At 43.3% G+C, this 250860-nt stretch overlaps 4 protein-coding genes across 9 annotated transcripts; 2 read left to right on the top strand and 2 right to left on the bottom strand.

Moving 5' to 3' along the window:
* Positions 1–2508: 2508 nt before the first annotated feature.
* On the bottom strand, positions 2509–10332 carry phox2a (paired like homeobox 2A). Of its 2 annotated transcripts, XM_066645054.1 has the most exons (4): positions 10131–10332; positions 3609–3813; positions 3192–3205; positions 2509–2978 (listed from the first exon to the last, which is right to left on the bottom strand). In XM_066645054.1, the coding sequence occupies exons 1-4, from the start codon at positions 10330–10332 to the stop codon at positions 2509–2511; spliced, it is 891 nt and encodes a 296-aa protein (XP_066501151.1). The 2 variants fall into 2 exon arrangements, with proteins under 2 accessions (XP_066501151.1, XP_066501152.1); XM_066645055.1 differs by lacking the exon at positions 3192–3205 and having other exon boundaries at positions 2509–2973; positions 3626–3813.
* An 11210-nt stretch (positions 10333–21542) lies between these two features.
* On the bottom strand, positions 21543–73592 carry clpb (ClpB family mitochondrial disaggregase). 3 transcript variants are annotated; one of them, XM_066666440.1, is made up of 17 exons: positions 73465–73592; positions 72065–72462; positions 71242–71293; positions 68949–69035; positions 58634–58737; positions 55663–55791; positions 47621–47718; positions 45798–45912; positions 35178–35255; positions 31259–31314; positions 31106–31150; positions 30286–30447; positions 29640–29796; positions 28908–28981; positions 27585–27704; positions 25294–25398; positions 21543–23810 (listed from the first exon to the last, which is right to left on the bottom strand). In XM_066666440.1, the coding sequence occupies exons 2-17, from the start codon at positions 72453–72455 to the stop codon at positions 23583–23585; spliced, it is 2001 nt and encodes a 666-aa protein (XP_066522537.1). In that variant the 5' UTR covers positions 72456–72462; positions 73465–73592; the 3' UTR covers positions 21543–23582. The 3 variants fall into 3 exon arrangements, with proteins under 3 accessions (XP_066522537.1, XP_066522552.1, XP_066522544.1); XM_066666455.1 differs by lacking the exon at positions 73465–73592 and adding an exon at positions 73061–73098; XM_066666447.1 differs by lacking the exon at positions 73465–73592 and adding an exon at positions 72862–72955.
* Positions 73593–80386: 6794 nt separating this feature from the next.
* stard10 (StAR related lipid transfer domain containing 10) lies at positions 80387–102870 on the top strand. The gene is made up of 6 exons (XM_066666466.1): positions 80387–81204; positions 95240–95387; positions 96016–96119; positions 96748–96865; positions 98080–98132; positions 101270–102870. The coding sequence occupies exons 1-6, from the start codon at positions 81046–81048 to the stop codon at positions 101495–101497; spliced, it is 810 nt and encodes a 269-aa protein (XP_066522563.1). The 5' UTR covers positions 80387–81045; the 3' UTR covers positions 101498–102870.
* Positions 102871–109256: 6386 nt separating this feature from the next.
* On the top strand, positions 109257–203071 carry LOC136692794 (arf-GAP with Rho-GAP domain, ANK repeat and PH domain-containing protein 1). Of its 3 annotated transcripts, none has more exons than XM_066666474.1 (34): positions 109257–109486; positions 137572–138554; positions 150166–150281; positions 150929–151017; positions 151122–151234; positions 151912–152076; positions 155227–155296; positions 155409–155529; positions 156986–157176; positions 157377–157483; positions 158122–158321; positions 159621–159706; positions 159794–159976; positions 171290–171464; positions 171619–171753; positions 172910–173045; positions 174301–174403; positions 174632–174827; positions 176344–176383; positions 177361–177524; positions 181898–182107; positions 182236–182341; positions 182547–182694; positions 186121–186207; positions 186839–186907; positions 187458–187575; positions 187725–187838; positions 188438–188577; positions 188770–188852; positions 189094–189153; positions 192776–192839; positions 193709–193870; positions 197937–197974; positions 198879–203071. In XM_066666474.1, exons 2-33 carry the CDS (start codon positions 137662–137664, stop codon positions 197952–197954), a joined length of 4662 nt encoding a protein of 1553 aa, XP_066522571.1. In that variant the 5' UTR covers positions 109257–109486; positions 137572–137661; the 3' UTR covers positions 197955–197974; positions 198879–203071. The 3 variants fall into 3 exon arrangements, with proteins under 3 accessions (XP_066522571.1, XP_066522588.1, XP_066522579.1); XM_066666491.1 differs by having other exon boundaries at positions 193709–193787; XM_066666482.1 differs by lacking the exon at positions 109257–109486 and adding an exon at positions 112388–112424.
* The last annotated feature ends 47789 nt before the right edge of the window (positions 203072–250860 follow it).

The following is a 250860-nucleotide window of genomic DNA, read 5'->3' on the forward strand; positions in this document are numbered from 1 at the left end:
CTTTTGGCACCAAAAATGCAGCCTTAAAAAATCACTCCTGGTTGGCTGAAGAATATAATTTTGTCCAGTCGGCCCACTTTATCTGAAAGGAAATGAGGGAGGCGAGGTGAATAAGATACTTTCCCCTGTTTGTACATCAAGGACTTACATCAACAGTTCACTCAAAAAATGCTAATGCTGCCCGAGTCTAATGCAAGCAAATAGCCTCCAATTAGCATTATGTGAGAGAGCAGCATGCTAATGGTGTCTATTCACGGTTAGCATGTTTACTTTTGCTGCTCCCTTCATGCCCACACTCACTTCCCTGCTTGCTCTCGCTAATTGGATTGCACTCTCTCTCTCTCTCTTTCTTTTCTGTCTGTTTCTTTCTTCCTTTCTTTCTTCCAAAGGGCTTTGTGATACAAAAAAGGAAGTTGTGCTTGCTGGTAACAATCCCCCAATCCCTTCTCTAAACTGTCCTTTGGGATTCTCCACTGTTTGGCCTGAAGCTGTGGGGAGAACTGGGATGAATGGGGAAGGATTGAGAAGAAAGGGAGGGGGGGGGTACTGAAATGGAAGTGAAGTTTGGAGTCCCCTGCAGCGTGGACCAGCTGTAGGACTCTGCTGAATGAGCTGATAAAAACAACTTGGTTTATTCGGGTAATTGCCATTTTAGTCATTTTTTGGACTCAGTATTTTCCTGATGATTTGACCCAAATGATCTTAAGTAGTTTGGCTCCTAAAGTCCCTAAAGACTGTAAACCTTAGCTCTCTCTAGGAGATTAGATCTGCCAAGTATGTGATGTTGAAGGATCTCTTAAAATCATTAAGCTACCTAAACACCAAGGGCTGGTTTCCCAGACAGTGATTAAACCTAGACCTACACTGCATTTTGAAGTGTGATTTTTCAACAAATGTAGGATATAGGACAGGACTAAGCTTAATCCCTGTCTGAGAGGCCAGTCCCGAAAGTTCAACTCCTTAGTCCAGATTTTGGATCCAGTTACTGGATCTGGATTTTGAACTTCTGTTGGAATTTACAGGCCTCCTACGGGTGGTTTCTCAGACTGGGATTAAGCCTAGCCCTTGACTACACAGCATTTTAAATTGTGATTTTCCACTGAAAGGAGGATATAGTTCAAGACTAAACTAAATCCTGATGTCTCACCAGAAGTCCAGGATTATTTTCCAAGGTCCAGATCTAAAGATGTCTTCAGTGTAACACGAAGAGCTCTAGGAGAATGTTTATTGTTGAATTTTGAATCCAATTTTTGGTGTGGAATTTTGTAATCACACGAAATAAACTGAAATGCTGATGTAAAAATTATCCACCTGGTCTAATTCCTACTTGTTCTTCCAAAATCCTGTACTCGAAAATGGGTTGAAGATCTGGATTTGGTGACTTCGGTATTGCAGTAACTCCTTAGCGTCCTAGAGTCCCTACCTAGAGTGATTACTTTACCAGGGGTCAAATATATTTGTATCTAGACCTTAATTCCAGTGCCCATTTCTGGATGGTGTAAAAGCTGGTATGTAAAACACTAGGTGACTAATCTATTAAAAAAATACCAGAGATTACACAATCCAGAACCAACAACTGGTTCCAACATCCAGATTTGAAGACTAAGTGTGTATCATATACTAGAAACTTTGTGAGATTTGAAATAGTAAAGATATTCAAGTTTCTTCTCTTGGCATCTGTAATCACTGGAAGTTAATTGAAATGTTGATGTAAGTCATTGACCACCCAGTGTCACATCTATAAACTGTTCTAAAGCTAAAATCAGTTTCAGGATCCAGATTTGAAGACCTTTGCAGTGCAGGCAGGTAGTACACAGGTAGTAACAAATTGGCCACTTAGTGTAACTCCTACCTGTTATTTTTAAAATCCTGTACTGGAAAATGATTTTAAGATCTGGATTTGATGACTTCTGCCTGGTCGTAATTGTCATGCCCATCAGTAATTACCAAATCCTGTACCAGAGGTCAAATATCTTTGATTCCAGACGTTAAATTCAGTGTCAGGTTGTGGTTACTCTCTATTAATTACAAGCGATTATAAAATCCAGAACCAATAACTGGCTCCAATGAAGAATATGGCAGTTCTTCAAATCTGCACCTTCCAAGATTCCAGCCCTGGGTTGATGTAATTATCTACAACTGTGTTTAAGGCCTTGGCACTTGCCGGTATCTCACCAATTCAGGTCTTGCATCAAAACTGGGACTTTGGTTTACTGCTTTGTCATTTACTCTTTACACTGGTAACAGAAGAAAGGGGCAACAACAAATACAGGAGATGGACTATGGAAGTGGGTTATGAAAGATAATGTACACGATCGAGAAACACATACACACTCACACACACACGTACATTAACAGACAGACAGTGGAAGCGCCAAGAAGTCCAACATGACAATAAATTAGAAGGGAGTCCAGCTCTAAGGGAATGGAACCGAAAAAGAAAAGAGCAAGGCAGCGACAGTAAGAGGGGAACCACACGCTAAGAGAGAGAGAAGGAAAGCCCTGGGTCTAAAACAGGTTGGTCTTGAGGGCGGTGGGTTTTCTGTGGAAGGACGAGAGGACCCCGGCGAAGGGGCCGGCGGACATACTGTCTGCGGGCTGCCATGTCTTCAGCAGCTCGGGCGCCTGGGGGCCGCTGGGGGTCAGGCTGCCCGTCCCGGGCCAGCTAGGGGACTTCAGGCCCTGGTGGATGGAGGGAGAGGCGGAGGTGCTGGCGAATCCGGCCGAGGACACAGAGACCGGGCTTGGGCTCAGGCTGCCTGCCCCTGGGCTGCCCAGGTTCCCTGAGCCGGGCAGAGAGGCCGTGCTGTCCGGCGTGGGGCTGCAGGTCGACTCCTTCGACTCGTCATCTTCCGAAGAAGAGCGCGTCTCTCCCGACTTCTTGGCATTCCCGCCGTTCCCAGTGTTCCCACCTTTGGAGTTGGCGGCCCGCTCCTGCTTGCGGAACTTGGCACGTCTGTTCTGGAACCAAACCTGGGAGGGGGTGACACGATTATATTTAACGTTTTGAACACTTTAAATTGTTTTAACAGCCTCAGCTCGTCTGGGAAGGTGTTACATTAGATGTTGGAACATTGGTGTGAGGATTTGTTTGCATTGGCGTAGCCTAAATCTTATTGAGGTCAGCTACAGATGAGTGATTAGTTCTGGGACACGTCTACCGCTCCATGTCATCCTTAAAGTAGTGTATGGAGTACAAGGCCAGCTGAGAACACTGTTCCACTGTTCTACAACCCAATTAAATAGTATTCTCTATCCATTTGACCCTTATCTAACCCCAGACGCTTTAAAGTAAGGGTGCGACATAAGGTTTTTTGAGCATCGCCATAGAAGTACAACTTTGGTTCCGTAAAGAACCATTTTTATTAAAGAGATGTGAGTGTGAAGAACCTTCACTTGATGTAAATGTTCTTTACTCTCTGAAATATACCATCTAAAGTGGTTCTTCTATGTTGTTGCTCAAGGAGCCCTTTGTATCCCCTTTATTTTTCCGAGTGTGGGCTCGTGTGTCTGGTGCAGATCATTCCATTTCAGTGCTCAGTGATTTTCTATGAAGCTATTTGTACGTTTCCCTCACAGAGCACTTGAACGCATGTGTAAAAACGTACTCAAACTTGAGACTTACCTGCACGCGTGCCTCTGTGAGGTCGATTTTGAGCGCGAGCTCCTCGCGGGTGTAGATGTCGGGATAATGTGTCTCTGCAAACACACGCTCGAGCTCCTTCAGCTGAGAGCTTGTGAAGGTGGTGCGGATCCTCCGCTGTTTCCGCTTCTCGTTCACAGCACAGCCCTCGGAGAAGAACTTATACTGCACTGAGAGAGGGAGAGAGAGAGAGATATTTCAGATCACTGCACTGAGAGAGAGAGAGAGAGAGAGAGAGAGAGAGAGAGAGAGAGAGAGAGAACGAGAGAGGAGATAGAGAGATTTCAGATCACTGCACTGAGAGAGAGAGAGAGAACGAGAGAGAGAGAGAAAGAGGGAGAGAGAGAGAGGAGAAAGAGAGAGAGAGAGAACGAGAGAGAGAGAACGAGAGAGAGAGAGAAAGAGGGAGAGAGAGAGAGAGGAGAAAGAGAGAGGGAGAGAGAGAGAGGAGAAAGAGAGAGAGAGAGAACGAGAGAGAGAACGAGAGAGAGAGAGAGAGAGAACGAGAGAGAGAGAGAGAGAGAGAGAGAACGAGAGAGAGAGAGAGAGAGAACGAGAGAGAGAGAGAAAGAGGGAGAGAGAGAGAGGAGAAAGAGAGAGAGAGAAAACGAGAGAGAGAGAGAACGAGAAAGAGGGAGAGAGAGAACGAGAGAGAGAGAACGAGAGAGAGAGAGAAAGAGGGAGAGAGAGAGAGGAGAAAGAGAGAGAGAGAACGAGTGAGAGAACGAGAGAGAGAGAGAGAGAGATAGAGAACGAGAGAGAGAGAGAGAACGAGAGAGAGAGAGAAAGAGGGAGAGAGAGAGGAGAAAGAGAGAGAGAGAGAAAACGAGAGAGAGAGAGAGAGAGAGAGAGAGAACGAGAGAGAGAGAGAGAGAGAACGAGGGAGAGAAAGAGAGAGAGAGAGAAAACGAGAGAGAGAGAGAGAGAGAGAGAGAGAGAGAGAGAGAGAGAGATGGATTTCAGTTCACAGAGAGAAGAACTTTTGTCCTTACGTTCCTCAGAGTTTATTAAACAAAAATGGACCAATGTGTAAAAATGAAGCTCTGCGGTGAGTTGTGAAAGAAGCTTAAAATATAAGAGGAAAACTAAGAGTATCTGATATGACCATGTGCCCAAGTCTCTTACATCAGTAACAGCCGCTGTACATTAATCTTTACAACAAACACGTCTTAAACCTGAGATGACACTGATGTCAAAAAGCATTTTTATTTATTTATTAAATAAATAAATATAAAAAATTTGAAACAATGCTAAATGTTTTTTGTGAAAATAACCAGGCTTTTTATTATTAGGATTCAAGCACACAGCACTTTTCTTATCATTCTTCTTCTTTTTCTCCTGTAAAAGTTGATGGGTGGAAGAGGCTGTGGGTCGTAGACCTCAGTTGGAGGAGAGATGTAGTCTGTGTGCATCTCGTTACTATTATTATTGTTAATACTAATAATTATAATTGTTTTTGTTAGTTTTATTTATAACAATTCTGACACACATTTAATCAGGAACTTTTACGGTTTGGTGAATGGGTGACAACTGCATCACTTTCTGATTTTTGTGCATTTTTGTGAAAATAATCAAATAAAAAAATATATTTTCAAAACTTTATTAACAATTTCTATGCATTTTTTGTTTTTGGAACAAACTCTATGCAAGAAAATAGAAAACATTTATTTAAATATTTGCTCTCAGCAGTAGACTTCTCACTGAGAAAATAAACACAGTCCTTCGATTATTTTATGCATTTTTCAGAATGAATAGATTAATACCTATATTTTTATGTGGCGCCAATCAACTCATTTGGATAGAATCAGATTGGAATTCTCTTGATAAAATAAATTCGATATTTTTAAGGAAAAAAATGATCTACTCATTAACGATAATAATAAATGTTATTTTTAATTTACAAACGAAATTTAAATTAAATATTTCTGACTAAGATTCCACTTATGCATTCATTTTTCATTCAGTTACTACACACACTGAGTACTGAATGTACATATATATTTTTACAGTATATTTGATCAAATCTGATTATCACGTACTTTCTGACATTTAAAACAAATTTAAGAAGTTTGTCATTAATCATTATCACATTTCTAATAAGAGGTTTATACTTCAGTCGAAATAAATCTATTTCCTTTTTCAGGAACATAATAATATTGAGAATAGACGGAATACATTAAGTTTCAAATACACTGGAGGTTTAAGAACTTGTATATATTTGAAATAACGTAAATCAAACATGTCAGACCTTTATGGAACTGTGACGTCAACGTTATTGCCGCGTGTCAGATTTATTTTATCAAAGATTTACTGAATGTAACAAATTACATTTGTGTGCATCGACTGACACGTTTAAATCGTGTAAATTAGAAGCGCATTTTTGCAAATTATTTGTCAACAAAAATCTTACATTAAAACGTAACCTGTTATTTAGCAACAGAAAATATAGTTTAATATCTACATCAACAAAAACCTCCAGAAGATATTACCTTTCAAATGTGAAAAACCTTAGAAAACAATAGATTTACTGCATTAAACTAGCCGCATGATAAAAGAATGTATTATTATTATAATTGATATTATACAAATGTTTCAATAGTTGTTTACTTAAAACATTCAATTCATTAAAATGCTTAAGAGATCATTTAAAATATATAAAGTAAGTTTTAATAACAGAACGCTTTTTATCGTTACATTATTACATTATAAATAAACAATTACATTTTACATATGGCTTTTTTTTTTTCGTTTAATCATTTCTAGCAAGAAATTTTACAGATTAAAATTTAAGATATTTCATTTCAATTAAGATGTTTAATGCATCTTATTTCGTTTAATAGATTATAGCTATTGTACGGCATCTTGTGTATATTATTATCCTGCTGTAATATGTTCATGATGTTACATCAAGAACATTAATGACGTTTGTCAAATTTTGTAAAAGACTAATAAATAAAATGTAAAAAAAAAAAAAAATTCAACAAGTAAATAAACCAGTCTTAAACAAAATGTATTAATTAATTTATTTATTTATTTGTTTATTTATTTGTAGTTCAGTCTCGGCTTTTATGTGGAATTTAGAAAATATTTTAACATTTGTAATCTGGTGTCAAAATTGCTGACCTTAAGAAATCATCCTTAAACACCATCATAAAATTATTGCAACTCACCACAATTGATTATGAAGCTGTGTATTTTTGAACTATAAAAACAATGCTTTCGCACGATTCCAATATTAAAAATTAGTTCCTATTTAAATTATTTCCCTCATTTAAAATGTATACAATTTTGTTTTAAATATTTGAATCAGTTTTTAAAAGTGTCACTTCTTCTACTGTGTTTACTCTTTTAAATCCGCTGTACTGTGTTATAAAGCACTTTGAATTGCCATTGTGTACGAAAAGTTCTCTAAACTAGCTTTGCCTAAAGACCGCACATGGGTTACTGACTATTTTCAGTGTTTTTACGTTTAACTGAAACGAAATATTTTACGAAGAGAAGCGTACAACAAATACCAAAAGTACAATTATTTATAACACGTAAAACTAGCTGGACGCTATTAGGAAAATTATATTAAAATAGCTATAGTTTGTAAAAAAAATTACTATAATGTCGTGTGTTGGGTCACTTTGAATGAAACGTCATAAATAGTTTTTTCTTTGTCTTCGAGAGCTGCGTTATTTCTCGTCTGAGGAAAACGTGTTGGAGTAACGTAAAAAAGAGAGAAAAACTATCTTTGAACCTCTCACTGAATTGGTGCCCTTAGAAACCCTGTAGTTTGGGAACATTACTGTAACATAATCAATTTGAATTGTATGATTTAATGATTTAATTTGTACTTATATTACAGAAATATATATATATATATATATTTAAGGACTTTATTTCGTTTATTTCCGTTTAAACGTTATTAAATGAAAACGTTAATCCACATTTCTTTCAGGAAAAAAACGTAGTGAACACATTCCGACTTTAAGACCAGTGTTGTACGCGCTGTACCACAGCCGAAGACACATTTACAGTCTGTATCTTTAGGGATAGAAGTCGCACAATATTAATGTGTGAACAAGCAACTAAACTGGGATTATTCACTCCGGCAAATTATGCTTTTGATTCTCGTCAGCGCATTTTCACTAAGTGTTATTACGATGTTATGAAACGTTTTGGAACGTTACGACTGTGTAATGACGGTGTCGTCGCTGTGCACCTGTGGTTGTGGACCATATGAAGATATTCTGAAGTACGCTGTCGGCTCTCAGCGGTCAGTCTCCGAGCCCTCGTCCTCTTTTAGGTGCTATCTAGAACCAGAAATTTTCTCCAATGATCTTCCATCAAAGATGAGGACGATTTAACCACAAAAGAACCGTTTATAGATGGTTTATTTACTGCTGTTAATCCGAGTTCATTGCAGATATTTCAATGCAGATGTTTTACCAGCGTGTGATGAAGCTGTTACCGGCGGTTGGTAAAATCTGTGTGTGTGTGTGTGCGTGTGCATGTGTGTGTGTGATATTCACCAGTATGACAGCTATAACTGATCTATATTTTGATACACAGCTGTTTACCGGCGCTGGTTAAACCATGTTCTATACAGATGTTTTATGCAGTGTGTAGGTTTAACAGTGATCTGTACAGATGTTTTATGCAGTGTGTAGGTTTAACAGTGACCTGTAAAGATGTTTTATGCAGTGTATAGGTTTAACAGTGATATGTACAGATGTTTTATGCAGTGTGTAGGTTTAACAGTGACCTGTAAAGATGTTTTATGCAGTGTGTAGGCTTAACAGTGACCTGTACAGATGTTTTATGCAGTGTGTAGGTTTAACAGTGACCTGTACAGATGTTTTATGCAGTGTGTAGGTTTAACAGTGACATGTACAGATGTTTTATGCACTGTGTAGGTTTAACAGTGATCTATAAAGATGTTTTATGCAGTGTGTAGGTTTAACAGTGACCTGTACAGATGTTTTATGCAGTGTGTAGGTTTAACAGTGACCTGTACAGATGTTTTATGCAGTGTGTAGGTTTAACAGTGACATGTACAGATGTTTTATGCACTGTGTAGGTTTAACAGTGATCTATAAAGATGTTTTATGCAGTGTGTAGGTTTAACAGTCACCTATACAGATTTTTTATGCAGTGTGTAGGTTTAACAGTGACCTGTAAATATGTTTTATGCAGTGTGTAGGTTTAACAGTGACCTGTAAATATGTTTTATGCAGTGTGTAGGTTTAACAGTGACCTATACAGATGTTTTATGCAGTGTGTAGGTTTAACAGTGACATGTACAGATGTTTTATGCACTGTGTAGGTTTAACAGTGATCTATAAAGATGTTTTATGCAGTGTGTAGGTTTAACAGTCACCTATACAGATGTTTTATGCAGTGTGTAGGTTTAACAGTGACCTGTAAATATGTTTTATGCAGTGTGTAGGTTTAACAGTGACCTGTAAATATGTTTTATGCAGTGTGTAGGTTTAACAGTGACCTATACAGATGTTTTATGCAGTGTGTAGGCTTAACAGTGACCTGTAAATATGTTTTATGCAGTGTGTAGGTTTAACAGTGACATATACAGATGTTTTATGCAGTGTGTAGGTTTACAAGTGACCTATACAGATGTTTTATGCAGTGTGTGGGTTTAAAAGTGATCTATAAAGATGTTTTATGCAGTGTGTAGGTTTAACAGTGACCTGTACAGATGTTTTATGCAGTGTGTAGGTTTAACAGTGACCTATACAGATGTTTTATGCAGTGTGTAGGTTTACAAGTGACCTATACAGATATTTTATGCAGTGTGTAGGTTTAACAGTGACCTGTACAGATGTATTTGCAGTGTGTAGTTTTAAAAGTGACATATACAGATGTTTTATACAGTGTGTAGTTTTAACATTGATCTGTACAAATATTTATGCAGTGTGTAGTTTTAACATTGATCTGTACAGATGTTTATGCAGTGTGTAGTTTTAACATTGATCTGTACAGATGTTTATGCAGTGGGTAGTTTTAACATTGATCTGTACAGATGTTTATGCAGTCTGTAGGTTTAACCGTGTGTTTTCCAGATGTTTTATCTGTAATGCAGATTTGTACCGCCTTTTTTTGTGAGTGTTGTGTTTATTTTGAGGGCTGTGTGTTGTGTGTGTTTTGAGGGCTGTGTGTATTGTAATAGTTGTGTGTGTGCTGTGTGTGTTGTGATGTGTGTGTGTTGTGGGCTGTGTGTGTTCTGAGGGCTGAGTGTTGTGTGTGTTTTGATAGGTGTGTGTGTGCTGTGTGTGTTTTGAGGGCTGTGTGTTGTGTGTGTGTTTTGATAGGTGTGTGTGTGCTGTGTGTGTTTTGAGGGCTGTGTGTTGTGTGTGTGTTTTGATAGGTGTGTGTGTGCTGTGTGTGTTTTGAGGGCTGTGTGTTGTGTGTTTTTGGTTGTATGTGTTGTGTGTGTTTTGAGGGCTGTGTGTTATGCGTGTTGTGTTGAGTGTGTTGTGTTTACCGGCGCTGTAGGGCGTGGGCTGCTGCTCTCTGAAGGCCCCCAGTCCCGCGCAGCTTGCCGCCGCCCCGAAGCCGCTCCGCAGCGGGTTGCTGTTGCTGAAGTGGAGCGCGCTCGCCTGGCTGCACGAGCTGAAGTCCGCGTACGCTGACGCCTCCATCGCCGCCATGCACGAGTCATACGGGTTGAGGTATGGGTAATCCATCAGGGAACCGGAACACCAAAAACTCGCAGAAATAACACTCCCGTCTGCACGCGCCGCTGCGGGGACCTCCTGTCTGCCGCTCCGTGCGCTTTGCACATCCACAGAAAGACCCTCAGTCCGACCTCTTTCACACTCGCGCGCGCTCACTTTCGCTATCACTGTACTGTCCTTATATATAATCCTCTTTTTACAACTCTCTCTCTCTCTCTCTCTCTCTCTCTCTCTCTCTCTCTCTCTCTCTCTCTCTCTTTCTTTCTCTCTCCTCTCTCGCGCGCCGCTGCCTCAGTACTGGAGTTCTGGTCGCTGTGCCCGTGTTATAAACTGGTGCTGCGCGCGCGGGACAATAGCGAGACGGCGGGCGGTTTGCATCACAATGTCCTAGAGCTCGCGCACAGGTGGGAGGGTATAGGTGGGGGCTTTTTTTCGGGGGCGGGGGGGGTGGGAGGGAGTTAAGCACTCTCTCTCTCTCTCTCTCTCTCTGTATCTCTCTCTCTCTGTCTCTCTCTGTCTCTCTCTCTCTCTCTCTCTCTCTCTCTCTCTCTCTCTGTATCTCTCTCTCTCTCTCTCTCTCTCTCTCTCTCTCTCTCTCTCTCTCCCTGTATCTCTCTCTCTCTGTATCTCTCTCTCTCTCTGTATCTCTCTCTCTCTCTCTCTCTCTCTCTCCAGTTAATGCTCACGCGCTTGAACTCAGTAATATTTTTTCTATAATTTTATATGGTTTTGTTTAATTTTATTGACTTACTGTCACCACCGGTTTTATTTTCAACGAAGGTGGTGTGAAAACGACAGGAAACTGTCCACAATGAATTTAACTATTATTTTAAAATCATTTTTTAATTATTTAAATTTTTTCTTTTTTTTTACGTTTGATCTCGTTGTTATCCTCCGCGCGCAGCTCATTTATTGCCGTTTTAATTTCTCTAGCCCCACCCCCCACCCCTCACAGAGTTCAATGTTTGTACATTTACTTATTTTTTTAAAACTATTCATTTATTAGTAGAGTTCACCCTCCCTCTCCCCGCCGCGCGCGCACCACCGCGAGGAAAAATACAATTTAATAAGCTGTAATTCTGCGAGTGGGTGAATAGTGCACGTGCCTACACCTTCCACACCGCCCACTGCCCTATTTCCCCTGACTCTGTCTACCCCTAATAATAATAATAATAATAATAATATGAAGTGATCTAAATATTCATGATGCATAGGATGGTGATAAAAAGTGAAGATAAAAGGAGGAGAGGCAGAACAGAAAGAAAGGGAAAAGGACTGATATAAAGAAAGGAATGAGAAAATTAAAGGTAGAATAAAAAATTATAAACGTAAGGAAAAGAGAGATAAATCAATAAAGAACGAGTTTGTAGATATATTTTTACGTATCTATATAATATTTATGGGAAATGTGTATGTGTCTATAATTACGCATTTAAATATTGATATATAAATTACAACATGTATTATTATTATTATTATTATTATTTAGTAGTAGTAGCAGCAGTGTTATTAATATTATTATAATTATTATTTTATAGTAAAAAAGAGCGTGTTTGTAACCCCCCCCCCCTCCATTCACTCGTGTTGATTCACAGCGTCTTTTTTTTAACGTTTTTCAAGTAGAAAAAAAATCGTGATTAAAACACAAACCCGAGATCAGCTGACTGAGAGCAGGCTCGCGAGACACACTGCACACTGCCCGTCCGCGAGCTCAATCAGATTAGAGAGGAGAGGAGGCGCACGCGGGGCTTCTGTTCTGTGTCCAAACAAAAACACACGAAACAAAACCAGATACACGTCTCTTTATTTAAACTATTTCATCTGTTTTTGTTTGTTTTTTCCCTAAAAGTCGTCAGGGTTCTCATTGTCTGTTTTATATGTAAATGACTTTATAAATAATTGTAATTAAATAAATTGTTAAAATATCTCATTTTGGGGGTGTATTTATTTTATATCATTTACATCATTGTTTCTATTTATTTATTTATTTATTTAGCGTTTAGTATTTACCCAATATTTAACGCGCTGTACTTCCCGCAGAACTCTTTTTCTGACGTTGTGTAAACATCGTTTCTTTTTGGTTTCTTTAATAATTCCGCGGAGCTTCTCTCTCCGTGTGTTTAATCTTGTCTCGCGCTGTGTCAGATCTGAGCAGGAAACTGAAGAACAAACTTCCTGGAGCCTCCAGCTCAGGTACAATCTCAACCCCACACCTGAGATTTCCTGAGACTTTATTCCCCATCCGTTTTATTTAAATTATTATGAAACAGGCAAAACCAATCCAGCGCAGATCAAATGGGGGTCCAGTTGTGTTCCTTAAAGGTTCATTACATCCCCTTCTCCAGATTTCATTATAGAAATAAAATAACATAATAAAAGCCCTGGAGGTGAAACAGGGCGTGTGAAATCAACACAATATAAAAATCTACAATTATATAGAAGAAGGTACAAGTATGTTTCTTAATTAAAGGTACTGTATATGTTCCCTTGATGGTACCGCCACAGTGATAACTGATTTTCAAGAGTGTGGCGTATGCTTTTGATGTCATAAACCACTGTGATGACCTGTGGCAGTGTTGTGGGAGTGTAACACAGTGTATGATGGTGATATGATGGTGTATAATATTGTCATTGTCTTATGATTGGGTCATACAGCTCCTTATACAACTATGTGTTCTTTACAGAACCATTTAGGTCCTTGAATAGGTTGCATATGGTTCTGTGTAGCACCTGTTGGAAAATGGTTCTTGTATCAGGTTGTACATTGTAACAATAGAAGAACCCTTTCTAGGGTTGTAGAGAACCTCATGCAGCTCATTCTCCATCAGTTCAAAGAACCCTTTCACTGCACATACGGTTCTGTTCATATTCACTGTTCTATTCAGAACCATTTACTATACATTCCTAAACAAAGTGGGTTCTTGTAGGGTTCTTTAATTTTGGGAAAGGTTCTATTTAGAAAGGTATGTTCTGTATTTTATTTGAACAATTTTATTATGAAATGGAACTTTCCTTGATGAAGTGGTTCTGCAGATTGATGGAAGAAGTGTGACAGGACAGCCTTTTATTTTAGAAACGAAATGGAAAATGACATGTCTGAACCCCCCAGTGGGTAATGGGTGAGGGGCCTATGTTTTAGGCTGTGTTCGGGACATGGCCGCCATACTGGATCAAGGGCAAGTTTTTCCAATAGCAAAGTTGTCATGTCGCATATCAAAGAAGGGTAGAATTTTGTCAGAAATCAAATTGCAATATCACCGGTGGTTCAAAAGTTACCAACACAAAGAGTTAAAAACTTTTGTTGTTTGTTACAAGCTCATTATGGTCTCAGCCAACCACTAAATGCTCAAGACCAAGAGGAGGTGGATGAAGAGGAGGTGGATGAAGAGGAGGAGGTGATGAAGAAGAGGAGGAGGTGTTGGAGGATGAAGAGGATGAGGATAAAGAAGAGAAGCATGAGGAGGAGGAGGAGCATGGGGAAAAAGAGGATATAGGGGACCAAGAGGTAGAGGAGGTGTAGGATGAAGAGGATTAGGAGGATGAAGAAGAAGAGGTGGCAAAGGATGAAGAGGAAGAGGAGGATGAAAAGGAGGAGGATCAATAGGAGGGGATGAGGGATGAAGAGGAGAAAAAGGATGAAGAGATGGAAGAGGATGAAGAGGTGGCAGACGAAGAGGATGAAGAGGAGGAGGATGAAGAGGAGAAAGAGGATGAAAAGGAGGAGGATGAGGATAAAGAATAAGAGCATGAGGATGAAGAAGAGGAGGAGGATGAAGAGGAGAAAGAGGATGAAGAGGAGGAGGATGAAGAGGAGGAGGATGAAGAAGAGGAAGAGGATGAAAAGGAGGAGGATGAAGAGGAGGAGGATGGAGAGGATGAGGATAAAGAATAAGAGTATGAGGATGAAGAAGAGGAAGAGGATGAAAAGGAGGAGGATGAAGAGGAGAAAGAGGGTGAAAAGGAGGAGGACGAAGAGGAGAAAGAGGATGAAGAGGTGGAAGAGGATGAAGAGGTAGGAGGAGGATGAATAGGAGAAAGAGGATGAAAAGGAGGAGGATGAAGAGGAGGAGGATGAAGAGGATGAGGATGAAGAGGAGGAGGATGAAGAGGATGAGGATAAAGAATAAGAGCATGAGGATGAAGAAGAGGAAGATGATGAAAAGGAGGGGGATGAAGAGGAGAAAGAGGGTGAAAAGGAGGAGGACGAAGAGGATGAAGAGGATGAAAAGGTGGAAGAGGATGAAGAGGAGAAAGAGGATGAAAAGGAGGAGGATGAATAATAATAATAATAATAATAATAATAATAATAAATGGAATTTTTAAAGCGCTTTTCAGAAGAGGAAAAAGAGGTGGAAGAGGATGAAAAGGAGGAGGAGAAAGAGGAGAAAGAGGATGAAGAGGAGGAGGATGAAGAGGAGAAAGAGGATGAAGAAGTGGAAGAGGATGAAGAGGTGGAAGAGTATGAAGAGGAGGAGGATGAAGAGGAGAAAGAGGATGAAGAGGTGGAAGAGGAGAAAGAGGATGAAGAGGTGGAAGAGGATGAAGAGGAGGAGGATGAAGAGGATGAAGAGGAGAAAGAGGATGAAGAGGAGGAGGATGAAGAGGAGGAGGATGAAGAGGAGGAGGATGGAGAGGATGAGGATAAAGAATAAGAGCATGAGGATGAAGAAGAGGAAGAGGATGAAGAGGAGGGGGATGAGAAGGAGAAAGAGGATGAAGAGGAGGAGGATGAATAAGAAGAGGAGGTGTAGTATGAAGAGGATGAAGAAGAGGAGGAGGAAGAGGATGAAGAGGAGAATGATGGTGATTTCTGTCTGAAAATGGACAAACGAATAAACAAATCTACAATTATAAAAGTACACTGACCAGCCATAACATTAAAATGCCTTGGTACTGCACTCCACTGACCACACAGGACTGCCATAGTCTGTCTGTTGCTCTGCATCCTTTGTTACCCCCTTTTCCCCCTGTTCCTCAGCGCTCAGGACCCCCACAGAGCAGGTGTGATGTGGTGGTGGATCATTCTCAGCGCTGCAGTGACACTGACGTGGTGGTGGGGTGTTAGTGTGTGTTGTGCTGGTGCGAGTGGATCAGATACAGCAGTGCTGCTGGAGTTTTTAAACCCTGTGTCCACTCACTGTTCACTCTGAGAGACACTCCTCCCTCGTTGGTCCACCTTGTAGATGTAAAGTCAGAGACAGTAGCTCATCTGTCGCTGGTGTCTGGATGTTTTTGACTGGTGGACTATTCTCTCACCCCCACAAACACCCCCTTAAAATAAATAAATAAATAAATAAATAAATAAATAAATGTGGCCAGTTCAGTAGATATAAAACCTTTAAAAATTTCTTACAATTATTACATAACCTTATCTTTCTCTGTAAGTCTCTCTCCTTTTTCTCCTTACCTTCTCTCTCTCTCTCTCTCTCTCTCTCTCTCCCCAACTAGTTTTTGCATCACTCACCCCCCCCCCCCCCTCTCTCTCTCTCCCTCCTTGTGTCCATCCATCAGTCTGGCACCAGTCCTCCTTTCCTCTCATCAATCTTTGCCTGCCCTCCCTCTCCTCTCTCCCCTTCCCCTCCCCCCACCCTGCTCCCCCCTGGACTCATTACTCTAATCTGCATGCGCGAGCCCGAGTGGGACCCCCTCGCGACCCATCGGATGCCATTAACGTCAGACGGACGGGAGAAGCCAAAGTGAAACGAAACACAATTCGATTAGGGACCCCCCTCCCTCCCTCCCCCTGCACTGGGTTTTTTTGCCCTGAAAAGGCCCCTTTTTTAGTGATGGCGAAGCAGAAATGGAGAAATATGGGCATGTTTTAAAGACTATGGGAAATTAATTGAGCCACTCAGAGCTGCTCCAGGGGGAGAGGTATTTTATAAAAAAAAAAAAGAAGAAAATAAAGGATCGATCCTGGAAAAATAAATCAAAAATATTTGGTGTTTTACTTTAATAACGTCTGTAAAAGTCTGAGTGCATTGCAATTCCATTAGAAGCTAAAAGCCATAGCTTTATTATTTGTATTATTAATTAGTAGTAGAACGATTATTATTATTATTATTATTATTAACCAAGTTTTGTGAATATACACTGTCCTTTACAAGTATATTGTAGTTCGCTAATGGTCCAAGACCATGTAAATATCCCTTTTGTGTGCCCCGAAGTAGTGTTAAAGATACATTAGACCCTCATCTCCAGAGCAAGAATCAAATATGTTTCATAATAGAACTGTACTACCTGAAATACCAGAGCAACCGCCCTAGCAACCATCATTAAGGAAAACATTACCAACACCATATGACTCACTTACAACTTAGCAATGGCCTGAAATACTATAATCATATTCCTAGCAACCACCAAAATACACCATACCACATCTAAGAATACACCTGAAATATTATAACACAAAGAAACACATTGGCAATACCATAAAACTAACTTAGAAACACCTTAGCAACCACCTGAAATACCAAAGCTACTACCCTGGCAACTAACAGGAACAACTTAGTAACTGCTTCAAAATACTACAGCAGTTTCTCTAGCAACCACCAAGGACAAATGTTAGCAGCAGTGTAGCGCCCACATTGCAAACCTTTAGCACCCACCTGGGAGACCTTATAAACAACCTCAGATTACAGCACCTGCCATAGCAACCACCACAAACATCATATCACTCCATTAGCAACATCTTAGAAACTACTTCAAATACTATAGAACATTCCCTCATAACCACCTGGGATAACATAGCAACCACTTAGGAAAACTGATCAACATCTTAGCAACCTCTTGAAATACCTTAGCTACCACCCTAACAACCACCTGAAATACAGAAGTAACCACTTACACCAGCCTCTGGCTGCAGACCTGAGGAACCATGGAACTGTGTTCTCTGCTCCCTCCAGGGAGGAGTAACAACTGCAGTCATCAGTGAGGGATTCCACCAAATCCTCACAGCAATGTTCTGACATCTAAGAGTAGAATTACATATTAAACACCACCAGCTACTATACAATCATCTCCATAATCCACGAAAAACATCTGCACAGGCCACATCTGTCTGTCAGTCACAGGCCCCGCCCCCTTGTTTGCCCACTGAGCGATTCATCTTTAATGACCAATGAATTTTAAAGGAAAGTGGAAACACCTCCCCCCACGAGAGTTTAGTCCCAGATTAGCGCCATTTTAAAGACAAACAGAGGATTAAAGAGAGAGAGAGAGAGAGAGAGAGAGAGAGAGTTTTATAGCGGCTTGTTGATGGAAAGTGAAACAGTTTTGATCTCCATTAAACTCCGCCCCCTTTTGATTCTATTTGTTTTCTCTCATTCCCTTTCTTTTTTTCTCTCAATCTTGTTCTTTCCATCTCTCTGTTTCCCTTTCTTTTTCTTTCTTTTCTCTTTATTCCCTTTTTCATTTTTTTCTTTCTCTTGCTTTTCCCTCACTCATTCTTTTTCTTTCTTTCTTCTCTCATTCACTTTCCCTTTTTTCTTTCATTCCTCTTTTTCCCTTTCTTAAATTATGAGATTAATTTACGAGGGAGACAGAGTGAGGGAGAGAGAGAGAGAGAGAGAGAGAGAGAGAGAACGAGAGAGAATGAGGGAGAGAGAGAGAGAATGTGTGTGTGGGGGGGGGGACTGAGGGTAGAAAAAGAAGAAAAGAGAGAGAAAAAAGAAAAGTCTGTTTCTCTCTCGTGCGCTAATCAGATGAGTGTGTGCGTGTGTGTGTGACCCCGCCCTGCTGCGGCTGCGCAGAGTTAATGAAATTAAACCCCTCCCCCTCTAAACTAATTACAGCCGCAATCTGCCACGCGCGCTGCTCCCGAGCCACAGCTCAATTAACCACAATGCATTTCTGCTCCTGTATTCTCTGGGAGCAGAGCAGAGAGGGGGTCAGGTTTGTTTGGGGGAGAGGGAGGGCCGAGGGGGCTTTTATTTTCCTCTCTGTTCTCATTTTAAGGAGAGAATCAAGCTGTAAGTTTCTGGTAAAAACCTGCTGCCTCGGCGCCAAGGAAAACAAAATCACGTGACCTTATGCTCATGCGCTGTTGCTCCCACAGCCATAGCATTAAAGGTGAGGTTCACGATTTTAATCAAAAACACTATTTTATAAAATTAAGATGATGTTTCCACACCATTCGCTGCTCTCCAGTCTCCAGTTGGTTTGCGCTAGAAACAGGTCTAATGTGTTTATGAAGTGTCTGTAAACAGCTAGAAAAACAAAGTGTCTCGGTCCGGTAGTAGTTTAGACGACGGAGAGACTCCAAATGAAAAGCATGAAAAGAGATGAGGATGTTGCTCTATTCCTGCTCCATAGGGGGGTAACACTGACTTATTTTTGAGTTTACAGTAACATTACTTAAGGTGGCACTGACTCTACTTTTGGGAGGGCACTAACTTCATGAAAGTAAACACAGAGGGAAAGTGCTAAAAAACTAAGCAGCTCGAGTTACACATGAGTTTCTGTGGGAATTCAAACAGTGAATAAACACTTACAGATAATTACACTTCATCCACCAACAAGATACAGTCACTTCTTACTCCAACACACCATTCCACCTTAAAAAATGCAGATAGAACAGTGATTCCCTGCAATCACAGATATTGACACAATTTTAGGTAGACAATATTTCTTTGTTTTACAATAAATATGAATGTTCTTAAAACATTTCTTTAATTGCATTATTTACCTTTTCATATTTTATACAGTTTATGTAAGGTGCTGTACAAATCAATTATATATAAGTGTGTGAGAAAATAAGAGAGAGAGAAACAGAAAGGGGGAACAGAGAGAAAGAGAGAAAGAGTGGAACAGAGAGGGAGAGAGACAGAGGAAAAGGGGAACAGAGAGAGAGAGAAAGGACAGAGAGAGAGCGAGAGAGAGAGAGACAGGAAGAGGGGGTACAGAGAGAGAGAGCGAGGGAGACTCCTCAGTGGAAATGAAGGTCTCTGTGGGTGTGAGAGTGTAAGTGGATTTCTCTCTCTCTAAGAGGCTGAGTGATACTCTGGCAGTAACTTATCCGCCCTCTCCACCTTAAATCCACTTCAGCATGTCATCAGATATTCCTCTTTCTGTCTGTCTCGCCTCTCTCCGTCTCTATAGCGACTCCCTCTCATCCCTCCGTCATTATCGTCTCTCCTCCGTCTGCCCAGAGTGTAGCGTTCAGGTCCCAGCTGAGCAGCTGCACATAAGCCTAAGGTCAAGACACTCAGAGACGGAACTGGAGCAGGGGACTACAAACTTATATACACCCTCACTCACTCACTCATACACACACATATATACTCACATTCACTCACTCATACACACACTCATATATACTCACATTCACTCACTCATACACACACTCATATATACTCACATTCACTCACTCATACACACACTCATATATACTCACATTCACTCACTCATACACACACTCATATATACTCACATTCACTCACTCATACACACACTCATATATACTCACATTCACTCACTCATACACACACTCATATATACTCACATTCACTCACTCATACACACACTCATATATACTCACATTCACGCACTCATACACACACTCATATATACTCACATTCACTCACTCATACACACACTCATATATACTCACATTCACTCACTCACACACACACTCATATATACTCACATTCACTCACTCATACACACACTCATATATACTCACATTCACGCACTCATACACACACTCATATATACTCACATTCACTCACTCATACACACACTCATATATACTCACATTCACTCACTCATACACACACTCATATATACTCACATTCACTCACTCATACACACACTCATGTATACTCACAATCACTCACTCATACACACACTCATGTATACTCACATTCACTCACTCATACACACACTCATATATACTCACATTCACTCACTCATACACACACTCATGTATACTCACATTCACTCACTCATACACACACTCATATATACTCACAATCACTCACTCATACACACACTCATGTATACTCACATTCACTCACTCATACACACACTCATATATACTCACATTCACTCACTCATACACACACTCATATATACTCACATTCACTCACTCATACACACACTCATATATACTCACATTCACTCACTCATACACACACTCATATATACTCACATTCACTCACTCATACACACACTCATATATACTCACATTCACGCACTCATACACACACTCATATATACTCACATTCACTCACTCATACACACACTCATATATACTCACATTCACGCACTCATACACACACTCATATATACTCACATTCACGCACTCATACACACACTCATATATACTCACATTCACGCACTCATACACACACTCATATATACTCACATTCACTCACTCATACACACTCATATATACTCACATTCACTCACTCACACACACACTCATATATACTCACATTCACTCACTCACACACACACTCATATATACTCCCACATTCACTCAGTCATACACACACACACACACATATATATATATATATATACATATACTCACATATTCACTCACTCATTTATTGTCATACACACTCATATATAGTCTCATTCACTCACTCATACACACTCTCATATATACTCACTTATTCACTCACTGTCATATTCATTCATTCATTCATTATTTGTAACCGCTTACACACACTCATATACTCACATATTCACTTATGTGACTTATCTACAGGTGTGAGTGGGTGACAGGATGTGTGTGTGAATCTGTCCACAGGTGTGTGTGTGTGTGACTGCATGAGTTGGAGAATCTGTCCAAAGGTGTGAGACTGGGTGAGTGTGTTTAACTGTACACAGGTGTGTGTGTGTGTGTGTGTGTGAGAGAGAGAGAGAGAGACTGGGTGAGTGTGTGGAACTGTCCACAGGTTTAAGTGATTTATAAGTGATGGGAATCTCTCTCTCATTGTTTGTGTGTGTGTGTGTGTGTGTGTATCTGGGGGGTCCCAGTGGTCAGTAGAGAGGGAGGGTCCCACATGCCGCTGGTTTTGCGATGCTAATTCACTCCCTGCTGGACGAGGCTCTACATGTGTATGAAGGGATGCTGAGAAACAGAGGAATGTCCTTCTTTTCATCCTTCTTCTGTTCCTCCCTTCATCCCCACCCCATACTCACACATTCCCTGACAAATTTCCACAGCTTGTCTCTTTTTAGAGGACGACACATTCCACATCAAACCCAGCTTTAATTAAATTCTACAAAAAACGTCACACAGCGACACAGCCGTCTATTGACTACTGACTTTACTGAAGATTTGTGGAATTTGTGAGTCATTTATCGGCTCAGTTTCTCTTCGACACTTTCACTCACAGAAAAATAGAAATACATTAAGAGTGCAAGCAGCTTTTTCACTTTAAACAGAACCTAAAAGACAGTGAAAATATATCTGTGGCCATTTTATATCAGTAATACACCTCTGTTAGTGATACTGAGAGTGTGTGTGTGTGTGTGTGTGTATGAGAATGTGTTCACAATCACATCAGCCAATACATTAAAATGACCTTGTTTCTTCACTCATTATCCACTTCATCAAAACATAAATAATAGAGATTTAATATTCCTGACTGATTTTGTTTATTTATTTAATATTTGCATTTTCTTTGGTTCTTATGTATAAACACACCATAAAAAATGGAAGTAAATTTGAAGTGGAAATATGTCACTGGATGTATAATATGTACAATAAACCACGACCCTGAAAAAAGATGAAGATGATATGTAAAATAAAGTAATATATAATAATAAAAGAATGTATAATAAATAACAAAAGCAGAAGTGATAGGACAGTTTCCCCACCCTCACTAAATACACCCCTCCATCACTGTCCATTCTCTCAGCTCCACTGACCACGCAGGAGCACTCTGTAGATCTACAATTACAGACTGTAGTCCAGCTGTTGCTCTGCATACTTTTTAAAACCTCCTGTCCATCAGCGCTCAGGACCCCCACAGAGCAGGTGTGATGTGGTGGTGGATCATTCTCAGCGCTGCAGTGACACATGTCGATAGTGTTGTTGCCCTTGTACGAGTGGATCAGACACAGCAGCTGCTGCTGGAGTTTTTGAGAAGTGTTTCCTGTGTCACTGATGAAGGACTAGAGGACGAGCGACACACACTGTGCAGCGACAGATGAGCTACTGTCTCTGACTTTACATCTACAAGGTGGACCAACGAGGGAGGAGTGTCTCAGAGTGGACAGAGAGTGGACACAGGCTAACAAAGTATGCAGAGCTACAGATGGCATCTGTAACTAGAGCTACAGAGTGAACTGGAATGGACTGGTGTGTTTATGAAGGTGAAATCTTAATACGTTTGCCTTATTTAATATACATCCTGGTAATATTTCCATTTCAAATAGAAGATACACCATGTTTTAAAATGTATTTATAAATTTGAAGCAAAAAAAAAAAGCAGCCAGGAATATTACACATTACATTTTGTATTTTTTTTCAGTATGACACAGGAATTAGTGACTAACTGTAGCTGTAAACAATGTATTACACTTAATTCTATGGAAGCCCATTTCTTTTCGCCACATAAAATAATAATAAAAACAGGCACCAATTTTTTTTCCATTAATGTATAAGTCGCTATCTCAATGGTTCAAGATACTTTCTCATTATTTTGACACTATCCCAATATACTGACTTAGTATCTCAAAATACTGAGACAGCAACTTACGTATTAATGAAAAAACGCTTCTTTTTATTACTATTTTTGTGGCAGAGACAAGCGTCAGTATAATTCTGCTCAGGTTAAATACAAAACTGTGAATAGTATTTTTAACAGCAATACTATTTTCAATATTTTGAGATGACACCATATCAATAACAAACATTAAAAATGTTGGCCCTTATTAAAATAGTATATTTTCTAAGCCAACATCAGTAAAGCTGGCTTTTCCTTCCTCGTTTCTTATTCATAACTCTTCATATATATAGACAACTATATTCTATCTGTACCCTGTGTGTCCAAACGTGTGGCCACCTCTTATTATGAATTAATTCAGCTTCTTTTACATGCACCTTTAGAGAAGCAGCTGCACATCACCATGTGTGGGCTAGAAGGCTGACAAGCCTTTAACAAAAACATAACTAGCCAATGCAATTACCATACTGTATTTTCTTTCTAGCTAACACTATGTTTATAATGAAAGCTGCTCAGATAGTTAGATATCTAATCGCCGGGTGACTGCTGAGCGTTCAGTGGGTGCTCAGTGAGTGTTTAATGGGCAAAGATCACGTCCTCAGGGTTTAGTGGCAGGCGGATGTCCAGCTTTTGAGTCTTGCTGTCCTCACCCACCAGCTCCAGACGCAGGGTGGGGGTCACGCCCTCGGCCTCTGCCTCCTCCACCCCCAACTCTCCGTCCACCATGAGCCGGAGGGTGCAGCCTTTGGGCAGCAGCTCTTGCTCGTACGCTGCGGCCAACTGGTTCACCACCCGACGCTCCACCTAAACACAGACACGGCTCACAGCTTTAGCGCCTCACTAGCGTCTTAAGAAATAAATGCTTCCTAAATGTTTAACAAACATATTTTTCTTAAGTTTATATTTAAGGTAAATGTTAAGATAAACAGTTATGTTTTATGTTTAATGTTTTATTTTTGAAGAACAATTCATGATTTTTTTTCCCTAAATATTTTCTTAATTTTAGGAATTGCTCACAATTCTCTTAGAGTTGAGTAGAGTTCAGTTTAAAGAGGATAAAAACATATTTAAAAACACAGACCTTTAAAAAATAATTGATCTTAAAATTTTTCTTAAGAAAAAATTTAAGAACAAATCAGAGCATCCATTTTTTTCCCAGATTTTTAAAGAATAACCATCTTAAATTTTATACGATGTAGATAAAAATCACAATAACGAATAACTTCTTAAGACACTTTTGTGAATCAATAAACACATTAATATCATCTAACGTTGTTTTAAATTTTTTTGGACGTTAAAAAAAATTGTGGAGCACAAGAGCCCATAGAGCCAGGACCTCAGGAGAGGTGGAGGACTGTCAGAATGTTAGCCATCACACTTATTAGCCTCATGCTAAACATGGACAACATTCCTACCCTCCTCTAAAAGTTACATAGTGCAGTTTCTGCAGTGCTGAGCATGGAGTAGCAATGATAGAGTCTCTTTTCTCCCCAATTACAGTTCAGTGGTGCCTCACAATGATTTTGAAGCTGGAATTCTAGGTAAAAAATACTACCTAGAGTTGCTTTAAGAGCATGTCCTAACATTTTTACACAAATAATGTGCTTTTTCTTTTTTATATAAATTCTGAAAGTCGCTTATCCTTGCAGTACGACTTGCAGAGGTAAACAATGTATGGACCAAAGTTTAAGGCTGTCTTAGAACTTCCTGATACTGTTCTTTGGAGACATCCAGACCTACCCTCCGCCAGAAGTTACATAGTTCAATTTCTGCAGTGCTGAGATTGGAGCAGCAATGACAGAGGCTCTTTTCTCCCTATTATAGCTCAGTGGAGTCTTACAGTGATTTTGAAGCTGTAATTCTAAGGTAAAAATACTACCTAGTGTTGCTTTAAAAGCTTTTGCGGATGTTCAGACTATGAGGCGAATATTCAGAGCAGCTTTTTAATAGTGCATACTGTTTTTAAAAAATATTATCACTTCACAAAATATTATCATTATTTGTGAAGTAAAACATCCAGCAAATGTCAAAAAATGTCCAGTTTAACACACACCATGATGCATTGTCCACCACCATACTTCTCCTGTCTAAAAGCCAATAAGACTCAATAGGCGGTGTGACTCAATAACAACCCCATTATTGTTTCCTAAACGCTGATCTTTCCTGAGCTCGTCCTCCTTCCTGACGTCCCGCTGAGTCTTTAGCGGTGTGTAGGGATGGCTGGAGAATGGCAGTATTGATCAGTGTATTGTTTATCGATGGCGGTATTGACGGCTATTGGCTGTACCTCGTGTTTGATGGAGCGTGCTCCGTAGTGGAGGTTGTAGCCGCGAGCCAGCAGCTCCAGTACCGGACCCTCCCACAGCAAAGTGATGTTGTGCCTCTGCTTCGCCTGGGGGCAAAAAGAAGAGGGGGAAGGGGTAGTGAAGGAAGATAAAGAAAGAAAAGAAGCAGAAGGAGGAGGGGGGTTGTTTAAGTGAGACAAGACAAGAGACTGCAATCAAAATGTGAGTGACACAGTTATTTACCTGAAACAAAAAGAAAATATTTATATTGTTCCATCCAGTTACCGCTGTGCTTTTGCACGTATCGTCTCTGTCCAAATTAAACCATGTATTCTCCAAAACTACATTTACAGGAGATGGAAAAATCCCTCTTAAATTTCAATAGGAGTCAATGTAATTGATGAGTTCTACACTCGTTTAAACTTGGTGCTTAAAGTGGGTCATGGATTTGGGCGTGGAATTAATTCCCAGGCCATAAACATCAGTTCTTTAACACTCGTACGAAAAAAAAAAACCCTCCAACAAAACAAATGCCAATAAGATATGAATATTTCTCTGAATATGAGCTTAATGCAAATCATATATTTTAGGGTTTACTTACTCTTTAAATGCGGATTTGTTTTCCACATCAAAATTTTATATGATATTGAGATGCAAATAAATATGAACTTGGACATTATAAAAGTGTTTTTCAAAAGACTGAATAATACACATTTTGGCACGAGAGAGAACACACACACACACACACACTCCGAGGCGTGTGTTTGTGCCTGCAGGGCTAGCCTGACAGAAATGGAGTTTTATTAATATTTAAATATTTATGAATGGCCCACATGTTAACCTCCCTAACACGATTATGGTCGTCGAGCTGTTATTGATTCCCTGTGTGTGTGTGTGTGTGTGTGTGTGTGTGTCTGTGTCAACAGCATCAAGAAAAATGGCTGTGTGCAAAAAGTGCAGATTAACACACTGTTTAACTATCATTTTCTCTCTCTCTCGATTTCACACACACACACACACACACACACACACACACACACACACACACAAAAGAAGCCAAAAGCATACAAGTAAACAGTGATTAAGAAGTGAAACAATCCACAGGTAATTACCCTGAGGCCTCTATAACTAAACATGAATCCCACTCTCTCAGTGGTCACTGCGTCCATCCTTTGCCTTTAATAAAGCGTCTGCTCTTTCCTGGACACTTGCTCTCAGGTGTAAAAGAAATTTGCAACCACACCTCCAAAGTTCAGTCTTAGAAGTTGGTTGCTTCTCATGAAACCACAAATCCATCTGAAGTCTCTCCTGTTTCTCAGAGATGAAAGCTTTCGCTGCTCTTTATGACTCCAGGTCTGCTCAGTTGTTAAAGGGGGCATATTTCTAAAACAATCCCTTATTTATATATGTTCACATTAAACGTTTTAATGTGGAGCCCACCAACGCACACACTGTGAACGAGACCAACCAGTTGGTTTTCTGTACGCTGTCTAATTCGGAAAACCTGGGATAAAACAAGGCGTCAAGTGCAGAGTCTTTAGAATTGCCACGCCCCCTCATCTGTCTGTCCAATCACAGCGCTGGACCAGTGTTTATGTGACAACACAAAGACGAGGTCAAACGCAGCTTAACAGACACAACAAACGCGGAGAGATGAGAGTGCAGAGTAAAATGAAGAAAACCAAGCGAAAACGGCTAAAAACCAGGGCTTCTGCTCTTTAGTCCTCACTGCTGTGCTCTTGGGGTCGGGGTGAACAGCGTGAAGCTCATTGTCATTTAAAAGAACAGGCACAGAAAGCGTAGGTTTGATGATTGTTGTGGTATTTTGTCCAAAGGAGGTCTCGGACAGTCTTAGAACTGTGCTGCAATAGCACCTGACGGCACCTACACTCCAGAGGCTGGTAGCACTGTGTGCAGTCGGGGCCATCCTCTGACCAGTGGAACTAGAGATGACTAATAATAAGGTTTACATTTACATTACATTTTAATAACATTTGAGGGTGAACCAAATAAATAAATAAATAAATAAAGCTGTATTTGAACAAGAGGGCAACTGTTCTATCCGAGGGCACAAATTCAGATCAGAATTCAGCCTGGAATTATTACAAATCTAAAATGTCAAAGTTGAAAAAACCTTATTAAACTTTTACTGTGTTCCTTCAACAGCCGTAATGTAAATAAGTCATGAGTTACGTTCACAAGTTGGGTTACATCAACATCTCTGAATTCTGAAATAACCTGCCAACTATGAACAGGTCCCCTTCCCACTTTAGGAGCTGTGAGGTTTGTGTACCTTCTTGGCCCAGTAGTTGAGCTCCTTGCTGACCAGCTGAATGAGCTCTGAGTGGCAGAAAGGAAGGAAGTAAACAATCTCATTTATTCGTCCCAGAAACTCATCCCGTCTGAAATGGGCCTGAGGAAATAAAGAATAAAAACAAAAAAAAACAAATGTGCATCAATCGCTGGAAGATGTCCAATAAGATTCAAATCTACTACAGTGAACTGACTAGAGACTGAAACCAACAAGTTTGCAAAGAGACTACTTCGGCTGGGGTGCTGTTTTTCAAAAATGTAAATCTGACTCCCCGTTTCCTCCTGCTGTGTCCTCACAGCGAACACGAGATTTCAGATCTAAATTAAAATGAGTTAATAACTCTAAACGTCAAGTGATATCAATAAAGACACAGGGCATTAAAGTCTCTACAGGACTCTGCAGATTCCGTGGGTAAAAGTTTGCAAGATGTGCAAAATATACAGTTAATTATTTGCTGAATTAATGATACTGGAAATCAAGGAAATAATTCCAGGAGAATGGTCAGAAAATGTTTTAACTTTTTAATAAAACTGTGTGTTGGGAAGCACAGGGTCACAGAGCCACCCCTCCCCCCCGGACCCCGAAGAACTCTTAACCCTTTTCCACCAAAGTGGGTCCAGTTCGGTTCCTGTTAGCGGGCCTAATTTGGAACCGTGCGGCGCGTTTCCACAAACATATATTGGTTCTGAACTGGAACAAAAGAATTGCAGGTTCTTAAGTGATGGCGTTTGTAGGCGAGTTGAGATAAAGAAGCTCCAGAAAGAGCTCAGAGCCTCAAATAAAGCGATATGGAAAAGTGGAGCTGGACGAGTGATTTAAAGAGTGTTGTAGAAATAAATAAAAATAAATAAAAATAGGAAAGTGCTCCATCTGTGTGTGTTTCTGGATCATTTCCACATGTGTATCACATCTCACTTATTCTTCACATATTTCAACCTGGAGGAAGAGGGAGGCCTTGCCCTTAAGCGAGGAGATGCTTAGCACTCTGAAACATGAACATGCGATTTCAACTCGTCAGAGATGAGTAATGAACTTGAACCAGCTTTCACAGGAAGAAAAAGTGCAGTAGATCTACATTATCGCCACCAAAGGTACAAACAGTGTAAACGTACGTGTAAAGGTACAACAGTGATGTTAAAATCCAGTTGTGTTCACTAAAGAGGTTTGAGTTTTGAGTTCCTCGGGGTCCGCAGGGTGGAGTGGATCAGTGTTAGCACAAGGAGACCAGTGTTTCCCCACTGTGAGAAAACCACGCTCTCAGACTGTGACTGACCCTGGGGCAATGTGACTACAACCCTCTACCTTCAGAATGGGCTGAATAACGTCTTCCTTAAACTTCTTGGAGATGGTGATTTTCTCACTCTGCTGAACGTCATCTGCAATCAGACAAACAACAATGATAACACTTTCAAATACAATTTATATTTAACCTACTAACGGTACATCAGGCGTATTCAAACTGTGAGGAGGTAAATAATTATAAAATAATTAAAAATAATTAACTACTGTCATACATTGTTTTTCTGATATTTTCTGTTTTCAGATGTTAAGAATATATTTAGTAATTGCTTTAAATTATTTTATATGTTAGTTTCCAGTTTTCACTTGACAGTTATTGGTAGGGTAATAATAGGGTAATAATAGAAAATAAATTAATCAGTATTACTGCACTGTGTTAGAGGTAATAACCCTAATATTACACGACTAGTTACAGGTGCAGTAAGTGAAACATTTGTTATTAAGAACTAAAAAACATAATTTATGGGGACATACAATTTATTGCTATTTTATTACCCACCAATTACTGATTTATAAAGTGCTAGTATATTATATTTCTATCCAATTATAATATATAAATTATACAGAAACAACAGAGTTATTCAGTATCTATTTGAATTTGATAATTAATGACTATGACTTTTCCTGTATCTATTACAAATTATTTAGTAATTATTGCTAATTTACAGCAACAACTATCACTATGTACAATAAAGAATGGATTACTCAATAATTCTTGAACAAATGCTGTTTTACCCAGATTTTCAGCCAGTCGGCAGCGGCTCTGCTCTTGAGCTTCCTGTCTGAGCTGCAGGCCATGATGGGCAATTTCTTCACTCGCAACATTGGAGGTCATGATGAAGATGGCGTCCTTACACTCGATGGTCTTCCCTTTACCGTCGGTCAGACGACCCTGTGGAACGGATACGTCAGTGAAGAATCAGAAACACACCTCATTTTATTCTCAGTTACACTTTGAGATTCTGTGTTAGTTTCAGACAAATAGTGAACACAGGTCTGGCACACGAGCCCAGAGTCTGATGTATGCTTGTAAATGCGCTTCTCTTACTCAGGCATAGGCCTTTCAAGCCGTGGGCACTTCCTCCACAGCATGTATGAAGACGTTTCTTGTGTGACTGATGGCATATTTAATCAACTCACTGAAGTTAGAGCAGCTCACGGTGGCCGGTTACGCATTGTTTTTCCTCGAACTTTGAAAACCAGATGCCAGAATTTGAACAATGTTAATACTAATAACAGAGTTTATATATTGTACAGGGTTGTGGGTGAAGAGAGCACAGATATGTAGCTAGTGGGTAAAACACTGCTCAGTCAAAAGTAGTAAGATGTTACTGTAGCTGTGCCGCATGATGGTGTTGCGCTTTGATTTTATAAAACGTACCTCATCAAAAAGCTGCAGCATAATAGTCAGGACATCTGGGTGGGCTTTGTCCACCTCATCAAACAGGACCACCGCATTCGGACACTGCTTCAACTGCTTCGTCAGCTGACCACCCTCCTCATGACCCACATAACCAGGAGGAGAGCCAATAAACTTCGCCACCTGAGAGAGAGAGAGAGAGAGAGAGAGAGGTATATGTACGCACATATATTTTGTCATTTCAACAATATCTCGCTTTGAAACCAATTTGAAATACAAGCTATTCCAAATATTTTTCTTATTATATATTTATTCTGCACATGACTGATTGGGCTAGCACAGATCCAGCCCAGAGCTCTGAAACTCAGAAACTGAAACTTTGTTGAAAGTTGTCTAGCGAGGAGGAAGCTAGACATTCCCATTCTTAAGGGCAAGGCAGACCTGCCCTCACCAGGAGAGACTGTATCCATGGTAGAACAAGCAAGGCAGTGGTTACTCAAACGACACGAGCGAGCAGCAATGTAAAAATACAGAGCCTGACTTTACTGGCCTTTACTGGACTTTACTGAGTTTACACTGGAGGCCTATAACGCTAAGAGAAGGCTTGGGCCTGGAAGGTCATCTGTTTTGATCCCCAGGAACGTCAGGGGATTTAGGATAGAGAGTAAAAAAAACAGCACTGTCTCCTCCCTCAACATCCACTGCTGAAGTGCCCTTGAACAAAACACATAACCCCCAAATGCTCAGCAGGTGCTGAGGTATCTACCACCTCTCTGGATGTTTGTGTATATTCAGTGCCCTTAATCACCAATACATAAGGGTGTGTGTGTGTGTGTGTTACCTCATGTTTCTCCTGGAATTCAGACATGTCCATTCTAATAAAACCCTGTTAATTACAAACAGTGGCACAACTCAGTATTACGGTTCATATGAATAAACATATGTATAACTTTAATTTATATTAATATATCACTTCTTTCACTGTGATACTGACCTTCTTGATGTCTTTGTGCATGTAGCGCGCCACTTGCTTCGCCAGCTCAGTTTTACCTGCAATAATATAAACACAAACTGTAAACACTCAAAAACTCATCCATGCTTTGTTTTTTTTTTAATTCTCTGGAATTATTTAACTCCCCGAATGCTGAACCGTGAATCAAGAAGACATACTCTTAACACATTTCTGTCTAAAAGCAGCTTGTCCAGGAATTAGATGATGAATCTTGAAAGGCGTGGCTAAAAATAACAGAAAAATAAGTCCTTCCTTTCTTTTTGTTTGTAATAACATGCAATTACACATTAACAACAGTTGTAACACGTTGTCACATACGGATTAAGCAGGTGTAAACACAGATAGGTATCAACTGCGGTTTTAACCAGAATACTGTACTGAATTTCTACTGTATAATGAGCAAAATCTTACTGTACGACCTGAATACAGCAAGTTAATGTGCATTCACCCCATCCATTTAGATATCACTGCATTTAACTACATAGTATTATTATATACAAAACTCTATTTACAGAAACAAACCTCTAATTCATACATAGACTATTATCCATGATGTACCATTGCCCACCAATAAAATGGACTAAAACCACTTGTTACATGAGTTGTTAATATGTAACTACACAGTTATTACACAAACAATATCAAGTATGGCACAAAAAAAAGCATTGGCAACAAGCCACTACACTAGAACTTCACCCCATTAGGCAAACAGAAGAGCACTGACCGATAGAATGTGATATTTGAGAGAAGCTGCACATGGCGTGAATGTTCTGTGCCCACTTCTTTTTAGGAGGTGCTAGATCTAAGGTATCAGCTTTTTTTTAATGTTTACTTTCATGTTATTTTTATAACAAACATATATTGCACAACTTTAATTTTATATATACATGTTAAATTATTTCTGTAAAGTAATTTGAGCTGATTTATGTATGGAAGGTGCTGTACAAATAAATCTATTATTATTATTAATATCACTATGATTCAAGCATCTAGTGTTTAAGGCCATTCCAGAAGAGTAGGGGGCACAAACAATCACTTCCATCCAGAAATGCTCAATGAGCCTCTACTGTAAACTTGGCCAAACCTAGCAACAGTTGCTAGAGAGCCTTTGTGGGCGGAGACTGGATCGGCCAAAGACGATTGGTTTATGAGACACTTTGTTAAGTCTGCAATTGTCTTTCCTCTTAGCGACTGATAGCAGGGTGTGTTTTTGTTTTCCTGTTTTTATGGAGGTCTGTCATTTCTCTCTCTCTCTCCCTCTCTCTCTCGTCTCCTGTCTGTCTCACTCATCAATTCTCCCCCCATATCTCCCTGGCTGTGTAAAATATTCCTCTTATGAATTTTAATATACATATATGGTAAGTGGGGGGTGCTGTTGAATATTGATGCTGGTGGTCAGAGAAGCTGGAGGCAATAAAACGGCAATATGAGGCATTCAGCAATCTACATCAATCTCCTCAAACAAACAAACAACTGTCACAGTCCACCAGTGTATGTGTGTGTGTGTGTGTGTGTGTGCTTTTTTTTGTTGTTTTTTTTTTATTTTGTGAGGGGGACATTTCCAGAGGGGTGTCTACGACTGTGTAGGACAAAACAAAAGGCCAATATATGACCAAATATAAACAGGCGAAAAGTGAGGATCGAGAATAAATAATTTCACAAAGCATTACTTTTACAGAGAGTCTTGGTAATGGACAACTGATGGAGCTAATTCAGTTAATACGGCAATATCTCTCAAGTGAGTGGCTCACAAGAGAGGGCGAGAGGGACGTGAGACCAAAGACAGTTTGGACAGTTCACTAGAGAGAGAGCGAGAGAGGGACATGAGAACAAAGACAGTTCACTAGAGAGAGAGAGCGAGAGGGACGTGAGACCGTATAAAGTGTGGACAGTTCACTAGAGAGAGAGCGAGAGGGACGTGAGACCGTATAAAGTGTGGACAGTTCACTAGAGAGAGAGCGAGAGGGACGTGAGACCGTATAATGTGTGGACAGTTCACTAGAGAGAGAGCGAGAGGGACGTGAGACCGTATAAAGTGTGGACAGTTCACTAGAGAGAGAGCGAGAGGGACGTGAGACCAAAGACAGTGTGGACAGTTCACTAGAGAGAGAGCAAGACGGACGTGAGACTGAAGAGAGTGGACAGTTCAAGAGAGAGAGAGCGAGAGGGACGTGAGACCGTATAAAGTGTGGACAGTTCACTAGAGAGAGAGCGAGAGGGACGTGAGACCGTATAATGTGTGGACAGTTCACTAGAGAGAGAGCGAGAGGGACGTGAGACCGTATAAAGTGTGGACAGTTCACTAGAGAGAGAGCGAGAGGGACGTGAGACCAAAGACAGTGTGGACAGTTCACTAGAGAGAGAGCAAGACGGACGTGAGACTGAAGAGAGTGGACAGTTCATGAGAGAGAGAGCGAGAGAGGGACATGAGAACCAAGACAGTGTGGACAGTTCACTAGAGAGAGAGAGAGAGAGAGGGACGTGAGACCGAAGACAGTGTGGACAGTTCACTAGAGAGAGTGAGAGAGGGACGTGAGAACAAAGACAGTGTGGACAGTTCACTAGAGAGAGTGAGAGAGGGACGTGAGAACAAAGACAGTGTGGACAGTTCACTAGAGAGAGAGAGAGAGAGGAACGTGAGAACGAAGTCAGTGTGGACAGTTCACTAGAGAGAGAGCGAGAGGGACGTGAGGCCGAAGACAGTGTGGACAGTTTACTAGAGATAGAGCGCGGGGGACGTGAGAACGAAGACAGTGTGGACAGTACACTACAGAGAGCGAGAGGGACGTGAGAGTGAGGAGACTGTGGACAGTTCACTAGAGAGAGAGCGAGAGGGACGTGAGAACGAAGACAGTGTGGACAGTTCACTAGAGAGAGCGAGAGAGAGACGTGAGAGCGAAGACAGTGTGGACAGTTCACTAAAGAGAGAGTGAGAGGGATGTGAGAGTGAGGAGACTGTGGACAGTTCACTAGAGAGAGAGCGAGAGGGACGTGAGAGTGAGGAGACTGTGGACAGTTCACTAGAGAGAGAGCGAGAGGGACGTGAGAACAAAGACAGTGTGGACAGTTCACTAGAGAGAGTGAGAGAGGGACGAGAGAGGGATGTGAGAGCGAAGACAGTGTGAACAGTTCACTAGAGAGAAAGCGAGAGGGACGTGAGAGTGAGGAGACTATGGACAGTTCACTAGAGAGAGAGCGAGAGGTACGTGAGACCGAAGACAGTGTGGACAGTTCACTAGAGAGAGCTCGAGAGGGATGTTAGAACGAAAACAGTGTGGACAGTTCACTAGAGAGAGAGCGAGAGGTACGTGAGACCGAAGACAGTGTGGACAGTTCACTAGTGAGAGCTCGAGAGGGATGTTAGAACGAAAACAGTGTGGACAGTTCACTAGAGAGAGCTCGAGAGGGATGTTAGAACGAAGACAGTGTGGACAGTTCACTAGAGAGAGAGCGAGAGGGACGTGAGAGTGAGGAGACTGTGGACAGTTCACTAGAGAGAGAGCAAGAGGGACGTGAGACCGAAGACAGTGTGGACAGTTCACTAGAGAGAGCGAGAGGGATGTTAGAACGAAGACAGTGTGGACAGTTCACTAGTGAGAGCTCGAGAGGGATGTTAGAACGAAGACAGTGTGGACAGTTCACTAGAGAGAGCTCGAGAGGGATGTTAGAACGAAAACAGTGTGGACAGTTCACTAGAGAGAGAGCGAGAGGGACGTGAGACCGAAGACAGTGTGGACAGTTCACTAGAGAGAGCTCGAGAGGGATGTTAGAACGAAAACAGTGTGGACAGTTCACTAGAGAGAGAGCGAGAGGGATGTTAGAACGAAGACAGTGTGGACAGTTCACTAGAGACAGAGTGAGAGGGACATGAGAGTGAGGAGACTGTGGACAGAGACATTACCGATTCCAGAAGAGCCAAGGAAGAGGAAGACGAGAGGATGCTCTTCATCGTACCAGCCGTTCTCCTTCCTCCTGATGGCTGAAAACAAGACGGATGGAAGAAGAGGATTATAATTATATTTATTATTATTATAGTAAACATACACCCATCACACACAATAATAACAACAAAGACAGATGAAGTACATAATGTTGATCTGGTTACACTGGCCCCATAACCCAAGCTGACCATTGTCCACCTTCGTCAACACCTACACTGGGCATGAGAGTATAGTGAGCTGGTGGAAACAGGGTGGTGCTCTGGGTGCTTTGTATGTGGAGGTCATTACTGGTCCTTTTCCACTGCGTGGTACGTACTCTATTGGACTGTACTGGACTCAAAACCCTGTCTCTAATGGGAACAGCGGGTTTTGGAAACCACAACGATGGCAGCAGTATTGTTATACATTTACTCATGGTGTATTGTCATGTTGTTGTTGTTTGGGACTGAACACAGCTGCGTCATCAGTTCAGACAGATCAGTAGAGTTTGTTCCTTCCTTGTTGCAGCGTCCAGCTCTCGCTGGATTCTTTCATCGGCCACTGATCCAAGGTGCATTTGAACCTCTTCAAAAGACCACGGCGTAATTTTACGAGCTGCCGTCGTGAGTCGGATAAAAACAAACGTGATCTCTGCTGCAGCTGGAGATTTTACAGATGGAGAGTTGGTGCTGGTCGTCTGTGTTGCGTGGCGTAGAGTGACGACTCTCTCTGGACAGTCAACGCTCTGCAAGGTTTATACGTCACGGTTTAGTCCCTACTCGACTCGCTCTGAACCACGAGAGAACAGCCACTAAACAAAAACCCGCTTCCAGAACCAGGACCTGATTCACCTGGTGGAGAAGCAGAAAAGCTGAGCAAATTGAGTAGACACCATGCAGTGGAAAACAGTAAATTGACACGCACCATCTCCCTAAACATTGCAGACCAAGTAGGATCTTTCACGGCAGCAGTGTTCCCTAATGGCAGTGGTTTATTTGGGCAGGATAATGCTCTGCGCCACACTACAAACAGTGTTCAGGAATAATTTAAGGCACGGGAAAAAGGCTGTTTAGTGTTGCCCCTGCTTCCAAACTGCTTCAAAACTCTTCAGATCTCAAACCAAAGCAGGGTCTGTGGGATGTGCTGGGAAAACAAGTCAGATCCATGGGAGCTTCACCTCCTTCATAGGAAACATTAAAGGTTCTGGTAAGGTCTAACTAACTGCACTGTGTTATTAAAGTTGGCTGAAAGACACTGAGTAAAAGTAAAAATGTCTTTCTTCCGCAGCAGGGAATGATACTCTAAGCTTTAGGATGGTCTTATTTGGAGGGGCAGCTTTCTTACATCCTTCTTTTAAGGCAACCTGCGTCTTCAGATTCATCATCATCTCAGAGGATATCATCATCAGCACAAAGTACTAAAAACTGTAAGAACTAAAAAAACAAAGGAAGACAAGGCAAGCAAGAAACATATAGAAAAATAGAAAGAAAGAAAATCTCAAAAATAAAGAAGGATAACAAGAGGAAAGAAAGAAAGAAAACAGAAAAAAGAAACAAGTAAAATGAAAAACAAAGCATGAAATCAAAAAAAGAGACAAAGGAAATTAGAAATGAAGAGGACGAAGACAAAAGAACAAAGAGAAAGAAAGAAATAGAGGAAACAAAAGGAAAGAAAGAGACAGAGAGAGAGAGAGAGAGGTGCAATACAAGCTGTAACTAAAGATGAAAGAATGAAGAAAGAGGAACGAGGGATAAGGAGTGATAGAGGGATGGAAAGATAGGATGGAAAGTGAAAATGCATGTTCAGATGCACACAAACACACACGACTCTTTCTCTACCTCTCTTCCTTTCGCTCTCTTCTCTGGCCTCCCCCGCCTCCCTCCCTCCCTCCGCTCTGCCATTAGCTCAACGCTAATTCCATTAGCCTGCTCCATGCTGCAGCCGGCAAATCACGTTAGCATGGATCCAGCAGAGGTGCCTCAGGAACAAGGGCTACGATAACACGCCGTCGCCACGGAGACCAGCCCTGTGCACAAGTGTGTGTGTGTGTGTGTGTGTGTGTGTGTATGAAAGGGATGAGCCGTAATAAATGCGAGACAGCAGATTGGGGTAGTTTTTGGGGTAAAAGGAAGGTGGGGGGTTAATGGTGGGGTCAGATGGGTTTGTGTAAGTTTTGCTCAAAACGGAGTTGAGCTGAAACAGCAGTCGAGAAGAGAGAGAGAGAGAGAGAGAGAGAGAGAGAGAGACACAGACAGACAGACAGACAGACAGAGAGAGAATTAGGAAAAGATGGAAAGCGTACAACAAAGAGAGAAAGACAGAAAAAGTGAGATAGAGAGAAAAAGAGCAAGTGGGTGTGTGAGAGAAAGAGGGAAAAAGGAGAATGAGGGAGTGAGAAAAAATGAGAAAAAATGAGAAAAAGGGAGTAAACAAGAGCAGGTGAAATTAAAACTAGAGCAAACAAAAGTGAGAAAGAGGGAGAGAGAGTGAGAGAGAGAACCTGAAAAAAAAAAACGTGAGTAAAAGCAGATAATCCCCAGTAAAAGTGGTTTCTGGGTTTGAATATTTTCTCCACTGTCTCTGGGCAGATACAGAGATACGGCACCTTCCCCCATTGTTCAGGTTTTCAGAGCCGCTTTGATTCTGCTCTGCTTCTGACGTCAAATGCAGAGACTTTAGAATCGCTCCACCCCCTCGTCTGAGTCTGTCCAATCACAGCGCTGGACCCGTGTTTATGTGAGAGCGTGAGGACGAGGTTAAACGCAGCAAAACCGACAAAACGAGCACGGAGAAATAAGAGCACTGAGTAAAAATGGAGAACGAGGAAAAAGAACAGAGCGAAAACGGCTAGAAACCAGAGCTTCTGCTCCTCACTCCTCACTGCAGTGCGCTCGGGGTCGGGGTGAACAGCGAGCAGCTCGTTATCATTTAAAGGAACAGGGCAGTTTACACAACACTGAAATACATCTGTGGCATTTCATAGTCCACATTGTGGCACTCCGACCAAAACAGGTCACAGGTGTTTCATTAAAACCCAGAGCTGTGTACCATGAATGTTTTCTGTCTTTTCATTCTCAGGCCGTCACAGTATGTTATAATCATGTTCCCGTATTAAAGGGACGGAAGAGGTATCGTTGGGGGTACCAGTGAAATGTACCTCCCCCAAAGACGAGTGTAATTTCAGAATGTACATTCATTCATTCATTATCTGTAACCGCTTATCCAATTCAGGGTCGCAGTGGGTCCAGAGCCTACCTGGAATCATTGGGCGCAAGGTGGGGAATACACCCTGGAGGGGGCCAGTCCTTCACACACAACACAAACACACACACACATTCACTCACACCTATGGACACTTTCGAGTCGCCAATCCACCTACCAACATGTGTTTTTGGACTGTGGGAGGAAACCGGAGCACTCGGAGGAAACCCACGCAGACACATGAAGAACACACCAACTCCATACAGACAGGCACCCGGAGTGGGAATCGAACCCACAACCTCCAGGTCCCTGGAGCTGTGTGACTGCGACACTACCTGCTGCGCCACCGTGCTACCCTCAGAACGTACAGCTATGGGAAAAGAAGAAGAGACACTAACGGAAAGGTTTTATTGTGCTTCTTCCAGGTGTCAATTAGAGCTCTGACGTGGAAAAACAGGTGCTGTGTTTGTTGATGGAGCCTCATTTGCATATTTACGAGATCGTGACATCACTGAGAATATCAGCCGACAGAGAGCATTGCAACATCTCAACTATGGCTAAAGAAACAATTAAATCGTAGCTTGCCCCTCCATCCTGCAGCCAAATTTCTACAAGCAATGTTCTCCTCCAAGCATGTTGAGGCATTGTTGACAGTGGCCGTCTTTTCATGTCTCTGAGGAAGAATGTGCTGTGATTATTGTCTCAGATTTATGACATCATGGATTGACGTGACTTACCTAAAGGGTGGAAGTGAATTTGAGGAGAAAAATATTTTAAATTATTATTATTATTATTTACAGATTCATTTTTTGCTGTTTTCTTTTAAATGAAAGTAATACATAGTGCAGTTTCTGCAGTGCTGAGCCTGGAGCAGCAAAAGCGAGAGGCTCTTTTCTCCCTGTTACAGCTCAGTGGAGCATCGCAATGACTTTAAAGCTGAGATTTTAAGATAAAAATACTACCTAGTGTTGCTTTAAAGAGGTTTGTATTGGTCAAAGCTCATAGGGAAGGGTTTAAAATCTTCATTTCAGGGTCGGTATCGGTAAAAGGAAAAGCTGTATTGTGCCATCTGTAACCCGAATGTAAGGTCGTGAGTAGTGCATCCACTCGGAAAGCCAATTACAGTTCAGCATCTCAGCATCCAACCCATTAGAGCTGACAAAGAGCAGAGAGAGAGAGAGAGAGAGAGAGAGAGAGAGAGAGAGAGAGAGAGAGAGAGAGAGAGAGATGCTGATATCATGTTACAGAAAACCTGGGAGGAAGCACAGGAAATGAGCAGAGAGTACTGTATGAGTGCACAAGCGAGTCTAATGCGTGTGTGTGTGTGTGTGTGTGTGCGCGTGTGTTTAGTGCTCTGTCATTCGTCATAAAGATGAATCTTGAATAGCCCACGGCCGTGTCTTCTCTCCTCTCCCCTGATAACATACAGCCGCCATATTTCTGCAATGGAGAGCATTGTGTGTGTGTGTGTGTGTGTGTGTGAGTCCCTCAGCCCTCCACGAGCACCATATTTCAGGAGGGCTGTCTGTGACTGAGCCATTCTCTCTCAACTTTATTACACCGACTGAGTGTGAGGGACACTCCCTGAGGACGGAAACACACACATACACGCTGAAAGACACACACACACACACACACACACACACAAACACACACAATACAAGCCAGAGAAACAGTCGAAAAATACAGAAGTGTACAATAACAGCAGGAATGGAGGCGAGGTGGGCATCAAAATCAGGGCAAAGTGTAACATGTCCTCGTTTCCCACAGCCACCTTATCTAGAACCCTCTGAGTATGTGGGCGTGAAGGAACATTGGAACTCTGGATTGTAGGAGAACATTATTATGGATGGATATATGTATAGACCTAGAGAACAACCTGAGAGTATAGCACAGTAATATGCCCCTCAACACTTTCCCCATCATTCCCAGCCAATCTGGATTTGACTCTAGAGACTGGGCCAAGACCGGGTCAGAATAATGGCCCTTCTACACTAAAAGTTCCCTTCAGGATTCTTAGAACCTTGGTTCTCTCCAGTGAATTCCAGCAGTTTTGATGAGAACTGAGGATACATCTTCAGCAGGGGGCGCTGTGGGGGGTCGTTCCAGGGTTGTCCTCAACAGGTTGTTTGCAGATGATGTCACACCACTTAATGAACTGGGATCTCTACAGACCCTGGAATAAAGCCTGTGTTTTGCTTCGTTTATAGTCACTAATAAATCAGAAGGAACATGTATCAGGAACCAAACGCTGTTGTTCATGAGGGAAAAATGAAACTGAAAAACGGCTCAAGACGAGTTAAGTTCAGAACGATACGGAGGCAGCTTCCTGTTATAGAAGCTTCTTGTTTGAACGAATTTCTTGATGTTTTAAATCAGTCACCAGCGAAGACACAGCACCAACACAACTGTGTACAACACACACTCACTTCTCACAACTGTATGTGCTGGAGCTTTAGATTCACCACGGTCCTGTTCCACCTTAAATGGTGCAGCGAGTGCCAGTGTGTACTTGACGCACCATTTAAGGTGGAATGAAAAGCTGACTTGATTGTTCGGTCTCTGAGGAGCGAGTGTTGTTTATTGCTTAGTTCTGTTGGGGCTGTGTATTACTGGTGATGGACTTATAACCTAACGTTACTTTAAGTAAACAACCGTAGGGTTAACATCAAGAGGTGTTATCCATACAAAGAAGAAAGAAAACCACACCACAGTCATCGTGGAGCTCCGAGATACTGGGATCAACCAGTCTCTGTAAATAGTGTATGTCTCAGTATGTTTCTGAGTTTTCAGGAGTTTCCTACAGTAGTGCTCCTCGCACCGACACCTCTGTTCTGTTTATCTCTTCCTTCCCTGAGGCTAGATCTTCAACCTATCAATCAAATAAAATATAACACTCTGTAAATGACTCACACAGCTCCACTGCTCCATAACGCTTTATTTGAGGCTCTGAGCTCTTTCTGGAGTTTCCTTCTTGACTTGACTGTGGACAATGTCATGGTTTCTGCTGAAGAACCGACTATTTTTTGGTTCCAGGTAATTTGATTATACTCTGACAGTCTGATAATACTCGTCCCAAAGGCGCTCAGACTAAGAAATTCCTATAATGTCCAGGAATATCCATCCTGGGAGTTCATCCCTTAGATGGCACTGGGAGTTTTGGACCATAAACCCACAATAATGCCTATGTCCAGGACGTCTGGAGCCCCTCAGAGTTCCTTAGTGGTTTGGAGCAGACCTGCCTGTTTTTAGAGTTCACCCCAAGGTATATACAGCCCAACAACGCCCAGAGTCTTTAAGGACACTGCCATTTGCTCTAGTACTGTCACCAAGAAAGCCCACTACTCCCTGTCCCAAGTGGGCCAAATGAAGACACTGAAAGTCTGGAAGTGGAAGAGCAGTGGGTTGGACGATGTCAATGAGGCTTGGAACCATTATGGAATAACATTCATTCATTCATTATCTGTAACCCTTATCCAATTCAGGGTCGCGGTGGGTCCAGAGCCTACCTGGAATCATTGGGCGCAAGGCGGGAATACACCTTGGAGGGGGCGCCAGTCCTTCACAGGGCAACACACACATTCACACCTATGCACACTTTTGGAGTCGCCAATCCACCTACCAACGTGTGTTTTTGGACTGTGGGAGGAAACCGGAGCACCCGGAGGAAACCCACGCAGACACAGGGAGAACACACAAACTCCTCACAGACAGTCACCCGGAGCGAGAATCGAACCCACAACCTCCAGGCCCCAGGAGCTGTGCGACTGCGACACTACCTGCTGTGCCACCGTGCCGCCCGCTATGGAAGAACAATAAACAGCAGTATCACAGTAAAGTCCATCCCAGTACTGCTCCAATCCTGGGCGTCCAGCACCACTCACACATCCTCAGGTTTCAGGGTTTGACCCTAGAGATACTGGACCAAAGTAAACAAGTCCAGAATTTGGACTCAGAAGCAGCGACATGGAAAGATCAGCGGATGTCTCGCACAGTAAGGAGCTGGACGTTGTCTCCACGAGGCCCGAGATTGCCAGGGGACAAGCCCAAGTCAAATGAAGACAAATGGACCCAAAGAGCAGTTGTTAGGTCAGGCCCGAACTTCTCCTGTCCAGCCCCTCAAATAAAATAACATAAATAAAAAAAAAATACAAAGCTCTCCTGGGGTAATGCATTACACAGCGCAGCAATCAGTAAAAATGCCCTTGATGCGCGGCGCATTCTTCCGCACGTCTCCCACTTTGCGTCGCTGGGAGCAGTGATCCGAGGACGAGAATGCAATTTAGCAAGCCGTCACGAAGGGGCCGTGCGACAGACTCTCTGACTCTCCCTCTCCCTCGGTTTCCCTCTGTCTCGTTCTCCTCCCTCGTTCCGTCCTTCAGCGCACGGGAAAGGGGACACCGACATGGCGGCTCAAAGACGTCGGGGACGTTTGGGCGTCCAAATAAATGGAGGGCGCTGTTTTCAAGGTTAAGATAATATGGTTTTGATATGCAAATGTGGCCTAAAAGCCAATCAGAGCCCAAGGACATACAGAATTGATATTGACCTAATTAACACACTAGAGCACCCAGTCAAACATGATGCAATAGGTGCAGTAACACATATATTACAAGGTAATAAGGCATGTGTAACATAGTAATAGTTATTATTAGTAGGTCTCGAGACACACACACACACACACACACACACACACACACACACAAGGGGGCACTGAGGTATGTGTCTGTGTGTATGTGTGTGTGTGTGTGTGTGTGTGTGTGTGCATGCAGCTTCTCTTTGTCTGGAAGGGCAAAGGGCTGGTAATGACATTAAGGAGGATAATCGCCTTCAATAACTTTTAGCCCCCGAGAGCTAAAGCAAGATCAATCTACAGCTTCCTGTGCGCCTGTGTGTGTGTGTGCATGTGTTTGCACCTGTGTGTGTGTGTGTGTGCGCACAGCATAAGATAGCATTTCTGAATAAATGATATATTTCAGTGACTATCTATAAGAATTAGCTTAGTAGACGAATCTAATAATAAAAGGAATTGTGGAGCAGCTGCACATGAGCCTAAGTTTACAATGTCCAATGCCAACTGTCGGCTAGAGGCGTATAAACCACCCGCTGCACCCCCAGAACCAAGTACTCTGGAGTGACGGATCTCCATCCCGTACCTTTGGGAGGAGTTGATGGTGCAGAACTAATAAAACAACGTCAGTACCTGACCGCACTAATAGTGTCTGGGCTGCCATCAAATCCTCACAGAGATGTTCCACTGAGTAATTTCAACTCTGAGTGTTTTTATTGAGCATCGGAATTTCTGGCTTTTTAGGGTCAGTATTGGTGATAATATTTTTGTATCAGTCAAGTCCTAATTTAGGATCTTTCCGTATCACTTCATATCTGAGTGTGTCCTGGTGTCTCTCTACCTCACTCTCTTACTCTTTCTTTGATACCAGTAAAGTGTGTGTGTGTGTGTGTGTGCCTGATATATTCACTATATTAGTTCTAAAGGATCAATATTCTGCTGCTTTAACGGTCACTGTGCTGGGCTCAAATTGCTTTCAGGACAATTTGCCACCGCAATAACTGACCATTTATCAAATCACTTTTAGAGAGAGCTGCAAGCTCCCACCTCTCTCTCTCTCACACTGTCTGTATTCTCTCTCTCTCTCTCTCTCTTCCCCCTCTTTCTCTCTCCTACACTCTGTATTCTTTCGCTTGCTCTCTATCCTACTATCATTCTCTCTCAGTCTATTCTGTCTCTCTTTCTATTTCACTGTATTCTCTCTTTCTCTCTCACACACTCTCTCTCTCTCTCTCTCTCTCACACACACACACACACACACACACACACACAGACACTCTCTCTCTCTCTCTCTCTCTCTCTCTCTCTCACACACACACACACAGACACACTCTCTCTCTCTCTCTCCTAAAACTATCAACTGTGGTTTTCTTGATTTTAATATTCAGTAAAGAACACACTCATAATTCTAAATATTTTACACACACACACACACACACTCAAATCGATCGATAAACAGTAATATAGTGTATTTATTGGGGAGTGTGTTATTGTGCTCTAACTCATCTTTCTGCTCTGTCCTGGGAGCCGTACACACACACACACACACACACACACACACACACACACACACACACACACACACACTGAGAGAGAAGTCATGGTTTTTACACATTATGGGAAAATCAAAGAAAATAAATAAATGATTAGGAGATAAAAATGAAAGATACAGCACCATTTTTTTGACAGAACCTACTTCTCTCTCTCTCTGTGTATGTTAGTGTGTGTATTTTTTCTCCACACACACATACACACAACACCCACTGCTCTATACACAAAAAAACATGCAGTCGCACCTACTAAGTTCAGTCTTAGAAGCTGCTTGTATTTTCTATTTTCCACCACAGGGAGAGAGAGAGAGACACAGAGAGAGAGACAGAGAGAGAGAGACAGAGAGAATGAAAAAAAGATGAGGGATGGCTAAAAAGGAGAAAGAAAGAAACGTGATGTCAAGAAGAGATGGAGTGATGGAGGAGAGAGAGGGAGAGAGGGAGTTTTTTTCTACTCAGTAATTGAGTTACGTGGCAGCTCTCGGCTGAAGACCAAGATCAGCAGCAGCTGTGCCTCACACACACACACACACACACACACTCTTCCACCTGTGTCCCTCCTAACCCCGCCCATTAATCTAAATTAACCCATTATATACAGAGAAGGGGGGAGTAGAGAATGAGAGCAAGAGAGAGAGAGAGAAAGAGACAGAAGAGCTTACTGGGTTTATAATCTCTCTGTTCACCACAGGTGGCGCTAAACAATTATTTTTCCTGCAGCACTTCAGAAAACATGAGATAAAATGAGCCTCTGATTCTGCTCCGCTTCTGACGTCAAGTGCAAAGACTTTACAATGGCCCCGCCCCCTTGTCTTTCCAATCACAGCGCTGGACCCGTGTTTATGTGAGAGCGCAAAAACAAGCTGAAACGCAGCAAAACAGACACAACAAGAGCGGAGGAACAAGAGCACTGAGTAAAAACAGAGAAAATGAGAAGAAAGAAGAAAGAGAACTGAGTGAAAACGGCTAAAAATCAGAGCTTCTGCTGCTCGCTCCTCACTGCTGTGCGCTCGGGGTCGGGGTGAACAGCGAACGGCTCATTATCATTTAAAGGAACAGGTGCACAACAGGGCTGATCTTTGTGTGTCTGAATGCAATGAAATCCTCACAGAGATGGTCAAATGTGATGTGGAAAGTGTTCTCAGAGCATGGGCCCGTGACCAATTAATAACCTTCATTAAGTAAGGACTGCTAGACGAGCCGGTATCTCCAATCTTCTGGCTCTAAGGTGTTTCCACTGTATCCCCCTCACCCCAACCCTCCACGGACACCCCCTCTACCTGATGCCACCATGTTGATCGCCCCCTCCTGGCCTATGATATGTTCCTTCAGGCGACGCTCCAGAGGGAACCTCCTCCTCTCCTCCGCCTCCCTCTTCTTCTTCTCTTCCACAAACTGAGAAAGAGAGAGAGAAAGAAATAATATTAAATATTATATTTGTTTTTTAAAAACATATATTTGTGTTTTCAAATATTGAAACACAGCAAATGAATAAATATTGTTGATAGAAATAATCAGGCGTCCCCAAACTTTGCATAAAACAACCATAACAACAAACATGTTATAGTTATAGACATATTTCTTTTGATCACACACACACACACAGTCCAAGTCTCAAGTGTTGTGATACTCATTTAGTGATTAAACGTAATCCATCTCTCTCTCTCTCTCTCTCTCTCTCTCTTCCCATATCCAGCGCTCCATCCATCCCCACTCCTGCTTCATTTCAGGCAATAAAGAAGCTGCCCCAGAGCACAGGGCAGAGCGAGTGGACGCATTAAAGCCCCTCCAACCGGACCACTACTATCATCTCTCTATCCTGGGGACCCCAAAATCTCTCCCTTCTTACTTTCCTCTTTGCTTTCTCTAACTCTTTTTACCTTTTCATTTCCTTCTACAAGGGGCTGCAATCTCTGGACGATTCAGTTGGATTAACTCTTTGGGAAAGGTGTCAGTGAATCAGGGAACCCTAAATCCCTTCCTGGGTTCAGATTGAGAGTCGAGGTACGAATCGACTCAATTATGATTCTTCAGACAATGATTCAGTCAGTTATGGGTCAGTTATGATGCTTTTCGAAGTGACTCAGTGTGAGTGTCTTTAATTTCCATCATGATTTGATTCAGTTCGATTATGATTCTTTATGATATGACTCAGTACCATTATGGGATTTTCCCTTTTCATCATGTTTTGATTTAATTCGATTACCATTCTTCAGAAAACAATTCAGTGTCTCATCTGATTTTCCATTTTTAATATGATTTGACCGAATCGGATTACGATTCTTTAGGAAACGGTTCAGTGAGTCATCTGACTTTCCATTTTAAACATGCATCAATTCAGTTAGAGCATGATTCTTCAAGAAACGATTCAGAAAGTCAAGGTATATTCCATCTTCCATGTGTTTCATTTCAAATAAACTATGATTGATTTTTTTTTTTTAGGAATTGGACTCAATTGGATTAGGGTTCTTCAAAATCAGAATCGGGCCTGTTCTGAAAAGCCACCACAGTTCAGTTGGTTTTGAAAATTATGGGACAATCTCCAAATATTTGGAAGCTCTTTCCTAAAGATTTCAATGTCCATTTTAAAAAGATTTTTAAATTACAGCTTTGATTGTTAGCATTCTCCTCCAAGCATGTTGAGCTGTTTAGTGACTGCGTTAATAGCAACCGGCCAGCTCTGAACCAGCATGTGTTATAGAGAGCCCAGGCAAGTGGGTGGACCTGGCAATGAATGAATGAATGGCCAAAAACAACTCATGCTCTAGTGAGCAGCCACTTTTAAATTCGACAGGTCCACAGTGTGTGTGTGAGACCCAGACCACTGAAAGTGATCCAGGGCCCTCAGGTGGCCCCCCTGCTGCTCCTGAAGTTAACAGGATTACCACCCATTAGAACTTTAATGCAGGCTAATCTGGATTAAGTTAGTTAAGGATATACATTACACTCACACAGGTGATCCTACACATCAGCCCCTAGAAGCCCCCCTCCAAAGCCCACTCCTCTGAATGTGTACACCCACCCCCATGACCCCCTCAGCCCACTGCAGTTAGAAATACAAAGTTTGTACACATTCATGACATCAGCCCGACCCCCTCCGTACCTTGCCCTCCCACTCCTTCAGCACTGCGCTCATCTCTCCTTCTTTGGCGTAGGCCAGCGGAGTGTGTCCCAGCTCGTTCGCCTGCAAGGGGTTGGCACCTGCACACAGAGATCAGAGGTCAACATCGAGGTGGTGGGGGGTCAAGCTGTCAGCCCAGTTAGGGGGTCAGCGTGATAGGAGACCCCTTAAAAGTGTGCCGGGGTAATAATAAAAACATGGGATTGATCCTATAGGCAGGGGGCATCAGGACAAAGAGGCCATGCCAAGGGACATCCGGGTATCTATCTGCATACAAGTGTGTGTGGGAGTGCAAGGCTTTGACAAGACTCTTAATTTGATTAAGTGTAGCATTAAAGCATCCTTTGGTGTCTGGAAAGGTGCGATATAAATGTAACTATAAAGTTTAAATTAATAAAGCATCCTGCTCATATTTCTACAGAATTTTTAGAAAAATGGACAGACTTCCCCTTGGTATTGAATGTAGCTTAGTAACCCGTATGTGTGTATCATGTTTTGTTGTGTGTATTGTATATTGTGTGTGTAGATGCTTTTAAATGCATTACTACCTTTGTGAGGACACACTAACCTGTGTTTACATTCTATAGTTTGTGTGTGAGTCTGTGTGTGTGTGTGTGTGTGTGTGTGTCACTATGTTTGTAAACACTAAATGAAACCTCAAAAATGTGGGGACAGTGTGTGTGTAAGATTTTGCTTTTGGATGTAATACTATCTTTGTGACGACAAAATGACATGGAAAATGTGGGGACATTCTGTGGTTTGTGTGTGTGTGTCTGTGTGTTTGGGGCACATTCCTTTTTGTAAATTGTATTTGGAGTGAAAATAAACGCTGAAAATATTTGGTAATGGGGACATTCTCTTTGTATGAGTGTTGAGCAAGTTTTGTGAGTGTGTGTGTGTGTGTGATATAGATATATAAGATATAGATATAGATATATAAGAGTTATAGTTTGCCAAGTTTCTTCATTTAATCATGTGCTGTATTTATTTTCTATGGCAGAAAAAAAACATAACAAAAAACAAAAAAAAAAAGGTGGACTTCTCTTGTGAACTGAATACAGCATTAGTTAGTGTGTGGTACATGTATAACATGCTTTTGGTGTGTGTATCAACGTCTGCATGTGTGTGTGTCTGAAGAAAACCAGACACCCCCACCCTCCGGCCCAACTCCGAGCCCCCCACTGCTCTTCTGCTTACTCAGTTAAAACAGGCTGACAGCTCCGGCGCTCCGGCTATTGTCCCCTTATTACAGCACCCTGTCACAATGTGTGTGAGGCGGTGGGAGGTCAGTAAAGACGCTGGTCACCGTGGCGTCCAGAGCCACAAAGGACATGGCTATGTACGCTACAGTGCAAAAGTCAGAGACCACCCTTCATTCAGTCCAAACAAGGACAGCGCACAGGAAACATGGAACAAGCAACAAATGCACAATGCCCTCGGGACGTACAGCTGGACCAAGACTCACCGTCTCCCTCCCAGTCTCATCTATTTATTTTAAAGGGTCAGTCAAATATAAATGAGCACATATCATATCTGTCCACTCTCTCAGCTCCTCTGACCAAACAGGAGCACTTTGTAGTTCTACAATTACACACTGTAGTCCACCTGCTGCGCTGCATACTTTTTTTTTACAATGGTCAAGTTCTTTCAGACAAATTAGAAACACAGTTAACCCCCTGAATGTGCTTGTACTCAGGTTAGAAGTGTCGCTATGGCCAGCTTTTCATTTCACATCAGAGATACTGCAGAGAGCTTCGTCCATGTTAGGTTTTAAAAAACATAACAACATAACCCCGACTGTCCCTGTGTGCGAAATGGCTCCATATCCATTATTCCCTAAATTACTCACTATACACTGCACAATTATAGAGAACTGAACTCAGGAGGGTAGTGAACGATTTGGGACACTACCTCATGCAGATACATGGGCTGTACATTTGTTGCTGCAATGAATTGTGGGATTGTTTGCGTGCACTGAAAATTGTCCACCATGTTTACAGACACTACTACAAAATGGTGGCTCCCCAAATTAATACACTATATAGTGAACTGTGCACTAAACTGGTTTCATAACAAATTTTTCACGAACAATACCAAATAACAGCTTTTCCCCTGGTACAAGCAGTCAGAGGGCTCTGTCGTGACACCCCAACGACTGTTTCTAGCGACAAATCATAGTTCGGACAACTTGTTCAGTTATTCCTTACTAGGCCTGGACATGACTCAATATCAATATATATATCGCAATATAAAATGCTTCAATTACAATTATATGATTTTTAAAAACATTTTCCATATTTCAATATACACTATTTACAGCATCGGTCACTGACTGTCAGTTCGCTGCCCTCAATTTTTAAGTTAGTTTAAAAATATTAATATTGAAAAAGGCAAGAGGTTAATGTTTGATGAATGTCATGTTTTCTGTTTGTTCTGGGCATTTTTTCTATGGCTTTTATGTTGTTTTTATTGATATCAGAAATATATCGTATCGACTGAATTTAGAAATATATCGTGATATACATTTTGGCCATATCGTCCAATCCTATTCCCCACAAGCTTTAAGGAACATCTCAGGTACAGACGGGTCAAAGTCGACACACGATCTGCGACACAATGTGACCCGAGTGCCTTTGTTCCCTCGTCTTAACCGAGGATCAACGTAAGCATTAGCTCCCTGCTCCACGTAAGGAGGCTAATCACCTGAGTTATTGATAAAACTCTAAACACGGCCAAGCAAACTGTCCCGATCGATACGGAGCGGACATAAAACAGGGAAAGTAATAAAGACAGGAGGCCAGCTTGTCCTCCCTTTACACCTTTCGCTCATCTCTCTCTTTCTCCCTCACAGATAATAAATAGCATCATTTAGACCTCTAATATCACACACTCACATACAGCCCCCTCTGGGCCCTGGGTGCTAAAGAGAAGCGATACTAATGATTGGACGACCCTCTGAGACACACACACACACACACACACACACACACATTTAAGGCCTTCCTCTTATTGAGAGGAAAGAGAAGCGATGGGTTAAATAATTAGTGATAGGTACCAGTCACTAAACACTGCAGCGTTTACACGCCCGCTCTCTCTCTCTCTCTTTGTTTTCCTTTTCTCTCTATGTCTCTCTACCACTCTCCAGCTGCCTGCATGTGAGGGGGGACTTGGTAGTGGCAAGGATTGTTGTCTGTTGCCCCCCCTAAGGGCTAGGGGTCAGGGGTTAGGGCTCGGATGATTAGTCACCTCCTACAGTGCCTAGAGCCTGGAGCCGGGTGCTTGGAGGTTCGTCCCCAGCCAAGACAAAACGCTCTGGCAAAGGTAACGGAGCAATTCAACAAAAGTTTGAGTCCTCTTTTACATTACATTATATTTATTGGCTTATAACTGTTGTTACTGCGTAATTTTATGAGCTGTGAGTCGGATAAAAACAAACGTGATCTCTGCTGCAGCTGGAGATTTTACAGATGGAGAGTTGGTGCTGGTCGTCTGCGTTGCGTGGCACAGAGTGACGACTCTCTCTGGATAATCAGCGCTCTGCAAGATTTACACCCCATGGTTTAGTCCCTACTCGACTCGATCTGAACCACGAGAGAACAGCCACTAAACAAGAACCCACTTCCAGAACCAGGACCTGATTCACCTGGTGGTAAATCAAAAAAGAAGAGCCAAGTAGGACCCATGCAGTGGAAAGGCACCATTAGAAGCTGCTGGAAGTGCTCCAGAAAGCAGTGTCTTTATCAGAGTAAGTGACATAAACTTTTCACTATTTCTGATTGGCTCTTTAGGAGACCTGACATCACATAAGCCAAATTCAGCGTCACCCACAACCCACATTTATCTCCAACAGGTAATGGTCAGAGTATGAAAATGAGGGGACAGTGGCTTTAAAACAACTATGAAATCGTAAGACATAACTTGTCAGATGTTGAATGATGTTGTAATCTGGCGGCGAGTGTGGACACAGCAGTAGGAAGGTTCTATTAGTCAATTAATCAAATATTGGTCAATGGTTTTATTGATTAGAGCAATATAGTGTTAATGACAGGAAGATGGAGAGCTGTTTGATCGCTGCAGAGTGTGGATCAGTGTACTAGCATCTCATTCCAGTTCTTTGTTTGTTTGATTGTTTGTTTGTTTTTGGTTGGGAGTCGCTCAGCTGTCATTTAGAACCACTTTAATAAACATGAGAAATCGGCTGCTGTCATACCTGCAAACTCTCCAATCTCCTCAACACACACACACACACACACACACACACAGGGAGAGGGATCTGACCGCAGGGCTGGTCAGGCGCCTTATTTCCCCTATGAGCGGCCGGACATGAGCGTGCTCCTCTGCCCTTCATTCATCACCGCTGTCCTGGAGGATCTTCCACTCAGTCGCCTGGCACATGGGGGGCTTTAGGACCAGAGTAGACCCCCCTACACACACACATACCAATATTTAAAGCATGAGTTTTTCAGAACCTCAGTGGCTTTGTATGAAATGTTTTAATTGTTCACTATAAAGAAACTTAGAGGAACTCCATTTCCTGCACAGTAGTAGTAAACAGAACCAGACGTCACCATGTCCACCAAAGTAGAGCCACAGGTAAATCTGGTTCTGGAAGCGGGTTCTTGTTTAGTGGCTGTTCTCTCGTGGTTCAGAGCGAGTCGAGTAGGGACTAAACCATGGCGTGTAAACCTTGCAGAGCGCTGATTGTCCAGAGAGAGTCATCACTCTACGCCACGCAACGCAGACGTCCAGCACCAACTCTCCATCTGTAAAATCTCCAGCTGCAGCAGAGATCACGTTTGTTTTTATCCGACTCACGACAGCAGCTCGTAAAATTACACAGTGGTCTTTTGAAGAGGTTCAAACGCTCCTTGGATCGGTGGCCAACAAAAGAATTGAGACGACACCGAATACATTTCAGGAGGGGAGCAGCTGTGGTAGTGGAAAAGCTTGTGGAGCTGTGCCGAGGCAAGTCAAGCCGATACCATGCAGTGGAAACATGGCATAAAGCCCTGTTTGTAGTGGAGGTTTTTCTTAGGGAGACAGTAGTGAGACATTTTAATTGTCCCCTCTGTGAAGACATGCCTACAGGAGTCTCCTGCATCAAAAAGTCTCCTAATCAAAAATTAATCGAATTATACCTTCAGAACTTCTAATTGATTTAATCTCACCTATATCCATTAAATAAATTTTTCTTTTAACTTCATATTTTCATGTTAATTCTGTTAATTCATCCCCACTGTGTTTATGCACTGTCCCTTTGAGGAGGAGAACCTAAACACTGAGGAGGACCGAGCGACTACAGCAGCTTGTACCAAAGATCTCAGCTACTGAGGCTGTGTTGTTTATGCCACAGTGGCAATGCTCTTATCAACAATTCCCTGATTTGACTCACAACTGCAACTCTGAGAAGGCAACAGTAAGGAATTCTAGCTGCTAAATTTTATTTAATTTTTTATTTTATTATTTCATTACTATTTAACTGCATTAATGTATACGGACTAGTGCTGTCATAACGTTATCACACGCTAACGTACGTGGGAATTCAACATGCATTCATTCATTGTCTGGAAGCTCTTATCCATTTCAGGGTCGAGGTGGGTCCGGAGCCCACCCGGAATCACTGTGCACAATGCAGGAACACTCCTTGGAGGGGGCACCAGTCCTTCACAGGGCAGGAATTCAACATCTTCAACATCGTTTTTTTATTAATAATTTCCATAATTCACTCACTTTGCAGAGTCTAGTGACATATTTGGGTTTTATTTAGTGACGTAAAGCAGAGTCGCTACTGTTGAGTTCAGAAGGCCTACATTTTATTTATGTAGTATTAAATATTAAATATGTATTTAATATCATCACTAATGCTCTCACACTCAGCTCCCATCTCATCTCCTTTTTTGATCCACAATTTGTGCTGTAGCCTTCATTTTCTCTATTAAAGCTTTTGTGTCTAATGCTAAATATCTTCCTGAATCTTGTACTCGGCAAATTAAGAGACATTAATTCAAAAATCACCAAACTCCACTGAGATATTATAATACATTTTTTAAATCCATAGACATTTCTACGTTGATCTTAGATTGATACTTTTGTTTGCACTTAAATTGTCCATAATAAATAGCCTCAGTCTTAAGAAGGGACTGTGTGATTTTTTTTTTTCAAAATTTACTGCTTTATTTATTGGGATCAACAGTCTTAATAAGTCCATACTGAAAAGTAGACTGGCGCCCCCTACATTTTCTGTAGTGCACTGCAGTTTTTGGCTGTTCATTGGACCCCTTCCAAACAGACCTCCTTTCAAAACATGAGAAAAGAATCACTGTGAGGAAACACGACTCAAAACTCAACAAGATTGAGGAAGCACAATTCGCAGTGTGGGAATTCGCATCAGTACATTTGGGCTGAGTTTTTCTGGTGGCCTTCAAATGCTCACCGCACAAGCAGGTTTCCAAACCTTCGGACGAGCAGATGTCATCTCTTGGACTGATGTTTCCCGACACCTGACGCTGCTCTGTCTGCGGGGGCGTGACCACCAGCCGCCGAGACTTCTAGGTAATGGGCTTTCTACAGGGCTAATCCGATTGTCCGTTTGTTCTAGGTTTGTTTGGGAGTTGCCTTTTTTTCTATGAAAGTGCATTTGTTGCCGGTCATTTCATTCCTGGACGGAGATGTTTGGGACAGTGGTGACACTTAAAGTGGGCTTCTAACAGCAGTCTGTGTTTTGATTCGTCCTTATGTTCAGCCTCTCTCTCTCTCTCTCTCTAAGGTGGCTTATTTGCATATTTGAACGCAGGAGTAGGGGGCGGAGGTAAATGATGTGAGTGTTCTGCTATATGGAAATTTAATTACAGTGACTCTTGTCTAACATCGTGTGTTGTGAATTCCAAACAACGGAATCATAACTCCCGAAGGGTAACTTGACGATAAAAAAAAAATACCAAGGCATTTCAGCATAATCTGGTGTTTAAGTGCCATGGGAGGCAACAGTGGGTCTGTTGTGCTACTCCAGCTCCAGCCCCTCGGACCCTGAGGAACTCATACCTGAGAGGCGTGGGGGCACTCCACTCTAGAGGAACAGGGAGGCCTTGCCCTTAAGCGAGGGAATATTCACCAAAGGTGGTCAGGCATGCCCCAAAGAGCAGGTATGATTTGGGTGGTGGATCATTCTGGGGGTCCTGACCATTGAAAAACAGGGTGAAAAGGGGTAACAAAGTATGCAGAGCACCTTATGAATCACAGTCTGTAACTGTAGAACTACAGAGTGACCGGTGTGTGGTCAGTTGAGCTGAGAGAGTGGACAGTGTGTGCAGAAATGAGGTGGTTTTAATATCAGGCTGGTTCTTAGCCCCCCAGGGCTCTTATAACACACCACTATAGATCACATAACACACACTTCCTGACGCCCCCCTGGGAGAGGGTCAACCCGCCTGGAGCTCGTCCACGCCGGGGGTGAAAGGTCAACTTGTGCATAACTGCCCCAGGCAACAAGGGCCAGTTGTTTAAGGAGCTGGGGTCCGGTGAAGGTGGGCGTCTCTTCTGATGCTCGACTCTGACTGGATGTGATCGACTGTTTACTGCTTTACTCTGAGCAGTGTGTGGTCAGGCCTCGGTCAGTGTGCAATAAGATAGTGGTCAGTGCTTGGTCTGTTTTTGGTGATATTGTAGCCAGAGCACAATAAGATAGCGGTCAGTTTTATGGTCAGGAATTGGTCAACGTTTGGTTAGCACTTACAATAATGTACAATAAGATAGGGGTCAGCTTTTAGTCAGATTTTAATCCTATCATGGCCAGTGTGGAATAATGGTCAGTATTTGGTCAGTGTTCGGTCAGTTGTTGGTTATAACGTGGCCAGTGTACAGATATTCCTCAGTGCTTTTCTCAGTGTGTGTTCAGACTGAAACAAGTGTTTGTTCAGTGTTTCAGAATTTGGTCAGTTCCTGATCAGACTGTGGTTAGTGTTACTATCAGCAGGTTTATTCACTGTTAGTGTGTTTTCATGTGTGTTTGTGGGGTTCGTTCTGACCTGCCTCCAGCAGCATGCGGACGGTTCGCAGGTCATCGGCGAGAACAGCGTAGTGCAGTGGAGTACAGCCTCGAAAACTCACTCTGCTACTGAGTCGGCTGCTGAACTCATCCTCCCTACTGACCAGCACTGACCAGAGAGAGAGAGAGAGAGAGAGAGAGAGAGAGAATGATAAATTGAAATAGGAAAAGAAAGATGGTAAGAAATTAGAAAATTGAGTGAATGAGGAGGAGGTAAAGACAGTGAAGCAGGAAGGGTGGCGGGAGATGGAGGCAGTTAGTAGTGTAATAAAGAGTGGTGGAGATTGGAGGGAGGAGATGGAGGGATGAGTAGAGGAATAAAGGAATAGGGTGGTGGAGAATGGAGGTAGGAGATGGAGGGAGGTGTGGGGGCAGAGGATGTAGAGATTCAAAACAATACAAGGTTTTAAATACATAACACCTGCAGACTGTTCACCCTCTCACTCACTCACTCATTCACAAACACACAACCACATTCTCACTCATACATTCTTTCTTTCTCTCTCGTGCTCTCACCGTCACTCACACTCACCCTCTTACAATCTCACTCACTCACTCACTCACTCAAATAATCACTCACTCATGTCTCACTCGTTCTATATTTCTCTCACATTCTCTCCACTCCTTGTACCTCTCCTCCTCTCTCTACCAGCTTCTGGTTACAGTCAGATAATTTAATGAACAAGACTTTTCTTTTCTTTCAGTCCGTCTTCCTCTGTTTCTGTCTCTCCTCCTCTCCCTCGCTCCCTCTGGTCCGAGTGTGAGCTCTGGTCAGTGTTTGATCGTTTTTGACCGTAGTCGAGCAGGTTTGGGTCAACACTTGGGCAGAGACTCCTTGGTGTTTTCTAGGATTATGATCATATTTTGGTCAGTGCTCGGCCCTGTGCTGGTGGAAATGTGCCCAGATTTGATCGGAATTTAGCCAGTACTTTCTCGATCTTTCTCTTTCCTTCTGTTTTGTCTTTCTCTCTCACTCCGTTCTCTCTCTCTCTCTCTCTCTCTCTCTCTCTCTCTCTCTCCGCTGTCAGGCTGGTCGTCATTGGTAACTAATGTCTGAGAGCTGGATAATCACAGCTAACTCAATAAAGCGTCAGAGAGAGAGGAGCACACCATCCATCACACACACACACGCACACACACACACACACACACACACACACACACACACACACACACACACACACACAGGTCCAGGCATTTGAGTCACTTCACAGCACACACAGGGAATAAATAAATAAATAAATAAATGTTATATATATATATATATATATATATATATATATATATATATATATATATATATATATAAAACACACACAAGCATGTACACATGCACATACACGCACACACAGACACACACACGCGCAAACACACACACACGCGCGCGCACACACACACACACTCATCCATCACAGTGCATCTGGGGAAGCCGCCTCCCAGACGGCCCAAAAAACTGCCAACAATACAAATGTGTGTAATATACATATCATATATAAATATGTCTCCTACTGTGTGAGTGTGTGTGTGTGTGTTTGTGTGTGTGTGTGTTTGTTGCGCATGGGGTTGTGTGCTTTTGTGTACCCGAGCATTTGTTTTCTTATGAAAAATAATAAAAAATAACATGCTGCAAAATGGAATGATTACACATATGCAAATGAGTGGCGCTGTGTTTGTGATCCTCCGTAATAATACTGTCCGCCAGTAAATTGATATTTGTAATAACACACACACACACTTTCTCTTACCCTACTCCACTATATGAGAGAGAGAGAGAGAGAGAGAGAGAGAGAGAGAGAGAGAGAGGATCAGTCATTTTTAAAAAGGAAGTTGCTCTGCTTTATGGGCGGATTATTCAGACTCTGAAGACGATGAAGATGGTGATGATGATGAAGATGAAGCTGGCTGCGCAGAAGTCAGCAGTCCTGGGGCCATGTGTCATCACAGCTAGAAGCCCCTGCTCATAAACCCTGGAGTGGCAGACCCTCAAGGTGCACTGACATTTGTAGAATTAATACACAGAAATCAGCCACAAGATTAAAACCATAGACAGGTGAGGGGAATAATATTAATGATCTGGTTACAGCGCCCCCTGTTGAAGAATTATTGATATATCGGGCAGAGGGTGAACGGTCAGTCTGGAAGCAGGAGAAATGGTCAGGATCTGAGGACGCCACTGTGATAAAGTTTTGGTCGGAGCAGTCCTCATTTAGATGTTACAGAAATATAAGTATGAATCCCTGACTCATTTATCCATGTCACGTTTGTAAACAGAGCTCTGTTTGTCTGTGTCAGTCAGTGGAAGAGCTCAGACTCTGTCCCAAATAGCACCATGCTCCCTACATAGTGCACGTCACAAATAATAAAACTAGTAATACTGCAACTATTACTAAACTGAAACAACACAGAAGTGAAATAAGACAATTACTGAAGTGTGTGTATAGTCTGTGTGTGAATACCTCATTCAGATTCAGACAGAAGAGCAGAGAAATGCATAAGAGTCTGACGCTAACAGCTTTCCATTAGATCCTATGATGAAAATGCTAATGTGGCTAACAGAGGATAACAGTCTTTTATTCCTCTTTATGTAACACAGTGCGATCCTTTACCTCCTGACACAAAGAGGTGGTGGCCGTCTGTGTATTTGAGTGTGCTGTGAAATATGGCCCCTCCCACAATAAATAAATAAATAAATAAATAAATAAATCAGGTTCACTGCAACCCATTGATATATTCCGCCAACCTTCCACCTGTCAGTGTTTTTAATCTCGTGTGTATCTCCTGTAAGCGTCTGTCTGTGTGAAGAATTTCCTAAAACCTAATCATGAGCTTAACTTAGCTAACTTATTCCCAGTTAGACGCTCCTGGTGTTGCAGAGGTTTGTCTGGTTTACCTACACTTCTGAGGACCTGATAAACAAAAGAAAAAAAACAGATTTAAACACACTGTCTTACCCTCCAGTGAGTGAATGCCTTTATCTCGCGCGGTTCCATAAACACTGCTGAACTCGTCTCCTAGGTTTGGATCAGCGCCAGACTCCAACAGGACCTTTACGACACTGTTAAAAAAAACACACACACACACACACACATTCAAAAACATGAACATAACGTGTCACGGACAGGTCACTGAAACTCTTTACAGTTCACAGATACACATGCTAACTTGACTTGATTTTAAAAGTGCTTATCACTTAGTTATTATGTATTAATATGATAATTTTGACCCTTAATAAACCCTTTAAAATCTACATTTCATTAAAATGGCATATTAAATGGACGTATAGGAATGCTCCAAAACTATACGAAAAAAAAACACGGACAGGGACGGGGACGGAAGGGAGGCTCCCGTCTGGTTGCTGTGGAGACGTCCGTCTCGCCTGTCCACCTTGGTACACACTTCCCATGCTCCGCTGCTCGAAAGGTTTCCGGAAAAAGAGTCAGTGCAGCGTCAAAACAAATATGAATCCCTTGGAGATGCCTTTGAGCTGGAGGCAGCGTCCAGGTACTTCCGTGTTGACTCAAGGTCATTGTCACTGCCCACTTGACCGAGAGACTGCCCCCCCCCACCACCACACACGCACACACACACACACACACACACACACGCACAGGCCTTACAGCTCCAGTTGGAGAAAGTTTCAGTAAAGTGTGTTTCCCTCCTTTCCCCCTGTTCTTCAGTGCTCAGGACCCCCACAGAGCAGGTGTGATGTGGTGGTGGATCATTCTCAGTGCTGCAGTGACACTGACGTGGTGGTGGTGTGTTAGTGTGTGTTGTGCTGGTGCAAGTGGATCAGACACAGCAGTGCTGCTGGAGTTTTTAAACCCTGTGTCCATTCTCTGTCCACTCTGAGACACTCCTCCCTCGTTGGTCCACCTTGTAGATGTAAAGTCAGAGACAGTAGCTCATCTGTCGCTGCACAGTGTGTGTCGGTCGTCCTCTAGTCCTTCATCAGTGACACAGGACGCTGTCGGCTGGATGTTTTGTCCAGACTCTGAGGGGTTTAAAAACTCCAGCAGCACTGGGGGGCAGGGGTGAGGATTCAATATTAAGCCTGACTGGTGCATAAACATTTATTGAGGCCTTCAGGAGCTAAACTGAAGGCCTTACTCATTAGATACTTAAATACTACAGTGGAATCAATAACATTTTGTTTTTTCTAGTGGGTGGGACTAATGTCATGAGAAAGAAAACACGCATCACGTCTGAAAAGTCCTGAAAACCTGTGTTTAAAGAGCTTCTCAACCTTATACTGACCTCTGTTCCATACCATTTCTGGGAAACTGACCTCAGATGCAGTTCAGACTGGACACAGTGGCGAAGGCTGCGTTCGGTTTCACACACTGACTGATAATCACAAAGCAAAGGCCTCTGGGATGGGGACAGGGGGTTAAAGAGTGGCCCTGACCCTCGAGTGAAGCCAAAACTCAAACACGGTGAGAAATAAAAGGGACAAAAGCACTCGAGTATCAAGGAACGTTAAAGGTTTCTGGATTTAGCCAATGAAAAGAAAAACTTGGAGAAGCTACTGAAGCTTTATACTCCACAGAGTGGATCTTCCATCTGGGGGTTATGGAGGAAAAAGCTATAAAATGACAAAAACATGTACGTACGCATAAATAAATAAATGTAAATGTGAATAATTACTTAAATGTGTTGAAGTGATTCCTGCAGTTCCACATTTCTACATTAATTTGTTTCTGTATTGCAACATTTCTAAATGTATTTATTTTTGTGTTTTTCGCATGTATTATCAACACAATTTGCTCCTCACGTGTTAACCTCTGCGACATAGCAATGGCTGTAAACAAAGTGAAACTTGTACATAACTAATAAAAGAATAAAGTTAAGTTAAAAACAAGCACATCATTGTTTTTCTTGTGAAATTCCCAATAAGTTTGATGTGTCACATGACCCTCTTGCCATTGAAAAAAACAAAAGCTCGATCCAAAATTGCCGACTTCAAAATGGCTGCCATGGTCACCACCCATCTTAAAAAGTTTTCCCCCTCTCATATACTAATGTGCCACAAACAGGAAGTTAATATCACCAACCATTCCCATTTTATTAAGGTGTATCCATATAAATGGCCCACCCTGTATATTTTTATGTTCTTTGATATTTCAACATTTATTTCTGCATTTACATTTTTTATGTCTGTATTTTATAAAAATGTGGAAATAAAATGATTAAAGTAAATTCTTCAAATAAATAAATAAATACATTTTTATTTATATATTTCCTTATTTATTCGTGGAACTGTTAGTGTAACTTTTTATAAGGGGTTGCCAAACTAAAGGCTATGCAAAGGATATGGGTCGAACACACACATACACACACACCTGCTTCCTCTGTACACGATCTGTCTGTTGTTTACAAAACACACTTCAGGGGAAGCCAGGTTGAACTTTCTGCCATTAACACTCTCTCTCTCTCTCTCTCTCTCTCTCACAATCACACACACACACCTGGACAGAGACGTCCAGCTGTCCAGGGCGGAGTGTTTGGCCAGGTGGTCTGTTCAGTCTATTAGCCTTTTTATATTAGATGTAAAGTGCTAAAAGCTAAAACACTTCACCTTCTTAGAGTCAAGCTCAAAGGAAAATGTAACGTGTTTAGACTGTAGGTTTGTGTCTGAGTTCATATTAATTATAATTATTTTAAAAATATAATACAAATCTCACATCCAGTAAAACTGGGACCTTCCACTTTCAAAATTACAGCGACTGGTTTCCTCAGTTCCCAAACACTTATACGTTTTGGTACGGATTACTGTCAACAAATTCAAAGCTGGCAAATATTTTTCAAAAAATAATAAACTTTCTCAGGTGCCACATTTAAAATGTGGTTTGTGTATTGTTTACTATCAAATATTGGTCTTAAATAATGTACAAACCATTGTATTTATTTACATTTACATTCCCTACTAATAATACAAAATCTCCTGCAAATATTGAGAACTATATTCAATAAACCCATGAAAAGTGACATATGATGTGATCGCTGAGGCTTCCAGGCAATTTCTTGATATATGAAGGGGGTGATCTCTGACTATTGCACCACATTATATAGACATAGGAACCTTTGAAAACCTTTTATTGCTTTGTTCAGTCCATTTTCAACATTAGGCAGTGCTCCTTTAAATACATCTCGAAACAATTAGGAAATTCTTGAGAATTTTCGTAATGAACCTGCTATGAGAAAGTGTCAGAACATGTCCAACCATCCTGTCCAATCCATTTTACACAAACCAGATTGGAAAACAACTTGTTACTACTAGTAGTATACATCAGTACATTCTGGCCTTCAGTTCATCATTCCCGACTCTTCCTGCTCTCCTCATTAGTAAAACATGGCCTGTTCCCACCCATTCCGACATAATCCCCCTCCATTCCCACTGGCCAGCCCTCCTCTTTCTCCTGAAGGAGGGATAATCCCTCTCTCCACTGCCCCTCTCCACCTTCTATGGTGTCTTTCAGCTCCATCGCTCGTGGGTTGTCGCCTCTCTTTCGGCAGAGCGGAACGGTCAACAAGGTTCCAGTCCATCGCTGGGTATTGTCCACGTGAATGGACAAGGCCTCGGGGCTGAAGGGGGGACGCGCTCTCTCTCTCACACACACACACACATCAAAGCTACGCAAACACACACCCACAAACCCCTCTCGGACCCAACCCTGGCTATTCTCTCTTTCACTAACAATGACCAACTGCAACAGTCGCAGTATTGGGTTCTGAAGACCATGGGTTTGGAGTAGATATAATCCAGGGCCGCATCACAACTGTGCCAAATATCTCCCTTCACCCTGTGTAGTGCACAGTGTAGATCATAAAATTAGTATCACATCCCTCTAACATTTATTGCACAGTGTAGTAGTATTCATTTATAATCGGTGAAGTACACTATGTCAGACATAGGGCACTATTTAGGACAGAGCCAAAATTTTCCAGATTTGAGAAGCTCCTTTCTGTTAACTTCTAAAGCCTTTAAAGTCGACATTTTCCTCCTCTTCCCCACAGTGGAACACAGTTTAGTGTCTTAATGAAACCTCCCCTGTCTATAAAGACTTGATAATGAGCCGCTCGCTGTTCACCCGACCCGACCACACAGCAGTGAGGAGCGAGGAGCAGAAGCTCTGGTTTTTAACCGTTTTCACTCGGTTCTCTTTCTACTCAGTGCTCTTATTTCTCTGCACTTGTTGTGTCTGTTGTTTATATTTATTATATCAATATAGAAATAATTATTATATTTTTGTTAAAGGAACTAATACATAAATACTATTATTAACCTATTATTGATAACCCTCTAGCTGTCCAGTGGTCACCCAGTCACTCAGAGGACGGACACTAAAGGGTTAATTGGGTCAGCCAGAGACGAGAGGACACCAAATGTCCACAACGAACACACACTTATCTCTCGTCAGTAAACACACTCACACTGTCCAGCCCCAAGGGACAAACACCTCTAAAGTGTCAGAGTGGAGATAACATCACTGTAACATCCTCTCACTCCCAGACCTCCTCAATTAGTCACTCACACACACTCACCCAGTCACTCAGACACACTCACTCACCCAGTCACTCAGACAAACACACACACACACACACACACTCCCCCAGTCACTCACACATACACACTCCCCCAGTCACTCACACATACACACTCACCCAGTCACTCACACATACACACTCACCCAGTCACTCAGACACACTCACACTCACCCAGTCACTCACACATACACACTCACCCAGTCACTCACACATACACACTCACCCAGTCACTCACACATACACACTCACCCAGTCACTCACACACACACACTCCCCCAGTCACTCACACACACACACTCCCCCAGTCACTCACACACACACACTCCCCCAGTCACTCACACATACACACTCCCCCAGTCACTCACACATACACACTCCCCCAGTCACTCACACATACACACTCACCCAGTCACTCACACATACACACTCACCCTGTCACTCACACATACACACTCACCCTGTCACTCACACATACACACTCACCCTGTCACTCACACATACACACTCACCCTGTCACTCACACATACACACTCACCCAGTCACTCACACATACACACTCACCCAGTCACTCACACATACACACTCACCCAGTCACTCACACATACACACTCACCCAGTCACTCACACATACACACTCACCCTGTCACTCACACATACACACTCACCCAGTCACTCACACATACACACTCACCCAGTCACTCACACATACACACTCACCCTGTCACTCACACATACACACTCACCCTGTCACTCACACATACACACTCACCCAGTCACTCACACATACACACTCACCCAGTCACTCACACATACACACTCACCCAGTCACTCACACATACACACTCACCCAGTCACTCACACATACACACTCACCCTGTCACTCACACATACACACTCACCCAGTCACTCACACACACACACTCCCCCAGTCACTCACACACACACACTCCCCCAGTCACTCACACACACACACTCCCCCAGTCACTCACACATACACACTCACCCAGTCACTCACACATACACACTCACCCAGTCACTCACACATACACACTCACCCAGTCACTCACACATACACACTCACCCTGTCACTCACACATACACACTCACCCTGTCACTCACACATACACACTCACCCTGTCACTCACACATACACACTCACCCAGTCACTCACACATACACACTCACCCAGTCACTCACACATACACACTCACCCAGTCACTCACACATACACACTCACCCAGTCACTCACACATACACACTCACCCAGTCACTCACACATACACACTCACCCAGTCACTCACACATACACACTCACCCAGTCACTCAGACACACTCACACTCACCCAGTCACTCACACATACACACTCCCCCAGTCACTCACACATACACACTCCCCCAGTCACTCACACATACACACTCCCCCAGTCACTCACACACACACACTCCCCCAGTCACTCACACACACACACTCCCCCAGTCACTCACACATACACACTCCCCCAGTCACTCACACATACACACTCACCCAGTCACTCACACATACACACTCACCCAGTCACTCACACATACACACTCACCCTGTCACTCACACATACACACTCACCCTGTCACTCACACATACACACTCACCCAGTCACTCACACATACACACTCACCCAGTCACTCACACATACACACTCACCCAGTCACTCACACATACACACTCACCCAGTCACTCACACATACACACTCACCCAGTCACTCACACATACACACTCACCCAGTCACTCACACATACACACTCACCCTGTCACTCACACATACACACTCACCCAGTCACTCACACATACACACTCACCCAGTCACTCACACATACACACTCACCCTGTCACTCAGACACACTCACTCACCCTGTCACTCAGACACACTCACTCACCCTGTCACTCAGACACACTCACTCACCCTGTCACTCAGACAAACACACACACACACACACACACACACACACTCCCCCAGACTCACCCAAACACTCATATACACACTCACCCAGTCACTCACACACACACACACCCAGTCACTCACACACAAACATACACACTCACCCATTCACTCTCACACAAGCATACACACTCACCCAGTCACTCTCACAGACACACACACACACTCACCCAGTCACTCGCACACACACACACCCAGTCACTCACACACACACACACCCAGTCACGCTCACACACACACCCAGTCACTCTCACACACTCACCCACACACACCCTCAGTCACTCACACATTCACCCAAACACTCACATACACACTCACCCAGTCACTCTCACACACACACACACACTCACCCAGTCACTCTCACACACACACACTCACCCAGTCACTCTCACACACACACACTCACCCAGTCACTCACACACAAACACACACACTCACCCAGTCACTCTCACACACACACACTCACTCACCCAGTCACTCACACACACACTCACCCAGTCACTCACACACACACACACTCACTCTCCCAGTCACTCTCTCTCTCACACACACACACATTCACCCAGTCACTTACACACACACACATTCACCCAGTCACTCACACACACACACATTCACCCAGTCACTCACACACACACTCAACCAGTCACTCTCTCTCTCTCTCACACACACACACAAACACACTCACCAGTCACTCACACACACACACACACACACAGTCACTCACTCACACACACCCAGTCACTCACTCACACACACACACACACTCACCCAGTCACTCACTCTCACACACACACTCACCCAGTCACTCACTCTCACACACACACTCACCCAGTCACTCACTCACTCACACACACTCACCCAGTCACTCACTCACTCACACACACTCACCCAGTCACTCACTCACTCACACACACACACATTCACCCAAACACTCACATACACACTCACCCAGTCACTCTCTCTCTCACACACACACACACACACACAGTCACTCACACACACACACTCACCCAGTCACATATATTAACCCAGTCACTCTCTCTCTCTCACACACACACACACACACACACACACAGTCACTCACACACACACACACACACTCACCCAGTCACTCACACACACACTCACTCACCCAGTCACTCACACACACACTCACTCACACACTCACTCACTCACACACACACACTCACCCACACTCAGGATTGAATGTAGAGATGCTGGAGTATGTAGAGACGCACGGAAGAGAGACAGAGAGAGCAAGAGAGAGAGAGAGAATTTAGACCCAGATAAAATATAAAAATAAAAAAAAGATCTGCTGTATATAAAATCACAGCTCAGACACAAACACAACACTGCTCTGATGATGCGTGTCTCAGAGTGGGCGGTCCTTCATGTGCCCTGGAGCTCTGATTGGTCACTGGGGGCTTTGAGTGACAGGAAGACGGACTCTGCATCACTGCAATGTGAGTTATACCACTCATAACAGGGTATACACAGAGAGAGAGAGAGAGAGAGAGAGAGAGAGAGAGAGAGAGAAGCCCAGCAGCAATGTGTGTGTGCGTGTTTTGGGGGGCTTAGGTTGGTGAAAGTGATATGTTTCACACAGGCATTGATAGAACTATCATTAATCTACTGTTACAGCAACAGGATTTAAACTCAGTCACTAGAGAGAGAAAGAGAGAAAGAGAGAGAGAGAGAGAGAGAGAGAGAGAGAGAGAATTAGAGTACGTTACTCACATTGATGGATAAAACCATATTCTTTTTTCCATAAATATTTACGAGAGACAGTTTTTCATCCAAATAACACTTAAAGGCAACGTCTACAATTCTGGGGAAATGCAGTTCTCTGGTTTATTTACGTTTAGACTAGAAAAAAGTCACACCAGTTACAATAAACACTCTCTTCAAAATGAAACAGTCCTCAATATTTTATCAGTCGAAGGTTCAGGTCGAGATCGGATCCAGGCAGGTCTGAGTCCGGACCGAGGCTGCTCTCCACCTACTAGTGAGCCCTGCTCTAGGTGCACTGCTGTGTCTGATCCACTCATACCAGTGCAACACACACTAACACAACACCACCATGTCAAAGTGCTTTAATGTTTTGGCTGATCACTGTATCAGCCTGTGTCTCTACAGTCAATCCTGGAAGAACGGGAGGGGTCTCGGCTGAGAGACTGGGGGTCTCCAGAGGGGGGCGGGGTCAAAGTCTTCCCTTTGAAGGTCCGGAGGTCTCCCCTCTGTTTGTCCAGTCAGAAACGGCATCTGTTTCAATCCTGAGGGGCGACAGCCTGCGCCCCTCCGCTCAAAAGAGGGGGCGCACCCAAATTGGATTCCGATGCCCTCCACCTCCCCCTCCACGCTCCTCCGGCTGTGTGTGAGTGTTTGGAGAAGCGAGGGTTAATTGAATTTGGTAAACTGGGGTCTGGACGTGGGGTGGGGCCTCCTACGTATCCGTGGAGTCTGAAGGGTGGGCAGGTTTGGAAATGGAGGCTGAGACTCAAAACCCGGGAGCACTATCAGAGCTGAATAAAATTAAACAGGAGCTTCATAATGTGCCTTGCCTCCGAAGAAGGCCCCAAATCACATGGTGTCATTTCTGATATGATGTCATGTGTTATTTGTTAATTTATGCATGACATAATTTCTGATATTTTTTTCCTCCATCATTTAAAATAAGATGCAATTTTCACTACATCATCATCTGTGACATTCAATATGATGCCATCTGTGATGTCATATTCACTATGATGTCATACTTGACATAGTGCCATGAGGGATATGACATCATCTGCAAAATGATGTCATGCATCGTATAATGTCGACATCATCTCAAATTAGATTCCATTTCTAATATTACGTCATGTTCACGATAATAACGTCCTATCACTATGTCATCTGTGACGTGATGTCATTATCATGACATCATATGCAATATGACGTCATATCTAGTGTGACGCCATTTGCAATATGAAGTCATTTAAATAGGATACCACTTGTGATATGATGCCAATTTCACTACTATCATCTCTGATGACGTGCTGAATGAATGAAGGAATGGTGTCGTTTGCTGTATAATGTGAAATGCGATGTGATTTCACGAGATAAGATTTTATTCATCATATCACACAAATGACCATGAAGTCTTAATGGCTCTAATTCCATTTCCTACATGAGCCACGGTGTGACACATTTCTGATCTTCGGATCCAGATGTCAGTTGTGATATATGATGTCATACATGTTACAGTGTCATTTGCAATGCAATGTCTTTTGTGAATAACATGTCGTTGAAGAACACTGTTCCCTTTGATTTCCTGTGAACTCATGAGGGTGTGTGTGTGTCTGAGAGACCGCTTCGTGTCAGGTTCTGGTTCAGCTGCAGCAGATTGTTACCCAGCCGTGGGGCGAACAGAACCCGGCCAGAAAAGAACGCAGAAATCCTCTAACATCTACATTATAAGACCCCTGGGGAAGGGTCTCTGGAAAAAGTGCCCCCTTTGCCTAGAGCTACGGGTGGCTCAGAGGGACAAACCCTGGAAATGCACTGAGGTGTTAACTTTGACTTCGACACCTGTGGGGCCCGTCAATACGCTTTATACATTTCCTTACAACTGTTTATTCACATTTACCCAGAGTGCACAACAGCACTGGACTCTTTAAGCTCGTTAAGGTCCATTACTGTCCTAATCTTATACACACTGTAGTGCTTTTAAAGACTACACACACACAAACACACACTTACTTGTGGTGTCTGTTCATGGCTGCGACCATGAGCGGTGTCCAGCCCAAACGATGACGAGAATTTGGATCCATTCCAGCTGCCAACAACCTGAGACAGAGAGTCAGAGAAAGAAAGAGAGAGAGAAAGAGAGAAACAGAGATATATTTTTGGAATACATGTGTATACATATTACATATAAACATTTGTAGAAGAATAAAGAGAAATAGACAAAGACAAAAAAAGATATAGAGCGACAGATAGAGTCAAAAAAGAATGAAAAAAGGGAATAGGCAGAGGGACAAAGGGAGAGAAAAGAGAAAGATATAAAGGCAGAAAATAAAAGGGAGAGAAAAAGAACGATAGATAAAAGAGAAAAACTGAAAGAAGTTCAAAGAAAAAAAACGTGAAGAAAAATATGAAACAGGGCAAGAGACAGAGAGAAAAGAAACAAAGAGAATTAGAGAAAGAAAGATTAAAAAGACAGAGAGAGAGAGAGAAAGGTGGAAAGGTAAGCAGTGAGTAAAAGAAAGTTGAGAACAGTGCCCTGCTGTCGTCTGAGGACGTGTGTATGTTTATAGTAAACACATCCTCCTGTCCCCCTCTTTGGACCACCTTAAATTTACAATACTTAACACATCTGGTGTCCTAAAGAGCACACACACACGAGGTCTCTCTCTGTCATATTCCTCTATGTCTCTCCCTCTCTCGAGTTTCACACACTTCACTGCTCGTATTGTTAAAGTGTTTGGTGCAGACGATTGTCCAGACGTCTGACGTGTGGGACAGGTGTGTGTGTGTGTGTGTGTGTGTGTGCGTGCGCTGAGCAGTGTATTGAGTGTCTGAGAGAATGCTCCCGTTCCTCTGGACCATATGCTCTATGTCTGTACCTGAGCTTATGGAGCACCACCTTAAACCGCTCTCATTAAAGCCCCCACAGAACGAGGCCGTACTCCGTGGTCCATACGTTGTCCCAGAAATAATGGCGATAAACAATATTATTGTCATTTTAAGGACCACATTATGCCACTGATAGAAACATAAAACAATAACATAATGCAGTTACTGCTTTTTAAATGGCAATAAACTTTCAGCATAATCTTAGCAAATATATCAAATAAAATCTGTTTTTTTACCAAACAAATTCACATCTCGTCTCAAGAACAGAGGCTTAATTTAAACAAAAACTAGTAAACATAAAAAGAAAAGTCAGTAAACACAATCACAATCTCACACTCACTCAGTCATTCTCTCTCTGTATCACACATACACACACACCCCTGAGTACAGTTTAACTCACTCACGTAGTCACACACACAAACAAACACAAACGCACACACACCTTAGGACACACTAATGCAATCACTCTCACACACAGACACACACACACACACTCTGTTTTGTGAAGTAGTGGTTGAAGCCAAAACAAAACTTGTTTAAATATAGTTCAGAGGACTCTACCCATAAATATATGGTTGCGCTCACACTTTAATAAACTGAGTCCCCTAGTTGTCGGGATGAGAGTGTGTTTTTACGTTTCCGTGTGTGCTGGCCTAATGTTATCAACAAAAATCAACCAAGAAGTGTTCTTCAAACCTGCACAGATACAGTGTGGTCTTTAAGGCCCAAGTGTGTACCTTACATGAGCTTTAAGGTGGAATACATATTTGTGTCTTTTCAAGAGCTTCTTATAGAAAAAAGAGAAACACATTCAGGGGGCTGCTGAAGACGGACCCTCGGCCTTGGTACCAATCCAGCGAGGGGACAGATGGTGTGCTATGGTCATACGGTGTCTCATCCTTCACACACACACACACACACACACACACACACACACACACACACACACAGAGGTTCAGGGTGAGCTTTAATTCTGAGAAGTCGAGGTCAATGTGGACCTCCACAGGCCAAGCTGCTCATGTTTGTGTTTCAGCTCATCCTTCTGTGTGTGTGTGTGCGTGTGTGTGTGTCTCCATATTGTTGCAGTATGGCAACAGTCTATTTTTCATTGCTATTCTTTTCTCTCTCTCTCCCTGTCTCACTCACACACACTCATTTTCCCCCTTCCTTTCTCCTTCAATTTCAGATCTCATAAATACTCTCAGTTCTCACAGATCTAAAGCACAGCTGCCCTCTGGTGGACAGAGTTGGGGTTAACACCTTCCCTCCTTCCTGAAGCAGTCATTACAGAGAAGGAGAAAGGCTTTTGTGTGTGTGTGTGTGTGTGTGTGTGAGTATGAGAGAGAGAAAGACCGAGAGAGGAGAGAGAGAGAGAGAGAGAGAGAGAGAGAGGAAAAATTGTGGGCGAGTTATTTACCTTTCCACATCCTGAACACTGTTGGACTTGACTGCATTCAGAAGAGCTTCACCTGTGTGGAGACATAATAAATACATGTAAATTTCCTACCCTCCTCCAAAAGTTACATAGTGCAGTATCTGCAGTGCTGAGCCCAAAGTAGCAATGACCGAGGCTCCATTCTCCCTATTACAATTCAGCTTGGTAGTACACAGCACCTATAAAACGGGAAATAAGAAGTGTTTCAAAACGAGTTTTGTTTATAGAAACTAGCACTAGCTTTAGCTTCGCAAAGCTGTTTAAGGTGGAAATGAGTTTTCAATAAGAAGCTGGACAAAAACACAAATAAGATTCTTAAACAGACCCATTTAAGGTGGAACTAAATGCTTGAATATGAAAATTGTGAATAATTGGTTGAATAATACAATTGGCTTGTGTGTTGTAAATGGATAAAATGAAATAACTTTGCTACAAAACGTTTAAAAAGCTATAGCGCTAGTTTCTGCTCCTAAGGTAGAACAGAGATTTCAAGGAGGGGGGAGGAGGCAGTCAGCTCTCTCCACTGTTTTCAAACTGTATTATAGTTCAGATTTTAAACGCTAGTCAGTATTACAGATTGCTACTTTAAGTGTTGAGCAAGCAGGTGTCTATATACTTCGGGCCACATTGTACACATGTCGTAACTGAGACACAGCTTCCCAAAGTGCACTAAAGCTGGCTTGAATGATGGGAATAATCAGAGTTTTTATTTTTCACTTATGGCACTGGGGTCCATCCCAAACCGAGTCCTTGATCCCTACATAGTGGACTACTACAACCTAGGGACTGAAAGTGCCTACATTACCTTCTGAGTCTTTGTCCTTGCTTAAGCACAAGGCCACAGCTGCTGCAGACAGTGCCCCAGCTGCCCTCACATGCACACTCGCGCCATTCCTGCCTCTTCCCTCCTGCCCCTCATCCCAGTACTTATTGCTGCACCCTGCGGAAGCCAGTGCAGCCCATGAGCTCCGGCGGTTCTGCAGGCTGAGGTGCCACCTGGTAGCAAGCTGGTGATACTGCAGGTGAGGCTGGACAGGGACGGCGATGGTGCTGGTTGCGGGGCTCCGGAGGGTCTCCAGCTCTCGCGTGCAGCATCTGGATGCCTCGCCGGGACTTGTGCGCAGGGCACGACATGGGGACAGACTGCGGGAACGTCGCGGCATCAGCAAACGCTTCGGCACTGAGGACAGCAGCATGACTGAACTGAAACAGAACCACAATTGATGAGCAGATATGAAAATATAAGACAGTAATATAAAGGAGAGCATGTGCAAATATTAATGCATACACCAGTCAGCCACAAGATTAAAACCACTGAGAGGTGTGCTGAATACTGGACCAGATATTGAATGTTATTCATGCACCCCTCTCACATGTTGGTGATTTAAATCTTGTGGCTGATTGCTATACACCTACAACAAGGCCACATTTCAGAGAAATGTTAATCAAACTGGCTGATCATTAACATATAAATGCTTGTTGGTTTTCTAAGTAAACAAATAAGACATCTTAGATAAATACGACATTTTTTGCAGATATTTATTAATAATTCCTGAATAATTTAACATAATAAAGTTTTATGTACATATGATGAGCACTGACCAGCCATAACATTAAAAACAAACTGCCTTATTATGAAGTAGGAGTGTCTCACAGAGTGGACAGTGAGTGGACACAGGGTTTAAAAACTCCAGCAGCACTGCTGTGTCTGATCCACTCGCACCAGCACAACACACACTAACACACCACCACCACGTCAGTGTCACTGCAGCACTGAGAATGATCCACCACCACATCACACCTGCTCTGTGGGGGTCCTGAGCGCTGAGGAACTCTCTTCAATGGGGCTAACTGAGTATGCAGAGCAACAGATGGACTATAGTCTGTAAATGTAGAGCTAAATCGTGTACCTATACCGTGCACTAGAAGCATGGAGGTGGTTTTAATGTCAAGGCTCATCGATGAATGGATGCTTTTACAAATATATTTTACAAATGTATTTAAAATATAGAATGAAGAGAGTGATGAAAATTATACAAGTGAACATAAAAAGTAATGTATATTTTAAAATATAATTCTGCTACATTATGAAACCATAAGAGCACGAGGGCGGCTTGCTTAACGTCATTAGAAAGAAACTACAAAGCCCATTAACCAGCGGGTAACAACGACATAGACCAATATTAATACATACTCAATCCTTACCGATTAATTCACAACGCCAGTCCGGTAAAGAGTGATAATAAATTGTGTGGCTTTAATGTCAAGAGAAAGTCAGGCAACCGACAGCAAAACAAACGACAGCGGCGTGTTGAGGACGTCACGCTGGTGACAGGCATCATGGGAGTTGTAGTTTTTTAACACTATGACAACCACCCCTTGGTATTGTCCAGGGCTAACGTTTACAGAAGCGGGTTAATAGCACTGGAAGATGTGGTTTATAACAAATATATGCTTAATTCTACACTTATTAATTCTAGCTTATCTTTATTCAGTATTAGGCCACAAAGCACATTAGAACATAACGTAAAATGTAGTTTAGGCTACTACAAATAGCCTACTTGAGCTATATTTAGCAAGACACTTAAATTGCATATGATTAATATAGCTTACCTTGTATCTTATTTTTTTATACGTTTATTTTTTCTTGGTATTACCAAAAATAAAGAAGTAAATAGAAAATATAAAACCAGCAAACATTCACAAAAGTGATTGTGTTGTCTGTCCATTTTTCTATAAAGTATTGTTTAAGGTCCAGAGAGTGGGTCCCTTGCACAGAGCGTGGCTGTGTTTAAAATAAGTTTAGTGCAGAATCTCTGACACATCAGACACACCAGGCTACGATGTGTCATTAATAGCAGAATGCTGCAGTTTAATGGTGATGATGGCAGATCTGGGAGTCATTGCTGAGCAGTGTGAAATTAACTATGGGAATTATTTAGATACCAATAATACAACTCCACGTTTTTATATTTATTTATTTATTATTATTATTATTATTATTTTGGGTGGGGGGTGGTGTTGTTCCACAAGTAAAGTTAAAATAGCTGTTAAAACGTACTCATGGAAGAACTGGGACTAGACCCAGAGCCATAAAATCAAGGTCTACACAACAGTTTAAGTTTAAATACTTTTTTATCTTTTTTCATTTAGTTAGTTTTTAATGCGCTTATGACTAAAACTGGCGAATCCTGTATATTTAGACGGTTAGCTGTGTTTATGTCACGTTTTGTTGTGAACGCCAGGTGGCGCCATGAACTTGACAAAATTACAGTTGTGATGATGCAGCACTTGTTAAGACATATATCAGCTTCAGGTTCAACAGGGATTTGATGGATGGACATGGACCTTAAAAAGAATTTGATAAATTGGCCAGTGGCCTGCAAACCTGCTCTGACTTGAACTGCAGGATTAAATACTCTACACATTTCTGCTGCTTACAGATGGATGTCCATTTTTATCGATTTTTTCCCCCAGAATGAAAAAAATTATTAAATGCTGATAATTTGATCAGACATGCCCACATTTTGAGGACAGTTGTATATAATTGCCACACAGCTCCTGGTTCTCTTGAGTCCTGGGTTTAATCCCCACCTCAGGTCACTGTCTGTGAGGAGTGCGAATGTGTTCACCCTGTGTCTGTGTGGGTTTCCTCTGGGTGCTCTGATTTCCTCCCACAGTCCAAACCCACACGTTGGTAGATGATTTTGTGAAATTGTCCACAGGTGTGTGTGAGTGTGTGAGTTAGTGTGTGAACTTGTCCTCAGTTGGACTCTCATCAGGATGAAGGAGTTACAGAAGATGAATTAATGAATAATTGAATACACAGCAGAAAGCCTTTCAAATGATAGTCACCTGCAAATATTTATCTTTTAAAAAGCCTTCAGAAAGTGGTCAAAAAGGGCACAATTATAAATAAATCAAATCCGTTTGGCAAATGATTCAGCTGTAAGCTCAAGAAGAATAAAGCTCCCTCTCAGAGTCTTCACTTAAGAGCTGCCTCCATCTGGCTGACATTTTAAAGTCCCACATGCTGGGAAATTTGTTTTTAATGTGTTTTTGTATTCATCCTCTCATTCATCTAGGAATAGAAGAGGAGCACAGGGCCATGGCATATGAGAACAAACACTGGTACTGCCATTTTACAGCTGCAGTTTGTGTCCATCCTTTCCACTGTGAGAAGACAACTCAGTGGGTCTGTGTTGTGGGTCTGAAAGGATGGGGAGCACTTTATAATGTAGCACTGTGAAAAGAAACTAGACACAAAAAGAAACTAGAACAACGAATCTGCTGGTGCTCTCTGTTCGGGATTTGTATTGGATTCTGAGAAGAAGAAAATGCAACCAACTTCTAAGACCTAACTTTGGTGCTATTGCAGATTCAATGTCTCTGACTTTTGGACAATACTGTGGTGGTCTGCACTTGAAGGCCCTCGTTGTTTCCCGGAGGCTGTGGCAAGACAAATTACAGCTGGGACTGAGTCCAGTAGTTTGTGTCCTATAAAGAACCTGTCAAATGTATTTTATCTCGCCTGTGCTGAGCTCGTATAAAACTCACCATTGAGTTTTGGACTTATATACACTGTTAATTCTGAGGACAAAGAAGTGACCATTTATCTGGACAAGCGACTCTGCAATTCCGGAATCAAACAAGGCTGTGCTAGTGTGCCCTGTTATTAGAAACATCTACTTTGTACAATTTATGTCTTACCCTAACTCACAGGTTCAGAATATAGTAGTGCAATTACATGCCATTCATATATTACCATGAACAACTGCTGATACCCCTCTAGCTGACACTTGGCTTTGGTTATAGTGTCCTTAGGCTCATGTGCAGCTGCTCCAGAGCATCCCAAATTTTCTGTGGATGTTGTACACCGTTAAACATTTGTGTCCATCTAAATTTAGCAGAATTCAACTATGCTAACTTGTCTTATTTGGATTCTGTAGTACAAAGTATCAGTGATATAATGTGCTCAGACACTTTCATTGCCCTTGTGTTGTTTACTGATCAGTACCTTTGGCTAGCTACTAATATTTAACCAGTACATATAGCATAGATGGCACAGTGCAATTGTGCCGGGACTAGCACTGCTAGCTTATTGTTAAAACTGTTTAAAACCTTTGCCCTATTTGGCTTTAAAAAACCCTAGAGTTGTGAATGGATTGTGAATGAGACTCAGACTTGCAGAGAGCATATGACTGGGGCCAAGTGCTGGATTAAAATAAATACTTCAGCCCTAAATGCCAACGTGGCTCATAAAAGATGCTAGTTAGCATTGTGTACATGCGATCAACTTTCTCACAATAAAAGCTATCTTTTAGCTTAGTTCCATCTAATCCTGTCATGCCAGTGGATTGTTTTTGAGCAGGCTACATCACCTTGGTGACATATATTTTAAAACCAGCCTTTAAACAAGTCTTTGATCAAGTAGGGACCCTACTGGTCTAGTGGAAGTGGATCCTTTTAAGGTCATCATTTTCCTCCTGGCTGTCATCAAGTCTTCAAGAGAACACCTACGATTGTGTAAATGTTGTTCTCTCTGGTTTGTTTACATTCAGAAGCTCCACACCTTTTTATGGTGGAACTGTGTGTTTGAGGAGAAAACTTACTGTTGTTTGTACGAGGCTCGAATGAAAACTTGTCTGTTTTCATTCACTGTTTGAATAAACACAGAAGTCCATTTGTAACACGAGCTGTTTACTTTTTCTGAATTTAAAGAGGGTTTCTACCTAAATAAACTTAACCAGCAAATGTAAGTCAATATTACCTATGGAGCAGGAATAAAATAAAGTAAAAAAATATCCTAATCTCTTTTAATGATTTTTAGCACTTGGAGTTCTCTTTCTTTGCCGTTTCTCTGCCATGAGTAGAGATGGAGAGAGAGAAAGCCTAGCACACCAGACTGAGACACTTTGTTTTTTTTAACCCATTTACAGACACTGATAAACAAATTAGATCAGTTTCCAGTGCAAACAGACTGGAGAACATGGTTCATAAAATGTAAAGTACAAGTCAAGTCGTGAGTGATCAGATCAAAAGATTGTGTTAAATCACAAGTTGGAAAGATCTGATGTTCAAGCCGGGTCACTGGACATAAGATCTTAAGTTGAGTCGAGTTACTGGCTGTAAAATTTGAGGTCTAAGCTGAGTCACAGGCTATCTGATCTGAAATCTATATTAGGTCACAAGTAAGATCTGAAGTCCGAGTTGGGGAGCTGATCATAAGATTTGAAGTCTGAGTCGAGTCACAAGTCATCAGATCTCAAATTTCATTCGAGTCAAAGGCTATATGTTTTGAAACTCTTGGGTCAGTAAGATCTGAAGTCTGAGTTGAATCATTGGTCATACGACCAGAAATCTGAATTGAGTCATGAATCAGTAAGATCTGAAGTTGAGTCACTGAGATCTGAAGTCCAAGTCGAGTCACAAGTCATCAGATCTCAAGTTCCGGTCGAGTAACTGGATATAAGAGTTCAGTAGGTTGTTATAAGGTCTTAAGTCTGAGTCAAATCGCTGATCATAAGACCTGAAATCTGAATCGAGTCACGAGTCAGTTAAGAGCTGAAGTCTGAGTTGAATCACTTGTCATAGAATCTGAAGTCTGGGTCAAGCCACAAGTCATCAGATCTGAAGTCTGATCTGAGTTGCTAATCGCAGGATCTGAAGTTTGAGTTGAGCCTGCAAATTAGTAAATGAACATCACACCTCAGTCTCCAATTTATTGACTATATCTTAATATTTCATGACTTGTGACTTAACTTGGGCTTAAGATCTTATGACAAACAACACATCCGAGAGTCATAGCACATCCCCATCTTTAATAAACTGACTTAGTCACTCTTGTCTTCTTTCTACCTGATATCTGCTGAGAAACTGGTGCAGATTTATTATCCAGGTAGATGCTGCAGGTAGATCGGAGGCATTTTTGCTAAGATCTCTGATGCTGCACAGAATATAAGGCACTTTGGAGGTTTAGAAATGTGGAGTATAAGTGTAACTACCATTCATTCATGCATTATGACACAATACATACAGCCGTCAAATCTGTTAAGTCCAAACTTCTGCAGTGGTCTTAAAAGTAGCAGAAATGTCTGTTGACTACAAGACCTTGCTCTAGTGACAGAGTACTTGAAATTTCCTGGAAACCAAAGCCAGTGTTGCTTCCTCTGTGCGCATGTGTGTGTGTGTGTGTGATGCAGCCACAGCATATCCGCAGATTTCTAAAGCTGTCATTTTCTCAGTTTTTCTGCAGAACAGTCAGCCTCTCTACATTTGCTTTGAAAAAGCGCAGTCTTTATTCTGTCCATGGAATCAATCCCCCTGTTGCCACACATCATTTACTGTCAATTAAGGCACATAGACGCTGTGGATTTTACAGTTAAAGCTGGGTACTCTCCTTTTTCTGCTTTGGTTTTTGCAGTTTTCTCAATTTTGTAATGTTTTGGCTGCAGTTGGGTGTGATTTAGGTCTCGTGTAACACTGATACATTTTTTGTAAAAACTGACATTTTCCTCCCTCCATTTTTGAAAATATCCCCAGATTTCAGACGAATACGGAAATGGCTGCATTCTCATGTCAGTCCAGTAGGGGGCCATAGTACTTCTTAAAAAGGGACATCAAAACACCACAAAGCATGAAAGAATGAGGTTTAATCCCAAATCACTCCATACTCCCTACATAGTGCACTACACTAGTCCTACATTGCTGAATCTAAATCTTAACAGTGCATTATATATTTCTAATAAACATCATTTATATTTATTCGTCTGTGTGAATCTGAACTCTAGTGCTGTCTGTGTGTGTGCAGTGTAGTTTATGACTGATGTAGTTCACTACAGAGGGAGCGAGGAGCTGTTTGAGTTTTAGACAGAGAAAGACGCTGTGAGACGTCAGTGTTTCCAAAAAGCTCAGTTTTCCTCATCCACACGAGAACAGAGACAACAGGGTTTTCAAAATCTCCACCTTGGAGAATGTTTTCAAAAACGTCCATTTTCAGTGAGCTACAATATCATTTTTATGTGGACGAGAGGCCACAAGGCAGGCAACAATATATAACCCATGGATATACTCCTAGAAAAGCATAACATGAAATGGATGCTCTGCAGCAGCAGCACAAGCCAAAGGTCAATAGGCTCAATGCAAATTGTTAACCAGAGTGGTATACCCCGCCCCTCCCCCAACACTGGGCTGTGGAGCGGAGCTGTGTTCTCTGAAGTGATGGAGCTCTGTCCATCCATGGCTTCGATCGCCTGTGAAGAGACTGAGGGAAAACGAGAGGTAAAAGCAGAAAGATCAATACACGGAAAAAGAGGCCGAGGCTGAACCACAGAGAGGTCTTCTACTGTAGACGCACCAGCTTCCCTTTCTCTCCTCACCTTCCACTTCACTTTATTTAATTCTCTCTCTCTCTATCACTCTCCTGATTCTGTTTCTTACTCATCACTTCTTTCTTTTGATATTACTCTCTCTCTTGCTCTCTCTCTTGTTTGTGCTTTCTTTACCCTTTGCTCATTTTCCATCTCTTCTTATTTTCTCTCTCATCCCTCATTTCCACTCCCTTTGCTATTTTTTGCTCTCTTTCTCATTCTTCTTCTCTTTTTTATTCCCTCCTCCTGTTCAGTTCTCATCCATCTTTCTTCTCTCTATCGCTATTGATTCTGTGTCCTACTCATCACTTCCTTCTCTTGATCTCTCCCTTATTTTTTTTTTCTTATCCATCCGTTCTTTTTCTATTGCTTTTTTGATCTATTCCTTGTTTTCTTTTTCTAGCTTTCTATTATTTTGCTCTATTTTCCTCTCTCTCTTCTCCCTACTCATCACTTCTTTCTCTTTATACTGCTCTATCTCTCTCCTCCATCTTTTCTATTCCTGTTCCTCTTTTATCCATCTTTTATTTCTTGTTTACGTGTTCTCCTCATCCCTCCTTTTTATTCCTTTTTGCTCTTTTTTTGCCCTCTCTTTCTCATTCCTCCGTTCTCTATTATAATTCCCTCTCTCATTTACCCTCTCTCTTCAGCCTTTTATTCTCTCTGTCTCTCTACCTTTCCTCCATCTCTCGGACGTTTGTGCAGGGAAGGTGGGCGTGGCTCGACCTGTTCTGTCACTCACTCCTGATTGCCATGGCGACTGACGCGTGCGCGCGCCTGCGCGGCTCTCTGCGCTGACTGTTCTCCTCCGGGCAACAGGAGCAGGAGCAGCAGCAGCAGCAGCGGCGGCGACAACTTATCTGCCTTCCCTCCACAAACAGCGCGGTCTAACCGGGCTTCTTCCTCCGCACACACGCTGTTTACCTCCGCTTGTCTTTCACCGAGGGTCCGCCACACGGTTGGGACTGAAAACAACGACAAAACCATTGTTGAATACACACCTGCCTTCCTTAACGCTCTCCGGGGAGCTCTGTGTGTTTGGAGCTGACGTTGCTCTAACGGACTTAATTTTCGCGGGGGGAAAAAAAGGAACAAAGATAACAGCTGGTGTCACGCGCCTCGCGTTTCAGCCACTAAAACACAACAGACCAACTTTTAGTTCGGATTTTCAGCTCGATTTCCGTCTCACTTCCGCGGACTGGATCTTTAAAGACACCAACCATAAAAATCAGCCGGTTTTTAAACACGAACTTTCGTTTATTTCCTTGTTTTCACCCTCGGGCACCGCTCTGAGGCGCGCTCTCGACTGCTGTTCGCTCTCTTCTCGGGAGCGCGCGTCTCTCTCTCTCTATCACACACGCACACACTCTCTCGCTCTCTCTGAGGCAGACGGGAGCGCGCACCGCCGTGTTGCACCATGTCCGGGGACGAGGTGCTGATCCCGGATGACCGAGCCTTCGGCAGCTTTAAGAGCGAGTGCTGTTTGGACGAGGGCTGGACTCTGACCTACAACAAAGCGGGAATCACCGTCTGTATCCAGGTGTTGGAGGAGGGGAAGTCCCTGCACAAGATCAAGGTGAGTCTCCAGCTGGAGACCCCACGACCGGTGGTGCTCGGGTTCAACTTTAATCCCTTGCAGGGAGGAGTATAGGCTGGTCTCAGGTCTCAACTTTATCCTAGAAGTTTATCAACCTTTAGAGACCAGTTTAAATCTTAATCCACGGGAGTGATATTGGTTTAGTTTGGGTTAGGTGGACACCAACCTTCTCCTAGGGGTCCTTCTACCTTTAGAGTCCAGTTACGTTTTAATATCTGAGATTAATATCGCATTAGTGAGAGTTTGATGAACACCAAACCTTCTCAGAAGGGTCCACTCATCTGTAGATTCCTTTTGAATCTTAATCATCTGGGATTATTGTCGGTTTAATGTAGGCTAGGTGGTCTTCAGCCTTCTCCTAGAGGTTCATCCAAATTTAGGGTCTAGTTATGATTGTTCCCCAATATATAGAACTGCTATTCTGTTACATTAATGTAAATACAGTGGGCACAGTGTAAACAAAGCTCTTTTTGGGATCCAGTAACCTCTGGGAGTTCAGTTTGGAAACTGGTGGGGTTGGTAGTAGCGACACATCCAATTACCAGAATTATATTTGAACATTAATTGCTGTTCAGATTAAACATTAATCCTTGAGATTAACAATAATCGGCTTGGTTTCATTGTCCGGGATTAAACCTAGTACTTGTTGTTTTCAGTGTTGAATTTTCATCCAGAATGTTTTGGGTTTCACCTGATGGATTGGTTTCCAAGACAGGGATTAAGCCTAGAACTTGGTTAGAAAAGAGTCTGAAAGAAGATTCTTCATTGAAACCTTTAAATGCCAGGATAAGACCTAATCCCTGGCTGCAAGCCTCCCTGCAGGTTGCTGTATGAAATCTAGCCCTCTATTCCCTGTGTACCGTGGGCTTGGTGGTCACCAATTGGTTTCCAATTGGCAGTTTGAATGGAGATTCACCATTGACAAACACTGTAGATTTTTACTCAGGACTAGGACTAAGCTACCTACCCATAGAGGTGTAGTATGAACTGTACTGCTATAATCCCTAAATTAAATAGTGGTCTGTGGACCTCATGTTTGACTTAAACCCCTATACAGACATATGTCCTCATGAGGCATATTATCGAGACACTGCACACAACTGGTGTCTACTTACCTCAGTGTTTCAGCGCGGTGGACTCTGTCCTTCATGTTTTTATTGTGATTTTAATTCTATTTGCTCTGGGAGAAGAGTGAAATAGACAGGCATTGTGCTTGGGTTGCATCATGGATTTGCAGCTGAGGAAAGGTTAGATGCTGCCTTAAAATTCGGCCAGATTAAACTTCCTCAGTCTGCAGCGTTTAAGGTGTCTAAGGATTGGGACGGCCTACGTGTTGGGAACGTGCACACTTTGACGTAAAAAGCTATTTTGCAGTTATGGAATTGTTGTTAAATCTATGTGGCGTATTTCAAAAGCCACAGTTTTTTTTTGAACATTTAAAGAATCACCTCAACCACCACCAATCCACCTGCAGCATCTACCTGGTTGGTATTAAAGCAGCCAATCCGTGCCTGTCCCATCACCTTACATCATCTATCAGGTAGAGAGGAGATGAGAGGGAAGGACTGAGCTAGTCCAGAAATGTCCACAGTGGCAGATTTAGGCTTAGATCTGTGTGACAATCAATCAATCAATCAAATTTTATTTATATAGTGCTTTTCACAACGGAAAGTCATCACAAAGCAGCTTTACAGAGATCCGGGTCTAAGCCTCCTATGAGCAAGCCAGGGGCAACAGTGGCAATGAAAAACTCCCTCAGCACATGAGGAAGAAACCTTGGAAGGAACCAAGACTCATACGGGGAACCCATCCTCCTCGAGTCCACACTGAAGAGCTACTTTCCCTGACTACTTTCCAGGAACTGCCCAGGGATGTTTTTATGACCTCAGAGAGTCAGGACCTCTGGTTTATGTCTCACTCAAAGGATGGCACCGTTTGTTCAGTTCAGTACACTGTCCCCCGTTACTGCACCTAGGCATTGGGATCCATACAGACCACAAGGAGAGCACCCACTGTTGGCCACACCAACACCACCTACAGCAGGCACCCAAGCTTTCCTAGGAGGAGGTCTCCCATCCGAGTACCGGCCTGACTCATACTGGCTTAGCTGGATCTGTTCAGGTGCTATGGCTGCTGGAAGTCAAGTACTTCTTGGGACCTATTGTTAAAGCAGATGTTCAGTTGTGCCTAAAATTGAACAGGACCGTCTGGAACAGTTTAGATCATGTGTTTAGATCTGTTTCACACCAAGCAGTGGTTTAAAGGGTGCAAAAAGCATCCCCTGCACTGGGCTGTGGAGCAGTGGAACAGTGGAAAAAAGTGTTCTCTGCAGCGATTGGGCTTTGTCCAGGGCTGAGCTGGAGAGCCAGGACCACATCCCATTTATATTCTCATGGGTAAATACCATCCTCACAGCACTGTTCTAATATCTAATGCAATGCCTTCCTAGAGAAATACAAGCTTTTATTGCAGCAAATGAGGGGAAACAGATTCCCTTAGCTGCGAGGTACTGAGCATCAGAGTCAGATATGTCTGTGGTTGTTGCGTATTGATTTATTTAAGATTTACTTTAGGAAATGTGGTGTGATCTTTGAAACAACGCAGCCCCCTGCTGTTCCTTACGAGACAAAGGGCCTGAGTTTTATAACGGAGTCCGTGTTTACCTGGCGGTGTGTATCCGGGTGTGTACCTGCCAGGTGTGTTGACTCGGGAGTGTTTACAGACGGAGGGAGGGAGGGAGGCAGGTATATCCTCTTCACTTTAACACTGTTCCTGGACTAAACCAACCACCCCACCCCCTACACACACGTTACATTGCTCAGCTGAGTGCATTCTCTGCTCTAACCCTGGAGAATTTCGGCAGAAACTTCGCCCCCCCCACCTTGTTCCAAATGTAGTCAAGACATTGGCGATTGCATTTATCCATCGGAGCAGAGACAGATTTTATCAATGCTTAGTTGTATGTCATAAAATCTACCCCAGGTGTATTGTATGGTGCTCTACAACTTCAGACCAGTACTGTGATGGGTTTATACCCCCTAGCCCAATGCAAATCTGTGCATTTGCACTTCCAGTACTTATGTTCAGCTCATACCTGACTGACCACTTTAAAAACAATAGGGAAATAATTGGTGGTGGTCATTTCATCTCTCATTATCTTTAACCTCAAGTAGGATTTAGTAATGTTTAATGTGGTGGGAAATGGACTGGGATTGTGGGACACTTTGTGAACACTAGATCAAGTCAGGAGTCGTCCTTCATGGTGAGTTGGTCATCGAGTGTTGCCCGGCAGTGCCGTTATCTGAATGTAAACAGAAACTGTGGGCAGGAGTTTACTCCTCGGGGGAAACTGAAAAGAATCCTGCTAGAACTTGATGTCAGCAGTTAGGAGGTAAGACGCAGACATCCATATACTACCATGAAGTGTTATTATGCCCCAAAGATTGTCGATATCTTTAGGAAAAATTGACTCCCCTAGTTTAAGCTACACCCACTGTTGACTCAGACATTTATCTGTGGATGCACAGTTTGTATTATCTTCCTAGAAAAGCATGACATTAAGATAGGTGTGCTCTGGAGTAGCTGCACATGAGCGTAGGCTGGAGGGCGATAAATGGCCATCCATTCCCAACACTCTCTAGCCTGGAGTGATGATCCCTTTGTGATATGGATCTAATCATCCAGCATCTTTACCTGACCTCCCCAATACTCGCATGGCTGAAAGCCAGTAAATCCTTACAGAGAAAGCCTACCCAGTAGAGCTTGAACCTAAGTCAAGCTTGGCTATGTCTTCAGACACACCGTTTGCAGGAATCAGCCAAGCTGCCGGTCATAGTCGGCTGTGTTATATCAATGCTGACCCATCCAGGTGCTGCTGCTGCCTCTTTCCCACACTAAAGTAATTAAGCTGTTATTTGAGATGAGAAGGTGAGTAGAAAACACAAAACCCTCTTGTTGTCTGAGGCTGAGAGTTGGCGCTGATCCTGAAGACCAGTGGAAAACTACTCCTACTCATTCAACTACAGGTTCAGGTGTTATGCACAACCCAAAGGCTTTTGAAAGGTATTATGGTCCTGGGTAGGGTTGGCAGTCAATTAAATTAGCAATGAGTCATAAACCATTGCAGTGATGATCTAGGGTTTGGTTTTCCAGAGAAATAAAGCTTCCAAATCTTTCCATTGTGCCATTTCTGCAATTACTCAAACGACATTAAATGATATGCTTCTTGCCAAGCTTGAAATATATTTAAAGGTATAAAACACTTAAGTATCTTATCATGATACTTATGTGTCGTGATACTCATTCAATCCTTTCGGCAATAGCATTTTCATGCTTGTCTTCTGAGTGTTGTTAGTTGCTTCCAGGCTGGTGTAGAATACTTAAGTGCAGTTTCAGGGGCCACAGTATGTTTGTGTATTCTCCAGATCATAGACAACGTTTTCATTGCCAGCTGCCTCAAATCTCAGCTGCAGGGGCATCCAAACCCAGGCTAACTGGGCTTTATTCTCGCTAGTGCTAGCCTGCCACTATTGGCTCCTCATTATTTACATTGCCATTGGAATATCACTGTAAGTCATTCTTAGATGTAACCCAAGTTTTTAATGATATTAATCTGCATTGTAGCCCAGCGTATCAAAGACATATGATCTATTCTTTAATTGTAAGGTAAAATATTACATAATGTTTAACTACTTCTCTCTCTCTCTCTCTCTCTCTCTCTCTCTCTCTCTCCTCCCAGAGGGGTTTTGAATGCTCTTTTCCGTGTTCTGTATGTTAGACATTAGTTCCGTGTCGAGGAAGACGTACAAGAAACTTTGTACTTGCTGAAAGGAGGATGTAACTTAAGGCAATTCTCACATTCATACCCTTTTTTTCTCTCTCTTACTCTCTCTCACGTTCTTTCATGTAATCTTTCAGTCTCTTACACTCTGTTTTTCCTCTCACAGTCTCACATTCTCTTTCACCATTTCTCTTCCTGTTATTTCTTTCTCACTGTCTGTCATTCTCTTGCACTGCCATGCTTTCTCTCTTTCATTCTTTCTGTCTGTTTTCTCTCTTTCTTATATTATTTATTTGTTTATTTTTATATTTTGAACAGGGTTAATGTTTCATACATTTTTGAGCTCGTATGTGATTGTCTTGCTTTAAAGCTGTTTGGAGTGTACACACACACACACACACACACACAAAAATATGGGCAAAGGTTTGTAGACTCCTTGTTCAATGTGTCTGTATGTATGTTAATATACTGCTTATATGTTCCTCCATAGTTTTATTTATTTAGGTTTTGAGAATTGTTTTCTGTGTCCAAACCAATGTTGAGATCAAACCTACACCCTTGGTATAACCAGAGAGAGAGAGAGAGAGAGAGAGAGAGAGAGAGAGAGAGAGAGAGAGAGAGAGAGAGACCTGATATGAGACAGAAGGTTTCCTCTGAGGGCTCTTTACGTTAAGTGGCCGTTGACTATGCAAACACTCCTTCACTCCCTGGACACGTATCCATCTCATATCTCCGGCTTCACTGAAATGCAAATGCCCTGGAATTTTATCCGGAATGTCATGATCCCGTCCTGCTGGCTCTGACATCTTTTACCAGCTCTGGCAGCAGTTCCTCTGGAGTCACTGTGTAGTAATTCCTTTGCTGCAGTGACAGCTTCTACCCTTGCAGGAGGGAACTTGTGGTGAGAGTTTGATGGCTTTCAGCCTCATGAACCACAGTGTGGTCAGGTACTGGTGTTGGATGTTGAGTTCTGAAAGACACACACCGCTTTTGGATTGTATTGGATGTAGCTCGTTCATGCTGGAAAACACAGTTCCACTGCTCTACAGCCTCAGGCTGGTGGGCTTTATACCCTTCTTGTGGACACTTGGCATTGGGTGTGTTGAAGTTAGGCTCGTGTGCAGCTGCTCCAGGGCATTTCCTTGTCTTGGTCAGTGCTTTTCTCCCAGAATATGTGCATATTTAAGTTTTTAAAATGACTAATGAGTAGGAGTGGACATATGTTTTGGGTGAATTGTGCAGCACTGCCATCCTGCTGTGTGTGTTTGTTGGATGCATTAGAGAGTGAGAGTGAGAAAGTGGTGTTGTGCTTTGTAGGCGTTTCATATTTTGGTGCTTGCAATTCTGTGTGGTGTGTGTGTGTGTGTGGGGGGGGGGGGTGGGGCTCGTTGCTGACCCTCGTCCTCCTCTTTACCCAAAGACAACAGCTACATATTCATTGTGAGTCTCCAGTGAGCTGTAAGAGCGAGATTAGAGCTTTTGTTGTTGCTGCTCCAGCATCAGCACTGCAGTACCTGTACTTTATGCCTTTTAGAGGAGGTTTGGGAACCAGAGAAAATGAGAGGAGCAAGAAAACACAGTTAAAAGTGAGCTTTTGTGTACTGCCTGTGATTAACTGCATTCTTCCCCTGAGCCACTCATTGTTCACCCCGACCCTGAGCGCACAGGAGCCAGTAACAAGCTCTGAGTTTTAGCTGTTTTCGCACCGTTCTCTTTCTTCTACGTTCTCTTTTTCTTGGACAGACGCAGACGAGGGGAAGGGGCAATTCTAAAGTCTCTGCACTTGACGTTAGAAGCGGAGTAGAATCAGAACGTCTCGTTTTATCCAATGTTTTCTGACTCAGGCAGCACACAGAAAACTGACTGGATGGTCTTGTTTCACAGTGTGTGGGTTGGTGGACTCCCAATCCACACATCAATTTTATGTTTGCAACGAACACTTTTTCTTTTTACCTTTTAGTAGAATCACTTTAAAGGCAGCGGTAGCCACCACTTTTCTGAGGACTCATTTCTTCTGCAGTGTGTGTGAAGATGCTGAAGGGTTTCTTTCAGCAGCGGTAAATATCACTGTCACGGTCATTACTCCTTCCTCTCTTTATTTTTCTACAAATCCACTGCCCTTTCTGTGTTTGTGTGAGATGTGGGGCGATCCATTCCCCACGCACTAGCCCTCCACCTTCCCCCACTGAGCACACGATTGGTTTGACCCTGACGCATTGCCTCCTCAGTGATGATAACATTACTGATAAGTCTCGGTTGTATTTCCTTGCTAACGCTCAGTGATGTTCTCCGGAAGCACTGTGGTGGAACAGCGACGACTGAAAGTGCCCAGGGGCCTGCAACTCCCTCTGATCATAATATGCTTCATTTACATAATTCCTGGGTTGAAAATATTCACCTAGTTAGAGTTACTAGAGTTACTCTCTCTGAACCTCTGACCCCTTTAGTCGTTGTGATATTATTCCTAGGTTATAGCCAGCCCCCAGTCAGACAGGGGTCATGAATAATTATATAAGATTGATCAACATCATGGTGAAATGGCAGGTCTTGTGTCTGCAAAGACCCTGCTTGCCTTTTAAATTCAAGCCCTAAAACCAACACACACACACACACACACACACACACACACACACACGCACATTGCCCTGAGACGACTGTGTTTGGATTGTGGTTGTTTTGTGTAATTTAATTCATCTTACTACAGCCTGAAGAGGCAGCGTATTTCAGCAGGAAATAAGGAGTGTGATTAATTCAGGAGACTGGAGTGTGTGTTTGTGTGTGTGTGTAGGTGTGTGGGGGCAGGAAGGCGGGTGGTATGAAGACGTGTCAGATTCTCCTTAAGGACACTGGGCTTCCCCCAGCCCACGCACTGTCACTGGTTTCTCTCTCTCTCTCTCTCTCTCTCTCTGTGTACATCTGTCCTCCCACACATTGTGACTTTTGTCTACTGCAGGAAATCCCACTCTCTCCTCCCTTGTGCTGTTCTTCTTTGCCATGTACACGTTACATAATCGGCATCAACATTTTCAAAATACAGAACCCAACTCCATGGCCCAATGTTTGTGGACACCTGCACATCTAACGGATCTAAAGTGAACAGTATTTAGACGGTTTGTCCCCCTGCGGTGACGGACCCTAATTTCCTAATTGTTGGAGCGCACACAGTATGCAGAGCATCAGCTGGGCTACAGTCTGTAATTGTAGAGCTACAGTGTGTTCCTGCAGGGTCAGTGAGAGATGAGAGAATGGACAGTGAGTGTAGAAACAAGGAGGTGGACGGTGTATGCAGCAGTGTAGAGTGTGGGAGGGTGCATTGTGTTTATTAAATATGAATGCATCACTTATCAAATTTTAACATGAAACCCTACACCAGAGGAAGAGGAGGATGGGATGGTCAGGGTGAGTCCTAAGACGGGTGGTCTTTATTTATCACTCTGTCCGTTTTTGTGACAGTACGTCATGCAACGTTTGACTCTCATTTGCATTGAAATGTATGTTTCTCCTGCAGCCTTCACACGTCTGCAGTTGTAGATTATTGTCAGGGCGAGTTTTGCATGTCGTTTGAATGTAGTCCTAGTGTAACATATTATTATGGCTTGGTGGAAATGGTGCCAGTCGTTAATGGACGTTAGAACAATAGTTTGGCTTTGGATTAAAGGAAAAAACACTTAGACGTGCAAGTAGAAGCCATTGCCTAGCCTTGGCGCTATTCCCAGACTGAGCAAGTGTCTAATGGTCTGGGTGTGCGGTTTGTATACGAGGTGTCAGAACATTTTTGGGAGTATTTGATTGCATTCACGTATGAGAACATGGTACACCCCATGCCTTGTGCCACACTGTACCCCCAGCTTCGAGAGGATGGAGCAAAGAAGTGCTTCCTCCAAGACGCAGGCAGCCAACCGCAACTGATGCAATGCTATGAAGAGTTGGAGCAGAATGCAAATGCCTCTTTTGCCCTGCAGGGCCAAACGCTTCTTGAGATGGTTTTGTACCGTTCCACACCATTGCGAATCTATTAGCATGGTTACAATGCCAAGTTAGGAGCAGGAAGTGCACTGTGTCTCAAAATAATAATGCAAGTTAGCATGATAAATAAAGAACATTAAGACTGATTTAAACTTCTGGGTTGACTTGACGCAGAGCCTATGCCGTAGGCTACACCAGAGCCCTACTCCAATGTGAGCATTCATACTTCGGCCGTGGTGTCTGTGGCACTCTGCTGTGCAGTTACACCGCCACACCACTAGGGTTAGTGAATCTCAAACATCATCCTCTACACTATGTATTACACAATGCAGTGGTGTAGGAGAATTACTTTTATAAATCTATAAAGTGCATTTTTAGGAAGTAGGATGTTGTTTGGGACCAAGCAGTGTTTACATGAGGTGCCAGGAAAGAAACAAATACAAATCCGACAAGTTTTCTCCCATGTGGTCCCGCTCGTTGAGATTTTTTTCACCGGGAGATGTCCGTAATTTTACTTTGATGAAACCTTTTATGCATCCCTGACATCCACAACATGTCTGAATAAATCTCTTGCCATGAAAAATTCGGGAGTTCATGTTTCTGAACTTAAAAAATGTCCATCCAACTGACCGTCCAACGTAGTTACGTTCCTGGAGTGGTGCGCGTCAGGCTAAGCCACAGGCTATGGCTTTGCTTTAACTTGTTTCCTGTGGCATAAGTTCGAGTAAAGTTAGCAGAATTCACAGAAGGTTGACCCCCAGCAATAAGAGTCCTGACGCTTCTAGAGAGGACTTACCCTAGATGTTAAAAAGAATGAATAGTAAGTATTCAGCCCTGAGAGTATCGGTGAAGTAGTGCACTGATGTCTGGTGACTTTCTTTTTGGCTGGTTCTGGTGCTGGAAGCAGCTGCTCCCACTGCCCTGTGTTTGTTTAAGAGATGTGTCAGTGTGAAGAACATTTTACGGGAATTTTCAGGGAATTAACTTCAAAAACTCAAAAATGTTTTATAGCACCTTTATTTTAAGAGTGTAATTCAACTAATCAGTCTATTAACATAGGCTTTCGGGATTGTTGGGTGTGTTAAAGCAGGGAATACCACTAAAATGTATAGGGCAGAATACATCTCCAGGACTAGGGTTGTTAAACACTGGTATAGGATCTTTATCTCAACAGCTAGAATTTAATAATTATCCTGTCGACAGTAGATTTTTAATCACAGAAAGAATGATCCTGATAGTAGTCAGTCACTGTGTTGTCCTTTTTTTGAAGGTTAACCGAATGGCTGCTGCTGTTTGTACAAGTTTGTCATGTGCCAGACCATACACACACACACACACACACACACACACACTGATCTGTAATGGACCCACCAAAATGAGACCTAACTGAGTTAGTGTTAGCTAAGACGAGTATCTGGAGCCAGCACAGATTTGTCTAAACAGACGTGTACAGTGACCGTTTGACCTCAAGCCATAGCTCTCTTTCATTTTATTTTTCACTTTCTGTGTAGAGCTTGTCTTGCGTCCAAGATCTACATAGTGCTGTGTGAGTATTTATCTTCCTTCCTTGTTTGCTTGCCCCGCCCCCCCCCTCGCTATTCTTCTTTGTACAAGTTGAGGGTTCTTATTTCGTTAAAACATTTCTTTGTTTTCTGTCCCTTTGCTTTTGCCTGAGGGCACAGGTGTTCTGTGGAGAACCAATCTACTTTAATGACCTGGTTTGGTATATCACACACACACACACAAAGACCTTTTTCTAATTCCAAACCTCTGCAGCCTCATGCCAAACTCAATGAGTTTGAAGGTTTTATTGTTTCCTTTTGATAACAGTAGTAGACTGATTTCCAGCATAAGAAGATATTTTCTGTTTTCTGCAATAAAAAAAAAAGTTTATGGCTCAGAGCAAATTTCACCAAATGGCAGACCTCTCTCTGGACTTCAGCCGAGTGATGTTTCAATCTGGAATAGTGACCAAATCATGGTAAATGAATGATAAATATTTTTTTTGTGGTCACAGCAGTCAACAATGATCAATATAAAACAATAATTCAGTAAATACAGGCACAGTTCACTGATTTAAGCCAATCAAATTGATTGTTTACCCTGCAGATTGGACAGATGAAGCAGATTGCAGTCATTCTTTCTGCAGCTGGTTGTAGAAAAAAAAAAAAAAAAAGTGAGACTTCAGGTTCCGATGATGTGGCATTGATCAAAACTGTACAAAATTTGAAGCACCACGATGAGACCAAGCAAAAATCTTTGCGGCAAACTTACCCAATAAAGTCTGAGTTTAGGGTACACAGAATAACTAACACGAGAGCCCAGTGCGACAGACTTGCCCGACTACTCACTCATGCATTTACCACCCAGCCACGTTCAAAACGAATGGTCACTGAAGGATGGGCATACTTCTTTGGACATTTGGACCACATCTGGGAGAAAATTTTAGCAACTGGACTTCACATCCATTTTAATTAAGGCTCACCTTTATTAATCCCCTTAGGCAATTGCTTCTTTGCATTGGATCCATCAGTTGTAGTGAACAAACAAACACACGATAGTGAGCAATTCTTCACAAACACTAGTGGACACACAACCATCTCAGAACCTAGGGGTTTTGTGCTGTGCTCAAGGGAAATGCCCTCTATAGCTGGTCATTGCTGAGAATTTGTGTTTGATTCTTGAAGCTACATTGGTTTCTCTGGTGGGTATAAGAGCAGATGTGGGCAGACAAAGTCATGGAAGGCAATATCATCATAACTGGTGAATTCCTTCTGCCTTTGCAACTTTACAGAAGTGTGGGCATTGTGCAGGAATGTTTGTGGCTGAATAATAGCATTCCAGACGTAGACTGACAATGGGCATACCGGGGAATAGTCTCATATTTACCAAACAAGAATCGAAGACACAAGGTTGTCAAGGCGCTAAAATCACTATCCACGTTCTAAATCCAGATATTTTGTAGGAGAGCGCACTCTGCCTTGTCTGTTGGCTCCATTGGTGTGTGGTTGGTGTTTGGCTCTATTTTGAAGTAGAACTGCTTTTTTGGCAGAAGGAATAAGTCTCTTATTAAAGCAGGTTTGAAACAGTGTGCAAGGTCTCTCTTTGCTTTACTTTATTCTTACACATCACAACTGTTTACGACACATGATGAAATGCATCTGTTACCAGGAGCCTCTCTGAGGTCTGTCACCGTGGAAATGGATTTTGCATGCGATTCCTTAGGTGAGAAGGTGATGGTTTTCTTTTTTTAACAAAGCAGAGTAGAATAATCTCACAGCAGCAGGTGAGCAGTGGGGTGAGATCATCAAGAACAATCTCCTCTTTTTCTCTCGCTCTCTCTCTCCCCCATCGTCTTCACTCATTTGCTCTCATTATCCCTTGAGTAATGCTGTGTGTCATGGGAGATAATGGAAAGAAATGGAGAGAGAGCGAGAAAATGGGATGGTCCATGGGGAGAAATAAGAGATGGGGAGGGGGTTAATTTGCAGAGAATATACAAGACAGAGGTATTTGCAGTTGGAAGAAAGTAAATAATCTTGGACACATCTGAAGTAGAATATGAGACGGTAGAGCTATGGTAGATCAGTCCATACAGTGTTTTTAAGAGAGAATCTGCAGATGTGAAATACCTACAGCCAATCAGACGCATGTTCCCAGTTTATTAAGAAATGATCTGCTAATGAATCCTCCCACAACATCTAGCAGTTTCTAAAATGCAACCAATACAGAGTGATACACGCAAACCCTTCTGTGCTCTATATAGTACAGATGGTGTTAATAGGAACCATCAGTGCTGCCCATAGTTTTGTTTTACTGTGGGTTTTGTCTCTTTCTGTTGTAAAAAGGTATGGAAACAGTGGCTGAAGCAAGACATTTTGTTTGTGGATCTGCAAAGGAGATATTATCTTGCCATGTGGCATTCAACTATAACTCAGTTTGACACAACTCCAGGTTGGCTGTGCATCGCTTGACATCTGTGTATTTTTGTAGAGTCACTCCCATTCTCAACCTTCCTGCGACCACATCGAGACCTCAAGGTTAAGAACCCCTGACATAACTGACAATGTCTGTGTGCTGTTACTGCAGTCGTGGAGGTGGACAGTCTTCAACACCAGGAAATACACTGTATGACTGTGTTATCTTTTGGTATTAACTGGAATTACATTCAGATTCACTGGACTAAGGAACACGGCTTCAGGCTCTACAGCATATGGGACTTTTTTTTTCCTGTTTATTATTTTTTTCTGAATATTTCTCATTTTCTATCTCTCTCACACTTTCTCACATTCTCTCTCTCTCTCTCTCTCTCTCTCACCCCACACACATACTGTCTCTCTGTATGCTATTTTGGACTTTTCTTTGGGGAGGTTTATCCATATGGTGTATGTGTGTGTGTGTGGGTGTTTTCCAGGCTGAACACATCTGTGTTCAGTAGCTCATCTGTAATGTGACTTCACTTTGCGTTTTTTCATTGCAGCGTGAAAGCGAGTGTGTGTGAGTGAGAGAGAGTCATCCAGAAACTGTTGGACCGTGTGTGTGTGTGCAACAACTGGGCCGATTAATTTGAATACTCAAGTAATTTTGTACATTTGTGTGAATTAACAGTAGCTGTGTACTGAGACACATTGTGTATGCAGTGCTTTTGTATACAGCTTAATGTAGTAATGTGTTAATATCTGGTGTGTGTGTGTGTGTGTGTGAAAGAGTGAGACAGACAGACTGTAGTAAACTCTCATGTGACTGGGTTCTTTCTACACAGTGATAGGGAAGACTTTACTTTTTGAAAATCTTTCTTAATAATTAACCACTCAGTCACTCCATTCAGTTCTGTTCTTCCTCACACTTTTGCGCTCACATCTCATACAACTGTTCTTTTGCTTCTTTAGACCAACACTCGAGGGTGTGTCCAAATTTTTGCCTGTACACAATCCGCTTGGTGCAGTGTTCTAGGTGTCGAAGCCTTTGCTTAAGACCCTGCATTGTGCACTACAGAGGGCATATGGAAAAATTGGGGACAGAGCCACAATGTGCCTGTAACTGTTTCAGGGACAGATTCGTTCACATTAGAGACAGATACAGGTCACTTTTATTAATGAATGTGTACCAGCAAGATCCACCAAATCTGATCTGAGTAAAAAATCTGAACCAATTAATGAGGTTTGTAATGAGATTATAGCATTGTATAGTGGTTAATGGAGTTTTCAGTAAAATTTTCTCTCTCTCTCTCTCTCTCTCTCTCTCTCTCGCTCTCTCTCTCTCTCTCAGTGTCGGATGGTGTGTAAGGATGTTTCTGCCGAGACCATGTATGACGTGCTCCACGACATCGAGTACCGGAGGAAGTGGGACTCTAACGTAATTGAGACGTTCGATATCGGGAAACTGACAGTCAACGCAGACGTGGGATATTACTCATGTGAGACTCACACTCTTCTCATAATGTCTTGTACATCTCACCTCTCCTGTCTCTGCCACAATGGCCTTTGTACAAGTCCTTTCTGTTCTTTAATTAATCAATACTTTTCTACATCGCTGTTAATATTTATCTTTTTTCTTAAAGCACAGCATTTGTCTATTTATGGCTCTGGAGCTCGTTAAGCCACATGCTATAAAACAAAACAGAAAATATGGCCACTGAAATCAAGGGCAGAGACTTTAGAATTGCCCCGCCCCCTCGTCTGAGTCTGCCCAATCACAGCTCTGGACAGGCATTTATGTGAGGCACAAAGATGAGGTTAAATGCAGCAAAGCAGACACAAAGAGTGCAGAGAAATAAGAGCACTGAGTAAAAATGGAGAAGAAAGAGAACCGAGAGAAAGTGGCTAAAAACCAGCGAGTGAAACAGCGAGTGATTTATTGTTTAAAGGAACAGGAGCTGAAGGCGGCCGTCCTCAACAGGGCTGTTTAGACAGGGGGGAGTATGCTGCTGAGGGGATTGATCCTTGTGGTATTTTGCCCAAAGCACATCACAGGGGAGAAATGTACCACATTTTTATTCACATTTGGTTTACAATTTGCTAACCCCCTTGCCCTTGGTCTTTAAGGGAGGTGTCCAAAACCACTGAAGAATCGTGATGTCATTACTCTCCGCTCCTGGTTGCCCATAGGCAGGGATTACATCATCATGAACTACTCCATCAAACACCCTGTGAGTTACACCCTTTTATTACACAAGTTAAAGTCATATGCAAACATTTTGGTACCTAAGGTCAACATTATGTTACTGATGGTTTTCTTAAGTGGAAAAAAAAACATTCAGTTTAAAGGAAGGGTTTCAGCACTACAGAAACTGCACTATGTAAGTTTTGGGGGAGGTTTACATCACTCACACTGATAAAGAAACTGACTCCCTGCGCATTCTGAGAGCTCTCCCACTGCCCACTGTCAGACAGTCATTACTATAAAGCTGCTTTACTGTGTAAATATCAATATATTGGATATGACACAGAGACATGGTCAATCTTTATAATTAACATATGTTTTAATGTACTTAAAATGAGCTTCAAGACAAATGTTATTAACACATAATAGAGATGTTTTAGACTGTGTGAACTGCCTATACCTTTGTGGTAAAGGTAAAGGGGGTCTCACATTGTCTTGGGGTAAGAATGAAGACAGAAATATCACCATCACCCTCAGAAAACTACAAAGAAGGATGAAAAATGTATTGTTGTATCCAATATGATCAAAAACATTTATAGTAGTATTATTGTGTGTGTGTGTGTGTGTGTGTGTGTGTGTGTGTGTGTGTGTGTGTGTGTGTGCACTTTTACCAGAAATACCCTCCAAAGAAGGACATGGTGCGGGCCGTCTCTATTCAGACAGGCTACTTCATCCAGAGTAACGGCCCTTCAAGCTGTACCTTAACATACCTGGCACAGGTGGATCCTAAAGGTAACACACACACACACACACACACACAGAGAGTTGTATACCAAAGTCTGAACACTCATAGTCATATTTCATTGGCTTACTATTTAATCTAGTAGCTTTTCCATTGCATGGTATCTGCTCGATACTCAAACTTCTTGGCGTCTAAAATAGCCCAGTCTCTAACAGGAACAGCAGGCTTTGGAAACCACAACAACGGCGGTGGTAATGTTAAGCGGTGTTTACTCATGGTGTATTGGCGTGTTGTTGTTGTTTGGGACTGAACACAGCTCCGTCATCAGTCCAGACAGATCAGTGGAGTTTGTTCCTTCCTTGTTTCAGCGTTTCAGCGTTCATTCTTTCGTTGGCCACTGATCCAAGGAGCGTTCGAACCAACCAGCGTTCGAAGACCACGGCGTAATTTTACAAGCTGCCGTCGTGAGTCGGATAAAAACAAACGTGATCTCTGCTGCAGGTGGAGATTTTACAGATGGAGAGTTGGTGCTGGACGTCTGCGTTGCGTGACGTAGAGTGACGACTCTCTCTGGATAATCAGCGCTCTGCAAGGTTTACATGCCACGGTTTAGTCCCTACTCGACTCGCTCTGAACCTGTTCTGAGAGAACAGCCACTAAACAAGAACCCGCTTCCAGAACCAGGACCTGATTCACCTGGTGGAGGAGTGGTAGAGTCGAATAGGGACCATGCAGTGGAAAAGTGCCATTTATATGAATTATTAAAAGTTTGGAAAGACATCAGCGTGTTCATAATCTTTATGGCATAAATGTGATGTTTTAAAGTATAGCTGAGACTGCTGTCTCCGAACCGTAGTAGTGTAGAGGGAAAACACAGCTGGGTTTGATTCCACACTCTGGTAACCACACTGCTGCACAGCAGTAAGTGTTTATGGGCAAGACTTGGGCAAGTAAACAAGATCCTTATTATATTAGTGTTGTATAGGATGGTATTGTGATTTTCGGTTATTAACCTGGACCTGTAGTGGGTTTCTGACTTGTACATTCTCGCCTTTTCCCAGAGCTCCTATAATCCTGGTTAACTCCCCTTAATGTCCTTGTGTTTCTCAGCATGTCTTCAGATAAACATCTGTTTGATGGCGTGAGAGAGCAGTAAACACACACACAAACACACACAGGCCCTGAGGCTCCTTTCTACGTTACCATCAATTTGTCATGCTGTCAACTAAAAAAAATCTCTCTCACTCTCTTATTTATATTGCAGGCTCTCTACCCAAGTGGGTTGTAAATAAGTCTTCCCAGTTCCTGGCTCCCAAAGTGAGTATTTTGCAGCCTCTTTTCGTGACTGAATGCCATCAATTTATTTCTCCACAAAGTTCTAAAATCAAACTGCTGCAAATGTGAACTAATTGTCTTTTAGAAATGTTGGAGGAGCAGGTATCTAAAGACTTTGGACATGAAATGTGTATAAACTCTGATCTACACTCACTGTCCACACAGGTGTACAATTACAGACTGTAGTCCATCTGTGCTTCAGCGCTCAGGACCTCCACAGAGCAGGTGTGATGTGGCAGTGGATCATTCTCAGTGCTGCAGTGACACTGACGTAGTGGTGGTGGTGGTGTGTTAGTGTGTGTTACTCTGTTGCAGGGTGATAAAAGTGTTCATTATTTAGTGGGTTTTCATGTACAGTCTAAAAATAAAGGTGCTACAATGGCTCTTTATGGATGTGGTTCTTCTATGGGGTTCGCTGAAAGAACCTTTTGTAGCACCTTTATTTTTAAAAGTGTAAGGTTAGTCATAAAGAGTTCCCAAATATTATTGTATTCTGCAGATGCGGCTTCATCATGTGCCTCTACGCGCTCAGAGGAGAACACTACACTTTCAATCCTTCCATGTTTACTCACTCCTGCTGTTTGAAACGAAGGGCAGTAACAGGGATTGTGTCCCTCTTTGCTGCAGTATCAGTTTCTACTGTTCTGCGGTTACTTTATCCTTCTTCTTGGATCACTTTCTGTAAGGATTTGTCAGTTGCTAATGATAGATGATCAGTTCTCGATCACAGACACCACTGCAACTCATCCCACACATATTGGGTGGAACTCCATCACTCCAGAGAACACAGTTCCACCGCTTTTGGGACAGAATGTAGTTTACAGGAGCTGCCAAGAAAGAAGCAAATAAAAAGCCGGCATGTTTTACTGCGTGTTACTGGCTCTCATTGTGAGACGTCTGTATTTTTTCAGTGATTTTATTTGTTCTGTGACGTTCAAACTGCTGCTGTCTGCGTCTCTGTAGTGTGGAGAAGAAGTGTTCACGTTCAGCTTGACCTATGTTCGTCCGAGAGTGGACCGATCACGAGTGGTTGTGGGCTACGTCAACGTGAGGTGGAGTTACATTTCTGCGGGGGGACAGTGTTTCTCTTTTTCGCTCTCACAGATGTGTACAGTATCTCAGAGAGAGATTCAAGGAGACTGTCCAGCGACGGCATGTTTTCTATCCAGACTCAACTGGACAGGTTTGAGTGGCTGATGACAGTGAGGAAACGTGATCAGGCGTGAGTACATGATGACAGGGGGTGAATTTAAAAAAAAAAAGCGAGACAAATGAGATCAGAATGTACTGCATGGATAAAAAGGTCAGAGAAAGTAGGAATGAACAGAAGAGTGAACGGAGAGAAGTAAAGGAGCTGATTGAATTAGAAACGTCTGGGTCTGGAATCTGGTGTGCGTGTGTGTGTGTGTGTGGGTGTGTTTGTGTGTGTTGCTCTAACGTCAGGGGGGATGCTTTTCATTCTATTCTACTGGTTACTATTTTTAAAACCAAAGCAAACAACAGCTTTGCTGTGTACTCTGTGTGTGTGTGTGTGTGTGTGTGTGTGTGTGTGTGTGTTCTTCTTTGAAAGCTTTAGTAAATGTGTCCAAACTTTGAGGACACCCCTTATAATGATTGGTGGAATGCGGATTGTGTACATTTTCATTTGGAAAACATGGTAAATAGACAGCAGCTACACAGTAGAAATAATCTGTATAGAGGTATAAAGACCCCAGATGGATGAAGACCCCCCCCCCGGGCAAGGGGCTGTGGAGCAGTGTTACTGTGGGATGAGCTGGAGAACCAGACCTCACTCATACTCATGTTGGTATGCCATCAAATCCTCAGTGAAAGTGCAGGCAGTGCCTAGCAATAAGAGTTTTTAGTGCAGGAAAGGGGCTGGACTCTCCCTATAACACACATGTTCTTCACTCTGCGGTGGTGATTAATAGGTTCAGATGAGATTAATTTTTAATTTACCTCTGTAAGTGTGTGTGTGTGTGTGTGTGTGTGAGAGCGAGAGAGTGACTGAAATAATGAATAGCCTGATTCAGTTTTATCCTCATTCTCATTAACACAGGCTTAAAATTAGCCCCACGTCTCACGCTCCTCATATTTCAGCTCAGCCTAAAAATTTATATTTAACCGTTTGACGACAGTTTTCGCATCACTCATCCACGACATGACCACAAGTTTGTGGACACCCTTTAAGGCAGCACTCATAGATGACACAGATGCTTTGTGCATACACACAGCCCCTTCTGTCTCCATAGTAAAGCATGAAAGGAATTAGGACCCTCTGGAGGGTGCGGTAATGCTGTATCGACCAGACCCTGAATGCTCAGCGCTACCTGATAATTCTATAGGAAACAGTGTTCCCATCCATTCTGACCACAGAGGGCGCTGAGTGTTTAGGGTCTGGTTGGAGCCTGTAACAAATTTCTAGAACCGTGTAAAGAGTCGTCACTCTACGCCACGCAACGCAGACGACCAGCACCAACTCTCCATCTGTAAAATCTCCAGCTGCAGCAGAGATCACGTTTGTTTTTATCCGACTCACGACGGCAGCTCGTAAAATTATGCCGTCGTCTTTTGAAGAGGTTCAAACGCTCCTTGGATCAGTGGCCAACGAAAGAATCCAGCGAGAGCTAGACGCTGCAACAAGGAAGGAACAAACTCCACTGATCTGTCTGAACTGATGATGGAGCTGTGTTCAGTCCCAAACAACAACAACAACACGCCAATACACCACGAGTAAACACCACTTAACGTTACCACCGCCGCTGTTGTGGTTTCCAAAGCCTGCTGTTCCTATTAGAGATGGGGTTTTGAGACGACACCATATATATTTTTGGGGGGAACTGTGGGTGTGGAAGCGTGTAGAACCGAGCCGTGATGAGTAGGTACAATGGAGTGGAAAAGCTCCATCCAACACACCACCACCACCACGTCAGTGTCAGTGCAGCGCTGAGAATGAGCCCCCATCCAAATCATACCTGCTCTGTGGGGGTCCTGACAATTGAGGAACAAGTGACCTGTGTGAAACAAGGAGGTGACTATGATGTTAAGGCTGATCTCTCTGTTTCTGTCTCTCTCTCTCTCTCTCTCTCTCTCTCCCTCTCACCCCCCCTCCCCACTAGGCGATGAAGAGGATTAGTAAAGCGTGTTTAAAGTACGCCGAGTGGAAACAGAGGCATAACCCCGGGTACAAACCCTGGCTTTACCCTGAGCAGAACCCACTGCCCAGCATCCCTCTCTCTGAACTGTCCATCCAGCACGCAGACTCGCTGGAGAACATCGACGAGAGCTCGCTGAGCGAGGGGAAGGATGAGAGAGCTGAGCACAGCGATGACGACGGAACTAACTGACACACTCTCTCTCTCTCACACACACACACACATCCATATGCAGGAGTTTGAACAGTCCTGGTCGAATTACACCTAATCATTAACACAAACTCTACAGGGAACACACTTAATTCTCTTAATTCTAGCTTATAATTTTTGTTTACTGAGATATTTAAACATAACCAAATGTCCTATATCTTTTTCACATGCCAAACGACCAGAAATCAGTCAGTGTGTGTTCAAATGTGCAGAGCTGTGTTCCTTTTAGAGGTTGTATAACATACAGGTTGTGTAAAAATACACATTTGACCAGGGGGCGTCGAGCTGTTGCACACACACACACACACACACACAGTGAGAGACAAACTAGTTTACAAACACATTATTCTCTCTCTCCTTCTCCCACCCTCTCTCCACATTGTGTTGCCACAGACACACGTTTCCTGAGCATTCATTTATTATTTTACACACCTTCACATTTACACACACAGACTGTAGCACACCTGTTGCTGCTGTGTTCACTACGTATTCTTCAGGTGCCCCCTGCTGGAGATCTTTAAGCTGCTAAATGTGAGTGAGGAACAAAAGACACAGCCTCCAGAGAACCCCACCTACTTTCCCAGATCTGTTCTGTGATTGGATACTCACCTTAGGCATGGATTAATAAGTGCAGATTAAGAGAAATTTAAATTATGCCTAATTTAAGTTTAACAGAGTCCACCTTCTGTCTCTTTATTACTGGTCGGTTTCTGACCACAGAGCCACTATTGACTGAATGTTTTTGGCTGTGGACGTCCAAGAGTGAGCCAGATTTGTGTCACTGCTCAGTTGTGACAGGACCCAGTAATATGTGGACGACTGTGATCCTGTGGTCAGAGACTGACTCCAGATGTGCTACAGCCTGTAGTTTTACACCAGTGGCAACTCAATGTGTATGAAATGACAAATTTGGTATGAGGATTACACACACACACACACACACACACACACACACACACACACACAAGCATGCGTGCACGCACACAAGCTAACCTACCTACACATACCCTCATACCATCTCATTTTTCAGTTTCATTGTTGGTTTTTGGATCTCTCTCTCTCTCTCTCTCTCACACACACACACACACACACACACACACACACACACACAGACAGAGCCACTTACACCACTTTGTACTTCTGACCACCACTGAGTCCTTCTTTGCTGTTTTTAAAAAGGCAGTGTTCTTGACTACATTTCCCATGATTCTTTGCACCTTCCCATTTTGAAGTGTGTATGTCTGTGTTCTCTGCCAAACACATGAGTGGATTCAGTGAAGGAATGAATGTAGTGCAATTTAAAGTGATGTTAAAAGAAATTCAGTTCCATGTCTGGAGCTTTTGGCAATCTGACTTGTTCTGTGTGATTATTTCAGTGTGTGTGGATTTATCAGGTATATATCACATTGTGGGGACCAAAATCTTCACACGAACAGCTGGCCCCTGCAGTGTAAATCATATTTTAATGTAAAAAACATTTTAATACTAACTTTAAGTAATATTTATGACAAACTTAATCGTACATCTCCAACAAATGAATAGAAATGTATTTAATGTCCCCACAATTCACAGATACAAATTACTGTGTGAAGGCATTCTAGGAGTTTGTTGAAAATCTGCTCAGTAATGGATCATTATTCAATGCATCACTGTACAACTTCCCTTTAGTTTAATGGGAAACTGCTTAGACCTTGGTTTAGAGTTGGGCTAGCTAACCTGCTAACGAGCTAATCTGGGGCTGCATCTCAATTGTCTCAATGTTCTCTACTTAGGCTGCACTTTGAGGGAGGAAAAAGTAGAATCAGATCTGAATCCAGGGGACACAGTTACAATTTGGTATAAATTTAAGTTAGAACACATCTTGGTGTAGTGTTCCTGACCAGAATTAGCCACTCGTCACAGAACGTTTGCTCTAACATCAACAAAAGCTGTAGCTATTCTTGCTAGCAGCTAAGTTTTATAGGGAACACAGATGGTGGTAAAACAGGGATATTTGAAGAAGTCTGTTGTCTTCAGGGACTATATTTTCACACATTTTGGACGTTTCCCTCCACCAGGAGGCTGTAAGAGTATAGAAAATCAAAGGCTACGTAAAGGCCCCACAATGTAGGAAAACAAACCTGTGTGTGTGCGTGCATTCTTGCGCAGTGACATTGACTACTCCAGTGTCCTAATTCACAACCTGGCCACACACACACAGCGTGTCGCCATAGCAACACCCTGCCTCTGCAGCAGCCTCTGAACAGCACACACGTCACAGTGTCATCAGTGATGGAGAGAGAGATTATTAGGCTGCAGGGAATAATATTTAAAGAGCTCATACTGCTGTAAACTGAAGCTTCTTCACATGATTCTCAGACCTGGATTAAAGTAACACTAGGTAAGATTTGGTATTTTTGCTTGGGCTCCCCCTAGAGTTGCAGAGTGTAATTCACTGTTACAGCTCTGTCCTGCAATCAAGTTAGAGGGAAGAGAGAGGGGCTGGTGGCGGGAGGTGGTGTTTTCCTGCCCTCCTCCAAATATTTCCTACACAGCAAAATTTCTGCAGTGCTGTTCCCCAGCGACAGAGGCTCTATTCTCCCTGTTACAGCTCAGTGGAGCATCACAGTGATTTTGAAGCTATAATTAATTATAAAATAACCTGTACCCTAATCCTTTGTAGTTTAGGATTAACCATAATCTGGGTCTCATACACCCGCCCTTCTGGTTTCAACAAACATTACACTCAGAAAGACTCCTCCAGGGTTCTCCAGAGCCCACATTTAACCTGATAACTTAATCCTGAATCTGAGGACTGTCCCTCAGGTCTTTTCTCATTGGACAACACAGACACACACACATTCACTCACACACACCTACGGACACTTTTGAGTCACCAATCCACCTACCAACGTGTGTTTTTGGACTGTGGGAGGAAACCGGAGCACCCGGAGGAAACCCACGCAGACACGGGGAGAACACACCAACTCCTCACAGACAGTCACCCGGAGGAAACCCACGCAGACACGGGGAGAACACACCAACTCCTCACAGACAGTCATCCGGAGGAAACCCACGCAGACACGGGGAGAACACACCACACTCTTCACAGACAGTCAGCCGGAGGAAACCCACGCAGACACAGGGAGAACACACCACACTCCTCACAGACACTCACCCGGAGGAAACCCACGCAGACACGGGGAGAACACACCACACTCCTCACAGACAGTCACCCGGAGGAAACCCACGCAGACACAGGGAGAACACACCACACTCCACACAAACAGTCACCCGGAGCGGAAATCTTACCCACAACCTCTAGGCCCCTGGAGCTATGTGACTGTGACACCACCTGCTGCGCCACCGTGCCGCCTAGTGTCAAAGTTGGGTATACTAAAAATGCACTTACCAGTGAATTTTTGAGGACGATAACAATGGACACTGTTATCCCACAATCCAATGGGAAGCAAAAATGGAGGAGCTAGTCACATCTGGAAACTTTTGTCTTTGTCACATATGGTGCACTTTTCCCTACATAGTGCACGTCACAGATTATAAAACTAATACTGCAAGGCAAAGTTATTTATAGTGTACCTTTCATACACAGTGGCCATTGAATGTGCTTTAAATGAGAGATGTGAAGCTTATATTTGAATATAAATGTTTGTATTATCTGACATACACTGGTACATAAAGTATTTTATGACATACACTGTGCACTACGCGGTGTGGAGGGAGATATTTGAGTTTCAGACTTTGAACAAAATGGTGGACAGAATTGTAGCTGCAGCATACACTAGTCCATCAGGTCATGTTGGTAATAAAGAGTGTAGTGTTTCTGCACTAGCCGCGGATACTGTTAACATTAGTACATAGTGTGTACTGTATAGTATCAGTGTGTAGTACTCAGCTGCCACACAGCCAATGACTCAAGTCAGGTACCCTCGCTGGATGGTTAGCTCTGGATCAAAGGAACTGCACCAGGGGCTTCATTTCCAGGGAGAAAGCCCAGAGGTTCTGGAGCACGGACAGATGTTCTGTTCTCAGAATAGGAGCAGAAACATCTGGACTGATGTGGGGAAAACGAATAAACACAGATAAATCGTTCCTTCACTCTCTCTTTCTGGCTTGCTTCTAGTTGTCTTTTACTAGTTTTTTTATTCTATTCCCTCTATCTCTGTCCCTTTCGCTCTTTATCACTATTTCACTCTGTCTTTGACACACTTATTAATCTCTCTCCCTCACTCCTGGCTTTTTTCTCTCTCATTTACACTCTTTCTTTTTCTCTCTTGTGTTATGACTTTTTTCTTACTGTTTTCTCCTACTTTTGTTGCCTTTGTTTTTCTTACATCTCTCTCTCTCTTTTGTTTAAGATTTTCTTACTGCTTTCTTGCTCTATTGTTTCCTTTCTAATTTTTAACATCTTTGTTTCTCTCTCTCTCTCTCTCTCTCTCTCTCTCTCTCTCTCTCTCTCCATACCTTTGTCTGTGCTCTGACGTCATCTGTGATTTCTGGATCCTAACTAAAGCTAAACCTGACACACACATCTCTGAGTGTTCTATATTTGGAGCAGTGTGTGTGTGTGTGTGTGTCCGTGCATGTGTGTGTGTCTGTGTGTGTGTGTGTGAATGTGGTTTGAATGGAGATGATTCTCCTCTGTTGTCTGTCATTTCCAAAGAGCGCGCGCACACACACTCACACACACACACAGCAGCCGAGTAGAACTATACAAGCCTACAACATTAAGGCCAAAGGTTTGCGGACACCTCCCCTCAAAAGAATGGCGTTAATGTCCCTCATCACTGAAGAAACACCTTTAATGGCTTTATACTCTGCATTTGAACATTGCTGTAAGGATCTGATGATTAGCTCTGGATTGCAATCTCCACTCCAACTCATCCCAAAGGTGTTGGAAAGAGCTCCTTCACTCCAGAGAACACATTTATACTGTTCCACAAGCCAGTACTGAGGTGTGTGTGTGTGTGTCTGTGTGTGTGAGGGAGGGGGTTATACCCCTCTAGCTGATGCTCAGATTAAAAATACTGCCCAATGTGTCTCAGGTCATTTACTCTCATGGCATGTGTTTCATTGTTGCATGCTCTTGCCTTACGGCGACAACTGAACACAGACACTTTTAGACATTATTACCAAAGTGTGTGTGTGTGTCTGTGTAAAAAAAAGAAGCGCAGAAAGCAACAGGAAGGTGTGTGATCAGATAAAGTGGAAGAAATTTGCTTAATACTTGTGACTACTTACTGAAAGCAGCAGGTTTCTTCTAGAGCCTTCTTTCTATTTCAGTCTTTGGGAGGAAGTGTGATTGGTGGCTAGATTTAATCATAAAAACGTGTGTGTGTGTGTGTGTGTGTGTCAGTCACACTGTGAGCCTGAACCTGTTTAAACACTCACAATGTGGGGACCACATCCCAGTTTTAAGATTAGGATTAGAGTAAGGTCAGAGTTATCTTCAGGGTAATTTTATAGACATCTCTTTGGTTAGAAAGTATAGGAGCATTCTCTCAGTTGGAGCACTTACAGGCTGTAGTCCATCGGTTGCTCTGCATACTTCATTTCCAGCTGCTCTTCAGCGCTCAGGACCCCACAGAGCAGGTGTGATGTGGTGGTGAATCATTCTCAGCGCTGCAGTGACACTGACGTGGTGGTGGTGTGTTAGTGTGTGTTGTGCTGGTGCGAGTGGATCAGACACAGCAGTGCTGCTGGAGTTTTTAAAACCCCCTCAGAGTCTGGACTGAGAACAGTCCCCCGACCAAAAACATCCAGCCGACAGCGTCCGGTGTCACTGATGAAGGACTTTATATGAGGTAGATGTGTCTAACAAAGTGGACAGTGAGTGAACACATGGTTGAAAAACTTCAGCAGCAACTGCTGTGTCTGATCCACTTGAACAACATTGTGTATCTCATCAGCCACCGATCCAAGGAGCGTTTGAACCTCTTCAAAAGACCGTGGCGTAAGTCAGATAAAAACAAACGTGATCTCTGCTGATCACTCTGTTGGTGCTGGTCGTCTGTGTTGCGTGGCGTAGAGTGACGACTCTCTCTGGACAATCAGCGCTCTGCAAGGTTTACACGCCACCATTTAGCCCCACATGTTCTACTGCTGGGGCGGCATGGTGGCACAGCAGGTAGTGTTGCAGTGGGTTCGATTCCCCGCTCCAGGTGACTGTCTGTGAGGAGTTGGTGTGTTCTCCCCGTGTCCGTCTGGGTTTCCTCTGGGTGCTCCGGTTTCCTCCCACAGTCCAAAAACACACGTTGGTAGGTGAATTGGCGACTCAAAAGTGTCCGTAGGTGTGAGTGTGTGAGTGAATGTGTGTGTGTCTGTGTTGCCCTGTGAAGGACTGGCGTCCCCTCCAGGGTGTATTCCTGCCTTGCGCCCAATGATTCCAGGTAGGCTCTGGACCCACCGCGACCCTGAATTGGATAAGCGGTAGGTTAGTTCTACTGCTCCACAGTCCACGTTAAGCTAACATGGACCATATTAGTGTATTATAATAGTACTGGATATGCACCATGCTGAGGCACACATGGGTCAGGAATCTTGTAGTAAACTCCCCAAAGGAAATTACTGAAATTACCCCCACTGTATGATTGAATGAGGGAGGGAGAAGAGCGGAGGCTGGTGGGCTCAGCTTAAAAAGAGTGTGACTCACAGTCTCATCAGCCCCTTTCAGCCTGCCAGCCAAACACTCCCTTACAGGCCTAGCAGGCTCTCTGCTGATGAATCATCATGGCGTGATAAACAGAGCTGTGTGCTTTCAGGGCAGTGAGTGGTCAGAAGCTTTCAGAGGCCACCTCAATGTCCCGGACCACCAGAACAAAACGACCAGACCATTAGAAATATGAATTATCGGTGAACGTCTTGCAGACTGAGGTGGTGTGTTGTGTGAATAATGATGAGGAATGATGGAGGAGCAGTGGACTGTGCTTGGGTGACTTTGTATTACACATAGCGTTGGTTCCCTCTAGTGGCCAAACTTAGAGATGCATGTCAGGAAAAAATGCAACATACTTTCAACCGTTGTGGGACACCTGCTCATGTAACATTTCTTGTATTATTTGCAATATTTCTGCTAGTTTGTAACTGTTACATCTAAGACTTCTGGAATGGCTTTAGATTGGATTGCATTCTGCCACATAAACATTAGTGAAGTCTGTTACTGATGCTTAATTAATGATTAATTCAGTTTTGTAATGACAACATTGGTTGATGTGTAATGTGGTCCAGTAAGGTGCAGGAAGCAATTTAATTTCTAATGTAATTACAAAATTGGCATTCAGGATGCACCCCTTGTGGTCTTATGTTTGAACTACAATAACACACAAGCACACTGATGAAATTGTCTAGTGTACCTTTAAAATGACTTTTTGTTGATTAAAACACACACACCCTAGCGATCATTTTCACATCAGGGGTGAAAAAGTAACACATAAACAAAAAAAATGGAGTCTAAGGACCCTTAAAAAACCGTTAGTGATGTGTGAACCGAGAGAGTTAAAGAAGGGAAAATGGTGGATTAAAATGGCTAAGCCGTGAAATAAAAACCTGTTTCTGTGAGGGAAGAAAACGAGAAACAATAAGAGAGAAGATGAGTACTAAAATATATACTCCTGAGATCGTATTTTCATCCAAAAATGGAGAGGACAAACGCACACGCTATTCGTAACCAAAGAGTCACGTGACCCGTGTTTGTCACAAGCTCGCTGGGGAAAAAGTTCAGCGTCTGTTTGAAAAGCATCCAAAACAGTGGGAGAGAAAGAGAGAAAACGAGGAAAAGGAGTGATAAAAGGGGAGGAACTCGTCGAGGGACTGTGGTGGTTGGAGACTCCAGTTCCTGAAGCGTCTCTTCAGTCTGTATAACAGGACTTTTCTGCTGTTTTTCGGTCGTTTTGTGTCGTTGTTTCAGAAATAGCGGTGGATTCCCAGCTCCCTCTCTGGATTCACTGGGATTCACTCATTCGGGGACGGAAAGAAGTGAGATTTCCTTGTTTTCTCTTATTTTCTCACATTTTCTGTTCATATTATTCTTGTTTTTGTCGTGTAAGGCGAAAATACCACGCTAACCATTCATTCAGCAGCGCTTTGTGTGAATAAAAAGGGTGAAAATTGTTTCAAAAATAAAAATACGCGTTGTTTTCCTCATTAGTGAACGAGACTCCTTCGAATTCTCCGTTCCACCTTAAATGGCTCAGTGGTGCAGCGGTGAAGAGCACTCCAGCTTCTGAAGCTTTACACAACTACATTTCAGCAGAGGCTCTTAACAAGGCGCTTGCTTTTGTGTGTGAGGATGTGTGTGGGAAAGGTATATGTAACGTTGTTGGGACCAAAATCTGCTAACACCCTCACATTGCGGTCCCCACAACGTACATGTTTACACTTAAGATGAGGACGTGTGTTAGAGTAAGGGTGATGGTGAAGGTTGTTGGTGTTTAAAGCCAAGGTTAGGGATAGTGCACCAAATAAATGGCAATCTTTGTAACACATCCACAGTGCATGAAAAAAGCATTGTGGGGACATCTTGTCGTTTTTTTGGTCCAGGTCCCCACAATGTACATCATTCAATTTGAATGTGAAGTTTAGGGTTGAGATAGAAGTGCGTATGGATACAGTCAGTGTCAGTTTTACACAATGAATGTATGTCTGTAATGGCCCTACAATGCATAAAAACAAACGTGTGTGTGTGTTAGTTGGCAGTGTGTCAGGCTGCTGACACAAACACACATATACACACACTGTAGGTTGTTTATTTTTGTAATAGTTGATTATCAGTTACTTAGACCACATCTGACTGAGTTTTAAGGTGTGTGTGTGTGTCTTTCATTGGAAGTCAGTCTAAGTGTCTCCACCACATCATTTCAACACAATCTGAAGTTGTTAGTTTGTTTGTTGTTTGTTTTTGCTAGTTTTCAGGAACTTGGGGCACCAGGGGATTTTTGTGTTTTCCAGAAGGACCCTCATACCCTTCACCTTGGGCTTAAGTTGTCGTGTTGAGGGAGAAATGTCGCTTTGTGGAACAGGCCCTAGATCACCACAGCGTGTGTGTGTGAGTGGTTGAGTGGCTCTGTGGGTATATTTCAGTGTCTACACCACATAATTTCTCCATATTTGTTTGTTTGTTTGTTTGTGTGTAAATGAGCTCTCAGTCCCTCATCTCTTCTTCTAACTGACAGGTGTGACTTGGGCTTAATATAGTTGTCTAAGCCAAGGTGTATCCTGACTCTGCCACACACTTCCATGGTAAAACATTCACCAGACTCTCCGTGCTGACTGTGGGCTGGATGATACGGCCAAAATTTATATCACAATGTATTTCTTAATTTTGGTTGATACGATATAATTCCGATATCGGAACAGTCCCCTAAAAAAACTTCCAAGAACAAACAAGAAACATGACATCACCATTAGACATCAACCTGTTAGCTTTGTCAATGTGAAAATACTAAAGCTTAACCCATTAATGACCGCCAGTCAGTGACAGATGATTTAAATGATGTATGTTGAAATATCGAAAATGTGTTTAAAAATCATATAATTGTTATTGAAACATTTTATATTGTGATATATGTTGATATTGAATTATTGTCCAGCCCTAATTTCTTCTAGGGGTGTCGACCAGGATCAGAATCAGACAGTTTTTGCTTTAAAAACATTACTGTCAGTCGTCCGGATTACTGAGATGATCTCAGCCTACAGACAGATGCACTTCTTAAGGTTTTGTGTGTGTGTGTGTGTGTGTGTGTGTGTGTGTGTGAACGAACAGAGTGGACTGCTAAAGAGAATTTCTTTACACAAACCACAATTAAACATAAGAAGCGTGCACAAATAATTTAAATAAAATACTCAAATTCAATGTTTAATTAATGACTTCATAAGACTCTTGTTAGCTACATTCACCTTCCTAAGTGTCCCCATGGCATCAGTGTCACCCTGAAGCAGGTGGACTGTCTCGCTCTGTCCCTGTGCTGCAGTAAAACACTCTCAGTGGCAAAATAAAAGCGCGATTGTTTGGCGATAGAGGAACTGGGTAGATTTGGGCCGTGTTAAGCGTCATACGCCTGCCCCCCGGCCCCTGGTTTCTTGGCTCGCTGTGCTGCGGTGAACAGAGTCCTGATTCTAGGCTATGGTTTAGCGGCACTTGTCCGGTCACAGTGTTTGGCCAGTGTGTTTTTTTTCTTCTTCTTCGCAGTTATGGTTTGTAGATATGGCCTGATTTTTGGTAGGGGGTGTTTGATTAAGATTGACAGGGAAGGCCCTGGAGAAGTTGAGTGTGTGTGTGTGTGTGTGTGTGTGTGGAAGAGAGATGTGGGCGTCAGACCACATTTCTGCGGCTTCAGATTAGAGTAGGCGGCTAATAGCTACTGTGCTGTAAGAAACCTTCCTGAGAATTTGTGCTGGTTTCTTTAACAGCCTCAGTTTTTCATTAGGGTTTCATTGCTTTCTTAGAGGTGGGGTAACAGCAGTGGTCTCAAGCTTCAGTCGAGTTTCTAAGGCACGCTTCATTCACTTTCCTAGAACAACAGTATATTTCCACTGTGTTTGAAAGAGATTATAGACAGTCAGTGATGAGTGAGCAGTCTCTACACGCGTATGTTTATTAATATATTTATAAATAAATATAAAGAACTCAGTGTTTGATTTGCGCAGTTTGGAGCTGAAATCTGGTGAGACGAGGAAGTCAATGAAAACAAGAGTGTGAACCAAAGGAGCTAATTTAGGTCTCAGAGGAAATGTGTCTTTTTAAACACGCCACAGACCTGATGGAGATCTCTCTCTCTCTCTCTCACACGCGCTCGCTCTTACTCACTCTCTCTCTCACACACACACACTCATTGTTTCTTAAAGGTTGTTGCACTTCCTGTCTGATCTTTCATTTAGTAAAAGATGAACCCCGGACCTGTGCCACTCTGGAAAGGTAAGTTAGTTTGAGTCCTGTTTCATTTATTTTTCTGGGGGTCCAGATGTTGTTGGGGTACAGTAGTAATGACCAGCGCTTATTGGAGTTTTACAGAAACCTCTACTGTCTTAGAGTGTAGTGTTTATGTTGTAAAACTGGAGGCTTGTACAGTCACTTTCTAAATGGGGTGTTCTGGGTTGAACTGGACATAACTGGTAAAACAATGATTTTCAGTCTTGATGCTGAAATTCTGGCTCTTGCACACAGTCAAAAAGGCGGCTTGCGTATTTTCTAGTAGTGGAAAGGAATGGTTCTTCTTTTGCGTTAAGTGTTGGGTGTTAGTGGGACCTTATGAAATCAATTTAGTTTTTTCTCAAATTCTGTTTAATAGGATTTTTTTTTTAAACACTTTTTGAATTTTTAGATTTTAATGTTTTTTTCCCTTTAAGAACATGGCTACAGTTTAATGGTCCTAAGACCATGGCCTTGCCTCTGACCGTAAGACACAGACACCGTAAGTCACATGAATGTAAACAAATGTAGGCAATGTACCAGCCTTGGCTCATGCTAAAGGGGCTAACGGCGCATTGCATTGACCACACAGTGGAGGATTATGGGTGTTTGTGTAATTCTCTGTAATGCAGGAATCACAGGACCCTAGAGCAGTAATAAGTGGCTGAGAGTACGGTAAAATTATAGTGCAAATTTATATTACCTTATAGATGTAGCATTAGTTCTTCAGCATAATGTGGGATATTTTGTGACTAGAGATGGACATCACTATTTGATTAATTGATTATTTGAGGAAATTAGATTTTTCTCTGAATTAATTTTGTAAAAATGAAATGTGGGGGTGATATAACATTTTAGTGTAATATTTCACAGGTTACATCCCATTTATTTTAATGGGTTTCACCGTGGCAAACAAATGTGCACTCCAGACTTATTTGTGTCCTTGACCATGTGTGTAGTTAGTGTAATTTGCCAATTAGTACGGGCTGAACATATATATATATATATATATATATATATATATATATATTATAAGTATATCTATTGCTAAAGTATGTGTTAGTTTCACTAATGTAATTGTTTTTGAGGTATGGATTTTTTTTGACGGGCGGCACGGTGGCGCAGCAGGTAGTGTCGCAGTCACACAGCTCCAGGGGCCTGGAGGTTGTGGGTTCGATTCCCGCTCCGGGTGACTGTCTGTGAGAAGTTAGTGTGTTCTCCCCGTGTCCGCGTGGGTTTCCTCCGGGTGCTCCGGTTTCCTCCCACAGTCCAAAAACACACGTTGCAGGTGGATTGGCGACTCAAAAGTGTCCGTAGGTGTGAATGTGTGTGTGTGTTGCCCTGTGAAGGACTGGTGCCCCCTCCAGGGTGTATTCCCGCCTTGCGCCCAATGATTCCAGGTAGGCTCTGGACCCCCCGCGACCCTAAATTGGATAAGCGGTTACAGATAATGGATGGATGGATGGATTTTTTTGACATATTGCTTATTTAAAGAGACATATTCCCCCACTACTCCACAGTGGAGCACAGTTCTGGGTCAGAATGAAAAGTGTGTTCTGCTTTCGTCAAAATACCACAAGGATCAAGCCCCACAGCAGCCTTTACCCCCTGTCTAAGCAGCGTTGTTCAGAATGTCTGCTTTTAGCGCCTGTTCCTTTAAATAATAATGAGCTGTTCACCCTGACCCCGAGCGCACAGCAGTGAGGAGCGAGGAGCAGAAGCTCTGGTTTCTAGTCGTTTTCACTCAGTTCTCTTTCTTCTCCGTTTTTACTCAGTGCTCTCATTTCTCTATGCTTGTGTCTGTTTTGCTGTGTTTTACCTCATCTTTTTATTCTCACACAAACATGAGTCCAGTGCTGTCATTGGAGAGACTCAGATAAGGGGGCGGAGCAATTCTAAGGTCTGAGCACTCTGTATAAAATGCATCACAAAGTCAGAATTGCATGTGTTCTTACTTGGCCAGCCCACAGAAAACAGACCAGGTGGTCTTGTTTCACAGTGTGTAGGTTGGTGGACTCCAGAGCCCCAAATTAATGTGCACATATACATAATATGTCCCCTCAATGATTGGAAATGTCAGTATCACACCCACAGGTTGCACAATTATAGAGACTGTAGGTGGTTTAAGTAAGCATGAGTGACGTTACAAAAGAGATAACGTTTGTACAATCTTCCTTAAATCTTGGGCCTGCTTTGTTTATAACCTCACAGTTGTCACAATAATGTCTTTCAGTGGTGTTGTAACGGCCAGGTTCCTCCTGAAACCAAGAAGTAAAGAAGGGCCAGCTTCTACAGCAGGAAAACATTTTTAACCATCATTATTAATAAGATTATTTAAGGTGGCGTGAATCATTAATAGAGGGTTCATCTGCTGTTGTCGCTTTTTCCAAATCTCACGACTGTTTTCTTAAACAGTTTTAGGCTTATTTTGCACTTCTGGCAGATATGTTGAGTTCACAGCAATTATGTATGTGTGAAAGTCAGTATGTGTGCTTGCATTTTTAAGTCTTTAAGTGTTAGAAAGAATAAAGGCTGTTAACCACATGAAGACTGAGCCCTTAGCTGACTGACACGTGAGCTGTGTTTTTTTGTGCTTGGTCAAACATTTGTAGACATTTGCTCATTCATTTCCTCTTAAATTGAGGTGATTAATAGAGAGTTTGTCGTTTATATTTGTGCAGTAGCACTCTCACTGGGAACCCTTTATACCTGATGTTACTGAGGCTTTGGACAGTGTTGAGCCATGTAAACTATTGCAAGGTACTCCAGCTTTTCCCAAAGACAAGGAATGAGGCTTCATCCCTTCAGAAAGCACAGATTCAGTTGTCCATAGATCAGTGCTGGGGGGCTTTGAACATGATGCCGATTGGTCTGTGCAACGCTCCGACTACATTTCATACTCACTGGGCATCAGATTGGAGTCTAAGAATGAACACTGCTTAGATCAAGAAGACTAGATATTCACTTTCTTTAGCTGGAGTTTTGCAGTCTGAGCCTCATGTGCAGGACTGTGCCAGTTAGTTGTGGTTGTGATGACACCACACTAGGGTGCTTGGCGGCTTCTGATTGGCTGAACCCTTCTAGATTCGGTGGAGGACAGCTTTCAGTGATTAAGACTTGTTAAAGCGATGCTGTTGATAAGAGGTTGCAGCTCTTGGTTTGAAAATTGCACTCTTAAACTTTAATTTTCAGCCCTACTGCACTGTCAACCATGGCGTAGGCTCTTGTCTTTACAAATTGACCAAATTTTCCCATCTGTCATCAGTATGTGATGCCAGAATAAGTCCATAACTTTTTAGCTCTTTGGTTGACATCAAGGAGTATTCCTCCACCAAGTCATTCCTCCAAGTTAAGGCTTGCTCCATGACCTCATGTTAATATTTTAGGTGGCTGTAAATATTCTCAAAGTGGTATCAGAGTTCATAAAGTAGATTAAGTATTTAAAGTAGTTGAATAATATTATCATAGTCGCAGTGATGGTTTTAGATAAAATAAACATATTACTAATGTTATTAAACGTTTAGTCATTTAAGGAGTCATTTTAATTTTTTTAAACAGCTACTGATGTTTTTAAATTTCAGCATAAATCAATGGTTGAGATAAGGATTGCCAGATATTGGAAAAACTGATATTGCTATATATATTTTTTGTTTATATTAATAGTAAACATGTAATTGCAGATATCTACATTGTGACCCTGACTAGTAAAATATACACATCTCTATCTCATTAATGATTTAATTTTAATTAGAAGCAATACACCTTCAAAATAAATCCATATTTATATTTATAACAATTTGCACTAGTAAAAGTGAATTTGAAGATATCTGTAATTACATTTTTTCAAGTAAATTTGCAGAAGAAATTGTGATTTTTTTTAAATGATCATAGTAGTTTTATCAAAGTGCCCAATTATGTTTCTGGAAATATTATGAATTTTCATCTAATCATTGATTAATGTACACTGGACCCATATCACTGACTGCTCTGTACTGAAAACATACCGTATTCTCTTCTCTGGACTTGATCAATACCTTTGATTTATCTGAACTTCACCCACTTGGTGGGCCTTGACTTATCAGGACTTTACCATTAGAATGGACCTTTCTTTACTGGTTCCATGTTATTTACTTATATAGACAGGAGCCATAACTTGGTTCTCCGTTAACTCAACTGGAATGTACCTATAAGACTTTGTCCCTTTCCTTTGAGGTGTCTCTCTGTAGTGAAATCCAACTCTTATGGATATAAACACTATACTATACCTCATACTATATTAGCTTATGATTATCTGGATTATCTCTACACTGTTGACTTCCCACTCCAAAGAAGCCCACTCCTTTGACATATCAGGACTTGAATCATGTTACTGACTTTCCTCGACTGGATCCATGGTGTTTAATGATCTGGTCTGGACCCCACATGGACTTATCTGGATTGTACCCACTCGGTTGACCTTTCTGGACTAGACCCCACTTGATTGACTTTTCAGGACTTGACCCTTACTGTTGATCTGAATCGGATCCCTGCCTTTGACTCTGACTCAAACCCACTTCGTTGACTCATCTGGGCAGTGACTATAAGAATTAGGCAAATGTCTGAGGAATCTGGACTGCTCTCATTCTACTCAGCTTATGCACCTGTACCAAACCTCTGCCAATGCCTTAGTTTGCCTGTGGCAATAAAAATGGCAGGAAGCCAAAACAAATGCTTTCATTAGAAATTCTTGAACTTGTTACAGGAACTTGGCTTTGTCTATTCCCAGCAGGGCCAGGGACTTTTGACAGTAGTGAATACAAATCAGGTGATGACATCAGAAGTGATGTTCATGCAAATTTTGTTTATCCTGGTGATCCCTAAAGCAGCTTCATCCAGCATCCACTGTAAGCAGTGTTACACTAGGCCTTATCAGCTGTGATGAAAATGACGACTGTAAGGAATGAGAGGAACACAGCGTTGTTTTTCTTTAAAATAGTGGTATCAATTTGTTTCCTTTTTTTAGCACCGCTGCTTTACCGTAAATCCTGTTTAACCTGCTTTTTCTCTTCCTCTCACACTCTCAGTCCGTAAACACGTTAAACCAATGGAATGCAAAAAACAAGTAATAGAAATTGATTGTGCCGTTGTATATTCTGTTTAATTTGTTATACTTTGTTACTAGAATTTTTCTAATAATAAAACAAAGCCTCCAATATTTAAGGGGGCTGTTTGTATTATCATAATGTCTTTCATTAAAATGGACATATTCTCCACAATGGAATACATTTCTGGGTCTTAACTAAACATCTGGGACCTGCTTTGGTTAAAAAACCACAAACCCCACAGCATCGTTCTGACCCTGGTCTGAACAGCCCTGTTCACAACGGCCCTGTTCCCTGTTCGTTTTTTCCCCCATAGTATTTCCCCATTTAAAAACAGAACTTAATACTCTAGAGTTGTGTTCAAAATGGTTCCCTCTTCACTATTCCTTGCATTACTCACTATATAGTGCACAAATACAGTTTAGGAGAGTAGTGAATGATTTTAGAAACCACCATTTAGAATGCCTCTTTTACATGGGTTGTGCATTACTTATTGAAATGAATTGTGGGGTTTGAACACACTGACAACTGTGCACTGTTTCCTGATGCACACTTTATTTATAGAGCACTTTTCTTGCACAATGGCAGTTCAAAGTACTTTTCATCAGTGGTTCTCAAACTGTGAGACATGAAGCAGCAAGAGGCAGTACGCCAAATGACCTAGGCACAGGCTAGAGACAGACAGATATTATAAAAAGGGCAAAGCAAAAACGAGAAAAACAAGAGACCGAGCCTGAGAAATACTCTGAAGCCCAGAGTGACTAAATCCAGAGGCAAAAAGAGAGGAAAAACGAAGTGGGAAAGACAAAATAGATGTGGCCATTCTTCGCATCATTACAGCCCTAAAACAAAGTTTAACACAGCTCCGTGCCTCCTTCACCTACTGCTACAAGCGCAGAGAGCTGCTTTGACCTGCCCCCAGCGCTGCGCTGTTTTCACCTGTAGCCCGTTAAAGCACATGACTGATATTAAATTGACCTCTTCTCATTTTTTATTTATTTAAAAAAATATATATACATTTTATATGTTTTCATAAATGTATTGTTGTGTTTAAAACATTCAGTTTAGGCCTATAGTTATTTGTATTCTTTCTTTAATTCTGGGTTAAGCAAATTTCGAGTAAATAAAAAGCAACAGAAACATGCAAAAATTCAAGCCAGATTTTGCATTATGCCTCCAACCAGGGGCCACACGTTTCTCTGGTAAAAATCATAGGTGGTACTTGGTCTAAAATGTTTGAGAACCACTACTTTACATCAAATAATTAAAATTAATTCATTCATTGTTTGTAACCATTATATACAGTTCAGGGTTGCTAAGACTTAATAATCTAAGACTTATTTAATTAAATAGTACAAGAAAATGAAAGAAATTATAGAATATTATTATTATAGAAATAAATTAGAGATCAGAAATATAGGGCATGGTTTCAGACGCAGCGTAATTGCACAAGTTACTCTGCTTTATATATGAGTTATACTAGGGCTGGGCAATTCATCGAAATCGACATTCAGGACTTCTAATTGACATAATCATGTCTATAGTGATTATATCTATTATTTTTAACTTTTCTTTTTACTATTCTGTTATGTCCCCATTGTGTGTTCATGTACTGTCCCTTTAAAACCACGCTACCAAGCTGTAGTCACATGATTCTGCCACATGAAAGCAACCTAAACGCAGAAGCCGACCAAGTGATTTGAGCAGCTCGTACTAAAGAAAAACACAGCATGGTTTGGACGTGCTATGTTTTGACTATAATTAATACGACACTATACAAAGAGTCAAATTTAAACAGTGAGAAAACAGTTTCAGCCAAAGCACAATCACACACCAAATATAAACAGTGCCCAAAAATACATATTTAATACATATTTACAGCACAAACCTCGCTACTGAACTATGAGCGTCAACAATACAAAAACTAAATAATCGTTCATCATCGTAATTGTGGTAAAATGTACAATTAATTGTCATATTTGCGTTCATATCACCCAGCACTAAGTTATACACCAAACCAGAAGTTCACCAATCACAAGGAAGAACATTGTGGACCATAAATAAACAGAAAAGCACCTAAAGCAAAATGTGTCTAAGTCTCCAGCAGCTCAGTCTTTCTGAATGATGTATTGTTAACTTTTTTTAATGATATGACAATAATCAGAAGTATTTTCTTGACGGAGGGAGTGGGTTCAGGGTGTGGACTTGTTGGACAAGCCTGAGGTTGATGTTTTAATGGCACAGTAAGATACTAATCATACTATTTCTATGGTTTATGTCTTTGACGTAGGGTACTCTTTTATTCCGGCTGTTTACTTTGGTACTGCTCATCAGATCCTGCAGTAGTTAATGTTGTTTAGTAGATTGTGTAAGGTAGCTGAGGTGTGTGTGGGTAGTTAAGGTAGCTTAGTAGATTGTGTAAGGCAGCTGAGGTGTGTGTGGGTAGTTAGGGTAGCTTAGTAGATTGCCTGAGAGGACTGTGTGTGTGTGTCAGTCTGTGTATAAAGGTCCAAGTAAGTTTCAAACAAATTGATGTGGTTTCAGGTTACAATTCTTGTTGTGTGTATAGAGTGAGAACCTATGTGTGTGTGAGTGTGTGCTGGGTGTATATGAACTATTTCTCAGGTTTTCTTGTTCAGTGTGTGAGGATTTGAAACCACAGCCCATGAGGGATCTATGAACTCGGGGCTTATGCATACTGGGAATTTCACTTCTCAACAATGCGCGGTGATCACCACCACAAGAGAAATCTCAAACCTGTTGCTGAATACTCCATGGGATCTCATTATTTTACTTTTGTGGTGGATATAGAATGCTGGAATATGTTTGTCATATGTTAAATTGAGGCCTTGTCCACGCGTTTTTTACGGTGTAGCTTGGTCTGCGTGTTTTGGACTTTTGTCTAGACACAAATGGTGTTTCTGGGCACTGAAAACTAATTCAATGTTGAAGATAATCAGAATCTTTAATGCTGTTGTCTAGACACTTTTTGGTTTGTTCTGCCATCTCCTTTCTTCACACCAGTCCCTTGTGTGCAATAGCAGATGCAGATAAGTGTGTTGTTTTTAACATTGCTAACAGGACTTGACAAACATACAGTTACTCCCACACACTATTGAAGAGAGGTGTCAGAGTCTGCTACTAAGGTCTCTGCTACATCAAGCACTTCCACGACCCACAAACCAAAATCAACGCTGATGGCTTCAGACGAGACCCAGTCACACCTTTGGATGGTAATAAGGTTTAATGTGGTATTCGAAGAAGTTCTCTGTTTTTATATATAACCGTGCTATACAATGGTTTACTTCTAGCCGCCTGTTTATACGTAAGCAGAGTCTAACTGATTGTAACTAGTAAGAGGAAAAACACCCGACCAGTAGCGCCCCCACGTTTTGTTTGTCGCTCACAGTAGGTCAGGAATACCCAGAGCAGATATGTTCTGACAGTTGAGTGTGTTGCTTGCTAAAACAGAAAACGCAAAAAAAACCTAGTGAAGTTATACCACCTATGGATCAGTAACAGAGCGAGAGAGAGAGAGACTCATTTACAGACACCAAGGCTTTGTAAACACATTAGACCAGTTTCGAATGCAAACAGACTGGAGACCTAGCAAATGCTTAGATTTTATAATAATTATTATTATTTTTATATTACAGTCGTTAAATCCCACACCGCAAGCTACGTTAAAAATAACTGCTACAAGAACCTTTTGTATCACTTTTATTTTTAAGAGTGTACCATGGGTCAGTTTAACTGCTCACAGACTGCTCTGTGATCTACAGTTAATCCTCACTCTGCACTTTCTGTGAGCTATCACAGGATGATTAACCCTTTTTCCGTCTGTGCCCTGAGAGACGATTGAACCATACCCTTCTCTTTCCGCAAGCTACCAAGGAGTGATTAAACCATGTTCTTCCCTCTTTTTATTAGTGTCAGTGAAACAAATGACCCATACCGGCTGGTACATCAGTAATGCCTTATTTTTTACATCAAAAATGAGTGACTTTGATTTGGTAATTGCTTGTGGGGTGATCGCAGCTTTCAGAGCAGTATCCCTTGTGTGAGGTGAGTTCATGTTTTCTAGTAGCACCCTTCCAGGTCTACTTCTCGTTTGTGTCAGGGTTGAGCCCCGTGTTTGTGTTAGCGATGCTGGTTAAAGCAGCAGTAATCATTAATCTGTATGCAGCTGCAGGCTCAACAGCACATGATTAGGCTCTGGTCTGTGAGTTTGTGCTTCACCCTGAACTGTGGGCGGCATCCTGTGTCCACTGATGAAGGACTAGAGGACGGCCGACACACACTGTGCAGCAACAGATGAGCTACTGTCTCTGACTTTACATCTACAAGGTGAACCAACGAGGGAGGAGTGTCTCACAGAGTGGACACAGGGTTTAAAAACTCCAGCAGCTGCTGCTGTGTGTGATCCATAATGATCCACACCCATATCGTATATTCTCTGTGGTGTCCAGTAGGGACCTGTAGAGCAGCAGATGGAGTACGGGCTGTTATTGTAGAAATACAAAGTGCATCTATTGTATCATATCACTAGTTCCTGTTTCTAATCCTTGCAGGTCAGACTGGTTTGGGAGTAGCATTAAAATTCGCCTTCAAAGTCCTGCAGCTTTATTTACACTCAAACTCTGCACCTTCCTCTGTCAACAGTGAACAGAAAGGTCAGGAGGAAAGTCAGGAAACCAGAGTCAGGCTCTGAAAAATGACCTTGGATAAGAAATGTGAGAATAATAAAACAATTATTGTTATATTAAAATAAATGCCACATCAACTTGATCCAGTAGAACTGCTTTTGATATTAATGACCTTACACAAGTCGGTTCCTCCCACATCTCTGCTTTGTGCGCTGATAGGAAATGAGGCATGAAACTCAGCATTTGTGTGTGTGTGTGTCTGTGAGTGAGAGAGAGAGATAGGAAATATTTTCCTATGTCAGCAGCTATATCCTCTACTCCTTAATAACTTTTCTGTGTTTGCTAAAAAAAAATGCAGATGCTCTTTTTATTTTAAACTATTTTTAACTTGCAGTTTCAAAAGCAAGGTGATGCTTCACTGAGCTGAAACAGGGAGAGAAGAGCCTCTGTCATTGCTACTCTGGTCTCAGCAGGGCAGAAACTGCACTATAACTTTTGTAGGCGGGTAGTTAACCACCCCCTCTGGACAATGCTGTAAAACTGAACTACACTGCAAATGTAGGGGGAGCCAAAAAAGCTGTCCCTTTAGGAACCACTGATAACATCCAGTAGCTTCTGTGCACCCGTATCAGCCTTAAATACATAAACATATATTGAATATAGAAATTGAGATTGCTGATTTATCTGGGCTAGCATTCAAGAAAAACCTTTATTGTTATATTTTCCGTCTTGTAATAAGAGGTTAGAACTTGGGAAGCATACTTGATTCATTAACTTTTATACATTTACAAGTCAATTTTTCAATAATTCAGGCTTAAAATGATATCTAACAGTTGACATAAGTGTATATTACAACTGTAGATATGTTCTGAATGGAGTATGGATAAGCATTTTTACATTCTACCTTCCCATATCCAGGAAAAACATGTAACTTTTCAGTCCCAAAACCTTTTCTCTTGCCGTTTAGCCAAGGCTGCCCCCGCTAATGGCATTTCCATGCAGACGATTACAAACTCTTCTGGATTCTCAGCAACGATCGCTAACTGTTTTGAAGGCCTCAACCATTCAAGTTGAATGGCTACTTTGCCCAGGAACAAGTCAAAAATGCAGTCCATTCTACATATACTTAGCTTCATGAATCAATATAGAGAACAATTCCAGGACACTGTGTCTCCTTATCAGCACAACAGATGGAAAAAGAAAGCAACCATTCTCTGAAACTTGGAAACCTTTTTGGATCCACATTGGAAAAGAGGCTGTAGAAAGACTACTGCAGTAGTATAAAGGAAAACCAGACAAGGGATTCGAAATGTAGCCACTGTAATGGTTATATCACCTTAGAATTGTGACAAAAAAGTGCTGATAAACCCTAATTTCGAGCTAACTTTACTGAAAACTGAGTGTGCATGCCCCTTTTAGAGTTCAGAGAAGTGCATAAGTGAAGGAAGAGCTGAAGTCTGTTTTTCTGAGGAGCAGAAAGGAGCACTGTGTCGATGGGAACAGAGCCCTGATTGTAGAAGAGACAGTCTCTCTCTCTAGATATGCAGACAGATCAGATTCCTCAGAGATGTATGTGTCTAGCAGGAACTATACTTCTCCAGGAAGTGCTCATTGCTGTGAACTTAAAGGGAATCCCCACCTACTTTCCTCAAAACAAGAAGCCAAACACTATTCATGGACTACAACGTCAGAGAAGCGGTCTTTAGTGTTACACTGATCTACAAGGGATTCAAGATCTGTTTTGTCCTCGGTTGGGACACACTTGGGATGCATCATCTTTTGGCGTGCTGGCAGAAACCTAGCATCCAAAGTTCATAGGTCCAACTTTGAGCTGTAATGCTGTTGTCAATGCTCTAAATCCAACAGTTTGTTTCTTCAACTTTTCTGTTGACTCATTGCTTTGGTCCTGGGATTGTTTGGTAAGAGTAAAAATAGACTAAGGGTGTTTTCACACCCGTAGATCATTTGCTCTGGCCTGAATAAGTAGGAAGTTTGTAAACTGGGACTCTTTTCCCCTTTATTTGGTTAGCTTTCACGCAGGGGAATATCCAAGCACCAAAACGCATCATTGCAAACCATGTGAGAGTAGTCTCTCTGATTGGTCAGACGAATTTAGACTTCGTGTATGAAATGCCTTAAATTACCCTAGCTCTTCTTGCTATTAGGCTTTATTCAGGGGTATATTAAAGTCTGGGTTTTTAGAAATATGAATCACGCTTTCATCAAGGGAAGGTACTCTGTTTATAATGCAGACCTTCTTGAAGTTGACCTCATTTACCTTGGCCTTTGTGGTCTCCCATTTAAGAACACTCTGATAGAGAAAGCTGAATTTAGACGTTTGGAGCTGAATTACTTCAAGCTGTTCCTTTGAGGACGGCTATATTTAGGCCTTTCTCATCAAGCCCTTTGTGTATTCACCAGTGGCGTGTAAGAGGTCAGTTCTAGTATCTTTAAAGAAGAGCGTCCTCATTCTTACTCATATTCTTCTTAAGCGCCTCTTTCAGTTCTTTTTTTTTTCTTATTTGAAAGTGAACGTTGTGTTATTGTAAAAGAGGATATCCTTCAGTTGGCCAGTGTGAATGACCCTTGTGCCATGTAGCAAAGCTTCATCCAACTCTTGCTGGTACTGGACTGTTGTATCTGTGCCTGCATCTTGTGGCAAACCCACTATTATAGGGTCAAGTCGAAGACCAAGTGAGGAGCTGGTTCACCAACTGCACCTCTGTAAGAAGAGCACCAGGTACTCGGGGGTCAAACCAAACCACTGGAACTTGCCTCTCTGTTATTAAAAGAGCCATCAGTCTGTCACGTTAAACAGCAGTTGTACTGACAACAAGATGTCTGGATGTGTAGAGTATAAGCCTCCCCTCATGCTCCAGTCATCATTGGTTAGTTTCTGACCACATGGTCTCTGTTGATCAGATATCGGCACTGCAGCACAGCTGCGATATTTGGCACGATAGTGTGTGTCTGTGTGTGTGGTAGTACGAGTATAAACCACAATGTTGCTCCTGGGGGTTTGCACACATCTGTGGCACTGCTAGGTTGTGAGTGGTCCATCACCTGAAATGCACTGCTATGAAAGACTCTGTGGTTAGGAACTGACCACAGTAGAAGAGCCAGAAGATGAACACCTTTTGCACAAACTGACATTTAAAAGGGGTTTACAGATGCAGTAAATAAAGTGTTGTAGTATTAACAATGAAACAAATAAAACAGTATGAGAATTAAAAATGTAAATCATCATAAGAGACAAGGATTTGACAGATTCATTGGTTGTACCTCGTCCTGACACGAGAATAGTGACCCAAGGTCATAGCAGTGACTACTGGTCTTCCATCTCTATGGGAAATAACGAATCTTAAGAGTGCAATGGTAAAAAAAACCTTTTATAAATAATGAGAAGTACATGACACTTTTAACAAATAAACAGTTAAAAATGTGACGACAAATTAGAATATAAATGAGATTTAAAAGAAATTTTAATTTTGCAGGTTGTTTAATGTTGTTTACAGAATAATTCAATGCTGGGGTTGTGACATAAGCCCCTTTGTCGCATGCATCGTAACCCAAGACCTTTCAAACTTTACACGGAAGAACTGTTTGTGTGAACGCCCCCGATCCTGCCCCAGATACATAATCTGGGTAAAGTCAGACTTACCCCTGTGTGAACAGAGCCAGGAATGTTCCAGAGGATTAATGTGAATTCATGTCATGCTTCTAGCTGTGAGAACGAGGCTGACGCGGAAAATCTCTGGCCATACATTACACCTGTGAAAATGAAAAGGTCCAGACCTGACATCTTAAGCATATTCCGTGGTTTTTATGTGAAAATATGTGAAGACAGTAGAGAGACAGGGAGAGAATGTATATCAACACTATTACTGAAAAAAAATAAAAATAAAAGAAGAACTAGTACTTAATTACTTTGTCATTGCAGGTTTGATCTGGTTCAATACTATGTCGGTGCTTACCACAGATCTGTGATCAAGAACTCCTGATTGATGTTTGCTCACACTTAGGCCTGTCACAATAATTACGTTATTGATATATCGTACAATAAATAAACATTTCTTACTGATTTTTAATTATTTTTTTATTATTACTCAGTATCCCACTGTGTTTACTGGCGTGGTTGTTACCATAAGACTGAACATTATTTTAGCCACTCGCTCTTCTGTTCTGGTGATTTTATTTATAGTGTATTAATTTAAGAAATTTAAACATTTTAATATTCACTTTCAGTGTCTGAATATTCAAAGTGTTCAATTTGCTTTTTAAAGGAGTGTAATTGCGTTATTATAGTTTAATATTATCATATCAGTGGTATAAAATGGTCTTAAAATGATAACAATATATATTTTACCACAGTTATTTCTGGGATACTTTATCGATCATAGAAATGTATATAATGACAGGTCAAACGCACACAGAAGTAACCTCGTTACTGTGCCATGAGAATGCTATACACGGCAGTTCACAGCCGCACAGGTTTAACCAGTGCAAATCATGCCAGCTGTTTTTAGTGCACTGATCGATCTCTTAGACATTGTTTTTCATGCACTAAGAAAAGTTGCAGACACTGGGCAACAGCATTTTCACTCAAACGAAAGATAGTGCTGTGAAGAGCTGGTCAAAGGAAGGCCATAGCTCTGCTCTCTGTGTGGTTTGAGGCTTTAAAGGTGCAAACAGAACAAGCTCCGGGAGGTACTATGAGCTCTTAAGTGAAAGATGGTGTTAGTGTTAGTGTGCAAGCCTTTTCCTGTGTTAAAGTCTGACTCATCGTGAAAAGACCATAAGGCTTTGGCGTCCTCTCCAGTGGAAGATGAACATGATATGTTACCATACTTTAAAATGTCCTGTGGAACTGATTTGTCACATTTGCTCTCCCATCTCAACACTCCCTTTCATAGATTGAGTCTGCCTCTGATTTCCAGGGCTTTTAAAAGTCAGAGTCCAGTCTTTCACTTGTGTTTGTGAGGTGTGATGTGGACGGTGTGAGTTTAAACCTCCAGGATGGGGTTTAAGGATATTGGAAGATAATGGTTTTAATCCAATACACTTTTTTGTAAAATTCAGGGAATGTTTTCTCACCATTTCTTCATTCTCTGCTCTGTTTGAACTGGAAAAAAGGTCCGGTGTTTGTACACAGCCCTGGCTCCGTATATGGGGAACAAACTCAGTGTCTTGGTCTGAAATGGCTCAGGAGCTCTCTCTCTCTCCCAGCTATGACCAAGAAAGGGCATCCGGAGGCTTTTGGACGGTGGAGAGACTCTGAACGTTTAAAGGGGGGTAACACTGACTTACTTTTGCTGTAACAGTTACATTACTTAAGGTGGAACTGACTCTAAATTCAGGAGAGTGCTAACTGCATGAAAGTAAACATAGAGGGAAAGTGCCGTAAAACACATGAGCTTACACATGAGTTTCTGTGGTGATTCAAACAATGAATCAAAGCTTGCAGAGAAATTACACTTCACCCTGTCCTCGCTCTCACTCTCTGTAGTGAACTGACCATGTGTGGGAAACATTGTACGTGTGTATGCTGATAAGGTCTTTAAATAAATAAATAAATAATCTCAAAGAACTGTAGAAGTTACACACTTAAATCTCAGACTTTTCTGCATTGGTTTTATTTATTTAATTAATTTCGTAGACTGGAGACTGTTGTTTGTTGGAGGATGTTTAAACTTCGCTGAAAGCGTGTGTGAAGGAGGTTAAAGGCCGAGCACTGAAGCATTGTCTCTGTGGTTTACTATATTCTCTGAGGTGCAGTGAAGTGTGTGTGTGTGTGTGTGTGTATTTGTACATACCTGTAGTCGAGGAATGTGTATATATATACAGTTGGGATACAGGGATGAAGCAGTTACAGAAAATGAAGGAATGAATAAATTAATGTATCTTTTTGACAAAGCCAAGCCTAGCTTTGGACTTTTAAGGAAGTATGTTTTTAAGGAAGTATTGATTTTGTTATCAGAGTTAATCCTGCTTTACCTCTACCAAGGCACTCAAAGCTGGAAGAGTTGATCCCACATTCTATTGGTTCAGTGATTCTCATGCCTCTTGTAAATTAGTGTCAGGTGTGTGTGTGTGTGTGTTTGTGTGTGTGTGTGTGTGTTTGTTTACTGTAACACAAGGGACCACCTATCACAGTTTATTCAAATAAACCGTCATTTGTTGAAGGTATTTCCGTCTCACAGTGAACTTTTTTTTGCGTTGCAGATGCGTAGTTCCTTAATTTTTTAAAATGGGGAAGCTTTTGTAAATAAGTGAGACAGAGTGAGAGGGAGATAAACAAGTGTCTCTCTCTCTCTCTCTCTCTCTCTCTCTCTCACTTCTCTGGCACCACCCTTAACCCTAAGCGCTAGCTGCCAGTTTGTGGCATTTGACAGAATTGTGTGTGTGTTCACTGTAATGAATGATTTTGTTCGTCTTAGAAGCAGGAGTCCATGAGGATTTGTACTGACATCACATTTTGGAGCACTTTTAAGAACACTTTTCACTCCACTCACTGGCCACTTTATCAGAAACACCCTCATATGACCCCTCACTGGTCACTTTATCAGAAACACCCAACATGTATGTCCACATACTGCCTGTTTTACTAGAAACACCCATTGTGATGTCCACACATTGGCCACTTTATTAAAAATGGCAAATTTGTTACGTTTACGCACTGCCCAATTTGTTACGTTTCACTTACAGGCAGTGTTTGAAATACCCACCTTGTGTGTCCATATATTGGCCACTTTATTAGAAGCAGCCATCTTGTATGTTCCCTCTCAGGTCACTTTATTAGGAACACTCTATGTACCACTGTATTACTTCCATTTTCTGGCCACAAACAGAAACCCGCTAAGAGCTACATGGAAAAACTGAAGCTGTATTACAATGTAGAGAGGAGTGTCATGCCCAAAGACTCTTACTGGTTATTGGTGTAGCATGGTGTTCCTATCAGAGCTGGGGATCAAACCTGGACCAAATGTACTGTTGTTTCAACAGCTGTTTTAAAAGTTGCTTAAATTGAGAGTCCAAGAAATATGGAAATATTTCCCATGAAGTCTCCCATCAGTCTGGTCGGACTCTGAGTCATGGTGTCTGTCCCTCGTCTGGCCTCAATTAAACCTGCTAATTCAACAAAATGTAATTTGGGTCATCAGCAGTGTTGCAATTAATGGAGATTGAGAATTTCGAGATGAGCTCTGTGTATGTGTGTTTGTGTGTGTGTTGTGTTGCGTTCCACATTCAGTTTCACATTACTTTAGTACTTGACACAAGTGCTACATGCTTGAATAAGTAGCTTTAGCTAACTGTTAGCAAGCACAGGCCGGTAAAGTGGCCATAGATCTTTCTTTATTTATGTGACTGGCGATCAAGTCACTTTTTAATTTTTTTTAATGGGTATTTTCCCATTACACCATGCTAAGACACATCCAGTCACACCTCCAAAGCTCAGTCTTTGAAGTTGGTTCCATTTGCTTATTCTCATCTTCCAACTTAATCTCAAACACATTGCGTAAAGCTGATTCCTGGAAGTGGTCAGTCCATTTTTCAGAGAACATCAGAAGCTGATTTTTAAAAACTTGTACGTGGTGTTCTTTTGTGTCTAGTTTCTTTTCTCAGGGCGGTCTAATGATTGTTTTTTCTAGTTTACAAATTCTGTATAAATAAACAAAGGTGCAAACTTCCTGTAAAACTGTTTTATAAGTGTTTTTTTTTAAATAACGAGCACAGTTGTTTTGCATATTTTTTTATTTTTTTTTATTTATTATTATTATTATTATTTTCATTCTGTTACATTACACTTCTGTTACAAGACTTCTGTTTTTTTCATTGGGGAACGAGGAAATTAACATTGCAAGTAGGAGACTGACTGCCCTGGACTGCATGCAGCACAGTGAAGCACACATACACTTTACAAAAGCCACACTGTAGTAGCAGATGCAGAACAAGACCTGGCACTGTCCTGCTGAAATAACCATGGACTTCCCATGAATTTCCACTGCCTTGATTGCATCATATATCCCTCTAAAATTCTAATGATACACGTGTCAGTGGTATTTTCACACATACGGTGACCCCACCATGCCATGACAGATGTTGGGTTTATTGCCAAGCAATTTGTCTTGACGTGCGTTTTTCATGAGAACAAGCTGAGACATGGGCTCTGATTCCGACACCTCAGTGTTTCTGTATAGAGTTGATGTATGGCTTTCTGCTTGTGTAACCATTTTAGGTTGAATTACTTGATGTGATTCCGCTTAGTTTGATTCTTAAAATAGCATTGGACTATGAATAGGAACGTTTTACATTTTCTATTTTAAATTTGCTTCTGTAAGCAGAAATGTAGTTAGATACTTCTTTTTTTCTGGTATCACATTGTTTTTTGGCATTTTTGGAACTTCTCTCTAAAGTCAGAATATTTTGAAGAAAAGGGTAATTATAAAACCAAAGACCAATCAGATTTCAAGTAGGATGTAGTATGAAATATAAGTATTAATGTTTTTTAAAGGTTGTGGTAAGAAAGTATATTCATATACTCATTCAGAAACACTAAAACAACACAATCAAATAGCTTTAACTACAAAACTATGGTTTGTTGTGCAACATCTTGTTGTAAAGTGTGGAGTCACTCAATTATCTTTTGTTTAATGTACTGTACCCACTGCTCATCATCACCCTTTGGCCCATATCTTTCATAGCCATGACCTCAATGGATGTCTAAATATAGATGTTTTGTCTTTGTTGTTCCTCCTTCTTCAATCTGGTGTGGTAATAGAGGCTGTTTTAGCTGAAGGGGCTTTTCACATAGTGACTTGAGGAGATCCGAGGTTAAAGGTTCTAGTTCTCCTTTAATGTGGCAGAGTAAGTTGAACAGAAGCAGGGGGCAAATTGAGGATGGGTGGGTGTCCTGAGTGGTGCAGCAGTTTAAGTGCTGGCCCTACCTTAATGAAATCACCGGTTTTATCCCTGGTGGTGCCTCAGCTGTTGCCTCAGATGCCCAGGAGTCCTAGAGCTGGCCTTGTTTACTAGGTTGGTAGGACCGCACCTTCTCTTCTAAATTGAACTTCCACCCACATAGGACATGGCTGTTCAGGACTTTTACTATACAGTACATGCTAATACTTAAAGTCCACTGCCTAAACCTGGTGTGGTTAAGTCTGTGCTGCCGGACTTGCGTTGCCTCACTTCTTTAAAGAAACAGCCAGTGAAGAGAGATGCTTGGACGGAAATGGGGCTTAGGTGATGCAGCTCATCTAACTCTGTTTGCCTCATTACCTTTCAGAATTGTCTTAACACCTGTGAAAGGAGCGCTGACCAGTAGGTAAAGAGAGCCAGACAGAGGTAAGGGGAAGCAACCTGACCAACTGTTTTGGGAGCCTTCTCCCTGGCATCCTCCTTTCCTGGAGTGGCGTACTCATTGCAGTGAATAAGCTTGAGGTCAGCAGATTCAAATCATTCGGTTAACAACAGAGAAATGGCTACTTCCTTTATTGGCTATCACATAACGTGCACTTCCACACTGTACACAGCGTCCTAGGCTCCATTTTCAGTGGAGAAGAGAAGGCAGTGCTGCTTATTTCTGTGGGGAAGTTAGACATGAGGTGTGGCAGAAGCCTGTGTGTTTCAGAGGTGGACGCGAGACGTTCTTTTCAGTGGTCAACCGTTGAGCAGCCACGAGTAACCATACCATATATACTGCCAATTAAGCAGGACAAATATCATCAAATCAAATATAATAGTATAGTGCTTTTTACAACTGATGATGTCACAAAGCAGCTTCACAGCATTTCAGTAGAGACAAGGTTTTAACGTGAAATGTAAAAATGTGAAGAATGTAAAAATCCCCCAGGAGAGCGAGGCCAGGGCCAACAGTGGCACAGAGGAACTCTCTCCGAGCTGAGTAAGAAACCTTAGCTCACACGGGGGGGACCTATCCTCCTCTGGTCAATCTACTGGTGATAATATTTAGGAGTCCATGAAAATGTCAGTGTAGGGGCAGCTCCAAGGAAAGTGGTGGTGGCTGGAGCGTGGGCAGCTGGTCTGAAGTGTGGAGGAGGAGTTTGAAAGTCATCCATCAGTGTCCAGACAGACAGGGGTGTGGTCGTTTACTCAGAAAAAAGGTAGAGGGATGGAGTTAGTCTTGTTCGGTTTGGGTGAATGTAAAGCAGACAATGTGAACATTTCCAGAGTGTGGCTAATGACTCCGGCAGATCTGACTATGACAGCTTTAATTAAAAGGAGAGAACCAGAAGGACACAGATGCGGGAGTTTCCTGAAACACTGGCATCTTCCTCTCCACCATCGACAAACCTGAGTGATCGCGTGAAGCGGCGGACGACATCAGTGTCTCAGTTTACTATAATCCCCCGTGTCCATAGACCCCCATGGATCTGCCGCCTTAAACTATGGGGAAGTATTAACTACCAAAAAATAAACTAAACAAATGAGTTTTTAGCCTAGATTTGAAGATTGCGACTGTGTCTGAGTCCTGAACATTTTCTGGAAGATCATTCCAGAGTTGGGGGCTTTATAAGAAAAAGCTCTTCCCCCAGCTGTGTTCTTCTGAATTCTGGGAACTATTAAAAGTCCAGTAGTCTGTGATCTGAGTGAACGTGGAGGCTCATAACAGGAAATTGTATCTTGAAGGTTTTCAGGAGTGAGCCCATGTAGGGCTTTATATGTTAGTAACAGAATTTTGTAATCAAAGCGGAATTTAACAGGCAGCCAGTGAAGTGATGATAGAACTGGGCTAATATGTTCACATTTTCTAGTTTTAGTGAGGACCCTGGCTGCAGCATTTTGAACTAGTTTAAAATTTACTTAAAGTTCTGCTGGTGCATCCTGACAGTAGTGCGTTACAGTAGTCAAGCATTGAAGTAATAAAGGCATGTACTAATGTGTCTGCGTCCTGCAGGAATAAGGCATTTCTAATCTTAGCGATGTTGTGAAAAAGCTGTCCTGTCGATTGAATGATAATTCAGGGTCAATTATGATGCTAAGATTTTTTGCTGCTGAACCAGGTTTAATTGGAAAGTTAGCAAAATTTAAAATTAAATCTGATAATTACTGATAATTTCTGGCCATTTTTTTGGACCCAAAAGCAGGACCTCTGTTTTGTTGCTGTTTAGAAGGAGGAAGTTACGCAACATCCAGCCTTTCACGTCTTTTACACAGTCCTCTTTTTTCTTTAGTCTGTGTTTGTCTTTGGGCTTGGCTGATGTGTACAATTGTGTGTCGTCTGCGTAACGGTGGAAGTTAATGTCATGGATTCTTATAACTGTGCCTAGCAGTAACATGTATAATGTAAATAATAACGGTCCTAAAATAGAGCCTTGTGGAATTCCAAATCTTATAATAGAATAGTTAGAGGATAGAGGAACTCATTTACCTTTGCAAACTGATAACGTTACATTAAATAAGACTTGAACCACGATAGGGCTGTCCCTGTGACTCCAACCTGTGTTTTCTAAGTTTTCTAGTATAATATTGTGGTCTATCGTATCGAAAGCTGTACTGAGGTCAAGAAGCACCAACAGGGAAACATGGCCTTGATCAGAGGCAAGAAGAAGATCGTTTGTTATCTTGATTAGAGCTGTCTCAGTGCTATGATGTGGCTTGAATCCAGATTGGAATTTTTCATATATATGATTCTTATGTAGATATGAACTGAGTTATTGGGCCACAGTCTTTTCTAAGATCTTGGATATGAATGTTAGATTAGAAATAGGCCTGCAATTAGTGTGTGCTAGCATCCAGATTCGGTTTCTTGGTCAGAGGTTTAATGACTGCTAGTTTAAAAGCTTTGGGTACATGGCCCAGGCTAAGGGGTGAGTTTACTATAGTTAAAAGGGGATTGATAATAGCTGGTACTACGTCTTTAAGTAATTTTGTGGGAATTGCTTCAAGTGCAAGTTGTACAGTTTGCGGAGGTGATAATCTTCTCTAGTTCTAACTGTGAGAGTGGGTAAAAAACTAAGTCTTTTACAATTACTTTGTGTTATATATCATTCACCTCAGAAGACAGCCAGGGCGGATTTAATAATGTGGGTTGAGTTTGTTGTCTAATATTTTTGATTTTATTATTAAAAAAAGTACATAAAGACTTTACTCGAGAGAGTTGCCGGAATTTGTGTTTCAGTACCTGCCTGATTTTTTGTAGTTCTGGAAAAGATACTAAACAGCACTCTAGGATTATATTTATTATTGTAGATCAGCGAGGCCAAATATGCTGAGTGACCTTTAGACTGGGCATTTCTATACTTTATAAGGCTGTGCTTCCAGGCAGAGGAACACTTCCAGTTAGGTTGATCGCCGTTTCCGCTCTAGTTTCCATGCTATTCGTTTTAAGGTACGGGTTTTATCATTGTACCATGGTGCGAGCTTTTTCTGTCTTATCCTTTTTCTTTTAAGTGTCACCACAGTTTCTAAAGTAGATCGACAGGTTTTTTTTTTTTTTTTTTTAAGTAGTCAGTTAGGACATCTAGCTCCATTGGATCTAATGGATTGGGGATTGGAGTTGATAGTTGTGGGAGGTTTTCTATGAATTGTAGGGTGGTGGTAGATGGTTTTGTTGAATGCTTTAGTGAGGGGACGTACATATATTATGGCTAAGACGTAGCTCATATGAAATTAGGTAATAGTCGGAGATTGCTGAGGTTTGTGGTAGGATATTAATTTTGTCTCTGTTCAGACCTAGTGTCAAAACTAAGTCTAGAGTGTGACTGCAGTAGTGTGTGGGCCCTGTTACATTTTGAGCAATACCAACAGAGTCTAGGATTGAAGTAAATGCCATTTTTACTGGTCCATCTTCCTTCTCAAAACGGATATTGAAATCTCCTACAATTATAACTGTATCATTGCGCTCAGCTAGGTTTGCGGCGAAAGCACTGGATAATTTTTTCTCTCTATTGCCGGAGTCGAGGTGGTGCTGACACTCTCTAATGCACCCAGAGTTGCTAGCAATGAATCTCGCTGTTTATCCCTTAATAATACAAAACGCCCTGGATGCGCACTTCTAGCTGGTCCACGTTGTCCACCAGAGAGCAAACTAGCTGGCACCTAGCACAAACACAGCCGCTATCGCTAGAGGTGGAAAAGGGTGTTAAACAAAACAGTAGCCAAGCAGTAATTAAGCAGTAGCCATGGTATTGCAGGTACTTACTGCTTTTGGTTGATTTAGGAACCTACACCAGAAACCTTGATGCAGGTGGCAGTTGAAGTGCCTTTGTAGTAAATAGTCCTGTGGAGGTAATCTATAGAATAAATCTATGGATGGTTAGTAAGTGGTAAGAACAGAAATAACAGGAAAAACCAGGGCAAGCAAAGCAGCATCTTTCAAACACTCAGATACAGGAATGGCCAAATGGGTTCAAATGTAATTGCATCATGTATGTCTTACTTTTGACGAATAAGATGTAATTAAACCCACTGTTATTACTGTATTTAATTGTTAACCCTTTTAAATCCACTGACAGTCTTTAACGGAGTTATCTAAAGATGTGTAAAGACTGTGCACGCGCACCGAAAGCGACAGCGAGAGTCAGCACCACTGGGTGAAGTTGTGTGACGTGACCATGTGCTACGTGAAGTGTGCGAATTGAGCGACACGAAATTCAGCTCCGCTCAAGTTTTATGCAAATTAGCAGTGATGCGCAGCAGCGACTACCAATCAGAAAGCAGTCTTCACATTCCCTCAGAACGGCTCCACACACTTTGGTTCCTACTGAAGATTTGTTCCTTTTTCAAATCATCTCTTACTGTGTCTGGACTTGTTTAAGGTTCAAGTTTACAGTATGTTTTATTGTTTATTATTAACTGTTGTTATTATTAACCAAAAGTGTAAATAACATTTACTTTGAATGTTTAAGTAGAGCCACTTATTTGATAAATTACATTATGCCCAAATAACATTTCACATGGACATGAAAAGTCTAGTATAGGTTGTGATTATTTTGTGAATAAATAAAGCCTATGCTCTTACTCTGGTTCTCTTAGTGGCATGTTGTTTTTTTGTTTAGAAGCCTATATCTGCATAAGCTTCAAACAAACAAACAACTGTGGCAGGTGTTATGAGGCACATTTAAAGATGTGCATGGGTATGTGTTAATGTCCTGTGATGTATCCTGTTTATCTTCAAAGATTGAGGCCTTAAACCGTAGTAGAGCTGTAAGTAGATGTGCATACTGAGAGAGAGAGAGAGAGAGAGAGAGAGAGGGAGGAAGGAAGGAAGGAAGAGAGGGAAAGTGAAAGACTGAAGTGGCATTTTAAGGCCTTGTAATCAACATCAAGACAAATCTGTCATTTGCTGCACGTTTTCATTTCACTATTTTAATGTGTGTAAAAATGATATTTACTACAAAGCAACATGCTTCAGCTGCCGAGGCTCCTCCGTTTCTTACTCATAGTGTAAGTTTTAAAGGAGCGTTTCAGTGGTATTTCACAACTTATCTATAATGAAATGATTTAAATAATTAGAAATAACATATAAGTAAAAAGTCCCTTAATGCTTTAAAATACTTTGCAATCTATGAATATAACATTAGTCCTGACTCTGCTTACCCCTTCTGCAACTCAAATGCCCTGCCCCATGAGGTGACGGGATTGGTTGCTTAAGATTATGCCCTAAAAATGACGCACTTGGGACACTGCAGTGGAAATGCTCAACCATGGCACTGACTACTTGTTTGGATCACGATGCACCTTCTGAGATATAAACAACACCATAAAGACATGTTAAAAAAGATAAACCACTTGATTTATGCTGGAGGAAGTCTTCAAAGTTTAACTCAGTCATCCTAAATGGCTGACCTTTGAAGTGATTTTTTTTAAGAGCACAGTCCAACCAGAACCACTGTGATGTTGGTCACGGGATGAAAATTTTTCTGTGTTCAGTTTTAAGTTTCCCTTGACACAGATTTAGCAAGTGAAAAAATATTTGCTCTGGTAGTTTGTAGGAAGAACTGTAGGAAGACTTTCTCAGGGTCTTGCTCAGCTCATAATAGATTGGGAGAGGGATTGTGAGATCCACTGTAGGACATTGGCAGAAACTGCAGTAATCGCTATACCGGATTATTGTGGTCAAGAGTGAGCTCAGCCTTCAAGCAAAGCTATTGATTTACCAGTCAATCGGTGGCATCATCCTCAACGAGCATTGGGTAATGATGGAAAGAACATGATTGTGGATAAAAGTTGCAGAAACAGTGAGAAGCTGATTCTGGCATCTGGGAATGCTTGGAGATCCTCCCGAGAAGTGCTGGAGGAAGTCGCCGAATTGGTCAGAGATGTCTTGGCTTCTATGCTTGCCCAGTTGTCAAGTGTTTGATTGTGAAATTGTATATATAAAAAAAAAACTTATGAAGAGTGTAAACTGGCTAGTGGAAGTTTGCTGATGAACATACTTATATTTCTGTCTTTTGTCCACAGATGACCAGTCCCAAATGTTGACCTAAACCCTGCTTCCTCACCGATCACTGGAACTGAACTGCTGAATTGCTTTGGTGCTCAGTTCTGCAAATGTCTTTCATGGCGGAAGGCTCTCAGCTTGTTCCTGATTGGTTGGGTGGGCTCCGGCTTGAGCAGTATTGCCCTGCCTTCCAGGAGGCAGGAATCGAAATCCTGTGGGAATGCCGGGATTTGACGGCTGGCCAGCTGGAGCAAATGGGCGTAGCCTTGCCTGGACATAGGAAGCGAATTTTGGGGAGCTTGCAGAAGCTCTTTCCCTTGGAACGAGGGATGGAAAGAGAGAAGGATGGGGAAGAAGAGGACCGGCCGGTTCCGATGGAGAGGACGAAATTTCGTCCTGTCTCCCGGCCAGCGTCAGATTTGAGTTCATCACAAGCCGGGAAAGTCCAAAATCAGAACCAGAGTGTTGCCTCTGTGCTCGGGAATCAGGAGAAAGCCCCGCCCCCTATTCCTCCAAGACACACCTCTAACCGCCCACCTGTGCCTTTTACACCTGCTTCTGCTACACTCCCACCCACTAGCCCTCTCTCTCCACCTAGCCCAGATGTGTGTTTAAGCAAATCAGCGCCTGCTCCTGCTCCTCCCACCAGGCCCACTCCAGCCCCTAGGCCACGCCCAGAAACCTTGCCCCTTAAAGAGCCGGCACCTAAACCGAGCATGGATAGGAAGCCCTCACCAATCTCACCCACTGTCTCCTCTTCCTCGTCGTCTTCCTCATTATCGTCGTCTTCAGATCAGTTCCACCTCTATGAACAGTGCTCCTCCCCGGGACAAGCTGAGCTGGGGATCCCCCCTCTACCCCCCAAATCTTACGCCATGACGAACCCAAGAGAGTCGAAGCCGATTACTCCTCCTGGCAGACCCCTGCGCAAACCTGCTATACCTCCCCGCACCCCCAGCACCAGTAACGCAGCAGCACAGCCCAAAAGCCCAGCCCCTTTCAGGTAAGGAAGAGATTTTATTGGCCATCTGTTGTGTCACATGGGACAGGGGCATGTTTTCGATGTCCAGGTCCGAGACCTTGATGGACAAAAACTGCCAAATTTTCAAGGTTTGCTTAGTTTTCTTGTATTTATTGGTTGGAATTGTTTGTGGATGTTAAAATAGGTTGTGGTTTATGTATGAACACCACTTTAACAGTAGTGCAGTTTTTAACCTGGATGTGTCTGCAAAATCTGCGCAATTATCCATGAGGTTTTCCTCGTTTGTGGTTTGAGAGTCACACGATGCAGTTGCGTGATTTTCACGTTCACATGAATCATAGATGAACCATAGACTTAAAGTGTTTGTAAAAGAAGTCATGACTCTCTCTCTCTCTCTCTCTCTCTGTGTGTGCGTGTGTATATGCGCGTGCATTTCAGTGTGTTTTCCCCATAGCGTTTTGGCGCCACCTTTTGGCCCACTGCAGTTTTGCAGCTATTTCCCTACTGTCATGAAAGCAAAGCCAAAGTATCTGTCTGCAGAGCTACAGCTTTATACCAGCGGGTTCCGGCTGGTGCACTGACTATTGTTTTGGTTTTTCTGAGCAATACATTTGCGTTTATATTTAGCTGTCGTTAGCCATAGCACAGAATAGCAGGACATGCACATCCATTGAAACTAAGCAGGTTTGGGCCTGGCAAGTTCTTGGATGGGCGGCGTCATAGGAAAGCCTAAGTGGCTGCTGGAGGTGGCGTTTGTTGGGCCAACAGGGGGTGCTCTTCTGGAAAATGGTCTGAGCATTTCCTGCAGCTCTTCTGTAAGCTCTTCTCGCCATTTGTGGGACACAGTAAATGTTTGGGAGGGTTTGGCAGGTGCTACTTTGGTATCCGAGATCAGTTACTGCAGAAGATATATGTTCTTACAGCTCTGGAGCAGCTGCACATGAGTTTAAGATCACCCTGCCCAATGCCAAGTGAGGGCTAGAGAGCTTACGAACTAATCAAGTGCAGGTTTGATGCAGTAATGCTGCCCCGTCCCTTGGGGGCAGCAGAGAGCTGGAATGTTAGTTTTGTTTCCACAAACCTATCTTCACAGCTTCCTCATAGCGACCGACGGGCCTCAGGTGGAAGAGGCTGCGGTCAGTTTCACTTTGATAAGCAAAGTATTCTCGTCCCGAGACTGTTCAGTCTGTGTTTAAACAAACAAACAAACAAACAAACAAACAAAAACATTATTAAAGGAACCAGACATCCATTTTACTAACCATTCAAAATCCATCTGTTCTCACACACACACACACACACACCCCAGTCAGCCATAACATTAAAGCAACTACCTTCTTTCTACACTCACTGTTCATTTGATCAGCTCCACTGACCGTATAGCTATAGCAGGCAGGATCTGTTGCTCTGCATACTTTGTTAGCTGCTCTCTGTATCTCTTTCTCTCCTTACCTCCCTCTTTTGCTCTACTCTCTCTCTCACTTATACTCTCTCTCTCTCTCTCTCTCTCTCTCTCTCTCCCTCTCCCTCCCTCCCCCTCTTGCTTTGTTTGTAAATCTTTTCCTGGACGCTGTGTATTGTTTAACATCATTTCCTCATTTCCTGCTGTGGAATGAGGAAAGAGAGAATGATTGAGGGTCCATTGGAGGTTAGAAACAAATTTTCTTTTCTTTCTTTCTTTCTTTCTTTCTTTCTTGTCCATCTTTATCTATCGCAGTTTGTTTTTTAAAAAAAATCTTTGTTATTTCTCTTTGTATTTGTCCTTTCTTCCTTATTTCTTCAGTTTTTTGTGTGGTCACTGTGTGAAGACGGACAGTGTGAAGTCTACAGCCTTCTCGAGAGAGAGAGAGAGAGAGAGAGAGAGAGAGAGAGAGAGAGAAATGGAGGAAGTCAGTGTTTTGAAGTCACCGTAATATATAGCTGTCAACTCGCACGCACGCGCACACACAAATACATATATGTGTAAGCTCTCTCTCTCCCTCTCTCTCTCATATATTCACACACTCATACGTACACAAGAGGCACATACGTCTCTAAAAGTGCTCTCCACTTCCGCCTGTTTCCTGCGGTCGACTGTCTTGCTCATTCTCTCAAGCCTCTCTCATCCTCCGAGCTGTTTATCTGTCTATCCTCTCCTTCTGGAGACCGATCTGTTCTAGTCCGGAGTGTATGGACATGGGCCGTTTCAACAGTTTGGAGCTGGTGAGTTAATCTAGAATAGAAGGGATGCTTCCACTCCCTCTTTCTTTTCACCTTTGAAGCACTGCCTCAACCCAGTGTCACTGGCATTTCTGTCAAACTGCGTCTGATTTAAGGTGCTTTCATTGGGTGTCTGTATTGTTTCTATAGGTGTCTTTGATTTGGTGTCCATTAGAAGCAGCTATAGAGTGGTTTTCTAACAGTTACAGTGTGTCTGTTAGTTTGTGTGTGTTTGTTGGGCTACGTGGGCGATCGACAAACACAAGTTCCTTTACACAGCGGATTTCACATTCAGTCTCGTCCCATTGTTCTCTCCTTCCGACAAAGCCAACCACCTTAAATTTGAGGCTATTTCTGGATGTTGTATTGTTTAGAGTCAACAGGAGACTTCCCCACCACATGTCGTCACACAGTGAGCTTAGCCTCCAGACTGTAGCTCCAGTGGGTTACAGTTGACGCCAGGTTTGTAAAATGATTCTGATCACTTATAGATGTGTACAGTCAGAGCTCTGTGTGATGCAGTGTTTTCTATCACTGTATTAAAGATGTGAGATGTTTTCTTTATTATTGGATGCACTGTGTTTTCTGAACAAGGAGCAGATATGGGACATGGATTTGTTCTATCAGAGTGACCATAAAGAATTCAGAAATCCCGTTGTTAAAATGGACCTGTTCTTACCCATTTCCAGAAGGGAACACAGTTCTGATTCTTAATGGAATGTCTGTGACCAGCCTTGGTCAAAACCCCATAAACCCTACAGCAGTGTTCTCCCTCTGTCTAAACAGCCCTGTTCCTTTAAATGATAATGAGCTGCTCACTGTTTACCCTGACGCTGAAGCTGTTTTCGCTCTGTTCTTTTCTTCCCCTTTCTCAGTTTTTACTCAGTGCTCTTATTTCTTTGTGCTCGTTGTGTCTGTTTTGCTGCATTTAACCTTGTCTTTGTGCTCTCACGTAAACTTGGGTCCTGCACAGTGATTGGACAGACTCAGACAAGGGGGCGAGGCCATTCTAAAGTGTCTGCACTTGACGTGATAAATGGAGCAGAATCAGAACGGCCCATTTTATCCCATGTTTTCTTATTCGGGCAGATAAACGAAAACTCAGTGGGAGGTCTTGTTTCACAGTGTGTGGGTTGGTTGGCTCTAGATCAGAGCACATGCTCTGCAAAAGCAATTTATTTTCCATAAATGTCCCCTACAAAGAGTAACATTTACAAGCCCTGATTACTCAGAGTTTGGCTGGAACTGGTGATGGAGGAAATGCCAAGGAAATTGTCCCCCACTCACTGGAATTCCAGCTCAAAGTTTACAGAGTGATGCCATGCAGTAGCAGTCTCTCTCTGTTTCTCTACCCCTTTGTTTATTTGACTTTTGTTTTTGTTTCTAATGTAGGATGACAAAAAATGTACAGTTTGCACTGTTTAGTTCTCTGTGGTTCAGTTCTCAGTTATGTGGAATATGGATGTGTTGATGAATGTCTCATACGCTTGGTCACTGCTACAAAACTGAGGGTTGGTATTGTTTATTTGACTGTCTGAACATTTGGGGAATCTGAAACCTGCTTTTAATAAATAAGCACCAAAATAAGTCAGTATAAATATGTAAAAAATGTGCAAAATAATGTTTCAGTATTAGATTAGATTACATTATATAGTGTATTGGAAATGAATCACAAGTATCTTCTCTACGAGACTGTGATGAATCCAGTGGTGCTGTATGAGGCCGGTAGGAATCCAGAGGTGCTGTATGATGCCATTATGAATCCAACAGTACAGTATGAGACTGGTATGAGTCCAGTGGTGCTGTATGCGATTAGTATGAATCCAGTTGTGCAGTATGAGACTGGTATGAGTCCAGAGGTGCTGTATGAGGTCTGTATGAATCCAGTGGTGCTGTATGAGATTGGTATGAATCCAGTGGTGATGTATGAGGCCTGTATGAATCCAGTTGTGCAGTAAGAGACTGGTATGAGCCCAGAGGTGCTGTATGAGGTCTGTATGAATCCAGTGGTGCAGTATGAGAGACTGGTATGAATCCAGTGGTGCTGTATGAGACTGGTATGAATCCAGTTATACAATATGAGAGACTGGTATAAATCCAGTTGTGCAATATGAGATACTGGTATGAATCCAGTTGTACAGTATGAGACTGGTATGAATCCAGTTGTACAGTATGAGACTGGTATGAGTCCAGAGGTGCTGTATGAGAGACTGGTATGAGTTCAGTGGTGCTGTATGAGACTGGTATGAATCCAGCTGTTCAGTATGAGACTGGTATGAATCTAGTAGTGCTGTATGAGACTGGTATGAATCCAGTGGTGCTGTGTGAGATTGGTATGAATCCAGTGGTGCTGTATGAGGCCTGTATGAATCCAGTTGTGCAGTATGAGACTGGTATGAATCCAGTGGTGCTGTATGAGACTGGTATGAATCCAGTGGTGCTGTATGAAATTGGTATGAATCCAGTGGTGCTGTATGAATCCAGTTGTGCAGTATGAGACTGGTATGAATCCAGTGGTGCTGTATAAGACTGGTATGAATCCAGTGGTGCTGTATGAGACTGGTATGAATCCAGTTGTGCAGTATGAGAGACTGGTATGAATCCAGTGGTGCTGTACGAGACTCGTATGAATCCAGTGATGCTGCATGAGACTGCTATGAATCCAGTTATGCAGTATGAGAGACTGGTATGAATCCAGTGGTGCAATATGACACTCGTACGAATCCACTGATGCTGCATGAGGCTGGTATGAATCCAGTGGTGCAGTATGAGAGACTGGTATGAATCCAGTGGTGCTGTATGAGACTCGTATGAATCCAGTGGTGCTGTATGAGGCCTGTATGAATCCAGTGATGCTGTATGAGGCCTGTATGAATCCAGTGGTGCTGTATGAGGCCAGTATGAATCCAGTGGTGCAGTATGAGGCTGGTATGAATCCAGTGGTGCAGTATGAGGCTGCTATGAATCTAGCTGTTCAGTATGAGACTGGTATGAATCCAGTGGTGCTGTATTAGACTGGTATGAATCCAGTGGTGCTGTGTGAGATTGGTATGAATCCAGTGGTGCTGTATGAGGCCTGTATGAATCCAGTTGTGCAGTATGAGACTGTTATGAATTCAGTGGTGCTGTATGAGACTTGTATGAATCCAGTGGTGCTGTATGAGGTCTGTATGAATCCAGTGGTGCAGTATGAGAGACTGGTATGAATCCAGTGGTGCTGTATGAGACTGGTATGAATCCAGTTATACAATATGAGAGACTGGTATAAATCCAGTTGTGCAATATGAGAGACTGGTATGAATCCAGTTGTACAGTATGAGACTGGTATGAATCCAGTTGTACAGTATGAGACTGGTATGAGTCCAGAGGTGCTGTATGAGAGACTGGTATGAGTTCAGTGGTGCTGTATGAGACTGGTATGAATCCAGCTGTTCAGTATGAGACTGGTATGAATCTAGTAGTGCTGTATGAGACTGGTATGAATCCAGTGGTGCTGTGTGAGATTGGTATGAATCCAGTGGTGCTGTATGAGGCCTGTATGAATCCAGTTGTGCAGTATGAGACTGGTATGAATCCAGTGGTGCTGTATGAGACTGGTATGAATCCAGTGGTGCTGTATGAAATTGGTATGAATCCAGTGGTGCTGTATGAATCCAGTTGTGCAGTATGAGACTGGTATGAATCCAGTGGTGCTGTATGAGACTGGTATGAATCCAGTTGTGCTGTATGAGACTGGTATGAATCCAGTTGTGCAGTATGAGAGACTGGTATGAATCCAGTGGTGCTGTACGAGACTCGTATGAATCCAGTGATGCTGCATGAGACTGCTATGAATCCAGTGGTGCAGTATGAGAGACTGGTATGAATCCAGTGGTGCAATATGACACTCGTACGAATCCACTGATGCTGCATGAGGCTGGTATGAATCCAGTGGTGCAGTATGAGAGACTGGTATGAATCCAGTGGTGCTGTATGAGACTCGTATGAATCCAGTGGTGCTGTATGAGGCCTGTATGAATCCAGTGATGCTGTATGAGGCCTGTATGAATCCAGTGGTGCTGTATGAGGCCAGTATGAATCCAGTGGTGCAGTATGAGGCTGGTATGAATCCAGTGGTGCAGTATGAGGCTGCTATGAATCTAGCTGTTCAGTATGAGACTGGTATGAATCCAGTGGTGCTGTATTAGACTGGTATGAATCCAGTGGTGCTGTGTGAGATTGGTATGAATCCAGTGGTGCTGTATGAGGCCTGTATGAATCCAGTGGTGCTGTATGAGGCCTGTATGAATCCAGTTGTGCAGTATGAGACTGTTATGAATTCAGTGGTGCTGTATGAGACTTGTATGAATCCAGTGGTGCTGTATGAGACTGGTATGAATCCAGTGGTGCTGTATGAGACTGGTATGAATCCAGTGGTGCTGTATGAGACTGGTATGAATCCAGTGGTGCTGTATGAGACTGGTATGAATCCAGTTGTGCAGTATGAGAGACTGGTATGAATCCAGTGGTGCAATATGAGACTCGTATGAATCCAGTGGTGCTATATGAAACTTGTATAAATCCACTGGTGCAGTATGAGAGACTGGCATGAATCTAGTGATGCTGTATAAGAGACTGGTATGAATCCAGTGGTGCTGTACGAGACTCGTATGAATCCAGTGATGCTGCATGAGACTGGTATGAATCCAGTCGTGCAATATGAGAGACTGGTATGAATCCAGTGGTGCTGTATGAGACTGGTATGAATCCAGTGGTGCTGTATGAGACTCGTATGAATCCAGTGGTGCTGTATGAGACTCGTATGAATCCACTGGTGCTGCATGAGACTGGTATGAATCTAGTGGTGCTGTATGAGGCCTGTATGAATCCAGTGATGCTGTATGAGGCCAGTATGAATCCAGTGGTGCTGTATGAGGCCAATATGAATCCAGTGGTGCAGTATGAGGCTGGTATGAATCCAACGGTGCAGTATGCAAACACAGGGATAACACACCAAACTCTTCATATAGGGGAATCTCCACCTGAGGCAAGGATTAAACCCCCAACCCCAGCTGCAGCGCCACTAGTATGGGATACTGACTAAAATCCAGTAATTTTATTATTCAGACTAATATTATCTCCAGATTTAATTTTAATTCACAATTGCAATTTGCAAATCTCAAACAACAGTGGAATGTTTGTGTCAGAGCTGCCCGATCATGAACCGTGGCCAAATAGACGAGATTTATCTCGACATTGATTTCTCAGAACAGAACAGGTAGTGTTTCAGCTGACTTCAAATCAGTCCTTCTCAAAGGGAACCGATACGTCCCCATATAACCCAGTGTGAGGAAAGTGCACTTCCACTGGGGCATCAGCTGTAACAAGGTTATGAAGCAGTGTACAACATCTTAAAGGTTAGCCAACATTAGCAAATCGAGTTTTAGACGGTTTGAGTGGTCTGGCCTCTCCTACAAACCTAGAGCTGGTCCCTGCAGCTTGCAGCACACAATAAGTGGACACAGTGTTTGAAAACTCCAGCAGCACTGCTGTGTCTGATATGAGAGGAACACACACACCATCACCACATCAGTGTCACTGCAGCACAGAGAATGGTCCACTGCCCACATCCTACCTGCTCTGTGGGGTCCTCAGGATAGAGAACCACATATAGACTACAGTCTGTAATTGTAGAGCGGTGAGTGGACAGTGCATGCACAAACAAGGAAGTGGTTTCAATGTCATGGCTGATTTGCATATGATTAGCCTAAGTCTGTCTGTGGTTTTTAAATATATTCTTAACATGAAAAGAGTCCATGTCATTGTTCATTGACCGATGGCTATTTATGTTTGTTCTTACCCACCTTCGAAGGTTTAAAATGGGGCTCAAAGAGAGGAACAGCCTCATACTTCATTCTGAGTCTCTGTATTTTTAGTCTAAACATGGTTTATAGTGTAACTGTGTTTAAAATATAGTGTACTGTATGTTTCTTTACTATTACAAGCTTAATGAAACCCCACAGGCTCCACAGTAGCATTCTCCTGCTTTGGTCGGAATACCATGCAGACTATCACACGCCACAGCAACATTTCTACGCTGTCTAAACAGCCCTGATCAGCATCATCTTATTTCTCCATGCTTGTGGTGTCTATTTTGCTGTATTTAACCTTGTCTTTGTTCTCTCACAATAAGGCGGGTCCGGCTCTGTGATTGGACAGACTTAGACGAGGGGGCGGGGCAATTCTAAAGTCTCTGCACTTAACATCAGAAGCGGAGCGGAATCAGAGCGGCTCCCATGTTTTCTGACTTAGGCAGCACACAGAAAACTAACAGTGTGGGTCTTGTTTCACAGTGTGTGTGTTGGTGGGCTCCCGCTAAACACTTGTGTGCACATTTGATTGTGTACTGTTGTGTATTGTTGGTAATGCAAGCTGTTAGTTGCCATTTTGTTTACTGAGATATTGTTCAGTTATTTTCATGTCACATTGCAACACTACAGAAGTAAATTGGGCCATACCCTGTTTTTATTAAAAAGAATTTCGCACAGTGACCAACAGCAGCCATGTTAAATTAAGCTCTTCATGAGACATTGTGAAATAAGTCTCATGTTTGATCGTACATCTATTTTAAATATAGATTTTTCAGATATGATGAGGGCACGTCATCCCTGTTGCATCATCTGGGAATCACCAGCTGTGGAGAAACTGCAGATTTGAGCAAAAAGAGTGTCAGGAAGCTGCAGAGATAGACGCATTTCCTCTTTGTTGTTTCCAGAAATGCCTGAGATTTGTGCATTACTCCCAGACTTTCTTAGAGAAAGACTAATTCCTGGTGTCTGAGAGTTGCACACTGTATTAATCAGAAGGTTGAGTTTCTTATTTTCACATTTTAGCTTTCAACCACCTGAATGGGAAATAATCAATAAAATGTCTCCTGAGAGAATTGTTAGACACATTTAGTTAGCTAGCTGTCTTTGTCCTTAAAAAATGGTCACAGTGCCATCTTCGAGCACATAAAATAAATGTGTCAACAATTACCAGTTTGAAATATTGGCTGAATCAAAACAATTCTTCTGATACTGATATAATACTGATATTATCGTGCATCACTAATTACAGAATGTGATTAAAACAATTAAAACTTTAAAAATCGATTGACAACATTGATTACAAGATGTCTGAACTCCATTCTGAAGCCACACCCACAGTTTTAGCAACATCCTGAATCCCACGTAGAAGGACCACCCTTGTTCTCATCCACCGTGACTCATTTTTCATGAAAAGCCTCACTTCGGCGCTGTGTGAACATTCCTGCAAACATGAGCTCACTTTCCTGATCAGCTGACCATGAGCGTAGAGGATTGTTCTTGCCTCATTGATATGTGTACATAGACCATTAACACTTTATTTATTATGGTCAATAGTACTTTTGTAACACCCACTTCTCTACTTTCATAGCACACTTCTATATCCCTGACTAGGAGTGGGTGATGCAGCCCTAAAATAATATAATGATATTTCAGGGTTTTTTTGCAATAACAATATTCTTGGCGATATTAACAAAACGCTGAAAAAAACTGTACTACTGCACATGGGGCGGCATGGTGGCATGCAGCGGGTAGTGTCGCAGTCACACAGCCCTGGATGTCCCGCTCCGGGTGACTGTCTGTGAGGAGTTTGGTGTGTTCTCCCTGTGTCTGTGTGGGTTTCCTCCGGGTGACTGTCTGTGAGGAGTGTGGTGTGTTCTCCCTGTGTCTATGTGGGTTTCCTCCGGGTGACTGTCTGTGAGGAGTGTGGTGTGTTCTCCCTGTGTCTGTGTGGGTTTCCTCCGGGTGACTGTCTGTGAGGAGTGTGGTGTGTTCTCCCTGTGTCTGTGTGGGTTTCCTCCGGGTGACTGTGAGGAGTGTGGTGTGTTCTCCCTGTGTCTGTGTGGGTTTCCTCCGGGTGACTGTCTGTGAGGAGTGTGGTGTGTTCTCCCTGTTTCTGTGTGGGTTTCCTCCGGGTGCTCTGGTTTCCTCCCACGCTCCAAAAACACACTTTGGTAGGTGGATTGGAGACTCAAGTGTCCGTAGTTGTGAGTGTGTGAGTGAATGTGTGTGTGTGTCTGGGTTGCCCTGTGAAGGACTGGCGCCCCCTCCAGGGTGTGTCCCTGCCTTGCGCCCAATGATTTCAGGTAGGCTCTGGACCCACCACGACCCTGAAATGGATAAGGGCTACAGATAATGAACTACTGCAGTTTCTTTCAGGATCAATAAAGTGCTGTCTCATCTTGTCTCAAAGAGCTTCACCCAGTAGCTTTGGGAGCTTTTGAGATGCAGTGGTGTTTGTTTGTCAGGACTTGACCTCACGCATGTCCAGTCAAATCCTCAAAGCAATGTTTCAGGGACTAGTGAACATCACTAGAAGTTGTAATATCGAGACCTAGAGTCACCTCTTCCTTTTCCAATACGAACACGGCTCTGGCTCTTTTCTCCAGCCGCTCAGGTCTGGACACACCGGGTTAATCCAGGCGGGCAGCTTTGGAGACGACAGCTCCCGCCTGCTAATGACCAGAGGGCAGGCCAGAGAGAAGTGTGGGGAAGCTTCCTGAGTTTCAATTCAGCGAGAGGTGGGAGGGAAAAAGCCTGAGTAAACAAAAACATGGCTCATTAAACAGAAGTGAGGAGCGGCTCAGTTTCCCCAACTGCGTCCCGAAACTGAGAGTAACCTCGGATATTCATATCTGCCAGCAGCAGAGAAATGTGAGTTAACTTCCTCTATTTAGATGTTAAACTATGAAATGTCCACTATGAAGTAGGGATAAAACACCATTGTTTACATCCACCCAGTCCTAAGGGCAGTCTGCCTCTGAGGTGTGACGCTGTGGTCACGGTCCCCATGCTCTATACCAAGTGTCGTCCACAGAGCTGTAAAGCAGAGGATTCGTGGAGTGGGGTGGCTTTTGTGATCAAGAGCTAGTTCTTCAACACCACTTTCAGAAGTAATGTGAAATGTGGAGTACTAACTGAGCATGGTTTGAAGCAAGTGACGTGCATTTTGGTTCCAACGCTGAACTAATAACACCAACTGTGTGTAAGTATGTGTATTCCACGTATTACTCACATTGTGGGGACCAAAAGCTAATCCCCACACAATAGTAAATCAGTTTTAAAGTGAAAATGAAAATGTTTTAAGTGTAGAATAAAGGTTGTGATTAAGGTCAGTCAATGCATTTATTAGTCAATTATTAGTCAATGCAATGTCCCCACAATGCTTGGAAACAAACCTTTGTGTGTGGGTTTGGGGTTGGGGTAAGAAAGTAGAGAATGAAACTACTGCAGGCGGAGCCTATCGACTACTTTGGTTGCTAAGCAGCAGAAACCTTTTGGTAAATTCCTACTGAAACCTAGTGGTTTTTCTGATGCCTCTCTCTCACTTTTACTCTCTCTCTCTCTCTCTCTCTCTCTCCCTCCAGCTCCTCTCCATCGGATGATTTCTCTGACCCGGAGCGAGCTCCTGACATCCCGCCTCGGCCCAGATCTCACCAGGACAGCCCCAGGAAATCAGTTCCTTTACCGCCCTCTCAGAGAAGTGAGTGGATCATTTCCAAAACTCCCTCCGGACAGAGTCGTTTGGTTCGATCTGATATTAATCCACTGTGTTCATAAACGAAACTGCACTTGGGAATTCATTAACATGCGCTTCTTTCACACGAGGCCCTATCGGATAACAAGCAGACGAAAGAAACCCACATCTAAGGCCCAATCCCTTTTCATATTTTTACCCCTACCCCTTGTTTTTTAGTGTCCTCTTGTCCTTTGGAGTTGAGTTGCAGGGTGTAGTGGTTTAAACCTTCTCCTATGAAACGGGACGACCCTTCAAGACCCTGAACACAAATAAATAAGAGCACTGCTTCTCTCTTTAAGGTGGAACTGCAGATTTACAGCTAACTACTGAGACATCAGCTGCTCCGGATAATACACTGATGAACATAGAGTTTAAAGGAGAAAATACTGACTGTGGGTTTCTTTGGGCACCGCACAGTTTCTCACTAGTGATTCACAAGGCGTAATAACACTTCGTTTGGAGGGTGACTCTGATCTGTTTGAACTGAGACCCCCACCTTTAGGGGAAACGTGGTTGGGGCCTAAATATGAATCTATGTATAAATGTATGTCTTTCTGTGTGAATGATATGTCCCTTGCTGCTGTAATGTCTCTCTCTTTCTTTTTCTTTAGGGGTGGTGGACTCGGACAGTTCGGATGAGTATGAGGACACCCTCCCGGCCAGATGTGGAAACGGTGATCCCTTAGAAATGGCAGACAAGGTACATTTTGTGTGTGTATTTAAAATGATGCAACACACAAAATCAGTGTCTGGGACAAGATTGTCCAGGGCAGACTCCTCACTGACCTCTCTGTTGTCCATCAGAGCCAATTCCTTCCATTACCCGGGATTTTAAAGCCCCGTTACAACAGCCTCTGCAGCGACGATGAACTGCTGGACGATGATGGGGACGTCGGCTACGAATCTGTACCGGACAAGTGAGTGAACTGTGGAACTTTCTATCTCTCTCTCTCTAGTCCCTCTCTTCTTCAACACACAAGACCCCCACAGAGCAGGTGTGATGTGGTGGTGGATCATTCTCAGAGCTGCAGTGACATTGACGTGGTGGTGGTGTGTTAGTGTGTGTTGTGCTGGTGTGAGTGGATCAGACACAGCAGTGCTGCTGGAGTTTTTAAACCCCTCAGAGTCTGGACTGAGAACAGTCCACTGACCAAAAACATCCAGCCGACAGCGTCCTGTGTCACTGATGAAGGACTAGAGGACGACCGACACACACTGTGCAGCGACAGATGAGCTACTGTCTCTGACTTTACATCTACAAGGTGGACCAACGAGGGAGGAGTGTCTCACAGAGTGGACAGTGAGTGGACACAGGGTTTAAAAACTCAAGCAGCTTGTGTCTGATCCACTCACACCAGCACAACACACACTAACACACCACCACCACCACCACGTCATTGTCACTGCAGCGCTGAGAAAGATCCACCACCACAGCATTGCTTTGTTGTTTTGGTTGATTGATGCATCTGCATTTGCATGTCTATGGCCCATTCTGGGTCTTTATTATTTATATTATGTGAACCTTTCATGACAAATGGACCAATATTTATTCATTCATTCTCTCTCTCTCTCTCTCTCTCTCTCTCTCTCTCAGGAGGGATCTGTGGATTGAAAACTATGGCTCTGTGTCCATTTCTCAGAACAGCATCTACCTGCCCGCCACTGGACGGGTTTCTACTCTGCCCACCAAACACGACTCTGCCCCTCAGCTCACTCCCGTCATTAAGATGGGTTGGCTGGACAAGAACCCTCCACAAGGGTACGGGTTTACATTCACATATATAATCTACTCTTCTGTGTAGGGTTTACACAAAATTTTAAGCAGCATTGCTGTGAGGTTTTGATGGCATTTAGCCTCAACTAACTGAGTGAGGTCATGAGCTGATGTTGGAGCCAATGCAGCTCACCCTAAATGTACTTTAGTGTGCAAAGGAGGACAGCATAGTGAGACGGTTTTGGCTCTTTTCCACGTTGTGGTACCTACTCGTCTCAGCTTGGCTTTGAGTGTGTTCCTTCCTTGTTGTCCAGCTCTTGCTGGATTCTTTCGTCAGCCACTGATCCAAGGAGCGTTTGAACCTCTTCAAAAGACCACGGCGTAATTTTACAAGCTGCCGTCGTGAGTCGGATAAAAACAAACGTGATCTCTGCTGCAGCTGGAGATTTTACAGATGGAGAGTTTGTGCTGGACGTCTGCGTTGCGTGGCGTAGAGTGACGACTCTCTCTGGAAAATCAGTATTCTGCAACCACGAGAGAACAGCCACTAAACAAGAACCCGCTTCCAGAACCAGGACATGATTTACCTGGTGGAGGAGTGGAAAACCAGAGTAGAGTAGGAACCCTGCAGTGGAGATGCACCATTATCCCTATGAGTATAAAAGCCACTGCCCTGTGCTGTTGATCGGTGGGACACACAAATGAACACACAGAAGGTTGTGTAGATATTACCTAACACTCCTGATATTACCTAGCTAGGAGACCCATACTTTTGCCTGCAGATGTATAGATATTTATAACATTGTCCACCCATTTCTGTGTACATGCCTAAAGCTGGTGTTAAAATAATCACAAGGAAAGTCTCTACTCTAACGAGAATGACCACAAGTGTTGGGTGTGTGTGTGCAAGTGTGTACACACACCACATGCTGTGGTTTCCAAGCTGAGAAGCAGATAGTTTTTTAATAAACATCATGAGAATGTTGTATTTCACAGATGAGTTTGCGTTTCATTTAGTCCTGGTGACTGGGTTGCCAGATTTGATTCGAAATATCCCTTCATTTTTCTCGTTCCCTGATGTCACCAATCAGCCAAGACAGGGTTGGTGTGTGTTTGTTTTTAGCATTTCACTGAAGCTATGAGGCTAATGTTGTTAGTATTACGTCTAAGTTCTAGTATGGACACCATTTTTCAGCTTTGTGTAAACACATGATGTGTGACAAATGAGTTAAAAATTCAAGTGCTGTCAGTATTAATACATTAATGCACATAACCACTTTACCAAATTTGGCCACAACTTCCTCCCATAATTCACTCTTCTTTACAGAGAGTTTACAGTGTTAACAGGTTTATTTAGCGTCGTAAATACAGCGTCACTACTGTTGAGTTCAGAATGCAATTCACATTTTAATAATGCTGAAATATGTATTAAATATCATCACTAACTCTCACATTTTGACCTTCCTCCTCTCTCCTCATTGCTAAATCCCTCTGTTTATTTTCTCTATTTAAGCTTCTGTGTCCTATCCTTCACCCTCAGCAAATTAAGAGATTCCTATTAAAAAATCATCAAATATTTCCCTCCCAAAAAAACAAGGAGGTTCTAGCATTTTAACTTTACGTTTGTGATTACATTTTTTAATTAATAGACACTATATAATCCATTATGTTTATCCTACATTGATCATTTTATTTTACATTTAAATATCCATTTCTAAAAGCTTCAGTCTTAAGAGGGGACATTGCAGTTAGTCACGATTAATCTCAGCAATTTGAACATCAGTGCTTAAAATACACACCAGAATGTATCATGAAGTTACAGCCTGGTCTGTATTTGTTTCTGCTGTCATTGTCAACAGTAAGGAAGCTGTGCAACACGTTATGTTTATATCATTCTCCTGATATTACTCCATTGTAATCAACAAGATGTTGTGACTGCACCATTTTCTACACAACTCTGTAGCACCTTACACCGATCACATGACGATTAGCACAGCAGCAGTGCCTCACACATCGCGTAATGTCGGCCTGCTTTTTAGAAACACTACAAAATTAAGAATTCTCAATAAATTATGCTAGAACCGCGCCTTATCACCGCGGCACGGCGTTGCGTCTGGTGTGAAGTACAAAGTGTCACAGAGTAGCTCTGTGTTGCTTGTGGTATAAAATGAATGCTAGTTTCTGCAATAAACTATGCATTTAAAAAAGTGAAGCAGTGAAGGCTGCTGTCACAACAAACCTTCATCACACATTTACAGGATTTGTTTGTATTTTGGCTCCAGAACAGGGCTGAACAATGTGGGGAAAATTACTAAATGACATTTTTCTTTTATCACTAATGTGATTGTGATTTAAAATGCAGTTATTTTTCTGTAAATGAATGTCAGAGCATGATTTTTATAACAAAAAAGACCAAGAAAGTCTGGCCTTACGATTGAAAGCTGAATGTAGAATACCACACTCATTTAGTTGTGGTCCTTGTCATGTTCACAGTGCAGTGTTTGGTTGCCTCTGACTCTGACCTGTCACAATAATTACATCATCGACTTATCATCCACTATCGTACAAAATAAAACACACATGTTTTTACAGGTGTGTTTGTTTACAAAAACAAATCTTTTATCCGGTGTTTTAGCCAGTCCTGCTACACTGTTGTCTCATTTTCACATCAACCATTATGTAGTTTTGTTTAAAAGGATATTCTTTATAATTAATATTATTATGAGTAAATTCTTAATAACTAAATGAAGTAAAAATAATGGCACTGTTAGGCTGTTATAATTATATTAATGGACTAAAATGATAGTAAAATTACAATTAAAATGTTGTTTATCACATTTATTCCTTTTGACATTTTGTCAACCACAAAAAAAAGTGACTGCAACAAAACAATGCTCCACTTAGCTTTAAAAGCCCAAGAACAATTGCCTCTGGTTCTTAAAAATGAAGCTATTTGCTTTCCAGTCAACAGTGCATTTGTAATTTGATACCTTTCTATTGTTTTGTAAATATGTCTGTGAAAATAGCAAGAATATTAAAATGCTGCACTCATACAGTCTGCCTTTCAGAGTCTCCTGTTCATGTAGCAGTGTAAGTACCACCTCATTCCAGTGGGAGGCATTATTGTAAAGCTCCAGATTAAGCAGGAGTCTGTGTAAACTCTCTCTCACTTTGGCCTTTGTTCTCCTCTGGTAGGTCACTGATTTATCAGCGGCGTTGGGTCAAACTGGACGCTGATTACCTCCGATACTTCGACAATGAAAAGGTCTGGAACTCCTCCACTTTGTTTGTCTTTCTGTGCTCAGAACAGTGTTTTAGAACGGTTGCTCTAAAAGTCTTCTCATTAAATACCAATATACCTGTTTCTTTCTTCATAGGAGGTCTATTCAAAGCGGATCATACCAACCTCCTCCATCACGGGGGTGGCCAACGTGGGCGACCAGAAGTTCGAGGTGGTCACGCACAATCGGACCTTCCTTTTCCGAGCTGAGAGTGATTGTGAGTGTGAACGCTGCGTATGTTCCAGCACATCTGACATTTCTGAAATGAAGGGTGTTTACAGGTTGTCCTCCCAACATTGCCCAGCTTCTGCTTTGGGCAATGTTTTACATTGCTGTGAGGATTTGACTTCATTATCTGTGGTAAATATTAGTGAGGTCAGGTGCTGATGCTGGATTCATCTCCCCCTCAGCTCACAATCGCCTCAGAGTTTAGTCCCTCGGCTCACAATCGCCTCAGAGTTTACTCCCCTCAGCTCACAATCGCCTCAGAGTTTACTCCCCTCAGCTCACAATCGCCTCAGAGTTTACTCCCTTCAGCTCACAATCGCCTCAGAGTTTAGTCCCTCGGCTCACAATCGCCTCAGAGTTTAGTCCCTCGGCTCACAATCGCCTCAGAGTTTACTCCCCTCAGCTCACAATCGCCTCAGAGTTTAGTCCCTCGGCTTACAATCGCCTCAGAGTTTACTCCCCTCAGCTCACAATCATCTCAGAGTTTTGTCCCCTTGGCTCTCAATCGCCTCAGAGTTTTCTCCCCTCGGCTCTCGATCATCTCAGAGTTTACTCCCCTCGGCTCTCCATCATCTCAGAGTTTACTCCCCTCGGCTCTCCATCATCTCAGAGTTTACTCCCCTCGGCTCACAATCGCCTCAGAGTTTACTCCCTCAGCTCACAATCACCTCAGAGTTTACTCCCCTCGGCTCTCGATCGCCTCAGAGTTTACGCCCCCTGGCTCACAATTGCCTCAGAGTTTTCTCCCCTCGGCTCACAATCGCCTCAGAGTTTACACCCCTCAGCTCACAATCATCTCAGAGTTTTGTTCCCCCTGGCTCACAATCGCCTCAGAGTTTACTCCCTCGGCTCACAATCGCCTCAGAGTTTACTCCCTCGGCTCACAATCACCTCAAAGTTTACTCCCCTCGGCTCTCGATCATCTCAGAGTTTACTCCCCTCGGCTCACAATCACCTCAGAATTTACTCCCCTCGGCTCTAGATCGCCTCAGAGTTTACTCCCCCTGGCTCACAATCGCCTCAGAGTTTTCTCCCCTCGGCTCACAATCACCTCAGAGTTTACTCCCCTCGGCTCACAATCACCTCAGAGTTTACTCCCCTCGGCTCTCGATTGCCTCAGAGTTTACTCCCCCTGGCTCACAATCGCCTCAGAGTGTTACAAATTTCAACTTGTAGGACTAGGTAAGAGGAAGGCTGAGAGAAGGACTGCTTTGTCTCTGCAGCTATAGGGAGCCAGTTTATCTGGAGAAGACACTGTTACCTCCATAAGGAATGTATATTGTGAATGTAATCATGAACTGTGTAACGACTCTGAACTCTCATTTGTATTTTATATGAAATGTTATTTTTATATATCAAATACCCCAATAATATTGAATTATATGTGTGTGTGTGTGTGTGTGTGTGTGTGTGTGTGTGTGTTTGTGTGTTTGTGTGTGTTGTAGCTGAGAGGAACGAGTGGGTGTCAGTGTTGCAGGACATGACGGGTCCAGCTCGGTTTAGTGTGAGCAGGGAGCTGACTCTTAACCCCTTGTTGACGACGGAGATGAAAGGTTACCTGGAGCTGAGGGGGCTTCGCTCCAAACTCTACACTGTGGTGTGTGGAGATAAAGTCTTCCTCTACAAGAACAGTGAGGTAAAGAGGCTGGTCTTATGCACTCACACAAACACAAACACACACACACACACACGTGTGTAAATAAATAGCAAGTACATGCTTCATAGAGTGGGTCCCCAAAGTGAGGGTAGCCATAATGTGGAATAGACATTTAACATCACTAGATAAGTACACTACACAAGTCTCTCTCTCTCTCTCTCTCTCTCTCTCTCTCTCAGGACTATAAGCTGGGTATTGGGATCACCTATATAGACATGAATGTGGGGAACGTGAAGGACATGGACAGAAGAGCCTTTGATCTGACCACTCCTTATCGCATATTCAGGTCTGTCCCCCATCCATTCACTCATTCATCCAGCCCTCCTTCCATCAAATTGTCTGTTTATCCATCCACCCATTTACTCAATCGTCCATTCATGAAACCACATAGCCACAATCCAGCAGTGCCTCAGGTTCACTTATTCATCTGCATACTCATTCATCTATTCATCCACCATTTTATGCAAAGATATTCTTTCAACCATCCATTCACCAGTCTGTCCATCCAGCAGTATGTCTGATCTCCCTTTAATTCATCTGCTTAGTCATCCATCCATTAGTTCTTCTTTCCATTGATCCACCCAAATATGTCCCACTCATCATTCATTCATCAGTGCACACACCCACAAAACCATCCATCCATCTATCCTGTCATCCATCCAGCAATGCATCTGATCCACCTTTCATTTGTCAGCTTACCCTTTCCTCCATTCACCCATTCATCAATTGTCCATCCAGCCTCCCCCTCATCCATATGTTTACACATTCATCCATCCATTTACGCACTACATTTTTCCATCAAAGTTTTTATCTGTCTGGTTGCCTGTGTGTGTGTGGCTCCTGTTCAGATTAGCATTAGCACATGAAGGCCTCAGTGTCTTAAAGCATGGAGATGAGACTCTGATGGTGTCCTTCTGTCCTCAGTTTTGTGGCGGAGACGGACCAGCTGAAGGAGCAGTGGGTGGAGTCCATGCGGAACTCCATCGCAGAAGCACTGTCCAATTACGAAGTGGCTGAGAAGATATGGGCGGAGCCTGCCAACCAGAAATGTGCTGATTGCAGCGCTCCCAATCCAGAGTGGGCGGCCATCAATCTGTGTGTGGTCTTCTGCAAACGTTGCGCAGGTGAGTTTCTTCAGCTCAACTACAACACCGGCAAACAAACCATATCCATCAACTTTTCTAAATCACTTTAAACTCCAAACTACACCCAGTATAAACAACCAGTGTGTACACACATCCAGCCATGTACAAACTAATATCAGCTAAGAAACTACAGCAACACCATTACTAACCAGCTCAAACTGTAGTGAAACCGACAAGGCCCCACAAGCTACAACTACAGCAAACCTGGACTAAATACAACCTTATTACAGAACTCAGTAAACTACAGCTGCAGCAAAAGTTCTCACTACAACTGCTTTTAACTGAGTATATCAGCCAATAGACTTCAGCTTCAACAAACTCAAACAAACTATAATCTCATTACAAATCTCATCAAACTACAAGTGCTTCAAAACTGAACTTGCTACAGTCTTGACAGAACAACATTGATCAAACTACAGACATAAAGAGACTGGTATCTTCAGTCTTACCCATGAAAAACACCCAAAAAAACTACACCTGCAGCAGACCAGAGCTTCAACCTCATTATAAAACTCAACAGATTACAGCCGGAGAAAAATCAGCAGCCTATTTACCTTCAACTCCCATCAAACTACAACTGCAGCAGACCTGAAATAGCTTCAACCTGGCACAAACATTATAAAACTAAAGGTATATTCAAATAACAACTACCTCCATTCTAAGCACCCAACAACCTACAGCTCTGGAAAAAACTGAAAAAAAAAGACATCAAATAAACTACAACTATAGCAAAACTGAGTTAGCCACAGCCTAACTACAAGATCTGGCTACAGATATGTCACAAACAGATAGACATCAGCAGTCCAACTACAACACCAAATAAGCTACAACACAACAAACTACAGCTCTACCAAAAACAGGACTATATCTAACAAACTACGGCTATAACAAAACAGAATGAGCCACAACATAACAACATCGTAGAAAGTGTCGCTACAGCAAAACTACAACCTAACTACATCTCATAAACTACAGCTAAAGTAGCTGTAACTGTCGCTAAAATAGTGATCTAACTACAACATAAATACAGTAAACTAAACAAACTACAGCTATGACAAAACTGACTACGGCTATTGCAAACCTGAAGTAGCTATGTTATAACTACATCTAGCAAACTACAACAACAGCAATGCTTATGTAATTACAGCCAAACTACGGCTATTGGAACCTATAGGAAGTGCATTATATGGACAAAAGGCCTACAAGATTTTTTAGGAAAGCCCATTCTAAATCCAAACTACAGCCGATTAATCTTCCTGCAACGGTTTGTTATTTTAGGAGAGCACCGCGGTCTTGGGCCTAGCATTTCGAAAGTACGGAGTCTCAAAATGGACAAGAAAGTGTGGACGGACGGTTTAATCCAGGTAAGGATCCAGGTCTGTTTTCTACCATTCCCCCGTCTGTTCTTCCTCTGCGTCCACTTCCCTCTATCCCTCTCTCTTTCTCTGCAGTTGTTCCAGGTGCTGGGGAACGAGCGAGCCAATCAGTTCTGGGCGGCCAACGTCCCGCCGAGCGAAGCCCTGAATGTGGTCAGCAGCAGTGAGGAGAGGCGGCGCTTCATCGCGGCCAAATACCGCGAGGGCAAATACCGCTGCTACCACCCCCTCTTTGGGAACCAGAGAGAACTGGACAACGTGAGTGTACTTCTTTTTTACAGTGGAGGGGAAAGGGGGCGTGGTTTCCTACCCTCCTCCAAAAGTTACACCGGCTGCATTCGCACTACAAACCTCATTCATCAATTCAGATACGTTTCTCAGATGGGATTTGGTGTATTTTGTTGGTTCAAATTCATTAATGTAAGGCTACGTTCACACAGCTGGTAAAAGTGGCCTAAATCCGATCTGTTTCTTCATCATGGGGCATGTGTCATTCATTCATTCATCTGTAACACTTATCCAGTTCAGGGCGGCGGTGGGTCCGGAGCCTACCTGGAATCACTGGGTGCAAGGCAGGAACACACACCCTGGAGGGGGCGCCAGTCCTTCACAGGGCGACACACACTCACACCTACGGACACTTTTGAGTCTCCAATCCACCTACCAACGTGTGTTTTTGGACTGTGGGAGAAATCAAGTTGAATCTGACTTTTTAAAATCAGATTTGGGTCACTTTCTCATGTGGTTTTGAAATCCGATCCATATTCGATCTGTAACGGCCAGATTGGAATTCCTGTGACACTTGCAGACTACGCTCCAAACTTTTATTTATTTTTATTTCTGGAGTGTAGGACATGGAAACAGCTTGGTCAAAGCATTTCTGTTTTTGTAAAAAAATGTTGAGAAACAAAGAACTTGTGAAACTTCTTCGTCCAGGTCCCTGTCTCGAGGAAAATGAACCTCATGAACATTTGTATTAAGTGATTTTATAAAACAAACACGGGAAAAGATTCTTTCTAAATAGTTCTATATCAGTTTAATATCGAATTATAAAACTCTAACCCTAGCTTCACGTTCTCCAGACGAACTAGTGCCCTGTCTGTATGTATTATGTTTAGATTTACAATCTGTGAAGTGCACTATGTAGGGAGTATGGTGCAGTTTGGGACGCAGCTCCAGCCTCTCCTCTGTAGTAGCTTTGTTGCACTGCTGCTGTTGGCTGAGGTGAAAATATCACATTTGAGTCACTTCACCCTGGTCATGTGAACGTATCCATAGTGCGGTTTCTGCAGTCCAGAGTAGCAGTGACATCACAATGATTTTGAAACTGTAATTACATTAAAATTCGATGTATTGTTGCTTTAATAATAATAGTAGTCATAGAATTTGAGTCGAAGACAGCGTACAGTACCCAGACCTCGCTCACTTCTGGGTGTAAAATACGACCCTCCCTCTCCCTCACGACTCAGCACAATCCGAGGACAACACAAGGATGTGAAAGCCATAACAGTAATGGGCTGCTAGGGTTCTCCTCCAAGCGTGTTTAGCTCCACTGATGTTGAGTTAGTAACGGCTTGATTAGAAGCGTCCTGTGGATTCACACGTGTTCATCATCACAGCTTCAACATCACGTGTCTGTGGGGGAATAACTAGGGGCCTGGAACTGGCAATTAGATGGGGGATAGTGACCTGTGTGTGTGTGTGCGCAGTGGTGATGTTTTAGCTGCATTTCACACCCGAAGGCAAATTGTACACATTTTTCTTGTCTTGCAGCATTTTACACTCCAGGGGTCCTCTCTTAAAGTGTGTGTGTGTGTGTGTGTGTGTGTGTGTGCGTGCGCGCGCGTGTTTATTGGTGCTGCTTTTAACCCCTTAAGTACACTCTTTGACCCAGTCCTTTCATCTTAAAAAAGCCTCCAAATCTCAAGGCCTGTGAAATATCTGTAAAAACAAAGCTCTCTCTTTCTGTGTGTGTGTTTTCTTGTGCATTTCTGTTCTTGTATTGCTACTCTTATGAAGCCCTTTGATAGGAAAGAACTCTTGCATGAAACCCAAATGTCCTCACAATGTTATTCATTGTGAAATTGATATTTTTGTATGTATTTTTACCTCTGATCTTTTTTTTTTATTTTTTTTTTTGCTCCCAGAGCAGGACCTGGGTTCGAGTTCAAGGTTAGGTTTAGATTTAGGTTTAAGTGTAGCAGGACTTGGCTACACTAAAGTGTATGGATGTCCCCACAAGTATAGAAAAACAAACATGATTGTGTGTGGGCAGCGGGATTGGACGTTTTCTGCCCGAATCTGGAGTGAAACTGACCAGAGCAGCCCCTGTGGCCGTTGACCTTCGTTGGAGTAAGTCTTTGTGGACGTTTATGTGGGGTCAGGGCTCCCTCACCTCACCGACTTCTAAAGCAGGCGACGGTCGGGGATTACGTCCACTTTTCCAAGTGTCAGCCAGAATGTAGCAGAGAAGGAGTTGAAGGTCAGTGTGTAAATGATCAGCGGAATCCGACTGACCCTGAAACGAAGACCGTGGTCTCTCTGTAGCTCAGAAACCTGGGGGCAGAGCATCTGCAGTGGATGTCTATATCCTGAAAGCCCTCTAAACACAGGCTGGGAGTTAAAGTAGAGGCCAGATCCGCTGCAGGTGGTCAGGGTCAGCAGGTCCCGAGGGTCTCAGCCTTCTCTGGGTCCCTGACCCTTCTCAGCGTTGTTAAGGCATCGTATATTAAGTGCATCTGCTTCACATGGCTTGAAGCAACAGGCTTCCACTGTGCAGTTGGCCACAGCACGCAGCCCTGCAGCTGACTGTTCTCTCTCGGTCAGTTGCACACCATGTAAACTACACTCTGTTCCAGTTAGCACCCTACTCCCTACATAGTGCACTTCACAGATTGTAAAACTAATACTGAACCACACAACAACATTGTGCACGACATAGTGTAGAAGGAGATATTTGAGATTCAGCCCTAGTGGACTAGTGGAGTGGTTGTGTAACTACAGAGTGACGCAGACAACAACACACAAGCAGAAACACTCGCAACTAACGCTCAGGACACAGTTCTCATTGACTCCCAAAGAATGACAGAGCCAGCCATGTCCCAGCATGCTGTGGTACATTAAACACACACACACACTGGCTGACCACGTCATGCTTTTGTTGGTGTTTGTTTGTGGGCTTTGTTTCCTCTAAATGACTCCACCTCCCTGCTGGCATCCCACTTTTCCCAGAAACTAACTCTCTCCGTCTCTCTCTCTCTCTCTCTCTCTCTCTCTCTGACTACTCCACTGACTCTGTCTATCTCCCAGAGGGGACTTACCCTTTTCACTATCTAAGTGAATCTGTTCTCTGGACTTTGAGGAGAGAGAGAGTGAGAGAGAGAGGAAAATTTCTCCCTCCACGCTGTTTTGTTGATCCTACTCTATAGAAGCCCCTCCCCTTCTTACATAGTGGGTGGAGCTTGGCTTCTAATTCATCCCAGTTCAGCATGGGCCTCCTCCACACCCACATAGTGTGACTCTTTCTCTCTCTCTCTGCCTTGAAAGTGGCTTGAATGTGACTTTTACAAACTCAGAACACACCCGGGACACGCTCATGGATGTGGAGGAATCACTGTGGGACACCTCAGGTATGCAGCCACTGTACTGTGCTTGGGCTTTTGTTTGGGAACTGTGTGTGACTGAGTGACTGAGTGAGTGACTGACTGAGGTCTACTGCCTGACTTTGAAGTCCAGTTTTTAAGTCTTGTCTGAGCTAGTGCTTTTGGAGTGTGTGTATGTGCGTGTGCTCACTAAGTAATCATAGCTAATGATTGCCCAGTTAAACTCATCTAGTTCAGTGCACAATATACACATGTATGAGAGAGAGAGAGAGAGAGAGAGAGAGCGGGGGAGGGATGATGAAATAAACTAGTGTCTCTCATTCTTTGTTGCGAGGCACAGTCTTACCTTTTTGAATGGACAGCTTTGTCTTTCTCTCCCTGTCTCTATCTGTGTGTGTGTGTGTTAGAGAGAAATGGGGGGGGGGGTTTAATGTTTACTGTGATCGAGTTCACACAAACGACACTTTGTTTTCATTTCTTTACTGCACACACACACACACACACACAAACGTACGCCACATTACTCCATGTAGAAGTCTCATTCCATAGAAAACGTATGGTTAAAAAGAAATTACGATATGACACAGTGGTTAAACATGTTATTTACTGTTTTCATATTTTAATTTGCGAAAGAATTGGAGCACATCATTGGTCAAAAATTGTGAAGACAGCAGAGTATCCTGTTATTTATGTTCACTCTCACTTTTCATAAAAGAAAACAACGTTTTCATAAAAATCAGCAAAGCTCCTTCATTGCGCTCAGGACAAGAGCGTCTGAGAAAGGACACACACACACACACACACACACACACACACATCTGTATCTGGTATAAAAGGATAAGACACAGCACACACACTCTCCCCAGATTCCTTCAGAGTGTATTTGGCTTGGCCTCTCTCTGAATGATGGCGGGTGTGTCCCCAGAAACAAGCCCCTCATCATCACACACTCCTTGGTTTTGTCCCTTCTTCGCAGAGAGGAAAGAGAGAGGGGAAGATGAAAGAGAAAAGCTCAGCCACAGTGATTAGGATGAGGTTTAAACAGGACACACGTCTGAAAACACACACACAGACCCAGCCATAGAAAAAGGAAGAAAGAAAAACAGAGAGAGAGAGATTCCATATGGTGGAGAATGAGCTCATGCTCTGGAGGAGGCGTTAAACACACAACCACACTACACACACACAATTACTTTCTCACTCTCTCTCAGTCTTTTTTTCTTTCTGTCTCTCTCTTCCACTTTTTCCCTCTCCATTGTCATCTCTCTCTCTCTCTCTCTCTCTCTCTCTCTTTCTCTCTCTCCTCTCCAGCTCCATGTCCTTTCAGACCCACAGTGGAGGCCTAGATCTCTAATATTTACAGAGCACTGTACACTACAGTACACACGCGCACACACACGCGCACACACACACACACACACACACACACACACACACAAACATACAACAGAATACAAACAGAGTTAGGAAAGTTAGGTCGGGTTCCAATAACTTCACACTGCTTGCCATTTATCTATAAACACACTTTTACACACTAGATGTGTGTGTGTGTGTGTGTGTGTGTTTGTCTGCTGTAATGCCTGCCTGCACTTGTTTGCATATTCCGTGGCATGTTCACTGTCATAACACGATACTGGGCACGAGAAAGAGAGAGAGTAGGGGGACAGAGAGAGGGAGAGAGTAGAGACAGAGAAGGAGAAGCAGCAGAGAAAGAGAGAGACACGAGGAAGAGAGAGAGTAGAGGGATAGAGAGAGGGAGAGAGCAGAGACAGAGAAGGAGAAGCAGCAGAGAAAGAGAGAGACACGAGGAAGAGAGAGAGTAGAGGGATAGAGAGAGGGAGAGAGCAGAGACAGAGAAGGAGAAGCAGCAGAGAGAGAGAGACACTAGAGGAAGAGAGAGAGTAGAGGGATAGAGAGAGGGAGAGAGTAGAGACAGAGAAGGAGAAGCAGCAGAGAAAGAGAGAGACACTAGAGGAAGAGAGAGAGTAGAGGGATAGAGAGAGGGAGAGAGCAGAGACAGAGAAGGAGAAGCAGCAGAGAGAGAGAGAGACACTAGAGGAAGAGAGAGAGTAGGGGGATAGAGAGAGGGAGAGAGTAGAGACAGAGAAGGAGAAGCAGCAGAGAAAGAGAGAGACACTAGAGGAAGAGAGAGAGTAGAGGGATAGAGAGAGGGAGAGAGTAGAGACAGAGAAGGAGAAGCAGCAGAGAGAGAGAGACACTAGAGGAAGAGAGAGAGTAGAGGGATAGAGAGAGGGAGAGAGCAGAGACAGAGAAGGAGAAGCAGCAGAGAGAGAGAGACACTAGAGGAAGAGAGAGAGTAGAGGGATAAAGAGAGGGAGAGAGCAGAGACAGAGAAGGAGAAGCAGCAGAGAGAGAGAGACACTAGAGGAAGAGAGAGAGTAGAGGGATAGAGAGAGGGAGAGAGTAGAGACAGAGAAGGAGAAGCAGCAGAGAAAGAGAGAGACACTAGAGGAAGAGAGAGAGTAGAGGGATAGAGAGAGGGAGAGAGTAGAGACAGAGAAGGAGAAGCAGCAGAGAGAGAGAGACACTAGAGGAAGAGAGAGAGTAGAGGGATAGAGAGAGGGAGAGAGCAGAGACAGAGAAGGAGAAGCAGCAGAGAGAGAGAGACACTAGAGGAAGAGAGAGAGTAGAGGGATAGAGAGAGGGAGAGAGTAGAGACAGAGAAGGAGAAGCAGCAGAGAAAGAGAGAGACACTAGAGGAAGAGAGAGAGTAGAGGGATAGAGAGAGGGAGAGGGCAGAGACAGAGAAGGAGAAGCAGCAGAGAGAGAGAGACACTAGAGGAAGAGAGAGAGTAGAGGGATAGAGAGAGGGAGAGAGCAGAGACAGAGAAGGAGAAGCAGCAGAGAAATAGGGAGATTAGAGGAAGAGAGAGAGTAGGGGATAGAGAGAGGGAGAGAGTAGAGACAGAAGGAGAAGCAGCGGAGAAAGAGAGACACTAGAGGCAGAGAGAGAGAGTAGAGGGATAGAGAGAGTGAGAGAGTAGAGAAAGAGAAGGAGAAGCAGCAGAGAAAGAGAGACACTAGAGGAAGAGAGAGTAGGGGGAGAGAGTAGAGACAAAGAAGGAGAAGCAGCAGAGAAATAGGGAGATTAGAGGAAGAGAGAGAGTAGGGGGATAGAGAGAGGGAGAGAGTAGAGACAGAGAAGGAGAAGCAGCAGAGAAAGAGAGACACTAGAGGCAGAGAGAGAATAGAGGAAGAGAGAGAGGGAGAGAGTAGAGACAGAAGGAGAAGCAGCAGAGAAAGAGAGAGACACTAGAGGGGGAGAGAGTAGAGACAAAGAAGGAGAAGCAGCAGAGAAATAGGGAGATTAGAGGAAGAGAGAGAGTAGGGGGATAGAGAGAGGGAGAGATTAGAGACAGAGGAGGAGAAGCAGCAGAGAAAGAGAGAGACACTAGAGGAAGAGAGGGAGTGATAGAGTATAGAGAAGGAGAAGCAGTAGATAGTAGTTTATAGAGAGAGATTGGGAAAATGAGAAAAGATGAATGAAGAGAGAGAGAGAGGGGGGGGTGGTAAGGATTGTCAGGTTTGGATTTGAAAGTGGTGCCATGTGGTCGAGCTCTGTCATACTTTTCATGAAAACATATGTTCTGTATGTCTTTCTCTCTCTCTCCCTCTCTGTGTGTGTGTGTGTGTGTGTTGTGGTGTATAGTCTGTAGCTTATATCTTTGTGTTTGTGTTTAAATCACTGTGTTGCTGATTTAATTCTCCCTGCGCTTGTATGGCTCATAATAGGAGATGTCTGGTTTCTGGAGGACCACACACACTCGTGCACACACACACACACACACAGAGCGAGAAAGTGTTTTTTCATCTTCTTTAGGAGTTAAGAGCGTGTTGAACTTAGATACTGGTGTCAAACACACACCAGTTGACTTCCAGCTGCTCTGATCACAGACGTGTGGTTCAATTGGGCCTCGTCACATTTTGAATAGGTGCCTCTAAGGCTGGACGATACGGCCAAAATTTATATCACGATATATTTCTAAATTCCAGTCGATACGATATTATTCTGATATCAATATAAACAACATAAAAGCCAGCGAAAAACAGCCCAGAACAAACCAGAAGCATGACCCCACAATCAAACATAAACCTCTTGGCTTGTCAATATCAATATTTTTAAACTACCTTGAAAATCGAGTGCTGAGCGCCCTGTAATGACCTTCCGTCAGTGACAGATGTTGTCAGTAATGTATATTAAAATGAATGTGATTAAAAATCATATCATAGTTATTGAAACATATTGTGTATATAAAAAGTAATTTTAAGGGATGTCTCCAAACTTTTGGAAGGGTACTTGCATCTGCCCTGAGGGGAGGGGGAGGGGAAGGGGGGGTAATGTGTCCGTCGCCTTAATTCTTGGACGCTCCCTGTCTGCGGTTCAAGAGCGAGGCCTGTGAGAAAACAAACAGCAGCCATCCATTTCACAATGATTAAGAACGTGTGTGTGAGAGAGGGAGGTGTGTGTGTGGGATAGAGGTAGAGCTGTGGATTTAGTGTGTTATTAGTGTAATAAAAGTCAGCAGTAATTTACTCTAACCTGGAGTATTAAATTTATATTGTCTCACAAATCTGAGAGAGAACTTGGACACACACTACACACAGGCTACACTCTCCTCGCTGTCGAAAGAAAAACATGTATCTCCTGAACAGTGACTTTACAGAAGAAGGGAACAAACCCCTCCTTAACTTTCAAAGTGGAGATATATTTAAGCTGATTTTTGAACTGGGAAAATTCTGAAATGATTCATTTGTTAAGTGCCTGTGTACATTAATCTGAATATATAGAGTTTACCAACACTCACACTGTGAAACAGCACCACACAAACTATATATTGTGGGCTGCAAAGACTGAGAAAAACATTCTCAGGGACCAAACAGTGAGTAGATTCCAGTAGAGTGGAGTAGAGTAGGTGCCACTGAGTGGAAAAGAACCCTAGGTCACCTGTAAGGCAGGGGCTGTCACTCGGTTTCTCAGATGGAGGCAAAAATTACAGTTCAGTTGTGTTTTTTTTTTTTTTTTTTTAACAACAAACACAATAAAATTAGGGAAGCACCGATCTGATGTTAGGATCAGATATCGGTCCCAATATTAACAAAATTAGCTTGATCGGGTATCGATAAATAGGCCGATCCATTGGACCGTTCCATTCACTTGTAATTCAGGTTGTTTAAGCTACTAATTTTTTCTCTTTCAGCTGTTGCACTAAATGTTTGCATGTTTGCAATGTCTTGTATTTCACCAAGTTATTTGTTTATTCTCAGGTTCAGCTGCTAGATTGTTTTTGGGGATTACTGTTTACATTAAATATTAAAGAATAAGATTGATTTCTGTTTGTGTGTTTGACAAAGTGAAGCTACTTATTTTCATTTTTTCTGATACATTTTATTTATTTTAATATATTTTAAGTACGTTGACTCACAAATAAATAGCATTACAATACATTTATATCTCTGTGATAATTTATTTTTATTTTGTCAATCCTTATGCCTTAAGTCTCTCCCAAAATGTGAGGAATAGGGTTTACTTATTCAACAATGCTATCGGATCGGTATGGGGGTATCGACCGATACACAAAGTTAATGTATCTGTATCGGAACTGAAAAAGTCAGATCAGTGCATCCCTAAAGTTTGGTGAAAAACAATAGCTAATGCAGCCTGTGAAACCATGACTAGCGGTTGCTAACCTACTGAAGCTATCCATACTGAAGTGCATGTGTTTCGTGCTTGGCAATATCTATTTTTATTTTTTTATGTTCACTAATAAGCTAAACATGTAGAAGATTGATTTTCTGATCTTGGGGGGATTTTCTTGTGGACGTTTGGCTGAAGGGAGTGCGGGGATTTTCTGATTAATCTGGTTGTAGTGTGTTGTAGTGTGTAATCCTTCATACTGCCCTCAGGTTCAAGCTGATGGTAGATAGTTGCTCCAGAGTTACAGCCAGATTTCGGAAGTCAGGTTTTGACTTTGTTTCTCAATGTTGGTTCAGTCCTAATCTTGTCTTAAAAAGGTTTATAAAAGTCGTGGTTGCTACGAGGCTAATATTGGAAGCTTATGTGAATAGCATTTAAAAAATGCTAAATGCTTAAATGCTAATTTCAATCATGTTACAGATGTAGGAGGGACTCTTATTGCTTGGTGTGCATACCCAGGTGGGGAATTGAATCCTGTGAAGCACAGTTTGCCTTTATGCAAACTGAAGGCCTACATTAGCACACGCTAACATTAAACCATACTGTGGTTAGCCTCAAAGCTGCAGTAGGTAAATAAAGAGGCTTGACTGATCGTGTGTGTGTGTGTGTGTGTGTACGTGTACGTGTGTGTTTAGATGTAGTTGTGTGTCTGTGACTGTGTGCTTGTGGGAAACAGAGAAAGGGTCGTCTGCTGTCCTGCTGTGGTCAAGGAGGAGGCGTTCAGCTGTAAAAACACTCTCACTCACTCACTCTCTCTCTCTCTCTCTCTCTCTCTCTCTCGTACACACACATGCACATGCACAAATGTTACCTGTCTCTTTCTTTTCTTTTATTCCCTATATTTATCCGCTCTTGCGATAACCACAACTCCCAACTTCTGTCCCTCACACATACCTTTGTCCCTCACACACGTTGTCCCTCACACAGTCACATTCCTTTCCAGTCTCTCAGATCTTTGAGTCACCCAGCCCTCTTAGCAATGCTCAGCACCCCTGAGCCTCGAAGCAATGCTAATCTACATGTGAGTAGATTCACAGGAATGAAAAGCACAAGCCGTTTTGAAGAGAAAGTGGGGGGTGTTTTTGTAGTAGTTTGTCCCTCCTTTAGCTGTAGTTTGGAATATCAGGTAAAACTTAGACGCAATCTCATTCCCTACATTTATTCCTATCCCTTGTTTTTGAGTGTCCTCTTGCCACTTGGAGCTGAGTTACTGGGCGTAGTGGTTAAAATCTTTGCTTAGGAAACAGGGCGACCATTCAAGATGTCATCAAAACACAGATAAAAGAGCAGCTGCCAGTCTGCAGTGAAATCAGAGGAGCTGCTGGAGCTGCTAATTAGATTTAGATTTAGGGCCTCATTTGCCTTCAGAAGTGTTACACAATCAGATATTACCCCCCTCTCCTCACTCCTCTGGGATCTGGAGCTGAAATCAGATTCTTATTCTGTAGATTTGTGTTTGAAACCTCCAGTTCCACCTTAAATGTTACAGTAAGATCAGGATAACTGCTTCACTCTTTAAGGTGGAACTGTAAATGAACCGCTAACTCCTGAGATATCAGCTGCTCTTCGTGCTGTTTTCTGCTTGTTCTGACGTAAAGGGCCATAATCCACTGAAACCACATTAAGCTCAGATAATAGACTGATGAACATTGAGTTTAAAGGAGAAAACACTGACATCTGTGGGTTTCTTTGGGCGGAGATTCACAAGACATCATAACCCTCCCTTTGGAGTGTGACTCCTAAAAATCTGTTTGAAGGGCTGTGTTGCCCTCACACCCCACCCCTCTGTCCCAACAAGAACTTAAACCCCCACCCCTAGGCAACACTACAGGGGGTAAGTGGTTGTAGCAAGGGAGGGACGTGGGATTGGGCGTTGGTTCTGGCATTCAGACTCTGTTCAGAATTTGGGATTGTACTTCTTTCCTTCATTACTCCACTGCTCAATGCTGGCTTGCCTTTATACCCTTCATGCCAACACTTGGCATTGAGCCTGGCGAGCTGTAGCTTCAACAAAGCATCCTACTCTACTGGTCAGTGATTGCAACTTGGAAATTCCCCAAGCCTTTTTTGTCCAGTGGGCAATGGGTGCACTTTAAAGGAACACTATGTAATATTTTACCTTAAAATTAGAGCTTCAAAATCATTGTGCTGTTCCATTGAGCTGTAATAGTGAGAATAGAGCTTCTATCATTGCTACCATTCATCAGTGGCCACTGGACACAACCCACTCTGACTCTCTCTCTCTCTCTCTAGGCGCTGTGTATTAACGTCCAGTCTAGCGATGTGTGTGAGACCCTGGCTCTGGTGTTCTGTGGTGCTGATGTAAATTGTGACACAGGGATTCCTGACCATTCCTCTCCCATTGCCCTGGCCATGCACTACGGCCAGAAGCTGCAGGTGGAGTTCCTCTCGCAGAACCGCAACACAGGTTAGTACAGCTTCACCACTAAAAAGCATTAACCCCACGTCTCGAAAACTGACCACACAATTGTCCACTTGTATATTTCTATGGTTTGTATTGGGGCAGAAGGCTGTTATGTGTGTCCAAAGTCCTTTATAAGCTTTTCTCTTTCACCCCGCAGAAATCCCGAGGTCAGAAAACAAGGTTTCCGTTTACACAGAGCACTACATGGCCCCGCCTTCCATCACACACAATGGCTTCCTCTTTAAGACCGCCTCCATGGCTCGGCCAATCACAGAGCGGAAGAGCAAAGAAGGTGAGCCAAACAAAGTCAGCCCCTTGCTGTTCTTTCTAAAATGGCCTCAGTGTATGTGTTTTTCTTAAACCCCAAACACTCCGTGAAACATGTCGTTAAAATATAGACCTTGTTTCGCTTTGAGTTTCAGTTCAAAACCCTTTTGTCATTTGCTGAACCCTTATTTACTTTCGAATCACATCTTGTTTTTGTTCTCATGTTATGAAGCAAATAGTATACTGACACCTACTAGCCTGGATATGTCAGAGACTGTGCACTGAATCTTAACCATGGCCATCCCCAGGTGGTGAACCCGCTCCGTGGAGCATGAACAGGTTAATCAGGGCCTACAGTGCAATTCGATTCTTCATCTGATTCATTTTTATAGGTGAAAAATTTCAAAATAATTATAAAAATCTCATAATTATACATTTTGTAACCTCTTTTTGATGGGAAAAAATAAATGTTCAGGCAGTTACAGTCAAATTAAGGTAAAAATATTTGAAAAAAACTCACACCTGATTGAAAAAAATAAACCTTTGAAATGGAAAGTTTTCAGTTTAATTATAAAATTCTGTTTAATTCTTGATATATTTTCAAATAAATGTTTATTTTTTGTCTTATTTTATTTCAGTTACAGATGTTATGCTTTTAGGTCCAGGTCAAAAACTGATACTGAGAAAACAAGGATCTGAAACTGAAAAAATGCTGCTTGTAAACTTCGTTAATATAAGATTTGAATCTGAGAAAATAAAATCTGCAGCTGAAAAATATAAAACATTAAGCATCAAAATATTTATAAAATTTATTGATGAAAATAAATGATTAAATGGAAAACAAATCAAGAATCGAATCAAAATTAAATTTAAACTAAAAATTTTTCAGTTGCAATTTATTGATTTATTTTATTAAATTAACAAATGTTGACCCTGATTTAGCGTCCTGATTACGGTACCCTATAAACTACAAAACACAGACTTTATACTGCATTTCATGTCTTCTTCATCACTTACACTTCACACACAGCTGGTGTGAGGAGCGCACTCACAAAGTGAAAGATTGTGGATAAGATCAATTCCAGACAAAACCAGCCGATAAACCAGCTCCTGATCCCTTCAACCTTCTCATCAAAAATGTCTCCTGCCTTCAGCTGACCTCTTCTTTCTCTCTTTTTCAGAGTTCAGCAGGCGCTGGTGTGTGCTGAACGATGGCCACTTCAGCTACTACGAGAGCGATAAGAACGCCACACCCAATGGCGGTCTGAAGATGCGAGAGATAGTCTGCTTGGCTGTCTGCCCCCCTGAGACACATGGGTAAATCCGCCTCAATGTCCAGACCTATGGTCTTCAACTTTCACTTTGATTACTACTGAAACTGACCTCTGCCGGACACAGCAGTAAAGTGGATAACTGTGGACAAAAACGAGGAGAGTGCTTATAGGTGGTCTCTGAACGTTCTTACTAGTGAACACCTGTAGTTTATTTATCTAACTCTGAGATTTCTGCTTGTGAGTCTTGATTTGTTGGATCAAGTCTGATGGAAGGTCAGTTCTGGTGGACTGGTGGATGGGCCTCATTCGCCTTCACGAGAGTTCCACAATCATAGATTATAACCCTCTCCTCATTCTTCTGTGATATGAAGCCGAATTCAGATTCTTATTCTGCGGATTTTTGTTTGTAGCTTAAATGTTACAGTAGCATCAGGCTCTAGAATGTAATTGCGTCACTCTTTAACCTACAGCTCGTGCTGTTTTCTGTTCGTTCTGAAGTAAAGGGCCATGTGACCAGTTGTGGATTTGGTCACGGTTACAAATGTGGTCAGTCGTGGTGAAGTAGGTCAGTTCTGATGGAGTACTATGTATTCATTGTTGCATTAGCTCTGCTTCCTTGGTTTTGGTCAGTTGTGCTGGTCACTTTTTTGATCAGTTGCAGTGGATGAGTTGTAGTCAGATGAAGTCAGTCGTGCTGGAATAGCTCAGTTGTGTTGGATCTGATCTAGGTTGTTTTGAATTTGGCCAGCTGTAATGAATCTGTGCTTGGTCAATTGTGGTCAATCTTTGAGATGTAGATCAGGTCATTTTGTGGTGGATTGATTAGTCAATGGTTTGTCAATGGAGTTTATTTGTGGTGAATTTTGATGGAGTATGTCATCAGGCAGATTCGATTTTTCAAGTTGGATTGGGTCATTTATGATAGATTAGGACAATCTTGTGGGATTAGATCAATTGTATTTGATCCATGAGACGTAGGTTTGATCAGTTGTGATCGATGAGTCTGTTGTAGTAGATTACATCACAGATTCGGTCAGAGATGGTGGTTAGATGATGGAGGTTAGGACACTTGTCCAGGAGGAGGTCCTCTGTGGTGGATCAGGTCTGTTGTGGTGGATTAAGGTCAGTTATATTGTATAGAGTGAATTAGGTAGGTCAGTTATGGTGGACAAGGTCCACTGTGTTGGATTAGGCTGGAAGTGGTCAGATGAGGTTGATTATGGTGGGTAAGGTCAGGATTGGAGGTCAGTCCCTCATCTTTCTTTCTTGTCTAACTCTCATTGCTCTCGTCCTCTCAGGTACGACCATTCATTTGAGATCTACTCGGACGCAGAGCGCCTCTACCTTTTTGGCACGGACAATCCTGAAACCATGAGGGAGTGGGTCAAATCAATCGCCAAGGTAACCAGCAGGGGGCGCCGTGCCCATTTACAGTTTTCTCCACCCATTTTTAGGAGAGCAGGGTAATTATGGCACAGAAATAGTCCAATTTAGCCTTAAGAATGTAGTCAATGTTGTTTTTCAGCATTGTGTTGTAGCCGGAGCGGGGAATCGAACCCCAGTCTGCTGCACTGTATCAAGGCGACTTTTCTTATCTACTCCACTCCCTCTCTCTCTCTGTCTCTCCAGTCCTTTATCCCTGCTTGTGCGGAAGAACTGCTGCAGAGGGATTTCGAGAGGATTGGTCGACTGCGCTACAAGGACCCGCTGAACCTGGAGAACTCGAGGGTGGGCTGGTTCTGTCTGGTGGGTTCCACCCTGCATGTGTGTCTGGAGGATGGCCACGGACAGGAAACCATCCACCTGCAGAAACTCCTGGAGCTCTGTGAGTCCACCTTTCTGTGACTGCACTGATTTCATTTCCTCTCTGGATTCTCTCTCGAGTTTACCGCTTTTAGGGCATCAATAAGAATAGCAAACCTCTCCCTACGGTTTACTTCAGAGTTATACCCACAATATCTTGTTGAAATATGTGTTTCATATATGATTCAATATGTGCCAAAACATCCCAAAAATACAAGTATCAAACCAAGAAAGCACAAGAAAGCACAGACCAAGTCTAGCATGTGTTCTGACTGACTGACTCAATGACTCACTCACTTTCTGACTGAAGGACTCACTGTCTGATTCACTGTCTGGCTGTCTGACTCATGCACTGACTCAGTGACATATGCATTGACTGACTCACTCGCTCACTCACTGAACAATTGACTGTAAGACTGACTCACTGACCATCTGACTCATTGAATCACTGACTGACTATCTCACTGAGTTAGTAATGCAGTGACCAACTGTCTAATTAAATTACTGACTTACTCCTGGACTGACTGACTGGCTCAATGACTCACTCGCTATCTGACTGAAGGACTCACTGTCCAATTCACTGACTGACTCACTCTCTGATAAACCCACTCACTATTGGCTGTCTGACTCATTCCCTGACTTACTGACGTATGCATTGACTATGTCTCACTGATTCACTGACTCACTCACTAAATGATTGACTTGACCATCTGACACATTGAATCACTGACTGACTATCTCATGAGTCTGATTAAATTACTGACTCATTCTTTGACTGACTGACTCACTCATTGATTCACTGACTGACTGACATTCAGACTGCATTACTGACTCACTAACTCAGACAAGTCAGTCTCACTAAGTGACTGATTCACTCACTGAATCAAAACTGATTGACTCACTGTTACCATTTTTGTAAACACACACTTACTCTAAATTTAATGCTTTAACCTTATTCCCACAAAATGACCACTATTACATTGCCTTTCCCTTTCATTTGTCGCCTTCCACAATCTTAACAATATGATCTGTAAATATGGAAAATAATAACAGTAAATAAATTACATTGTCGTTAACTACACTTTTATTATACACCCTATAAAGTGTTAAACTCTCTGTTGACAGTGTTCCTCTGGACAGTGAGATCCTGAGTAGAAACCATGATGGATAGAGCAGAGGAAGGACAGAGAGGAGAGAAAAAGAGGGATAGAGGGAGAATGGGTGGAGGACAGGAAAGCGACCACCTCACCCACTAAACCAATAATCAGCAGTTAATTAGAAACAATAAATATGAGCTTGTTTTTCTGTCAGAGTCATGAACTTGCTGTTGAAATGCCAGCTCTTCCGACGGGAAAACAATGAGCCTAATTAAACAAAGCCTTTACCACAGTGTCATTACCGATAGAGGCTTGAAAATGGAATGAGGATCAGGAAAGAGAGACTAGACCGCTGTCCTAAAGTCAATACACCGTCACCTTCGTTCTTTCTTTTCATACATTAATTTGATTAAACACACTCTCTCTTTTCTTCTCTTCCAGCAAGGGATAATGAAGTCCTGGTGCTTGTGGAACGGGGCAGGTGAGTGTCAGAGTGCTTTTCTCTCTTTTAAAGGGTGGAAATGAGGTCTGTTTTTACATAAAAGGGAAAAAGTGGCTCTTGCCCAAGGCCTCTTAAAGTCACTGTCCACTTCCACTTGGTTTGAAGTATGTTGTAGTTTATGCTAGTCTTAAAGATATGTCACGTTGTGTTTCCCCATTTTTCAACATGTATTTATACACAGTAAATTCACCAGTGTTAAATCAACACTATTAGTGTTAACTTAACACTGAGAGTGTTAAATTATTACACTAACATTGTTAATTTAACACTAATAGTGTTGATTTAACACTGGTGAATTTACTGTGTACAGTAATTCAATTTAAAATCTACAAAAACACTATTGCTATCGGTAAAAATCTGCTTCCTGCTCAGATCTAGAAGGGTGTGTGAAATCACAGTGGTCTCACCATGGCAATGTAAACAGCATGGTGTCAGTTAGCAAGAATCTTCACAAAAAACATCTCTTAGGCTAGCACGGTTAGCCTGGGTTTGGACGCCCCTGCAGTGGACAAGAGCTGAGAGGTAGTGTCGTTGCTGTCTGAAAGAATGGCAGATAGAAAGCTCATGTGCTGACCAGTCAGAAAACATCCAGCATGTTCGTATTTCAACACAACTTTGGAGGTGCTGACCATCTCTTACCTTCAATGACGTGACCTTAAAGTGTTCACCCACAGCGTTTCTCAGAGGGTCAGCAAAAAGAAGGCCATAAACAATGGCTGCAGCAACCGGCTGCACTTTTAGCTAAAGCTAACAGTAAAAACGGTACATTTTGTGACTGTATGATTGTTTTTGACTGAGGTAAGAGTGGTGTAGTGCTAGCTTGGTTGCTAATATTTCTGGAGCTAGGCTAGGATTGGTTGGTTCCACAGGGAATCCCTGTAGTGTGTGGTTGATTGTGTTATCAATTTTTTCTTTCTTCTCTCTCTCTCTCTCTCTCTCTCTCTCTCTGTGGTTAGGACCCTGTATATCGAGGGGGAGAGAAAGCTGGATTTTTATGGCTGGGCGGCAGCAATAGAAAGGGCTGCTGGGAGCTCTGGAGACACGCTGAGTCAGCAGCAGCTCACCGAGGCTGATATCCCTGTCATAGTAGAGCGCTGCATTCACTACATCACACAATACGGTAACACACGGGGTCTGCTCTGTCCTCATTTCTTTCATTGCCTTTCCTTTCCCTCTTTTCTTTTCTTATTCCATTTCATATTGGTCCAGTTTTGTGTTTCTGCTTCCATTCTGTTTATTTGCTTTCGTTTCATTCTTTCTTTGTTTATTTAAACGTGACATATTATGCACCTTAATGTGGGAATCTGGCATCCACCAACAAACACACAGTATGATAAAAGACCACCCTCTTAGTTTTTGTGTGTTTACGTCAGAAACAGAAGTTACACAGAGCAGTTTCTGCAGTGCTACGTCTGGAGTAGCACTGGCAGAGGCTCTCTTCTCTCTTTTACAACTCAGTGGAGCATCAAAATGACTTTGGAGCTGTAATTTTAAGGTAAAAATAACACCTGACCTTACTCTAAACAAATAAATAATGTTGGGAAAACAAAAGGCATAAATCTCGCTACACTGCGTGATTAAATTAAGCTGGAAATTAAATGAACTGGGCTTTGAGAGGTTAATAAGAGTTCATAACTGTTTTGTAACTCCACTATATGGGGAAATCCAGAGATGGCTTTGTGTGCTGGGCCTCTGTAGCAGCAGGGAGCTCTTTTGCAAGAAAATACCACGAGCCAGATCCACAGAACCAAGCCAAAGACTTCAACAACAGCCTTGCAGAAGACAAAGAGCTTCGTGATTTAATTCCCAATGGCACAGACAAGTGGAAACTCCAGTGTGTGCTTTTGGATGCGGTGTGGACATTTGACAAAGGGAACTGGACCTGTACAGCGCAGAGGTGAAGTCAGATAAGGGCTGATATTGAGGGCTGGCATGGGGAAGTTGGAGCGTTGTGAAATGTTTCTTCTCTTGTGTGTTGCTGGATTTCCCCCACGCTGTCTCAGTGCAGGACACGGAACTGACTGTCCAGACCATGCAGACCCGTTTCCCAATTTGGATCATTCTCAGCGCTGCAGTGCCACTGACGTGGTGGTGGTGTGTTAGTGTGTGTTGTGCCTGTACAAGTGGATCAGACACACCAGTTCTGGACAATAGATATAGACAGTAGATACAAGGTACATGTTCCTAATCCAGTCATTGCTCAGTGCATAAACACATTAACAGTTTTGGACACTTGGGACAGAGGCATAAGCTCGGCCCTCAGACAGCACTGCAAGACACACTCCATGATCACAGGTGAAGAAACATATGGGACTTAAGCCACTGGTCCCTGTGGGAACTGTAGCCTTAGAGATCAGTTCAAATTGCCGTTTACAGAACGTTTGCACTAGGGCTGTGCCGCATCGCATCGGTCGCGATAATATGGCTCTAATCATGCGGCAATGCGTGATATGGGGTACGTTCATTACGTGAGTCATTTAGGTACAGTGAAGTACGATGGAAAGTCACTCTGTGGTGGAGGAACGTGCTCCAAAAAGAGAGTGACTTCAGTGGCGGTGGCGGGGTTACAAAATATCAGATGTACAGTAAACCACGGTAAAATGTAAGAAATGACAGAAACGTGTAACAACAAATCAATCAATCAATCAAATTTTATTTATAGCACTTTTCACAACAAAAAGTCGTCAAAACAGGAAACACAACTAATACTTTTAATCACCTTAGGTTTTAAGGCTGGACAAAAATTCAATATCAATATAAATCGCAATATTAAATGGTTCAGTAACAATGATATTAAATTTTATTAATGAATTTCAAACACATTTTTAAATATTTCAATATACATTATATACCGATGGTCATTACACGGCGCTGTCATCAGTTCATATAAAATCTAGTTAAAAAAAATATTTATATTTATAAAGCCAATGGTTTATATATATATATATATATATATATATATATATATATATAATTATATCGTATAGACCAAAATTAAGAAATATATCGTGATATATGTTTTGGCCATATCGTCCAGCCCTATACCACCACAAGCAGAAGCACCCAGCTGAGTATGAGGAAGGTCAAAATCACCATGAGGAGACTTCCGCAGCCAATCTGAGCTCTAACCCAGACAGACCACATTGACTGAGTATAGCAACTATTCTATATCTGTGAAACTTCAGGTTACTTTTTTATATAATTGTTTATGACTGGTATTTATATGCACAGTACGAATTGTGTGGTAGATTTATATGCTACATTAATTAATGCAGTGTCAGAGTCTTTTAAAGTTACTTTTGATTAAAAAATTTTGTTGTTTCTTCTGAATGTTTAAAAAATGTTACATTTGTACTAAAATATATATTTTAAGATGATTGATATATATCAAATTAAATATATTCATTCAGTTATTGTCTGTAACCGCTTATGCAGTTCAGGGTTACGTGGTGTCCGGAGCCTACCCGGAATCATTGGAGGAGGCGCCAGTCCTTCACAGGGCAACACACACACTGACACTTTTGAGCCGCCAATCCACCTACCAACATTTGTTTTTGGACTGTGGGAGGAAACCGGAGCACCCGAAGGAAACCCACGCAGACACAGGGAGAACACACCACACTCCTCAGACAGTCACCCGGAGGAAACCCACGCAGACACAGGGAGAACACACCACACTCCTCACAGACAGTCACCCAGAGGAAACCCACGCAGACACAGGGAGAACACACCACACTCCTCACAGACAGTCACCCGGAGGAAACCCACACAGACACAGGGAGAACACACTACACTCCTCACAGACAGTCACCCAGAGGAAACCCATGCAGACACAGAGAGAACACACCACACTCATCACAGACAGTCACCCGGATCGGGACTCGAACCCACAACCTCAAGGTCCCTGGAGCTGTGACAGAGACACTACCTGCTGCATCACCATGCCGCATTAAATATATTATTTATTTAATATATTTTATCTTAAAAACATTTATTTTGTTGCAATAGTGTGACCTTGAAATGAATAATACCACATTGTCAAAATACCCGGAATTATCGTGATATTATTTTAGCAACATATCGCCCACCCCTACTTCACACTCTCTCAGCCAATCACACGGCAGAGTCAGGACTCACAAAGGTGTAAAGCTGGAGTCTGGGAGGATGCAGACTGTAAATTCTTAGTCCAGCTGTGTGTGTGTGTGTGTGTGTGTGTATGCGTAGAAGAGGAGGGGTTTTCCAGTGTAATCTAAGTCAGATATGAAATGATGTTTGAGACACTCATACACACCATCTTTAACAAACACACACACACACACACACACAAATTCCCACTCTCACCCTCGCCATCTCATCATTCCTCAGCGTGATTCCTTAGTTGCTGATTGGATGGATGGTTTAATTTGAGTGAAAAAAGCAGGCAGTCATCCTTTTTTTCTCTGCAAGTCATTAGAGGCTAAAGACATTACTGTGTGTGTGGGGGGGAGGGAGAGAGAGAGGAGTCTATAACTGGGCTCATGTGAATGTTGTCACAGGCTAAGAATGAACACTTACAAATCTGCATGACTTCTGTCTGTCTTGTCTCTCTCTCTCTCTGTCTGTCTCTCTCTCTCTCTCTCTGTCTGTCTGTCTGTCTCTCTCTCTCTCTCTGTCTGTCTGTCTCTCTCTCTCTCTCTCTCTCACACACACACACACTCACACACACACACACACAAAACTAGAGGGCCAGCACAACAACAGGAAAGAGCATGCTACACTGTGAGAAAGAGAGAGAGTTTGAGTATATGCTGCTTTGTTGCAGACAGTGCTGATTATCCTGCTGCAAAATATGGATCCAAACTTTATACTGTAAATATTAACAATATTAATACTAATATTATTCATTATCAGACGTGGGAATCACTTCAGGCTCAGAATATGGCGTCACTGTACTCAAAGCCTGTTTGTAACGTGGGTGTGGTTCTGAGGGCTGTCTTGGTTCCTCTATGTGTCTGAAACGTCCTAAGTGCTGCCTACTAAGGCAGGAAGGGACCAAGCCGTATCTGAAGGGAGTGTTTGTGTGGAACGCTGCCTGCTTTACATCCCCATAATCTCCCGAGGTGTAATTATTCTGGCTACTGACCCTTAGCTTATCGGCATCTCAGCAACATTGTGAAGATGTCTGTTAAACCAGATTCAGTCACAGGGACCTTCATGTCTAAACACTACCTTCTAGCTCACGGATGTGGGCAGCATGGGCAAGGCGTTAAGGTGGCTACCTCCTGTTTTGGACACAGCCTGTGTAGCTGTAGAGTCTTGGTTTATCCTGATGATCTTTCCTCTTGGACTGAGGTAGTTTTACTTGCCACTATCATCTCAGTCACTCACTCGGGAGGAGGATCCAGAACTGTGCAAAGCTGCTTTGTGGTGATGTGTTTTGGAAAATGTCTGTAAAATGTCTGTAAAATCCAGTGTAACAGAATTAAATAAATGTGTTCTTTGCTCTTTGTACAGGGCTGACGTCTGAGGGTATTTACCGCAAGAGTGGTGTGAACAGTAAGATCGCCGCCTTGCTGGACGCCTTCAGACGAGACGCACGCTCGGTGTGGCTCAAAGAGGGAGAGCAACAGGTGGACGACGTCTCTAATGTCCTCAAGAGGTTCTTCAGGGACATTGAGGAGGGTCTCTTTGGCCAGCAGTCGCACAGTTGGCTCAGCACTACCGGTAAAACACACACACACACACACACACACACACACACACACACACACACACACACTCTCTCTCACACGTTTATAGGTCTGCATATATAAACACCACAGCATTGAGGTGTGTGTGTGTGTGTTTTTCAGCTGTTTCGGATGAAAGCAGGAAAATCTCTCAGTATCAGCTTTTCTTCAACAACATGCCTCGTGTCAACAAAGCCACACTACGCACCCTCGTCAATCACTTGTACTGGTAAATAACACACACACACACACACGGCAGTACATGCAGGAGGACAGTGTTATACAGTATGAAGATGCACTTCCTCATTTTTTATACGGGTCTATTGTGTTCCCAGGCTTTTCTGATAGGAGTTTCACCTCAATACATGTAACCTTTCGCTTACTGTGTGTGTGTGTGTGTGTGTGTGTGTGTGTGTGTGTGTGTGTGTGTGTAGTGTTCAGTGCTTCTCAGATCTGAATCAGATGAATCTGCACAACCTGGCGATAGTGTTTGGACCCACACTCTTTCAGACGGACGGTAAAGACTACAATGCTGGGAGGGTGGTGGAGGAACTCATTCAGCACTACATCACCATATTCAACGTGAGTTGGCATAGATACCCATTGTTTACCTAATAATTCCTTAGCAACCACCAGGAAATGCCCTAGCTACCATCTCAGACAATACCAACCACCTGGAATATCAATCTTAGTAACCACATGGAATACCTTGTTAGCTCCATGAAACACCACATCTGTTTGGGATTCTCAGGGAAATACCTTGAAAAAACTTAGCAGCACATATTTCCCAACTAACAACACTTTAGCTACCACCTGGGAAACCTTAGCTGTCACCTGAAATGCAACAAAGTTCCAAAGCATCCATATAAGATAGCGTAGACAAGATAGCGTAGACACCAGCTTAGCAACTGCCCTAGAAACCACCTCAAATACTATAGCAGGTTCCCTAGCAACCACATGTGACACCATCACAAACACCTACAGACACCTTAGTAACAACATGGTTCCCACTTTGCTAAACTTTAGCGTCTACCTGTAATATGATATCAGCCACATGGAGCACCTTAGCAACCACCTGAATTACCTTAGCAGCTGCCCCACCAAAAAACACTTCAGTAACTGCCATAGCAAAAACCTGGAATAACCTAGCAACCTCCAAAAACTCCTCATCAACACAACAGCACCCACTTAGCAGAGCCCTGGCATCCACCATAGCACCATCCTAGAACACCTTAGTAAACAGCTGAAATAACTTAGAGCTACCATAGCGACCACTTGGAACACCTAAACAAGCACTGGAAATACCAAAACATATACAATAGCGACTACCTGGGACACCTTACCAACCAGCTGAAATACAATAGCAACCACTATAGCATACCACTAGTGTACAAATTGGCTAGCTGTGGTTATTGGGTTCTTACTGGATGCACCTCTGGCCGTATTTAAGGGTGGTCTACCTTAAAAGACAGTGGCTTTGGCTCTTGATAACATGGAAACATGTGAAAGAAACTGTGGAATTCCACCTTAAGAGCAGTTTCCAGACAACTGAAGGTACCACAAGCATCTGTACGCACAACTGGATGTCAATATGAATCCTTCAGATTCTAAAAGACAAGATAAAAAACTGGCAAGATTTTGAATGTTCCTCTACATAAAACAAGCATATAGAGGCCTTATTACAGGCAGTCTAGTGCCCCCTGATGGAGGAATTGACTTACTACCAGTATTTACATTTATTTTCAGATGTTCTGTTAAAGCAACACTAGGTAAGATTTGTTATTTTTGCTCCTGAGCAAAGTGGGCTTTCCTGGCAGCCTCCAAAAATTACACAGTGCATTTTCTGCAGTGCTGAGCTTGAAGTGGTAACAGTGGAGCATCACAGTGATTTTGGGGCTGTAATTTTAAGGTAAAAATACTACCCAGTGTTGCTTTAATGCTCTTACACTATGGAAATTCAAATGTAGTGGGATACACATGAACTTTCACACGAAATACAAGGTGTGGGTTCCTAACCCCAGTAGCCCACTGATGTAAGCACCTCCTAGTGGTCTAGGAGCATGCCTTTATTATTTAAAGTCAACATGGTCTTAATCGTATAAGTTTGTGCCCTTGCTCATGAGACTTTGCGAGACTCTTCTGAGAACCCCACCTAGGTCCCGCACTGAGAGGAGAGGGAAGGTGGAGAGTGAAGGAGACCAGAGGAGCACTGTTCAGACTCGCTGCATGTTCCTCCTTAGAAAGGAAGAGAAGCGAACTTGAGAAAGTCTGGAAGACAGCGTCGGAATGCGTCTACGGAGATCAGACGACGGGAGCAGGGAAATCTTTCATTCTAGTCAGAGCCGGATTGATTGCTCCGCTGTGCGTTAGCACTCCAGCACTGTTGGTGTTTACCAGGCTGTGTACTTGTGTGATAGAGAGCCCTTCAAAATGAGCACAACACACAGAGCAGAGAGAGGAGACCTGCAGAGACACAAAACTGAGTGCTGAGTGCAAGGGCGCAGTCACGAATCTTTATTTAGACACTCACTACACTCACCTCGCCCAGCGTGGAGGGAAAGCTGCTTTTGTCATGCTCTCAAGTCACTGTTGTGTTTACATACTCTGTAGTCTGAGGCAGGTGTGAGGAGCCCTTTTTCTCCAAAGGGGCCACATTAATATTTAAAGATGTGGTTGCAACAAAGATAACCAGAGCCATCCTTCACAAACATGCCCTTGACTTATGGTGCTTTTCTGGCTGAATACTGTTTACCATGGAGTCAGATCAGAGTGAGATATAATACTGTGTAAATGTTGCCGAGTTCAAAAGCATCCTGTTGAGCTTGTGGACAGCAAAGAAACGTGACCAACACAGAACTGTGGCTCTGACCAACATGCATGGTATTGTGCCAAACACAGCCCCAGAAACAAACAATAACGGAGCGTGTTCCAGTTTTATTTCCTGTAATTTATTCATTTGTATGAAATGATGTAAATGACCCTGTCCAGCTCCACTGGGTGATAACTCTGTATTTGAAGCTCTCAGCTCTTTCTTGAGTTACTGAACCTCGACACGCCCACAGACAATATCACGGTTTGTGCTGGGAACAAACTTGTCTGGTTTGTGAACCAGTTTATTCCTGTCCAAATGTAGTTCGCAAACTGGAACCGTTCCTCATTGGTGGAAAAGTGCTAACAGAGTAGAACCCAGTCCAGTAGAGTAGGTACCATGAGGTGGAAAAGCACCATTATTGACCCGATCACTCACCGCACACGTCCTTCTTTACCATGGTCCAGCTTCTTTCCAGGAAAGAGGTGGTGAGACTACTCCTGAGTATCATCTTGAGAATGTCGAGGGTGTCTCCACGCATGGAGCCCACTGGCTTACCCTTTACTTCACCCAAAAACAAACCACTGTCCATTTGTCTGGAACGATAAGGCACACTGCATCGACTTTCCTTCACTTAGACATAATTGCCAACTAGAAATTATTGACTGCAGAGTCACAGTTTGTTGGGGGAAAGTGGCAAACACAGTTCTTGTGGCCGGTCGGGTTGGTTGGAGAGTGTTTTTACAACCCTTGCCTATTGTTAAAGGATACGTTTGACTGTCCAAATACTGTCTGATGTCGGTTAAATTTACATTAACACCTTATAGGATTTGAAAAGACAAAATGGAGTGATCTCATTATCAGAGACTAGTTTCACTCCTTTAACATTGTGCTGTCAAGCTGTAAAAGCCCATAGCACCCAGATCTTCTCTGTAAATGCGTCTCCAGAACATCTCTCTAACCACACAAGCCACATCCAGCTCTGTGCTAAGGTCACACAGACTTGTTGATGTGGTTTAGGACACAGGTGTGAGTCGCTGAGAGCATGAAACATGAACAGAACAGTGAACTCACAGCACCTACTGTGCATATGTTGACATTGTGTAGAATTATTAAGTCTGAAAAGAAAAGATTGGAGTGGCCATGGGCTCGTGTTTGCAGCTTAAACCACGTGCTGATGTGTGTTGTGTGTGTTGCAGGTCAATGAGCAGCAGCTGAAACGGCAGCTCGATGAGATCTCCTACATCATAAAACTGAGAGACAATCTGAACCCGAAGACGGGGCCGGTGAGTGTGTGTGTGTGTGTATGTGTATTCTGGGTCATATTAAGACTTTCTATCATGATGTATATCATAAAATAGCATCATCAAATGATCCCACACTTGGCCTCGCACTCTGGCTGAGCGGGATGGCCCTGTGATGACCAGTGACCTGATCAGTTGATGTGTCGTATCTGCCGCACTGAACTGCTCAGTGGAAAAGAAGCAGTGGGTTGGCTGAAACTGTAATTAACAAGTGAAACAAGTAATCCTGTGTTGGCCTCTCCGTCCCGGGGCCGATGGCACTGTCTACGATCCATGGAAATGTAGTGTAAAGTTGACATTGCAGACAACTAAGAATGTTTTCAGAAAATTTGGCAAAAACTGCATAAAGATATAAAAAAAATAAAGAGGAACATATTAAAGCACCCGCTTGGTCTTCAGCTAAAGGAAAGTTGCCAAAAATCCCCGAAAGCTACGGGGGCTAATCTTAAAGGACAGTCCCTGGTGTGTAGAAGCATGTTTCTCCGTCTGTCATTTCATTTGAAATTATTCTCACGGCTCCCCCTAGTGGCTATAGCTCAGATTTTAATATGACACTGTGTGTCTGTGTGTATAAATAATGTTTTGTAATAATGTAAGTCGTGTGTGTCTGCAGGCCAGTGGGGATTTTATCTGTACAGTGTATCTGGAGGAGAAGAAGGAGACCACAGAACAGCATGTGAAGGTGAACTCTCGCATATTATTTAAAACAAACAAACAAACAAACAAAAAAAACACTCGTTCAATGCATGTTTAAATTAGCATGTGGATCTAGAGTCCACCAACCCACACACTGTGAAACAAGACCCCCCCCAGTCAGTTCTGTGTGCAGTCAGAAAACATGGGATAAAACGAGCCATTCTGATTCTGCTCTGCTTCTGATGTCAATTGCAGAGACTTTAGAATCGCCCGTAAAATGAGAACAGAGAAGAAAGAGAACAGAGTGAAAACGGCTAAAAACCAGAGCTTTTGCTCCTCGCTCCTCACTGCAGTGCGCTCGGGGTCGGGGTGAACAACGAGCGGCTCATTATCATTTAAATGAACAGGTTCTAAACCGGGCTGTTTACACAGGGGGAGAACACTGCTGTGGGGCTCGTGGGGTTTGGACCAAAGCAGGTCACAGACGTTTCATTAAGAAACAGAGCTGTGTTGCACTGTGGAGAAGAGGGGGAATAGAAGGGGCTTAACCTAAAGAGTGCACACACTTTAAAAGTGCTAATATTTGACCTCTGCAGATTCCTGCCTCTATGACCGCGGCCGAGCTGACGTTTGAGATTCTGGACAGGCGGAAAATCAGCGTGAAGGAGAAGGACTACTGGTGCTGCTTCGAGGTCAGCGAGAAAGAGGAGACAGGTTGGTGTTCAGAATATAGACGTATTACCTGCTCTGTTCACAGCACTGCTGTTAGTGACTGGCTTGACATCTTCCAGAGAGTAAAAGACCCATGTTGCCACCTAGAGTACTGGAGTTCAAACCTTTCTCTCCCTCCCTCCCTCCCTCAGAGCGGCCTCTTCACTATCAGGAGCGAGTGTTGCCCATCGTCCACTCTCTAGGGACAGAGAGCCACCTGCTGGTCAAGAAGAATTTCTCCATGGAGGCCATGCTGGTCTATCTGGGTAAGAAATGATGATCACTCCTTACACGACTTAAGCAGGTTTCCTTCATGATTTGAAACTGTCATTATGCTGACACCTACTGGCCTGAATGTGTCAGAGCATTTATGTACGAATCCTATTTTAGACACGGTCGCTCCATAGGAGGGACCCGCTCTGTGGAGCATAAACTGGTTCATTCAGGGACTACAGAGTTCTTTTAAATTCATCAAATATGATAGCCACACCCCCTCATCTCAGTCTGTCCAATCACAGCGCTGGACCCAGTCTCGTTTTATGTGAGAAAACTTGATGAGAATACACACCCTCTGCTAACAACATGACTATAGACTCAGTGCCTCATCTGAGCTTTTGAGGTTTCTAACCAGAAAAGTTCAACTTCAGCCACCTACAAACAACAGTGTATATTTTTTATTTTTTCCCTCACACCGTTCCACCTTTAAAGATGCAGAGCTTCTGAACATAAATAAACCAGAGAACAGCATTTCCCCTCAACCGTAAACGTCCCCTTTAATGTATAATGTATGTTTTACTTACATCTGAGGGGTATGACTTATATACTGACAATATTTTATTGTGTGTGGGTGTGTGTGTGTTCACAGCCAGTAAAGTAGATGTCACTAAGCACGGCATGCTGAAGTTCAGAGAAGAGAAGAGTCTCCTGGGTCTTAGCACCGGCAGCTTCAATGACAGATACTTCATGCTCAACCAGATGTCCCTCCGACTCTACAAAGACGTGCGGGTGAGTACGTGTGTGTGTGTGTGTGTGTGTGTGTGTGTGTGTGAGAGAGAGAGAAAGACAGAGTGCACTTGCATAGATAATGATAGATAATTGTACACCAAAGTAGAGGATTTGCATTTGCTGGAGGGTTCTCTGAGCATATCTTTTAAACTTGTACCTCTCTCTCTCTCTCTCTCTCTCTCTCTCTCGCAGAGTAATCGTGCTGAAAAGGAGTGGCCAGTGAAGTGTTTGAAAGTGTATCATGGCATTAAGAAGAAGCTCCGCCCCCCGACATGGTGAGAGCACCTGAACTTGGCTGCACTACACACATTTTAGTTTGGATCTAAGTCTTTAAATTATTCACTTCCACTAGTGACCACTAGGCCGCAGTAGAGCTACACCACAGTTCACATGCAGCACTCTGCTTAGGATTCACCTGTTCTCACACACAACTTTATAAACTCCTAATGTGATTCATTCTCTCTCTCTCTCTCTCTCTCTCTCTCTCTCTCTCTCTCTCTCTCTCTCTCACTTTAGTTGGGGTCTCACCGTTGTCTATGAAAGTGAAAAGACGGAGAAGCAGGAGAAACAGCAGTGGTAAGCATCTCTTTCAAGCGGTCACACACACACACACACACACACACACGCACAAACACTTCTCTCCACCTACCAACATGTGTGTCTTGACTTTGGGAGGAAACCCACGCAGACACAGGGAGAACACACCACACTCCTCACACACAGTGACCCGAGGAGTGTATCCCACCAGCGACAAAACCTGCAGCGCCACCTAACTGCAGAGTCGTGAGCATCCACTTTGTAAATGCAGGACAGAATTAGACCAAAAAGCCTTCCAGATAATGAGCTTATTTTTCCTCGGGTGAAGTTCAATGTTCATAAGGTTGAACATATGAAGCTGAGAAAGGAAATGTAGGGAAAAAGAAGAGGTAAAGATAGAAATAGAAAAAGAAGATGAGGAGACAGAGGGCAGGAGAAGATAAATTGCTGCTATTACAGTTGGACAAACACTAATCACAGCACGGATTTTGGAAAAAGCAATCCTAATACAGAGATTAGTTCAGGTCAAGAAAAACAGAGCAGTGTACTGTCCTCATGCTGAAATGGAGGTGGAGATTAGCCATGAAAAACACACATCAACAAGGCAGGTAACACACCAGTGATGGTTTATATCAGTGAACCCAGTAGAGTCTTAGTTATTTACTTTGTTACTCAATTAACCAATACACAGCATGTGAAGGTAAAGCTGGTAAAGAGACATACTCGCCACCTTCTCCACAGTGAAATACAGTTCTGGGTCTTAATGAAACCCCAAAAGCCCCACAGCAGTGTTCTCCCCCTGTCTAAACATCCCTGTTCAGAACGCCCGCTTTCAGCTCCTGTTCCTTTAAATGATAATGAGCCACTCACTGTTCACCCCGACCCCGAGCGCACAGCAGTGAGGAGCTCTGGTTCTCTTTCTTCTTCATTCTCTTTCGCTCTGTTTTTACTCACTACTCTTATTTCTTTGCGCTCGTTGTATGTATTTTGGGTGGAGTTTCCATGTTCTCCCTGTGTCTGCATGGGTTTCCTCCGCGGTCTCCGGTTTCCTCCCACGGTCCAAAAACACAGAGGTTAGGTGAATTCTCTCATAACTGTCCTGGTGTGTGAGTGAATGAGTGTATGTGAATGAATGTATGTATGTGAATGAGTGTGTGCACAGATATGGTCTGGCGCTCTCTCCTGGGTGAAGCCCTAGTGCCCGATGCAGTCCTCCAGGTGGACGGTCGTTCCCGGTCAAGAGTATGCTGTGTGCGTTTGGCCGCTGCTTCTCGGCAGTGTGTGTGTGTGGATTGAATGTTGTGTTGATTGTAATGTGGTGTTTGGTTTCTAGAAAGGCGTTATATAAAAGTAACGTTAAATAAGTAACGTTAAATGTCTAAATGAATTAAAGTCAGTCGGAAAAGAAAACATAGCGTCATGCCGTTCCAGAAAAAAAAAAATCTTGTAGTTAAGAAAACACTCTGAGTCAGGTGTTGATCATGAGTCAGACGTCAGTGTTCATGAGCGTGTGTGAGAAAGAATAACCGTGTGATTAAATGCTGAGACACACACACACACACACACACACACACACACACACACTCACTCTCTCTCACCACAGTGCACTTGTTTGTGGATGTGGAGGTGTTACTCTGCTTACCCCCCCCGCCCCCCTCCCCACACACACACACACACACACACACTCACTCTCTCTCACCACAGTGCTCCCCTTCCCTGCAGAGAGGTGCATTGTGGGTTGATGAGTCACTAAGTCAACAGAGTGATAGAAATTACAGCTGAAAGGCTTAACAACATGATGATTGTGGGGGGAGCTGAGAGGAAAAAACATGGGCAAGGATTTATTTTTTTTTTTAAATGTGCTTCATTTTGAGCCCCCGAAAGCTGTGAATTACTGCCGTACCAACGTCTACACTAATGCAAGATGTGGGAACACTGCTGTGAGAATCTGATTGCATTGATCCACAATACTGAGGTCAGGTGCTGGGTCCCTTACACCAGTGGTTCCCAGCCTGGGCTCTTTGTCTCCTCTGTGGTGCTCCGTGTTTATCAAGCAGATCAGCTCCGGCTCGTCCGAAATGTTCCTGCAGTCTGCTGATCGCTGTTTTATGAATGTGAAAGTGCTGATGACTCATCAGTATCTAAAAGAAAGCGTGGATCTTGAGAGTTACCTTAACTTTGGTTTTATTGAAGGACAGGACAGAACTTGGCCAAAATATGGAAGACAGTAAAAAATGCAGTTATTGTTTGTTCTTGTTACTGTTTGTTACTGATGTTACACATAAACGTGTGTCCATGTGGTGGCTCTGGACCCACCACGACCCTGAACTGGATAAGCAGTTACTGATAATGAATGAATATTGAGTATCTGCTGATACCGAGTCCTGATCTGACACAGTGCACACTTGAAGTACATTATAGTTTTTAAACTCAACCCGGTGTATCTGCGCCACACTGAATATCCACAGTGCTGCTTGGTCTAGCATTGTTACTTCTGCCACTTGGCAGAGGGCTTTTAATTTGAAATGACGGATACAGGAAGTGGAGACCTGACGACGCCCAACTGCGGTGGCCAGCAGAGTTAGATCACAACATTTACAAAGTGTGCTACATTTTAGGAACCCTGGTGTTAGAGGGGGTATTCACATCGGTCACGCTTGGCTCTAGGAGGAGCTCAATAAAGCCGATACCGATCAGTAAAATAATGCAGTGATTGGCCCCAATACTGTTCTTTAAGATCGTGTGTGTTTCAAGTGTGTGAAGTTTTCTAGACACTTGTAAGGGGAGCCCATTGATGGGAGACTTTATACCCCTCTATTTGGCATCAAGCCTGGTGAGGTGTGCACACTTTAAAAGAGCTGAAATCACTTAATGTAAGGAGCGTCCACAAAGGTGTGGAGACTATGGAGTTTGATTTTAAGTCTAAACAGAATATCAAACAAATTAAAGGTACTGTCTGCACATTTAAATCATCTTATTTTCGCTATGTAGTGTCATACACATAAAGACACAAGGCATAACCATATTAAAGTCCCCATAAAGACGTTTTTACCATAGTAAAAGTATCAGAGTTGGGAAAATGTTAACACCAACAAATCTGAGTAGAATTAAAGGTGCAGTAAATAGCCAACAATGTTTGTGAATGAAAGTGAATATTCATTTAACCACATTTATTGACCTGCTCTGTGGTCCTATAGTCAACAAGTTTAGGCTCCATAGAGCGGGTCCTCCACATGGGGGCGCCCATGGTCAAAATCTCTGAAATGTGGATAACAGCCAGAGCAATGCGTGGAGAATCATAATGGTCCCAGGGCAGGTGCATGAAATATGAGAGTTATTGGAGTGTGTGTGTGTGAGAGAGAGAGAGAGAAATGCAAATGTGTGAAAATGGCAAACTTCCTCCACACCTTATATTTGCGCAGTGGTGTGTGTAATGAGCTGATGTGTGTTAATGTGTGTGAACATGTTTCTATTATCACTAATCCAGGCTTTGGGTGTGTAGTATTATGTCCGTGGCTGTTGATAAATGGCCCGGTGGGATGTGAGAAGAAGCAGTTGCTGTTTTATATTAAATAGCGTGGGTTTGTTTAGTGTCTCACTCTCTGCACTTGTTTATTCTCTCTCTCTCTTTCTCTTTCTCTCTCACACTCTCTCTTTGCAGGTACCTCTGCTGTGACACACAGATGGAGATGAGAGAATGGTTTGCTACATTTTTAAGCATTCAGGTTTGTTCTCTCCTCCACTTATTTATTTTCTCTTTCTTTATTCGTTCATTCGCTCAACAGGTCCAGAATCACTTCTCTCCTCTGCTTTAAAATGTGGGGCAGTGTGCCACTCGTGGACCTCTCCTGAAATTTGAAACAGTGGTATTTCTTATTTATGGAGAATACAGTCCTCTGTTGAAACATCTTTAGTCAAAATACCACAAGGATCAAACAAATCAACACAGATCTCACGAGACAAATTTAAACTTGACAAAGACGTATATATAAACCACATTTACTCAGTTAGCAGTGTGTTGGCGCATGATGCCCCACCAGCCCTGTTCACATAGCACTTCTGCCGTGTTTGAAGTTGTTTCTTGAACTTTCTCTTGGGGACTTTAAATTTGAAGTTCCTTGGAGGGGGCTGGACCTGTGGTACAAGCTCCACTGTACATCCACAAGTCATTTAAACAGTTCACTAGTTTCCAACTTTTTTCTTTTTTAAATCTAGAACACTTACACAGGCTTTTTGTTTCCGTGCCTTTAAGACTCGTGTGCACAAATGAGCTCTGTTCTGATTGGCTGCCCTGTATTGATCCAAGCAGTCCAGGTTGCAAGTGAAAGTGGATGCTTATAATAAAATGACACGTCAGTGGAAGTAAAAGGCAGTGGCCAGTGAATTTAAGTATAGGCAGATGTTTCTAATAAAGTGGTCAGTGAATGGAAGTAGAAAGGCAAGTGTTTCTGATAAAGTGGCCAGTGTGCAGTGACTGTTTCTAATAAACTGTGCACTCTGTGGAAGCACAAGGTCGATGTGCTTAAATATAATACAGTGTCTTTTCTCACAGTGTGTGTGTAAATGTAATATCTGTGTGATTTCCCCCTCTCAGCATGCGGGTGTGCTCTGGCCGACGGAGTGGGTGAAGTCCCGGGCGGCGAGTCGCTCGACTCCGCAGGACGCTCGCCTCGGTAACGTCTCCCTCATTCCTCTGCGCGGCAGCGAGAACGAGATGAGGAACAGCGTGGCTGCTTTCACTGCCGATCCCCTCTCTGTGAGTTTAATCAGCCAATCAGCAAGGCCCTGGACAATCACACAGCCAATGGCATCCGCTGACATGCCCTGTCCTCTTTAGAGGTTCCGTTTCCTATTTGGGTATAAAGGCTAGTCCTGCCCTACAGTGTCCAATGGTGACCCTGGGGGTCCATCTCATAGGTCCCAATGGTCACTGCTGACCCCAGACGTAAAAATGGCTACAGTATTGTAACTTATAGACAACATTTGAGGCTGGGAGAACAAGTGGCATTACTCCTGCATTAAACAATAAAGTCGATTTGCTTTATTTATGGATTGCCGTTTTTATAATTTCATTTTTTACACGAGGGAGCAGCGGAATAGTGCTAACAGTCAACAATTTGTGCTCAGCTGCTTCTCCCTCAGTGTTCAAACAAGCAGCTGAGGATTAAGACTGGATCTGACAAAGATTAGTGATGTTACAGAGAAAGGCATCATAATGAGAAGTGAATTTCTGCTGGTTTTAATCACAGAAGACACTCTGAGACAAAATGGAGCTGGGTTTGTTTTACGTGTGGAGAAGAGATTATGGCGTTAAAATAGGTTCTAAAGTTCTGAGAACCAAAAAAACAGAATCCATAACCAATTAATGTCATTTTATAATTGAGAAAACTGTCATTAATATTCAGAGTTATAAAAACAGGTTTGTAAACCGAACATTTCTGTATGTAATCGTCTATTTTGAGTTTAATATTCTTGAAGAATCCGTTTCATTCTGCATTTTCTCGGTTGCGCTTTCGCCTCCAGAAGTTTCTCGCTTTTGACGGGGGTCAGGATCTAGACAGTCATTGGCTGCTTAATTTAAGCCCCGCCCACCCAGCTGATTCTGTACACCCCTGTTTTTATAACTCTGAATATTAATGACAGTTTTCTCAATTATAAAATGGCATTTATTGGTTATGGATTCTGTTGTTCGGTTCTCAGAAATTTAGAACCTGTTTTGACGCCATAAGAGAGAATTCAGAGTCAAAATGTCAACAGACACTGGATAAAGAAACTGGACCTGATCCTTAGACTCCTGTGCTTCTCTTCCTTTCATATCCTCAAAATAAATGTGATTTTACAGCTATTTATTACATTTTTCAGATAAAAATGAAGCCGCGTGTCGTTTTTGTGGAAGTTAATACATGCAACGAGGTACAAAATGGAAAACCCCAGCTTAAAAAAATGGATCTGAACCACAGGCACCTTCACTTCTCTCTTTTATATCCTGTTTATCATAACATCACGTGCTGTTATTGCGGCCAAGCTTCCTGACTTTAATTTAATGACACATCGGCTTCTTTCCGAAAATGCCTCCTTGAATCTGCATGATTTCAACCAAAAAATGGAATCAGAGCCGTAGACGCAGCAAACACGAATCTTTATTGTTTTAACGTTTCAGCTCAGAGCCGCTCACCTCCACACACTTCACACATCACAGGGTTGACTTTCTCTCACTTACAGGTGGGAAACAAGTGAGGGACCAGTGCTCAGTATAAATGGCCCAGCGCTTAGAACTAGTATAAAACATTAAAAAAAGCTGTAAAATCATGTTTCAGAGAGAAGCACAGGAGTTAAGATACAGGTCCAGTTTCTTTATCAAGTGTGTGTCGACGTGTTGTTTCTGAATCAGCGTCTGACTCTGCTCGCATTCTTTTCCACATGTAAAAATAACCTGGCTTTATTTTTGATTGATAGTCTTATTTAAATTAGATTGAAACAAGCAGAAATTCACTTATTGTAAATGTCTCTGTTCAGTGTTATTCCTCTGATTAGTTTTGCACCTGGGCCTCTCCTACGGATTTTACAGCACTGTTCTAAAGTTGAAGAGGAATGTGTGGTTTCCTACCCTCTTCCAAAAGTTACATAGTGCAGTTTCTGCAGTGCTGAGCCTGGAGTAGCAATGGAAGAGGCTCTAATCTCACTATTACAGCTCAGTGGAGCATCACAATGATTTTGAAGCTATACTGTTAAGGTATGGAGTGTTGCTTTAATGTGGCAGCACTTTTAAACTGGAGAGGAAGAGGATTGTTGATTGTAAGCATTGCTCTGGTCCTAAAGAATCTAGTAAATCTAGATTCAAATACCTTGCTTTTGACACATAATTCGATGCTGTTATGATCATCATGATGCTATTTGGTGGTCTTCAGCGTCCATTACTTCTAGAGGGCCCCATAGCTCCAGCGCTAAACTACAGAACCCAGCCTCAGACACCAGACACTTTTTGAAGAAGTATCAAAGTAACTTTAAACACAGAGGTCAAAACAAGGGCTTGGCAGCGGATGAGTGTTAATATTTCCTCTAACTAGAGACGGACATTTATTAGTGTCTGGCTTTTACCCATTTTACCCCCACAGGCTGTGTGATTACCCATGAGCCTTTACTCTTGTGATTCCCTGTTAAAAACACTACTCTGGAAGCTCCCTGGTGCATTAATCATCCCGCGAGGCATTGTTAAAACTTATAACACGCCGGTGTGTGTTCTTAGAGCCTTGGGAGCTGCGAGTGAAGTGTTGCTTGCCTTTTGCTTCTGGTGATAGCTGTGATCATGCCTCACATCATACATTTATATATATTTATGAATGAATCAGCCAAAACATTAAATAAACCTTGTTTCAGCTCCTTTTTTTGCACTTTGTAGTTCTACAGTTACAGACTCTAGTCCTCCTCCTGCGCTGCATACTTTGTTACCCCCTTTTCAATCTGTTCTTCAGCACTCAGGGACCCCCACAGAGCAGGTGTGATGTGGTGGTGGATCCTTCTCAGCGCTGCAGTGACACTGGTGTGTTAGTGTGTGGTGTGCTGGCTGGAGTGGATCAGACACGGCAGTTGCTGCTGGAGGTTTTAAACCCTGTGTACACGCCATTGAAGAACAGTGGGGAAACAGGGGTAACAAAGTATGCAGAGTGACAGCTCCACTGTAGAACTACACAGGGCTGCTGTACGGTCAGTGAAGCTGAGAGAATGGACAGTGAGTGTAAAAAACAAAGAGGTGGCTTTAATGTTTTTTGCTGATGGTTTGGGGTGGTGTCTAAAACTGGAGCCTTGCAGAACTGTGCAAAAGTCTGAGACCGTCCTTCATTTATATCAGATGCTGTGACCAACTAAGACTGGACATTTCATGGGTGTGGAAGCAAGTCCCTGATTTGTTCTGGGTGGGGCTGGTCCCTCAGACCTTCGCACAGTACTGTACATGTCCACAGCTCTGTATGTCCAAATGTGTCCAGTCACCTCTCCTACTCAGCCAATCCAGGGAATGGTGCTGCTACCACTGTGATGAGTTCCCGGACTAATCATTCAACAGCTGGACCTGATTTTCCTCATGTTATATAATGCAATCAAATCCTCACTGAAACATTGAGACGTCTAGTCTAAGGTCTTCCCAGGGGAGCAGAAGCTGTTACTGGCTGTAAATGTCCTTAATGTCCTTCATCAGAGGCAATGATGATGAGGAGGTGGTGTCTGAAAACTTGTGCACATTTAGTGAATGTTTATCATAAACTCTACAGTAGACGACAGCTTGAATTGTTTTATATTGATTGAATCTTGTTTATCCATGTTACCCTTAACAAATGTGCTCTCTCTCTCTGTCTGTCTTTCTCCCTTCTCTCTCTCCCTCTCCTTCTCTCTCTCTCCCTCTCTCTCCTTCTCTCTTTCCTTCTCTCTCTCTCCTCTCTCTCTCCCTCTCTCTCCTTCTCTCTCTCTTTCTTCCTCTCTCTCTCTCCTTCTCTCACTCTCTCTCTCTCTCCTTCTCTCTCTCTCTCTCCCTCTCCTTCTCTCTCTCTCCCTCTCTCTCCTTCTCTCTCTTTCCTTCTCTCTCTCTCTCCCTCTCTCTCCTTCTCTCTCTCTTTCTCCCTCTCTCTCTCTCTCTCTCCTTCTCTCACTCTCTCTCTCTCTCTCTCTCCTTCTCTCTCTCTCTCTCTCTCTCTTTCTCTCTCTCTCTCTCTCTTTCTGTTTCTCTCTGTCTCTCTCTCCCTCCCTCTCTCCCTCTCTTTTTATAAATGCGTAATGGATGGGGAACGTGGGTGTGTGGTATGTTTCTAAACCTGTTTGTTTCTCCACAGCTATTTGGAAACCTATGACCACAAAGTAACCACTGCAGGTAAGAGCTTTTAAACCAGGTCCTCACCTGCACTCCAGCGCCAACTTCTGTCCACTTTAAGTTTTGTTGTTATAACAACAGTTGTGATAATCCATAAGCGCTGTGTGATGAAACGATCTGGATTAGTTTCACAATACATTTTTTTGCTCCATAACGATAAGCTTCACCATCAGGAGAAGCAGCCTGATCACGCTGCACTATCAGGTGCATATACTCATGGTGTTACGGTAAATGAATGTGTGAGGCTCTATGAGAACGAGAAACCATTTTGCTTTTTTACGTAAAGAAATTGTTAGGAGTGTATTTTATACAATAAAACTAATGTACATCGTTCCAAATATTATGTTCCAAAAATAAAAATGTAAATATTGTATAGTAACAAACACTTGGTGACTTCTGTCTGCATGTTTTAAAAAGATGTCCTTTAAAAGCAGTAACTGTGATTGATATAGAAACATTTATTGTCAACACACTTCTGGTGATGTCACCCAGCTCTAACATCACATGATGGTATAAATGTGTGTTGCACTGGTACAAGAGGATCAGACACAGCAGTGCAGCTGGAGTTTTTAAACACTGTGTCCATGTCGTCTGTCACTGCACAGTGTGTGTCGGTCGTCCTCTAGTCCTTCATCAGTGACACAGGACGCTGTCGGCTGGATGTTTTTGGTCGATGTTTTTGATGTTTAAACTCTGAAAGGTTTAAAAACTCCAGCAGCACTGCTGTGTCTGATCCACTCGCACCAGCACAACACACACTAACACACACCACCACGTCAGTATCACTGCAGCGCCGAGAATGATCCACCACCACATCACACCTGCTCTGTGGTTCCCTTAAGTACAATAAATTGAACTGTTGATGGACACACATTAAGATACTTTTTTTCTGTTTTCTCCACAGCTTAGTTCATCCATAGATCATTGTGGAGGATGTGAATCCGTTGGACCTCTAGGAACCTGTTCACACATTCTGGAATAAATGGGATGTACAGATCCATGTACAGTCATTGACTTTTGTCCCTCACCTCCTCTATGTAGGATCTCATTATTGGAACTCTGGGTATTTTTCCCTGGGATTATTTCTTGGGAAACTACTAGGAATAGAATTTTTTTTTTGGGTTAGGTTTACCCCATGGGAACAATCCTCCTTCCCATCTTTCATCCTACACTGCCTTGGTGGACTATGGGGATTTTTCTGAAAGTGTTTCCGGACCAGTTGGAGAGGGACAGCAGGTTCTAAGAAGGTTTGATGGACCTGTACGTGATGGATTTGGACTGTTTACATCACTCCCCAGTATGGTCACTCAGGGCTGCACGATGTGAACGGAATAGTAGTGGTAGGATTATATCTTTTCAAGGGTTCTTGATTAAAGACTGTGGTTCTATGTAGATCCATGAGTTCTGTATAAAACTTAAAATATTAAACTTGAAATAGTTCTTAAGATGTATGGTGAATGTGCTGTATGAGGTTCAGTTCAGAAGTAGTTTTAAAACTACAGGGGTTAGACCATGAATCTGAAACACCTGTCATTTTAGTGTGGGAGGTTTCATGGCTAAATTGGAGCAGCCTGGCGGCCCATCTTCATTAACTGCACATGGCACCAGTAAGACCATGTGCATCCAATGGTTCAAACATTGTATTTTGAAGGCGGTGCCGTGTATCAGGACGACGGTGCAGACTGGTTTGATGAACATGTAAAGTGAAGTTGAACATCTCCCATGGCCTGCACAGTCACCAGATATAAATATTATTGAGCCACTTTGGGGTGTTTTGGAGGAGCGAGTCAGGAAACGTTTTCCTCCACCAGCATCATGTAGTGACCTGGCCACTATCCTGCAAGAAGAATGGCTTAAAATCCCTCTGACCACTGTGCAGGACTTGTATATGTCATAAATGCTAACAGTAGAAGAACCCATTTGGGTGCTATGTAGAGCTAATTTCAAAAAGAATCTATTTACCAAACCATTTACAACACATTTGCCATTCATCTGAAGAACCGTATTATCATGCAGAAAGTTCTGTAAGTTCCATATTGAACTCGTGGTTCTGAATATACTGTTGTAAGCTGTTGTCTTTAGCTAAGAACCCTTGAAGAACCATCTTGTTTTGAAAAGTGTAGTAGACATTGCAGGTCTACTAAAGCTTTCTATAATGTTGTCATGGGCACACAACCATATTCGACCATTTTCACAATATATGACAAACACGAGTTACCCTTTGTATTCTGTTAAAAGTATAGGATAAATGACCAATGCAAACAGTCAATAGAATTAACGAGTGATTGCAAGTACATTTGATAAACTTCGCTTTTAGATTTGGGTTCCTAGGTCCCTATGGCCATTGGTCTCTGCCCATTTACAAAGATGAAAGCCTCTGGTCTTGTATTGGTGCTTTTCCACCACAAGTCCGACGCTACTCGACTTGACTCTGCACGGCTCAGCTCACTTAAAGCTTATCACTTTTCCGTTGGCACAGCTCCCCCGCAAAATGGAGACCGTGACGTCGCAAATCTCCTTCTCTAACAGGGATTGAAAGCTACAACAACGGCACCACAATGCCATTTTTTAGTGATTGACATGGCTCTGGCCAATCATTGCTCTGCAGGGTTTACACCTCACCATTTAGTACCTACTCTGCATGGTTGGAACCCTGGGACCAGGACCAGATTTGGTCAGTGGAAAAGCAAAAGAGCCGAGCAGAGTCAAGTCATGTAGGTTCCATGCTGTGGAAAGTGCCATAAGAGTGGACATAACCATCTGAATAATGCTGGGCGTCTTGGAAGGACGTTGATATTGTGCAGCTCTAGTTTCATACAGTAAGACGAGTGTGTGTGTAACTGGATGTAGGCACCAGATCCGGGAGATTACGTGCTATGTCGTATTTCTTTGTTATTCCGTGTTGGTAATTCCACAGTGGAGCTGAGTGGATGTTGAACTGAGAAACACTTCTGTGTGAAGAAAGTCGCTGCAGGACTCTAGTGGAGCTGTTACTATTCATTAGCATCTTAACACGTGTGTGTGTGTGTGTGTGTTTGTGTGTGGCCCTGACACACCAACATAGCCACTTCATGTACAGCTTCTACTCAAGGGCACACCGTACCTCACACACAAACACACAGCACAAGCGCCAAAAAAAAACAAACAAAAAAAACCCCAAAAAACACTTGCTTATCTCTTCCCTCTGCGCTGTCTCTCCACATTAGCTCACTGATATTTCTCCTTTTTTTGGTTAACGTTTTATTAAATTATTTATTTTGATCTTCTGGACCGTCACCTCCTATCACGTCGTGTCCAGTGCCTGAAAGGCACAGTCCCAGGTTCCCGGAAGTTGTGTATGTGTGTATATACATGTGATTGAGAGCGAACCTCTATATGTATGTGTGTACATATGTTTGTTTTTATTTTCCTTTCACGTCCTCAACTTCGTATTTGTTCTTTGATCATACAGTCATATGCAAATAAGTGTTGTGAAAATCTATAGAGAACACTTTCAAATGTGCCATTGTTTTGGCAGATTTTAAAGCAATGTCTGTTTATTTGCTGAAAACAAGTAGAAAATGTGCTGTAACTTTTGCACAAGCCACAATTTATGTTTATGGATATGTAAACGTCAGCAAATAAACAGTAAAAAAAAAAAAATAAAAATAAAATTGACTTTTACTAAGACAATCCACTTAGCTCCAGAGAGGTCCCGTAGTCTAATGAATGCCTCAGCTGTATGAGGCTGGAAGTCCTAGAGAGCATAGAGAAATCCCATCATCACTCTTCTCTCAAGGCTATCTAGCACAGGCGTCTGTCAGCTGATGTGATAGATCTGGTCAGTTTCCATTCTTGTCCATTGAGATAAAATTGTCCAGTGGTTTGGTGTTAGAAGCAGCTTGAAAAGTAATGGTGGGTTGGCCTTGAGTTTCTCAGAGGAAGCATATATTTGTCCTCCACTCTCCCGGTGGAAATGAAGTGGAATTAGTGGCCATTAATGATTGAGGAGAATATTGGGCTAAAAGTTGTGGACAGACAACAAAACATGGACTTCAGTGTCCAGCTGTTTGTATATGACTGTATACTGGACCTTGTGGTACAGTGAGTAATTAGCTGTTATTAATTTACTGATTTAATTAAAACATTAATCATTATTTAGTCTAATGATGTACCTCAGCCTCAGATAATCAGTCACGTTTTGTGTAAATATTTACCAGTAACAGGGTTATGAAGGAATAACAAACAGAAAATCTGATCTCACATGGCTAACTGGCATCAAACCTAGCAGCATCACTTCCATTTTGTCCTGTCTTGAATTTCCTTTCCCAGTTATCCTTCCTAGCATTCAGATTAGAGAGTTTTGATAATCAGTTTCTAATTAATGCCTAAAATCTGCGGTTGATCCAATCAACATCCAGAAGCTAGTTCACTCAAACAGAGAACAGATCTGAGTCCAGCTGCAATCCGATCCGATCTGGCGTAGTTGATGCAGTCTTGACTTCTGCAGACACTTTCCATTAAGATTCAAGTCTGTCTGGTTCATGCTTTGAAATCTGATTCAAAGCAGTTTGAGCAGGTGACTTAGATCAGATTTCATGTCAGTCTGGGGTGGGGCTTCTTGCCTTCACACCCTCGGCAAACTGAATCACACAAATCAGATTTGGTCACGTGGCCTAGAAAAGTGGCACAAATCTGATCAGTTTCAGTCTGGACTTTTTTTTAAACCCTAACCATTCTGGCACAACTGCAGTGTCAGATCTGATTTAAGAATGAATCCAGTTTGCCCTGCAGTGTAAACACAGCCTTAATTTCACAGAGGGACTCTCCTGCTGACCTCTGCTGTATCCGGTTGCCTGGCCTGTAAATGTGGTGTATATTCCTAGATGGCTACTAACCAGTCTTGTAAAATCAAGTGACCTGCTGTGAGTTGTAACTTCCACTTGCTCTTTGTCTATACGTTTTTACAGTGTTTATGTTTTCCAGTTGCAGTGTGCCTCATTTAAAGGATGTGGTCAGATTCTAAAATATTGGGTCAGTGTTTTTAACCTGTACAGATTTCACAAATGCTTAATCCATCTGTGAATATTAATTTTATAGGAACAAATTAAAAAATATCAAGTCTCTGTGCTGTTTGATTTGATTTTTGATGCTCCACCACCGAGTTCCTGACTGCGAGTCTACATCCCTGGAGAACCCCCAGACATCCGTAACCTGACGTAGCAGAACTGGTCAGTTACTGTTCTCCTCCAAGCGTGTTGAGCTGTGGCTGCAATTATAGCGTCACATGTCAGAAGAAGCAACTGCTGTTTTCACTCTTCCAGTCTGTCAGCATCATTTCTGGTAGATGTTTGAACACTGCTGTGAGGATTTGATGGCAGTCTGCCATACCAGCTTTAGTGAGGTGAGGTTCTGATGTTAGCCGACTAATTCTGGCCCTATGACTCCTTGACTAGCGCTATAAGAGCGTCTCAAGACCTGTGTGCAGGCCGAATCTAGGAGCTTGTGTCTTTGGATAAGTGCAGTACCTCATTACTGTGAAAAATCTCTATGACCTGATCTGCCGGCTCTGAACTTGCTGATTTTCATCCCTCCGTTTTAGCCTCATCTCTGCCTGTAATCACAGGCCTGGAGGAGCTCAGGCTCTTTCGGGATACTTCACCTGCATTTCCATCTGAAAAGAAAAAAAAAAGAAAATAGTGAATTTTCTCAGAAGTCTTTGGGGGGAAAACTGCAAATGGAGGATGTCTTTCAGGCAATGTCACATTTCACAGCCTCTCACTTGTTTACACTCCTCTCTCGCTTCCTCCTCCTCACTTAATAAAGAACATTCACAGGGGGTGTCTTTGGGGATCTGCAGGTCATACCTTTCAAGACACCTGCTTGTCTAGTTCTTCTAAAAGGAAGGGTATTGAGTGGGAATTTCTCCATGTTTGCTGCAGTAACAGCTTCAAGCTTTCCAGTTAGGCTTCACACATGTTGTTGGGACATTTCTGTGAGGTTTTGATCACTGACAATTGGTGCAGCTTTGTTCTCTGGAGGAGTGGAGCTCAGTTCACTGCCTTCAGATCAAATTGCAGTATTTGTTTTTAACCCAGAACTGAATATCCAACACCAGTACCTGATCTTACCAATGGTTTTTGGAGCTGAATGCCATCAAATACTCACAGAAATGTTCCAATATCTTGTGGGAAGACTATCCAGAAGAGTAGAGTAGTGAGTATCTTTTCCCTGCAGGAAAGGGTCAAATTGCAGAGTTATCGTTACCGGAGGTGAGTTGACCTTCAGCTTTTCATCACTCGTTGGGAGTGTAGTCCTCCCTCTGGAGTAATTCTGAGCTTAAGATGGGGGTACGACTAGAATCTAAACTCTTTCTACTGACCATCAGTTAATGGGCATCCACATGTTTAATGGACACTAAAGCTACTTTCTTCCTCTTATCATTTTCTCTCTCTCTCTCTGTCTCTCTCTCTCATTTTCATTCCCATTCCCATAGGGTAGAAATACAAAAGCCAAACCCATACAGATCATTCAGATCTGCCGACCATCACAGCTTGGGGGGGGGGAGGAAGCCTACAGTGAGAAAAAGAAATAGAAACAAAAGAAGAATAATGGACTGAACACTGCCCCAAAGCCCTGACCTGATCGTCACTGTGAATGCTCGGATTTGTATAGGTTCTGACATACAAAAAGTGCAAGCATCTTCTATGTCTGAACTCTGGAGAGCTGTCCTCTCTTTACATGTTGATAGGGAGTTTATGAGCTACAGATCTGGCAGATAATAGGCGGGAGAATTATTGCCCTTGTGAGACCACTAGGACCACCACTGCTTAGTGATTTGCCAAGAAATTTTGAGAACTGACCCCAGGACAACGACACTGCAGAGTTAAAAGGACTCAATTTATTAAGCTAGAGGTGTCCAAAATTGGATCGCCAGGCCAAGTAAGTCTCCTGGATGGATTTTAATTGGCTCAGGGATGCTGTCTGAGATGATGTGTTGCAGTGTTTCTTTTCATCTGTTGGTGGCAGCAGGGCTGGGAATGTACAGCAAGCTGATTTACGCGGTCTGGGGTCTAAGCATTGAACCTGTCATCAGGAGACCACCGGTTCCATCCCTAGTGATGTGTCAAATATTAAAAGGGGACAGTGTGTATGAACTTCAGCAGACACTGCTGTGCCTGATCCACCAGCACAACACACACTAATGCACCACAAACTTTGCACATGGATGTAGGCATTCACTCTTGTATCACATGCTTGTACACACTTGACTGGGATATTGTGTGAGTCTCTCTCTCTCTCTCTCTCTCATTCATATATATATATATATATATATATACACCTAGGGAGAGCCCCAGGATATTCCAGAGGGGACTGAGTCACTCTGGATAGAGTGGTCCAGCAGGGTCTTTATAAGCTGATTTGACATCAGAGCAACACACTGGTGTGTGTGTGTACATCACAAAGCCAGCTCCAGGCTAGAAAGCTAAGCAGTTACAGAGTTCTCTCGTGTGTGTGTGTGTGTGCACAGCAAATTCACCAGTGTTAAATCAACAATATTAGTGTTAACGCATTGTAACACACACTTTTAATTTAACACAGTTAGTGTTGATTTAACACTGGTGAATTTGCTCTGTGTGTGTGTGTGTGCGTGTGTGTGTGTGTGAGAGAAAGAGAGAGAGAGAGAGACTGTACATAACCATGGTGATATTTCGACTACAGATCTCACAGACTAATTAGTTTAGTTTTTTTTTAAATACCTGAAAATGACACCTTCAGAAATGCTCCACTGACCTGTAACAAGGAGAAAAGAACTCCTTTTTGTAAATGTCTAGGGGCAGCCATCTCTCTGAGGTAAGAGAAGCGAGCTTGAGGCCGGAGGGTTGCCGGTTCAGTTCCCCAGACCAGCAAGAGAAAATCCTTTCATGGCTGAAAGGCCCTTGAGCAAGGCCCCTGACATGGTTGGCAGCCCCCTGCTCCAGTTGTGTGTGTTCACTGCTCCTAGTGTGTGTTTGTGTGTTCAATGTCACGGATGGGTCAAATGCGAGGAAGCAGTTTCCCTAAAGGGGACAATAAGGGTGTTTATTCTTCTTCTTCTGTAACTTAAATATATCACTATGCACTAGCAATAATTACCTTATATGTTGCAAAGTTGACTTACTTTTAAATGTTTAAGAATGTCTATTACTTCATTAACGAGTATCAAAATAAACTGGGGGTGGCACGGTGGAGCAGCAGGTTACTGTCGCAGTTCGAGTCCCACTCCGGGTGAGGGTGACTGTCTGTGAGGAGTGTGGTGTGTTCTCTCTGTGTCTGCGTGGGTTTCCTCCAGGTGACTGTCTGTGAGGAGTGTGGTGTGTTCTCTCTGTGTCTGCGTGGGTTTCCTCCGGGTGACTGTCTGTGAGGAGTGTGGTGTGTTCTCTCTGTGTCTGCGTGGGTTTCCTCCAGGTGACTGTCTGTGAGGAGTGTGGTGTGTTCTCTCTGTGTCTGCGTGGGTTTCCTCCGGGTGACTTTCTGCAAGGAGTGTGGTGTGTTCCTCCGGGTGCTCCAGGTTTCCTCCCACAGTCCAAAAACACATGTTGGTAGGTGGATTGGTGACTTAAAAGTGGTCGTAGGTGTGAGTGAATGTGTGTGTTTCCCTGTGAAGGACTGGTGCCCCCTACAGGGTGTATCCCTGCCTTGTGCCCAGTGATTCCAGGTGGGCTCTGGACCCACCGCTGCCCTGAACTGGACACGTGCTTACAGATAATGGATGGATGGATGGATGGATGAAAAAAAAAAAAATAAACTGGTTGTGATGGAAACAGTGAACGGTGTTGGATAGTGGCTGGTGCATTATGAGAAACGCAGGGCATGTCATGTATCTCTCTGATGTCAGTGGGGGGCAGAGCATACTGGCGTCCGTCTAGTGACTGCCGCTGGCAGCGGTTGATTTCCTGCTCTCAGTGTTGCTTGTCCTAATTGCCTCTGCTTTGTGGGTAGTGTTTTACTGACACCTGCTGATTCCCGGTATCAGCTCCTGAATCTACTGCTATTTACAATGAGTGTGAATGTGCTACTCGCTGCCACCCCCCCTCCCCACCCCTATTTTTATTTATTCATTTTCTATACAGTTTTGTAGTCTTTATATTGCTGTGTCTTTGTCTTTTGATGTTCTTTGTTCTGTGTATTTTCATTGGAAGTGCCCCTCCAGAGGTCAGGACCCCCCCGGTGCAGGTATGGTTAGGTTAGTGAGTGTTGCTCTGGTACGAGACATTAGAAGTTTTAACACACAACATTTAGTGAATGTGTCAGCACTTGAGGTTTGTATTTTATTCTGTTTAAATATTGAACACTTGTGGTCAGTCTGACATTTTCCGCCCTAGTCTGAGAAGTTCTACCAGACGAATCAAACTTTAATGAGCCAGTGTCATCAATTCTCCCTCCATCTCTCCTACTGCTCCTTTGTGATCCTTTAAAACCCCCATTTTTTTCCCTTTTCCTTTCTTTTTTCTGTCCAAAGCCTCGTTTAAAGTGTCTCTAATTGAGGCGGTTTGGGCCATTAGTCAGATCAGGGCACTAGTCAGATCAGCTGCTCTCTCTCTCTCTCTCTCTCTCTCTCTCTCTCACACACATTCTCTTGCTCTCTCTTACACACTCTCTCTCTCTCTCTGCACCTCACTTTGTGCTCACTCTCTCTTACACATTCTCTTGCTCTCTCTCTCTCTCTCTGTCTGCACCTCACTTTGTGCTCGCTCTCTCTTACACATTCTCTTGCGCTCTCCTTTCTCTTTCTCTCTCTCTGCCTCACTTTTTTCTCTCACTCTTTACACACTCTGTCTCTTCTCTCACTCTCACTCTCTCTCTCTCTGTAAAGCCGTCCTCATTAGGGCTGTAACTCGGGCGAATCTCAGGTCAGACGGTCCTTCAATTAGTGACCTGACTAGTAGACAGATTAGTGGAGGCTGCCGCCTGATCGCCATAGCAACACCTCTCTGTCTCTCTCCCTCTATTCTGTCTGCATCTCTCTCTCAAGAATCTTTTTTTCCAAAAATTTACCATTTGCAAAGACAGAGACTCTGGAGCAGGGTGGGCATTCGTACCCCTAAAGGGCCGGTGCGGCTGCTGGTTTTAGTTTGGACCCACCAGGAGGTCACATGATCAGATGTTTTGTTGAGACCGACTAATTAAAGGAGTGAAATCAGGTGTGCTCTGGCCAGCAGCCACACCGGCCCTTTGTGGATTAGACTGTCCACCCCTGCTCTAGGGGCATCTCTCCCTATCCGCTTGTTAAGTCGTGATGTTTTGACCTTGTGAAACGTACCGTCCAGGTACAAACTTCCGCTCAGAATGGCAACTTTAGTGATTTTGCCTGTAGATTTTTTCAGATTATTAAAAAAAAAACAAAAAACACTAGCAGTAAATCTATTGACTTTTTGTACAAGCTGCTTCTTATAGTAGATTATCTGTAGCACTGTTCTGACTGTGAGAGGGAGACACGGCTCTCTCCACGGCTCCTGTGCTCCAGCGTGGTGTCACACTTCACAAGAGGATTACAGGTCAATGAAGCATCACAAAGGTGTTTAATAATATTAGGATTCCTTTAAATATACTGCTCGTGTGAGTCCACCTGTAAACAGGTGTGTGTGTGTGTGTGAGAGAGAGAGTGACTGTGTGAGTGTGTGAAATTGTCCATAGGTGTGAGTGTGTGTGAGTGAATGGGTGAGTGTGTGTGAGTGACTGGGTGTGTGAAACTGTCCACAGGTGTGAGTGACTGGGTGAGTGTGTGAGTGAATGGGTGAGTGTGTGTAACTGTCCACAGGTGTGAGTGAATGGGTGAGTGTGTGAAACTGTCCACAGGTGTGAGTGCGTGTGAGTGACTGGGTGAGTGTGTGAGTGAATGGGTGAGTGTGTGTAACTGTCCACAGGTGTGAGTGAATGGGTGAGTGTGTGAAACTGTCCACAGGTGTGAGTGCGTGTGAGTGACTGGGTAAGTGTGTGAGTGAATGGGTAAGTGTGTGAAACTGTCCACAGGTGTGAGTGCGTGTGTGTGAATGGGTGAGTGTGTGAGTGACTGGGTAAGTGTGTGAAACTGTCCACAGGTGTAAGCGTGTGTGAGTGAATGGGTGAGTGTGTGAAACTGTCCACAGGTGTAAGCGTGTGTGAGTGACTGGGTGAGTGTGTGAAACTGTCCACAGGTGTAAGTGTGTGTGTGTGAATGGGTGAGTGTGTGAAACTGTCCACAGGTGTGAGTGTTTGTGAGAGACTGGGTGAATTTGTGAAACTGTCCACAGGTGTGAGTGTATGAAACTGTCCACAGGTGTAAGCGTGTGTGTGTGTGTGAATGGGTGAGTGTGTGTGAGTGAATGGGTGAGTGTGTGTAACTGTCCACAGGTGTGAGTGTGTGTAACTGTCCACAGGTGTGAGTGTGTGTGAGTGACTGGGTGAGTGTGTGTAACTGTCCACAGGTGTGAGTGTGTGTGAGTGACTGGGTGAGTGTGTGAAACTGTCCACAGGTGTGTGTGAGTGACTGGGTGAGTGTGTGAAACTGTCCACAGGTGTGAGTGTGTGTGAGTGACTGGGTGAGTGTGTGAAACTGTCCACAGGTTTGAGTGTGTGTGAGTGACTGGGTGAGTGTGTGAAACTGTCCACAGGTTTGAGTGTGTGTGAGTGACTGGGTGAGTGTGTGAAACTGTCCACAGGATTGAGTGTGTGTGAGTGAATGGGTGAGTGTGTAAAACGGTCCACAGGTTTGAGTGTGTGTGAGTGAATGGGTGAGTGTGTGAAACTGTCCACAGGTTTGAGTGTGTGTGAGTGACTGGGTGAGTGTGTGAAACTGTCCACAGGTGTGAGTGTGTGTGAGTGACTGGGTGAGTGTGTGAAACTGTCCACAGGTTTGAGTGTGTGTGAGTGACTGGGTGAGTGTGTGAAACTGTCCACAGGTGTGAGTGTGTGTGAGTGACTGGGTGAGTGTGTGAAACTGTCCACAGGTTTGAGTGTGTGTGAGTGACTGGGTGAGTGTGTGAAACTGTCCACAGGTTTGAGTGTGTGTGAGTGACTGGGTGAGTGTGTGAAACTGTCCACAGGATTGAGTGTGTGTGAGTGACTGGGTGAGTGTGTGAAACTGTCCACAGGTTTGAGTGTGTGTGAGTGACTGGGTGAGTGTGTGAAACTGTCCACAGGTTTGAGTGTGTGTGAGTGACTGGGTGAGTGTGTGAAACTGTCTACAGGTTTGAGTGTGTGTGAGTGACTGGGTGAGTGTGTGAAACTGTCCACAGGTGTGAGTGTGTGTGAGTGACTGGGTGAGTGTGTGAAACTGTCCACAGGTTTGAGTGTGTGTGAGTGACTGGGTGAGTGTGTGAAACTGTCCACAGGTTTGAGTGTGTGTGAGTGACTGGGTGAGTGTGTGAAACTGTCCACAGGATTGAGTGTGTGTGAGTGACTGGGTGAGTGTGTGAAACTGTCCACACGTTTGAGTGTGTGTGAGTGAATGGGTGAGTGTGTGAAACTGTCCACAGGTTTGAGTGTGTGTGAGTGACTGGGTGAGTGTGTGAAACTGTCTACAGGTTTGAGTGTGTGTGAGTGAATGGGTGAGTGTGTGAAACTGTCCACAGGATTGAGTGTGTGTGAGTGACTGGGTGAGTGTGTGAAACGGTCCACAGGTTTGAGTGTGTGTGAGTGAATGGGTGAGTGTGTGAAACTTTCCACAGGTTTGAGTGTGTGTGAGTGAATGGGTGAGTGTGTGAAACTGTCCACAGGTGTGAGTGTGTGTGAGTGAATGGGTGAGTGTGTGAAACTGTCCACAGGTTTGAGTGTGTGTGAGTGACTGGGTGAGTGTGTGAAACTGTCCACAGGATTGAGTGTGTGTGAGTGACTGGGTGAGTGTGTGAAACTGTCCACAGGTTTGAGTGTGTGTGAGTGACTGGGTGAGTGTGTGAAACTGTCCACAGGATTGAGTGTGTGTGAGTGACTGGGTGAGTGTGTAAAACGGTCCACAGGTTTGAGTGTGTGTGAGTGAATGGGTGAGTGTGTGAAACTGTCCACAGGTTTGAGTGTGTGTGAGTGACTGGGTGAGTGTGTGAAACTGTCCACAGGTGTGAGTGTGTGTGAGTGACTGGGTGAGTGTGTGAAACTGTCCACAGGTTTGAGTGTGTGTGAGTGACTGGGTGAGTGTGTGAAACTGTCCACAGGTTTGAGTGTGTGTGAGTGACTGGTTGAGTGTGTGAAACTGTCCACAGGATTGAGTGTGTGTGAGTGACTGGGTGAGTGTGTGAAACTGTCCACAGGTTTGAGTGTGTGTGAGTGACTGGGTGAGTGTGTGAAACTGTCCACAGGTTTGAGTGTGTGTGAGTGACTGGGTGAGTGTGTGAAACTGTCTACAGGTTTGAGTGTGTGTGAGTGACTGGGTGAGTGTGTGAAACTGTCCACAGGTGTGAGTGTGTGTGAGTGACTGGGTGAGTGTGTGAAACTGTCCACAGGTTTGAGTGTGTGTGAGTGACTGGGTGAGTGTGTGAAACTGTCCACAGGTTTGAGTGTGTGTGAGTGACTGGGTGAGTGTGTGAAACTGTCCACAGGATTGAGTGTGTGTGAGTGACTGGGTGAGTGTGTGAAACTGTCCACACGTTTGAGTGTGTGTGAGTGAATGGGTGAGTGTGTGAAACTGTCCACAGGTTTGAGTGTGTGTGAGTGACTGGGTGAGTGTGTGAAACTGTCTACAGGTTTGAGTGTGTGTGAGTGAATGGGTGAGTGTGTGAAACTGTCCACAGGATTGAGTGTGTGTGAGTGACTGGGTGAGTGTGTGAAACGGTCCACAGGTTTGAGTGTGTGTGAGTGAATGGGTGAGTGTGTGAAACTTTCCACAGGTTTGAGTGTGTGTGAGTGAATGGGTGAGTGTGTGAAACTGTCCACAGGTGTGAGTGTGTGTGAGTGAATGGGTGAGTGTGTGAAACTGTCCACAGGTTTGAGTGTGTGTGAGTGACTGGGTGAGTGTGTGAAACTGTCCACAGGATTGAGTGTGTGTGAGTGACTGGGTGAGTGTGTAAAACGGTCCACAGGTTTGAGTGTGTGTGAGTGAATGGGTGAGTGTGTGAAACTGTCCACAGGTTTGAGTGTGTGTGAGTGACTGGGTGAGTGTGTGAAACTGTCCACAGGTTTGAGTGTGTGTGAGTGAATGGGTGAGTGTGTGAAACTGTCCACAGGTTTGAGTGTGTGTGAGTGACTGGGTGAGTGTGTGAAACTGTCCACAGGATTGAGTGTGTGTGAGTGACTGGGTGAGTGTGTAAAACGGTCCACAGGTTTGAGTGTGTGTGAGTGAATGGGTGAGTGTGTGAAACTGTCCACAGGTTTGAGTGTGTGTGAGTGACTGGGTGAGTGTGTGAAACTGTCCACAGGTGTGAGTGTGTGTGAGTGACTGGGTGAGTGTGTGAAACTGTCCACAGGTTTGAGTGTGTGTGAGTGACTGGGTGAGTGTGTGAAACTGTCCACAGGTTTGAGTGTGTGTGAGTGAAAGGGTGAGTGTGTGAAACTGTCCACAGGTTTGAGTGTGTGTGAGTGACTGGGTGAGTGTGTGAAACTGTCCACAGGATTGAGTGTGTGTGAGTGACTGGGTGAGTGTGTAAAACGGTCCACAGGTTTGAGTGTGTGTGAGTGAATGGGTGAGTGTGTGAAACTGTCCACAGGATTGAGTGTGTGTGAGTGACTGGGTGAGTGTGTGAAACGGTCCACACGTTTGAGTGTGTGTGAGTGAATGGGTGAGTGTGTGAAACTGTCCACAGGTTTGAGTGTGTGTGAGTGAATGGGTGAGTGTGTGAAACTGTCCACAGGTTTGAGTGTGTGTGAGTGAATGGGTGAGTGTGTGAAACTGTCCACAGGTTTGAGTGTGTGTGAGTGAATGGGTGAGTGTGTGAAACTGTCCACAGGTTTGAGTGTGTGTGAGTGAATGGGTGAGTGTGTGAAACTGTCCACAGGTTTGAGTGAGTGTGAGTGACTGGGTGAGTGTGTGAAACTGTCCACAGGTTTGAGTGTGTGTGAGTGACTGGGTGAGTGTGTGAAACTGTCTACAGGTTTGAGTGTGTGTGAGTGAATGGGTGAGTGTGTGAAACTGTCCACAGGATTGAGTGTGTGTGAGTGACTGGGTGAGTGTGTGAAACGGTCCACAGGTTTGAGTGTGTGTGAGTGAATGGGTGAGTGTGTGAAACTGTCCACAGGTTTGAGTGTGTGTGAGTGAATGGGTGAGTGTGTGAAACTGTCCACAGGTTTGAGTGTGTGTGAGTGAATGGGTGAGTGTGTGAAACTGTCCACAGGATTGAGTGTGTGTGAGTGACTGGGTGAGTGTGTGAAACTGTCCACAGGTTTGAGTGTGTGTGAGTGACTGGGTGAGTGTGTGAAACGGTCCACAGGTTTGAGTGTGTGTGAGTGAATGGGTGAGTGTGTGAAACTGTCCACAGGATTGAGTGTGTGTGAGTGACTGGGTGAGTGTGTGAAACGGTCCACAGGTTTGAGTGTGTGTGAGTGACTGGGTGAGTGTGTGAAACTGTCTACAGGTTTGAGTGTGTGTGAGTGACTGGGTGAGTGTGTGAAACTGTCCACAGGTGTGAGTGTGTGTGAGTGACTGGGTGAGTGTGTGAAACTGTCCACAGGTTTGAGTGTGTGTGAGTGACTGGGTGAGTGTGTGAAACTGTCCACAGGTTTGAGTGTGTGTGAGTGACTGGGTGAGTGTGTGAAACTGTCCACAGGATTGAGTGTGTGTGAGTGACTGGGTGAGTGTGTGAAACTGTCCACACGTTTGAGTGTGTGTGAGTGAATGGGTGAGTGTGTGAAACTGTCCACAGGTTTGAGTGTGTGTGAGTGACTGGGTGAGTGTGTGAAACTGTCTACAGGTTTGAGTGTGTGTGAGTGAATGGGTGAGTGTGTGAAACTGTCCACAGGATTGAGTGTGTGTGAGTGACTGGGTGAGTGTGTGAAACGGTCCACAGGTTTGAGTGTGTGTGAGTGAATGGGTGAGTGTGTGAAACTTTCCACAGGTTTGAGTGTGTGTGAGTGAATGGGTGAGTGTGTGAAACTGTCCACAGGTGTGAGTGTGTGTGAGTGACTGGGTGAGTGTGTGAAACGGTCCACAGGTTTGAGTGTGTGTGAGTGAATGGGTGAGTGTGTGAAACTTTCCACAGGTTTGAGTGTGTGTGAGTGAATGGGTGAGTGTGTGAAACTGTCCACAGGTGTGAGTGTGTGTGAGTGAATGGGTGAGTGTGTGAAACTGTCCACAGGTTTGAGTGTGTGTGAGTGACTGGGTGAGTGTGTGAAACTGTCCACAGGATTGAGTGTGTGTGAGTGACTGGGTGAGTGTGTGAAACTGTCCACAGGTTTGAGTGTGTGTGAGTGACTGGGTGAGTGTGTGAAACTGTCCACAGGATTGAGTGTGTGTGAGTGACTGGGTGAGTGTGTAAAACGGTCCACAGGTTTGAGTGTGTGTGAGTGAATGGGTGAGTGTGTGAAACTGTCCACAGGTTTGAGTGTGTGTGAGTGACTGGGTGAGTGTGTGAAACTGTCCACAGGTGTGAGTGTGTGTGAGTGACTGGGTGAGTGTGTGAAACTGTCCACAGGTTTGAGTGTGTGTGAGTGACTGGGTGAGTGTGTGAAACTGTCCACAGGTTTGAGTGTGTGTGAGTGACTGGTTGAGTGTGTGAAACTGTCCACAGGATTGAGTGTGTGTGAGTGACTGGGTGAGTGTGTGAAACTGTCCACAGGTTTGAGTGTGTGTGAGTGACTGGGTGAGTGTGTGAAACTGTCCACAGGTTTGAGTGTGTGTGAGTGACTGGGTGAGTGTGTGAAACTGTCTACAGGTTTGAGTGTGTGTGAGTGACTGGGTGAGTGTGTGAAACTGTCCACAGGTGTGAGTGTGTGTGAGTGACTGGGTGAGTGTGTGAAACTGTCCACAGGTTTGAGTGTGTGTGAGTGACTGGGTGAGTGTGTGAAACTGTCCACAGGTTTGAGTGTGTGTGAGTGACTGGGTGAGTGTGTGAAACTGTCCACAGGATTGAGTGTGTGTGAGTGACTGGGTGAGTGTGTGAAACTGTCCACACGTTTGAGTGTGTGTGAGTGAATGGGTGAGTGTGTGAAACTGTCCACAGGTTTGAGTGTGTGTGAGTGACTGGGTGAGTGTGTGAAACTGTCTACAGGTTTGAGTGTGTGTGAGTGAATGGGTGAGTGTGTGAAACTGTCCACAGGATTGAGTGTGTGTGAGTGACTGGGTGAGTGTGTGAAACGGTCCACAGGTTTGAGTGTGTGTGAGTGAATGGGTGAGTGTGTGAAACTTTCCACAGGTTTGAGTGTGTGTGAGTGAATGGGTGAGTGTGTGAAACTGTCCACAGGTGTGAGTGTGTGTGAGTGAATGGGTGAGTGTGTGAAACTGTCCACAGGTTTGAGTGTGTGTGAGTGACTGGGTGAGTGTGTGAAACTGTCCACAGGATTGAGTGTGTGTGAGTGACTGGGTGAGTGTGTAAAACGGTCCACAGGTTTGAGTGTGTGTGAGTGAATGGGTGAGTGTGTGAAACTGTCCACAGGTTTGAGTGTGTGTGAGTGACTGGGTGAGTGTGTGAAACTGTCCACAGGTTTGAGTGTGTGTGAGTGAATGGGTGAGTGTGTGAAACTGTCCACAGGTTTGAGTGTGTGTGAGTGACTGGGTGAGTGTGTGAAACTGTCCACAGGATTGAGTGTGTGTGAGTGACTGGGTGAGTGTGTAAAACGGTCCACAGGTTTGAGTGTGTGTGAGTGAATGGGTGAGTGTGTGAAACTGTCCACAGGTTTGAGTGTGTGTGAGTGACTGGGTGAGTGTGTGAAACTGTCCACAGGTGTGAGTGTGTGTGAGTGACTGGGTGAGTGTGTGAAACTGTCCACAGGTTTGAGTGTGTGTGAGTGACTGGGTGAGTGTGTGAAACTGTCCACAGGTTTGAGTGTGTGTGAGTGAAAGGGTGAGTGTGTGAAACTGTCCACAGGTTTGAGTGTGTGTGAGTGACTGGGTGAGTGTGTGAAACTGTCCACAGGATTGAGTGTGTGTGAGTGACTGGGTGAGTGTGTAAAACGGTCCACAGGTTTGAGTGTGTGTGAGTGAATGGGTGAGTGTGTGAAACTGTCCACAGGATTGAGTGTGTGTGAGTGACTGGGTGAGTGTGTGAAACGGTCCACACGTTTGAGTGTGTGTGAGTGAATGGGTGAGTGTGTGAAACTGTCCACAGGTTTGAGTGTGTGTGAGTGAATGGGTGAGTGTGTGAAACTGTCCACAGGTTTGAGTGTGTGTGAGTGAATGGGTGAGTGTGTGAAACTGTCCACAGGTTTGAGTGTGTGTGAGTGAATGGGTGAGTGTGTGAAACTGTCCACAGGTTTGAGTGTGTGTGAGTGAATGGGTGAGTGTGTGAAACTGTCCACAGGTTTGAGTGAGTGTGAGTGACTGGGTGAGTGTGTGAAACTGTCCACAGGTTTGAGTGTGTGTGAGTGACTGGGTGAGTGTGTGAAACTGTCTACAGGTTTGAGTGTGTGTGAGTGAATGGGTGAGTGTGTGAAACTGTCCACAGGATTGAGTGTGTGTGAGTGACTGGGTGAGTGTGTGAAACGGTCCACAGGTTTGAGTGTGTGTGAGTGAATGGGTGAGTGTGTGAAACTGTCCACAGGTTTGAGTGTGTGTGAGTGAATGGGTGAGTGTGTGAAACTGTCCACAGGTTTGAGTGTGTGTGAGTGAATGGGTGAGTGTGTGAAACTGTCCACAGGATTGAGTGTGTGTGAGTGACTGGGTGAGTGTGTGAAACTGTCCACAGGTTTGAGTGTGTGTGAGTGACTGGGTGAGTGTGTGAAACGGTCCACAGGTTTGAGTGTGTGTGAGTGAATGGGTGAGTGTGTGAAACTGTCCACAGGATTGAGTGTGTGTGAGTGACTGGGTGAGTGTGTGAAACGGTCCACAGGTTTGAGTGTGTGTGAGTGACTGGGTGAGTGTGTGAAACTGTCTACAGGTTTGAGTGTGTGTGAGTGACTGGGTGAGTGTGTGAAACTGTCCACAGGTGTGAGTGTGTGTGAGTGACTGGGTGAGTGTGTGAAACTGTCCACAGGTTTGAGTGTGTGTGAGTGACTGGGTGAGTGTGTGAAACTGTCCACAGGTTTGAGTGTGTGTGAGTGACTGGGTGAGTGTGTGAAACTGTCCACAGGATTGAGTGTGTGTGAGTGACTGGGTGAGTGTGTGAAACTGTCCACACGTTTGAGTGTGTGTGAGTGAATGGGTGAGTGTGTGAAACTGTCCACAGGTTTGAGTGTGTGTGAGTGACTGGGTGAGTGTGTGAAACTGTCTACAGGTTTGAGTGTGTGTGAGTGAATGGGTGAGTGTGTGAAACTGTCCACAGGATTGAGTGTGTGTGAGTGACTGGGTGAGTGTGTGAAACGGTCCACAGGTTTGAGTGTGTGTGAGTGAATGGGTGAGTGTGTGAAACTTTCCACAGGTTTGAGTGTGTGTGAGTGAATGGGTGAGTGTGTGAAACTGTCCACAGGTGTGAGTGTGTGTGAGTGAATGGGTGAGTGTGTGAAACTGTCCACAGGTTTGAGTGTGTGTGAGTGACTGGGTGAGTGTGTGAAACTGTCCACAGGATTGAGTGTGTGTGAGTGACTGGGTGAGTGTGTAAAACGGTCCACAGGTTTGAGTGTGTGTGAGTGAATGGGTGAGTGTGTGAAACTGTCCACAGGTTTGAGTGTGTGTGAGTGACTGGGTGAGTGTGTGAAACTGTCCACAGGTTTGAGTGTGTGTGAGTGAATGGGTGAGTGTGTGAAACTGTCCACAGGTTTGAGTGTGTGTGAGTGACTGGGTGAGTGTGTGAAACTGTCCACAGGATTGAGTGTGTGTGAGTGACTGGGTGAGTGTGTAAAACGGTCCACAGGTTTGAGTGTGTGTGAGTGAATGGGTGAGTGTGTGAAACTGTCCACAGGTTTGAGTGTGTGTGAGTGACTGGGTGAGTGTGTGAAACTGTCCACAGGTGTGAGTGTGTGTGAGTGACTGGGTGAGTGTGTGAAACTGTCCACAGGTTTGAGTGTGTGTGAGTGACTGGGTGAGTGTGTGAAACTGTCCACAGGTTTGAGTGTGTGTGAGTGAAAGGGTGAGTGTGTGAAACTGTCCACAGGTTTGAGTGTGTGTGAGTGACTGGGTGAGTGTGTGAAACTGTCCACAGGATTGAGTGTGTGTGAGTGACTGGGTGAGTGTGTAAAACGGTCCACAGGTTTGAGTGTGTGTGAGTGAATGGGTGAGTGTGTGAAACTGTCCACAGGATTGAGTGTGTGTGAGTGACTGGGTGAGTGTGTGAAACGGTCCACACGTTTGAGTGTGTGTGAGTGAATGGGTGAGTGTGTGAAACTGTCCACAGGTTTGAGTGTGTGTGAGTGAATGGGTGAGTGTGTGAAACTGTCCACAGGTTTGAGTGTGTGTGAGTGAATGGGTGAGTGTGTGAAACTGTCCACAGGTTTGAGTGTGTGTGAGTGAATGGGTGAGTGTGTGAAACTGTCCACAGGTTTGAGTGTGTGTGAGTGAATGGGTGAGTGTGTGAAACTGTCCACAGGTTTGAGTGAGTGTGAGTGACTGGGTGAGTGTGTGAAACTGTCCACAGGTTTGAGTGTGTGTGAGTGACTGGGTGAGTGTGTGAAACTGTCTACAGGTTTGAGTGTGTGTGAGTGAATGGGTGAGTGTGTGAAACTGTCCACAGGATTGAGTGTGTGTGAGTGACTGGGTGAGTGTGTGAAACGGTCCACAGGTTTGAGTGTGTGTGAGTGAATGGGTGAGTGTGTGAAACTGTCCACAGGTTTGAGTGTGTGTGAGTGAATGGGTGAGTGTGTGAAACTGTCCACAGGTTTGAGTGTGTGTGAGTGAATGGGTGAGTGTGTGAAACTGTCCACAGGATTGAGTGTGTGTGAGTGACTGGGTGAGTGTGTGAAACTGTCCACAGGTTTGAGTGTGTGTGAGTGACTGGGTGAGTGTGTGAAACGGTCCACAGGTTTGAGTGTGTGTGAGTGAATGGGTGAGTGTGTGAAACTGTCCACAGGATTGAGTGTGTGTGAGTGACTGGGTGAGTGTGTGAAACGGTCCACAGGTTTGAGTGTGTGTGAGTGAATGGGTGAGTGTGTGAAACTGTCCACAGGTTTGAGTGTGTGTGAGTGAATGGGTGAGTGTGTGAAACTGTCCACAGGTTTGAGTGTGTGTGAGTGAATGGGTGAGTGTGTGAAACTGTCCACAGGTTTGAGTGTGTGTGAGTGAATGGGTGAGTGTGTGAAACTGTCCACAGGTTTGAGTGTGTGTGAGTGAATGGGTGAGTGTGTGAAACTGTCCACAGGTTTGAGTGTGTGTGAGTGACTGGGTGAGTGTGTGAAACTGTCCACAGGATTGAGTGTGTGTGAGTGACTGGGTGAGTGTGTGAAACTGTCCACAGGTTTGAGTGTGTGTGAGTGAATGGGTGAGTGTGTGAAACTGTCCACAGGTTTGAGTGTGTGTGAGTGAATGGGTGAGTGTGTGAAACTGTCCACAGGTTTGAGTGTGTGTGAGTGAATGGGTGAGTGTGTGAAACTGTCCACAGGTTTGAGTGTGTGTGAGTGACTGGGTGAGTGTGTGAAACTGTCCACAGGTTTGAGTGTGTGTGAGTGACTGGGTGAGTGTGTGAAACTGTCCACAGGTTTGAGTGTGTGTGAGTGACTGGGTGAGTGTGTGAAACTGTCCACAGGTTTGAGTGTGTGTGAGTGAATGGGTGAGTGTTTGTTGCTTTGTCCAGTGTTTGTTTCAACTCTGGGCCTAAATAATCTGAGTAGGCTCCAGGCCCATTTCCACTCTCATCAGAATGAAGTAGTTACAGGAGACGACGGAATGAACCCTTTACTTTAGAACAAACAGAAATCATCACAAGTCAAAACTGATGTCTCTGTAGCTTGCTGCAAAGTTACAGTTCCACTTTAAACAGTGAAGCAATTGCATTATGGCGCATAAATCTACTGAATACTTTAATGTGTTTTGATGCTCTTTGTCACAGAAGAGTGAGGAGAGGGGAGTGATCTCTGATTGTGGAAGTCTTCTGAAGGCGAATGAGGCCCTAAATGTAATTGAAGTCCAGCAGCTCCTCTGATGTCACTGCAGACTGGTGCAGAGCTGCTACAGAGCACCACTACCCACCTGGTGATGAAAAGCTGCTGTTATTTATTTGTGTTCTCATGACACAATCAGGATATTGAAGAGTCATCTTCATAGGGGGAGATTTTATCCACTGCACACTGTAACTCAGCTCAGGGGCAAGAGGACACTCCAAAACAAGGAGTAGGGGCAGGAAATAAGAAATGGGATTCTCTCTTAAATTTAGAACTGTAGCTAGGCTATAGTTGGGCAACGTAGTTGCTGTAGCAACACCATCCAACTGTGAGGAACAGGGCAGCCTTGCACTTTAGCGAGGGAATGCCTGCAACCTGCAGAACCAGGATACAACACAGTCAACTCGTCAGAAGTAGGGTATTAACCAAGTTTGTTCAGTAGATAGAAGACCACCTCTGGTAAGCTGATAATTGTCCTCTGGAATTATGCAATTTGGTTCTGCAGGGTGCTAGACGGACTGTGTATCAACAGAACACTAGCTTCAGTTGGAAAAATCATCCAATACTTTCTCATCTTTCCTAAACCTTTGGGAAGTAACAGTGTGTGATTCTGTGGAGTGTAAGAAAAAAACAATGATTTCTAGATTCATTAGCATTCTTAAATTACTAAAGCATCTCTCATTAGCTTTAGAATCCCTTTAACTTATTGACTTTGTCTTCCTACTCTCTCTCTCTCTCTCTCTCCCCTGAAAACCTCTTCAGGCTGCTGTATTGTGATGGTTCGTGACCGTGTAGGTGGCAGAGGGGAGAACATCACCCAGTGACTCATCCTAAAACACATCCACTGGGTCTCCATCGCGCTGCACCCATGAGTTTCTGACTTCGATGAATAATCATGTTTAGCCCTGTGCCCTAAATTTAGGCTCAGATATATTTGCTTATTGTTTTTTTGTGTGTTCAGTGTTGCCCATGTGCTGCAGTGCTGTTGGAGCTAACAATAATCAAGGACTGTGTATCAGAAGACATGCTGCACAGGAATCAGTTGCTACAACTGGATATTTAACCACCGTCTGTAGTAACATCTAGTTTAAAGCTGTAGGGAAACACGGTGAGTGAAATCCCCTTCACTTGCATCGATGAGCCATTTCTCACTGCAGACATCTGCGGTGAAAACATTTCACAAGAGTAAAGGCAGATTTGTGCTTTTGTGTTAAATCAATGCAGAGCGAGTGCCCTACACCGTTGTGTGGTGTTGGTTTCTGCTTCTAACTGAATCCCAAACTTCTTCCTCTGCACTACGTAGTGCACCATGTAGTGGTGTGGTAATATAGTATGGTATTGTTTGTAGGGAGTAGGGTGCTGTTTGAGACAGAGAATAGTTTTCATGTGGTGCTAGGAAAGAAACAAAGGTGTGTTTCCCTGGGTTCACGATTGTTCTATGTTTTATTCGTTTCGTGACGTCCAAACCGATGTGTGAGGAAATCTCTGGTGGTGAATGTGCTGCTGTTTGCACTCTCTGTAGCATGGAGAATACAAGTTCATATTTCTGGACTTCCTCCTCAGATTAATCCATGTTTGTCAGACTGAGGACCAGTCGCAGTTCTTGCGGTCTGTGTTAGCATGATGTGTAGCTACATTTCGGGGGAGGTGCGCATCAGGCTACAGTGTAGTTTACAGAGCTACGTGAGACCTACGTGTTGAATTGTCCCTAAATTCAAATTTGGTAACTTAGACATGTAAATTCACCTCTTTGACCGATAGCACTGCTGTGTTGACTCCTGCAGTGACCACAAGGGGCAGGGTTGAGCAGCAGTACTTTAGACCAAAATTGAAGAATGCTAATTGTAGATGTGTATAAGCATGACGTTAATGAGTCTGAACTAATTATAAACTGGTAGTGGCCTGGAGAGTGGTCTTTGGGATGGTGATATTAGAGACCACTGGTCTGCTGGGGCAACCACACATCCAGTCCCCCAGACTTCAAGGAACCGAGAAACCACAGCTGCCCTAGTAACTTAAACTCCAACTTAGAGAAGCAGGGTGGCCATGGCCTTTAATGTGGGGACACCTCGCATGTAACTGTGGGCCTTTGCAATGCTTGTTCAGGACCTGCATGGTGCGAGGTATTCCCTCTCTTCAGTGCGAGGCCACTCTGTTTCTCCAGGCTAGTCCTGTTTCCTGGTTTTGGAGATCTTCTGAGTTGGCGGTGTTGGTTCTGGAGGCTTTCAGCCCCAAAATCACTGATAAAGAGAGTGTTATTTTTTTAGCACCCACTCATCCCCTCCCACCATCTGGGTCTTAATTGATTAATTAGAATGCTCATAATAACCCCAAAACGAGGCCTTGTTAACGACCAAGGCTTTCCAATGTTTGCCACCGTTGCCATGGCTACTCCACTGAGACTCCATGGCAACTGAGGGAATGTGGAACGCTCGGTCCTAATGAGCTGTGCTCTGGCGCTGACCCCCAGTCAGAACCCAGAGGATAAACAACCCGCATCTCACCTTTTGATTGGCCATCACATAATAAGAGTTCACTGGGACGCAGTGGACACTGGAGGGACAGGACTCTTAAATTAATTTGGAATAATCATAATAAAAATAAAAAAAAACAGGAAACTTCAATAACTCGTTGCTGCCCAAAGAAAGATATGTGTCTCCGTGTTTGTGGATGTTTAGTTTTCTACTTCTTTTGAACCCAGCAGCTGTCCTTCACACTGTGTGAAAATGTAATCATGAATGGACCAATAGAAATGCTCAAATTATTTGAAATATAATCTTTTTACATTGACTGCCACGGAAAGTTAAGAAGGTTTGTCTTTTCTTCTTCTGTTAAGTTACTATTTTGGTGATGATTTTCTCTGGACGTTGCAGTTGTTGTGGTCTGTAGGTAGACGCTCCCTGGTCATAGCGACTCATAGCGTAACCGAAGGGGTACCCACACAGTCAGTGTGTATAGCCTCCATACAAAGCTATGACACGAAATGGGACTCTGTAGAGCAGCTGCACATGAGCCTAAATTCCCCATGCTCAGAGCCAAGGGTGGGCTATGGGGGTGTAACCCCCCCCCCAAGCATTGGGCTGTGGAGCAGTGGATGTGTAGAGTATGAAATGGACCGTCTCTAACTAGAGTGGACAACAATGCAGTTCTGTAGAAATCACATGTGAAGTGACTGAACGCCTGGACGAGCACCTACACACACACACACACACACACACACAAAGCTTCCCTTGTATGAACAGTGTGCGTGTGTGTGATGCTGGCCCTCCAGCTGCTTTCCAAGTCAGTGCTTCTCATCGAGTCTCAGAGAGGGATACAGATAGAGAGATACCAATAAAGTGTTTGCTAGAGAGAGCAATACAGAGCATGAGACTGAGACAGCAGCGAGAAATAGAGAGATGGATGGAGGTGAAGGGGACGGGAGATGGAGTGAATTTGCCTCCCGGTGCTGCCTCCCCTGTGAATGCAGAAACAAATGACTCTGATGGTTATGTAAGTTGTTTTTTTCTACAGACATTGCAGAGAACACAGTCTGAACACAACATGTTGGGAACTGTGTAACGGTGTTCTTCACCTCACACTGAAACTGGAAAAACTGAACAATACAGTCATGTGAACAGAGACACTGCACACAGTAACAGCAGTGGACAGTTTCACACACTCAGCCACTCATTCACATCCAGCAAACGACATAGAAAAAGTTTATAAAGTTTATAATCTCAACATTGCACAAATATACACTATTTCTTTTAATACAATAAGTAAAAAATGAGGCTTTTGGATCATGGGACACTGTGGCTTTAATCACACACACACACACACACACACACACACACACACACACAGTGCAAACGGAAACGTTCAGCATAAGAAGATTCTTTCATACAGACGCCTACATTCATTCTCTCTCTCTCTCTCTCTCTCTCTCTCTCACTCTCTCTCTCTCTCTCTCTCTCACTCTCTCTCTCTCTCACTCTCTCTCACACACACATAGAGGGGCCACTGTTAATGAGGCTTGGAGGCCTAATGATGTCTGGCTGAGTCAGTGACAGAGAGAGAGAATAGTGATGAACCTGACTTTCTTGCTCCTGCCATTTTTCTATCCATTCTTCTCTTTCTCTTTCTCTCTTTTCCACAGATGGATTTCTTTGTGTTAAAGCAGCAGTCTATAATTTAGTTGTGTTTTATATTGTCTTAAATCCTTAAGTCTGTGATGGATTGGCGTTTGTTCCCAAGGTGTGTCCCTGCCTTGTGCCCAGTGTGGCTCTGATCTCACTCTGAACCTGATTTTGATGAAGCGCTTACAAAAGGTGAATGAGTAAATGAAGGTATGAATGAATGAATGAAGTTGGTCTGTTATGTAGGACTCCTCAATCACACTAAGCTGAGAGGGTGTGCCAACATGTATGAAAAAGAAATGAATATAAATGAATGAAAAGAAAAGGGACCCCACTGATGGTTTATGTATCTCTGTGAGATTAGATGAGCATTTCTATTGGTCCTTTCATCATGAGATTTCCACACAGTTTGAAAGACAGCTACTGTGTTCAAATTCAATTAGTAAATTGTGATTGAAGATGTTTTTCTGTAGACATTAACAAAACAAAAAAAAATCTACTGAATTTAAGAGTCATGTGAGAAATCATAATACAATGTTATTAATGGAAAAAAATGGATATTATTGTGAACTGTATCAAAACCTGGCGGCACGGTGGCGCAGCAGGTAGCGTCGCGGTCACACAGCTCCAGGGACCTGGAGGTTGTGGGTTCAATTCCCGCTCCGGGTGACTGTCTGTGAGGAGTGTGGTGTGTTCTCCCTGTGTCTGCGTGGGTTTCCCCCGGGTGACTGTCTGTGAGGAGTGTGGTGTGTTCTCCTTGGTGTGGTGTGGGTTTCCTCCGGGTGCTCCGGTTTCCTCCCACAGTCCAAAAACACACGTTGGTAGGTGGATTGGCGACTCAAATGTGTCCGTAGGTGTGAGTGTGTGAGTGAATGTGTTTGTGTGTGTGTGTCACCCTGTGAAGGACTGGCGCCCCCTCCAGGGTGTATACCTGCCTTGTGCCCAATGATTCCAGGTAGACTCTGGACCCACCGCGACCCTGAACTGGATAAGTGGTTACAGACGAATGAATGAATGAATGAATGAATGTATCAAAACCTGCAATGAGGTGTTGTTAATAAACAACAATACCATGTTTAAAACGGGGTTGTCAAATGTTCAAATCTGCTAAATAAATCACATTAATCAGGCTGATCTCAAGGTGTATTCATAAAACACCTTAACACTAACACTAAACCTAAACCTTGGACTAACAATTACTCTACATGCTGTCACTAACACTTACCCTAAACCTAAGCATAAACTTGGTCATGAATCTAACTCTAAGCTCCAAAACGTTTTAAACAGCAGTATTTTATGTTTGTGTAGCACTAATGCTAACAGGTAACAACGCTGTTTCTGTGATTCTTCTTCAGGAACATAAGTGTTTGTGTGGATTGATTGAAACAGCGCCACCAGTGGATGGGAGCTCGCTTCGTGAACATACAATAAATACAACTATCAGGAATATCATTCTTGCCGATCTTTCAGCCACTTACAGCTCACAACTCATTACAAGCTCATCTGTAGGATTTTTGTACTTGGGACTATTCTCTGTAGCAGTAAGTTATATGTTAATATAATTGTGATATTGTTGTGATATTAATTTAAATTTCTGACAGGAAACTTTTCTAAAAACGATGCTACTTTCAAAACATGGCCTGATACTGTATTATCATGATCTCCAGCAGCCTTCTTCCACACTTCCTGAAAAAGAACACTGGCTAGTTCTGTTCCCTGCACGTTGACAACATGTCCCTATGACGTATTTGATGGAAAAACGTTGGTAATGAGCTAGCGAAAACAGGCCACCTGTCATTCCTTGCTGCATGTTAATGGTGCTCTCTGCTTTTCAATGTTAATGAGAACCTTTCTGAAAAGTCCTATCAGGTTGATGGAGCATTGCCTCTTCTTTCTAATCACCGGCTAATTAGCCAAACACTCTGCTGCCCATCGTCCGCTAATTATTCAAAGCCAGGCCTCCTTTTAGCACACTCGTTCAGGGGGGATTTGATCTGGCTGCTGCGTCTATAATCTTACCACAGCTCTACCTTGGTCCCTCCTCTGGGGAGGTACAATTAATTACAGCATAATTGGAAGTTGGATCAGAGCCTTGGCTTCGATCACTAATCGTTCCGCTAATATCCACGCCAGTGCATTCAAGTGCTGCTCATTTGCATAGCACCAGCCATCAAGCGAATGAGGTCATGGCTAGGACGTCAGGACAGTCTTTGGTCAGGACTGTAAGGTCTGATGTCCAGGCCTTGGACCGAAACACAGATTCAGACCCAGAAACATATGTTGTAGTTTCTAGAGCCTAGAGAGGTTGTAGCCTAGATTTAGGCTTAAGTTTGTGATTAAGGTTTAGGTTAATGCTTATGTTAAAAGTGAGTTAGGGTTATGGTTAAAAGTAAGTTTAGTTTTATAGTTTAGGGATGCAGTCTGAAGGGAACATAGATTATTCAGGGGAACTACTGTTCTAACAGCAAAGGAAACTCCTCCTCCATTTTCATTCAAAAGCTCCACATCTTTTAAGTTGGAATGGTGTGTTTGAGTAAGAAGCGACTGTAGCTTGTTGGTGGTTGAAGTTTAACTAATCAGTAATTTTTATTCACTGTTTGAATTACCAGAGAAACTCTTTTGTAACTCAAGTTGTTTAGGTTTGTAGCATTTTCTGTCTGTGTTTACTTTCATGAAAAGTTACATTCGGGCGACCACTATAGTCAGTTCCACCTTAAGTGAAGTAATACATCTGAAACAGCAAAAATAAGTCAGTGATAAGACACCTGAGACAGTTTGAACCAAGACACTTAGTATTTTTACCCATTTTCAGAGCCAGGGCTGTGTACAAACACCAGAGCTTTTTCCAGCACAAACAGAGTGGGGGCAGCAAATGTGGAGGAAACATTTTCTGAATTTTATAAAAAGTGCATTGGATTAAAATCACAAACAACGCCTTTAGGCTTAGATTTATGTTTTAGGGTTAAGGTTAAAGTTAGGCATAGGGTTAGGGCTTGGTAGCCTTGTGTGTTTGGAGAGCTAGCCAATGACAGAACCGGTGTTGACTAAATCGTGGAGAAAGTTGGCAGTCTACATCCTCCCACTTCCCAGTGCCAGAGGTTCAAACACCAAACCTGAAGTCAAGCTCTGCCAGTTGGACTCAGCTGTTCACGTAGCCTCTGAGGCATCCAGGAGGCTTCATTCAAATCCCCTCAACTCCTTCATCCTGCTCTCCCCGCTCTTCCTGTCGGGGATATATTTAGGAATCTCTTACGTGCTCGTGTCAGAGAGGCGGCTGCGGCGGCTTGTCGCTGGATCCTGACGTAAGCTGCAGCTGTCGGAGGTTTGTTGAACTCCTCTGAGAGTGAGTTCAGACTCCAGGATTTTTAGAGAGAGATCTGCAGGAAGCTTAAAGAGGTCTCATAAAGTGGGCTTATCGTTCAGTGTGGAGAAGCAGCAGTGTGTGTGTGTGAGAGACTCCTAAAGGCACATTACACACACTGTCCATTCTCCCAGCTCCACTGACCACATAGGAGCACTCTGTAGTTTGACAGTTGAAGACTGTAGATAATATGTTGCTCTGCATACTTTATTTCCCCCTTTTCCCCCTGTTCTTCAGCGCTCAGGTCCCCCACAGAGCAGGTGTGATGTGGTGGTGGATCAATCTCAGCGCTGCAGTGACACTGACATAGTGGTGGTGTGTTAGTGTGTGTTGTGCTGGTGTAGAATGGATCAGACACAGCAGTGCTGCTGGAGTTTCCCCTGCACTGGTTCGCTGGAGACAAGGAGCTCCATCCAATACCTTTGAGATGAGTTGGAATGAACTGTTCAACATCAGTACCTGAACTCACTATTTACATTTTTATTTATTTATTTATTTATTTATTTATTTATTTATTGTGGCTGAATGTCATCAAATTCTCACTGTCATCTTCCAAAATCAAGTGTAAAGCCTTCCCAGAAGTGTAGAGTCAGGTACTGAAACAATGAGGAGCAAATACCTGTCATTTTGACACACACAAGCACATTCTCACTTCTCACACAGTTGCCCATTGTTATGTGTGATACACTGTGTGTGTGTGAGAGAGAGAGTGTACATCGAGTAAGAGATGGCATTAACACACTGCAAGCCTCACTATAATTAATCCCCTAACTCCATTTGCTGAGCTTCACAAGCTTCACCAGAACAGTCAGGAAAAAGATTTGCGAGCTTTCACATAAGCCCCCCCCCCCCCACCTCTCTCTCTTTCTCTCTCTCTCTCTCTCTTATCTCACTTTCTCTTCTTCTCCCTTTTTTCTCTCTGTTCTCCCACTATCTCTATCCCTCTTGGATGCTTTTCAGCTCATGTCTATACAGACACTTGCTTTTTGTCACGTCTGTTTTGTGATATTTGTGTGTGTGTGTGTGTGTATGTGTATGTGTGTGTGTACCAGAAATGTTAATGTTGTGGGGACGAAAAACCTGTTTTAAATACTTACACTGAGGAAATTTCTCTTCGTTGAAGGGACCACAACTACATTTTAAGGTAAGGGTAAGAGTTAGGGCTGGGGTTAAGGTTAATATTAGGGCTAGGGTTAGAGTAAGAGTGAGGTTTAAGTTTAGGGTTAGGGTAATAAGGCTAGATTAACAGGGTAGGGTTTAGGATAAGAGTCAGGGATAGACCTAGGGTTAGAATAATAAGGTAGGTTTAGGAATAGGATTAGTAATGTCCCCACAATTCACAATAACAAATGTGTGTATGTGAATATCAATTTTTTTTCTTAATTTATACTTTCCATCTTTTTAGAGTCATAGGTCTCAGAAATGGTCCACTAAATTTCTTTGTCCTGGGCATGTCTCAGTTTGGCTCCAGGATTAACCCAGGCTTTGTCCAATTTGTTCCATGCCAAGATTGTCAATGTTTTTCTTTTCTTCAGGAATTGCAGATGAGAGCATGTCACATTTCTGTTGTAATCTGACCCCTCTCCAGCACCATCATACACTGCAGAGAACTCCAGAAGCTAGAGTCAACTCCAGAATCTACAGCTAATTCCAGAAACTCAGCTGAGTCCATGTGCTACAGTCGACTTCTAAAGCCAACTTCAGAAGCTTTTAAATTACAAAAGCTAAAGTTGACTTCATGAGGTACAGTCAGTTCCCGAAGTTACAGTTGACTCCACAAGCTACAGTCAATTTCAGAAACGACAGCCAATTTTAGAAGCTTCAGTAAATTCCTGAAACTACAGCCAACTGCCGAAGCAATAGCCAACTTCTGAAACTAGAATCATTTTCAGATGTTACAGTCAGTTCCGGAAGCAATTGCCCACTCCTGGTGGCTGTAAAATCTACAGCCAACTTCTGAAGCTATAGACAACTGCAGAAACTAGAGACAATTTCAGAGATTATAGTTAAACTACAAAAGCCAAAGTTGATTCCAAATCCAGAAGCTACAACCAAATCTAGTTTCTGGAGTTAACTTGGCTGAAAGTTCAGGAGAAAAAAATTGCCCCGTTTGACGGGAGAATGCCCCCACATCATTTACGATGATGCTAGCCCATAGAGAGGAAGCAGTATTTAGATTCAGGTGTCTGAGAGGAAGCATTTATGCACCCAACTTGGTGGCATTGATTTAACAAGGGGGAACTAATTTGTGGGTGGAACTGGCAGTGACTTAAACCCAGGAGGACACTGAATTTTCTTCTAACCCACTCATACGACAAGAAGCAAGAGGTGAGTGGTCTTTGTTGTTGCTAAGGCAGTCTGGTCTCAAGGTAAAATTGTACATATTTGAAAATAAAACACTCCCAGGATTCAGACAATGTGAATTAAATATGATTTAAACTATTGTAAAACACGTGGTATTTATATTTGTGGATGTTTACGTCAATTAGGGGCACAGCTTGAAAACATCGGCCTCAAAACTTCACTTAACCCTTAGTTCAAACTTCACCATAAAGCTGTCCCTAATTCTAAACCCAGTCATAACCATTAACATAAAGGTTAACCTATTTCTAAGCTGCAAAACATTAGAAATTAGCTTTCTAGATATAAGATTAGGAATTTCTGCTCCTGTAACACTATTGCTGACACCTAAACCTAACCTTAAACCATAAAATTAGCCTTAAACCTAAACATAAACTTAACTGAAAGCTCCAAAAGATTAGAAACAGCAGGTTTGTTTTGTGCTTGTGTAATGCTAAGGCTAACAGATTACTGTGGTGGTTTTGTAGCTCTACTTCAGGTACAGAGAGTTAGAGTGGATTTATTGTATATATTGTATATATATATATATATATATATATATATATATATATATATATATGCTGGTGTGTGTATAAGTGTGAGCTTCCCATTAGCACTGCTGCATAGCCTTGGCGGTGGTTGACCTCTCCTATTGGCTGTGCATTAGTGTGGAAGACAGGCCGAGAAATACGATATGATCACACGCACACACACACACACACACACACATTTACCCACACACTCACATACACACGACAGGCAGCAGTATCCAGTATGATCCTCCTAATTCCTACACTTCACTAAGAATCAATATCATACGCTGCTTGCCATCTGGCTCTCAGCAAATAGGCAGTTCACTTGAAATACACAAAAACACACAAAAACACACACACACACACACACACACACACACACACACACACACACACACACACACACACTTTGTACTTGCACTACATACAAAGATAACAAAAATAACATTAGGACCACCTCCATGTTTCTGCACTCACTGCCCATTCTCTCACTTCCAGTTACAGACTGCAGTCATTTGTTGCTCTGCATACTTTATTTCCCCCCTTTCCCCCTGTTCTTTAGCGCTCAGGACCCCCACAGAGCAGGTGTGATGTGGTGGTGGATCATTCTCAGCGCTGCAGTGACACTGACGTGGTGGTGGTGTGTTAGTGTGTGTTGTGCTGGTGCGAGTGGATCAGACACAGCAGCAGCTGCTGGAGTTTTAAAACCCCTCAGAGTCTGGACTGAGAACAGCCCACCGACCAAAAACATCCAGCCGACAGCTTCCTGTGTCACTGATGAAGGACTAGAGGATGACCGACACCCACTGTGCAGCGACAGATGAGCCACTGTCTCTGACTTTACATCTACAAGGTGCACTGGACTCTGGGGAGACCAATCCACTGCTCTGAGGAGAGAAGCAGCCATTTTGTAAGCCTCAGCTCACTGTGCCCAAAGGCAAATGTCAGATAGAAGGGTGTAAGAGCAACCCAGCACTGATGGAGCTCACAGATGATGAATGGTGGTTGTAGTCCAGAACTAATCATCCAAAATCAATGCCTGACTTCATTGAAGTTCCTGTGACAGAATGCCATCAAATCCTCACAGTTATGTTGTCATGTGTATTGTAAACCCTTCCTGGAAGAGCAGAGGCAAATGAGGATAGATTCCCTATCGATGGCATTGATTTCAGAAAACACACTGGTGTCTACAAACATTTGGTCAAATAGAGAATGTATAATATGGTGGTCTGTGGTAGTCTCTGTGTGTGTACTATGCTCTCTTTCTCTCTCACACCCCCCCCCCCCCACACACACACACATGGTTGACGGACACATTAAGCCCATAGAGAGATGGTGAAAATTCGATTCAGATGCATTGAAGCAGCATTAGAAACACGCAGCCAGGTGGAAACTCTACGCGGACACCTGATTAACACACACACACACTCATATCTACAACAATAACACTCATATCATACTCTACGACAGGTCTATATCAAACTCCTTCAGTCGCTGACCCTTGAGGAAAAGCGATGCGAGATGGTCAGCATACCACTGTTTTCCTGGAACATCCTGTTGCCATGGAAACCAGATCATTACAGCATCAGCTTTTTTAAAGGTGAAATTTGGTGAAGTATCTCCTCACCACAGTTTAAGCCTCAGGCCAAATGTTGCTACTGCAGTAACAACCTGGACCCTTCCGGGCAGGATTTAGGCAAGACGTTGGAACTTTTCTGTGAGGACTTTGTTCAGAAAACTCATGCAGTCTTTGGGAATCCCTGTGGCATCAACCAACTACTGGTCAATACATACCCAGCATTAGATAAACCCTTTGGATGTCTTTCTGGCTTATGAGGCAAACAAAAGATCAAGCTGAATTCAGATTTGGGAATTTGGGACAGTGTGTAAAATCCCATAAAAATAGGAAACTGAGATATTTCTGAAGATTTATTTAACAGACAAGTACAAGTACAAAGAACAGACCAATATATGAAACAAACTTACAACTGCGACCCACTCCAAAAAGGTTGGAAATGAGTGGTGCGGTGGTGCAGCAGGTGGTGCAGTGCAGTTTGACCAGACACAGTACACAGTGGGAGCAAACTAAGTGAATTAAAGTGCAGTATGCTGTAATGATACACTTTGTGGGAACAGAAATGTAAATATTCCAGTGTAAACAGTACATTAATTAGCAGCAGATGGATAGCAGTGATACTCAGATACAAGAGTCTTTCATTTAGCAGTAAGTAAAATTCAAAGGAATAAAAGAGGAAAGTTCAATGTTCAACAGGAGCGTTGTGTGTGTGTGTGTGTGTGTGTGTGTGTGTGTGTGAGTGTCCGGTCCAGTCACTGACGTTACAGACAAAGACCCTAGCTTCTGGATGCGTGTTCTGGGCCAGCGAGTGGTACACTCTTAAAAATGATGGTCCCTTTATTAAAGAAAATGGTCTTGTATAAATCTACTTGGAACAGTTGGAGAACCCTTTGCTTGAATAATGGGTTCCTTGCTCAGTGAAAAGTTTCCTTAAATTGACAGACAATGTGCTATAGATGGTACTATTTACCTTTTAGAAAAGGGTTCTTTATGGCATGGAACAGGGTTCTTCTGTTGAAACCAGCTTGATATTGTAAACATATGAACCTTTGTTTTATTTTCTCCTAGGGCTCCCCCTAGTATAATTCATTTTCATAGCACTGTACAGATATCAACGGGAAGGGGAGGTCTCCTACCCTCGTCCACAAATTACATAGTGCAGTTTCTGCAGTGCTGAGACCACAGTAGCGACAACAGAGGCTCTGTTCTCCCAAATACAGGTCAGTGAAGCATCACAATTATTTTGAAGGTGTACTTTTTAGGTAAAAATATTACATAGTGTCCTTTTAATGAATGTTTGGACACAGAATGATGAGAAAACTTAAATATATGTAGAAGATGAATCTGATTCCTAGACCATACTCTGATCTCAGAAATCTCAGTCAATCAGGTGACTGCAGAAAACTGATTAATCATGTACTGTTAAGTACATGTAGATGAACTCATTGTCTGATTCTCCTCCAATGCGCCGTAGGGGACAGATCTGGACAGCAGACAGGCCAGTCAAGAGCATGCACTCTTTTTCTACAAAGCCACACTGTTGTAACATGCAGAATGAGGCCTGCCATCAATGTGCTGAAATAACCATGGACTCCCAGGGAAAGTGTGGCGCACAGCCTGGACGTGAGGCCCTGAACACTTTGCGGATGCAGCGAGCAGTGTAAATGTCAGAGGTGGAAAGGAGAAAGACACCTATGATCTTCTCAGCTATCTTTACTATCCACCGCAGGTACTTGTGATTCAATGTGTTGTAATTCACAAACCAGTCTGTAATGCAGCCTGGAGATCAATTAGTGCAACAATTAGTCTCCTCTGTTCCCAAACAATAATAGAGTGTCATGAAAATGACTGGTAATGTAACACTGGAAAACACACATCTGCTCCAACTTATTTGTAGCATGTTTGCAGGCTCTACACTTGTTTATATTTATAAAACAACACAGTTGAGTTGCTCTGGGACCATGTTGGAAATCTTTCCTTGTGTTTTTGTGGGTTAAATAAAGCTGTGTTATAGCATCAAGAGAGTTAACCACTGACCTGTAGTATCTAAATAGCCAGTTATCTTGCTAATATTAGCTTTTAGCATGTTGTCCAATTTTGCCCAGTGAGTTATTGTTGTTGTTGTGAATAAACGATTCATAACTACATTAAATATCTCAATAAAATACATACAGTACCAGTCAAAAGGTTGGACACATCTTCTCATTAGTGATTGGTGGAGTAGAGCTAGTGACTGTATAGAACTGTGTATCAGCCCCTACCTCTGCACGACCCGAGTTATGGTCTCAGACGCATTAAGAAGGGAGCAGTTCTACAAATGAACTCTCGACGAGGCCACAGCTGTTTACTGAAAACCGTTCCAGGTGACGACCTCATGAAGCTGACTGAGAGAACGGAGAGAGTGTACAAAGCTGTCATCAAAGCAACAGGGGGCTACTTTGAAGAGTCTAAAGTATAAAACATTCTGATTTGTTTAACACTTTTTTGTTTACTACATAATTCCATCTGTTCTCCTTCATAGTTTTAAAGTCTTCCACATTCATTTACAACGTAGAAAAACTAAGAAAGACCATTGAATGCGAATGTGTCCAAACTTTTGACTGATACTGTACATTCACAACATGTGGAAAATGGCCCAAGACAAAAAGGAAACACTGTGTCCAAATATTTGACTGGTACTGTATGCCTACTAATGATGGAAGCGTTCTTGGTGATTCAAAGGGGAAACCTCACTATAGCAGACAATGCTAACTGTAATGTGCTAAATGCCATGTTTCCAGTAGATTTATAAATGACCATGTGATTGATTATGGTCAGAGTGTACTTTTAACAAAGAAATGTGATATAAGACATATATTTGGTGATGAAGAAATTGCTAGCTGCAGAGATATAATCTCCTATAGCATTTTACCTACATTAGCCTCATAGCTCCCGGGCAATATAAAGGATACTAAGCCATGGTGGACAGGCTGTATTTGGGTTATGGGAAGGAGTCAACGTCTTGCAGAAGTTTAACCAGAAGGGATTATCCTTATTTGATGTTGTGAGGGTTTCTAGTCTCTAGGTGTTAACATTCTGTTTTTTTTTTATCTCTAAAAAGGCCTTCTCGGTCAAAGGGGGCTCTTAAAGGCACACTTTCATTGCACCTGAGGGAGTGGAAACGATGACCTTTTCCAGGCTGTGACCTTTTCTAGACAGCGGAATAGGAATCTCACGTGTCCCCTGGTAAGTTGGGAACCCTCAGGGCTTTCTTTTCACAGCATTACATAACATTCAAATGACCTCCTTGTTTCTTCACTCAATGCCCATTTGATCAGCTCCACTGGCCTCACAGGTGCACTTTGTAGTTATACAGTTACAGACTATAGTCCTACTATTGCTATGCATAACTTTTTAGCCTGCTTACCTTGATTCCCAGTGATAAAGACCCCATAGTGGACTCCCACCGAGCACATGCTAGGATCTGGGTGGTGGATAATTATCATTGCAGTGACACTGATATGGTCATTAGTGGATCAGACACAAGTTTTTAATCCACGTGTCCATCAGAGACAGTAGCTCATTGGTTGTGTTGGTCGTTCTCCATCAGTGGTCAATAGTGCTCCATCAATCCTGTATAAATCCCTTTTACACATGCAGTTTAACCCAGAAATGTTCCAGAGTTTTCCCGGAGGAGTTGTACGTGTGAACGCAAACACCCGCAACATATGTCCCGGACTTTATGCATACTTTATCCCACTAGCGGCCTAGTAGAGACTCTGGATAAAGTTTGAGTCTGCGCATATCTGCTAATGTCCAGGAATATTTCCTGCTCATGCTGCACCGGTGTTGCTCCAAGCCAAAGCAGGAAGCAAATCTCCCACTATGTGCTGCATAGATGTGAAAGGACCACTCAGGGACATCTCCACACTCAATAATCTGAAGATTCTCTAGAAATTCATGTGTGAAAGTTGCATAGGTGACCTATCTCCTGACCACATAACACGGGTCACTAGTACTGTTCAGACAGGAGCAGCTCTGTGCCCAGAAGCTGACACAAACAGACCACTAATGAAAGGCTACTATCTGTAGGCTGCAGTCTCTGTGTTTTAATGTGTTCATAAAAACAAAAGGTCACTACTTCAGCTTTTCACATATCCAGCAGAGAACGACCCCTGACCTGGTGTTGTGTATGTCTCTCTCTCTGGTTGACCAAGTACCGTAGTTGAGTAATGAGAGGTCATGCCCTCTGAGGGTCTTCCCTTGTTTCTTTTTCTTGTTCATTTTCCAAAAGCATTGTTTTCCTGGCTCTCACCAGTGAAACCAAGGTTAACACCTTGGGCTTTAGGAGTCTGTGAGGGTCCAATACATAGCTGTAACTGGAAAATATATCCTTGAATGTAACCCAATAACTTGTTTACACCTGAGACAATTTCACACACTCACCCAGGCGCTCAGTGTCACACAGCCAATCCACCCACCGACAAGTGTGTTTGGACTGTGGGAAGAGACTGGAGCACTAGGAGACCACACCACACTCTTCACAGAGGGGATCGAACCCGCAGCCCCTAGACCCTGGAGCTGTGTGGCATTGAGACAACTGGCTGGATAATGGTGATAGATAAATACTATCTAATAGTTATCTGTAAAACTGATTGAATTTATGGGGTAATGAATATGAGTAACTGAATGTTTAATAGAAGCAATACATTTGGGATAATACAAAAATAACCAGTGTGTGTGTGTGTGTGTGTGTGTGTGTGTGTGATATGACACACATGTGGAAATGATGTCGAGTTCTGAGTTGCTGAGCTCCAGAACAGTGAGAAAATTGAAGAAAAGTAAACAACACTCCTCAAAAGAGACAGAGCACTTTCCTGTTTTTATTTATGTTTTATTTATATTCACTCTGTAAATGACCTGTCCAGCTCCACTGCACCATAACACTATATTTGAGGCTCTAAGCTCTTTCTGGACCTTCTTTATTGCGACTCACCCACAGACACCGTCACGGTTCACTCAGAAGAACCCACTGTTCTTTGTTCCCAGTCGGGAACTAACTTTTCTGGCTCAAAATTTATTTTAGTGGAAACACAATTCTACATTAGCTTTGCAAATGGGAACTGGTCTGGTGCCTAGTTGGTGGAAAGCCCTATGAAGGATGTTTGTGAGTCTAGCTTCGTCACAGTGGTTCTTTTGTGGGTTGGTTCTTCTCACTGTCAGAAAATCTGTCTCTGTGTCTATTTGTATCTTTAATTATTGAACATAACTGTACCTTATTTTATTATAATTGTTGATTTTAAAATTGTGTTGATTTCATACGCCCAGCTTCATCTCCAGGACTTTTATTATGTTTTTTTTATATGACACAGTTCTATACTGAAATATTACAAACATGTATTTCTCCTTCTGGAGAAGAGAATATAAAGTACCTTTAAGGAAAATAACTGGACTTTTAAACATTGTTGTACCCTTTAAAGGTACATTTACACAGTTTCTACCTTTAGTGACCAACAGTGTAACTCTACCGTACCTTTTTTTCCTGAGTGTGTGGACTTGGTCCCTCTCAGTGACGACTTCTGCAATATTTGTGGCTAAGGCCTTGAATTCTGTTTTACAGGGTGGGATTGGGTCATGGATAACACCACTGCCCTTTACCTGATAGGATCATGTTTAGGATTGTGGTCCTTCAGCCGTGGAGTTTGTGTCCCCACTCTAACAATAAGCAGCAGCTGAAGTAGATGAAATGACCAAGAAAACCACAGCGTTCCATTAGCTTCCTGAAAAAGAAATAGAGTGGTGGGACTTAGCGAGGAGAACAGCTTCTGTACCCTCACACAAACCCGAGGCTGTGCTTTAGTTTTTCTTTGTCAGGGAGTTTTCTGCCTGCTGCTGCTCCTTCTCGCTGCCAGAAATGTCCAGAGCCGAGGGCTGTGATTGGTCCTCAGCGGGAAGGCACAATGTCGAGCAATTTCATGCGAGGTTACCGGTGGCGACACGACTGCAGGCTGTGAGGAGACACAGAAATTCAGCTTTCTCCAAAATGTTCTGCCAGTGAAGCACTGAAGCTTTTGGTCAGTACACAATGACATTTTGGTCTGCACTGCATTTGTACGAGAGGGACCACCTTAACCTCGTCTCCTTGCTCCTATCTGAGAGGCAAAGGGATTTTGACACAAACGAACAGGGCCTATACCCTGCAAACTTTAGTCATGACCATTTTCATTTAGCTACCTTTTCCTCTAATAAACTCACTTCTGAGGTTTACACGCTTGGAGAACAATTCTGTTATGTTTACTGAGTCAGTATAACTGGGTAGACACAGTTATACTCATTGACTGTGGCATAGCCAGCTCTAATCTCACCATTTCTCATCTCATCTCCTCTCATCTCGATGATGCTGCAGGTGGTGTCACTGACATACAGCTTCAGGGTCTGTGGTGTGTTCTCTCAGTGTCTGCATACGTTTCCTCTTGGTGCTCCACTATCCTCTCAGAGTCTAAACACAACTTCCTAGGTGGAGTGACTGTGTGTGTGTGCGTGTGTGAGAAACTGCCCAAAAGTGTGTGTGTGTGTGTGACTGGGTGAGTGTGTGAAACTGTCCACAGGTGTGAGTGTGTGAGTGACTGAGTGAGTGTTTGAAACTGTCCACAGGTGTGAGTGTGTGAGTGACTGGGTGAGGGTGTGAAACGTTCCACAGGTGTGAGTGTGTAAGTGACTGGGTGAGTGTGTGAAACTGTCCACAGGTGTGTGTGTGTGCCTGGGTGAGTGTGAAACTGTCCACAGGTGTGAGTGTGTAAGTGACTGGGTGAGGGTGTGAAACGTTCCACAGGTGTGAGTGTGTAAGTGACTGGGTGAGTGTGTGAACCTGTCCACGGGTGTGAGTGTGTGAGTGACTGGGTGAGTGTGTGAACCTGTCCACAGGTGTGAGTGACTGGGTGAGTGTGTTAGTGACTGGGTGAATGTGTGAAACTGTCCACAGGTGTGAGTGTGTGAGTGACTGGGTGAGTGTGTGAAATTGTCCACAGGTGTGAGTGTGTGAAACTGTCAACAGGTGTGTGTGTGTGAATGACTGGGTAAGTGTGTGAGAAGCTGTCCACATGTGTGTGACTGGGTGAGTGTGTGAAACTGTCCACAGGTGTGAGTGACTGGGTGAGGGTGTGAAACTGTCCACAAGTGTGAGTGTGTGAGTGTGTGTGTGCCTGGGTGAGTGTGTGAAACTGTCCACAGGTCTGTGTGTGTGTGTGCCTGGGTGAGTGTGTGAAACTGTCCACAGGTGTGAGTGTGTGTGTGCCTGGGTGAGTGTGTGAGACTGTCCACAGGTGTGAGTATGTGAGTGACTGAGTGAGTGTGTGAAACTGTCCACAGGTGTGTGTGTGTGTGACTGGGTGAGTGTGTGAAACTGTCCACAGGTGTGAGTGTGTGTATGATTGGGTGAGTGTGTGAGACACTGTCCACAGGTGAGTGTGTGAGTGACTGGGTGAGTGTGTGAGACACTGTCCAAAGGTGAGTGTGTGAGTGACTGGGTGAGTGTGTGAGACACTGTCCACAGGTGAGTGTGTGAGTGACTCGGTGAGTGTGTGAGACACTGTCCAAAGGTGAGTGTGTGAGTGACTGGGTGAGTGTGTGAGACACTGTCCACAGGTGAGTGTGTGAGACACTGTCCACAGGTGAGTGTGTGAGTGACTGGGTGAGTGTGTGAGACACTGTCCACAGGTGTGAGTGTGTTAGTGACTGGGTGAGTGTGTGAAACTGTCCACAGGTGTGAGTGACTGGGTGAGTGTGTGAGACACTGTCCACAGGTGAGTGTGTGAGTGACTGGGTGAGTGTGTGAAACTGTCCACAGGTGTGAGTGTTTGAGTGACTGGGTGAGTGTGTGAACCTGTCCACAGGTGTGAGTATGTGAGTGACTGGGTGAGTGTGTTAGTGACTGGGTGAGTGTGTGAAACTGTCCGCAGGTGTGAGTGTGTGAGTGACTGGGTGAGTGTGTGAAATTGTCCACAGGTGTGAGTGTGTGAAACTGTCAACAGGTGTGTGTGTGTGTGTGAATGACTGGGTAAGTGTGTGAGAAGCTTTCCACATGTGTGTGACTGGGTGAGTGTGTGAAACTGTCCACAGGTGTGAGTGACTGGGTGAGGGTGTGAAACTGTCCACAAGTGTGAGTGTGTGAGTGTGTGTGTGCCTGGGTGAGTGTGTGAAACTGTCCACAGGTCTGTGTGTGTGTGTGCCTGGGTGAGTGTGTGAAACTGTCCACAGGTGTGAGTGTGTGTGTGCCTGGGTGAGTGTGTGAGACTGTCCACAGGTGTGAGTATGTGAGTGACTGAGTGAGTGTGTGAAACTGTCCACAGGTGTGTGTGTGTGTGTGACTGGGTGAGTGTGTGAAACTGTCCACAGGTGTGAGTGTGTGTATGATTGGGTGAGTGTGTGAGACACTGTCCACAGGTGAGTGTGTGAGTGACTGGGTGAGTGTGTGAGACACTGTCCAAAGGTGAGTGTGTGAGTGACTGGGTGAGTGTGTGAGACACTGTCCACAGGTGAGTGTGTGAGTGACTGGGTGAGTGTGTGAGACACTGTCCAAAGGTAAGTGTGTGAGTGACTGGGTGAGTGTGTGAGACACTGTCCACAGGTGAGTGTGTGAGACACTGTCCACAGGTGAGTGTATGAGTGACTGGGTGAGTGTGTGAGACACTGTCCACAGGTGTGAGTGTGTTAGTGACTGGGTGAGTGTGTGAAACTGTCCACAGGTGTGAGTGTGAGTGACTGGGTGAGTGTGTGAGACACTGTCCACAGGTGAGTGTGTGAGTGACTGGGTGAGTGTGTGAAACTGTCCACAGGTGTGAGTGTTTGAGTGACTGGGTGAGTGTGTGAACCTGTCCACAGGTGTGAGTATGTGAGTGACTGGGTGAGTGTGTTAGTGACTGGGTGAGTGTGTGAAACTGTCCGCAGGTGTGAGTGACTGGGTGAGTGTGTGAAATTGTCCACAGGTGTGAGTGTGTGAAACTGTCAACAGGTGTGTGTGAGTGTGTGTGTGAATGACTGGGTAAGTGTGTGAGAAGCTTTCCACATGTGTGTGACTGGGTGAGTGTGTGAAACTGTCCACAGGTGTGAGTGACTGGGTGAGGGTGTGAAACTGTCCACAAGTGTGAGTGTGTGAGTGTGTGTGTGCCTGGGTGAGTGTGTGAAACTGTCCACAGGTCTGTGTGTGTGTGTGCCTGGGTGAGTGTGTGAAACTGTCCATAGGTGTGAGTGTGAGTGACTGGGTGAGTGTGTGAAACTGTCCACAGGTGTGAGTGTGTGAAACTGTCCACAGGTTTGAGTGTGTGTGCCTGGGTGAGTGTGTGAGACTGTCCACAGGTGTGAGTATGTGAGTGACTGAGTGAGTGTGTGAAACTGTCCACAGGTGTGTGTGTGTGTGTGTGACTGGGTGAGTGTGTGAAACTGTCCACAGGTGTGAGTGTGTGTATGATTGGGTGAGTGTGTGAGACACTGTCCACAGGTGAGTGTGTGAGTGACTGGGTGAGTGTGTGAGACACTGTCCACAGGTGAGTGTGTGAGTGACTGGGTGAGTGTGTGAGACACTGTCCAAAGGTGAGTGTGTGAGTGATTGGGTGAGTGTGTGAGACACTGTCCACAGGTGAGTGTGTGAGTGACTGGGTGAGTGTGTGAGACACTGTCCACAAGTGTGAGTGTGTTAGTGACTGGGTGAGTGTGTGAAATTGTCCACAGGTGTGAGTGTGTGAAACTGTCCACAGGTGTGAGTGTGTGTGTGCCTGGGTGAGTGTGTGAGACTGTCCACAGGTGTGAGTGTGTGAGTGACTGGGTGAGTGTGTGAAATTGTCCACAGGTGTGAGTGTGTGAAACTGTCCACAGGTGTGAGTGTGTGTGTGCCTGGGTGAGTGTGTGAGACTGTCCACAGGTGTGAGTATGTGAGTGACTGAGTGAGTGTGTGAAACTGTCCACAGGTGTGTGTGTGTGTGTGTGACTGGGTGAGTGTGTGAAACTGTCCACAGGTGTGAGTGTGTGTATGATTGGGTGAGTGTGTGAGACACTGTCCACAGGTGAGTGTGTGAGTGACTGGGTGAGTGTGTGAGACACTGTCCACAGGTGAGTGTGTGAGTGACTGGGTGAGGGTGTGAAACTGTCCACAGGTGTGAGTGTGTGAGTGACTGGGTGAGTGTGTGAAATTGTCCACAGGTGTGAGTGTGTGAAACTGTCCACAGGTGTGAGTGTGTGTGTGCCTGGGTGAGTGTGTGAGACTGTCCACAGGTGTGAGTATGTGAGTGACTGAGTGAGTGTGTGAAACTGTCCACAGGTGTGTGTGTGTGTGTGTGACTGGGTGAGTGTGTGAAACTGTCCACAGGTGTGAGTGTGTGTATGATTGGGTGAGTGTGTGAGACACTGTCCACAGGTGAGTGTGTGAGTGACTGGGTGAGTGTGTGAGACACTGTCCACAGGTGAGTGTGTGAGTGACTGGGTGAGTGTGTGAGAAACTGTCCACAGGTGAGTGTGTGAGTGACTGGGTGAGTGTGTGAGACACTGTCCACAGGTGAGTGTGTGAGACACTGTCCACAGGTGAGTGTGTGAGTGAATGGGTGAGTGTGTGAGACACTGTCCACAGGTGTGAGTGTGTTAGTGACTGGGTGAGTGTGTGAAACTGTCCACAGGTGTGAGTGTGAGTGACTGGGTGAGTGTGTGAGACACTTTCCACAGGTGAGTGTGTGAGTGACTGGGTGAGTTTGTGAAACTGTCCACAGGTGTGAGTGTTTGAGTGACTGGGTGAGTGTGTGAACCTGTCCACAGGTGTGAGTATGTGAGTGACTGGGTGAGTGTGTTAGTGACTGGGTGAGTGTGTGAAACTGTCCACAGGTGTAAGTGTGTGTGTGCCTTGGTGAGTGTGTGAGACTGTCCACAGGTGTGAGTATTTGAGTGACTGAGTGAGTGTGTGAAACTGTCCACAGGTGTGTGTGTGTGTGACTGGGTGAGTGTGTGAAACTGTCCACAGGTGTGAGTGTGTGTATGATTAGGTGAGTGTGTGAGACACTGTCCACAGGTGAGTGTGTGAAGTGACTGGGTGAGTGTGTGAGACACTGTCCAAAGGTGAGTGTGTGAGTGACTGGGTGAGTGTGTGAGACACTGTCCACAGATGAGTGTGTGAGTGACTGGGTGAGTGTGTGAGACACTGTCCACAGGTGAGTGTGTGAGTGACTCGGTGAGTGTGTGAGACACTGTCCAAAGGTGAGTGTGTGAGTGACTGGGTGAGTGTGTGAGACACTGTCCACAGGTGAGTGTGTGAGACACTGTCCACAGGTGAGTGTGTGAGTGACTGGGTGAGTGTGTGAGACACTGTCCACAGGTGTGAGTGTGTTAGTGACTGGGTGAGTGTGTGAAACTGTCCACAGGTGTGAGTGTGAGTGACTGGGTGAGTGTGTGAGACACTGTCCACAGGTGAGTGTGTGAGTGACTGGGTGAGTGTGTGAAACTGTCCACAGGTGTGAGTGTTTGAGTGACTGGGTGAGTGTGTGAAATTGTCCACAGGTGTGAGTGTGTGAAACTGTCAACAGGTGTGTGTGTGTGTGTGTGTGTGAATAACTGGGTAAGTGTGTGAGACGCTGTCCACATGTGTGTGACTGGGTGAGTGTGTGAGACACTGTCCACAGGTGTGAGTGTGTGAGTGACTGGGTGAGTGTGTGAGACACTGTCCACATGTGAGTGTGTGAGTGACTGGGTGAGTGTATGAGACACTGTCCACAGGTGAGTGTGTGAGTGACTGGGTGAGTGTGTGAGACACTGTCCACAGGTGAGTGTGTGAGTGACTGGGTGAGTGTGTGAGACACTGTCCACAGATGAGTGTGTGAGTGACTGGGTGAGTGTGTGAGACACTGTCCACAGATGAGTGTGTGAGTGACTGGGTGAGTGTGTGAGACACTGTCCACAGGTGAGTGTGTGAGTGACTGGGTGAGTGTGTGAGACACTGTCCACAGGTGAGTTTGTGTGATGTCCTGCGATGGACTGGTGCTCGTACTTTATGTCCATTCTTTCCTGGTATGCTTTGAGTCCACAGCAGCCCTGGACAGGATGAAGCAGTTACAGAAAATGAATGAATGAATGAATGAATTTGTTATAGTCAGGCATTCTTCCATATCCTCCAGTTTTACCCGTGTCTCATGATGACACTCAATAAAGGATTGCAACTACATTTGTGGACATGCTGCTTTGGATCAACTTGCACTTGTTTCTTCCTCCCCACTGAGTCCTAAAGCTTTTTCAATTAGATTACCATCTGTTGTGCCTAGCAGGAAGTTCACTATCTTTGTGAAATGAGAGGTTTCATAGGAGAATGCAAGGACAAACACGGATGCTCCCGACAACGGCATCTTTCTGCAGCAGTTGACGAACTCGCAGTCTCGTGGTGCCATGACGATAGAGCAAATAGTTGTAAAGTTGATTGTTTTACTGCTGACCCAGGACGCCTGAATGGGCACCACAAACAATGAAGTGTGTGTGTGTGTGTGTATGTGTGTGTGTGCCAGGGATATATCACATTGTGGAGACCAAAATCTATTAACGCATTCTTGTTGGGACTTAAGTTCTCTCTGGATTCCGGGCAGGTCCCCACAATGTCGTTCTTTACATTTTAAGATGAATATTTTTAGTGCTAGTGTAAGGCTACGGTTAGCGTTAGGTTACGTATTAGATTTAGGTTAGTGATAGTTATAGAGTCTCCACAAAATAAATCAACACTGACGCAATGTCCCCATAATTCACAGAAACTAATGTGTGTGTGTTTATACTCACTTGTTCACAGTGCACCGTGGTCTATTTGTTTTGTGCAAGTGTTTTTTGTGGGTAGATTTTATGGGGACCCAGTGTCCCAATCGTGATAAAAACTGACATTGCATATTGTTTTGGGAATCTGGGGACAAAATAATGTCAAACACTGAATGAAGGTCTCATCAACTCATCCGAGGCTAATCCTTTCTTTTATTCCCTCTATCCATTCTATTTTTCCCACCCAGTCACTTCTATAAAAACTGAATTTTCAAGGTTTAACCCCAAGCACAACACCATGTACTGATCGAAGTGACTTGTTCAATACTGCTTTTTATTTTTCCATCCCTCTGTCCTTTCCACAGCACCCACTGACTTCAGTCGTCCTTGAAATTTAGCTACAGCCACCATATCTCTGCCATTCAGGTGCTGACCCAGGGAGCGATGGTTTGATTCATACTGAGATCTCTCTTCTGTAAGACCTCTATTCATCTCTGTTTTCTCTCCACCTCTATCCCTCTATTCATCCTACACACTGATTTTGCCGCTCCTTCCATTTTCTATGTACAATCAATTTATTGGCTGAAAAGGTTCCCCTCCTGACCCTAAGCACAAGCCTGTATTTTGCACTGACCGCTCCTTTCATCTCTCCTTTATTGATTATCCTTGAGTTTTCAAGCTGTTGGGTCACTAAAAAGTGAGGTGTTTGAAAATGCTCTAAAAGCTACGGCTTTTCTGAGTGGACGAGTGTCCTTAAAGGTCCCTGAGTGGCCATCCCACTGCTGGCAAAATGGAAATCAACAAATATTCTGGTTCTCTGTGTGGAAAGCCATGAAATAAATGTGCACAAGTGGCATAGCCCATTGATAAATGGGGGGGGGGGGGGGATTCTGGAGAACAGGGTGGCCTTGCCCTTAAGCGCAGGAATGCCTTGCAACTTGTAGAACCCAAGCCTAAACTGCAGGAACAGGATGACCTTGCCCTTATGTCCGAGGGGATACCTCACACACTCTGGAACCCACAACCAATTTTGAGGTACAGGGTGGTTCCTCAAAGTGCTTTGCAACTCACAGAACCTAAAGCAGACCTGGAGGTAGAGGGCAGCCTTGCCCTTAAGTGAGGGAGTGCCTTGCACCCTCAAGAGACAACCCTCAAGAGACAACCATCAACTTGACAGAGGTGTGATGCACACAGTGTCTGTATGGCATTGTGGACCAAAGCTCTACCAACTCAGCAAACTTGGTTTGTATCACACTTATCGCGAGGTGATAGTTGTCTCTTGCCTTTGGGGTCTGCAGGGAGAGAGGTGTCCCCTCACTTAGGAGCAAGGTCACCCTGATCTACTTGGTTGGACGTTCCCCTTGCCAGATGTTCCCTATTTTTAAGACTCTGTGTTAAAATGTGTGCCTTATTCACTACATAGTGCACTATTTCAGAAACCTTTCACTATCCTTCTGCTTCCTTATAATAGTGCACTAAGGAGTAAGTGATTTAGGGAATAGTGAGTAGGGAGCCAGTTCGGACACAGCCGGAGTTTCCGAGTTTCGCGTGGTCTGAGCGGTGGGATCGGACCAGTGGTTCCCCCATGATCGAGAGGGTGTCCACTGGTGTGAGGGAGGGTCTAGGGACAGTAGGGGGAGTGGACACACCTGTCAGATCCATTGCAGGTGACAGACAGGGACACTGTGGGTGTACAGAGGACAGCAGGGTCAACCAGACATTCTCTGTCTCTCACATACACACAGAGAGAGAGAGAGAGAGAGAGAGAGAGAAAGAGAGAGAGAGATCTGTAAAAGTGAGAGACAATGACAGTATAGAGAGAGAGAGAGAGAGAGAGAGAGAGAGAGAGAGAGATCTGTAAAAGTGAGAGACAATGACAGTATAGAGAGAGAGAGAGAGAGAGAGAGAGAGAGAGAGAGAGAGAGGAGACATTCAGACTACGAGAGAGAGGGAGAGAGGGAGGGGAGAACGAGAGGGAGGTGCAATCTCCCTCTCTCTCTCTCTCCATCCTAACAATCCCTATCGTTTCTCTCAGCTGTTACCGGCTCGTCTTTCCCTCCGCGCGCCCAGAGGAGCTCCATCTCCATCGCTCTCTCTCTCTCTCTGTGGCCGCGATGCACGATGGGCCAGGCGTGCGGCCACGCGCTGCTCTGCCGTAGTCAGCAGTGCCATCCCGCATCAGATACGTAAGTGCGCGCGCACACACGCGCTCCTCTCTCTCTCTCTCTCTCTCACTCTCTCACACACACACACACACTCTCTCTCCCTCTCACTCTCTCTCTGCATGTGGGAGGTACCGTTGGGGGCGTGGCTTTGGTGCGTTTACGGCAAGAACGGTCATCATTACTATATTGTAACACTTTTAAATAGAAGTGGACTACAGGACACACACACACACACACACAGATCAGGTATGACATTGGTTCTAAAATCACTGTCCATTCTCTCAGCTCCAGACCACACAGGAGCACTTTGTAGTTCTACATTTGCAGACTGTAGTTAATATGTTACTCTGCATACTTTATTACCCCCTTTCCCCCTGTTGTTCAGCACTCAGGACCCCCACAGAGCAGGTGTGATGTGGTGGTGGATCATTCTCAGTGCTGCAGTGACACTGACGTGGTGGTGGTGTGTTAGTGTGTGTTGTGCTGGTGTGAGTGGATCAGACACAGCAGTGCTGCTGGAGTTTTTAAACCCCTAAGAGTCTGGACTGAGAACAGTCCACCGACCAAAGACATCCAGCCACATCCAGCGACAGATGAGCTACTGTCTCTGACTTTACATCTACAAGGTGGACCAACGAGGGAGGAGTGTCTCACAGAGTGGACAGTGAGTGGACACAGGGTTTAAAAACTCCAGCAGCACTGCTATGTCTGATCCACTCGTACCAAGACTGGTATTGTTCAGTTATATACTATTCAGTGCACCTCCCATAAGAACCAGCTTATGCTCCATGGAGTGGATCCACTTTGTGGGGAGACCTCTTTTTGAAACTGGATTTGATTTGGACTGAATCTCTAAGCATCCAGGCCACTAGGAGTCTGTACAATGGAAAAATGGGAAAAGAATGGCTGATGTCCCTGTGGTCCTGCTAATATATATCATGCTACAGATTAATATTCATCATATCGCCCTCTACAGTCCGGTAGAGCTGACGGCGGCTGAAATGAGTTCTAATCGCGTGGGACGCTCTGTATCTGATGGTTCCAGCAGACGTTATCAGTGTTCATGTGTTCTGCTGCCTTTGGGTTGAAGCAGCTTCAGGCGCTTCTGTCAGCCGCTTCAGCAAGATGAGATGTGGAGGATGAGGGTCCATGTGTATGTGTGTGTGTGTGTGTGTGTGTGTGGTGTGAGAGAGAGAGAGAGAGAGAGAGAGAGAGAGAGAGAGAGAGAGAGAGAGAGAGAGAGAGAGAGAGAGAGAGAGAGAGTGCATTTTTAACTTGGGCATGCTGGAGGTTGTGAGTGTGTGCTACTGCATGCTTGATGCTTTGTGTGTGTGTGTGTGTGTGTGTGCATTAACCTGTACATGCTTGATTGTATGTATGCATTTGCCACAGAAATGTGTGTGTGTGTGTGTGAGCTTGTGCCGCAGAAATGTGTTAATGTGTGATGCAATAAATATTGTTGTGTTTTCAAGCTTGTGTATTTGTGAGTGTGTGTGTGTGTGTTAATTTGCACATGCTTGATTGTGTGTATGTGTGCATATGCCACAGAAATGTTTGTGTGTGTGTGTGTGCTGCAGAAATGTGTGTTTGTGCGTGCTGTTGTTTTTTCAAGCTTACACATGCTTGATGTGATTGGTGTGTGTGTGTGTGTGTGTGTGTGTGCACTGCAAACATTTATGAAGCTTTCCCATCAGAGCTTCCACAGCCACTGGGAACATCATTTAGGATGAATCATGCTCATCATCATCATCATCATCTTCATCTCTCTCTCTCTCTCTCTCTCTCACTCACACAGACGCACACATGCACGCACGCCTGTGTGGGCTTCATCTGTCCAGCTCCACGTCCTTTCAGACCCAACATATTGATTTGTCCTTCTCTCATTGCAACGCAGCTGTGGTGTGTTTATATTCAAAGTAAAAATGGAGCCTGTAAAAGTTTAAAAAGCTGTTTATCTGTTTATTGAACGACTCGTGGGTAGTTAGGAGTCCCATCTTTAATGTTTGGGCGACTACTTCTGGAAACTTTAGGTTACTTTCCTTTAACGTTCCTCTGTCCATGTGCAAGTGGATCATCTGACATCTGATCTCCATCAGATGACTGGAGGTGTAAGGTATAGAAAGTGGTCTCTGACTTTTGCACAGTGCTCTCAGTACATTTCTGGAAGCGGTGATGTGTTAGAGTTCGGTTTTTCTGTCATTCCTGGAGAAGCCTCCTGTCAATCACGTTTTATTTTTGACGCCATGATGTAAACAGTGCAATCAGGGTGGGGCATTGGAGTCTGTGGCATAGGATGGCCTGGGGTGGAGTGTGTGTGTGTGTGTGTGTGGTTGGGGGTGTTTGCTGGACCATATGTTTTTCATGTACATACAGTAACTAAAGAGTGGACTCTACACCTTAATAATACAGTTCTGGATGTTTGTAATACAGCTCTGGAAGTGGCAGAGCTGTGACAATTTTGAGAAATCCTGAATCCGATCCCTGGTGATGATTCTGGGTCTGTGTCCAGGGGTCAAGGAGAGTGTAGCTGGCCCTGCTCTCTCTGTAGCTGGGTAGGACGGCCCACCCTCAACCCTCTGTCACTTTATGATAAAGCTAACCAAGTGGAGTGTCGTGTGTTCTCCCTGTGTCCGTGTGGGTTTCCTCCAGGTGACTGTCTGTGAGGAGTGTGGTGTGTTCTCTCTGTGTCTGCGTGGGTTTCCTCCGGGTGACTGTCTGTGAGGAGTGTGGTGTGTTCTCTCTGTGTCTGCGTGGATTTCCTCCGAGTGACTGTCTGTGAGGAGTGTGGTGTGTTCTCTCTGTGTCTGTGTGGGTTTCCTCCGGGTTAAGGTCTGTGAGGAGTGTGGTGTGTTCTCCTTGTGTCTGCGTGGGTTTCCTCCAGGTGACTGTCTGTGAGGAGTGTGGTGTGTTCTCCCTGTGTCTGCGTGGGTTTCCTCCGGGTTAAGGTCTGTGAGGAGTGTGGTTTGTTCTCCCTGTGTCTGTGTGGGTTTCCTCCAGGTGACTGTCTGTGAGGAGTGTGGTGTGTTCTCCCTGTGTCTGCGTAGGTTTCCTCGGGGTGACTGTCTGTGAGGAGTGTGGTGTGTTCTCCTTGTGTCTGCATGGGTTTCCTCCGTGTTACTGTCTGTGAGGATGAATGAATGAACGAACTTACCGACAAGTTACACTTCAGACAACTTCCACGTACAAACAACAGTCATTTTTTTTCTTCAACACACAGTTCCACCTTAAAAGACATGGACCTTTTGAACATAAATGAACCAGAGAGAACTACAGTTCCCCACAATCATCAATGGGACTCTATTGAGGGCGGCACGGTGGCGCAGCAGGTAGTGTCGCAGTCACACAGCTCCAGGGGCCTGGAGGTTGTGGGTTCGATTCCCGCTCCGGGTGACTGTCTGTGAGGAGTTGGTGTGTTCTCCCCTTGTCCGCGTGGGTTTCCTCCGGGTGCTCCGGTTTCCTCCCACAGTCCAAAAACACACGTTGCAGGTGGATTGGCAACTTGAAAGTGTCCGTAGGTGTGAGTGAATTTGTGTGTGTCTGTGTTGCCCTGTGAAGGACTGGCGTCCCCTCCAGGGTGTATTCCTGCCTTGCGCCCAATGATTCCAGGTAGGCTCTGGACCCCCCACGACCCTAAATTGGATAAGCGGTTACAGATAATGGATGGATGGATGGACTCTATTGAGTTTTCTCTATTACTCTTTTGGTAACTCTATTGAGTTTTTAAGAAAAATAAATAAAACAAACCCCACTCACCATTATTTCTCTGTTTTGACAAGTCACTCACGGACGTTTTGAAGGGGCACACAGCCAGGTGGGATAGCAAGATGCTAATGGACCATAACATAGCTTGGATGCCAGCCTCACTAGCTTTTAATTACATTGAACGTAATTGGCTGTATGTAAAGGGTTCACCGATAGTTCATTGGCTTGGCCCCTTTGCTGCACAAAGCTTCACCGTTTGATCTGGACGTCTTTGATTTTAAGGACTATAGCGGTCAT

Source organism: Hoplias malabaricus, chromosome 1 (genome assembly GCF_029633855.1).
Source record: "Hoplias malabaricus isolate fHopMal1 chromosome 1, fHopMal1.hap1, whole genome shotgun sequence".
NCBI classification, from domain to species: Eukaryota; Metazoa; Chordata; class Actinopteri; order Characiformes; family Erythrinidae; genus Hoplias; species Hoplias malabaricus.

Bases quoted from the DNA above. Each gene is read 5' to 3' on its own strand.
- clpb (XM_066666440.1), bottom strand. From the start codon at position 72,455: ATGCTGCTGTCCTCAGTGCCGAAGCGTTTGCTGATGCCGCGACGTTCC. The intron at 31,315-35,177 runs GTAATGTCTCTG...ATATTATTGCAG, and splicing joins CCTTGGCTCTTCTGGAATCG to GTAAAACTGAGCTGGCGAAG. The intron at 28,982-29,639 runs GTAAAACAGCAT...GTCTGATTGCAG, and splicing joins CCGACTGGCTGAAAATCTGG to ATGACGTTCAGCAGAGTGAG.
- LOC136692794 (XM_066666474.1), top strand. From the start codon at position 137,662: ATGTCTTTCATGGCGGAAGGCTCTCAGCTTGTTCCTGATTGGTTGGGT. The intron at 171,465-171,618 runs GTTAGTACAGCT...TTCACCCCGCAG, and splicing joins CTCGCAGAACCGCAACACAG to AAATCCCGAGGTCAGAAAAC. The intron at 182,695-186,120 runs GTGAGTTGGCAT...TGTGTGTTGCAG, and splicing joins ACTACATCACCATATTCAAC to GTCAATGAGCAGCAGCTGAA.
- phox2a (XM_066645054.1), bottom strand. From the start codon at position 10,332: ATGGATTACCCATACCTCAACCCGTATGACTCGTGCATGGCGGCGATG. The intron at 3,814-10,130 runs GTAAACACAACA...TCCCTCTCTCAG, and splicing joins GCCCACGCCCTACAGCGCCG to TGCAGTATAAGTTCTTCTCC.
- stard10 (XM_066666466.1), top strand. From the start codon at position 81,046: ATGTCCGGGGACGAGGTGCTGATCCCGGATGACCGAGCCTTCGGCAGC. The intron at 81,205-95,239 runs GTGAGTCTCCAG...TCTCTCTCTCAG, and splicing joins AGTCCCTGCACAAGATCAAG to TGTCGGATGGTGTGTAAGGA. The intron at 96,866-98,079 runs GTAACACACACA...TTTATATTGCAG, and splicing joins GGCACAGGTGGATCCTAAAG to GCTCTCTACCCAAGTGGGTT.